Source organism: Microplitis demolitor, chromosome 2 (genome assembly GCF_026212275.2).
Source record: "Microplitis demolitor isolate Queensland-Clemson2020A chromosome 2, iyMicDemo2.1a, whole genome shotgun sequence".
Taxonomy (NCBI): Eukaryota; Metazoa; Arthropoda; class Insecta; order Hymenoptera; family Braconidae; genus Microplitis; species Microplitis demolitor.
In genome coordinates this window covers 7475358-7688032 of record NC_068546.1, presented here as the reverse complement: position 1 = coordinate 7688032, position 212675 = coordinate 7475358, and the positions used below count along the sequence as shown (strand labels likewise).

The following is a 212675-nucleotide window of genomic DNA, read 5'->3' as shown; positions in this document are numbered from 1 at the left end:
GACAGAGCAAATTTTATCGACTAATTATACTGACTCTTAGTGTGTGCTGAAATTCACACAGATTATACATTTTCCAATTTAAATACAGTTTTAGCTGCAAGTATTAGAATAAAAATGGAAATTGGAAAAATACAAGAAGAGGGTGCGTATACAATTAGGATATCTAGAGCGAAAAGGCTCCTGGTAGGAAAAAATGGTGACAAACAGGGTGATCACGGCTGCAGACGGAGTGGAGTGTACGATGCTATCAATGAAGAGAGAAAAGATCTGCCCAGCGAGGCACTCAAATTTGTGAATACCTAAGCCACGAGATAGCCAGTACTCATCGGAAAAAACGAAACGGATTTTCAGTATTTTCTAAAGACGTATTGTGACCGGTTAGCTTGTATTCGACTATGAGGTCAGAAAAATTTAATTTAACATCGTTCGTTTCGTGCACTAGCACTTGTGACGACCGCAAATTAATTTTTTCGAGCGAAGGTGGGAATTGAGGCCCAGGGTACCTCGTCACCAGAAATTTTACAATTATTTAACTAATCTGAGTCTTCGAGTCCAGCAGACGCCTAATTTGCATGAAGTCCTGGTAAATATTTTATTATAAGTCATTAAGAAGTTTGCTTTTTTGATCTTGAGTTTATTCTTTGGAGTATTGAGTTCTGCCGAGAATTTTGATCCAAGTCAAAAAAGTTTCGGCGGAGAGTTCAGTAAAATGTCGAGAATGCCAGATACTTGGGTCAAGTAGACGTAAATCTGAATAAGATTGCTCTCTAAGCTTGTCCAACACGTGGTCCGTCATAAATTGAAATTTGCGTTGCTCTTTTCTTTTTGATTTTGAGTCTAAGCGTTTAAGACATTTACTCAGGTAGCGGGGACTTCGCTAATCAGTACCGAGAATATCAATATACGAAAATATAATATACTAAGTAGATAATAGATTGGGACTTACAGTTAATTCATTCAAATATAAGATATGTCAGGATTCAAAGACTTGTCTGTGTTCGATTCCCAGTTCGGGCTATCTATATTTTTCTCAATTTATCTATAAATTGTCTTATTGAGAAGGTTTGCATGTTTTAGGTTTCCACTATATTAAATTGGTTCGAACCCAGACGAACAGTACAGTACTAAGTGACCGTTATATTTAATTAACTAAATGTATTTAATTTACTGAATATAATAAATTAATTAAGTGTAATTCACATTAATTAAGTGTAATTCACTATAATGTCATTATATCCTGACTTAATATCTGGTACGAGACTAAATGCTCTCAAACTCTGGCTACTCGTTACGACACTAACTGCTCTTAAAGTCGATGATAGTGGCGTATAGTATTAGACCAAGTCAAACGAAGGTAATAAAAGCGCGTTAGCCCGCCCTCTTATAGTCCTCGCGCTATATTAGCCCAGATCGTAACAATGCAAAATGCGAGAATACTCGAAAGATCTAGTGCAAGCGTGATTTGCTTAATAATTTAAAATTATATCACGTAGTTTCAAATAATAATTTAAGCTAGTTTATTATTAATATGAATCATACCGATAGCGAATGCGACTATAAGTCGTAAAACAAGTAGCGAAAGGGTCTGTAAAGTTACCACAACAGAAATGGTACGTGTGAGTATTAGACTGTGTCAAAATAAGTTTTTTTATTTTTCGATTAACCGTATCTTAAAAGTTTCTTCAATATAAAAAAAAAATTCTCCGAAAGTTTGAGCTCAATATCTCAAAAAATTGAGGTGGCGCAAAGGGGGGTCTCCTTTCCCGTTTAAATAACATTGTAAAATTTTTTTTTTTTTTTTTATTTTAAAAATGACTACACGAAGAAACTTTTTTTTTCAATTTTGCTGCTAACTAGATTACAGAAAATTTAATTCTCCACAAAATTGTCTATGTCCATTTTTTTTTAAACTCAACAGAAACGAAGTTACAGAGGGCCGAATAGGAGGAAAAAAAAAATAATTAATAAATTAATAACAGGGAAAAATTTATTATTTTATCTTATCAATTAATTAACTCAATTCACTTCATTATTCATCAAAAATTTTCGAATTCAAGATTGTTTCGAATTAACAACGAAACAAAATTTGCAATAAAACAGAAATTAATTATAATTATAATTCATTTCTGTGTTACTTTTACTTATTAGCATTTATCAACACAAATTGAGATCGATCACTAAGATTAGAATAAAACCATTTGACACTATTTAATATAAAACCGAGCTTAAAAAGCTTTAATATAAGTAATAGATGATCAACAGTATCAAAAGCTTTCGTAAAGTCAAAATATACTGCTACAGTGATCTCTTCTTCATCAATATAAAGTCAAATATCAATTACAAATCTCAGTACAACAGTCTGGGCCCCTATACCTTTCCTAAAATCAGTCAGCCTATTATCTAGAAGATCACTAATTAATAAGCATTCAATAACTTGTTCATAAACGACTCTTTCACGCACTTTAGATAGAGCACAAAGTAGTGCTATAGGCCGATAATCCGAAGGTGATGATGGGCTAAGAATTTTAGGTAATGGTTTCACTATAGACAACTTCCATAAAGATGAAAACATTCCGTCATTGATAGATGCGTTAAATAGATTAACAATGAATGGCAATAATCTATTTAACAGAACTTTGTATACTTGTATTGTAATACAATCAATTTTCTTTGCACTAGTAGAAATACGCGCAATTGCACTTCTAGCACTATTTATCTCGGTATCATAAAGGTGAAACTGAAATAAAGGATCTTCACAGTAATCATCTGGAATACATTCGTCAAAACTCAACGATGGATCACCTGAAAAAATCGAGACAAAATGCTTGTTTAGATCGTTAGGTGGTACCAACTACTCATCATTGTTATGTGTTCCTTTTCTTTTGAGTCCTAGATTCTCAATCACTCTTCAAAAGGCTTTGGAGTTAATTTGAATTCACATTTAGATTGTAGATACTTGCTTTTAGCTATAGAGATCCCTCGTTTGAATTCACGCCGAAGATCGATGTATCTATCAAACAAAGCATTTGATCCATATCGCTTTGCAGCTCGATAACAAGCATCTCTCTCCTTTTTTGATGAACCTAGTTCAGCAGATGACCAAGGAGCAGATGGACGATTTACAGAAAAAGTTCTCATCGGAGCAACATTATTCAAAAGCTCATCAATCATAGCATTAAACATTCTAAGCTTACAGTCAATATCGAACTAATCATCAAACAAAGCCATATCATAGTTTGCCAGGAAATTTTTCGCACCTTCCTGATCTATATACTTTAGAGGTCTAGGAGTAACTATCGTCCGTTTGTGGGCTAATGCTTTATAATTGACAAATAGATATGTCAGATAATGTCCCGATAGAAACGGCTAAGAAGACTGTCCCCAAGAAGAAAGCATCGATCGATCATTTACCCTACAAATATCAATCCAGGTATCTGACGTTCTTGTATGATGTGTAGGGTCCATGCGAATTATTTTTAGTCCTTGAGAAGTGATGTATTCCTTTATATCTAAAGAATCCCAAGTTTTTATAAGCAAATTTATGTTAAAATAACCCATCACGCAAATGAATTTATATTTCTTTATATGACGTGCAAATTCATCTTGAAAGATCTCTAAAGGGCTAGCTTTTGAGGGCCTGTAGACTACTGCAACTAATAACCGGCTGAGATGGGCTCTAGACTTCAGTAATGAGGAACTCTGGAATGCCTTCTTCCGATTGTGGTATTGCTGAAGCTAGTGTACAAGATTGCAGCCCATCATGAACAAATAATGCTACACCTCCACCTACTCGCCCACGATGATCTGCACGTAAAATATTGTAAGATGTGAGAGCAATTTGAGCATCAGTAATTACTTTATTTAACCATGATTCAGCTACTGCAATAATATTGTAGGAATTCATATTAAAATAGTCTCTAAACTCATCAAGATGAGCATTAGATACTAACGACTGAGCATTAAGACAACAAATATTGACGATTGGTGATTTTAGAGCATCGGGATTTGACTTTGATATCGTAGTATTAAATGAGGACTGGATGATCTGGGCAAAGATTTGTGGCAGCCATGTAGTGAGTTAGCGCCTGATGAAAGTTGTAATTCAATGAGGGATAGATCTGTGCTTGGCAAAATTTGAATATGCTTGGTTGTGGGGTCTTTCCTTAAAAATACATCACCGTTGTTGATCCATATAGATCTCGGGCTTATTTCAGTAAAATTTTTACGAACTGCATCACGTAGTTTCTGCAATTCAAGTGGTATTCGATGATTGATGTTTATTCTACTCGACGATAAGGTAAAATCGATAGATGAAGCAAAGAGATTCGGGTGTTTTTGCTTCACTCTGATTATTTGATTGCATTTTGCCGGCGATGCAAGTTCAACGAGTATAGCTCTTGACCTGATGCGACCATTGCTTGGTTGAGAATCCAGAGGCTTTCATCCCATATGTTGTACGTATACAATATTATGCTCGGACAGTTGAACATCATTGACCTTAGCCAGATCTGAGAAAAGATCTTTTATAAGTTTCCGATAATCAGTCGTGACGTCAGTTTCAGGAACTCCTGTAATAACAAGCTGATTAGAGACGCTTAAATAAGCCATACGTAATTACATAGTGTCATCAGCAGATTAAGTTATTATAGAAGACGCTGTTCTGATCTGATTTTCAATAATATCCAGACGGGAGTCATGCGATACGACTCTTTGAGAAATATCATCGACGCTACTTATGATTACTTTGACTTCAGCAGCAACTGTAGAAAACTTTTTTTGAAAAGATTTTAGGTCTCAACAAATGATCTTGTTGTCTTCCTTTAATGCATTAACATCAGTAGCCATATCTTCCAAGGTGTTTTGCATGCGTTGTAAGCCTTGTATGCTCTTGTCAATTCTAGCGAGCAAACTACTTAATTTATCAACACTATCATGAAAATAGTAGCATGGACACTTTCGTTGTATAGTTTCTGGAACATCGATAACATCAATAGCAAGTTTCGTTGCAACACAGTCAGAATGATATACATGTCACATTTTAGCTTTGTTCCGACAGAATCATATACTTTGTCGATCTTTAAATAACAGAGAGCACACTTTGGTTTTACCATCGGGTCTGGCGAGTGATTGTAACGGTCGATAGTGTAACAACAATCAATACCTGTAATGAGTACCAGTCTGGAGCACCACCGCGTAAATATCCAATCGGAGAGATTGAGACTAACTGCTGACGATCCCACAAATTTATAGACTCCATAATTAAGAAATACCAACACTGATTAATAAATAAATTGAATAATAAGAATTATCAAACTTTTGGGGCAACTAATGAGCTTGAATTGATCACAAAAATTAACACTCAATAATGATAATAACATCCAAAATATCACTAGCGGTTGAACATAGCTATAACCAGTATATGACAGAGCGACAAAAAACACGTCCAACCGTAACAACGCACCATGTGACTTACATAAATACTTACAATCTATGCCTGAACGCTTTATGACTGATACAAGAGTATCTGCATTGTTCAAATACGACCATCCATGATCATGAATGGTAATGCATGATCATCCGTGACTTTCTGTCTCTCATATTTAACATCACATGACTTCTAGCGTTGATAATAAATAATCATGTTTAATGATACTTATTAATGTACGGTCTTGCATGAATGTCTGTCGCTATTCACGTGAAGTAGTACTTATTCTATTGACTTCTGTGAAAAACTAATGATTAAGTGTTATACTAGGTATAAATTTAATTATGGCATTATTTGTAAAAATTTTAATAGAAAAATTTAAAAATAAAAAATGTAAAGTACAAAACAATAATATATTCATACAACGAGTATGTCAATCATGACATCACCGATTTTTTATTTATTCATCAGTTTTTTTTTGGTATCATAACAAATGTACTATTTGTACTTACGCCATCACATACGTAGGCCAGCGTAGTAGATAGCATCAAAGACTTCGAAACGGAAGGACGCAGGTTCAAGCCCAGCATTCACCGGGATTTTTCCATCAATTAAAATCATGTATAGTTCATCTAAGTAATGCTATTAATAAATTAGATCACATTTCAGATGTCATTAAGTTTTTCTTAATTTTTTTTAGCAATATAATATTTTTTTAGTCCATGCTCAAGTAAGATCGTATATGCTCACGACTGGATAATATTTAGGCATGATCATGCATAGTCAAGTAGGATTATGCAAACTCAGGTAAAGTCATATATGTTCAAGGTAGATCATACATGCTTATTACTGGCTAATATTCAGGCCTGATCATACATGAGATTAGCGAATAATCATGCGTGCCAATTTTTTTTTTCGGATCCATTAATTAAATTCTTATTATACTTTAAATATTAAGTGATAGGTTTATGGTAACTGAAATAAGAAATATAAACTCTTCTTTGCAAATTTTCTAAATTTCTTGAGAAAACCGCATCAGTTGTCATGTCATGTCTAGTTGTTGATTGAACTCGAGAATTATCCATTGTTGAATACAGTTTATCTTTTCTCTGAAAACGAATTAGTAAAAATCACGTGATAATCACCATTGGGCAGTGAATAGTCACTTACTGCTGGTGAAAAGTATATCACTATTTGAATTAGTGACATACTTTTCTCTAGTAAGCAGTGAATAGTCATTATTTTTACTATATCAAATTTAAGAGAGTCGCAAAAAATCAATTTATGGTTGAGATTATTCTAAACGGAAATTACCATTGAAATCTCCACAAAAAATCATCAATAACTCACAGTAATTGGTATTTAAAAGAGGTAAACCTTCAACAGAAAATCAGAGTAATTGCTGATGAATGAATTCCATAATATTTAATTTCTGAACGGAAGTTTTTTGAACGGCAAGTGTAACGGGGTAAATTTGATTTACCACGTTAAATTAAAATTAAAATCTATTATTTGTACTGTCGATAATGTTGCAAAGCCACCCCAGAGTTATCCGGGGTAGGGTGCGACTAGGCAACCGGAAGTGAAAATTAAAGGGGCTCGTCCATCGGACCCACTTAGAGATAAGCAAGAGTGGTCGAACTCTGAAGATGTCCGAATTTACGCGGGAGTGAATAATTATAAACGGAAGACGGAAGTGAAACGAGACAGTAGTTACCGGACCGACCAGACCGGACAGACGTTGTCATAAGCCGAAAGCTCGAGAGACGTTAACAACTCAAGAGACGCCATTATTATACTCAAAAGCATATCAGGTAATTATTTAATTCGGACTTGGTTTTTCCATTGTGAAACCAAGCGATAATTTAAATCCAAATTGTTACAAGATACCAGGCAGGTAGCCGGTACCTTTTATTATCGAGTACTGATTGCGTCTGAATAACAGGTTGAAGACGAGAGAGAAGGAGCGTTATATACACGGACGAGAGATAGTAAAGAACGAGGTCTGAACGAGACTGAGTGAGACAAAAGGGACGAGACCAGGTCAAAATACAAGACGATACAACCACGAGAAAGGATTAGGAGAAAAATTTTGTAAAAGTATTTATTCTAACTTATTCCAGGCAGGAAGCCGGAAAAATTAATTAAATACATAGTTATATGTCGGTTATAGGTCACGTCTTAAGTGTGTCCAAAATTAATTAATCAGTGAATTAGAATTAAACAAAACTGAAATAAGACGTAAAATTTAGCAATTAATAAATCCAGGCAGGGAAGCCGGAATTATTATGTATAAAAATTAATTAATTAACTCCAGGCAGGTTGCCGGAGCTATTGCGCAGTCGATATTGCCAGTGTTATGTCCGTCGCTTAAATTTAAATTAATTATCCGGGATTTCTCTCTTTGGTAGCGATAGAAAAATTTAGGCGAGCGATTTGGAGGTTGCGGACAACATCAAAGAATACGAGGAAGAGGTATCTTCCTATAATTTATTATTTGTGGTGGATCTTTTGAAAAGTGAGAACCCAAACGTCTCCGAAGAGACTGGTGATCTTGTGTTGAACCCGTTATCTTATGAAAGAATAGAACGTAAATCTTTCACCTACCTTTCGATGTTTCTTTCTTTCTAGCCACGGCAGGTTAGATCCCTCCAGAACGTTGCAGCTCACTCAGCTTCCTCCTATAGGATTTGGTTGGATGGGCGCGGCTGGGGTAGTAGGATGTAAACTTATGTGCTACTCTCGAATGAAACTCGGAAGGCTGAACTTATGATTTTTGACTTTTTATTACTGATTTAGTTACAATTCACTTGTACACTGAATCCTTTTTACAATTTTTAAACAATTGATGTTTTTAGAATATTTATTATTCACAGACATTTATATAAGATTTTTATTTTATGTTTAATGCGTCTTTTTTACACACCCGAAAAGTGATTTTATGCGCAAAATAACTCAGCCCGAGATAGAATCGCAAATTCACGTTATTTGCGTCACTATTTCAATCTGACCGGAAGTTTCTATCAATCTTTGAGGATTTTTAATAGATAAAAGGGTCGATTATTGCTCTTTCAACGCCTAAGCGTATTCCTGCAATAATTGACTGCAAAAAGGTGTTAAGTTTCGAATGCCTTATTGATTATTCAACGCCGAAGCGGATTCCTGCAATGCGGTTTAAATAGAAAATATTAAAGATCCTCTTATTGACCTTTCAACGCCTGGGGCGGAATCCTGCAATAAGAGTGCACGAAAGTTCGACGTTCGAATATTCGCGGACCGTAAGTTATATGAACCGACTAGCCATGAGCTATGGGTGCTCAGGCTTTTTATAAACTTTGATTTGGCGATTGATAGAGAATTTTTAACTATTGTCATTGGTGGAAGGTGACGACAGTTTATTAATTGTTCGTTCAACTTATTGCAGTTATCCTTCCACTATTCTTTTTCACATAAAAAGGTGAAAAAAGCTGACGCGGCGTTTTCGCACGCTTTTGAAAAGAAGAGCTCTGTAATAATTATTTTTAAATAATTATTAGAATAAGAAAAAAATTATTTGGACATAACACCAGGCAGTTTGTGAAACTCACGTGCCGAAAATATTCTAGAAGTTTCCAGGCAGGTCGTATAACCCACGCGCCGGAAATCTTTGTTAATCGAATCATAAGTGCTAGTCAATATCATATTAATTAATTCATTAAATTAAATAAAAGTCCAAAATAAAATGAATAAATTGTCTCGGTATAATTAAGGAAAATCTCACGGCCAAGGTCACCGATAACGAACAAACAAGTATAATAATTGATTAAATTAAAATATTAGTTAATCATAGTAATTAAAATAAAATAAATTACTACTGTGATAAACGTAGACACGGATAGTGAAGGCAAGCGTGACCATGATTTTGGGTAAAGGTGATACTGAAATATTGTAAAAATCGAATCGATACGAGGTTGTTGAATAAAATTAATTAAGGGAAATTAAAAGAAATTGATGGTAAATGAGGAAAATAATCAATTAATTAAAAATAATCGTTTTAAATTGATAGTTTAAGAAAAGTGCCAAAATTACTTGGCTTATTTAAGGTGATAAGGTTTTATAAGTCGTCAAAGGTAGTTGACGCAATTTAAGGTTTTATTACTTATTGTAAAATGCCAAAGGTTGTTGGTTTAATTAAGGCGTTGTAATGGGTCCCACTTTTTTTATTGACTAATGTGGTCGTAACAAAATAAGGGCCCACATATGTGTAAGACTCAAGGTGTCTTCCGTATCTGTCCAGCTATGCTCAGTAATCTCAGGACGAGACTAACCCCTTACTGGACCACTCAGTATTAAAATTAGAGAAAAATCTTATACTAAACTTATCAGAAAGGCTTACAATGATAGATAATTAATTAATGTATTTTAGTAAAACTGATAAGTATGGTATTTATTTAAAGAAAGTATCTTTACAAAAGAATGAATGAAAAGATAAATAATATTTATGGAATGGCTAATGAAACTGACTCGACTGAATTGACTTAGATGAAATTATAACTAAATCGACTAAAATGACTAAGTAACGACTCCTTAATTAATTAAATATTATTTCACAAATAAAATAGTTAACCCGACAATTATAAAATCGACTCACTTACTCCAACAACTTCAATCACAACTCAGTCCTTCTTTCCACCGATCCTTTTCCTCCATAACCGACCTCCAACCAGTTCTTTCCAAGTCTATCATCCCATTCCAAGCCATTCAAATATACCAGGTCCAATCCACAATTATAATAATATAAACAAAATTAATTTAAATAAAACTTGAGTAAACTTAAGTAAGGATAAGCTTGCATTTTTAAAATATATTTCCTCACAAATTAAATTCACTCGCAGAATACGTGGATATACGTTGCGCAATATAATAAAAGTTATAATATTTCGAGTCAGTTGCACGTCATTCATGTGACTATAATACATACGAGCGTATTATTGGAGGTACAGAGTATTCATGGCTGAGATACTAGAATAATTTGTTTCGATACTTTCCAGGTCATAAATTGTCTTGTAGACTGAGAATACTTTAGATGTTTTATGTCCAGATTTAATTAAGTAATAAAAAATCAATTATCACAAATGACTGCGAGGGTATCAGATGGGAGGCACTGGGTAAACAAGGAGATTTTCCTAGAGCGTTAACTCTAGGTTTTTTTTTGTTGTGGGAACTCAAACGATTTACCCCGTAGGGGCCTCTCTGTGTATCCGATAAAAAATTTGGACTTTATACGTTGAAGAAAAGTTTGGAAAATCCAAAAGTGCACGCGTCATAACGCTTATTAATTTTTGAAGTCAAAATAACTTGTATTTCTAAATTAAAGAGTAAAACGAAAAAAAAATTTTTGCTACTATCACGCCACTGTTTATGTCAACATTTGACGTCAAGAAAATAGAAAGAAAATTAAAAAAGAGTGGAGCAAGAAAAAAACCGTCTAGATGCAGCACCGGTAAAAGGCCGACAACAGAGTATATCTATATATATGTTAGCAAAAATATCCGTCAGAGGTAGCACCAGCAGAAAAAAATGTATACGGGATTTTGTATACAAAAATGCTATCAGTCATCACTTTCAATTAAATATAAAAATAAAACTATAGACACTACAATAGTGAATATCAAAAGGGTTCATCTTGAGAAAATTCTGAACAAAATAAAAAAAAACCGCTCTCGATACAATTATGTTTTTGGCAGTTATTAAAACTACATAGAAAAAAAGTCTATACCTACAAACATCCGGAAAAAAAACATACGATAAGTTTTCTCAAGTCTATTCATGATATACGTGAACTCATATTATCCTATCGATGAAATATGAACGTAATAGTCATTTTAAGGCCAGAAAATCGCTTGAGCTTGACGTATTGAGAGTAGAGCACTACCTCAAACGTTTCGCATTATGAGGCGTGCAATTTAGTATTTTAACCTACCTTTTGATGTTCACTGCTTACATTTGAAGTTGACCTTCATGACGGATAGACTAGATTTCTTATCAACAGTTTTTAGTGCCCTTGATGGAAATATGGATATTTGGTCCGGAAAACGGGAAATGGCTCTTAATATTGAAAATAATCTAATATGCTTGATTTCTCAGATTAAAAATATTTATTTTTAATTAGCCCTATGGGCTCGCTGCGCTCAGCTTACAAGATGTTGATTAGTTCTTAAACTATGTTTTTCTTTACTTAAATCTCTTGGACTTATCGCTTATCTATTAACTTAACTTGTGGTTTCTTGCACTCGAATATTATAGAGCTTTATCTCACTTGAGTTTGGTTTGAATCTTCAACTTCAGCCATTCACTCGGGTGTGGGTCGCTGTTTATACATTTAACAATTAACAAAAAATCGTCCATGCCTCCTCGAATGCACTATTGAGATGATTTTCCCATGGGATTTTGTAGGATACTTGACTGTTAAGATTTTTATTAGATAAAATGAACAAATCAGTTGATGCCTGATCTTGCCTGAATCAAGCGTGATCTTGCATGCTGATTTTGTCCCGGGGTATCAAAAAAATTCATATGGGAATTCAGCCTAGATTTCTATCTTAGTTTCCTCAAGGCATTTTCATATGGATTCCCATATGGTTTCCTATATAGTAATCCAGTATAGATACCGATATAAGCTCCCACATGGGCTTCTATGGGAATTCACACCATGCCAATGCCATATGAAAACCGTATGGAATCTCGTGTGGATTTTCGCGTCAATTTCCTATGGGAATGTGCACTACGTCAAAATGGGAATCTAAGTACCCACAGTTTCCTATGTGGCTTCGCCATATAAGAATCCGGATAACTCATAGTTTCTTACATGAATTCTTATATAAAACCAAACGCTTCTATATTAATTCCTAAGGATTCTTATATGAATCCATACTTTTTTATATGATTTCTATGGGCCTCCATACAATTGTAACGGGTAAAATTGGGGTTAGTTTAAATTCACGAATTAGGAGTTATTAATTAATTGATTTTGCCAAAATAAACCTAGAAAAATCGAACACACAGAACAAGAAAGATGAACCAGTAATTAGTTAGAAATTAAAATGTAATGAATTTAGTAATTATTCAATATTATTTGCCATGAAAATAGAACTGGTTTAATGAAATATTCCAGTAAATTGATAATCAGAGTTAAAAATAAAAGCTAAAGTTTATTTTGATACAAACTACCCCTTTTGGCTCGGTTATAGCTCGCCGGAGTCCAGGATGGGAAACAAAAGGGGTCTTCAAAAAACAGACAGTTTTTAATATAACAAACAATTCAAGACTTTATTTAAAACAAATCTTTTTACATGGGCTTCGAGCCCTTATTTTACTACCTTGTGACGGGGTGACCTGGTGTTCGACTGCCAGGTCAGCAAAAATTAAATTTCGCGCCATTTTTATTTTGCGCATCCGCCCTCGCGCGGGAGGTGTAGTCCCGCAGAGTGACGACAGAGGGGTCGATCAGGCACACCTCGTCACCAGACGCCAGAAAAATAATTATAACTTAGAAGCTGAGCTGAGCGGTCGTTCAACCTACTGGACTAAGCGTTTTCCTTTGTAAACCTATTGGTGCAAAAGTTTATTATTGTCAGGCAGACGCCTTTGTTAAGTTGGTTTACCAAAGTTTTTGGTCTTGTTTTTCCTTCCAATTTGTTCCAAGGGAGGATTCGAGAAATGGCTCAACACCTGGGACAAGTCGACGTAAGTTCCTCAGAGTAGAGGTTAAATTTTTACTTCAACAAAATTTGTCAAACACGTGAGGGAATTTTCCTAAGTTAATTATCGTTTTTTATAAATTTAATTTGCTTATTTAATTTCATTTATTTATTATATTTATTAAATTGATTTATATATTTTAATTAATTTATCCAATTGCTGTGCATGCCAACTCTTATTTATCGTTCGTATATTTCTCGTCATTATACGAATAAATATAAATTAAGTTATGCTAATATTAATTCACAAATATAAATTTAAAATAATAAAATAAAATAAAGTAAGATTTTAACATCCAAGCAAATCAACAGGCCCAACGAAAGAGTGTGGCACATGCGCAGTGGGACTCTGGTTGGTCCCTGCAGTAATTAAATTTATAGATTTATTTTCTAAAACTAAAATTCCAACTAGTGATTATTAATTAAGGAACAATCAAGTGCAATAAATTTACTCTATTTATATTTATTTATTCTTTAATTATTTCAACCTATTTTTCACTATCCTAAATCGAGCCGCGTACTCAGCTACATCAGGCATTTACGAACCCGGTGCTCGACCTCCACACGAGCGTTTTCCCGAAGGGCTGTTTGAACCTCCTGGTACGGGGAAGTAAGGGCAGACCCTTACAATGGCGCCCAACGTTTAATTGCAGATGTCTGATTGATTTGGATAGTGGAAAATAAAAAAAAAAAAAAAAAAAAAAAGAAACACGTGTTTGACAAGTTAGGGATAAAATCCTTAATAAATTATAAAAATTATGGAAAGATCTGGAACATAAATTTGCCAAGTAACTAGCTTATAAAATATATAAGATTTACCGGGTATTATTAACTGACATGAAAACTTGCAAAGAAATAAAATGTATCATAAAAATTATTTAAAAAATTTCGAAGCGCGGGAAACTAATATTGCTTAGCTTATATGACTCATTGCTCGGCCGGAAGTAAAAATAAATTATTACTACAGGATAAATTTAAACACATAATTCTAAGTGAAAATAAAATTCGTAAATGATAAAAGTTTTGGGTGAATGATAAATTTTAATGTCTTATTTTAACGTAGAATTTTGTCAACGTTTAAATTAATTTTCCCAAGGAAATTAATAAATAAATTATTTATTGGTGGAGAAATATAAAACCTTAAAACAAATAATTAAATAAATCTACGTAAATCCTGTATTGTAATTTATTATAAATTGTCAAATAAAATAATCGTGAATAATTTGAAATAAAATTATCGAAAAGATAAAATAAAATTTAATAATAGATAATCTAAATTTGAAACGGATTACGGTTTTTACACTTACGGTTGACAAATTTATTATAAGCCTACAAATAAAATTTTAAGAAAAAATTTATAATAAATAATTAAAATTAAGTGTGTCATTAGGGTATTAACCCTCGTTGTAAATCGGATTATATTCTTTCTTTTACTCAAGTGGATAATCTTTTATTGTGAAATTGTGATTAGTGATTCATATTGTGAATAAAATATAAAATTGAGCAACAACAAGATGTCAAGCACCAACCCGAATAGCAAACGGTTGTTAAGGTCAAATAGCCAAAGGGATGACGACATACAGATTATGGGGACGCCATCTCCTAGAATTGTACATTCACCACCAGCACCGTCGACAACAAGAACAGTAACGTCGACGAGAGTAACAACAGCTACTATAGCAAGGCCTACTGCTACAGTGACCAGTTCTGGAACGAATGTATCAACGTCGTCTACCAGGGTCATCCCTACAACTAACAGCACGGGTAATACAAACACATTAAATAACCTAATATCAAACCAAATTTCCAATTCAAATTCAAATCAAAACCAGAGTCAAAATCAAAATTTAGATTTAAATGAAAATCCAAACTTAAATTTAATTTCAAATCCTAACTTGAATCTGACAGAAAACTTACATTCCACTCAAAATTTAAATTTAAATTCTAACATGAATGTAAATTCAAATTTAAATTTAAATCCTATGGAAAATTTACGAAATTTAAATTTTAACTCAAATGAAAATTCAAATTTGAACCTAAACTCTAATTCGAACGTAAATTCAAACGAAAATCAAAATTTAAATTTAAACTCAAATCAAAATTCAAATTCAAATAATAGAAATCAAAATTCTGAAAATTTGAATATGAATTTGAATTCAGACCATCAAGGTGGAAATTTGGATAGAGATCAATCTGTAATAAGAAACCTATTATTAAATCCGATCCTGAACCAGGGTTATGACCCTATCAATGAAGATGTTAGTCGCGTTTAGGCCGTGTTGGTACCAGGTTCCGCTTCTTTACCTGGCCCTGCTCCAGTACCAGTCCCAACAGGTGGTGAACCGACTATGACAATGAGCGAGGTACTAAACTTATTTCAACGTTTTTCATTGAACAATACAAATATGGCTGCACCTTCTGTGGCTCAAACTGTTCACCAGATGGCCAACAGTTTTGGTGACGGGGGGTGTCGTGCAGCCATACCTGCTCCACAATGTCAGGGCATCTTGAACGACCCTAGAAACTATGAAAATAATCTTCCAGATGAGGCTTTTCCTGGGGATTATATAGACACACCTGATCGAAATTTTAATAATAATAACTTCAATAATAGATCTACAGGGAATCCTAGGATTGGACAATCAAGTAGGGGAAATGGTCCCGAGGCATTTTCGAGACGCCAATACAACAGTGAAGACGAAAGAAAATGGCGGGACATCAGGCAACATCTCAAGCTGTGGACGCTGAAGTACCCGCAGGCAGATCTATCCGCAAATGGATTTATTGCTGCAGTTGAGGCTAGAATGTATCGGAAAGGTTGGGCAGAATCTGATGCGATTCGTATAATAAGTTACTTATTGGAAGGTAAAGTTGCTCAGTGGTTCGACACAAACTTTCTGAGCTGGACTGACTATCAACATTTCAAAAGGGAATTCCTGCGTGTATTTGGCTCATCAAAAACTGACACCCAAGTACTAATGGAAATAGTACATATGAAGCCAACTGAGGGTGAATCCATGGTGGATTTCACTTTCAGAATGCAACAGAAATACTTTGAAATGCGCTCACCTCCATCCGAGCAAGAACAAATTACTTGCATTCAAAATCACTTGCCAAGTGAGTTGATAATGTTGGTATTTGCGAGATCAGTCCATGACTATGATTCTTTTTTGTCGGTCCTTCATGAAGCCACACAGTCAATGGAAAAGAGTAAGAGATTATTCAGAACAACATCTTCTGAATCCTTCAATAAGTCAGTACCAAAACCTAAGGAGAAATCCAGATTCCTAGCTCTTCAGGAATTAGCTGGTACTGAAATCTGCATTAATACTGGGACACTAAAACAACCTCTAGTCATCGAAGAGGTCAAGGAAGATCCTAAGGGTGGTTTTGTTGTTTGTGCTTCGGTTGGTAGTTCAACTATCAACAAACCTCAATTTTTATTGAGTACAGGGGAAGTCCCTCAACAATATTCTGCTCCACCTTGGAACCAACAACCTTCTCGATCAACAATAGATTATCCGTATAGGTATCGCCAAAAGTCTTCACCTAGAAATAATAACTCGAGACCAAACTTCGGTCAAGTTGCTCGAAACAATTTTGTAAGACCTCAGGTAAATTCTAATATGTTCTTTTGCCATAATTGTGGTCAAAATGGCCACAAGTTCAGGGAATGTACCAACCCTAGAGTGAATATTTGTACGTACTGCAATAAGATCGGCCATCTTAGGCAGGATTGCTTTGCAATCCAAGGTTTCCCGACTGGAAATGGATTTCGAAATCCTAACAATTTCCAGCGTCAAAATATTCCCAGATCTAATAGTAATAATAATAATGGTTTCGTGAATAATAATAATTTTAACAGCCGTCCGCGAAATAATAATAATAATAATTTTAATCGTAATCCGGGTCAACTAACCCAACAAAATTTCCCAGCTTTACCTAGTACCAATAATAATAATAATAACAATTCTAATGATAGTAATGGTCAAAACGTTTATTTAAACGGGCAACGCCCTTTCCCTGGTGGTTCCCAAGGAGACGGGGCGTAAAAAGATCGGGAATCCGGAAACGGAAACGAAAGATGAGTCCAAGTAGTAGGAGAAGATACAGAAAATTTAAGATGAGGTTTATGCCTGAGGTTGGCAATGATTTTCACGTCACCGGGGTTAGAAAAAATTTGTTTGGTGGGGTTGGCGATGATCTTCACGTCCCCCAGTATAATGAAGTTGTCGTTGAAGGGGTCGGCGATGACTTTCACGCCCCCCAAAGAGATGAGGTTATTAACATTGATGATTTACGGGTTGACGATGATATTCACGTCCCCAGTGTTCAAAATAATATTGATAATGAGATTGGCGTTGACACTCACGTCTCTCAGCAAAGTAAAAATTTGAATTTAAGGGCAGACGATGATAGTCACGTCCCCTGTCGTTTAGAAATGAAGGACTCATCAAATGTCGTAGAATTTTCCGTCGTTAAACGTTTGAAAAATTTCTTTGAAGATAAAATCAATAAAACTAAGATTGGTAAAGCTGGTAAAATGGAGGTTCAACCTATTGTAAATAATGTAAATAATTTAAATAATGTCATTGAATCGAGTTCTGTTGCTGAACAGACTCCTGTAAATAGTAATTTTAGTAGTAGTGATAATTTTGTTGCTGATAAAAATCAGTTTTGTGTAAATAGTTTCGTTAATTTGAATAGTAATGATAGTTTTGAATCCTCAGAAATTTGTTTTGGTAGGTTTTGTAATTTATTTGAAAATGTTAATGGTCTTAGCGTTTTTGAGGATTTACCTATTTTAAATAATGACGAGGTGCATCTGGGGGAAGTCTTAGGTGTAGAAGAACAGTCCCCAGATGACCATACTGTGCCAGAGACCTTCAAGTCTACTGGATTAAATTTAAATTATTCTGATCTTTTAAACATTAATAATTTATCATCTACAGAAAGTTCAAGGGTGTTAAAAAATTTAATTGAGATTTTTGAAGAGATGCCGATAAGTGCGCATGAGTTAAAAATTTCTCCAGTTGGTGTCGACGAAGAAGAAGAACCAGGTGCTGTGAATATTGAAGGCACGCCCTATTTGTGTGGATTGGAGCCACTAGTTGATCCAGAAGAACCGGATGAACCTTGGGAGGATGAGCTGGATTCAGGATTGGAGTCCGATGATGAAACAGAAAAAATTCCCAGTGTTCCAACGTCACCTGATACTTCTCGAGCTGCTTTCCTGCCTGGAATATTAAGAGGTAAACACATGCCCTCGCATATTATTAATAAAATTACCTCCCGTTCTAGATTTTTACCTGGTACTGGCCCACGTCCGCCAGTCATGACAGCTAGGATACCAGTGTCTGTCTGGGTGTTTGGAATTCAGTTGAACGGGATAATTGATACAGGCAGCGAGAGGTCATACCTAAATTCAACTGTGTACGACAAAATAAGTGAATTCAGTTCGAGTGAACTACAAGATGATGACACGCAGCGTCGTGGTGTTCTTCTTGCCAATCACACAGCATGCAAGACAATGGGCGGTGCGCCTTTCATAATTCAAATCGGTTCAGTGGCTGGAGAACAGTATCTCAGCATCATGAAAGACCTAAGTCACTCAATTGTTTTAGGTATGGATTTTGCCTTGCACTTTGGTGTTAAAATTAATTGCGCAAATCAAACATGGAGATTTGACGGTACGGAAGAAGTCTACCAGTTCCAGAAAATTAATTGCAATGAACAACGTGCTCGATGTCAGGCATTAACCTCTAGTCAGGAGGAAGACTTTGATAAATTTCTGAAAGTGGAATTGGAAAAATTTCAACAGCTTCCGAAACAAGGCTTAACTAACTTAGTCCAACATGAGATAGTTCTTCAACCCGGGGTTAAGCCCATACAGGTACGCCCTTACAGGAGAAGCCCTGTAATAACCGCAGAGCTTAACAAGCAAATCGACGAGTTGCTGGAGAAAGGGTACATACGTACTAGTAATAGTTTCTGGTCATGCTCACCATTGATGGTTCATAAGGCAAATGGAGATTGGCGATTCTGTGTCGATTATCGATCAATTAATCGATGGACGATTTTACCTGCGCACCCATTACCAAACATGCTCAGGATATTGAGTGCGTTACACGGAGCTGTCATTATAACAACTATGGATCTTACCGAAGCTTTTCATCAAATCCTAATGGCGGAAAATTCCATTCCTTTAACAGCCTTTTCCGTTGAAGGACGTGGACAGTACGAATGGGTAAGGATGCCATATGGTTTGTCTGGAGCACCATCTACATTCCAGAAGGCGATGGATAAGCTGCGGGATCGTTTTATCCATCTTATACATGAAAGGAATTTACCTCGAGCTTGGATTGATAAGGTCTTCGCCTATTTAGATGACTGGGTTATTATCAGCGAGACCTACGAAGAACATAAGTGTATACTTTCACTCGTTTTCGAAGTTTTTCGTGAAGCTGGCTTACTGATCAATCCGAAGAAGTGTAAGTTTGCTCGATCCGAGGTCAAGTTCTTGGGTTTCATTGTGGACAGTGAGGACTTACGCCCTGATCCGGAAAAAATCGCTCCTATCATAAAACTATCTCGTCCAACCAGTCGGAAACAAGTACGGAGTTTTTGTGGACTTGTCAATTGGTACCACCGCCATTTGCAAAATGTGGCCAAGGTACAGGGACCCCTTAATAAACTGTGCAGTCCCAATTCAGATTGGAAATGGGGATCTGAAGAAGAAGAAGCTTTCCAGAAGCTCAAACAAGCACTTATCGAGGCCAAGCCTTTAGCGATACCAAAACCAGGGTTACCATATATCTTATATACAGACGCAAGTGATACTGGATTAGGGGCATTCTTATTACAGAAGGACCCCGAGACAGATAAAGAATACCTGATAATTTGTTTGAGTCCGCTACGGGGTGCAGAGACACGCTATACGACTACTGAAAAGGAGTGTTTAGCAGTCGTCTGGGCTGTACGCAAGTTGAGATGTTACCTAGAGGGGACACCCATCACCGTTGTCACTGATCATGCATCACTCAAGTGGTTGCATACTTTGAGAGACCCCAATAGTCGTCTCGCAAGGTGGGCAATAGAGTTGTTGTCCCACCAGATCACCATAGAACATCGCAGCGGACATGAAAACGAGGGACCAGATGCCCTATCACGATTATATGAGAATGATAACCCTGTTGAATGGTCTGAAGTCCTAAAGGAAGTCAAAAATGAAGGTATCGTATTTAAAAATATACAGTCTAAAGATTGGTATGATATCAAGAAATTAAATGTGCTAAAACACCCAGAGAATTTTATAGAATGGAGAATTGTAGAAGATCAGCTGCAATATTTTAAACCTGATTATTTAAAAGAGTTCCTCGAGGATCAAGATGCCTGGAAGATTGTGTTGCGGGATCATGAAGTAACTGAGGTATTGAAGAATAACCACGATGTGCCCGACGCTGGACACCTGGGTCGAGAAAAGATGTACCAACGCATTAAGACCAAGTACTACTGGCCCGGCATGTACAAAGATGTCGCTGATTACGTCGAAGCTTGTGAAACATGCAAGAAAGTCAAGTATAAGCAAACTCCCTCACAAGGACCTATGAGGACCCGTCAACCAATTGAGCCATGGGGAATTGTAGCTGCCGACGTTACAGGGCCTTTCCCTCGTTCAAAAAATGGCTATCAGTATATCTTGATTATTCAAGACTTGTACACACGTTTCATTGAAGTCTTCCGTCTACGCAAGCAAACTGGTCAGAATGTCAAGAAATGTTTTTATCGCGCGTTTTCTCGTTGGGGTTATCCTATGTTTTTAGTTACCGATAACGTTACTGAATTTATTAACCAATCAGTAAAAGAATTTTTACTTGAAACCGGTGTGAAGCTGACAACTACCGCTGTCGCTCACCTTCAGGGTAATCCTGTCGAACGCATAAACAGGACTTTAAAACCTATGATTCGGGCTTTTGTGGACAAAAACCAGACATCTTGGGATGAACATTTGGGTGAGTTGCAACTTGCATATAATAGCTCGTACCATACGTCTCTCAAGATGTCTCCTTATTATCTTGTACACGGTAAAGAGCCCAGGTTATCGAGAAAGGTTACTAACCTCGAAATTGACGATTTAGAGCTCGAGAATCTGGCTTGGCGCGCGCAAATAAACCGTTTAGATCAGTTGAGGCACAAGGTAGAGGATATCATGAGAAAAGAGAGCGAGAGACAAGCTCAGTATCATGATCAAGGCATAAAAGACCTTCCAACCCTTAAAGTAGGGGACCAGATTTATTATCCTAATAGAAAGCTGAGTAAAAGGGTAGATAAATATAGCGCGAGTCTAGCATGTAAATTTTTAGGACCCGCTATAATAGATCAGATAATTAGTCCGTTAATTGTAATTTTAAAAGACGATAAAGGGAAATCCCTTGGCAAACACTATGTTCCAGATCTCAAAATTCCCCGAAGGAGCTTGAGATCAAAATAATCTAATTTAATATTTTTCAGAGGCGTACCAGAGACTGGCTCACGCTAGAACACTACCTGGACTTCCCTAATCGCTATCACAACCTCGTCGAAGTTCGGACTTTCGACCGATTAGGACGTCGCAACCGTCGCAGCATCCGCCTGGGGAATGGCGCCTTAATCGAAGGTCCACTTTTGGTCATTCCGACTCAACGGCCACCATTTCCCACGCCCGTATATGCACCTAAACACGCTTGCTATCAGCCACCGGTGCAACCTCGTCCGATGGTGAAGGCAAATTGGCGCAAGATGGAGATGTTCTCCCCAGACCAAACGGATTACCATTGCCTAAACGCTGTGAAGGAGTGGGTAGCGGTCGTTGGTCCATCAACACCGGCGGCCCAGGAGGATCCCGTAGACCCGGACCAGGAAGACGTCCTTCACATCGATGAGGAGGTCAAATTCGAGGAGGAGCCACGGAACATCTGGGAGGAGGCTGTCCTGGCAGTGTTCGGTCGACGCGCCTAAAAGCCAGACCAGAAATTAAAACCAGGCAAATTTTGCCTCTGGGGCCGGATAAGAGGCTCTCCAATTTTGTCTTTGTGTTCTAGTTATTAGTAATAAAATTAAACCCAACTAAACATTCTGCTACCCAAATTTAATTTTTCCTGACCTAACGTCAGTCTGGTGACGGGGGTTGTGACGGGGGGATCTGGTGTTCGACTGCCAGGTCAGCAAAAATTAAATTTCGCGCCATTTTTATTTTGCGCATCCGCCCTCGCGCGGGAGGTGTAGTCCCGCAGAGTGACGACAGAGGGGTCGATCAGGCACACCTCGTCGCCAGACGCCAGAAAAATAATTATAACTTAGAAGCTGAGCTGAGCGGTCGTTCAACCTACTGGACTAAGCGTTTTCCTTTGTAAACCTATTGGTGCAAAAGTTTATTATTGTCAGGCAGACGCCTTTGTTAAGTTGGTTTACCAAAGTTTTTGGTCTTGTTTTTCCTTCCAATTTGTTCCAAGGGAGGATTCGAGAAATGGCTCAACACCTGGGACAAGTCGACGTAAGTTCCTCAGAGTAGAGGTTAAATTTTTACTTCAACAAAATTTGTCAAACACGTGAGGGAATTTTCCTAAGTTAATTATCGTCTTTTATAAATTTAATTTGCTTATTTAATTTCATTTATTTATTATATTTATTAAATTGATTTATATATTTTAATTAATTTATCCAATTGCTGTGCATGCCAACTCTTATTTATCGTTCGTATATTCCTCGTCATTATACGAATAAATATAAATTAAGTTATGCTAATATTAATTCACAAATATAAATTTAAAATAATAAAATAAAATAAAGTAAGATTTTAACATCCAAGCAAATCAACAGGCCCAACGAAAGAGTGTGGCACATGCGCAGTGGGACTCTGGTTGGTCCCTGCAGTAATTAAATTTATAAATTTATTTTCTAAAACTAAAATTCCAACTAGTGATTATTAATTAAGGAACAATCAAGTGCAATAAATTTACTCTATTTATATTTATTTATTCTTTAATTATTTCAACCTATTTTTCACTATCCTAAATCGAGCCGCGTACTCAGCTACATCAGGCATTTACGAACCCGGTGCTCGACCTCTACACGAGCGTTTTCCCGAAGGGCTGTTCGAACCTCCTGGTACGGGGAAGTAAGGGCAGACCCTTACAACCTTTACAACAATTAATCGCGGTGTAATTATTTAATCACGGTTACGTGGTCAATTTCACACTTCTACATACTCACATACAAAAGTTACGCGGTCTAATACGCGGTTGTCCCCTCTCCCGAGTGCTTCAGGGGTGTCTGGCTGACTTCCCCGTCAGCCCTACACGAATTCCTCTTCCCTGAGGGTAAGCGGATGGTCTCCGTCAAACCCCTACCTACTCGGCTAGTTTCACCTACCGTACCTCAGCAGAAGGCCTTAGTACGGGGACACCAAATCTCCACGAGAATAAAAATTTCGCTTACCTTGGTCCAGTCGGACTCGGGGTAGACGAAGTTCCTTCTATTGTCCAGGGAATGGTCTTCCTCAGGATAACGTCTCGGGAGACTATGTCGCCAATACGGGCCTTTATGAGCGCTTTTATTACCTGACCCATCCGTCTCACATATAAAAAGGAATAAATTCCATCGCCCTTTGGCGTCGCTTGCGTAAACGTGGCGATTGAGAAATTATTCTAAGTCCCTGGGCGAATAAACCAAAGAGAAACAGAAAACGACAAAATAATATTCAAGAGACTGAAATTTTTCTGAAGTTCTGAGCGATAATATCAACGTGAATTGAAAAAAATAATTTGAACGAAATATAAAAATGTTTTGGAAAGAAAAAGAATGTGTTTAAGAGTTTAAGTAAACACTGAATACGGAGAAATTAGCCGTGCGGCTTACACACTCGCGACGGTGAGTCGAGCGGATGGAAAGAGAATGGGCGAATAAACGATTAAACTTCTAAGTCAATCTAAACTCTCACACATTATTTCTCATATTTTTATCTTATTTTATATTTCTTTTAATCTATTAAATCTTATAAAAGATTCATATGGAATCATTTTTCACGTTTTTTTTCTTTCCCTTTGATTTCGCTGGCTCAGGACTTAGTATAATTTTCACTCGGTGCGCATTCATATTATCATACTATACACTCGTACCAATGTAATATCACACAAAATCTTAGTAATAATATAACAGCCATAGTAAATAATAAATCAACATAGTTATAGTAATAGTTTTAGTATATTGAAAAGAAATCGCGGTAGTAGTTGATAGAGATAATAGTAATTAAGTAATAGTTATAATACCAATATTAATAAGTAGATCACAATAAACATGTACTAATTAAGCAACGTAGTTATCTAGTCATAGTTAACAAAAAAAATAGTTTTTAAGTACAAATAGTAAGTAAAATAAGCACCACAGTTTTAGGTTTAGTCATAAGTAATAATAATAATACTAGTTATAAATCATAGTAATGTATTACACATAGTAATAAGTAGTAATAATCACAACAGCAATTAATAATAGTCATAAGAAAATCACAATAGTCATTAGTCAAATAGTAATAAAAAAATCATAGTAATATAAGTAACTAGTTATAAGAGTAGAGATAATTAAAATAAGTCACACTAGCTCATAAGAAATACAAATAGTAGTAATAAGTGAAAAAAAAATCTGGGCGTCGGTTGACCCTGCGGGCCAGCCCCAAAACATCCCACTGTTTTCGACCTCAACGAGCTCGAAAACATTAGAGTAGATATATTTTCGAGCTCGAAAATGCTATCACATGCAATTATTTTTTTACGATCTTTTCAAGCTCTAACAAGTTACCTGTTATGCTGAAGTTTGAAAATTTAAGAATCGAAAATCATCAATGAAGCGGTTTTTAAAATTTAGTTCCTGATTATGTTCAGTAAAATAAGTGTATTGAGGCAGAAATCAATGTCGGGGATCAAAATCAAGATTTAAATAAGTTTTGACTCATGTAAGAAACAATAAAATATGAAATATCCGATAAAAATATTAAAAACTACGTTTTATCGATTTTTTTGTTGATAATATGATTTAAACTAAAAAACAAGTCCGAGGACATTATATGATCGAAAGAAACCATAAAGAAGATGAGTTGGTATGATGTCAGGCACATTTTAGTACGTTATATTATGATTTATCCGGAAAAAATAACATTAAATAATATTTTTTTAGCTTTTCAACGCCGATATCTTTTGAACTAATCAATCGATTTTAATAGTTGACGTGGCAATCGGCGCGTTTTATTGAATTCTAGAGCTGATTGAAATTAGAAATCGATCGCGTCAGTCGTTTTTGAGAAATCAATAAAAAACTAAAAAAAATTTTTTTTTTTTTCGTAATTCGCAAATATTTTCAAGTCTATTCGATCAAATAATCTGAAATATTCAGGAAAGTTGATGGCTAACAAGCTCATTCGATTGCCACCTCAATCATCCAAATCGATTCATTAGTTCAAAAGTTACAAAGAGTTTACATACATACACACACACACACACACACACACACACACACACACACACACACACACACACACACACACACACACACACACACACATACATACACACACTCGGACATCATTCTGAAAATAGTCAGAATAGCTTCCTAGGACCTCAAAACGTCGACATCTGATGAAAACTCGATTTTCGAAAATCGGGGTGAAAACAATAACTTCCCGAAATTTTTGAAAATCGTCGATTTTCTTAGCGGGAAGTTAAAAAACATAGTAATAAGTAAATCACACGACCAAAAAAAAACTGGTCCTCACAGCGATTCACCATCACACAATTCCTCATAGATTTTTTGATTAGGGTAGTGATGCATGACGAACCATGACTTCACATGAGTTATAGGGGAACCTGGGGTACGAAAGCCCCCTTAAGCCGGTTTTTTCTTTTTGTAGCTTTTAACCATCAAATTCATTTATTTTCCGTCTATATCGGAAGAATCAGTCGAAATTTTGCAAAAAATAAAAAAAAAATTTTTTTTCTGGGGCACGAAGGCCCCCTACCGAAAAAATTATTAACAAAAAATTAGTTAAAATTATTAAAACTAGAACCTGAAAATCTTAAAATTCGAGGAATAACCCAGGCTGTGGCCGAAAAAGCCAATTTAGCTTCTGCCGCCGGAGAACCGGGTTGAGTTTGGACCACCTCATAAAATGGGTAGTTAACAACCCATTGCTAGCATTGATTATTTCCTTTAACGACATTTGACGCTTGGTATAGCCAGAATGTTCATGAAACGTTCTGTCTCCTTTGACAAACTTTCACGGTCGTTTATCGGATTACTTCAGACCCTTTTTCTACTACCTTAAAACCGGAAGCTAGAAGAATGATAATTATCGAGAGTGAGAATGAAAGATTGATGTTATAAACATGCGAAACTATGTAAAATTTATTGTAATAGATGCAGTCACTTACAATGGAACAAGAATTTCCAATGGAAAAAGAGATATGGCTAATGGAGGAGATGTTGCAGCGACCACCACAACTTATCCTCACACCAACCACACTCACACCTACCTCAGCGACAGCGACACCGACAACCACACTCACACCAACCAACGACACCGGGTCGAATCTCAAAATGAGACCCGACATCCGACTGAGGGAGATTCGGGAAGTAAGAATCAACCTCATCAAAAGACTGGAGCCGTACGATCCAGCTAACTCGAGGTTCAAAAGGCCAATGAAACGGCCCTTGCTCAAACCTACCAGTGCTGCCATGATAACACTCGCCAGGCCTAGGAAAGCAATCACCAACCCGGACCCATTCAAGAAGAGCAGTCCCCAGTAGGCAGTATCGTCTATCAAGGTGCTTCCTGGACCAGAGGCGTCTCAGTCCACCGATGACGACGTACTTCCCGCTCGAGCAACGGCAAGTTTACCTAAAAAGAAACGGAGAATCGGGAAAAGCAACGGACACGAGAAGGGTACCAACCAGGGCCCATTCGAGACGAAAAGTCCCCAGTTGGGTGTAACCCTAAAAGCAGCAAAGTCTACCATCAGCGGGCCAGCTATTGCCTAAACTGCGGCCATCAAACAGCTAAGAGCCCCTGTCACTAGACCTGCAAAGAAAAGGGAGGTAACCACCAACCCGGGCCCACGAACGACACGCAGTCCCGTTGGTTGCGACCCTGCTGGAACCAGCCATCTGTGAACCAGTTACCATCAAAATGGTTATTAAAGAACCTCTGACGTCACTCGCAACTAGACCGAGCAATGGGAGGAAAATGGAGGATGCCATCAACCCGGGCCCACATCACAAGAGCAGTTCCTAGTTCACGGCCGCACCAATCCATCTAGACGCGGCGTGGTGGGAATACGACGACGCACTGGTCGAATACCCAGCCCACTTCATAAGCCAGCCGGGGAATCTACTTTCACCACCAATAAGGGTCCAGACGCCACTGAAACGCTTGCCAGCATCGTTGACACCCCTGGTCGAGGTGAAAGACAAAAGGGTGGCCAAATGAGTATCATTAACTGCATACGATAAGGCGCTGCGACTGTTTGGGGTGGCAGGGTATAAAAACTACCTGACATCAAAAATCGAGGCGATGGGGAAGACGGCCCACCAGACGTTAGGAGACCTGAAGAAAGGAGGCGAGCAAGCTCACCTCTTTTCTTGTTGAGGTAGGAGGGTTGTGATGACAGTGGACGCCGACCAGTATTTGTGTTGCGAGTATAATTACTATTATTATGATTATTACTACTACTACTACTATTATTATAACTAATAACTACTAGTATGATTTACTTATAACTATTTTTATTACTCATGACTAGGGTGATTATTCTTACTACTTACTATTACGACTACTATTTATTTTTAGTACTACTTTCGAGGACTATAATTATTGTTAACTTAATTACTACTGTGATTTACTACTATTATTACTATTGTGATTCTTTTTTTTTCTATTACTATGTTAGTGATACTAATATTAATGCGATTATGCTTTATTATTATTACTATGACTAATCTGTTTATTACTATGATTATTACTACGTCTTATTGCTATGTATTACTATCACTATTACTATTATCACTGCTCATACTACTGTTAGGTCCTGGAGTCGTGTCGGCTTGAGATCCGCCGGCACGAATTATTTGAATTGGACGTGACTGTAGATATTCGGATACTTGGGTAGTTCTCGAAAGCTCGAAATAACTTGGTCGTTTATTAGAAAATAAATATGTTTAATTTATTCGTATAAAATAGAATAGTCGAAGAATATTGTTGAAAATAGACTTAAGTTTTACAATTACTATTTAACAAATAACTTCGGGTCAAGAGAATAATATATTTGAATTAAACCGGGAGTTTACTTGCGTGTACTAAACCGCACTACTATAACTTCTGATTGATGTGTGAGAATCTAAGAGTGTAAGAGCGTAAGAGAGCGATGCATTGGGCATCGACTTATTATATCAATCAGGGATGTAACGGAGGTAGTTTTATCGGAACCGAAGTCGGAGTCGGAGTTTTTAAATTTGATTTATCGGAGTCGGAATCAGAGTCGGAGGCAGGGTAAGAAGTGGTGGCATGAGAAAAAATTTTTATTTACGGACAAACAAAACATTCTTTAATCAATTTTTTTTTTAATTATAAAATAAAATACAAACAATGAAAAAAAATTAGCATATTATTTCCAAATAAACAAGAACACACATTATATTGAATGAACAAAAGCTTTAAAACAAATTAAATCAAATGAGTTGACTCCAAAAGTAGTGTATTATACTTTACGAACAAAAGCTTTGAAGCTTTGTCTCCGTCCAATCTATTTCTTAATGAGTCGTAGATTAGGCCAGCGCCACTAAAAAGTTGTTCGCTCGCTACCGAGCCTGGTGGACACGACAAATATTGGCGGGCAATTGATTGAAGGGGCTGAAATTTTGTATTTCCATTTACTTTCCACCACAATAACGGATCATCACTAATACTTATACGTTTTTCTTTATTGAACTCATTGAGTATACTTTTCATTACAACAAATTGATCAAAAACTAAACATTTTTCAGATGTGGTATTATCATCGTCTTCATCACTACTTAACAATATATTCGACAAAACTGTTTGGACATTACTATGGCTAGCTTCTGTTGGTAATTCCATTCTTGCCCGTTTTTCTACAGGAACGGCAATATTATCAGCCTCGGTTTGAGATGTATTTGCATCAAATAGTGACATTATTTCTGTTTCAATCTTCTCTTTAGCCACTTCATTAAAAAATTTTGTTTTATAGCGAGGATCTAGATATGTTGCTATTGCAAAGAAATTGTTTGATGGAAGGTCACCAAATTTGGAATTTAATTGATTGATGGTACATTTTATTATACTTTTAAATTTTTCATTTGTGTCTTGTTTACTGCATTCAGTGTGTAATGTATACTTTAGTGTGTGTATAAGTGGAATTACTGATGAGATACTGGTGTTATTGTCACTCATATTTCGGGTGATTTCCTCAAAAGGTTGAAGTACAGTCACTATTTTTTTAAGCTGCAGCCATTCTTCAGGAGATAACTGAGAGATGTTGTGTTTACATGCGTACAGGTATAGAGAATCCTGTATTTTAATCATTCTTTCCAACATATAAAATGTACTATTCCACCTGTAACAAATTAATTAAACTAATTAACGCTTATAATTTACACTAATTTATAGTATAACTTAAAGTATTGTTTAAATTAAACGAATGACAAGAACTAAATACAGTCATTATAATCAGTGTGCATATACTACAGCAAGTTTTAATAAAATCGATTTAGTGGTTTTATTTGAATTTATTGTATTAGCGTGGATAGATCTTTGATTGAAATGAAATAATCTGGAGGTAAAAATAAATGCACAAATTAATACCACTTACCGCGTACTACACTCCTGTATTACACTCAAACATTCTTGGTTGAGTTGTTCCTTTTGTATTTTATACAGTTCAGTCAGAGCTATTTGGGAATGATTAAAAGGCGTCGAAATTTTTTTGCATTTCGTTATTAAGGCTTTAATTTCTTCATCACAATCTATCAAAGTTCGCACACACAGTTGCAACTGATGTACAGTGCAACTGACATCAGGTATGTCGCCGAGTTTCATTGCTCGTATCATATTAGATCCAGAGTCGCGTACAAAACAATGAATTTTCTCTTTTATGATGACCCCATTCCATCAACATACTCTTAATTTTTTCTAGAACTAGGTCTCCTGTATGCTTCCGTCAATTTTAAAATAACTTTTAGTCTTTTAAAATCTCTATTTATGCCATGCACTGTCAGACTCAATAAAGACACATTCGAACTTGGTTCGGTCCAAATATCTGTTGTAAATGAGATCTTTTCAAATTGTGTGAGCAAATCCTTTATTTTTTTTGCTAATGTTTCATATAAATGACCACAAATATTTTCAGTAAAAAAATGTCTTCCCCTTAAGTGATAATTCGGCACAGTGAACTGTATAAGTCGCCGAAATCATATACCTTCCACAAAATTGAAGGGTAGATCTTGCAAAGCAATCATTTCAGAAATGAATTTGTCAATTTCCATAGATTTAGCATTAGAAGTGCACCATTTTGTATTCTTCAGCAAAGTTTCTTTTAAAGTTATTTGTTTTTTAGCATCCTGAAGGGGCGTCAAAGTCGAAGGCTGTACGGAATTTTTTTTTTCGATTTCTAATTTTATTAGTTCTTCATATTCAGTGGCATGAACAGACTACAAATGGCCTTTTAACGACGTTGTCGTACCTCCCTTTCTTGAATACGTCTTCATACACAGTTTACACTTTGCGGAATCTGAATTAACTTCAATGAAGTAGTTCCAAATACAACTTGCTTTTGGTTTCATTGTCCAACACAAAAACAGATCACTTTTATTGATAATAAGCCGTAAAAATCAAAACAAATATCTATAGGTAACCTATGAACGTGTCGTGTGCGTAACAAATTAACAACAAGTGAAAAAATAATTGGCGATTGAGTGCACGTAGCGGAGGTCGGCGGGATTCCCCGCGCGACATGTATGAACCTGTTCATAACAGTCGACACAGGCCGCGCCGCCGTTGCCACTATGTTATGCTTCGACCTCCGATTAAAACCTCCGATTTAAAAGTGTCGGAGCCGAAGTCGGAACCGAAGGTGTTATAATAATCGGAAGTTCCGACTTAACGGAACCGGAGTCGAAGCTCCGTAACATCCCTGATATCAATCCGCGAGCCAACACCCTAGAGTAAAGTAGGATAAGGTATTAGGGCCTTATTCCCAACAGTGGGAGTTTGTTTATCATCTTTCGACGCAGATGCTGTTGCGTCAGCAGTCGGACGATGTTTTTCGGTGTTTTCGATTTTTCGCGGAGAAACTAATATCACTTTTTATTCTTTTGACATTCATTATTTACGGTATAATCATTCTTATCTATTTTTATTCATCAACATTCTTTTAGAGAAATCGTCGATGATAAAGAAACATTCTAATGCATTAAAAATGTCTTATCTATTTGACTATTTTAAGATGCGTACTTATTAATATACGTTGAAAGAAAATAAATTATTATTAACAATTCTATTATTTAAATATATCGATTTGATAGGTCTCAGGTTGGTCTCTTATTAGTTAAGATTGAAAAATTGGCAGAGCCATCTGATGAGCAGGCTGGGACGTAACACTACTACAATCATTGTTGTTATTTTTACTAGTGTGATTACTATTACTTTTTACTTAACTATACCTATTGTAAACTATTGTGATTCTATTTGCGATTATTATTATACTATCAGTATTATTCCTATGTTTGTATTATTATTATTATTATTATTACCATTACATGTGAACTTATGAATGCGCGACCGAGTGAAATTATTCTAAGTTCCGAGTGATAAAATCAAAGGGAAATGAAAAAAGGCAAATTTCGTTTCCGAAAGAATCTTTTAAAAGAATAAAAGATTGAAAGAGTTGTGAGAGAAGTCGAAATAAGCGAAATAATATAGTAGGGTTTGAAATTCTTTTAAGCCCCGAATGATAAAATCAGAGTAAATTGAAAAAAAAATAATTTTACTAAATGAAATTGTGAATGAAAGAAAAAAAAATCTGGGCGTCGGTTGACCCTGCGGGCCAGCCCCAAAACTTCCCGCTGTTTTCGACCTCAAAGAGCTCGAAAACATTAGTGTAGATATATTTTCGAGCTCTTCGAGCTCGAAAATGCTATCACATGCAATTGTTTTCTTACGATCTTTTCAAGCTCTAACAAGTTACCTGTTATGCTGAAGTTTGAAAATTTAAGAATCGAAAATCATCAATGAAGCGGTTTTTAAAATTTAGTTCTTGATTATGTTCAGTAAAATAAGTGTATTGAGGCAGAAATCAATGTCGGGGATCAAAATCAAGATTTAAATAAGTTTTGACTCATGTAAGAAACAATAAAATATGAAATATCCGATAAAAATATTAAAAACTAGGTTTTATCGATTTTTTTCTTGATAATATGATTTAAACTAAAAACCAAGTTCGATGACATTATATGATCAACAGAAACCATAAAAAAGATGAGTTGGTATGACATCAGGCACATTTTGGTACGTTATATTATGATTTATCCGGAAAAAATAACATAAAATGTTATTTTTTTAACTTTTCAACGCCGATATCTTTTGAACTAATTAATCGATTTTGATAGTTGACGTGGCAATCGGCGCGTTTTATTGAATTCTAGAGCTGATTAAAATTTGAAATCGGTCACGTCAGTCGTTTCGAAAATATTTAGAAAAAACCGTTTTCCACCATTTCTTTCTCCCACGATAACTCTCGAACGAATTATCCGATTTTGATGTTTGAGGTGGCAATCAACGCTTTTTATTGAGTACTAGAGCTGATTAGATTTTGAAGTCGATCGTATAAGTCGTTTTTGAGAAATCAATAAAAAACTAAAAAAAAAATTTTTTTCTTTTTCGTAATTCGCAAATATTTTCAACTCTATTCAATCAAATAATCTGAAATTTTCAGGAAAGTTGATGGCCAACAAGCTCTTTCAATTGCCACCTCAACCATCTAAGTCGATTCATTAGTTCAAAAGTTACAAAGAGTTTACATACACACACACACACACACACACACACACACACACACACACACACACACACACACACACACACACACACGCGCGCGCGCGCGCGCGCGCACAGACATACATACACACACTCGGACATCATTCTGAAAATAGTCAGAATAGCTTCCTAGGACCTCAAAACGTCGACATCTGATGAAAACTCGATTTTCGAAAATCGGGGTGAAAACAATAACTTCCCGAAATTTTTGAAAGTCGTCGATTTTCTTAGCGGGAAGTTAAAAATGCGTTTAAATGATTAAGTAAATACTAAATACTTGAAATTTGGTGGGCCGGGTGAAGTACTCGCGGCGGCGAACGAACGAATAAAAAGATAATGAGAGAATGAGCGATCGGGACGTAGCATATTTTTAATTTTCACAATATTATATTTCTTTCATTTCACGTTTATTTTTATTTTCTTTATAAAAGTTGATCGGGACTTAGAATAATTTTTCTTCCACTGTATTTGCGCGGACGACGCTAGAGAGCGACGGAAATTATTCTTTCCCCACTTACGGTCGAAGGGCCAGGTAATAAGATCGATCCGAAAAGCCCGTATAGGGAACTTAGTCTCCTGAGAGAATTGTTAGTAGAAGACCATTCCCGGACAACGTAAGGAAACTTGATTACTCAGAGTCCGACCAGGGCCAAGGTAAGCGAATTTTTTCACTCTCTTGAAGGTTTGGGTGTACCCGTACCAAGGCCTTCTGCTGAAGTACGGCAGGTGGAACTAGTTGAGGAGGTGGGGGTTCGACAGAGACCATATGCTTACCCTCTAGGAGGGGAAACTCGTCTAGGGCCAAGGGAAAGTCAACCAGACACCCCAAGGCACCCGGGAAAGGATAGAACCGCGATATTAGCTCGCGAGATTTTGTGTGTGTATGCGTGTATGTATCAGAGAAGTCGCTGAGTGACTGCGTAACCGTTATTATTAATTATCGCATTGTTATTTGTTATAAAGATAGTAGAAGGACTCTAAGCCAATCCCCGTGTAAAAAAAAATTGTTTAAATAAAGTTTTGTTTTTTTGTTTAAAATCTGTCTCTAACTTGGAAACCCCTTTCAACCCTGGACTCCGGCGAGTCAATCTAAGCAAAAGGGGTAGTTGTTTCTGAATTGTTTAATAATTACTTTATATAAATAGATAAACCAATTTTATTCATTACACTACTACACAATAATCTGAAACAGTTTGTAAAACTTTTTAATTATTTTGAATTTATGAAATCTAATAAGATATCATGTACTTATATTAAGTTAAAAACAAATGTGATGTCAACACTAATGAATTTTATACACTTAAAACGGTTATGAGTAATTTTCCATTTCCTTCATGATTTTTTCTGTAATTATTGAGGGGATACTTCCAATAATAATAACCGTTTTATGACGACTTCGGCAACCCTGGAAAAAAAAAATTGTAATTTAGCTTTGAATAGTGAAAAAAGGTTTTATTTCATTTCGTATCAGAAAATAATGCAAAGAAATAGTCAAGATGTTAAGTTTAAGGTAAAACTGAGGCTTATCAAACCACTTTTAAAATAGATTCAGTAAAAATTTCCTATAAGTTTTAGATCTTCGACCATACAGTTCTTCGGCCGTAATTTAATTAACCCTTAGTGGCCACACGAGGTAACTAGTGAACCCAGGCTCAGAAAAAAAGAAATCAGATGTCTAAATTCGTTGAAATTCCTACAAGTTACCGCATCTACCGGGAGTAGACAAGTGGGAGATCTGACTCCATTACATAAGAAGCCGAAAAAACGCGTGGCGGCACATTTAGCGTTAGTTTTTTTGACGTGGGGTAAATAGTTACCCCGTGTGGCTACAATCGTTGCTAGGCACAAATCTTTTTCTTTTCAAGTCGACTTATTTGTAGTATCAATAGACGAAATAATGATAAGTTTAAGACATTCTAGTAAAAAAAAATTTTTTCCAATCCTACTCGATATGGAATCTTGTCTGTTCATGTAAAATACTTCAGTTTCAATTTTGTATGATATTGTTTATTGAATAAATCTAGTGTACGTTCATTATACAACGCTTCACGTAAATAGTCCTGTATGTGCATGTAACGACATCTGCTTTCCTGCTTAACAGCATTATTTAAATTATCTAAAAATGCTGCCGTACCATAGAAGGCGAGGCTCAATGGGCATAGCTAAATTGAACAGAATTTGACATAGCCTCGGATAGCTCAACTGGAAGAGTACTCGGCGTGATATTGACGGAGTTTAGGCCCGATATATAGTTCTGACTATCTACGTGGAAATAATATTTTTTTTACTTTTCAGTACGTAATTATACATATGGGACATACCACGCCAAATCAAACGGTTTCGAAAATTGTTGATTTTGATTTTCTTAATTTTTTGATATTTTTTAGTACCCCTCAGAAGAGGCTTTCTTTTAAATTTTGGGATTTTTTTTATCAATGGTTCAAATAATACTGACTTTTCAAAAAATAACCGCACTTTTTATGGATTTTTTATCATAACATTCGTAACGAAATCCAATGACTTCTTTTTTCAAAATTTTCGTTTTTAGATTTTTACAATTTTTTTATTTGCTTAATAATTTAAAATTATAACAGGTAATTTCAAATAATAATCTAAGCTAGCTTATTATTAATATGAGTCATACCGATAGCAAATGCGACTATAAGCCGTAAAACAAGTAGCGAAAGGGTCTGTAAAGTTGATTAAATATATATGGCCGTACATAGTCCACGTATGGGTATGTATGACTATACATAGTTGTGGTGTCGATTACTTTCCGGACAGTAGTGGATACAGTTTAGATAGCATACAGTACTGTCTGAAATTGTTCTTTTACAGAAAGAACTCAACACTATCCCAGAGATTTGCCATTACTATATTGTTTTTTCCGTGTATGATATAAATTTCTTAAAATGGAAATCCGTTAAACTATATTGAATATAATTTCGATCATATATTCACCCGTGAAAATGTAACATATATGGCCATGCATAGCCGTATACAATTCATGCATGGGCATATATGGCCATATATAGACATACAGATTTTTTATATAAAAAATTTGAGCTGACTATTACAATGACTTATTGTTACATTACAATTACCTATTACAATTACTTATTTAAACGAAAAAAATTTTACAGTCGTTTAACCTACGCCAAATATTGTTGAAATAATCGACCAAATAGGCGATGCTGAGTACTTCTCAACCTTTGATCTAGCGAATGGTTCCCACCAAATTAAAATTCACCCAGACGATATACATAAGACAGCCTTTTCTACGCCAAACCGGCATTATGAATTTGTTAGAATGCCGTTTGTGCTGAAAAATGCCCCTCCGACATTTCAAAGATAAATGAACAAGGTATTGGTGGGACTGCTTGGCAAGGGTGTCTTCGTGTATATGGATGACATAGTCGTCTACTCTAAAACATTTGAGTACCACGTCGTAAAAATCAAAGAGTTGTTTATTTGTTTACGTAAGGCGGGTTTGCAACTGCAACCCGATAAGTGTAATTAATTTTTAAAAGAAATTAATTATTCGGAACATGTAATGTCAGGAAACAGTGTTAAACCGGATCCTAAGAAACCCGACGTGGTCGAAAAGTTCGCGGTTCCTACTAATGTTTAATAGGTTCGGGAATGCTAGAGTCTAACCGGCTATTATAGGTGATTCATTGAAAATTACGCGAAAATAAGGAAGTCACTAACCTCCCTGCTACAAGAAGATGCAGTATTCAAGTGGGGTCAGAGTCAATCGGAAGCGTTCGAGACGCTAAAAAGAAAATTGATAGAGTAACTGATTTTACAATTCCCGGATTTCTTGTGAGAGTTTATCATCACAACTGATGCTTGTGCGACGTTTGCTACGTAAACAGTAAAATCATTGGGTGTTTGATGTCACAACGCTGAGATCTCTAACGAAAAACAACCCCAAGGCCCCAGCGCTCTCGACCGTTCCACTTATGGTGAAAGCATTGAAGAGATCTGGTGTCGTCACAAAGTGAATGTCCAAGGGTAACTTACCCCATTTGGTACCATACATTCACTTTACTTTCTAAAACATCCCTTCCAGAGACTCAGGGTGCGCACTAGACCGCTAAAATCTGTATAGAAACCTCCGAGAATCTTCTAAAGTCAGTTAGTCGCCCTCAGTTGTAACCAAGTAAAGACTGAACTCAGTAGTGCAAGCAAGTCTGTTCTACGCTTGAATAATACCATCATCCAGATCTAATCGGCACAGAGAGGTTGATTCACCAAGCGAATGGAGCCCCCTAGCTGCAGCAGCAACGCTCAACTTGTGAGTACGTTCCGAATCTGATGAGAGCAGCGAATAGACTTGCTCATTGCAAGTGACTAGAAGATTCATGGGTCATACCAGAAGGGGCTAAGCAAACGCACTACTTAAAAAATACCGCATTACTAACACTAGATTGTAACAGGAATTTATAAGCATTGTAAACACACTGGTAACAGAATATATTCTTCTCTTTTTCTAAAACAAGTTTCATCATTTCCTTAAAACCTTTCACTTTCCCAAATCATAGAGAATAAGACTTCTCGAGGTATATGCAGCAAACTACCTCTCTTTCATTCCTAATATCTTAGTAGCCACGCAGGGTAAATAAATTTAGGAACCTGATAGAATTCGCATCCGCTCGGCGAATCATCACTATCAACCTAAAATCACGTCCATCAAGGTAGACAAATAAAATACTAATCATAATAGCGCGAGTTACGACACATGCATGCAACAACCCTCGATACTGAGTACTTTGCTTTGATATATTTTTAACGCCTAAACTGAGGCACATTAATTAAACGGGAACAAAGTAGCCCGGTATTTTCTTTTATTAATTACTTTATTATGCATCGATAACCGCGGATTATCTAAATAAAGTATTAGAACACCTACCCCGGACGTGACACTTGTGATTACGGAATCAGGGCGTGTAAGCCAAGGATAAATAAACAAAGATAAACCTGTGTCTTACGCGTCTCGCTTGTTAAATTCAGCCAAACGTAACTATTCAACCATCGGAAAAGAAATGCTCGCGATAGTCTACGTGGTGAATAAAGTCCGGCCATACATCTATGGAAGTTAATTCACGTTAGTTACAGACCATAGACCCCTAACATGGGTTAAATCGGTATTTTCACCAAACTCCCGAATAGTGAGGTGGTGATTAAGCATAGAAGACTACATGTATAAGGTAGTTTACGAGCCGGGTCGCGTAAATTTAAACGTGGATTCTCTCTTTCGAAATCCGGTTGGCGAACCAGAAGAGTTTATTCCTGAAGCAAGGGTCGGGTCGATACGGAAATACAATCCAGATAAAACGGCAACGACTCTAGATGAAACTAGCGAAGATGACTCTACCTCCGGGGTAAAACGGACAAGAAAGCAATACAATTTCAGCCGCAAAGTACGAGCTTTTAGCGACCCGGGAAATAATGACACCAAGCCGGAGCACGTAACGCCTCCAGTCCAATTTTTATTTAGACCCCGCAAGTGGCCTTCAACCCCACCTGTACCAGAAACAAATCAATCACTCGCAAATCATTATCAATCTGCGAAATATTCTAGCGACGGTGAGAACATGTACAGAAGGTGTGTTTAGTGATTCGTGGGGTACGTGGGAAAAAGTCGTGGCTGACGGATTATTTGAAATATCTCTTTTCGATTGCGAAACAACGCTGAACACGAAAACTAATAAAATAATTTTAAAATCGGGAACGCGATGTGACCCGCAAAAACTTTCTTGCTTTACGAGCGATGGTATCACCACGTTCTGGAGTGAAAATCCAAAAGATTCATGTCCGATGAAATACGCGTTACTTTACCAAGGATTGGCTACGAGAATAATTGGAGAAAAAAGACATCCAGATGTCAATTTACTCACCACGGAAGATATCACCTTCGTGCTGGCCCAGCGAGGCGAAATAGAAGTATGTGGGCATAATGTAATCAAAACGGAGCACCAGAAGCTTTTCGTAGTGGTCCTTAAAACCTCGGATTACTCCATGCAGATGAAAGCAATCAATACCGAAGACATCGATATTTTCGCGTATGTAAATAGTAAGTTTATATACGTCAAGAAATTTATAAGGCAGCAGATACCAAACCTCTACCATGACGTCCCCATTAGACGTTGTGAGTTCGAGCGTTCACTATTGATGAATGCATTGGCCTTGTCATCACTAGCTCCAGACGAATTCGGTTATACGCTTATGAAAAGCCCAGGGTATTACACCACCATTGCGGGTGAATTAGTACATATTAAAAACTCCCTACCTGTGCCCGTGCGCGTACGACACGACAAACATTGTTATCAAGAACTTCCGGTAACGTACAACAATCAAAGCTACTTCTTAGCTCCGAAGTCAAGGATACTGCTAAGAAGAGGGACTATCATCGAGTGCAACGCTATCTTACCTACAGGGTACTTCATTGATAGAGTGTGGTACCATTTAACGCCTCAAAGTATTCGGGCACCAACACCATAACAACTTCAACCGCTGACGTTTCCAACTTGGAACTATGAAAACCTAGAGCATCTGGCAACATCGGGAATCTACTCTCCAAAGGATTTGGAGAAATTACGTAACCGGATAATGCTTCCGGCTGAGAGATCAGCACTGCTCAATTCCATAGCCATGGGAACAGTTGGAAGACACATACCTGTGGGAAGCATCAACGCCCTGGGATTATTGAACGAAGAAGCGCTAGAAAAATTAGCACTCACCACAGGACAGAGAATCTGGCGAAGTTTAATTGACTTTGGATCCGTTATCACTGGCATCCTATCAATTATGTTACTACTACGTCTATTAAAGTTCGTCTTCGACACGATATTCCATGCATACACATTGTATGGCATATACTGATGTAGCTTAGTTTTAGTAACAGCAATGTCGGATACATTAGTGAATCTTATATTGCATCGCCATCACCACTAAAGGTACAATTTGAATGCAGAGAGTCAAAGAAGCAAAGCCCTTATACCTCGTCCGAGGTCGAGTATATCGATTATCGATATAGAATCTGAACCTCGTAAGTCTACGCCACCTGAAGAAATGTCCTCTGCAGAGCTAAATCGACAACTGGAAGATCAACCACTGAGGTCTAAACTCCATGAGTGCACAAACAGTGAAATGTTAACTCGTTTGAGAAACCACGCGGAAAACCGCGAGTAGACATGGTGAGTGAAAATCACGAGTGAACACGAAAGCCAGAATACACCAATTTCATATAAACATTTTATAATAGAAATTGAATAAGATTTATTGTCTTGAAGACAATAAATTAATCTTTAAAGACTTGAACGTCTGTTATTATCAGGAAAATTTATATTTGTTAATATATTACGTAAAAATTACTCAGTATAGTAGTATTAGATAACCGAAAGGATCTTTAAAAACATAAATTGTTGTTTACTTACTTTGTTTATTATAAATACATAAAAGATGCTGACTGACTTAAGTCGGGGGTTTGTTACCTCCTTACCACTAAAAATTTCGACTTAGGCAGTTACTTCCTAAGTAACTAATGAATTACCGTAAGGCAGATGTATATCTCGAAACAATTAATATTCACAATTAATTTATATTGTCACGATTGGAGATCGTGATGGGCGTAGGTACGATATTCGTATAAAGTATAGTGAATAAAAAGGTACTTACATTGATCAAGGACCGATCCTATGACCTGGGCTCACGTGACCAAATGCTCAGTTTATTCTATTTTATATTTAATTCGCGCCCACACAATATTGTTGAAGACAATATTGATAAAACCCAAAACGATTTCCAATTTATTATGTGACTGATCTAATTTCACAATCAAACGTCGAGCGGTAAACGTAAGATTGTGTACCCCCTACTGTGAACTATCGGTCTGAGCGGCTAGACAAGTAGTAAAATAAGGGATAAAGGAAGGTGGGTTGCCGAAAAGCCTCGTGAAGCTATTATCTCGTTGTTAAAGTAAAATTGTCTGATAAATAATGTTTTTCAAATGTTTTATGTTAACGAGTATTTATTTATTAAATGACTCAATATTCTCAAAATAAAAAAGGGGTTACAAATGGCAATATTAAGAATAGTAAATATAAAAGCAAATGTTTCATGCATATGGGTTACAATTATTTCAGAGTATATAAAAATAAAAATACCAAACAATGGTTACAATATTCAAAAACTTACCCTAAACAGGTTTTGGTGAGGTGTCAAGACTGTCAGCAGTTACACAGGACACTTATTCACGACGCGTTCTCGCGGTTTATTAATGTGATTTTAAATTTATCGAATTATTTATTTATTTAGTCTACCTTGTTGTATAAGCTTCAATGATTATGCGTTTTTAAATCTCTGTAGGTTAAATTAAAATGAAGGTCTTCGCGCTTTTCGCGGTAAAATAATTTCAATGTATTCAAATTCTTCGCGTCTTCGCGGTAATATAAATTTATAAAATCTTCGCGTATTTTTCGCGGAAAAAATATTTCTAAATATTATTCAAATTCTTCGCCTTTTCGCGGTAAAATATTCTTTAAAATCTTCGCATTTATCGCGGTAAAATATTTTTTGATTCTTCACGTTTCTCGTGGTATATTTCAATATAAAAATAATAAAATGAATGAAATTAAATGGATTATAATAAGATGAAGATAATCAATGCTGTACCGGTGCTAAACGGTTGATATTAGTTCACGACTTACAACGATCAAGGACCAATCGTACGATCTGGGCTCACGTGACCGGATGCTATACGCTAATATCGCGTTGATTATGCTTCTGAAGCTAGTAGAAAATAATATACCGATTATACGAGTGCTTACGACGATCAAGGACCGATCCAATGATCTGGGCTCACGTGACCGAATGCTCAATCGGGATATCAATCCTCTAGCCACGAACACCGTCAAGTGTCCGGAGTTCGGTGAGGTTCAGAGTTTGATTTCCAAAAGAACTGATGAGCTAAAGTCCATGGTCTTTTTATATGATCCTCGCATATGAAAAGTGGTGGTAACCAGTTTCCCATACGAGAGGACTCGGACTCGCCCGAAAGTTCTAGGCCCATGCACACGTGTGATCCCTGGGAAACAGATTTTGACTATTAAAGTAGGCTGATGACCTGGCGCCACTCTGTCGCTGAGTATGCTCGTGTAGGAAACCATAAATTTGGAGGTTTTCATTAGCTTTCTCTAATTTCCAAGAATCACATGCAGGTGCGCATGAGTTGGGTGGTCTATAATTTTAAGATGAAAAATCAAAGAAGACTACCGCTTCTATGCTTAGATTAGTTAAATGGGAACGGATACATAAATTTTAAAAGTACGTTAAGAAAAAAATGATGAAATTTCCAGAAAGAGAAATATCTAATACGCGTGGTCCATTAGTACAATACGACTTAATTGTAAAGCGTTGACAACGCTCAAGTAGGTATATTTGTCCGGTACGACTTCTGGCGTCAGTAAGTTGGTGTTATACATAAAAAGCTTTACGTACAGGAGGTTTTAGTGTGTACTTATTTTGGAAGAGAGAGAAAAAAAAAATTAAAAATTTTTGAATGTAGCAGCCGTGACAATATAATCATTTCATTAATATCAAACGACCAAGTCGGAAGGTAATTAAAGTACAAAGATACTAACGGTCAGTTTAATATTAATAGGTTTAAGTAACATTATAAAACGTTGTGTCTCAAGTTTAGGCTAAAATTCTAAAGCCAAGAACTTATTTTTACAGTATTCAAAAATGATTTTAACCTTTAGTTTATATAGAATCAGTCATCTAACTTATTTAGATTTATATCGAGCCACTTTATTTATGATAGAAGTCGCACCGATTTTATTAAAGCACCGCGACTTACTTAAGGCGAAAGGTGTGACGTTTTGGCTTTAATTAAATTTGAATAAAAATTTTAGAAATTTTTTTTTTTTTGAAGTCTCGAATTATTTATTCGCCGCGGTAGGCGAATAAACGGTTCGACACTTCTTAGAATCATAAATAAATTAATAAATCGTTACTTTGTTGGTGGTATTATTTCTATTCACCGCCAACAATGTTACGGAAACCTCTTGCGATAAGAAAATCACCGTGGCTCGCGGATAGTCTAAACAGATGATGATGCATGAGACCCGGGCCAGAACGATTCTGTCATAGGAAACCTGAGATGCAATATTGACATTTTGATGAATGTATAATACCAACGAAGAACAGCACCGTCAGTCGATCGCGAGATCTAAGAGAGCCACGAACTCTGATCAAAATTCCGTGAACTTAGTCTTGCCTATTCGTTCGTTTTTTGAGCAATAAAGCTGTCACTACTACATATGTAGTAATTATCATTAAAAACCACTTTTACCTTGAGGAACTCTGACACCGGTGGTCCTTGCCTCCTGTCTTGCTACTAGAAACGCTGACACCGGCGACCTGGTACTCTACCTGAGCACTGTTACTGGCTGTACAGGTAATCCTTAAGCCCCGACCCGAACTTATGCCAAAAAAAAAACGAGGGGGCAAAAAGGCCCAATTACGCCAGATTATCCGAACGATCAACGAGCATCTCGGTCGTTCAATTCACCAACGTCCCCGCTTAGAGATCGTTGCCGAGCAAGTCCTCCTCGATCCGGTGACGTTGGTAATTCAAAATCCGGTTAACGGTTATCAAATTCGGGTATTGCGTTAAGTGAGGTTCGTGAGCCGTCGAGCTCTTGTGGTGTAATCCAACAGCTGGAGTCACTTGCCCTTACGGAAGAACCGAGTCTTCAGAGCTCATCCTGTTCAAACTCAGACGAGGCACCAAAGAAGAACCCGGCCTTCTGGACCAACATCAGCAGGGGTTGGCACCTAGCGGAAGCATCCCGTTTCATAGCTGACGCAACTGGGGTCTATCGACATCCTAATGACGTCAACCTGTTAAATTTAAAAATATTCTGTCTCATAATTGGAGAAGCCAGAATGTAATACCTAGTTGTGAGTTTTTTTTATTAGCGACACGTCCCAAGGAATCGAGATTTCCGAACTTTTATGCCAATCCTCGTTGTCCCATATGATTTTTTATGTGTTTAATTCAATTTGTATCGTTTTACAAAAGTTCAATTTCGTCTCAAGTTCCGAAATTCGACATGTCGAACTTTTTTATTTTATACGGGTATATTTTTCCATTCGGGTCTGTCAAGCCTATCCACGGATCAGCTGTTCCAGAGTTTTTCTTTAACACTGATCTTGGATTACTCGACTCAAAAGTTGTTTAAAATTGTAAAAATATCTGCAGTATGTACTTTCTATGATATAGCTATATAAAGCACATGAATGATAACATAGCTATAATACAAACCTTGTCAAGGTTAATAGAAGATTTTTTCACATCGAGAACAGATGATAAGTATTTGATTAGTTCAATATTTGCTTGTCCATCAACAGGAGGGGACGCTATCGCAACGCTAATAGCCTCTTCATTGAAATCTGTAAAGCATTATCCATATCATTCTTTATATTTTATTCATATATTTATTCTATACACATTAGAGATCTATTACATATGTTTCAATCATACGCATAACTCCATACTCTATTATTATCATTTTTTTTTTTTTCATCAAGGATTGGGACAATTAAATTGTATTATGTGACATCACTTATACTTTACACATCATCCTAACATAATCACAGTTTTTAGTGAAAAATTAAATAATTTTAATAATGCCATCCGGAGGATTCGAATCCAGTATCCTACGCGCGAGAGTCAGACGCTTTACCGCTACCCTACGGAACCAGTAGGAAATTTTTAGTTTAGTTGTGCTTCTAATACTTTGTTGTCATACTGAACTGATATATACAATCAATCGCTTATACATTGATCTAAACGATATAAATATGTGACTTTATAAATAAATTTTTTTATCAAATCGATAATGTATAGACTTTCATTAAAATATATTTCGATATTTTATAACAAATACATTCGTATTTTTGTCGAATATTTTTCAGTTTTAATGTGAGTTTATTAAATTATGCTTACATTCAATTACGCCTAACTTCTAATTGATGTGTGAAAATCTAAGAGTGTAAGAGCATAAGAGAGCAATGCATTGGGCATCGACTTATTATATCAATCAGGGATGTAACGGAGGTAGTTTTATCGGAACCGAAGTCGGAGTCGGAGTTTTTAAATTTGATTTATCGGAGTCGGAATCAGAGTCGGAGGCAGGGTAAGAAGTGGTGGCATGAGAAAAAATTTTTATTTACGGACAAACAAAACATTCTTTAATCAATTTTTTTTTAATTATAAAATAAAATACAAACAATGAAAAAAAATTAGCATATTATTTCCAAATAAACAAGAACACACATTATATTGAATGAACAAAAGCTTTAAAACAAATTAAATCAAATGAGTTGACTCCAAAAGTAGTGTATTATACTTTACGAACAAAAGCTTTGAAGCTTTGTCTCCGTCCAATCTATTTCTTAATGAGTCGTAGATTAGGCCAGCGCCACTAAAAAGTTGTTCGCTCGCTACCGAGCCTGGTGGACACGACAAATATTGGCGGGCAATTGATTGAAGGGGCTGAAATTTTGTATTTCCATTTACTTTCCACCACAATAACGGATCATCACTAATACTTATACGTTTTTCTTTATTGAACTCATTGAGTATACTTTTCATTACAACAAATTGATCAAAAACTAAACATTTTTCAGATGTGGTATTATCATCGTCTTCATCACTACTTAACAATATATTCGACAAAACTGTTTGGACATTACTATGGCTAGCTTCTGTTGGTAATTCCATTCTTGCCCGTTTTTCTACAGGAACGGCAATATTATCAGCCTCGGTTTGAGATGTATTTGCATCAAATAGTGACATTATTTCTGTTTCAATCTTCTCTTTAGCCACTTCATTAAAAAATTTTGTTTTATAGCGAGGATCTAGATATGTTGCTATTGCAAAGAAATTGTTTGATGGAAGGTCACCAAATTTGGAATTTAATTGATCGATGGTACATTTTATTATACTTTTAAATTTTTCATTTGTGTCTTGTTTACTGCATTCAGTGTGTAATGTATACTTTAGTGTGTGTATAAGTGGAATTACTGATGAGATACTGGTGTTATTGTCACTCATATTTCGGGTGATTTCCTCAAAAGGTTGAAGTACAGTCACTATTTTTTTAAGCTGCAGCCATTCTTCAGGAGATAACTGAGAGATGTTGTGTTTACATGCGTACAGGTATAGAGAATCCTGTATTTTAATCATTCTTTCCAACATATAAAATGTACTATTCCACCTGTAACAAATTAATTAAACTAATTAACGCTTATAATTTACACTAATTTATAGTATAACTTAAAGTATTGTTTAAATTAAACGAATGACAAGAACTAAATACAGTCATTATAATCAGTGTGCATATACTACAGCAAGTTTTAATAAAATCGATTTAGTGGTTTTATTTGAATTTATTGTATTAGCGTGGATAGATCTTTGATTGAAATGAAATAATCTGGAGGTAAAAATAAATGCACAAATTAATACCACTTACCGCGTACTACACTCCTGTATTACACTCAAACATTCTTGGTTGAGTTGTTCCTTTTGTATTTTATACAGTTCAGTCAGAGCTATTTGGGAATGATTAAAAGGCGTCGAAATTTTTTTGCATTTCGTTATTAAGGCTTTAATTTCTTCATCACAATCTATCAAAGTTCGCACACACAGTTGCAACTGATGTACAGTGCAACTGACATCAGGTATGTCGCCGAGTTTCATTGCTCGTATCATATTAGATCCAGAGTCGCGTACAAAACAATGAATTTTCTCTTTTATGATGACCCCATTCCATCAACATACTCTTAATTTTTTCTAGAACTAGGTCTCCTGTATGCTTCCGTCAATTTTAAAATAACTTTTAGTCTTTTAAAATCTCTATTTATGCCATGCACTGTCAGACTCAATAAAGACACATTCGAACTTGGTTCGGTCCAAATATCTGTTGTAAATGAGATCTTTTCAAATTGTGTGAGCAAATCCTTTATTTTTTTTGCTAATGTTTCATATAAATGACCACAAATATTTTCAGTAAAAAAATGTCTTCCCCTTAAGTGATAATTCGGCACAGTGAACTGTATAAGTCGCCGAAATCATATACCTTCCACAAAATTGAAGGGTAGATCTTGCAAAGCAATCATTTCAGAAATGAATTTGTCAATTTCCATAGATTGAGCATTAGAAGTGCACCATTTTGTATTCTTCAGCAAAGTTTCTTTTAAAGTTATTTGTTTTTTAGCATCCTGAAGGGGCGTCAAAGTCGAAGGCTGTACGGAATTTTTTTTTTCGATTTCTAATTTTATTAGTTCTTCATATTCAGTGGCATGAACAGACTACAAATGGCCTTTTAACGACGTTGTCGTACCTCCTTTTCTTGAATACGTCTTCATACACAGTTTACATTTTGCGGAATCTGAATTAACTTCAATGAAGTAGTTCCAAATACAACTTGCTTTTGGTTTCATTGTCCAACACAAAAACAGATCACTTTTATTGATAATAAGCCGTAAAAATCAAAACAAATATCTATAGGTAACCTATGAACGTGTCGTGTGCGTAACAAATTAACAACAAGTGAAAAAATAATTAGCGATTGAGTGCACGTAGCGGAGGTCGGCGGGATTCCCCGCGCGACATGTATGAACCTGTTCATAACAGTCGACACAGGCCGCGCCGCCGTCGCCACTATGTTATGCTTCAACCTCCGATTAAAACCTCCGATTTAAAAGTGTCGGAGCCGAAGTCGGAACCGAAGGTGTAATGATAATCGGAAGTTCCGACTTAACGGAACCGGAGTCGAAGCTCCGTAACATCCCTGAATGAAGGTATCCGATTCTTATAGTGGTCAAGCAAAAAAAAATTTTCCCATGCCCGTAGACCAAAAAAAAAAAAGTAAAAAAAATTTGAAAATTTTTTTGACGCTGGTTTTTCTAAGATTACTTAAAAACCACTGACGCGAAAAATTTTTGAAGTTCTAATCCGAAAAGTAGACACTTAGAGCAACAATTTCCTTTTTCCTTCTTCCTTGTACGACCATTCCTCTCGAAGTTATGGTCTGTTGAAAATCACCCGAAAATTCGGAATTTTTTTTTGATCCTTTAATTTTTTTCAGTAGTGTATATCCTACCAAAAACAGACTCTCTGTATAAAGTCGCACCAAGCACACGTTTAAAATTTTTTAAAAGTAAAAAAAAAATTATTTTTTACAAAAAAAAAAAAGTCAAATCGGAAAAATACCACGTACCTAGTATGATGCAAAATCATAACAAACATTCTCATAAAATTAAAAAAAAAAATTGTATAACGAAATTTCAATGTACTTGGTGTGCATACGAAAGAGTAAAAAAAAAACATATTTGATTTTATTAGAAATTAATTTTGCTTGAGTACATGTAGTTACGCACACCAAGTACATTGAAATTTTGTTATACAATTTTTTTTTTTAATTTTATGAAAATGTTTGTTATGATTTTGCATTGTACTAGGTACTTGGTATTTTTTCGATTTGACTTTTTTTTTTGTAAAAAATAATTTTTTTTTTACTTTTAAAAAATTTTAAACGTGTACTTGGCGCGACTTTATACAGAGAATCTGTTTTTTGTGGGATTTATTTTTTTTTTTTTTTTGTAGTGTTAGTATACTTTTCAATTTTTAGTATCATTTGACGCATAATTCATTGTTTGTCAATAATGAAGTATTAATTAGAGATCTATACATAGTTTCAACGCAATTACTAAATAAAAATGATAATTCAATTGATCTGTAGATAGCACTAAATTATATATATATATATATATATACACTGTAGATCCCTTATTATAATACCTCTCTATGGAGAGGTAATTTTTAAATATAGACATTGCAGGTAGCTAGATAGAATATGTAAACTCTTTGTAACTTTTGAACTAATGAATCGATTTAGATGGTTGAGGTGGCAATCGAAAGAGCTTGTTGGCCATCAACTTTCCTGAAAATTTCAGACTATTTGATCGAATAGACTCGAAAATATTTGCGAATTACGAAAAAAAAAAAAAATTTTTTTTTAGTTTTTTATTGATTTCTCAAAAACGACTTATACGATCGACTTCAAAATCCAATCAGCTCTAGTACTCAATAAAAAGCGTCGATTGCCACCTCGAACATCAAAATCGGATAATTCGTTCGAGAGTTATCGCGGGAGAAAGAAGTGAAAAAAAACGGTTTTTTATAAATATTTTCGAAATGACTGACGTGATCAATTTCAAATTTTAATCAGCTCTAGAATTCAATGAAACGCGCCGATTGCCACGTCAACTATCAAAATCGATTGATTAGTTCAAAAGATATCGGCGTTGAAATGTTAAAAAAATAACATTTTATGTTATTTTTTTCGGATAAATCATAATATAACGTACTAAAATGTGCCTGATATCATACCAACTCATCTTTTTTATGGTTTCTGTTGATCATATAATGTCATCGAACTTGGTTTTTAGTTTAAATCATATTATCAAGAAAAAAATCGATAAAACCTAGTTTTTAATATTTTTATCGGATATTTCATATTTTATTGTTTCTTACATGAGTCAAAACTTATTTAAATCTTGATTTTGATCCCCGACATTGATTTCTGCCTCAATACACTTATTTTACTGAACATAATCAGGAACTAAATGTTAAAAACCGCTTCATTGATGATTTTCGATTCTTAAATTTTCAAACTTCAGCATAACAGGTAACTTGTTAGAGCTTGAAAAGATCGTAAAAAAATAATTGCATGTGATAGCATTTTTGAGCTCGAAAAGCTCGAAAATATATCTACACTAGTGTTTTCGAGCTCGTTGAGGTCGAAAACAGCGGGAAGCTTTAGGGCTGGCCCGTAGGGTCAACCGACGCCCAGATTTTTTTGTATTATACCAATTACTACAAAACAAATTGTTTATATATTATAATAATGTGTAGTGATTTAATTAATTAATTTAAATAAGGATTGATTCGACCTGCGCTAATCATTTATAAGTCAATATTCATTTTAATCTATAGCCAATTACGTTTTTTTTTATTAACTATTAATTTCATGTCGCTAACTTTCAGGTTTTAAGTTAAGTTCATCTTAAAAAAATTATATTTCTACAAGTCACGTTACTTTTACAGAGTGAACGTACAGTTATAAATCCCATGTTTTTTTTTAGTATATTTTTTTTTACTTTTATTTTTTTTCTTACTTATTTTTTATTTCTTTTTGTTACTTATTTCTTTGTTTTACTTATATTTTAATTATTTTTTTATATAGAATAAATTGGTTTTGAAAAAAATTATAGTTAGTAATGCTGTTGAATTTATGACCTAGTTTGCGCACTATCATAATTCTTTAATCATTTTTGTTAAAAAAATTTTAGGAACACGTTTGGCTAAAAAATATTCGTAGGTTTTCAAAGTCTGGGCAGTCCATTTTACCCCACCCCCCAACACTTTTCATGTTAAAAATTTTGTACCTGTCCCCCACCCCAAACACTTTATATGTAAAAAAATTTTGGGTGGCCATTTTGCCCCAGTGGCCCATTTGGCCTCAGTGGCCTATTTTGCCCCTCCCCTACCTCAAACACTTTTCATGTTGAAAAGTTTGGGGGGCCCATTTTGCCCCCAAATATTTCGAGGAATCTAAAATTTTAGGGGGCCCATTCTGTCCCCACTTCCCCTACATGTAAGGAAATAAGTAAATCATATTTTTTGTTATTTTTCTGGACATAGGAATTGTTCCTATGTTAACATACTAGAATTTCCTACATGCACATAGGGAAATTTACTATGTAGCATAGGAAAATTTACTATGCTAACATGGGAATAATTCCTATGTAACATAGGAAAATTTACTATGTTAACATAGGAGTAATTCCTATGTAACAAATCAATTATTCCTATGATGCATAGTAAATTTCCCTATGCTGCATGGTATATTTTCCTATGTTCGCATAGTAAAAATTTCTATGCGAACATAGGAAATATTACTATGTAACATAGGAAAATTACCTGTTTTGTTTTCTCCGTGTGTATATATATATATCACTAAGTTGCCCGATTTTGGTACTGCTTAGCGGATATAACTTTATATACAACAGAACGAAATTCAAAATTTTGACGTTATTATTGACTACAAGTTGTTACCAACATTCCTAGAAAGTTGACGATAATAGACTGCCGCAACCTGATGCCAACTTTCTGAGAAAATTGAACTCAACTTTCTGTCAACCCTGTCAACTAAGGGAATGCCAGCTGTTGGCACACATTTTCTCAGAAAATAGGCGACTAATTGCCGTCAACTTATGGAAATGCCAACAATTTTTGCGGCCAACTTGATAACAAGTTGCTGCAGTTGGTTGCCACTAGCTCGCTTCCAACTTGATTATCAGAAATCGCTTATGACTGAAGTTGTATATCTCAGCTCCACTTACTTAACTCCTCATTGTAAACCAACTCAATACAAACCGATCTGATTTATTCTGATTGCAATCGTTTTTTGGTCGTCTTACTTCGATACTTCGATCGTTTACTTCGATATTTCATTAATTTTTCCATTTAAATCACTAGGAAATCGTTTGTCGATGATTGCCGGTTAAAACAAAGAAAACAGTAATTCATTTATAATAAAAATGTAATCAAGAAACTAGATTTGCTGTTAGTAGTCTTCAATAAAAATAATATTTTTTTTTGTATAACGATAGTAAATCTTCCGATTAAAAATAATTATGTTTCCATTCGTTAAAAACCCGATTTTCAAATTTTGCTAATAAGGTATTGACAGGTAGCGCCACAATGTTAGATGTACGAAATAACCCTAAAAGCCACCCTAGCTTGAAATTGATAGTAATTTGATAATTAAAATTATCGAAGTTTGCTGTCCAAATTGGCCGACAATTTGATATCAAAACTTGGAAAAAAAATTAGCGGTTGATTTTTCTTTAATTTAGAGGTCACTTTTTGATTACTAGAAAAAAACACTAATAAAAGTTCCCATGAAATTTTCGTCAAATGTCTGATAACCTCGGGCTTTTCCGTTTTTGGCGGTATTTTGTATACGACTTTTAAAATAAATTTGGATTCGAATTCGGGTAGTAAGTTTACGTCAAATTATAAAGCAAGTTGTATATAAATTGTCCTCGAAAACAGAATTGTCCCAAGTTGACGGACATTTGATGAAATTTCCCAGGAAACTTTTGGTAAACAAACTGTGGTATTAGGGTGTCTATTTAAAATATTTAAACTTCTTGATATTGCAGTTATATTCGGTAGGACGTACCAAAATCAGCTCTACTTAAGTAAGTAAACTTAAGTAAGTAAACTTAAGTAAGTAAACTTAAGTAAGTAGAGCTGATTTTGGTACGTCCTACCGAATATAACTGCAATATCAAGAAGTTTAAATATTTTAAATAGACACCCTAATACCACAGTTTGTTTACCAAAAGTTTCCTGGGAAATTTCATCAAATGTCCGTCAACTTGGGACAATTCTGTTTTCGAGGACAATTTATATACAACTTGCTTTATAATTTGACGTAAACTTACTACCCGAATTCGAATCCAAATTTATTTTAAAAGTCGTATACAAAATACCGCCAAAAACGGAAAAGCCCGAGGTTATCAGACATTTGACGAAAATTTCATGGGAACTTTTATTAGTGTTTTTTTCTAGTAATCAAAAAGTGACCTCTAAATTAAAGAAAAATCAACCGCTAATTTTTTTTCCAAGTTTTGATATCAAATTGTCGGCCAATTTGGACAGCAAACTTCGATAATTTTAATTATCAAATTACTATCAATTTCAAGCTAGGGTGGCTTTTAGGGTTATTTCGTACATCTAACATTGTGGCGCTACCTGTCAATACCTTATTAGCAAAATTTGAAAATCGGGTTTTTAACGAATGGAAACATAATTATTTTTAATCGGAAGATTTACTATCGTTATACAAAAAAAAATATTATTTTTATTGAAGACTACTAACAGCAAATCTAGTTTCTTGATTACATTTTTATTATAAATGAATTACTGTTTTCTTTGTTTTAACCGGCAATCATCGACAAACGATTTCCTAGTGATTTAAATGGAAAAATTAATGAAATATCGAAGTAAACGATCGAAGTATCGAAGTAAGACGACCAAAAAACGATTGCAATCAGAATAAATCAGATCGGTTTGTATTGAGTTGGTTTACAATGAGGAGTTAAGTAAGTGGAGCTGAGATATACAACTTCAGTCATAAGCGATTTCTGATAATCAAGTTGGAAGCGAGCTAGTGGCAACCAACTGCAGCAACTTGTTATCAAGTTGGCCGCAAAAATTGTTGGCATTTCCATAAGTTGACGGCAATTAGTCGCCTATTTTCTGAGAAAATGTGTGCCAACAGCTGGCATTCCCTTAGTTGACAGGGTTGACAGAAAGTTGAGTTCAATTTTCTCAGAAAGTTGGCATCAGGTTGCGGCAGTCTATTATCGTCAACTTTCTAGGAATGTTGGTAACAACTTGTAGTCAATAATAACGTCAAAATTTTGAATTTCGTTCTGTTGTATATAAAGTTATATCCGCTAAGCAGTACCAAAATCGGGCAACTTAGTGATATATATATATACACACGGAGAAAACAAAACAGGTAATTTTCCTATGTTACATAGTAATATTTCCTATGTTCGCATAGAAATTTTTACTATGCGAACATAGGAAAATATACCATGCAGCATAGGGAAATTTACTATGCATCATAGGAATAATTGATTTGTTACATAGGAATTACTCCTATGTTAACATAGTAAATTTTCCTATGTTACATAGGAATTATTCCCATGTTAGCATAGTAAATTTTCCTATGCTACATAGTAAATTTCCCTATGTGCATGCAGGAAATTCTAGTATGTTAACATAGGAACAATTCCTATGTCCAGAAAAATAACAAAAAATATAATTTACTTATTTCCTTACATGTAGGGGAAGTGGGGAAATCTGGGCGTCGGTTGACCCTACGGGCCAGCCCTAAAGCTTCCCGCTGTTTTCGACCTCAACGAGCTCGAAAACACTAGTGTAGATATATTTTCGAGCACTTCGAGCTCGAAAATGCTATCACATGCAATTATTTCTTTACGATCTTTTCAAGCTCTAACAAGTTACCTGTTATGCTGAAGTTTGAAAATTTAAGAATCGAAAATCATCAATGAAGCGGTTTTTAAAATTTAGTTCCTGATTATGTTCAGTAAAATAAGTGTATTGAGGCAGAAATCAATGTCGGGGATCAAAATCAAGATTTAAATAAGTTTTGACTCATGTAAGAAACAATAAAATATGAAATATCCGATAAAAATATTAAAAACTAGGTTTTATCGATTTTTTTCTTGATAATATGATTCAAACTAAAAACCAAGTTCGATGACATTATATGATCAACAGAAACCATAAAAAAGATGAGTTGGTATGATATCAGGCACATTTTAGTACGTTATATTATGATTTATCCGAAAAAAATAACATAAAATGTTTCCTGGGAAATTTCATCAAATGTCCGTCAACTTGGGACAATTCTGTTTTCGAGGACAATTTATATACAACTTGCTTTACAATTTGACGTAAATTTACTACCCGAACTAAAATGCAAATTCATTTCGAAAGCATACTAGAAAAATTTTTCGTCAATTTCTAGGTAAAGTTTTACTCCAATTTATTGTTAATTTCACTTGAAAAATTGTAAACTATTTTTTTATATTCAAGTTGTAGACATTTTTAAGTATAAATTCGATTACCTTCTTAAATTGTAAGAATGAACATTACCGACTTTTATGTGTTGCAAAAAGTGTGTCACGTAACGATTAAAATTATTTAATTTTAATTAGTTCTAAGTTAAAAATGTTAATTTTATATTTAAATTTGAGTCGTTACGCGGGCATTCCGCCATTTCGCCGACGTAGACAGCAGTCCGTGCACAGTGCTAGCGCATGCGCATAGAGTATGAGAGAGCACGTGTGTGGATTTATTTATTTTTATAATTTAAAAATACAAACGGTTGATGTTTGTAAATTTTAATTAATTATTTATAATTTTGTCATAGTTGGGATCCGCAATTTGGCGCAACATTATGCCCCAACAATGGTTATCATATCATTGAAAATTGACCGCCGGGTAACGTTAAATCGATACCTCGGCTATAATCCCGACGTCAATTTAATAATTTTGAATAATTATTATTTCAGTACCGGGTAAAATAAAAATAGTAATAAGTTGTAAATAAATAGGTCATATATTTAATTAATTAAGTATGTATCATTCAGATGTCCAGGAATTGTTTTTATAATTTATATTTTTAATTTAAGTAAGGCCCAGGGCTGACAAAAGTAATTATAATAAAAATTAAGGGCGTCGGTGGTGCCACATGTGCGACGACCAACAGGTGGAGGTTGAGATAATTAATTTAGAAAGATACGGACTAGCACGGTGCACAGACGCAAAAACTGATCCATATTATTGTGTATTAAATATTTGGTTAGAAAGAAAGTTAAATTTTATTAGATTGATTTACTGGGTGAATTTGGTTGGCTTTTGTTCCAATTCTTATTTTTTTTTTGAGTCACTGGAGGGAACTTTAGTAAGTACTTTGTATTTATTTTGCTGGATAATATACTTTCACGTGTTAGCCTCCCTCGGTAGTTGTTGGTCGCCGCGGAGAAAATTATTTATTTGTATTTATTAATTACTTATCGAATGATACATGAGAGAATTATTATTAATTATCATTAAATATTATTTCGTATGTTGGTGAAAACATTTGGTAATTAAATATATATATATATATATATATATTGATAAAGCGTACGCAACGGCGTATATATATATATATATTACTAGTATATATAGCTATACAACTCACGCAGTACTTAAAAATTCCTCAAGCACTGATGTCAGCACTCGGATGAAAAATTCCCGAGTTAATATAATTATTATTTTTCTATTTTTATTTAGAATATCTGTATAATATTATCAATTATTATTTACGTTTATTATTATTTAACATAATTGCATAGCATTATAATTATTTTATTTTGATTATATGTACCCCAGCGGTAAAAATTATTAACGAGATTTTATGCTAAAATTATTATTTAACTTTATATGTTATATATTTATAAATTGGTAGTACCGAGAAATTTATCCTTTTTAGTGTGAGTGAGGAAAAATTCCGTGTCTTTCTCTCTCTCAAGCGTGTTGAGAGATAAAATAAAGTAAGATCATTATTATTATTTTTTATTGTTGTCTGGAAAAATTTAAATAAAAATAATTGTTTTTTTTTTATTTAATATTAAAATTACCAGTGTTAATTAAATTAAATTATATATATCTTGGGTTGAATTTATATAACGTTATTATTTTTTTTTTTTATATAACCACCGAGTGTCATTATTGTGGTTAATTTAACAAAAACTATTTATTGTATAACATTATTAATTATATTGGTTATTGTTTAAAATTAAAATACGGAAACCAACAGCTGTCGGGGAAAATTTAATATTTATTTTCCCTGGATCTTTTCCTACAACTAAATTTCATTTTTCTGATATTAATTATTATTTGTAATATAATTATTTATTATATAGTTACTATTCTTCTTTTTCTTATTATCATTCATTTTATTTTATTTTCCTCAATTGTTTGTCCACTTTGTCGTATGTCATTTGCTCGGAGTTTTCCTCGCAGATTTTCCCCCTGAATTAAATTTTGTCCGTTTTAGGATAAACGGTCTGGCGCCTGCGTGCACTAACCCAGCCTGAGGAGCTGGTCCAGGCACGACATTTAAATATTATTTATAGTTTTATTATTGTTTAAAATTTATTATTTATTTTAATCTGAGGGAAATATTTAAACTCATTTATTTTCCTTATTATTTAATATTATTATTTACACACGTGGGTGACCGCATACGATATATTGAGCTGTTCCGCGTCTCCGTCGCGGATTTACAGGATAAATATACGTTATAAGTGTTACCTCGAAATTGAGCAAAAATTAATCGTAAACTTTTCTTTTTAACTTTTGCTGTTAAATTGGCGGCAAATTCGTGCAGCAAATTTTCAGTAATTTCAATGTCAAATTACTGTCAATTTCAATCTAAAGTAGCTATTCGGAGTTCTTCAATTTAATGTTATTTAAGCTAATTGGTAAAAAATTGACATTAGTTTGATTGAAATAGTTGTGAAGTTTTTTCTTCTCTTTATGACAATTCGCATGCAACTCACAACAATTTCAAGTAAAACTAAAGTAAGATGTATAGTTTTTTCTCTAGTATTTATGCGAAATCGGGGTAAATTGATTGAAATTATAATAATTGTAACCGGGTAGCGTTGGTTTACGACGTGAGAGTGCGGCTCTCTCGCTGTCTCTGTCTTGATTTGGTCTTTCTCTATCTCTCTCATCGCAGCCTGATTGCCGAGTTTGGCTGAGCTAGGCGTTAGACCACAAGGGATGATTTCACGCAGCAGGTGACCGTAAATCGGTCATGTGCGCATAATCAATGAGGGGTCAACTGAGGTTGGGGCCTAAGACGACTAGATAAAAGACGACACTTAAGTTCAAGCGATCGATCGAATATCCACGCGCTGAGCTAATTAACTATATCTTGCCTACTTATTATATACGTTAAATTGAATTGAAGTACTTTCTTTTGTGATAAATTACTTTGTGAATATTCTGGTTCTTTTGAAATTTGGTATGAAAACCAATAGTTAAATAATTAAGTGCGTTCTGTGAGGAGTGTTCTTCGAATAGCGGCCCAAGGAACCTGGACAAACCTACGGGAGGCAATCCAGCATCGAGCCCAGGGTACGAGGATGAACCGAATGCTTATTCCACCAGTACGGCATGTCAATTAAACCAGATAAGATTTTGCCAATTTATATTCACACATATGTATATTTCATGTATGACAATATTCTCTCTCTTCATCGCGATATAATTTGATATTTAATTTGTTTCCCGCGTCCAATGATCTCTGTGCGCTTCCAGTGAATTTATTCATGGTCGCTGAATACATACTTATCTTAATTGTAATTTATTTATTTATAAAAAGGGAAAATCGTTGTACATATTTGGGAACTTGGTCAAATAAATTTATTATATATATATATATACGGTAATTGAGTCTCTAAAATAAATTTCTTTTATCACCAGCGTTCTCTAGAATAAGTTATTTCAGCCGCGTGTCCGGTAAGAACAAGTCGACCTGCAACCTGAGAACTATTTCCCGTTAAGAACCAGCAACAAAATAATGACAAATTATATTTATATTTAATAATTTATTATTAATTAATTTATTTATTCGCGAAAATAATTTAACTGTGGTTCGTGGCTACTGGACACGAAGTAGCCAGGGCCCACCGTTATATAATGAACACTGACGTCAAATAAAGGAAATTCGTCTTAAATATCAAAACAGGATTTATTTATGATTATGAAACGTATTCATTTATGCTCATGAAAAATTTCCGTATGAAACTATAGTAAAAAAAAACAGACCGAAGCACCGCTGGTAGCGCAATAATGAATCATTGCTATAAAAAAATTTCAATGTTTTACTCAATCGTGGCTTTTCTTATAACTTTTTATTCTCTGGCAGTGCCCCTACCGCATGAAAAAATTTATAAAAGTGTCTAAATTGGGGGTGCTATAGTATATGCTGGCCTAATTTTGTCACGATATTTAAATATCGCGGCAGTCTCGCATCAGGTCGGTGAGCAACAGAGGGCAGCACACGCTGCTCACACGTCTCATGCGACATTGCCATTATAATTATTGTTTGTTTACATGTAAGATTTTATTTAATTATTGCGTTAATAATATTTTATTGATTTCTTAGGTATAAATTGTATTTGAATCAGGAGATTTCACTGATTAATTTAAGCATATATTTGGATTTTGTAGCGCTGAGAAAAATAGCTGCGCATTTCATTTATGTGCTTATGATTATTTTGAATTGGCTGGCGCATGCGCATCAACGCAATAGTTGGCATCCGTAGATTTATTTATTATAAATAAATCTACTAGTTTTATGAATAAATCATTGGTTGATTTACCGGTAAATCATATTAAGAATTAATTATGAAAGATACAATTGGTCGTTTAGCGTCGGGAACTTGATAAATTACACGGCCAAAGTTATGTAGTACGTTGGTGGTACTGTAAAAAGAAATAACATGCGACAGTTGTATATCTCCATTGGTCAAAGTGAGATATGCGACAAAATGGCGTCGGCCTAGGTGCCGGCGTGAGATTCACGTGCTGCCATGGTCAGACGTGGGAACGTCTCTGTAAGAGTAGCGTGTGTGCTCTGTTACATTAAAATAATTATAAATTTGTCGCCATTTGGTATTTGAGTAGATAATATAAACCCATTGGCATTATTTGAGCATTTTGATAAATCGCATAAAGGAGGATACATTTGCCGTATTAGCGTGCAACCAAGGGAGTTGAATAATACGTAAACTGTGAGTACTTTTTTGGCTAATACATTGGCGTGTAATTTGGTTCCCGAGTTGGTGATCATTTGTATATGGCATACGCGTAAGAGAGATAGTGAATTCTGAGTATTGATAATTTGTCATAGGCATATGATGGAATGCGTGAATGTTGTACTCGGTAAATGCGAATACAATCGGTGAAAATATTCAGTACTATTTTACCAAATATTGATTGTGATAATTATTTGGTTATTATTTTCATTATCATTTATTATTAATGTAAATTATTACTGCTATATTTATTATTTTCTGGTGCGTATTATTATTTTATTATTTTAATTATCACGTGAGAGTGATACAAAGGTATAAATATCATCCATAATTGTTTTATCCAAGAGTACTATTTATCTTTATTATTTGAGTATAGGATAATATTATTTTGTGAAGACCGTAAAATTCACCATTGGAAATTACTGGGAATTCTTACTGGAAATACTTCAAATTCCTATATGAGATTACTTTATTTAATATTTTCTATTCATTTGCGAGTGATATAATAATTTACCATTATTGAAGTATTATTCTGAGATTGTTCTCCGTGCATTATATTTAGTTTGATATGTTCACGTGCGAGTGAGATTATTACTTACTAATATTTATATGTTCCTATGCTAATCACAGACGAGTGATTATATTTTGTACGTTCGATAAGTTATTTTTGCGTTTGATATGCTTATTGTTTAATCAGTATTATTATTTTGATTATAATTTTGGTATACGCATACTATCTTTATTTTTGTTGTGAGTGAACTACTATTATTTTTTTTGATATTGTTTATGTGAGTATGCGATATATTTGATTAATTAATGTTTAATTTAAAATATATTTGAAGCAAATGGTCATCAATCCGGTAGTTTTTTAAATTTATTTATTTCAAGTACTGCTATCTTTTTCTTGCTTTCTTTTTCCTGAAATCTGAAACTGTTACCCTTTCATTTATTTTTATTTTCATTTTCATTTTTCTCCGTTGTTTTATTTTGAGTTAATTTTTTTCATAGGGCACACGAACTGGCGCCCAACTAGGTTGTCTAACCCAGCCTGAGCAGAGCTGCGGGTCCAGGGAGATTCAGGATATCTCCAGGTGGGACATTTTGTTTCGTTATTAGTTTTATTTTCAGTTTTTCAACCAGCGGAGAGCCATAACGGCTATTGAGCGCCAACCACACTCCGCCGTGGGACGCGTGAATTAGAAGAGAACCTTATAATTTCATTATTTCAATTAGTTCTCATAACTAAAATGAATAAAGTTTTATAATTTTAAGATGAACAAACAATTATCTTTCGAATAGAGAAGGAATTTTCTGAAAATTTATTATTTTAAAAAAGTTTTTAAAAATGAGAGCTAAAAACCTCTATGTTTACAATATAGATACACGACAGGCTCGCGCCATGACACTTTACACATATACATGTGACTGAACGTGTACTTGGCGCGAGCCACTACCGTATCTCCTGATTAGGGTGGGTTGGAGAAAAACTTTTTTTTGTTTTTCTTAGCATGGGGGTAGAATTTGTACCTTATAAAAAAAAATTTTTTTCAAGAAAAAATAGTATATTACACACCTAGGGAAGTAAAGTAAGAAATGTCTCAGATCACATGTAATTGTTGGCCGAGGCGAAGACGAGGTCAACAAACATGTGATCTGAGGCTTCCTTATTTACTTCCCGAGGAGTGTATACTATTTTTCTCGTCGACGGAGGCGGAAAGCGGCAACTTCGTTTTACACAGAGGGACAAAAGTTGACGCTTTCCGCCTGGAGGCGAGAAAAAAATTTTTTTACTCAGCATTTCGAGGTGGCCAACTCGTTTTTTAAATAAATAATTGATTAGACGGAGTAGTTCCAACGAAAAAACTTTTTTTCTGTCCAAAATCGTGAAAAACATCTAGTAATTGTCGAATGTTATTTTTTTTACTCCCTTTTCAATTTAATTCAAAAGAAAATGCTTTTTATTTTTGGATTTGTTACTTAAAATACAAAAATAATAGGGAAAAAATTTTTTCAACTTCTGACTTTTAATTAGCTTTTAAAAGGACAACCCTGACGATTCTAGATCACCATTAATATATTTTTTACTACCACCCGTTCTCAAGTTATTGATAAGAAAGAAATTAATTAGTAACTCTAAAGTGTTTAATCGATAATTTGTAATAAAATTGTAGAGTTTTTAATATTTTTATATTAATTACTAATCAATAACAACAAAATTAATTTATGAACAATATCAACACAATATAAACAATAATAAAAATTCAATAACAATTAATTGAAAGTGCAAAACCCAACTTCTCATGAACTTGAGAACGGGTGGTAGTAAAAAACATAATAATGGTGTTCTAGAATCTGCAGAGTGTCTCCTTGAAAGGTCATTGAAAGTCAGAAGTTAAAAAAATTTTTTACCTATTATTTTTGTGATTCAAGTAAAAAATCCAAAAATTAAAAGCCTTTTCTTTTGAATTAAAATGATAGTGGAGTAAAAAGAAATCACATTCGTTAATTATTAGATGTTTTCCACGATTTTGAAAAAAAAAAAAATTTTTCCGTTAGAACCACTCCGTTTGATCAATTATTTATTTAATTGTCACGATTACAGATCGTGATGGGCGTAGGTACGATATTCGTATAAAATATAGTGAATAAAAGGGTACTTACATTGATCAAGGACCGATCCTATGACCTGGGCTCACGTGACCAAATGCTCAGTTTATTCTATTTTATATTTAATTCGCGCCCACACAATATTGTTGAAGACAATATTGATAAAACCCAAAACGATTTCCAATTTATTATGTGACTGATCTAATTTCACAATCAAACGTCGAGCGGTAAACGTAAGATTGTGTACCCCCTACTGTGAACTATCGGTCTGAGCGGCTAGACAAGTAGTAAAATAAGGGATAAAGGAAGGTGGGTTGCCGAAAAGCCTCGTGAAGCTATTATCTCGTTGTTAAAGTAAAATTGTCTGATAAATAATGTTTTTCAAATGTTTTATGTTAACGAGTATTTATTTATTAAATGACTCAATATTCTCAAAATACAAAAGGGTTACAAATGACAATATTTAGAATAGTAAATATAAAAGTAAATGTTTCATGCATATGGGTTACAAATATTTCGGAGTATATAAAAATAAAAATACCAAACAATGGTTACAATATTTAAAAACTTACCCTAAGCAGGTTTTGGTGAGGTGTCAGGACTGTCAGCAGTTACACAGGACACTTATTCACAACGCGTTCTCGCGGTCAATTAATGTGATTCTAATTTATCGAATTATTTATTTATTTATATCAATTTCAATGTTTATGCGTTTTAAATCTCTGTAGGATAAATTAAAATGAAAGTATTCGCGCTTCTCACAGCAAAATAATTTCAATGTATTCAGATTCTTCGTGTCTTCATGGTTATATAAAATATAAATTTACAAAATCTTCGCGTATTTTCGCGGTAAAAATATTTCAAAATGTTATTCAAATTCTTCGCTTTTTCGCGGCAAAATGTTAATCAAAATCTTCGCATTTATCGCGGAAAAATAATCTTTGATTTTTCACGTTTCTCGTGGTATATTTCAATGTAAAAATAGTAAAAATGAATGAAATTAAATGGGTTAAAATAAGATGAAGATAATCAACGCTACCGGTGCTTCCGATTGATATTAGTTCACGATTTACAACGATCAAGGTCCGGTTCGTATGCCCAGCTACCGTTGACCGAAGGGTGAAATTAATATCACGTCAATTATTCTCCTGCGACTAGTAGCAAATGATATACCGATCATTCGAGTGCTTACGACGATCAAGGTCCGGTTCGTACGCCCAGCTACCGTTAACCGAATGCTCAATCGAGATATCAATCCTCTAGCCACGAACACCGTAAAATGTCCGGAGTTCAGTAAGGTTCAGAGTTTGATTCCCAAAAGAACTGATGAGCTAAAGACCATGGTCTTTTTATATGATCCTCACACATGAAAAGTGGTGGTAACCAGTTTCCCATATGAGAGGACGCGGACTCGCCTGAAAGTTCTAGGCCCATGCACACGTGTGATCCCTGGGAAACAGATTTTGACTATTAAGTAGGCTGGCGCCACTCTGTCGTTGAGCATGCCCGTGTAGGAAACCATAAATTTGGAGGTTTCCATTAGCTTTCTCTAGTTTCCAAGAATCACATGCAGGTGCGCATGAGTTGGGTGGTCTATAATTTTAAGATGAAAAATCAAAGAAGACTACCGCTTCTATGCTTAGATTAGTTAAATGGGAACGGATACATAAATTTTAAAAGTACGTTAAGAAAAAAATGATGAAATTTCCAGAAAGAGAAATATCTAATACGCGTGGTCCATTAGTACAATTCGACTTAATTGTAAAGCGTTGACAACGCTCAAGTAGGTATATTTGTCCGGTACGACTTCTGGCGTCAGTAAGTCGGCGTCATAAAAAAAAAGGTCTAAGTGCATGAGGTTTTTGGGTTCTCACGTATTGGGTGGACCGTTATGCGATCCACACTACTGATGTTCACTCTGTTAATTATTATATATAAAAAAAAAACAGGACTGAAGGTCTATTCGGAACGCATCGTTTTGTGTTGCCGCCTGTGTCTCACTGTTTCTGACTATGTCGCCATAGTTCTTGAGAAAAATAGTTTTCTCATGTACTGTTTCTTCTCAAGAGAGAAAAATATATATATACATAAAAAAAAATTCTTTTATATTTTTACGACTTGTAAGGATACGAGTTGAACGTATCAGCCGTGACATAAAAAACAAGTGGGCTACCTCAAAATGTCGAGTAAAAAATTTTTTTTTTTCTTAAAAATTTTTTTTTTCATAAGGTACAAATTCTACCCCCATGCTAAGAAAATAAAAAAAAAGTTTTTTTTTCAACCCACCCTAATATATATATATTTATATATATATATATATATATATATATATATATATTAGGGTGGTTCAAAAAATAACAAATTTTTTTTTCTTCTCGGAAACAGGTTCAAAAGTTTCATTTAGATATAAAGAGACGCCTGTGAAAATTAGAGCTCTAAATATTAACAGTAAGAGGTTCCGCATTGCACTTTTTTATTTTCCATAAGAATAACAAGGAAAAATTTTTTTTTTGCGTCTTCTGATTTTTATATCTAGCTAACAATGTATCATAAAAAAAATCAGCGGGAATGCTTTTGTAGAGACTCGAATGCTCTACAAAATAAGTCTCTTATTCTTTTTTAATAAATCCATTTGTTTAAAAGTTATTTAAGGTGAAAGTTGAATTAAAATTAAATTTTGAGATCTTTTTAGTTTTCCTGCAAAACTATCAGACTTATCACAAACTATTATAGAACCTTTTTTGTAGAAATTTTCATTTCCTACAAATTATCACACAAAAAGTTTTTTCGAATCCCGCATTGTTTTCTAGTTATTTTCATTTTAATCTCAAGCTCTTAAAATCGATCAGAAGATTATTTTTTTCATGAGCTTGACATTAAAATATAAATAACTAGAAATATATATATATATGGGGCGTTCCATGCCAACTCTTCCTACCAATGGATTTTGTATCTCCGATTTCGCTGAAATCGGAGTACTTTTTTGTACTCCTAGAAAAAGGTTTTTATGAATTTTTTCAAATTTTTTCGGCCAGCCAATCGGGAGATATTAATTTTTTAAGATTTCGGGGCATTTTTTCTTAAATAGCCATAACTTATTGAAAAATTGTCCGATTTGGGTCTTTTTTTTTAATTCGTGTTTTTTGAGTAATTTTCTAGAAAATTCATGCAAAAAGTTATTCATTGTGAATTTTTTTTTATTTTAAACTCACAACGGCGATTTTAAGATTGTTTGTATCCTTCGATTTTTTTATAATCGGTCCACTTGCTCAATTAATTTAGATGTGGCCTTAATTAAACAAAGGTCCACACATATGTGAAACTTAAGGTGCTTCACGATTTTTGCTCGATTAGTCAGCCTCAGGGCAGAATTTTCCCCGTACTGGGCCACGCAGTATAAATTTTAAAAAAGAAAAATTATTATTAACTTATACTTATAGGGAAAATGTTTGGGAAATTTATTAAGTAAATATGTTAAATTTAAAATATGGAAACTATGGCTTTTATTCAGACGAAGTCGCCCTACAATTAAATAAATGAACGTGAATAATAAAATAAAGATGGCTGATGAAGTGTGACTTGACTATTCTAAAATATTCCAACATGACTTGACTGACAAAATTAATTACTGACTCTACTGACCAAATTATTTTTACAAATTACAAATGACTCGACAAATTTATAATTAATATTTTACAAATGATTTTTAACCAACAAGACAGCTCCACTCACTTCAAACTTTATCAAACTCCAACTAACGCTCCGACCTCCTCTCAAATCCAATGTCCTCCATATCCTCCAATCCAAGACTCCAAATCCGCAACAATCTCCAAATGTTTCCCAATAATAATTTAATATAAACTGACTTAACAACAATAAGCTTCCACACCAAGTGGGTTTATAGGCTCTTGGCTAATAAAAGACTATGGCGTATATCTACGTCACTTGATGTTATAGTAAAGTAGTAGTAGTAGTAGTAGCAGTCCGGGAAAATGCGTCCGTCGCTGATGCGTGCCAGTCCCCAATAGTTAAACTGGTTGCAGTGGCCAGGTAAAACGTCTGTGTCGTCCGTCCACGATGCGAGCCAGTAGCCAAGAGACCGATTGCTCACAACTTCGGAGCCTTATACCCTTGCTCTTACAGTCTACCAACTTCTAGAAACAAACTTCGTCGAAACTCGACGGTAGCGACCCCAATGATGAGTAGGTTGTTGCGATATCGGCCGTTGTTGTAGGAGGAAGTCGCTCTCGTTTTTGGCGCGAGTCGATTTTAAATATAATTCACAAAATACGAAATCCTACCCCGTTACATTTTTGAAAAAATTTTCAAAAATATTACTTCCCAAAACACGAATTTTAAGCCTAGTCTCGTAATGGGATAATAATGGGTTATAATTTTTTTTTAACTTCCCGCTAAGAAAATTGAAAATTTTTAAAGATTCGGGGAGTTATTGGTTTCAGTCTGATTTTCGAAAACCGAATTTCTATCAGATCTTAACGTTTTGAGGCTGTAGAAAGCCATTCTGACTAATTTCACGATGATGTCCGAGTGTATGTATGTGTGTATGTACATCCGTATGTAAATATCTATAACTTTTGAACGGATGAACCGATTTTGATCGTTAACCTTTCGTTACTCGCGTCTACTCGCCCGACGATTTTCATCACATGGCGAGCACTGTGCCACCCATGCTAAAAGAAATGCGACGTTGCCAAATCATAATGCTATAATGAATTATTTCTTACAGTAACAACAGTACGTTTGGCAATATGGTTACAAAAATTGAATCGACGATTTAACTCGCATAATGAGCACTGTGCCGCTTTTTCACATTCTTGTTATAGATAAATATACTTTTTTTAATATTTGAAATGTATATTTATTAATTACACACATATTTTATAAAAATATACATTTCAAAGAGAAAATTGGTTGAGTATAAAGTCACAAATACCCATACAGTAACTTTCATTGCAATTTTAGTCAAAAAGGCGGCGTCACGCTCATAGTGCGAGTAACGAATGGTTAAGAGGTCATTTGACGCGTTTGTTAATAAACATAAGCTGTGGAAATTTGAGCTTAATCAGTAAGGTGCGTTCGGAGCTATTTCAAAAATAAAATTTTTTCAAAAATGTTTTTTTGCATAACATTTAATTTGCCCAATGGATTGATTTCAAAATCTAATCAGCTCTAAAACTTACATTGCATGCCTATAAATCGTATGGTAACCATGGAAAGAATTAATTTTGTAAGTCAACAGTTTTATTCATTTCCTTCAATGCACATTCGTAAATCAGTTTTTTTTTTTACATTAAGAGTGGGGTCAAAGATCAAATACTCTCATTTGTTTTCATTATAAAAGTACAGATTTGAACTCTGGTACGAATATTCCAAACAATATTACGAATCCTCCAAAGTGGCATTTATTTTTTTGAAAACCACGACAAGTCTTTTACGATGAATTGGTATGGAATTATCGCTGACCAAAGAAGAGAAGTTATATTATCCAGAGCTAAATATTATTATATAAAACTTTTTTTACTCAGGAAACTCTTATTGCACGTATATAAGTTCAAACACCCACCTTTTTTTGATATTTAAACTTTTAACCATTCATTTATACACACCTGATATTTGATTTCGCTTAGCCCCGGGTTTTGCTTGAATTCTTAATGTCACGTTGCCATCTTTATCGACAGACACTGGTCCCAGTTGATGCTGTATCAAAAGTAAAAATTAGAGAATAAATAAAATACATACCTCGATTAGATTAAATGATTCAAATCAACTTTGTAACTATTTTATCAGCAACGATTCGATTTCTTAAAGTAAGAATAATTGTCAACCTTTCGAATGTGATCAATATCTCTGACGGTTTTTAATTACAGTGGGCCAACGGTAGGAACACCGTAAAAGTGTGCACAGTTGAGAAATTTGTGTTAAATTTAACACAAATCACATGTCCCAAACGGTCTATTCAATTTTTCGTGTTAATTTAAAGGGGATAGCCACTGTAAAATTTCAAAAAAAAAATAATTTTTTTTTTTTTTTTATTAAATTAAAGTTTATATGTTCAAAAATATGTACCTAGAGTTTTATATGGAAATTCTGAACATTTTTCAAGTTATAGTCATTTTTGTGACAGCGCGTCAACTGACCGTTGCATCGACTAAAAACTTTAAACGCGTTTTTCTCCCCGCGGAAAAAGGTTAAGATCTGACCACATATAATTTTATCTGATCAGATCTGACAAAGTAGATCTGGCCAGATCTTAAAATTGTCTCTATCTGGCCAGATCTGATCATATATAATTATATATGGTCAGATCTAAACCTTTTTTTCCCAAGGATCCCTGTTAAAAAAAATCTGGGCGTCGGTTGACCCTGCGGGCCAGCCCCAAAACTTCCCGCTGTTTTCGACCTCAAAGAGCTCGAAAACATTAGTGTAGATATATTTTCGAGCTCTTCGAGTTCGAAAATGCTATCACATGCAATTGTTTTTTTACGATCTTTTCAAGCTCTAACAATTTATTCAAATCAAGATTTAAATAAGTTTTGACTCATGTAAGAAACAATAAAATATGAAATATCCGATAAAAATATTAAAAACTACGTTTTATCGATTTTTTTGTTGATAATATGATTTAAACTAAAAACCAAGTTCGATGACATTATATGATCAAAAGAAACCATAAAAAAGATGAGTTGGTATGATATCAGGCACATTTTAGTACGTTATATTATGATTTATCCGAAAAAAATAACATAAAATGTTATTTTTTTAACGTTTCAACGCCGATATCTTTTGAACTAATCAATCGCTTTTGATAGTTGACGTGACAATCGGCGCGTTTTATTGAATTCTAGAGCTGATTAAAATTTGAAATCGATCGCGTCAGTCGTTTTGAAAATATTTAGAAGAAAACTGTTTTTCACCATTTCTTCCTCCCGCGATAACTCTCGAACGAATTATCCGATTTTGATGTTTGAGGTGGCAATCGACGCTTTTTATTGAGTACTACAGCTGATTAGATTTTGAAGTCGATCGTATAAGTCGTTTTTGAGAAATCAATAAAAAACTAAAAAAAAATTTTTTTTTTTTTCGTAATTCGCAAATATTTTCGAGTCTATTCGATCAAATAATCTGAAATTTTCAGGAAAGTTGATGGCCAACAAGCTCTTTCGATTGCCACCTCAACCATCCGAATCGATTCATTAGTTCAAAAGTTACAGAGTTTACATACACACACACACACACACACACACACACACACACACACACACACACACACACACACAGACACACACACACACACACACACACACACACATACACACACACACACACACACACACACTCGGACATCATTCTGAAAATAGTCAGAATAGCTTCCTAGGACCTCAAAACGTCGACATCTGATGAAAACTCGATTTTCGAAAATCGGGGTGAAAACAATAACTTCCCGAAATTTTTGAAAATCGTCGATTTTATTAGCGGGAAGTTAAAAATATTAAATTGCGAAAAAAAAAAAAATTTCAATTTAATCCGGAATATAATCTGACATATTCGGAACATTACTTAGAGAAATTATAAATGATTATAATTAATGAAAAAATCCCGGTCACTGCTGGGCTCGAACCTGCATCCTTCCGATTCAAAGTCTTTGATGCTATCCACTGCGCTGACCCACGTATGTGCTCGCGTGAGTGTAAATTACTAGATATGAACAATCTTCAATAATAATACAATGTATACATGATTATATCTGAGCAGATATAGAAAGATCTGTTTATGTTAAGTGTTGTATTTGGTTTAGATGAAGTTATATCTGATCAAATCTCACGAGATACACGCAGATCTGACCAGATATAAGCAATTTTGTAATGTAAAAATAAGACGTATACATGATTATATCGGAGCAGATATAATGAGATCTGATTATTTAAAATGTATTTAATTCAGATGTAGTTATATCTGATCAGATCTTCTGAAATATACGCAGATCTGACCAGATATTAATAATTTTCGATAAAAATGAGACGCTTACATAATTATATCTGAGCAAATATACTAAGATCTGATCGTGTCAAATGTTGTATTTAGTTCGGATGTAGTTATATCTGATCAGATCTTCCGAGATATATAGAGATCTGACTGGATATAATCACGTCTGACATTGTATCTAGCCTAGATCTAATTATATCTGATAAGATCTGACCGGATATAAACGGTGGTTGGCCAGATACAATGAGATCTGATCATGTCAAAATATTAGATCTAATCAGATCTAAATAGATCTGCCAAGATATAATTTGATCTCATCAGATATAGTTATATCTGGTCAGATCTTAATCATTTTCCCCGGGTCAAAACTACTTTTTTTGAACTGGCGGCATCTGTAATTTGTATGAATATGAACCGATTTTCAATTTTTTTTCCCGTATTTGTTTATTCAGTAGCTAACGTTGCATGTAGGGGATTTTGAAAATTTTGATTTTCAAGATTTTTTAGGGCTCTTTGAATCCCAAAAAAATGAGGAAAAAAAACGAAAAAAATTTTTAATCGGTCACAATTTTTTTTTTCAAATCCAAATTTTCAAGATCCCCTACGTGGAACGATAACCACACGCATATAGATTACAACGCCGTTTGGTTTTTTTGTTTCTGATAATCCGTTTTTGAGTTAGAGATGACACCGTCGTGGGAGAAATTTTTTCAGTGCTCCACAAAAATGCTTATAACTTTGTAACAACATGATATTTTTTAATACAAATTTAGTGGAATTATCTTCAATATATACTTTATAAAACAAAAAAATCCCGATCCCAAAATTCCTTTATTGTTCCAGTCAAAAAAATTCCCGAAAATCACCTATTTTTTCGATCTTCTCAGTGGCTATCCCCCTTAACACATTGTAGTGTTTCAAACAATAACACAGGTTTAGTGTTAAATAGATTAACGAAAAATTTTGGTAATTTAGAAATTTTTTTTGTGTAAGCTCTACAAAATTATTATATTAAATTTAACTTAAAAAGCATGTTCAATCTACATTTTTTTTAATATAGCTTTAACAAGCTACCATGTGTCAAATAATAACACAAGTATTTGGTTAAAAAATCAACGCAATTAACCCTTCGACACACGCGTGTTTCTATCCGACTTCGTAAAACGCACGATGAGCGCTGCGCTGCTGTGTTGAATTTCATGCCAAATACCCAATAAATATTCCATGCATATTATCATTGGAAAATAATTATATTTTTTATTTAGTTTTACGTTAGATTAAACATTTTGCTGATTAGTAATTTTTTAAGAAATTATTATTATTGTTGTTATTTTTTTTTTGTTGTAGTTAGTAAAAATTTAATTACATTTCTGAGGTAATCTTGACAAAAAATTATCTATCAGTATTAATAATATTTATAAGAATAGTAATGACAGATAAATAATCTCAAGATTAGCCGATACTTAACAATTTTTTGATTTTCTTCACATAATTAATTATAGAAATAGAAATTTCGACAAAGTTTACACATAATTTTTTTATTTCCTGCGGGAGCAAATTTTTTATGCTAAAAAAAATGGTTAAAAGTACCGGCTAATTTTAAAATCATACAGATAATTACATACTTTATTAATGTTACAAATTGAAAAATATTAATTATTTAACTTCTATAATTATATAATTCAAAAAATATTATTATTATTTAAAAATTTAAATAAATATTTTTAATACTAACCTTTTTTAATAATAACCAGTGATTATGGGTCAGGCGGGTGCCACGACCTGTGCCTAACGAAGGTTACGTGTAAGCACACATTTGCATCAAAAGTAATAGTATGTAGCGACACGTATGAATAAACGAACGACCGATGAAAGTTAGGTTTGAATAAACGTAGGAATGGATAACGTGATGGATGTATAATATCTGTTCCGATTAACGTAATCTCTGAATAAAACTCCCTTTAATAAACTGGAGGTTTAGTTAAAGTGAGATTTTTAAAAACGAAAGAACGGAAAATGAGAGATTTGTATAAACAGAGAAATGGAAAATAATACATTTCGTATAAGCGCGGACGACGGATATTGAGAGATTAGTCTAAACGGAGGAACGAATAATGTGAGATGTATACAATGTGCGGAACGTTTAATATGAGGTTTGTAGAAACGGAAGAATGGATAATGAAACGTTTGTATAAACGCTGGTAATGGAAAACGAGACATTTTTATAAACGTAGGAAAGGATAATGAGCCGTTTGAATAAACGCGGGTTACGGATAATGATAGGTTAGTATAAACGGAGGAACGAATAACGTGAGATGTATACAATATCCGGAACGGTTAACGTGAGGTTTGTTAAAAGTGACGATTGTTTAAGAAATTATTTGGCAATACCGACCGTTAAATTAACTGAATTCAGTTGGTGTAGTAGATGCTTATTATAACAAAAAACTATGGCACTGGTTCTGAAGAGGATTTTAAAAATCTAACCGATCGTAATAAGGACATTTATTATTTATTATTTAAAATTAGACTAACCCTGATTAAACAAAACGATTTGTGATGATTAAAAACGATTAAAAATTAAATCATCATTAATCGTCTTTAATCGTGATAATCGTCATGGATTTTCAGATTTAATCGTCCTAAATCATCAAAAGACGATTTACTATTTCACGATTGAAAACGATTAATGATGATTAAAATTTCAAATCGTCATGAATCATTTTTAATCTTCATTCGAAAAATTTAATCGTTTTTCATCATCAATTGACGATTTTTGACGATTTAAAACGATTAAAACAGTTTTAATCGTCTCAACCCTGACGGTTTTAAATCAGCCTGGAAACACCCTGGGAGTGGAAACACGGTGGAATCACGGTGGATCCAGGGTGGGTTTGTGCCATTTTATCACCGTGTATACACGGTGGTTACATGGTGTTTCCACGATGGTAACACGGTGTACCCACCCTGATTCCACGGTGTATTCACCGAGATTCCACAGTGTATCCACGGTGATTACGCGCTGTACGTGGAATCACGGTGGGTACACCGTGTAATCATCGTGGAATCACGGTGAATACACCGTGTAATCACCGTGGAATCACGGTGATAAAATGACAAAAAACCCACCGTGATTCCATCGTGTTTCCGGGGTGTTTCCAGGGTGAATCAAAACGGCGAGGGAAAATTATTTTTAATTTTTTCAACCTAAATATCCCCATGAAAAAAATTTATAAAAAAAATATAATAGTAATATATTTTAAATCTGTCAAGAATATTACAAAATTATATAAAAAATAAATTTTTTAGTTATCCAACAATCTAAGGAAAAAAATATAAAAAAATTATATTAAAAATATATTTTTTATATAAACTTTTTATATTTCTTTTTCTGTGTTGTTGATTAACTTCAAAAACATATTTTTTATATAATTTTTTTTATATTTTCTTTCTCAGGTTTTTGGTTTAATTAAAAATATGTTTTTTATAATTTCATAATTATATTTTTTATATATTCAAAATATATAAGATATATACGAAAGTCGGCCAAAAGTTAGTTATTTAAAATATATTTTTTCTACATATTTTATATATATTTATGTATTTTTAATATATTTTTTTTATAAATTTTTTTCATGGGGATATTTAGGTTGAAAAAATTGAAAACAATTTTTTTTTTTTTGCATTTTTGCTATTACTTTAATTAGTTTTTATGTTTAGTCTAATTTTTCATAATAATTTATACGGTCAATACTTTATTATTAAATTAATATTGAACATAATTTCTTTTAACTTTAAGCTTTATCAATCAAATTACAATAAAATTTAAATACTCAAAAAATTAAATCACCATCATTTGAATTATAAGTAAATTTATAAATTTTTAATATAAACCAATAAATAATAAATGTCCTTATTACGAGTGGTTAGATTTTTAAAAGTCCTCTTCAGAACCAGTGCCATAATTTTTTGTTATAATAAGCATCTACTACACCAACTGAATTCAGTTAATTTAACGGTCGGTATTGCCAAATAATTTCTTAAACACTCGTCACTTTTAACAAACCTCACGTTAACCGTTCCGGATATTGTATACATCTCACGTTATTCGTTCCTCTGTTTATACTAACCTATCATTATCCGTAACCCGCGTTTATTCAAACGGCTCATTATCCTTTCCTACGTTTATAAAAATGTCTCGTTTTCCATTACCAGCGTTTATACAAACGTTTCATTATCCATTCCTCCGTTTCTACAAACCTCACATTAAACGTTCCGCACATTGTATACATCTCACATTATTCGTTCCTCCGTTTAGTCTAATCTCTCAATATCCGTCGTCCGCGCTTATACGAAATGTATTATTTTCCATTTCTCTGTTTATACAAATCTCTCATTTTCCGTTCTTTCGTTTTTAAAAATCTCACTTTAACTAAACCTTCGGTTTATTAAAGGGAGTTTTATTCAGAGATTACGTTAATCAGAGTAGATATTATACATCCATCACGTTATTCATTCCTACGTTTATTCAAACCTAACTTTCATCGGTCGTTCGTTTATTCATACGTGTCGCTACACACTATTACTTTTGATGCAAATGTGTGTTTACACGTAACCTTCGTTAGGCACAGGTCGTGGCACTCGGTGAGGCTACTGTGTTTACAGTTATATATTAGGTTGGGCCAAAAATACGCTTTTTTAGAATTTCTTTTAGTAATAGCAAAAATATTGTTTATCAAGTTATAAAAAAATTTTGTGTGAAAGAAAAAATGTTGGGTCAACATCTCAGGCTCGCCCATTGCAGTCAAAGATAAAAATGTTCAAAAAAATTTTTTATTAACTTAATTTGATCGGAAATTTTATGCTCTACAAAAAAGTTCCTCACATAAAATTACGTAGGACCCATAGATTCAGAGATAATCCCAATTTTAGTATCAAAATAGTAGATTTTCACCATTAAAATAATCTTGTTAGTTTGAAATCTATTTATAAGTTCTCCATTCGACAGGAAATTAAAATTTCTATCAAAATATTTCTTTGTTAAATTTTTTACGAGTGATAATTATTAAAATTATTCCAATTTTCATTAAAAAAGTAGCATTTTCGACAGTAAATGAATTATATCTTGGCATAAAATATCTTGGTATAAAATGATCAATGAATCGATTATTGTCTACAAAATTTAATTTTTTACAAAAAAGTTCTTATATTGAATCACGTGCCTTTAATATTTTTTATAATTATTACAAATTTCCGATAAAAATCATCTTTCTAATTATAGTCAAATGCATAGTATTTTTCTATCAAAGTTCGTAAGAGAACTCAACAATTCAGGATAGGTAGTAGTAAGATAAGTGAATTAAAAAGAAAACATGAGTGGAAGATTATGATTAATACATTGGTTTTTACTTTTAATTCATATTTTTACAGAATTTAAACATTAAATTGATTTTTACTGTCAAACGTTGGATTTTTCTGACGAGATTCTAAAGTCGATTGAATAGCTCCATCTCTACTTTCATAACCACAAACTTTATTTGAAACTTCTGTCACAAGCTTAACCGTACGTTCTACGGCTTGTGTATGACAAGGAAAATTTTGGAATTTCCATATACTTCTCAGACTAACATTATTATTTGCTGGAATTTCTCTCAATTCTTCGGTAGATACATTAGTTAGAATAGGAGGAGATGTCACCGTACAGTGATTCCAATTAATTATTTTTTTTTTATAATCTTTGGCATTGATATGAAGAACAGGTAACTTAAAGTAACGAATAACATGTCTTTTTGATGATTCTGAATTTTCTCTTGTTTTAATAATAGTTTTTAAAGCAAATTCACAAATATTTGTATTATCATCAACTAACATCGCAAGAAGTAAATGTTCTGGAAATGCAAAAAAATGTTTTGGACATTGATCAATTGTACTATTTGATTTGATCGAAAACCAAACGGGTACATAAATTTTAAGAATATAGACAACTAATTTTTTCAATTTTGGGTCAGGTTTTTCAGTAGAAATATACAATCTCAAAATTCTATTTGCAGTTGTTAACTACTTGGCATGACATAGAGGACCAGGGTTTTTATTTTGTAAGTCATCTGAACATTTACCTGTTTTAATAGCTGTAGCAATTGCTAATAAATATTTTTGATCGTTACTCAAATCAGAAATTGAAACAGACGGTAAATCACAATCCACAACGTTATATTTTACAATGGGACGTTTCTCACACGCTAAAAGATTCTTTTCTATAGGTTCTTTATAGGAGTTAGGCCCAGATGTTGTACCATCGAGAAATTGAAAAAAATGTTTCAACGGTAATTCATTCAAGTGTAATAAACAAACTACTCACTGGAGAGGCCGATCGAATTTTTCCTCAAGACGTCGAATCATTCCACCCTTCCACTCAGTGTTCACAAGACATCCATCGCAACCGATTACATTAATATCTTTCTTAGACTGCGGATAGTTTTTTAACAGAAAGTCGAAAATACACTCAGCAATATCTTCGGATGTTTTAAAAATGGGAGTAATGTGGCCGATATAATTCGAGTTTGGTTCACTGATAAGAGATATATGCTCTTCTTTGATTAATTGACGGAAATATTTAGTACCTTTTTTCGCTTGACCAGCGGTATCATCTTTCTTACCATCGAAATAAACACTTTCAAACCCAGTATAATTTTCTGCAAGTTTTAAAACTTTCTGAATTTTAGATTTTTTTCTCATGATTTTATTTTTATCCGTAATCGAATTCTTATCAGTTTTAGTAATCAGTCCTATGTCTATTAGAGTTGATGTTACAACGGCTGCAGTGGTGCGAGCACTTACGTTATACCTTTGGCTGGTAAGAGCAGTTTCTTTGAATTCAATTCTATTTTGACTTGGAACGAGATTAAAATCCATTTTTCTTCTTTGTCTGTAGCTTGATTCATACAATCAAATTGTTTTCGACGAAGTACTGTTAATGGAAGAAGTTGATTTTTGAGATAAATTTATTTCACTGAATGATGAATTAGAAAATAATTCGAAAGATACCAAATTTTGGTTTAAATCTGAGATACTACGAGGTAAACGTTCTGTATATTCATCATTCGGCTCTGGGATCATTATTTTTTTGCTGTCCAGATGACGAAAAATGGCGATTATTACTCACTATTTTTTTAGCCTCCAAATATTTTTCATGTTGAGCAATTATTAATTGGATAATTCGTTTCGTTGAAACTGTTGGGACAGAAATCATAGAAAATAACTTCTCTACGTATGTAGCTACAATAATTGCAATTTCAGAAAGTGATGGCTCAAATTGATTCTCGTTTTTTCTTTCTTGTCTACGGTAATTTCAATACCTCACAATGTCTTCCTTGCTTGGAAGATGATCCTGGGGTAATTTCTCTAGTTCTCCAAATATAGAACACGCTGACATTTTAAGAAAGTGCTTTGTACTACTGTTAATAAAATCAGTATGGATAATAGTGTGTGTCATTTCAGAGCAACTTTTTTTTTTAAGTGCATGGGAAAAAAAAATCATATTTCAACACAAACAAAAAATTTTCGCGCAAGTAAAAAAATTCTATGTCGATTACAGACTTAGCTCATTGAAAAAATTGATTTCTCGTTTAAATAACGCGGCTAAATTGTATTTTCAACTTTGAGTATTTTTAACTCGTTAACTAATGAATAGATCGAATAGACTAACACATATTTTTGTAGGAAATTGTACGCGCTACAAAAAAGGTCTCTTATCATTTTTTGATAAATCTATCTGTTCAAAAGTTATTGGAGTTCGAAGTTAAGCTCTAGTAAATTTCGAGATCTTTTTACTTTTCCGGTAAAACTATCAGACATCACAAAATGTCATAGGATCTTTTTTATTGGAAATTTTATTGCCTACAAATTATTGCCAGTAATAATTTTTCAAATACTACATTGTTTTGTAGTTATTTTTATTTTAATTTCAAGCTCTTAAAAAAATAGTGTTCTGGTCGATTTAAAGATCTCAACATTGAAATGAAAATAACTAGAAAACATTACGGAATTTGGAAAAACATTATCTGTTACTAACTTCAACTCAATAAGAGGCATTCCACGCCAAATCGGACGATTTCAAAAATTGATTTTTCCGATTTTCTTAATTTTTTGGTATTTTTTAGTACTCCTCAAAAGAGGCTTCCTGGTAAATTTTGAGATTTTTTTTTGATCAATGATTCAAAAAATATCGAATTTAAAAAAAAAACCACTCTTGTTATGGTTTTTTGATTATAACTTTTGTAATAATGGATGGTTTTTTTTTTTTTTTCACAATTTTCGTTTTTAGATGGCCTTTACAGAAAAAAAAAAAAAAAAAAAAAAAAAAACAAAACAAATATACGAAATGTTTTTAATCGAGATTTTTGAATTTTAAGTTTTCAACCGTGTTTTTAAAAGTAGATGTATCCTTCGATTTTCTTGAAATTTTTTTATCTTAATCTTCTATCCATTCTGCAACTTTTAAGCCCGGTCCGTTAGTGGGCGTCCATAATTACTATTTCTTTTTTATTTTTGAAAATTAAAAATTTTTTTTTTGCTATAAATTATTATCAATACCGATTATTGACACTGTACACTTGATTTTCTCGCATATTATAAATTGATGTCGATATTTTTTTGTTCTGAGCAGAGATTTCGAAGCAGTAAATAAAAGTTAATGCTATTTACGAGCAGTTATAACAAATGTTTTTATTTATTGAGAAGCAACTATTTCGAAGGAAAAGAAACATTAGATTTGCTATACAATACAGTGAAGACCATTACAGGAGCTCAAAGTTTTCATATAATTAATTGAAAAAACGACGGAAACAGAACACGGAAATAATTAAAAACGTTTGTGATACAGTTTCATCGCGTTTTCAAATAATTATATGGAATTTTTGAACTCCTGTAATGGTCTTAGTTGTATTGTATAGCAAATCTAATATTTCTTTTGCTTCAAAATAGTTGCTTCTCAATAGATAAAAACATTTATTATAACTGCAAATAAATACACAGTTAAAAATTTTTGTGAAATTACAAATATTTCACAAAACAAAATATTAGTAAAATTACAAAACGTGATAGGAAACCTACCAAGACGAGTTGGTGTTTTACTATTTTATATTATTATAATTTGTTATATTATTATATTAAATTATATTATTATATTAAATTATGTTCTATAATATAGGGTGACTCATTAATTATGTCACTTGTTAAATTATTAATATTCATCTTAATTAATTGGTTAGGTCTCAGATCGGTCTCCCTATAACTAGTATTTAAAAATAGTTAGAGGCATCTAACAAGCAGGCTGGGACGTAACAGTACTAACCGAATTTTCGAATTTTACTTTTCTAATTAAATTTTGAATAATTACGTCACTCAACCCTAGTGGAAATTTTTCGGACTTTTGTCTTAAAAAGTCTTTGGAACTCTGAAAAACTCTTTAGAACTCTAGAACTGAATTTTTAAGACAGAAGTCCGAAAAATTTCCACCAGGGAAATGATGTAAACTTTCCGAAAAAGTTTGTCTTATACATTTTTTCGGAAGCTATAAAAATTTCTGTAATAACACTTGATTAATAAATTAAACAAAAAGTAAAATTCAAAAATTCGTTTAGTACGGCCCAGCCTTCATTATTTAAATATCCCCTCCTAATAGCACAGTTAGCTTTAGCAAAAGTTTACTTTACCCAAGTTTCCTTGAATTTCTCGTCAAATGTCCGTCGACTTCGGACTTTTCTATTTTTTACGACAATTTGTATGCAACTTGCTATTCAACTTGACGTAAATTTACTGCCCGAATTAAAATGCAAATTCACTTCAAAAGTTGACTAGAAGAAAGTTGTCGTCCATTTTCTAGGAAATATTGTGTCAATTTATTGTTGATTTGACTTGAAAAATTGTAAAGTATTTTTTTACCAACAAATTGTAGACATTTTTATGTATCAATTTGTTTAACTTCTGATATGATAAGAACCCTGATTAAAAACTCCGATTGAAACTGGTTGAAAACGTCCTATCAGATTTAATCGGAAATTTTTGATTGACATTCAATCAGTTTCAATCGGATTTAATTGGAAACTTCCGAATGATTCCGATTGAAAGTTAATCAGAAATTTCCGATTGACTTTTAATCAGTTTTAATCGGAATCATTCGGAAGTTCCCGTTTGAATCCTATTGAAACTGCTTAAAAGTCAATCGGAAATTTCTGATTGACTTTCAATCAGTTTCAATCGGATTTAATCAGATATTTTTGGAAGGTTTCGATTGTAAATTAATCAAAAATTACCGATTCCCGGGAAAATATAATTTTATATATTATTCACTAGTAAAAAATTGAAAATTCAAATATATTAAAATCTACGTTGAATCTATATTAACAATTAGATTTCATGTCATGAAGTAATATAGGATATACTATATTACCACCAAAAATGGCACTTGTCACTCTGTCAAAGAACAGAGGAGTGCTCGTGTCAGAGGTGCTTCCAAGTCTGGAATATAATACGTCTGAACTATGTTTCTCACCAGGGACACTTCACAAGTGGTAGGCGCTATCTAGTGGCGAGCACTAAACTTCTCCCACTGCTATTGCCTAGGACTGGTGAATTTCCTCTCCTCTACATATATCTTTTCTCCTAAGAAATTTTTCTCTTGGTTCAAGCAACTTTTTTTCTATTAGTTGGAGCATACGAAAATCCTTGCGTTAAACACTCCCATGAAAAAAATTTATTTAAAAAATATAAGTTAAAATACAAAAAATATATTTTAGAATTTATAAAAAAATCAATCAGAAAACTATTTTTTTAAGAGCTTGACATTGAAATGAAAATAACTAGAAAAAAAAGCAAAATTATGAAAAACTTTATTTATAATAATTTTTGAGAAATGAAATTACCTACAAAAAAGTTTCTATAAGATTTTCTGATAAAACTGATAGTTTCGCCGGAAAAGTAAAAAGATCTCAAAATTTTCTATAAATTTAACTTTTGAACAGTTAGATTTATCAAAAAATGATGAGACTTTTGTTGTAGAGCATTCAATATCCTACAAAACTATCTATCGTGCATAATAATTCATTGATTGACTTGTAAGTTAGAAAATTCTAAAAAATAAAAAGTTTTTTTCCCGTGTTATTTAAATAGAAAATAGAAAAATTGATTGACGCAAACCGTAGTATTATTATTAAGAGCTTAAATTGGTACCGAAATTTTTATTTTTAGGTAGACTTTCAATTTTTGGATACCAAAAGAAAAAAATTTTTTTTTTTTTAACTAACTTACTGGCACATTAATAGGTGTACCAGAAAAACCTCTACCTTACGACAACTGAACCACAACCAGGCCTACCACAAGTAACTGTACCACACAACAACTATACCAGTTTTAAACACTACCCGCAAAAATCTCAACCAATCAACAATTCTACCACTTAAGAACTCTCTCACATTATAACTCTACCAGATTACAACCCTCACAGAAACGAACTCGACCATAACAATCTCTACCATAAGCATCTCTACCACAATACAGGTCACCCATAAAAATGCCTACCATTAGCACCTCTACCATTTATATGACTACCATAAATAACTCAACCATATTACACCTATACCATAATAAATTACTACCAATAAAATATACTACTAAAAACGTCTTTACCATTTTTTAAGCCTACCCAATAAAAACACTACCGCATAGAAACACTACCAAAAAATAAACTTCTTTATCATATGCTTATGTACCATGCAATATAAAATACAAAAAAAATTGATTAACGTATATCGATAATGGAGATACCACGCTACACGATTGTTATCTGAATCGTATCTAGATAATATATTTAAATTAAGACGGCGAGTAAAAAGCAGTGCAAGCTTCGTATTTTTATTTTATTAATATTTAACTTTTTTATTTTATTAGAATGATACTTAACTAAGCAATTAAATTTTTTTTTTGATTCACATGAAATTCACGAAATTTTAAGTAATTTAGCTGCCATCATTAACAAGCTATACTTCATTATTATCGTTAGTATTACGATTATTAAAAATCCTAACGTTAATATTTAATTACTTATTGTTATCATTGTTTGTCACAAGCAAACAGATGAACGATAGAAACGATAAAATCCACCAGACCGGAGTATGCAGCTTCTACTTCAACGAATAAATTATTAATTATTACATAAGAAATGGAAAGAATAAAATTCATCTATTGTTTTTTTTGCATTTTTTATTTTATTATTAAAAAATATAATCGACATTTATTAAATATTATTGTTATATTTTAACTTATTTATGATTATTATAGATTTAATTAATATAATAATTAATTGAAACTTATCGAATACTTAACATTTAGTACAAATATTAAAATATTTATAGATTAAGAATTTAAAAAATGAGAGTGAGTTGAATGTAAAAAATTTTATATGATTAAACTAATTGTTCTATTGAATTTATAAAAACTATGAATAAGTTATAAAATTACTCATTATAATATTTTCAAAATATGGGAAATGCGAGGGAGTAAGTAATAAGTTGTTTTTGAAGTAATCATTTTTTTTTTATCTTATTGATAATTATTTTAAATCTAATAGTAATATCACTTAATTTTTTTTGCTTGCTTTTGTGGGGAATTATGATATGTACACTTCTCTTGTAGAGTCAACGTCCACGGCATACAGGACACGTTGGTAGATGGTTCCTAGTTACAGCTAACCGATCCGTATCTATTAACTGTCGGCCGAACTCACACCGTAAACATAAACATAAGTAGAAGCAAGGAACCACTCTAACTTTTGGTTTATTCGATAGGCAAATAGCACATACTCCAGCTTCTATTCTGTCGTAGACACCGCCATCCTTATTTGCTGGTACCATCAAACCGTCATCTGCAATTATACATACAATAGAAAATGATCTTAACGAATACAATAATAAAGTAAAACCTCGAATTAGTTGCGGTAATTATGTTTCAGTTTACCTGTAAGTCACTAATATGAGCGGATCACTTAGCTGTAAATAGGAACCATCGATCAACGTGTCCTGTATGCCGTGGACTTGTTAACTTTACAACAGAAGTGTATATATCATAATTTCTCACAAAAGGAAGCAAAAAAATATTGAGTGATTTTAATATAAAATTTAAAATAACTACAAATAAGTTAAAAAAAAAATAATTACTTAAAAAATAACTTATTACTCACTATCTCGCATTTTCCAAACTTCAATTTTGAAAATATTATGATAAGTAATTTTAAAACTTATTGATAATTATCATTGATTTAGTATAATAATAATTTTAAACTTATAAAAACCTTTCTATTTTATGGAAATATTAAAATTATATATAACTAGAATATTTCTAATAGGAGCGACTGGAAAATGAGTTTTTTTAACTTTTATTGCTAACAATTGAAAATGTAATATAACAATGATTGATAATTTATAAGAACTTTTATATTTAGTAGAAATAAAAAAATGTAATATATTTAAAATCTCAGGACTGAGAGTGAGAGAATAACGAGTTACCTCCGAAATTACTTATTATAATTATAATTTTAGTACAGCAATTATTTTGCATTGACAAAATCCTTCGTATGTAACTCATTCGCTCTCACTTTTAAAATTTAAAAATATTGTTATGAGTGACGTGAAACTTATTTATAATTGTTATGAATTAAACATGATAATTATATGGAATAGGCAATATCCTTAATATTTAGTAAACAAATATGATTTTAATATATTAAAAATATTATAAGAATGAGAGCAAGGAAATGATATTTTTCGAAATAATTAAAGTTATTATAAATTCAATGCAACAATTATCTGAATCTTATAAAATACTTACCATTTGGCTCACTTACTTTCATTTTAAAAATTTTGAAAGTACTATAATAATATTTTTTTTGACTTTATTAATAATACTTAATAATTAAATATAATAATTATCTGGATCTTATAAAATACTGAACATTTGACTTACTCACCATCGTTTCCAATATTTTCAATTTATAAATATTTTAATATTTGTACTAAATGTTAAGTATTCGATAAGTTTCAATTAATTATTATATTAATTAAATCTATAATAATCATAAATAAGTTAAAATATAACAATAATATTTAATAAATGTCGATTATATTTTTTAATAATAAAATAAAAAATGCAAAAAAAACAATAGATGAATTTTATTCTTTCCATTTCTTATGTAATAATTAATAATTTATTCGTTGAAGTAGAAGCTGCATACTCCGGTCTGGTGGATTTTATCGTTTCTATCGTTCATCTGTTTGCTTGTGACAAACAATGATAACAATAAGTAATTAAATATTAACGTTAGGATTTTTAATAATCGTAATACTAACGATAATAATGAAGTATAGCTTGTTAATGATGGCAGCTAAATTACTTAAAATTTCGTGAATTTCATGTGAATCAAAAAAAAAATTTAATTGCTTAGTTAAGTATCATTCTAATAAAATAAAAAAGTTAAATATTAATAAAATAAAAATACGAAGCTTGCACTGCTTTTTACTCGCCGTCTTAATTTAAATATATTATCTAGATACGATTCAGATAACAATCGTGCAGCGTGGTATCTCCATTATCGATATACGTTAATCAATTTTTTTTGTATTTTATATTGCATGGTACATAAGCATATGATAAAGAAGTTTATTTTTTGGTAGTGTTTCTATGCGGTAGTGTTTTTATTGGGTAGGCTTAAAAAATGGTAAAGACGTTTTTAGTAGTATATTTTATTGGTAGTAATTTATTATGGTATAGGTGTAATATGGTTGAGTTATTTATGGTAGTCATATAAATGGTAGAGATGCTAATGGTAGGCATTTTTATGGGTGACCTGTATTGTGGTAGAGATGCTTATGGTAGAGATTGTTATGGTCGAGTTCGTTTCTGTGAGGGTTGTAATCTGGTAGAGTTATAATGTGAGAGAGTTCTTAAGTGGTAGAATTGTTGATTGGTTGAGATTTTTGCGGGTAGTGTTTAAAACTGGTATAGTTGTTGTGTGGTACAGTTACTTGTGGTGGGCCTGGTTGTGGTTCAGTTGTCGTAAGGTAGAGATTTTTCTGGTACACCTATTAATGTGCTAACTTACTATGTATATAATTTTTTATTGATGTTTCCTTTTATTTTCGTGATAGTTTTAAACTCAATCAATACAGTTTTTTAAAAAAAGTTTTTATATAATCCTGAAAAATTCTTGTTTTAACTTTTTATAAAATTGATTAAATTAGAAAGACAGATAAAATTCTATACTCGGATATTTTAAAAATTGCTGAATTAATGATAAATGAAATTCATATCTGCCCAAATTTTTATAATTATCAATGCTATCTAAATTGTTATTTTCCGATTGAATCCGATTGAAACTGATTGAAAATTGTCTGTCGAATTTAATCAGAAAACATTCGATAAATTAATTATGATTTTCTGATTGAATCTGAGTAAAACTGATTGAAAATTTTCTGTTGGATTTAATCGGATTCAATCGGAAAATAATCGATAAATGAATTATTATTTTCTAATTGAATCCGCTTCATTTGAAACGAAATTTTTTTTTCCAGCCGACACAAGAAAATTTTGTTGTTTATATTGAGAAAAAAATTCCCTGAAAATTTCAGCTCTTAAATTTAATTTAAAGTACTTTCTCTCGAGTATCAAATTTTACCATTTAAAAAGTATGTTAATTGAATAACACTTTTTTTAAATTTCTATAACTTAGCCAAATTTTAAGCTATCGTTTTGAATCCAGTTTTAATTTGCAGTGACTTTGTTGAATTTGAAAGTCTATAAAACAAAATGCTCTAACTCGATCTATGTCGATTCTATCTGCTCCGAAAGTCTATTTTTCACTTGTTTCATATAATTTTGTTAATAGTAAAAAAAAAACGGCTCATCGTACGAAAAAGATGCATAGCACCCATCTTTTAGAAAATTTCGTCCTCTACGAAATTGTTTATTATACTTCCCTGCTAAAAAAAATCCGAGAGATTCTTATAGCTGGATGTATAAGGCCCTATACTTAACCATATAGCACTTCTCATAGAACTCATTCATTCTCATAAAATCTCTATGGGAATGTATGAGAATCTATGAGATTTTCTAAACAGGGTGATATTGCTAAAGTGCACTGTTTATAAGATACAGTCAGTAGAACATTCTGCAGTAAAAAGGTTTTATACTATATTAAGCTTACAATTTTTATACTGTCTAATGTGAAACTACTCGTATCTTATAGATAATACGCACACCCCTATAAAAATAAACGAGGGCCGCCTCGTTTGTCATCTACCGTTAGCATTGATTCTAGCGACGCTAGCCAGTGCCTCGTTTCATTTTTACTAAAGACTTTAGCTATATATATCGCACATCAGGAAGATAGTTTAAAATCAATTAGACCATTCTACACAGAGAAATAAAAAGTTGATCAATCGGGATAAAATCGAGAAATAAATTATTATTTTCCGATTGAATCTGATTGAATTTTTTTCAATCAGTTTTAATCGGTTTCAATCGGAAATAATTTCCGATTGAATCTGATTGAGATATTTCAATCGGATTTAATCAGATTCAATCGGAAAATAATCGAAAATTAAAATTATTATTTTCTGATTGAATCTGATTGAAACTGATTGAATTTTTCTGAATCAGTTTTAATCGGTTTCAATCGGAAAGTAATTTTAAAAAAATTATTATTTTCCGATTGAATCAGATTGAAACTGATTGAGATATTTCAATCGGATTTAGTCAAATTCAATCGGAAAATAATCGAAAATTAAAATTATTATTTTCCGATTGAATCTGATTGAAATTCAATCGGAGGCCTCAAACGCTCCCGAACATTTCTGATTGGAAATTCGTTTTCGATTGAAACTGATAGAATTCTGATTGAGTTTCAATCAGATTCAATCGGAGTTTTTAATCAGGGAATGAACATTACCGATTTTTTTTTTTTTTTCGTAAAAACTTTTCTCGAAATTGAAGAAAAATTAACCGCAAGTTTTTCTCTTTAACTTTTGCTGTCCAATTGTCGGCAAACTCGGGCAGCAAATTCCAGGCGATTTCAATGTCTAATTACTATCCCCTAATAGCCACTTTAATAAAAAAAAAATCGGTCTGTCGGTTGACCCTGCGGGCCAGCCCGAAAACTTCCCACACATTTCGAGCTTTTCGAGCTCGAAAATACTTTTGAATGTCTTTGTTTTCGAAAAACAACGTTTTTTACCATTTTTTCTGCAACGATATCTCTCAAACGAATAAACCGATTGAGACGTTTAAGGTGGCAATCGACGCGCTTTATTGAGTTCTACCGTAGAATCCCCGATAAAAATTATTTTATCAACTACATCTATCCTTATCCATAACTCCTTTATTTCATTAAACAATACTCATAATCATCATCATCATAGTCAACAATAAATTTATTTACTATTTTTAAATTCAAAATTGGTCCCGCGTGACAACGAACTGCCCACCGTCCAGTAGGTGGCGTCAGCTCCGACCCTAGTAACCTCCCAGGACACAACACAGTTTGCTAGTTTGTTTTAGTAAAAGTTTACTTTACCGAAGGTTCCTTGAATTTTTCGCCAAATGTCCGTTGACTTTGGACTTTTCCGTCTTTTACGACAATTTGTATTGCAACTTCAATTTAACGTAAATTTACTATCCAAATTAAACCACAAATTCACTTCAAAAGTTGACTAAAAAAAAGTTATCGCCAATTTTCAGGAAAAACTTATGTCAATTCATTATTGATTTGACTTAAAAAATTGTAAAGTATTTTTTTACCGTCAAATTGTAGACATTTGTATCTATAAATTTGCTTACCTTCTGAAATGGTCAAAATGAACATTACCAACTTTTTTTTCGTACAGAGTCACCTCTAAATTGAAGAAAAATTAACCGCAAATTTTTCTCTTTAAGGGCCAGTTTTTCAAACCGAGTTTATTTATATCCGGGTTTTAATTAATATTGCTAGTATATCTATATATTAATAATATATAGATATACTAGCAATGATAAGCAAAACCCGGATAAAAATTAACTCAGTTTGAAAAACTGGCCCTAACTTTTGCTGTCAAATTGTCAGCGAATTCGGGTAGCAAACTTCAGGCAATTTCAATGTCAAATTTCTATCAATTTCAAGCCTAAGTGTTTATTATGGTTTATCCTAATGAATGAAAATATACTACCAGCGCTATACGATAGATTGTGGTGGATACCTTTTTATGGAAACAGATTTATGTGGCGTAAAGGATCCAGTACATCAACAGTCTTAGTGGATCTGTATAACAACCGAAAGAATCCGAAGGGGGTTCTCTCGATGTATCAACTATATGTCCGATACGATTTCGACTGAAGGTATAGATATATAAATATAAATATTTTTTAAATGAATACATAGTATTTATGATAAGAAGCACGTGGAATGTCACTTTTTCGAATTTGCACTTGAATTAAACTCGAGTAAACGAAATTTACAGAAATAACAACTCAGTTAGCCAAAATCTTGTAAGTATGATATTATCATAATCTGGATTATGTACTTACGTCTGCTTTTTTTTCTTGTAAATGATGCGAAGGTTTTTTTGAAAATTTTTTCGACATCACATTTACATTAAATTTGGTCTGCCGAATATCGATATTTTTAACTAATATATTTCCAATAAGTAAGAACATTTAATCTATTTCTAAACTTTTTGTTTTCCTTTCGTGTCGTTATTTTTTTACAGTCCATACACGTCTATCAAGTTGAACTGTTAACCTTAAAACCTCAAGTGTCAAAACTAATAATAATACCGTGTCTACCAACTTTGTAATTTTTACGAAAGTATAAGCCGCCCCAATTTGAAATTATCTTTTAAATGCTATTTTCAGATCAAAATGCCAAAAAAATTTGTGGGTGAAAACAGCAAAGCGGTTGTAGCTAGAGCAAGGAAAGCAGCTGTCAAAGAAGCCGAAAATTTAAAAAAAGTTCAAGAAGCTGAAGACAAAGCTTGGGAAGACGATGATAAGCAATTGTTGAAAAAAAAACAGAAACAGGTAACAGTTTTTAATTTTCAAAACATTTTTTTAAAATGTAAAAATATGTGTGTACTACTGGAAAAAATTGAAGGATCAAAAAAAAATTCTAAATTTTTTGGCGATTATCAACTGGCCATAACTTCGAGAGAAATGGTCGTAAAAGAAATAAAAAAAAAGGAAATTGTAGCTCCAAGTGTCTAGTTTTTGAATGAGAACTTAAAAATTTTGTAGCCTCAGTAGTTTTTGAGTAATCTTAGAAACACCAGTGACAACAATATTTTCAAATTAAAAAAAATTTTTTTTTTTTAGTCTACGGGCGTGGAAAAATTTTTTTTTTTTGCTTAACTAGTATAAGGATCGGATATCTTCATTATTCAGCTTTACTTTCATTTTCTATAGACCTTGATACGTCCATTTCTCGCCGAGATAGCGCTCTTCAAATGGAAAAGGATCCTTTTGTCTTTGATTATCGATATCTCAGCAATCAATGATCGCACAAAAAGTTAATGGTGGATTTTAAAAACTTAAATAAATTCCCTTGAACGATTAGTCATTGCTATTCCGAAAAAAAAAAAAAAAACAATTTTCCTTTTGTCAAATGAATTAAAGAATGCATAAAAAATAGTGCTTTTGGTGGTTTTTTTGGAAAATCAAGCGCTGGATCGCAAATATTGTGGAAATTAATAATGTTGAGTGTGCATTTTACAGTTCAATATGTCCACAAAAACCCTACAAAGAGCCAGATTAATCCAACCAGCTGTTTTTTTGTTTCACTCTATCGAATTTTTGAAAAAATTAAAGGATCACGTTTTTTGCTCTGAAAAGCTCATAATTTTTTCAAAAAAAATTTTTTTTTTTTTAATTTAATGAACGAGAGATCAGTAAAATCACGGAATCCAACGGCGAAAACGTGTCAAAAATGATTGGGCGTTGGTTTTTTAAAGTTCCTAAAGTTATTCCGAAAAAATTTTTTTGCCGCTGATTTTTCTAAGATTACTCAAAAACTGCTGAGACTACAAAATTTTAAAGTTCTAATCCTAAAACTAGACACTTGGAGTTACGATTTCCTTTTTTTTTATTTCTTTTACGACCATTTCTCTCGAAGTTACGGCCTGTTGAAAATCGCCCGAAAATTTGGAATTCTTTTTTGGTCCTTTAATTTTTTCCAGTAGTGTATTTCAAATCGAACTTTCGGTTCACTGAATTTTGCTTGTAGAAGCAATTATTTTTAAAAAATTAAAAAAAAAAAACTCGATATTTTTTAACTATTTATACTTACATATTTTATCATTTCAAAGCGCAAAAAAAAATTTAATTCTTATAGTATTGATCGTTATATTTTAAACCATTGATTACCTACTTTTTATGTTCCTGGAATAGAGAATAGGGAATATATATCATAGGTTGGTTCAAAAAGTATTGAAAATTTTTTTTTTGCTCTTACCCCCTGTAACGTTAGTAGTTACTGAGAAAAAAATCTTCCTAAAAGACGGGTTTGCTAGCTCCTCTGAGAGATCGCTATTTTAATTTCAATTTACCATCTAATTATCCTGATTAAACAACTGAATTCGATCGAATTAAACAGAATTACATTTTTAATTCTATTTAATTCTGCTAATTCGGTACTTAACTTACAAATTAATTCTGTCTGATTTGGCAAGAAAACCAAAATTTATCCAAATTAAAACGAATTTAAATAATTCTATTCGGTTTAATTCCGTTTTATTCGAAAATATTCCTTGAATTTCTGATTCTGACTCCGAATGAAACTAAATTGGAACGAATTCAAAATTTCGAAATTGGTTGTATTCGGTTTAATTCGAAAACAATCCTTGAATTTCTGATTCTGACTCCGAATTAATCTGAATTAAAACAAATTCAAAATTTTTAAATCGGTGTTATTCTGTTTTATTACGAAATAATTTTTGTTTTTCTGAATATCGTTTTAAATTAAACCGTGTTAGCATTTTTTAAATTGATTTACTTATGTTCATTTCGAAAATAATCCAGGAATTTCTGATTTAGATTTTGAATGTGACTGAATTCAAGTGAAGAAAAAAACAAGAAAGAAAAAGACAAGAAATTTTAATTTCAGCTGAAGAATATCTCAGTCTTAACTCAAGAAATACCTTACTCGACTGAAGATTGTTAGTTTTATTGGAATAAGAAAACCTTTCTTGAAATAAGAAATTTTAGGCCTTAGATAAATTGAAAAAAAAATCAATTAGTCAGATATGGGACTCAAGCCTAATACCCTTCGAGTGGCTATTTCACGCTTTGTGCCTGTAGCCGCAGTGAATGATTGAAATAGGATAACATTTTTAAATATAAGTAGCTCAAATAGGGTTTTCCCCTCCTCTTCACCTTTAACTTACTTATGACCCCCGTACACCTACTGCACGTTAAAAGTTTGACTTTTAGTGCTGGGGCTTTCAGCCAAGAAACTTTCTTAGTGCAAGGAAGCAAATTCTTGCTGTAAGAACTTATCATTCTTGGTCTATAAACGTAATAGTATATTACACACCTAGGGAAGTAAAGTAAGAAATGTCTTAGATCACATGTAATTTTTGGCCGAAGCGAAGCCGAAGTCAACAAATATGTGATCTGAGGCTTTCTTATTTACTTCCCGAGGAGTGTATACTATTTTTCGCGTCGACGGAGGCGGAAAGCGGCAACTTTGTTTTGCACAGCGGGACGAAAGTTGTCGCTTTCCGCCCAGAGGCGAGAAAAAGTTTTGGTTGAAATATGAACATATTTGAATTAAGTAAATAATAGTCTAGTCTATATGAAGAGAACTGTTTATTTAGATCATGAAATAAAATTTCGACAGAATTGAGCAGAATTAAATTTTAATTCTTTTAAATTCTGTCTTACCGAATTTAACAGAATGTAATAAAATTAAAATTTTTAATTTGGTCGAATTCAGTTGTTTAATCAGGATATCATGTAATTTTTTTTTTTTTCTATTCTATTCATTAAAAGTTTAATTATTTGTAAACTACTGAATATTTCTTAAATTTACGTATATGTCTTTAAAGCTGATTCTTCAAGCTTTCCAAAACCCTATTTATGACAAGTCATAATTATCATAATTGAAACGCCAATTGAAACTATCTGAAAAGTATCGTATTTTTATTTTAAAAAGACATTATTAATTCAACTTTTTTTTTCTTATGAAACTTATATTAATTTACATATCTTTAGATGCGCATATATAGATATTACATATAGAATGAAAATAAGACAAAAATTTACGTCATCAATATTGTTTGAATCAAAGATGGCGATTTCGTCATAATTATTATAAAAATAGTATATTACACATCTAGGGAAGTAAAGTAAGAAATGTCTCAGATCACATGTAATTGTTGGCCGAGGCGAAACCGAGGACAACGAACATGTGATCTGAGGCTTTCTTATTTATTTCCCTTGGTGTGTATACTATTATTTCGCGTCGACGGAGGTGGAAAGCGGCAACTTCGTTTTGCACAGCGGGACGAAAGTTGACGCTTTCCACCCGGAGGCGAGAAAAAAATTTTTTTAACTAAAAATTATGCAAGCTTTTCTGATAGCCACACTCTAAATATAATTGCTCAGAAAGTTCTGCAGTGAAACATTTATGGCTAACTTAATGACAAGATTTTGGTAAACCTTGGCTGGAAAATACTTGCATGCAAGTTGATGTAAATGTACTGCCGTCATCTGAATGTAATTTGACAGAAGTACATGCCGTCAATTTAAAGTGAAACTTTCAATCAACTTAACGTCATTGTCTGACATTAACACTTGTAGTCGAATTGAATTCAAGTTTACAGACAATTTACTGTCAACTTGAAGGTAACTGTTTGCTCTTCGATACTTTTCTTTAAGTTACCTTTATAATACGGCAGTAGCTTGTAGTTAACTTCCAGTTAAGGTGGTTATCAAGGTTACATTATTACTACGTTAGTTACCTAACAAGATTTACCTTACCGACGGTTGAATTTCTGTACACGTCAGTAATGTGGCCTGATAGCCACCTTAACCGCAAGTTAACTTTAAGCTACAGCCGTATTCTGAAGCCAACTTAAGGCTCGGCCGTACCTAACGAAATCTCTAGTTTAAGAATTCTAATTACTTTTCGAATATTTGTGGGACTCGGATAATGAAATTCTTCCGAGAAAGTTCGTCTTCTGCTTTTAGTCGGAAGCTAAGAAAATTGCTGTTATGATAATTATTTAATAAATAATTAGAATTCTTAAATTCGGGATTTCGTTAGGTGCGGCCCAACCTTAAAGGAAAGTGTTAGAGAGCAAGCAGTTACCTTTAAGTTGACAGTAAATTTCTGTAACTTGAATTCAAAATTTGACTACAAGTATTACTGTCAGAAAATGACGTTAAGTGGGTTGGAAGTTTCACTTCAAATTGACGGTATATTCTTCTGTCAAATCACATTCAGATGGCGGCAGTACATTTGCATCAACTTGCACGCAAGGATTACCCAGCCAAGGCTTCACAGAAACTTGTCATTAAGTTAGCCGAAAATACTTCACTGCAGAACTTGCTGAGCAAAGTGTGGCTGTCAGGGCAGATACTTTTAAAGAGTTTGTGAGCCATGCTATTGGTTTTGTTTATTTTTTTTAACTGGATTATAACATAATTATAACATTTCACTCTTACAGTATGAGTATTATATCGATTGAAAATTTTTATTTCGATTTGTACTTCATTTAGTGTAATATAGGTATAAGCTATTGAATGTATATGGGGTATTCCACGTCAAATCGGACGATTTCAAAAACTGATTTTTCCGATTTGCTTAATTTTCTATTATTTTTAAGTACCCCTCAAGAGAGCCTTCCTTGTAAATTTCGAAATCAAATCCTGGTAAATCGAATTTTCAAAAAAACGGTCCTTTTTATAGTTTTTTGATCATAACTTTTGTAATAATGGTCGAAATTCAATGGTTTGTTTTTCAAATTTTTTTAGAAAATTGAAAAAAATTTTTTTTTTCGCTATAAATTATTATCAGTACCGATTTTTGACACTGTACACTAGTTTTTCTTACATATTATAAATTTATTTTGATATTTGTTTGTTCTGAGTAGAGATTTAAAAGCAGTAAGTAAAAGCTAATGCTATTTATGAGCAGTTATAATAAGTAATTTTATTTATCGAAAAGCACTATTTCTAAGCAAAAGAAACATTCGATTTGCTATACAATACAACTAAGACCATTACAGGAGCTTAAAAATTTCATATAATTATTCGAAAAAGCGACAAAACTGTATAACAAACGTTCTTAATTATTTCCGTGTTCTTTTAAAAATTTTACAGTAACGATTACAGTTCTCGTAAAAAATAAAACATATATGGCCATGCATGACCGTATATAGTTCATATATGGTTTATATATGGAGCATATATGCCCGTACATGGGCATACTAACGTTTTAATAAAATTATTCATGGCCTTATATAACTCATGTAATGCCATTGTCACGATTGGAGATCGTGATGGGCGTAGGTACGATATTCGTATAAAATATAGTGAATAAAAAGATACTTACATTGATGAAGGACCGATCCTATGACATGGGCTTACGTGACCAAATGCTCAGTTTATTCTATTTTATATTTAATTCGCGCCCACACAATATTGTTGAAGACAATATTGATAAAACCCAAAACGATTTCCAATTTATTATGTGACTGATCTAATTTCACAATCAAACGTCGAGCGGTAAACGTAAGATTGTGTACCCCCTACTGTGAACTATCGGTCTGAGCGGCTAGACAGGTAGTAAAATAAGGGATAAAGGAAGGTGGGTTGCTGAAAAGCCTCGTGAAGCTAGTATCTCATTGTTAAAGTAAAATTGTCTGTTAAATAATGTTTTCAAATGTTTTATGTTAACGAGTATTTATTTATTAAATGACTCAATATTCTCAAAATACAAAAGGGTTACAAATGGCAATATTTAGAATAGTAAATATAAAAGCAAATGTTTCATGCATATGGGTTACATTTATTTCAGAGTATATAAAAATAAAAATACCAAACAATGGTTACAATATTTAAAAACTTACCCTAAACAGGTTTTGGTGAGGTGTCAAGACTGTCAGCAGTTACACAGGACACTTATTCACGACGCGTTCTCGCGGTCAATTAATGTGATTTTAAATTTATCGAATTATTTATTTATTTAGTCTACCTTGTTGTATAAGCTTCAATGTTTATGCGTTTTTAAATCTCTGTAGGTTAAATTAAAATGAAGGTCTTCGCGCTTTTCGCGGTAAAATAATTTCAATGTATTCAAATTCTTCGCGTCTTCGCGGAAATATAAATTTATAAAATCTTCGCGTATTTTCGCGGTAAAAATATTTCTAAATATTATTCAAACTCTTCGCCTTTTCGCGGAAAAATATTATTCAAAATCTTCGCATTTATCGCGGTAAAATATTATTTGATTCTTCACGTTTCTCGTGGTATGTTTTAATATAAAAATAATAAAATGAATGAAATTAAATGGATTATAATAAGATGAAGATAATCAATGCTGTACCGGTGCTAAACGGTTGATATTAGTTCACGACTTACAACGATCAAGGACCAATCGTACGATTTGGGCTCACGTGATCGGATGCTATACGCTAATATCGCGTTGATTATGCTTCTGAAGCTAGTAGAAAATAATATACCGATTATACGAGGGCTTACGACGATCAAGGACCGATCCAATGATCTGGGCTCACGTGACCGAATGCTCAATCGGGATATCAATCCTCTAGCCATGAACACCGTCAAGTGTCTGGAGTTCAGTAAAGTTTCGAGTTTGATTCCCAAGAAAACTGATGAGCTAAAGTCCATGGTCTTTTTATATGATCCTCGCATATGAAAAGTGGTGGTAACCAGTTTCCCATACGAGAGGACTCGGACTCGCCCGAAAGTTCTAGGCCCATGCACACGTGTGATCCCCGGGAAACAGATTTTGACGATTAAAGTAGGCTGATGACCTAGCGCCACTCTGTCGCTGAGTATGCTCGTGTAGGAAACCATAAATTTGGAGGTTTTCATTAGCTTTCTCTAATTTCCAAGAATCACATGCAGGTGCGCATGAGTTGGGTGGTCTATATGTTTAAGATGAAAAATCAAAGAAGACTACCGCTTCTATGCTTAGATTAGTTAAGTGGGAACGGATACATAAATTTTAAAAGTACGTTAAGTAAAAATGATGAAATTTCCAGAAAGAGAAATATATAATACGCGTGGTCCATTAGTATTAGGTGTACAAAAAAGTTCTACCCGTTTTTTGTCAAAAAAAAATATATTTAAAAATTTTAAATAAAATACAAATTTTTAATCAAAATAACCACCATCAGCATCTACTACCCTTTGCCAACGCTCAGGCAACTGATGGATCCCACCGCGATAAAAGGCTTGATCTTTTGTCGAAATGAAATCATCTATTGTTTTTTGCATTTCGTTTTCATTTTGTAAGTGTTTGTCAGCCAAGTAATTTTGCAATGAACGGAATAGGTGAAAATCACACGGTGCAAGGTCTGGTGAATACGCCGGGTGCGGTAAAACTTCCCACTGTAAATCATTTATAGTGTGGTGGACGATTGAACTTCTATGAGGCCTGGCGTTATCATGCTGCAGTATCACTGGTCGAGGTTTTTGTCCCGCAAATCGTCTTTTACTGTTGATTTCATCTGCTAATTTTTTTAATTGACAACTGTAGCGTTCTCCAGTAACGGTTTCTCCTGGTTTGAGTAACTCATAATATAGCACGCCCCACTCATCCCACCAAATACAAAGCAATATTTTTTTCCCAAAAACATTACGTTTTGGTGTTGATGTCGTTGGTTGTCCTGGGTCTACCCAATGTTTTCGACGTTTAGGATTCTCATAGTAAACCCACTTTTCGTCCCCTGTTACAAGTTTCCACAAAAAACTTTTTTTTTTTATGTCGTGAAAGCAACGACAGGCAGGTGTCAACTCGTCTCTCTCGTTGTTCTGGAGTTAATTCATGAGGCACCCATTTTCCTTCTTTTTGAATCTTACCTAAAGCATGTAATCTTTCAGAAATAGCTTGTTGAGTAACGTTTAACTTTTTCGCAAGTTCTTGTTGTGTTTGTGCAGAATCTTGATTCAGTAATTCTTCCAATTTCTCGTCACTCATTGTTGAAGGTCTTCCAGAGCGTGGTTTATCATTTAAATTAAAATCTCCGTTTGTGAATTTTCGAAACCATCTTCGACAAGTACTGTCATCAATAACACTGTCACCATAAGTTGCACAGATTATTCTTTGAGCTTCAGCAGCACTTTTTCCTTGATGAAATTCATATAAAAGACAATGGCGGATATGCTCATTACTTACTTCCATTTTTAACTTAATAAAAAAATATATATATCGAAGATTAATATATTAAAAGTTTGATGAATTTAAAGAGTACAAACAGCTGTGCATGTACATATACGTATTCATAGCTAACCTATAAATAGCTGTTAGATAACTCCATCTTTGAAAAACGGGTAGAACTTTTTTGTACACCTAATACAATACGACTTAATTGTAAAGCGTTGACAACGCTCAGGTAGGTATATTTGTCCGGTACGACTTCTGGCGTCAGTAAGTTGGCGTTATACATAAAAAGGTTTACGTACAGGAGGTTTTAGTGTGTACTTATTTTGAAAGAGAGAGAAAAAAAAATTAAAAATTTTTGAATGTAGCAGCCGTGACACCATATATGGCCATGCACAGTTATGTATAACTATATATGATCAGGTATGTCCGTAATTAATAAAATATATATGCACAGAAAAAAAGGATATCTTGGCGTAAGAAATTTTTTCTTGCCGCAAGAATATTTTTTGCAATTTTGAATGAAAACGAAAATTTTCTTGGTTCAAGAGCAAAATTTTCTTAAATTTAGTCATCTTGGCATAAGATTTTTTTTTTATTCAACCAATATAATATATGTATCTTGAAGTAAAAAATATTTTCTTAAAGTGAGAAAAATAAATATTTTGCCCCAATATATAATCAATTGTCCGAAAAGTAAAATATTCTTTCTTGAAGAATAATTTATTTGGAATCGAGATGATTTGTGACTCGAGTCAAGAATTAAAAGTACTCGATTCAATGGTAAGAAAGATCTTGGCTTAAGTATTTGTTGTGTTGCGGCAAATAAGCGTAGACGTTTGAACCAACAGCAACTGCGCTCACGGCTCAACGCAAATCTTGGGAAAGCTAACTGGACTATACTAAAGTGGCGGTAGTTTAGACTCTACATTGTACAGTGTGCTAACTAGATATGGGTAAAGTGAACAAATGTTCAGGAAATGGTCGAATAGCATAATTGGTAAAGCTCTCGCGTGATGCCGAATCGGTCTAGGTTCGATTCCTACCATGAGCAAACAATTTATTTTTCTCAATTCGTTCATAAGCCATTTAATCGAGAGAGTTTATTCCTTATCCTCTCTACTGCTGTATTGCGGTGTTCTAAATATACGCATACACTTTCCTGCTTGACAATATTTAATATTTATATTAAGTTAGATTCACTGAAAAGTATAGGTCGATATATTTTTTTAAGTAGAGTCATTTATTTTCTTGAATCGAGACTAGAATTTTTTTAAGTCAAGAAAAAAAATCATCAATGGGAGAATTCTATGTCTTCCGTTAAGTGAATATTTGCATGATTCAAAAAAAGTTATTTTATTAAGCTAAGATTATAATTTATTTAAATCAAAATTAAAATTTTCTCATTACAATAGACCGTTGTCTTGAGTCGATAATGTAGTTTTCTCAAACTCAGAGTAAATGTTCTTCTGTTACGCAAAAAAAGTTCTTGGTTTGAGATGTTAATGTATATTGTGACAATTTACGATACTCACCAACGAAGACAGAAAAGTATCTTGTTTTGATAGTTTTTTTTACTTGGTTAGAAACAAAATACATTTGACTTGAAATAAATATTCTTAAACCAAGATTATTTAACTTGAATTAAAATTTAATTATTCTTGATACAATATTTTTATAATATTAGTCGAAGAAAATGTTCTCGGATTAAAAAAACCCAATTACTCAGCCCAAGAATAAGAAAATGAAGGCAAAAATTATCTTGGACCAAGTCAACCTTTTTTTCTGTGTGGTACTATATGGTCATATAGTTCATGCATTGGCACATATGAATTATATATGGCCATGCATGGGCATACTAACTTTTTAATAAAGTTATGAATGGCCGTATATGGCCATAGATGTAGTTAAGTACATCTATGTATGGTCATATGTGGCCATATATAATTCATACAGGGGCATATATGAACTATATACAAGAATTTTGATTAAATTTGTTACGTGAAACTAATGAATTCTGAATTTTAGACGATTTTATGCCAATTAAAAATTAAGGTTAACCTTTCATGCTCTGTAACTCAAGTATTATTGGTAGTACCCACTTAGCTCTTATAAACTTTTTTGTAACAAATTTCATACCCTACAAAATCTTTACGCTGCTTCTTTTCAAAAAAAAAATTTTAACATAAATGAAATCAATTTGAAACCGAAAAAACATTTTCCCATGGTATATAAATGGGAAATCGAATTGATAAAATTTAAAGTCAAAATATCTTCAAAATTTCACGAAAGAGGTATCAGCTGATCTATTTTTAAGTAAACTTGGCAATTACTATAACAATAAATTTTAAAAAATTTACGGTGCACATTAGGGTGTCCGTTATTTACCAAATTCGATTTTTTTATTTGGCCATGATATAAATCATCTATTTGTGATCCAAAGAGAATAAAAAAAAAATAAAAAAGTTTATTCTAATGCCGTTTAACCCTGCCTAAGTAATGATACATTCCCATTTTAGGACAATGAGCATAATTTTATTACTCGCTTAAAAATAAGTGTACAGCAATTACTAATGCATAATTTTGTAGGAAATTTATCGCTCTTCAAAAAAGGTAAATTTTCGACAGAAAACTGTCAGAAGTCTGAGTGTATAACTGTTTGCTGAAGAGATAGAATTTTAATCGAAAAACATTATTTTTTAAATCTATCGATTTTGAGCTTCGATATCACTTCAATGGTTGGATTTACGAAATAAGTAGGAGAAACATTTTTTGAAGAGCGATAAATTTCCTACAAGAAAGTTTATAGCGCTTAATTTTATGTTTATGTGTTAGAGACTAATAAAATTTTAAACAAAAATGCCAATTTTTTATTAAACAAATTAAACTTTGCCCTTCAATATCTCTTAAATGTTGGATTCATGAAAAAAACACAAGATACCTTTTTTGAAGAGCGGTAAATTTCCTACAAAATTGTTATTTCACAGAAAAAAAGATTTGCTTGGTTCAAGTAAAATATTTTCTTTATAATTTTATTTTTGAATAAAGAAAAAATCATTTCTTGTTTTTAGAAAAGTTTCTTGCTTTAAGATTTTTTTTTTTGGTGCTTTAATGAATTTGCATTTTGGTTTAAGAAGTTTCTCTTGTTTCAAAATAATTTTCTTTTTTCGAGTAAATTCAATTTCTTGATGTAATTGATTCGATCTTTATCATAGAAAATGTTCTTCGCTCAAGAAAATTTAGTCTCTTGCTCCAAAAAGTTTTTATTGTGTGTCAAGAAAATGTTCTTCTCTCAAGAAATCACGTCTCTTGCTCCAAAATGCTTTTATCTTGTTAAGTTAAGAAAAAATGTTTTGAGCTAAAACGAAAATGTATTTGAGCTAAGAAAAATAATTTTATAAATCAAGAAAATACTTTCTTGGGTCAAGAAATTTTGCACGACTCATGATGTGAAGCAACAGAGTGTGCTTTACGATCGAAAAATTTTTTTCGCCTCACTCCGGCAAGTATTTCAATTATTATACTCTTGTTGGTTCACGGAATTAAGATATGTTGCATACTATTTTGAAGATAATTTAATGGAGATTAGTTCCATACTTTTCAAAAATTTATTTAGTTCAATAAAAACGGAAAAAACATCAAAATATTAAAAAAAAATTTCCTGTCCGCTAAGTATGAAACCCGTGGACACGATAACTTGCGAAAAAATCCAGTAATTAAATCAAATTTTTGTTTAAAAAATTCTTTGAAAGATTTGTAGGTTCCCTATTGCCAATGGCTCGGTAACTCAGTGTCGTTTAATTACAATTAATAAAAGAATAAAAAAGGCTGTATAATTATATTTATATATATCTATGTAAAATTAACATGGATGGTGATATAACTATACGTTATACGTACATTTATTCCGCCAGGGGCGCTTGCACATTACCGTCCTAGTACAGCTGTTTTTTTTTTTTTTTGCTAATTGGTACGCCTGAATATTTTCAATTCATTTTTTTTTATTTACATATACATTAGGGTGATTCAAAAAATAATAAACTTTTTTTTTTTTCAAAAACAGGTTCAAAAGTTTCGTTTCGATAAAAAAAGACGGCCGTGAAAATTAGAGCTCTTAATATTAACATTAAGAGTTTCTGCATTGCACTTTTCTATTTTCCATAAGAATAACATGGAAAAAATCTTTTTTTCATCTTCTGATTTTTATAAATACAAATTTCATTCGTATCATTTAGATATTCAGTTTTTACTATATTTTCATTTTCAATAATTAAATTTGATAATTAAATCATGTGAGAAACCATAAAAAATGGCAATACAATAAATTAATATTGCCTACTTCTGATTAGTCGATGTTAAAAATGTGTAAGGTAAAATATTTAATAAGAAATTTTATGATTCAAATAAATTCAGAATACACTGGTTATAAAAATTAAGTGATACTAAAAAAAATTGAATGTTTTTTAGTAATATTCAATAGTTTGTAACTCGAAGAAAAATGGTCTTACAACAAGAACAAAAAGACAAACTGTAGGTTCAAGTGTTTAGTTTTCTGATCTGTTCGTAAAATTTTTTTGTTATGCACAGTTCCGGAGCAATCAAAAATCAATTATAATTATCAAAAAAAATTTATTGAAGCTCGATGACCGTTTTCAAGATGAGCAAAAATTTGGTGAAGTTCTTTTTCGATAGATTTCTTAGTATTACTCCGCAACAGTACATAATAAAAGAATTTAAAGACCACATCGGAAAACTAGACACTTAAAGCTACAATTTGCTTTCTTTGTTTTTGTCGTACGAACATTTTCTTTCATTGAAAACCACTTGAAATTTTGAGTCTGCGCGCATGCACCCTTTTTGCGAGCAGACAGCGATCTCCGCGTCGGCGTAGTAGGGAAATGCCTGCGTAACGATTTAAATTCAAACTTAAAATTAAATTTATTACTTACCAACTAATTAATACTAAGTAAATTAAATCGTTACGTGGCAAATTATGAATATAAGTAATGTAATAAATAATTATAAATTTCGTACTTAAAACAAAATTATAAAAAAAGAATACATGTATTCTTAACTATGATTAGTTTATAATTTTCATTTTATACATATTAACATTATTATCATCATAAATTATAATTTCAGAGGATTTTAGGATGAGTTGTGGTTAATTAATAATTACTATCACTTTACACAAAGTTTCGCAATTTATTATTGCTTCATCAGGCCACATGAATCATAACCACAAGTAGGCACATTAAAATCAATTATATATTAAGTTAGACTATTAGATGTTTAAAAATAAATCTAGTCGATAAAGTTGTTTTAAGTTAACTATGATACATAATAAATATAAATATACAATTTACATAGTAAAGCAATATAAAATAATGGACGAAATTAATAACATTCATTACGATCGCTTGTTGAAGCAATAATAAATTGCGAAACGTTGCGTAAAGTAATAGTAGTTATTAATTAACCACAACTCATCCTAAAATCATCTAAAATTTTAATCTATGATATACCAGGATCTGGACAATAACATAATTATTACAATTATAGATATAATTAATATAGTTATAAATATAAGTAAAATAATTTATAATTATAAAATAAATTAAGTTTCTTGTCAATCACTTCAAAATCATTCTGAGTCATAATAATAAGAATGGGATAGAGTATGCGCAGTAGCCTGCATCTGAGGGATATTGCGCGGATAGTAGTCATATTATGTCCTCTTCGAATGCACGAACTTCGGCCACTCAACTTTCTCTCTCGCACACCACTGCTTGCTCCGATTTTCAAACTTCAAAGCCTGGTAATGAGTACTAATGACAGGTTTTTTGCAGGCAATGCTATACCATCGCGTTTGTTATAAAATTACTTACATTTTGGTATATATTTCAAGCGGTTAACAGATTGGTCTAATTATCTATATTAACTTACCTGTTTATACCCGCTTGCCAGGTAATTTGGTCAAGAAATGGATAGGCTACCTCGCCATATTCTTTACATTATTTGCTGTCGGTTAGGATAAAATTCGGCTGGTGAACGGAACGATGAAAAATAAAAAAAAATTGCATTGTTATTAATTAATTTAGAAATAGCCTGATCAGGATTTTGATAAGCAAGCTACTTTAGGCGCATCCCTGATTATGAAATAGTAGTTTATCTATTGAGTGCGATCGAGTCTAAGACGCGATTATACTAGATAAATACATTAGTTTTTGTGACAGATATTTGAAATATAATACATTTAATGCTTATAAATGGCAGGTTATAAATCCGCGTTTATTTATTTGGTAAGATTGTTTTGAGTATTTGTTGAAAATTAGAGAGAAGTCGGTAAGTGGACGAATTAATATTCGATATTTTTTGGTCGTTTGCTATCGCACATGTAACCAAAAAATATTTTTTGATCCGATGATGACGTCACTATTAGAACGATTAGGTATCTTTTTTAACAGCTGTATCTTATCTAATATTTTTAGCTGCCGGCTATAGGCGCTGAATGTCGTAGATTTCAAGTATCTGTCACAAAAAAATATTTGAAATGATTCAATATAATTTGAAATGATTTAAAACAATTTAAATCGACGAATATGTAGATATACACTTAGCATGGAGCAAATTATTTTTCTTAATCAGGGATTTATCTATTATTAAAACGTTAAAAAAAATACATCTCAACTGGTTAACAGATCAGTGAAGGTCGAGGTAGGTCCAGCTCTTATACTAATACCGCTGAACTGCATACACGCATCTAATCATTTCTATTGGATTCTTAATTTTACTGTGTTTCTTTCGTTCGATGAATAAAATAATTATTTAACATAATTAGTGGGTTTCATTGATTTATTACATAATATTACCTCTACCATTAAATTGGTGACCCCGACGGAATCTCTTTCCAAGGGAAGCGTCGAACACGTGCGTTACACAGTTTATAAAAATTGCACGCGTTTTCGCATCGTTTTGCCGCGAATATTTTGTCGCGTTGCCGAGCAATCTGTCATCACTGGTGCATTACTGGGCATCTTATGGACGTTATGCCGCATCAGTGTTAATTTGAGGGACCATTAGTGCAAATCGAGTTGTGATAAAAGTATTTGCAAGCTGTTAGAAAAAATTAATATTAATTATTCGTGCAGTTTTGCGTAAAATTTTCTTTCAGTCGCTAGAAATACCATCGAGGATTAGGCCGATTCGCCGGCTGCACATTCCTGAGCCAAGCGTCATCGATAATCTTCCCGTAGCACAGTACCACATTGAAGACATTTTTAACGGGTGATGTCAGACTCCGAAACCGACAGTGACAAGAAAATGAAATCAGATTCATCAGACGAACACACCTTTAAATCTCAATTATCGGGATCGTCATCGATTAAGTCAATAATATTAAATATGGCCATGAACATCAATGCACCCCAGTTCAGCACGAAGAATCCGCCACTGTGGTTTGCGCAGATTGAGGCGTAGTTTTCAATATATCAAGTTACAACTGAGCGCGCCAATTCGACCTGGTAATACCGCTGCTTACAACACGCATCGCCGCTGAAATACAAGACACCATCGTCAATCCTCCAGCTAACACGCCGTACAGCGATTTAAAAGCCGCGTTAATCAAATGCTTCACGAAATCCGAAGATGGGCGCATTTTGCAGCTCCTCGACAGAAAGAGGCTCGTTCATTGGTTCCAGGCATCGACGCTGCTATTAACAAAGCACGTTGGCTTCCATACATGCCAAACGAAATTCAAATGTGTTTAAAAGCTTTCAGCGACGCAACGCTAGACAAGCTCGCTGAGTCAGCTGGCCGTATGGTTGAGCTACTATTACTCCAGACCTGAGTCGCTAATACTACAGTATCACCATCGTCGTTCATTACCGGGCACGGTGAAATTGCCGCACTGTGCTGAAAAATTGCGCAACTCACGAATCAAGTGAAAAACTTGAAATTTAAACGTGGTAGATCCAGAAGTCGATCACGATCACATGTTTCGAAGAAGTTTTAGAAGAACTTCTACTGGTACCATTAAAAGCATGGTAGAAATGCCTGATCATTCGATCCCGGCTGTAAATGGCAGGGAAACTCAAACGAGAATCAGTAGAGGCGGCTAAGGATTCTCTCAATCGATTTCTCGCTGCCTGTTTATCAGAGACCGAACTACAGGAACGGTATATCTTGTCGATTCTGGCTCCGCTTTCTCCGTCTTTCCACATGGCTGGCTAAAATCAATCAGTACACCCATATGTTACCAATTTTATGCCACGAAAGGCTTGATAATTCAAACCTATGGTTTAGTCGTTAAAATTGAACCTTGTACTTTGCCATGAATTTTCATGGAATTTTATCATTGCTGACATCACTAAACCGATTATAGGTGCAGGCTTCTTAAGTCATTACGACTTACTAGTCGACCTAAAATGAAAATACCTTCGCGATGGCATCACTGGTTCACTGACACTCGGAAATTCTCCCTAAAATTATCGCGAAAGATATTTGCAGACCGTCCAACAGCGCTTGGGCTTCACCACTTCATTTAGCGCAGAAGAAGTCCAAAGAATAGAGGCCGTGTGGTGATTACCGTCCACTCAACGATCGAACACTTATCGATAAATATTCGTTGCGTTATCTTGACGACTTTGTCGCATTTTTACACGATAAAAATAAAATTTCAGTCTTCGATTTTGCAAATACCTGTCGCATCTGAGGACGTGCTAAAAACGGCGATCATTACGCCTGTCGGATTATTTGAGTTCCGGCTTATGACTTTTGGGCTTAAAAATGCGGCTCAAACGTTTCAATGATTTATTGACGAGGTCACTCGCGACCTTGATTTCGTCTTTCCATACATTGACGACATTTTAATCGCATCAACAGATGATAAGCAACACATGGAGCACCTGAAAATTTTATTCAAACGTCTCCGTGAATAAGAACTGGTAATAAATGTACCGAAATGCCAGTTTGGTCTACCGAAAGTAAAATTTCTCGGTTATCTCATCACTCAAGATGGAATCAAGCCGTTACCGGAAAAAGTTGAGGCTATTGTCAATTTCGAGCTTCCTAGCACCGTCAAAGCTCTTCATCGATTTCTCGGCACAGTGAATTTCTACAGAAAGTTCATTGAGAACGCTGTAGAAATTCTAGCATCGTTAAACAAAATTTTGGAAAAACCAAAAGTCAAAGCTCACCTAGTCAACTGGACAACTGAACCTCAAGAGTTTTTCAAGTCAGCTAAAATCGATGCTGACTAGGATGTTGAATATTTTTGGCATATCTTTGAAGTCCGGCATGTTACGATCTACACTGATCACATGCTGCTTCAGCACGCTTACAAACAGCGCACCGAAATATTGTCCAGTCGAGATAGGCTTAAAAAGTAACTCTTGCTAGTGAAAATTCCTGGCCGACTAATTTTTTCACAGAATGATTCAGAATATGTTACAATTACGGCAACCAAAAAAATCCAACAAAGAAGTGCTTAGCAAATATGTTTTTTTCTAACAAAATGGTCGAAATTCCAGTTTAACGCAAATACTTAACAAACTACAGCACATGGATAAGAAAACCTTAATAAAACTTGAAGAAAAAACAAAAATGAATAAAATGAGCCCTTATTTAAGTTCCTGCGAGCTGTGATTTGTAAATTATTCAAATGTTAATTTATTTTGTCGTTAACTTGATGTTATTTTGTGTAGATCAGCTGTTCTGACGCCGACACTTGCCGAAGCGTGACGATGCATGAGGAAGCTACGCGCGCGCCCGTTCGAGAAATTTAAAATTTGAAAAACTACTTTTAATTTTCTAGCTGTAAGACATTTATATTTTATTTAACGAAAAATTGAATAGTAATTAAATTTTTATTCCTATAAAAAATAATAAAATGGATCAATTCTTAGCTTAAATGTTTTTTAACAATATTAAAAATTGAAAATATTTTCTTTATTTTATTTCTTATTAAAATCGATTGTCTTCTTATTATATTATCCTAAAATTACTAATAAAAAAATATTTATGTATATTCATTTCAACTATTTATTTATTAATTTACATAACTCTCTTATATATAATTGACTATCACCTGGAATGAAAATAATAATAAAAATAATGGTAATAATAGTTAAAAAGATAAAAATAATGATGATATTAGTATCAACAATAATGGTAAATATCTTGAAGATCCTGACGATTGGTTTCTACTTTTTTTAACAGAATTTTTTCTAACAGCCTTTTTAATTCAAACTGTTTCATTTTTTTGGTAGATTTTTTTAAAAATCTAGGTATTGTATTTATCCTCGTCGTCGATTTTTCAAGGAATTTGGTTATAAACAATCATCATTGGTTGAGTAGAGTTCAAAAATACCATTCGTTAAAAAATTTATATATGTATATAGGTGATTTCGTTCTAACTGTGATATTCAATGTCCTGTATTGTTTGTTCTCACAGGCCATTAATTAACAATCAATTGATAAAATTTTTGTGTTAATTAGATAGTAATGAACATATTTCAACATTATATTTCTATTATATAACTTGCCAGTCAGAGAAAACTTACAATATATCACTTGAATGTCAGTACCGTGTCATGTCCATTTCTAGAATTTATCTATAAATTGTTAATTTTTTTTGTCGCAAAAAAATGATTTAAACTAATCACCTCATAAATTTTAATGTTTATGATCAAACTGAAAAAAATTGGCACACTTTCTATTCAATGTATTAAGTTAACATTGACTTCTGGTTCAATAACTTTTGTCTTTAAATTTTAACGAATTTTTGAATTTGAATTTGTGTGACTCGAACGTCATGTTCCTTGAGATTTATGAAACGTCTAGTGAACTATCTTAAATGTTCGTCACCTGAGTAATATTTACAAACACTGAGTTGATGAAAAAGTGCCAAGAGTTCATGTCATGTTAGAACTTGATCTTTAAAAAAGTATGTCATAAATTGTCTTGTCGATACCGTGGTATTCATAAACTTTTTTAACTATTAATTTTTCTTTGAAGAAAATATCAAATTCTTCTACTTAATACCAGTCTAAACTTTACAGTCAATGGATATTATCAAATACATGACCAAATAATTACAGCTGTTATTTAAAATGAAACTGTCAGTACCGTGTCTGTCAGTACCATGTAAAATAATAATAAAAATAGTATATAGTAATAACAATTAGTTGTAAAATTATTTTAATCATTAATTAAAATTTTTTTTAAATACAGATGGCACCAATACTTTGTGCTAGAAAGCTACATGATACAAGTGACAATTAATTTATTCAATGTTTATTAACTTAATGAATTAATTTATTTTTTAGTAAATTCTATGAATTAAATTATAGTTGCTATAAATTATAAAGCTAATCGTTATTAATCATCATTAATGTGTTAAATAACTATTAAAAAAAGATTTTGAAAGTGTTACAACATAATTTAAAAATGAATTTAATAATTTTCTTAAATAATTTGTACCGAATTTATTTTATATCAGTACCATGAAACGCAAAATTTGAAATTTGTTTCTCGTTCTTGACACTTTCAAGTTGTAGTAAAATCCTTTCAGATTTTTATTTTTACACTAAAACAGATGAATAATGTGCATTAAAAAATTGAAAAAGTTTAACTTCAAAATCTTAAAAAATTTTAATAAAAAACATCACAGTTAGAACGGAATCACTCATATATATTAGGGTGGTCCTTAGCAGGGATGGTTTCGAATTTCTTTGCTCCCAGGGGCTCGAATGCTTCCAAATGGATAAAAAAAAATCCCTTAATATTTGGTCTCTTAATATTAACTCTAAGATAGTCCGGATTCCAACCAAAGTTTCTCATGGAAATAACATGGGAAAAATGTCTTTTGTTCTTCAAAATTTTATAATGTGGGGATAGTTAATTCTAAAATAAATGAAACATACATATTTTTACAGAGAATTTAACACTCTACAAAAAAGATCTCTAGTGATTTCTCGCTAAGTTTATTGAGTCAAAAGTTATTCGAGCTCAAAGTTTAATTTTTATATAATTGTCAATATTATTAAGTATTTTTATGAGATATCTATTTGTGCTATAAAATATATGACATTTTTTTTTAAGTTATTTTATTTATGATCAATTCATGTTAATATAATTTTTAACTCAGATGTTGATGTTTTGAGGCCCTAGGAAGTTATTCTGACTATTTTCAGAATGATGTTCGAGTGTGTGCGCGCGTGTGTGTGTGTATGTGTGTAAACAACAGCGGGAAGTTTTGAGGCTAGCCTGCAGGACCAACCGATGCCCAGATTTTTTTTTGTAACTGTTATCAATACGCATATTTCATCGATTAAAAAACGGAAAGTTTCTCAATATTTAAAATTACTAAATTAAGGTACAGATGAAATTTGATACCGTTTGAATACTTAACATTAATTAATTTTCCTATTTTCAACGATTAAATTTTTTCGAGTGTCAACATAATATTGCTTATATTCTGTAAAAAAACAATTACAAATTGCTGCTGCTCTGGATTCTTACTTAATATGAAATTGTAATCTTTAATTAAGTTAACTGCACGCTTAGCTATGTCATTAACAGCTTTCAAACTTCTCACCAATAGTAAACCCTTCTTGAAATCCCCATCTCTACACCATTCAGACTGACTTAGGCTTAAAACACCTGTACACATTACAAACCGTTTCAAAAATTGGAGTGACCTTAGCGATATGAATAAGACTATGTTCAAATTATATATAAGCCACTTGTATTTTTTTTTTTTTTAAATGGTGATTACGTTGAAAAGTTCTGGCAAAGGTTTGGAAAATTGGAACGCTTAGAACTTAAAAATATAAGTCGATTTCGTAACACATAAGTTTATTTTATAAGTATGCTTGATAATATTAACATTTATATAAAAATTAATTTTTGAGCTCGAATAACTCTTAAAGCAATTAACTTAGCGAGAAATCATAAGATACCTTTTTTGTAGAACATTAAATGCGCTATAAAAATATGTATGTCTCATTATTTAAGAATTAGTGGTCCCCGAGTTAGAAAATCCTAAAGAACGAAAGAAATTTTTTCCATGTTATTGCGATAAGAAATTTTGGTTAGAATGCGGACTATCATAAAGCCACACGGAGAAAACAAAACAGGTAATTTTCCTATGTTACATAGTAATATTTCCTATGTTCGCATAGGAATTTTTACTATGCGAACATAGGGACATTTACTATGTTAACATAGGAATAATTCCTATGTTGTATAGGAATAATTCCTCTGTTGAAATAGGAAAATATACCATGCAGCATAGGCAAATTTACTATGTAGCATAGGGAAATTTACTATGCAACATAGGAATAATTGATTTGTTACATAGGAATTACTTCTATGTTAACATAGTAAATTTTCCTATGTTACATAGGAATTATTCCCATGTTAGCATAGTAAATTTTCCTATGCTACATAGTAAATTTCCCTATGTGCATATAGGAAATTCTACTATGTTAACATAGGAACAATTGCTATGTCTAGAAAAAAAAAAAAAATGTAATTTACTTATTTCCTTACATGTAGGGGAAGTGGGGACAGAATGGGCCCCCTAAAATTTTAGATTCCTCGAAATATGTGGGGGCAAAATGGGCCCCCCAAACTTTTTAACATGAAAAGTGTTTGGGGTGGGGGAGGGGCAAAATAGGCCACTGAGGCCAAATTGACCATTGGGGCAAAATGGCCACCCAAAATTTTTTTACATATAAAGTGTTTGGGGTGGGGGACAGGTACGAAACGGGACATTGAGGCAAAATGGGCCACTGAAGCTAAATGGTTCCCCCAAAATTTTTAACATGAAAAGTGTCGGAGGGTGGGGTAAAATGGACTGCCCAGACTTTGAAAACCTACGAATATTTTTTAACCAAACGTGTTCCTAAAATTTTTTTAACAAAAATGATTAAAGAATTATGATAGTGGGCAAACTAGGTCATGAGTTCAACAGCATTACTAACTATAATTTTTTTCAAAACCAATTTATTCTATATAAAAAAAATAATTAAAATATAAGTAAAATAACAAAATAAGTAACAAAAAGAAAAAAATAAAAAATAAGTAAAAAAAAAATATAATAAAAAAAAACATGGGATTTATAACTGTACGTTTACTCTGTAAAAGCAACGTGACTTGTAGAAATATAATTTTTTTAAGATAAACTTAACTTTAAACCTGAAAGTTAGCGACATGAAATTAATAGTTGATAAAAAAAAAAAACGTAATTTACTATAGATTAAAATGAATATTGACTTATAGATGATTAGCGCAGGTCAAATCAATCCTTATTTAAATTAATTAATTAAATCACTACACATTATTGTAATATATAAACAATTTATTTTGTAGTAATTGGTATAATACAAAAAAAAATATATGCATATATATATATATATATATATATATATATATATATATATATATATATATATATAATATTAGATCCATCGTTTTGGAATATTCTTTTTTTGTTCGTTGTCGATATTAATGATGTTAGAGGACACATTTTTACATCTGGCATACATAATACTTGCCAAGTATTGCGATGAACTGACAACTCAAATGCTTGATAATGTCTATCATACAAGCAATCCAGAATAGTCGAAAAAATAAATATTTGGTCATAAGAATCAGTTAAAATTAGTTCTACATAATAAAATTAAGGTCCTTCTTCTGAAGGCTTCATTAAAACTAATCGCACATTAACTGCGCATAGATATTTGAAAATCGGAGTAATCGTATTATTGGTTCATTTTAAAGCGTTCCGATTGGTGAACGTCTAAATCATACCAACTTTGTCTGAATTTGAATATTTTAATTTTAGAATTTTTTAAAAGAAAAACAAATCTCATCCTTTTATGATTTTCGTAACACAAGAATTTTTCCTATGTTAACATAGGAATAATTGCTATGTTTCACATAGAAAAAATTCCTATGCTACAAAGGGAAAATTACTGTGGTAACATAGGAAATTTTACTATGTTACCATAGGAAAAAATACTATGTAACATAGGAAAAATTCCTATGTGCACATACGAATAGTTACTATGCCAACATAGGAAATATTACTGTTTTTTTTTCTCCGTGCAATATTAAGAGCTCAAATTTTGAGGGCATTTTTTTTTTATCCACTTGGAAGCATTCGAGTCCCTGGGAGCATAGAAATTCGAAAACATCCCTGCTAAGGACCACCCTAATATATATATTAGGGTGACCCAAAAGACCGACTATATTTTAACTTCCCGCTAAGAAAATTGCAAATTTTCAAAAAAAAAAGGAAGTTATTGGTTTCGGTCCGATTTTCGAAAATCGTGTTTTCATCAGATGCTGACGTTTTAAGGTCCTAGGAAGCTATTCCCGTGCGTGTGTGTGTGTGTGAATTTTTTTTAGTCCGACGATATCTTAAGGAAGAATCAACCGATTTGAACGTACTTGGTAGAAATCGAAAGGGTTTACCAAAACTTAGAAATGGTTAGATTTTGGGGGAGAGTGGTCATGTAGTTTACGAGTTATACGAAGAATAAAAATAAATTTTTTTTTGTTTTTGGTTTTTTGCGTATAACTTATAAACCACTCGCCCGATTCGCCTTAAAATGTAATCACTTTTAAGTCTTGTTGATCCCTTTCGAATACCACCAAGAACTTTTAAGCCGGTCCATTCGTTCAAAAGATATCATCGGACAAAAATTATAATTTTTCAGTGAAGGTGTGTTTTACCGGCCTAGATAATTTTTTAGCTTGAAGAGCTCAAAAATTCACAACTAATAAACTCCCTGAGCTCAGAAACAGCAGGTAGTTTCGGGGCTGGTCCGCAGGGTCAAGCGGATTTCAGATTTTTAATTTCCCAGTAAGAAAATTGCAAATTTTCAAAAATTTGTAAAGTTCTTGGTTTCAGTCCGGTTTTTGGAAAATCGAATTTTCAAGAGATCTTGATGTTCTGAGGTTCTAAGAAGCTATTCTAACAAATTTCAAGATGATGTCCGAGTGTATGTATGTATGTATGTATGTATGTATGTACGTACATACGCACGTATGTAAATATCTATAACTTTTGAACGGATGAACCGATTTTGATCGTCACGGTGCCACTCGACGCGGCCTGTCAATATCTAAAGGCTGCGAGAAATTGAGCTTGATCGGTAGGGCTCGTTCAGAGATATTCCAAAAATAAACTTTTTTCAAAAACGTTTTTTTTTTAATAACTTGTAATGTGCTTGATGGATTGATTCCAAAATCAACTGAGCTCTGAAGCTTCATAAGCTGCGTCGGATGCCACCTCAACTATCAAAATCGGTTCATGTTTTTAAAAGAAAACCGATGTTGAAAGCATTAAAAAAAAAAATTTGTTTTGGATTTTTTGAAATTTTTCAAGAACTTGATAAATCAATTTTAAAATTTGACCAACTATAAAACTCAATAAAACACGTCGATTGCCACCTCGACCGTCTCAATCGGTCAGTTCGTTCGGGAGATATCGTTCAAGAAAAAATGGTAAAAAACGTTATTTTACGAAAACAAAGGCATACAAAAGTATTTTTGAGCTCGAAGAGTTACTTTCTCTCAAGTTACAAACTTGTTTTTCTTGTATATTATAAATTTATTTCGATATTTTTTTGTTCTGAGTAGGGATTTCAAAGCAGTAAGTAAAAGTTAATGCTATTTATAGTCTACTTAATTTACTCTTAAGCGTTGTAGGGGGAAATTAACTACTGGATTCTTTTTTATTGATAATTTGTAAAAAATTCCGTAGATCACGAAAATAATAATAAGAAAGCTCAATTCGGCCGCGTTTTTTAAATAAATAATAAAATAACAATAGGGAAGCCGAGACACCATGTATTTTTTTTAAAAAACTTCTATCTATTAATGTAAAACCCTATGATGAATGGTATTAAATTAAAAGGCGATAAATTCTGAATAAGAAATGTCAAAAACCAATCTCATGGAGCTTATTATGTTCGCGAAAAAAATTAATCAAAAAAACAAAATAATTAGTTGTTTACATTTTGTCACGCTGTCGGTAACAGAGCTGCAGAAACTGAGGGCGCGTTCAAGCCCGGGCTCAGTGGTTGTCAACTACTTCAATTTAAAATCTTCTCACCATTACGTGTTATGGAAATTATTATTATTTTTTTTATTATATATTAATTCAATTTCACTTCCAAAAATTAGTCAATTAATAATAATAAATAAAAAACTTCACGCGAATACTATTATTACGATGTTGGTGTAAGAACGAACACAGAGTGGAGTGCGCATACTGGTAACACATCGCGGATGACGGATTATGATTTAACCTACATGTTGCGCCCATAATTTTATTCAACTCATGTGTGCTATTTACGTTTTATTAATTGCCTAAAATGCGGAGTCTGAATTGTTGTTTAGAGATATGGTGAAAAAAAAAAAACTTATAATATTAATAATATGACAAAATTATAGGAATGTTGATTTAATTTAACGAAAATTCAAAATCAATCTCAAAGTTTCAACTCCACGTTAAAAACATTCGGTATCACGATCTTGGCTGCTCAGTGGGTAATAATAGGGAGTTGTAATTATCCATTATTTAGTTAGAGTCCGAAAGATAGTTACGTTTATTTTTATTACGTCACAACGGCCGGGATAGTAGACATCTTTATTGCGTTTTGACAAATAATTTTTTACCAGTTGGTAAACGGCCATTTAGGGTTCGGATTTTAGGCATGATAAAACGTGAATAGCGCGCATGAGTTGAATAAAATGGTTTTATTTATTGAAAAGCAACGATTTTGAAGAAAAGAAACATTACATTTGCTATATAATATAACTAAGACCATTACAGAAGCTCAAAAATTTCATATAATTCGAAAAAACGACGGAGATATATTCACTAATGAGTACTCTAGTTCATAAAACAATCGTTAATGTAAAATTTTTGAAAGAACACCGAAATAATTAAGAACGTTTGTAATACAGTTTCGTCACTTTTTCGAATAATTATATGAAATTTTTGAACTCCTAAAATTCACATATACATACACGATATAACGCGCGGTTTTCTCTCGATAATGTCTAAAATTCTACTCCGATCCGATGAAATTTTTTATACATATTCTTTAGCTTAAGAGCTCGGTTCAGTTTGAAGATGAGCTAAATCGGCCAGAAAGTTTAGAAGTTATAGACATTTAAAGATTTTTTGATTTTTACAAAAATTTGGCTTTTCTTGATTCATCTTTAACAGACACTAGCGTAAAACAGTAAGATTGAAAAAAAAGAGCGATATCTACAACAAAAATGCGGAATGTTTAGAAAAAATTTAAATAAAAAAAAAAAAAAAGTAAACTGAAATTAAGGAATAAAAAATCAAATTAATAATTTAAAAGTTCAATAAAAATTCATAATAAAAAAAAAATTATAAAAGTAATGATTAAAAATAAAATGAGCGATTGAGGTGTGCAATTTGGATTTTCCAACATTTTTTTATATTCTTGGTTGGAAATATAATTGAACCTTATTCAAAAATTATATTATATATTTTTAAGATTTAACTCCATTATTTGGCTGAAACTTAAACTGATTATTCTACACATTTGTAGTTCTCGTCGGTCATAGAATTTATTTTTTTCACCCCTAACCTTCCATTTTACAATACTTTTTGTGCGAAAAAAGATGACTTTTTTTCACAGTCCGCTATTTTGTTATTTTTCAATAAAATTTCATAATTCTACTATCTGCGAGAATGACATGTTTGCATAATAAAACTAATCAAGAATTTTTAATTTCGGATGTCCTCAAGAGTTAACATCACCGGGGCCACCCACGCCCTTTTTTTTTTTTTGAGGTATCAACTTCAAGTGATAATAATAATAATAATGATGATAATGATAATAATAATAATAATAATAATAATAATAATAATAATAATAAATTATTTAATTTCTTTAAAAAAAATTTTTTTCTGTTACCTAAAGATGTAAATAAAAATATACTAAAAATGCAAAACTTTTCGTTTATTCCTTCTAAAAAAAAGGCCTCTAAAAAAAAGCATGAGAAACAGCGTGAGTTACCAGACTACCTTAACTGTTTTTTTTTATGTATACAACTATAGTTATAATTTGCAAAATCATCAGATAATTTTGAAAGCCATTTAGGATCAATATTAATAGCTGGAATTATTTTATGACAAAAAAATTGTAAAACTGCTTCAATATAAACATCTTTAATCACTGCAGTTTTTATGTAGTATAAGTATTTTGTCATAAAAGTTTTTTTTTTAGCTCATAAGGTTCTTTATTTGTACGTTATGAAAACCTACACGCGTCATTTAAATTTTAGTTTCTTTACCCAGCAAAAACAGTTAACCTGAGCCAAGAAAAATATTCTTGATACAAGAAATTTTTTTTCAAAGATGCGGAAAATCAAAATTTTTCTTACACCAAGTAAATAATTATCTTGAAAATTTTGTCTTTAATCAAAATTTATTTTCCTCAAGTCAACATATTTTTATGCTTAAATCGAAACATTTTTACACGCAGAGAAATTTTTATTAAAAATTACCCAAAAAGTATGATACTGTGAAGACATGTGGTAAATATCTGAATTTTTCCCATGCGTATATTGTAAAATATACTACTCGATGGCATGTATATAAAATGCAATTTCTAGATTGATGGAAAAACTATCTTGATTTAAGAAAAATTTTTTATTCAAAATATGATTCTTGCTCACGAAAAAAAATATTTTTTTTCGGTTCCTCATTTAATAACTTTAAAGTAATACATAATAGTTGAACCTCGTTGACAGTTTTATGTAGCTTATTAAATGAGCTTCAATTTTTAGTACTATACTTTTATATTCAACAAAAATTACCTATTTATTTATTGAAATTTATTAGTAGATTTTATAGAAATCTACACTGAAAGAAATCTCAGTAGTTGCCATAACTAAAAAGAGACAACTATTTTAATTTAGTTAGTGTAACGAATTCAAATAGTTATTGTAACTATTTATTATTCAGATGACTTTAAAAAAATAGTTGAAGTAACTAAAATTGTTTTGTTATTTATTTTTAGTTATCGCTATAATTAAAGTTTAGTAGTCACAACAAACACTAACTAGTTGAATCAAATATTATTTGGTACTCAATTCAACTAAAAAAAACTGTAGCAGTAATTATATACTTTTAACTATTTCGAAATAGTTGATTCAACGATTTTTTTTTAAGTTGTATCCGTATATCACTATATTTTTGCTGTTGATGTAACAAGTTTCAGATAGTAGTGGTAAAACATTTTACATGGTTGTATCCAACTATTTTTATTTAGTTGTTGTAACTACTTTAAATAGTTATGATAATTATTTATTATTCAAATGACTTTAAAAAAATAGTTGAAGTAACTAAAATTATTTTGTTATTTATTTTTAGTTATCGCTATAATTAAAGTTTAGTAGTCATAACAAATACTAACTAGTTGAATCAAATATTTTTTGGTACTCAATCTAACTAAAAAGAATCGTAGCAGCAACTATATATTTTTAACTATTTCGAAATAGTTGATTCAATGAATTTTTTAAAGTTGTATCCGTATATCACTATATTTTTGCTGTTGATGTAACAATTTTAAATAATAGTGGTAAAACATTTTACATAGTTCTATCCAAGTATTTTTATTTTATGACAGAGAGACTAATCTTGCCAAGTCTGGTCGCACCTAGTATTATAGTCGAATATTAGGGCGCCACTGGAAGATGAACTCGGCCTTCCAGAACCGGATGTTATATGATTTTATTTTAATTAAATTAATTTTATTTATTACTCAGGGTCGTTTGTAATATTTTGTGAGTGAGAAGAGGAATCGTAGAGTAGGCTGAAATAATGTTAATTCAAATTTTATTTAATTTAAGCACCTTGCTTTATTTTCTTACCCTGTGACAATATTTATTTCTTATGGCAAACTAATTTTACTTATGACAAACTAGGATTCTTATGACAAACTAATTTCTTATGACAAACTAATTTCTTATGACAAACTAATTTCTTATGGCAAACTAATTTCCTCGTCCCCTGGACGGTTACTTATGACAAACTAAATTTTCCTCGTCCCCTAGACGGTTACTTATGACAAACTAAATTTTCCTCGTCCCCTGGACGGTTACTACACCCACACACCCACTTAAATTATCTCGTCCCCTGGACGGTAAGCCTTAACTTCAATTTAAAAACATCCCCTGGATGTATAATTATTTAAAATAACCTTATCATGTCCACCGGACTTAAATCACAGACACAGTTTTTCTTTACTTAAAATTATTGACTCTACTTTACTTTACTTAATTCATGACTTCATTTTCTTTTACTCAATTTCTAAACTCGACATAAAAATTTCACCAATAAAATTTCCAGTATAAAAATTTCACAACTATTTAATTCTTATTTATTTTCCCTGATTTATTTAATTCATTTATTAATTTTCACTGTCTTATTTAATTCAATTATATTTATTAATTAATTAATTTTGGTTTTATTTTAATTATTAATTAATTAATTTTCCACTGATAATTTTCCCATTAATATCTAATTCCAAAATTTATATATAATTAATTTACTCCAAATTTCTGATAATTATTTTCATTATGTATTTTAACACTCAACTTAATTCACTGACAAAATAATCCATCCTTAACTTTACTCGAGACAATTTTATCGTAATTTTCTAGCGTCTTACTTTTGATTTTATAATTTTAATTAGAATTATTTTAACATTATTTTATAAATATTTTATGACTAAATTTTACGACTAGAATTACGGTTAAAATTGACTAGAACATTCGGCCGGTGAGTTGGCGTCGCAAGGCCTTAATTTACGATCTTACACGCGGACAATTATTGTCTAGAGCGGCCGACAGGCCTGAATACTTTTATTAAGTTATTGAATTTAATTGAATTTAATTATCAAATAATTTACGCGGAAAAATTTATTTTATTCCAGCCGAGAGGCCTCGAATAGAATAAATTTAGAGTTACGACAGAACAACGAGTACCCGGCAAAGATTTTACGGAAATTTCGAGGGCGTATTCAACTGGCCGACGGGCCTTGAGATACCGATCTAATTTACGTAACCAGTAGAAAGATGCTAAGTAATTAATTTATAATTAATTCGGCCCTCTATTAATCAAATTAGAGGCCTTAATCAATTATAAATTTTACCTTGTGAAATCCAGACGCGCTAAGTAATTTTCTGTTGCTGCTGTCTTGGTTCTGCTGGTGATGTCTGGGGGCCTCTCGAGTTTTCCGCCTCTCTCTCTCTCCCAAATCAAATTTTCAATTTATAACCTGTCAATGAACAGTACGTATTAGTGTTGTATTAAATAATTGCTTATGATAATTATCGGCCTAAAGGCCTAATAATTTACAAAATAGAAAAATAGGAATCAATAAATCGCCTCGTTCCACGTGAAGCGTGAACGGACTTCACTATTTACCTGAGGGTTTTCTTCCTGGTGTACTCGTCGTCTCGACAACTCTCTTTCTGCCTCTTTCTCGTTCCGCAGTCCATTATATCATTTCACTCCCGTTCACTATTCCGGAAACTTATTCCCACTACCTTAGACTAAGGAAATGACGAACGGACGGGCCTTAGTGATTCATGCGACGCCCGGTGACTAGTCGCAATACTACTCGTAACTTACGAGGTCATCGGCCGGTCATTGGCGGGAACGAAATTCAAATTCAAATTAATTTAGTTATACATGTTTATTAAAATTACCCTGTTACAATTTAGTTGGTGTAACTAATTTAAATAGTTATGATAATTATTTATTGTTCAGATGCCTTAAAAAAAATAGTTGAAGTAGCTAAAATTAGTTTGTTATCTATTTTTAGTTATCGCTACAATAAAAGTTTAGTGGTTACAACACATACTAACTAGTTAAATCAAATATTATTTGGTACTTAATCAAACTAAAATTGGGACTTAGAAAAAATTTCGGGGTTAAAATAATATATTATTTCGATATGATCTACATATAAATCGTTAAATTTGCGTTCGACAAGTATTATTATTATTTTTTTTTTTTTTTGAGCACCGAAATCTTTTCAGTCCCGAAACTTAAAATTTTTCTAAGTCTGAAAAGTCTAAATTGTTCTAAGTTTCTGAGCCCAAAATTTATAAGACAAAAAAATTTGGCCAAAATTTGTGTATGTCAGTCGATTCGGAGTTTCGTGACATGAACTTCTGTTTTATAATCAAAATATATTTTTTTTAGCGTGATATATGAATTTTTTTAAGTCCTGAAGGTTAATTTGTGAGCGAAAACAATGGTTGCCGTAACTAAATTAATTTTGTTGCTGTAACGAAGTGAGTACTTGTACGCTTAGCTTATAAGTTAAGTAACGTCTATGGCTACTCATCGGCCGTGTGGCGTAGCGGTACATCGTCGGTCTTGCGTGCGTAGGGCGCTAGGTTCGAATCCTTCTTAGAGCGACTGCGAAATAATTATTTAAGAAGCATAGGGAGGTTGTTAAAAATATAAGTTTAAGCGCGTCTGTCAGATAAATTTGACAAAAATATACATAAGCCATCTCCCATCACAAAAAAAAAAAAAAAATCATATAAAATGAAATAAACTTAAAAGCCTCGAAAAAAAAATAAAGAAATAAATGAATAACCTAACAAACCATTAAAATTAACATTGTAAACAAAAAATAATTTTTTTTTTTCCTTAAAATCCACTAAATTTCCATGGAGACAACAACTAAGTTTCTTTTGTTAGATGAAATATAATTTCATCACACTGGTAAATAAAAATTAGTTGTTCTCATAACTACATATATATGGTTAGCCGTACTATCCTACTTTCATTACTGTAGCTAAATATTATTTGTGTAAGTAATTATGAAATAATGTTAATATTCACTATTATTTTATAGTTTTAGCAACTTTAAAAATTTCGTTATGTTTAGTAAAAAATCTCAGTTGATTTAACGATTAGGATTTAGTTCTTTGAATGACTGCTTTGAATTAAATATAACTATTTTTAGTCAGCTACATTAACAGTTAAAACGTTGAATTAACTACAAAATAGTAACTGCAACTAAATTTAATTGTTATATTAACTAAAATTGATTTGTTATCGTAACTAAGAAAATATATTGGTATCCGTATATCACTATTTTTTGTAGTTGCAGTTACTGATTTTTTCTCTCAGTGCACGCTAATGTTTTAATCTAAAACGTCTGAAATATATTATCGAGTTTATAGATTACTTTGGCCCCAAGAGTATTCGACATTTAGTTGTTATTTTTACACATTTATACATTTTTGAAAATTTATTCTATGATTGTTTTATTTTAATAAATTGATAATAAAAACTATGACTCGGAAATTAGAGCAGCATTGCGTAAAATACTGACTTGTCACTGATGTAAAGATATGATTTAAGAGTGACATCCATATTACATATAACCGTGACTTTGCTACTGACATAAATGTATGATTTTTAAATTACGTCATTATGATATACAATAATGACTTTATTACTACGTAACAATGTGATGTAGATTTTATGTCAAGCGTACGTAACACATGAATCATAACTGTGACGTCATACAAGAGTCATGCGTAGATCAATGTGATGTCAAGTTTTTACATCATATTAAAGTCATGTAGAACGTCAGATTGACATCAAATTTACATAAGATGCCGTGACATTTCTATGACCTACGTATGACGTCAAAATAAGGTCATGTGTTCACTGGGATTGTACTAAATGTTTCAATAATTATCTCAGATCCTCGCCTTCACGGTCTCTTAATTACTGCATAATTTATAACAATGAGTTCACAAGTTCAGATTCTATCGTCAACAAAACATTAAAGAAATTACTATTCTTTAAACTTTTCGGGTATTTCAAATTTCGGGGTTATGATCTAATTTAACACTTCTTTCATTCTTTGTCAGAATCATTTACATTTAGTTTTACCCAAATCTATAAGTTTTTTCGAGAATAATCGAACATAAAAATTGAAAGATTCATGTCACTTACTATTTGAGATTTTTTTTAATTTTTAAAGTTCAATGCAATACGTAACTTTTTTTGAGCTCGAAAATTTATTCGCAATATTATTTTCGAGCTTTAGGAGCTTGACAACAGGAAGTTTTCGGGCTGACTCGCAGGGTTAACTGTTGTTCAGTTTTTTTTTTTTTTACGCTTTGATTAAAAAAATATTTCAAAAAAATTGGAGATGCAAATGTAAAATAGCATCTGATTTGGCATGGACTCCCCCATATAGGAGAGGGGGTGGGGCGAAAGGGGTAGAGTAGTCAAAACGAGGTACCCCAAAAATTTTATTAAACAAATTTTTTCTTTTTCGTCTAATTACTATAAATCCGATGTAATTGCGTATTTTCAGCCCTACGCATGACACCTAGGGCAAAATGAGACCACCCGCGAATTCTGAAAAAATGATTCTTTCAAATCGTTATCGTCAAATTAAAAAAAATTAAATATATTTCCGCATTTTTAGCCCTACCCATAACACCTAGGGCAAAATGGACCAGCCGCAAATTCTGAAAAAATGATTCTTCCATATTTTTATCGTCAAATTAGAAAAAAAATTTAATATATACTAATCCATTTTTCAGCTGATTTACTATAGCTGGGGCAAATATGACCACTAAAAATATTCGAAATAAATATTTTATTTTTTAATTGATAAAATTTTTTAAATAATGCAAAATAATCTGTAATTTAAAAATTAAAAAAAAACACGTTTTATGGGTTCAAAATAATGACAAATAAGAAATATAGAATTGTTTTCTTTTATTAAATAGCAATTAGTAATAAAGCTAATCGAGGGGGAACGATTTATTACCTAAAAAATTTTTTTTGAGTATTATAAAACCAAAAATAGTTGTCTAGAGAAAGAAATGCATTCTTAATGATGAAAAAAATTAAAAAAAAAAAAAAAAGACTGCCGCGGTAAAGCTATTGCATAGCATTTTTTATCAACTTATGCAATTATAATTATTTATTTATTTTTTATTTATGCAGTATTTTTTTTTTCTTTGATATTAATTCAAGTTACACTTTTTGAGCGTGGTAACCGATAAGAAAACAAATTTTTTCCTTTTATTGAATAAATGAGAAGTTAATATCGTTTAAAATATTTTTATTATCTTACAATACATGTAGATTATTCAGGAATTTTTATCATTGAAACTATAGGTTTATGGTAACTGAAATAAGAAACATAAGATTGAGACTTGATATCCGATAAATATCTGGAAAATACCGCGTCAATTGTGATCCCATATTTTGTTGTGGATTCTTGTAGATCATTATTCATTTTTAAATTCAATTTTTCCGAAAGAGAAGTTGTGAACCGCTCTGATTTATTATCAGCAAAGTTGATCTATCGATATTACAACTATCAATGATTTTTTTTTGTAAAGTATTGATGTTTTCTATCGATATTTTTTGGAGACGATATATCGATACTCGATAATAGAAAACTAAAACTATCGATGTTACGATTTCGATATTTTTTTTAATTAGGAATGGGCAATATCTGTCGATATTTCAACTATCGATGTTTTTTTTTCTAAAGTATCGATGTTTTCTATCGATATTTTTTGGACAAGATATATCGATACTCGATAATAAAAAAGTAAAACTATCGATGTTTTTTTTCAATATTGCCTATCCCTAGAGTGTGGCATCATAAAGATAAATAGATACCTATACAACTATATCGCGTGCCAAAAGGTAAAAGGGCGCATTGCTACAAGTTAGTAGGGAATTATGCTAAAAGAGCGCATGAAAAAAATTTTTTTTGCCATTAGCTTTGAAATTTTTCGAAACGCCGAGATCTGCAAAAAAAAAATTTTAGCATCCTTGAGCTGAAAGGGCGTACCTCAAGACATACGCCCTTTTAGCTTTTGAAAAGTAGTGCCTAAAGCTAGAAAGGCGCATAAAAAAAAAATTCAAGTTTTAATTCAAAATACTGACAAATAGTTTCACAAAACAAGTTAGATGAAAAAAACAGTCCTACAATTTTTTTTTTTTTTTTTTTTTTGTTTTTTTTTTCAAAATTTATTAAAGATAAAATTATTAAAAAAAAAAAAAATCAAATTTTCAATTAAATAAAAAATTTTCATAACGATTATAAAAAATAAAAATTTACTGACTTTTTCTTCAATTTGTGTTTTGGATTATGGATCCGTCATAAATCAGAATAATATAAAAAAAAAATCCAAGCTACTTAATAATAAAGAAATAATTATTTTTCTACACAGTAAAAAAGAATTTCTTGCCACAAGAAATATTTTGTACTAAGAATTGAAGACAAAAATTTTTCTTGACTCAAGAATTTTTTTTCTCGCCTAAAAAATTTTTTTCTTGTTTGAAAAAAATTTTTTCTCACTCCAAGAAAATTTTTGATTTCACTTTATAATACAAAAAATTTCTTGGGTCAAATAAAAATTTTTTTAGATCAAGAAAAAATTTTTTGCCCCAAGAAATCCTTTTTTTCTGTGTAGACATATTTTTAACTTTAATATTGAAAGAAAGTATTAGTTGGAATATAACTTTACGATTGCAGCATTTTTTTTTTTTTCATTTTTAGACTTCGGCTAAGCTTTTTAATGAATTTTTCAGAAAAAAAATTTATACGCCCTTTTAGCTTTTGGTCACAAAATTTTCAAATTCCTAAAGCTGAAAGTGCGTATAATTAAAGACATACGCCCTTTTAGCTTTGGAAAAACAATGTTGAATTTTCAAGCGTAGAAAATGTTTACTAATCAATTGGTGATGAAAAAAAAATTGATGCGCCCTCTTACCTTTTGGCACGCGATATACTTTCTCACAAACAGCTGCTTACGTATTCGTCCGATTTCGGAGCAGCTCGTCCTAGATCCGTGCGAGCTTCGTACAGTCGTACCATATATATACACGTTAAGCGAACGCTTGGCCGAGCTACATGGTAGTCAGAGTGGGAGGTGTTAGGTTTTATTTTCGTTACGGAATTTCTTGATTCGGTTGCCGCGCTCAAAGCCCGCGATAAAAGCTATGCAATAGCTTAAAAAAAAAAATTATCATTTTTGGAGGGGGGCCTCTTTGCCCCACGAAGAAAAAAAATTTTTTTTCTGCCTTCGTATCCACCAATGGTGTGAAATGTAATTTTTCTTTATATATATTACATATAAAACAATGAATTTAATTAAATTTGATCAACTTTCAGAAAAATTTTTTTTTTCAACATTCTTAAAGGGTACCCCATTTTGCCCGCCGAAAATAAAAGTTTTATTTTTAACGGCAGCTAAAAATTTTGTCTATTTACTTTGAATATCATTAAAAACAAAAAGATTCAGCGTATTGTAGTCCTCGAAAACTTAAGATTTTCTTAAATACCCTCTTTTGCCCCCGTCTCCCCGTCTCCCCTACACACACTTGGATATGATTTTGTAAATAGTCAGAATAGTATATTTCCGTTTTGAAGCGTTGATATTTATTGAGAACTTGATTTTCGGTGATCAGTGGAATTAATTGCTTTCCTTTGGATATTTTCAAGTTTTTGAGCAAAAAGTTTACTAAAAATTACCTAATACTTATTTTACATATATTTACAAAATTTAGGAAGAGATGGAAAAGAAGCGACTGCAACAACTTGAAAAAAAAGCTGAGGCCAAAGCTCTTCTAGAAAAAGAGTTAGCTGCTATAAAAATTGGAGGCAAACAACTTGTTTCAAAAATAACCAGAGCGGAAATCATGTCAGAAACCGAAAAGCGAAATCAAGTTGCGCTAAAGAAAAAGGAAGTAGAAAAACCAATTGAAGAAAACCTTAATCGGGTCGTTTTAGAAGGAGAATCAGCACATGGAATAGACGAAGCTCTTTCATTATTAAAGTAATTGATTTTTTTTGTAATATTTTTTTTTTATTTTTAATAATTTAAAAGTTCACCGCCTTTTTCATATTCTCTTTGCAGTATGAAAGATCCAGAAATCGATCGTCATCCAGAAAGACGAATGAAAGCGGCTTATGCTAGTTTTGAGGAACAAATGATGCCAATAATTAAAGAACAAAATCCGACGTTAAGACTTAGTCAACTAAAACAAATATTGAAAAAAGAATGGATGAAATCACCAGAAAATCCACTCAATCAAAGGTTTTCAAACAACTAATTAATTTATTTTTGTGTATTGAAAAAATGTAAATGTAGATAAAAATTATTTTGAATTATCATAAATTATTCGTTACAGTAAGACAAATAAAAAAACATTATAATTTAGCTTTGGTAGATCTTACAAATCGCATAATCAGGTAACTTTGATGAATTTCATAAAAGACTTATTAACAAAGCAATACAGAGATATTAAACGACAATTAGTTCATTCTACCACTCTTATAAAATTTTGATTTGTTTGCATAAATACAAATAATTCAGCTTGATGAATTACTACGATAATAACTCGGTCTTTTCCCTATTATCATTGTTTGGTTTAGCAGTGAAGTTCATTTTCAATTTATGTTGAAAAAATACTTTTTGAATTGACAGTCATTTCTCAAGCATAAACTATCAGTTGAAGCAGTTAGAGATGTGTAATGAATAGATCCCGTAAAAAATAGACCTAAAAAAACGAATACAATCATCTAATGTTTTTCATTCGGCAACTAATTTTATTCAATTATCTTCGATACTTAAATTCAAAGGAAAAAATTACCAATAAAACTGTGATTTACTTTTTTTTTTTTTTGTTAATCAGAACATTCATTTAAGACAATATTTTCTTACTCATTAAACGTAAAAATCATCTTGAGAAGAGTTTTTAAAAATCAGAAACAAACTAGAAATCGAACCCGGATTTTTACGATAACAACCTCAAATTCATCCTAAAAAAACAGTGATATGTTGAACATATACCAATAACAAATTAATAGAAGAAATTCTTTTTTTCCCGCCCGAGTCAAAATTTGAAATGTGGATTTGCCCTCAATATCCTAAATTAGGTTATTGAAGCTGCACATTCGAGCGATAAAGCAATCTATTGAGCAGAACTAAATCTGACCTAACTTTGGTAGTTTCGTTCGATTTACCAAATGTAGGGTAAATTTACTGTTGGTAGGAATGTAAAAATACCCTCCAAAATCTACTTTTTAGTTAAGAAATTCTTATCGGATATTCGTTAATAGATAAGGGGAACAAAGGGGATATCAACTATAAGATTAAAATGGCTGATCGTTGCGGATTTTTAAATAAATAACGTTACAAATATTCATATATTAAATTATAGTATAGAGATAAAACAAAAATAAACAATCACGCTAGCAAAAGATGAAGAAAAATTAATATTGGAATCAATTTGTATTGCAATGGAAATTGGTGATCGGATGTTTATAGCTGTACCAGATAATACTTAAGAACTCCAATAAATTAATTGTATTTGAACATATTAACAATAAATAATAAAAATTTTGACTAAGTTATTGTTTTAGATATCTATGTATTTTAATTTAATGTATATTTATAGTTTTCACCTTAACACAATTGTTTGATTAATGATTTTTTGGTTCATAAAAGTATAGCCAATAGTTTCTTTAGATCAAAGTAGACATTCATTTTTTCTAACTTCCCGGGAAAAAATAATCAGACATGAACAGGCATGAGCCTTCAGGCCTGATCGGACATGAAAAATGACCATGCCTGACTAGACAGACATGGTCAGGTCAGACAATTTTTTCCCGGGTTTGGCAAAATACTTAAATTATGAATTAAAAATAGTTAATATTTAGAAAATATTTGAATATCGATTGGGTAACAGAAATATTCATTTAACTGAAATTTCAAAACCGTCAAGATAAAATAAACATAAATAAAAAAAAAAGTTTTCAAGTTGGAAAAACTGAATGGATTTAAAAGAGTTAAAAAATTTTCTAGGTCCTAAATAATTTTACAATTTTATTTTGGGCTTAGAAAAATTCAATCGACTGACAAAAGTTTAAAAATTTGGAAGTCCAACGAAATATATTCTTAAATAAAATTTTAGACTATAGAGAATAAAATCACAGTTCTAAAATCACTTTAGAAACATAATTTTATCTTCCCAATGCTACTTTGAAGGCATGGAGATCAAAATTAAAGTTCTACAGTGAGCGACAAGCCTATTAACAATAGAATTGAGGGTATCTAGGCTAAAACCACATTTCAAATTTTGACTGGAGCGTCTGTTGTTATCTTTGCAAAATAATGAAACTTGCTATTTTCATCCCAGGGGCTCCGCCCCCCAACTCCCACCGGATTTTGCCCCTAGACCCAATGGAAGTGTTCTTTTCTTACGAAAAAAATTAATAAGTGAATTGATACACATTGGAAGACATGATACCATCAAATTGTAAAGCCGAGTATGACGTTCCACATGAAATCGGTACTCAGCTGAAAAATTGATTTGTTGGGTCTATTTTCTGCGGGTCTATTTTTTGCGGGGCTTTTTTTCCCGATTACTGTAGTGAATGCCACTTATTTAAATTAAACGTAATTTATTTCCTGTAGTCACTCCTTTCTCTTTTCACTCCACAAATTTATAAAGCAGTTTATCATGTGATTAATTTCTTCAGGAGTATCTATCATAGGTATATGTCCCGCCATGGGAATAGCTTCAAGATAAGCTTTGAGTATTGTCTAAAATATAATATTTTTATTAAGAATTAAGCATTTTAAAAAATTTTTTTTTATTCATTAATATTGTAAGTTAAAACTTACTCTCTCCATCTGACATTCTTGTACAAGTGACACATCATTGTCTTTAAGTCCATGTATAAGTAGTGTTGGAATACATATTCTTCTGTGAAAAAGATAATCACCTTCTGGCCATAACATACCATTCAAGATATATTTCATATGAGGAGGCCATTGTTTTTTTTGTTCAGAGCCACAATAAGGATGCTGTCGACCCCTTGCTGCATATAATATATTTCGGCGTAAACCGCACATTAATAATGGAGATAACATTATTCTTAAACAGCAGTGGCCTGCACCTTCTTTCGTTGGTGCCACTAATGGAATCGGTCCACCGCCTGATATAAGAACTAGCTGATGTATTTGATGTGTGTATTTACTTGCCAAAGCTGTTGCAAAACTACACCTGAAATCAATCATATATATAATTCTAAACTATTTGCTCCTTGCATCTTTTATTCAGTTTCATTTTGAAGTAAGTACTTTTCAGAAAGGTTGGAATAATTTTTTTGAAAATTTGATTGTAAATTGTTTATAGGGATAAGATAATATGAAATTTTCATTACACTTATGCTTAATGTTATATTACTACTAGAATACCTGTTTGGCGCAAGCACGCGTAAATCATTTTTCATAAATTTATTTTAATGTCTGCTATTATCTAAATTGTGTCTAATTCTATGCTGCTTCTGGCCAATTAAGTTTCTGGAAAAAGGTTTTACTTATATTTCATTTAATTTTCAGTATAGAATCAATAAAGTTCACCAATCCTCGACGGATGTAATGTTACGGTAGGTTTACTGCAGTATTAGGGTAGGTCTACCGTAACTTACGATAGCCCTACCGTAATCTTATCGCAACACTATCGTAATTTTACAGCAGAACTACCATAAGTTACGGTAGAACTAGCGCAATTTCACCGCAACACTACCGCAAGTTATGGAATTTTTACCGTAAAATTACGGCAGGGTTACTGTAAAATTACAGTAGCCCTGGGAAAAAATTTTTTATATAATTATATAAAATTATATATAAATGTCTAGATAAAATTATATCCCAACAAAAATAAATTCTCCATTACAAAGTCGCGCCAAGTATACGTTCAACATTTATCCCATGCTGCATAAAATATATTGTTTTAAAATATACAAAAAAAAAAAAATTATTTGAATGCATGCATTTGGTGTGTGCTATTAAATCAATTGAACTAAAATCAATTCAAAATATGATCTCAATATAAAATAATTAAAAGGTATCGCGTCGCTAAAGAATACATATTTTTGCGTTAGCAGACACCAAGTACATTCAAATAACCAATTTTTTGTAAATGTTAAAACAATGTATTTTATCTTCTTTACAATATCCCAGTCACTTGGTATTTTTGTTTTTTGATTTCAGTATTTTTTGCAAAAAAATTATGTTTTGTGCAGAAAGGGATAAATGTCAAATATGTACTTAGCGCGACCTTATGACAGAGAATCTATTTTTGGTGAGATTTTTCTTTTTTTTGTGAAGTGGTTTGTATAGCTATAAGAAATACGCATAAAACTCCCCATATCTTTGTGGAAGTAATTAGTGTAATGTTATACTTTTGTTAAAAAATTTGTTTGCAAATTAGAAGAATTTTCAGGACGGCTAATTACAGAATAACTTTTTGCAGTCAATTTGACGTTAAAATCAAACCGTTGATTTTTGTTTACTTGTAGCTAAGTTGGCTGTTAGTAGTAGTAGGGTGGTCCTTAGCAGGGATGTTTTCGAATTTCTTTGCTCCCAGGTGCTCGAATGCTTCCAAATGGATAAAAAAAAATCCCTTAATATTTGGTCTCTTAATATTAACTCTAAGATAGTCCGCATTCCAACCAAAGTTTCTCATGGAAATAACATGGGAAAAATGTCTTTCGTTCTTCAAAATTTTATAATGTGGGGATAGTTAATTCTAAAATAATGAAACATACATATTTTTACAGAGAATTTAACGCTCTACAAAAAAGATCTCTAGTGATTTCTCGCTAAGTTTATTGAGTCAAAAGTTATTCGAGCTCAAAGTTTAATTTTTATATAATTGTCAATATTATTAAGTATTTTTATGAGATATCTATTTGTGCTATAAAATATATGACATTTTTTTTTAAGTTATTTTATTTATGATCAATTCATGTTAATATAATTTTTAACTCAGATATTGATGTTTTGAGGCCCTAGGAAGTTATTCTGACTATTTTCAGAATGATGTTCGAGTGTGTGCGCGTGTGTGTGTGTGTATGTGTGTAAACAACAGCGGGAAGTTTTGAGGCTAGCCTGCAGGGCCAACCGATGCCCAGATTTTTTTTTGTAACTGTTATCAATACGCATATTTCATCGATTAAAAAACGGAAAGTTTCTCAATATTTAAAATTACTAAATTAAGGTACAGATGAAATTTGATACCGTTTGAATACTTAACATTAATTAATTTTCCTATTTTCAACGATTAAATTTTTTCGAGTGTCATCATAATATTGCTTATATTCTGTAAAAAAACAATTACAAATTGCTGCTGCTCTGGATTCTTACTTAATATGAAATTGTAATCTTTAATTAAGTTAACTGCACGCTTAGCTATGTCATTAACAGCTTTCAAACTTCTCACCAATAGTAAACCCTTCTTGAAATCCCCATCTCTACACCATTCAGACTGACTTAGGCTTAAAACACCTGTACACATTACAAACCGTTTCAAAAATTGGAGTGACCTTAGCGATATGAATAAGACTATGTTCAAATTATATATAAGCCACTTGTATTTTTTTTTTTTTTAAATGGTGATTACGTTGAAAAGTTCTGGCAAAGGTTTGGAAAATTGGAACGCTTAGAACTTAAAAATATAAGTCGATTTCGTAACACATAAGTTTATTTTATAAGTATGCTTGATAATATTAACATTTATATAAAAATTAATTTTTGAGCTCGAATAACTCTTAAAGCAATTAACTTAGCGAGAAATCATAAGATATCTTTTTTGTAGAGCATTAAATGCGCTATAAAAATATGTATGTCTCATTATTTAAGAATTAGTGGTCCCCGAGTTAGAAAATCCTAAAGAACGAAAGAAATTTTTTCCATGTTATTTCCATAAGAAACTTTGGTTAGAATGCGGACTATCTTAAAGCCAATATTAAGAGCTCAAATTTCGAGGGCATTTTTTTTTTATCCATTTGGAAGCATTCGAGCCCCTGGGAGCAAAGAAATTCGAAAAAATCTCTGCTAAAGACCACCCTAATATATATATGGGGCATTCCACGCCAAATCGGACGGTTCCAAGAATTTTAACTTTCAATTTCCGTCATTTTTTGATATTTTTAGTACGCATCAAAAAACTCATCCTCCTAAATTGTGAGATTTTTCTGATCATTGGTTCAAAAGATATGAAATTTTCGAAAAAACCGCTCTTTTTATGGTTTTTTGCTTATAACTTTTTGAAAATTTGTTTGAATAAAAAAACTCAAAGAATAAAAAAGTTTCGTTAATATATGTACTTTTAGAAAAAAAGTACAAATAATTTTTTAGATAAATTTTTCAGTGTTATTTTTGAATTTTAAGACGCTAAAGTGGTTTTCTGAAAATCATGCATATTTTGAATTTCCTGAAAATTTCTGTCAACAAACTACTATATATTCTATAACTTTTCAGGTGGTTCCGGTCGTGGGACCCCCGTGGCTACTATTTTTTTTCAATTATTGAAAATTAAAAAAATTTTTTTTCCGCCATGAATTATTGTCCGTACTGATTTTTAACACTGTGCACTTGTTTTTCTTACTTATTAAAAATTGATTTCGATATTTTTTTATTATTATTAGGGATTTAAAAGCAGTAAGCAAAAGTTAATGCTATTTATGAGCAGTTATAATAAATGTTTGGATTTATTAAGAAGCAACTATTTCGAAGCAGAAGAAACATTAGATTTGCTATACAATTTAACCAAGACCATTACAGGAGCTCTAAAATATCATATAATTATTCGAAAAAGCGATGAAACTATTACAAACGTTTTTAATTATTTCCGTGTTCTTTTGAAAATTTTACATTAATGATTGTTTTAGGAAATAGAGTAGTCCTTAGTTTATATAGCTCCGTTGCTTTATCGAATAATTATATAATATTTTAGAGCTCCTGTAATGGTCTTGGCTAAATTGTATAGCAAATGTAATGTTTCTTCTGCTTCGAAATAGTTGCTTCTTAATAAATCAAAACATTTATTATAACTGCTCATAAATAGCATTAACTTTTGCTTACTGCTTCTAAATCCCTACTAAGAATAAAAAAATATCGAAATCAATTTTCAATATGTAAGAAAAACAAGTGCACAGTGTCAAAAATCGGTACGGACAATAATTTATAGCGAAAAAAAAATTTTTTTAATTTTCAATAATCGAAAAAAAAATAGTAGCCGCGGAGGTCTCACGACCGGAACCATCTGAAAAGTTGTGGGATAGATAGTAATTTGTTGACACAAATTTTCAGGAAAGTCAAAATATGCGTGATTTTCAGAAAACGACTTTAATGTTTTAAAACTCAAAAATAACGTAGAAAAATTTTTCTAAAAAATTATTTGTATTTTTTTTCTAAAAGTACATGGAATAACGAAACTTTTATTCCTTGAGTTTTTTTATTTAAAATATTTTTCAAAAAGTTATAAGCAAAAATCCATGAAAAGAGCGGTTTTTTTGAAAATTTCATATCTTTTGAACCAATGATAAAAAAAATCTCAAAATTTAGGAGGATGAGTTTTGTGATGAGTACTAAAAAATATAAAAAAATAACAGAAATTAAAAATTAAAATTCTTAAAACCGTCCGATTTGGCGTGGAATGCCCCATATATAACATCAATATAGTTAAAAAATAAGCAAAATAATTTATATTACACTCCATGATAAACATTAACGTATTTACGGATGTGACAAAAAATATTGACGACAAATATACGTCAACTTCTATTGCTGCGTTTTCTGACTGCAATTCAAGTGCAACATACTAAAAAAATTAACAGAAAGTTGCCTGCAAATTGTCGTCAATTTAAATATTTAAGCAGAAATCTACTTCTAGGATCAGCCCTATCCAAAAGTTCCCATAGCATCCACTCAAAGAAGTCAAAAACCGCCCACTATTTAAAGGGATTCTATGGGAACTTTGGAAAAGGGCTGATCCTGGAAGTAGATTTCTGCTTAAATATTCAAATTGACGACAATTTGCAGGCAAAATGCTCAGAAAACCAAAGTTTCAGCTCAGAAATTGAAATGAAACTTTTGACATCTCGATGGCGTCCAGTATATATAAAAAATTTCAGTTTAAGTTTTTAGCTCTCTTATACGCAAAGTTTCCGTGAATTTTTCGTCAACTTTGGGCTTTTCCGTTTTTGGCGACAAATTATATATAACTTACTATATAATTTGACTATATTTACTACCCAGATTAGGATGCGAATTCACTTCAAAAGTTGTATACAAAATATCGTCAAAAACGGAAAAGCCCAAAGTTGACGGACATTCGACGAAAAATTGAAGAAACTTTTTTTTAGGGTTTTTGTCAAGTAAAAAAATTTATCTCTTAATTGAAGAAAAATTAACCGCAAATTTTTCTTTTTAACTTTTGTCAGGAAATTTGAGCAGAAAATTTCGGTAATTTCAATTGTCAAATTATTATCAATTTCAAGCTAAAATGGCTAGTAGGGAACGTATAAATTTGAAGTAAAATTAAAGCTGCTATTTTACATCAAGTTTATAAGAAATTTTACTTGTGGGAGAGAGTAAAAAAATCTGGGCATCGGTTGGCCCTGCGGGCCAGCCCCTGAACTTCCCGCTGTTTTCAAGCTCTAAGAGCTCGAAAACATTAGTATAAATAGATTTTCGAGCGATCCAGCAGACATATTTTTATTAATATTTTGAAACTTTTATTATTATAGATTAATTTTGGAGTCAGATATGACACATTGTGAGTAAACATATAAATGGTTGGATGTCTATCACACAGATCCCGATGAGTCAGATGTATTGATTATACCCGCGAAAAATGTATCATACATGGCCATATATGACCATACATGGCCATGTATGACCATACATAGCTTGATACAGCCATATATGACTTGATATGACTATGTATAGAAATTTTAACTCAATTAAAAGAAAATTTTTTTTTTTTAATTATTCTGTTGACGCAGAGATTATTAGATATGCAAATAATTGAATTCCTAATCGAATTGGAAATTTTTAATTCAGAGAAAAAACGCTAAACTTACTAATGACCCCACCCGCTTCAGTAGGATTCGAATCCGAAATCTTCCGTTCGAGAGACTGACGCTTTGACGACTAGGCTATGCAACCGACAGTTACAACGAAGTTTAGTTGTGCTACGTAAGATTGAAAGAATGTAATCACTTTCGAAAAAGCAAAATATGATCATCAATATGCTTTTATTGATATCAAAAAAATTTTCCTATTTTTTTTACGCTACAGCATCCTGTTTATAAGTAATTGTAATAGTCAGCTCAAATTTTTTATATAAAGAATATGTATTTCCTTATATGCTCATGTATGAACCATATACGGCCATGCATGATTCATTTTTCACGGGTCTGAGTGTTTATTTATTTTTGTTTACGGTCTCAGTATAAACAAATAGTAATGCGCTTTCTAATAATAGTATCTATTATTTAATTAATAGGATGCCCAAGAAATTACGGCACAAAAATCAATTTTAAAAAATGAAAATTCATTTAAAAAATTGACTTTTAATGCTGATATGAAAAAGGCAAAAGAAAAAATATAGAGTCATCTAAAATTAAAAATAAAGGCAATTAACAAACTTATTAATTTTTTAAAACCAAAATTGAGTGAACTAAGTTATTTATTTATAAATGACCCAGTTTATTTTAACGTTACGTAACTTATGTTACATTTTATTCAAATATATTTAAATATTTATACCGTTATTAAAGTCTTATGTCCTTACTTTATGTTAATTTTTTTATAAAATATATATAAGTTTAAAAGAAAAACAGTATCATAATTATTTACTTATTTAATCGATTTTTTATTTATAACTACTTTAAATAGTGATTTTAATATTTTAGTTACACAGCTGAATTTTACGAAATCCGTGAAAGATGTGAATTTCCCGCTTTTTATTCTACACTATTTCAGAGAGCGTTGCGCACGACGTTGCCAGATCATTATAATTTGTTATGTGAGTAGGTTGGAAATGGATCGAAAATTATTTTTTTTAATTATTATATCTCGATAACAAAACGGTGAGGAGCTCCTTTTATTTTTTTAACTTATTCTAAAAACATTTTTCAACACTCTCCTACTTTTTTTTCCAATTCTGTCCAGAGAATTTTTTAATATAATAAAAAATAGTTGGAGGGACTGGACGTTTTACATACTTTAAATGGGACATGATTCTCAAAATCACGAACTTTGTCTTCAAATATCTCGCGATCTAAATGGTCAAAAATTATGAAATTTCAAGAATTCATAAATAAAGCTATTCCAAACCTATGAAAAAAAATTTCAGCTGAATCTGTCGAAAAGTGGTTTCATGCCGGAACTACCTTAATATAAGAGAAATTTTTTTGAAAAAAGCCATATCAGGTTATTATAGCAATATTGCATTTTTTTGTTTAAAAAAAATAAAATTTCTTGGAATAAGTACTACTCGTTTAACGTAAGAATTTTCGTTTGCTCCAACGAAGAAAAAAAAGTTGCTCAAAAAAATTTCTTGGGTGAAATATATATGAAAGAGAGGGAAGTCACCGGTGCTAGGCAGCAGCAGCGAGAATAGTTCGGTACTCGCCTCGAGATCGCGCCCAACCCCTTGTAGTGTCCCTGGTAAGACATTTATTTCAGAAATCTCATTCCCAACTTGGAGACAATTGTGACCCGGGTACTCCTCCGTCATTTAACAGAATGATAAGTACCTATTTGGTGGTCATGTAGTATATCCTATAATACATAATGACCAAAAGGTTTATTATTAAATTTTCCATGAATGATTTATCTCTGAATTTAAATTTGAACTTAAAAAAAAAATATATTTTAATCAAAAGTCTAGCGGGTCTCTACTATGTGATTAAAATATACGAGTGACATAATACACTGTAAAGTAATATATTTATGTTATAACGGGTTTTTCACCACCGGGGATCTACCGGAGTGAAGTCCGAGTACACTTACTATTTGACAACCTTGTTCAAAATTTTAAAGTTGGGCGCCAGGTGATTTTATAATCACCAAATAAATAATTATCAAAACAAAAAAAAATTCGGCTCAGGGTGGTGGATCGGGGAAAGGTCAGGCAGTTAAAATTACGATAAAATAAGTGATCAGAATTAAACAAATTAATCGTATATTCAATAGACAAAATAACTGATCGGTTTCACACAAATTGTCGGTTACACAAACATAATAAATGCCGTTGTCGGCTTGACTCGATATAAACCAAAGTACAACAAAACGTAGTTGATCGGAAACAGTCAGTTTTGCAAAAAAAATAACAGTCAATTGTCGAAAGAAAAAAAAAACTCGTCGTTTATTTCATCAACACACTCGACGTAGTTCTTAACGAAATACTCGACCGGTGACGTCAGAGTCTTTTACATGGCAAGACTCGGCTGCCGCAACGAATGAGGAGGAGATAATCCGTAATTCTCGGAATTGCTCGATTGGAATAAAATAAAATATAAAATAATATTTTATTTCGGTAACGCGTGAAATTTCACTATCATACAGTTAGGACGTACAATCAATCATTAATTTAATTATTATTTCCACAAATCGCGTTGCACTTGTTCATAAAACCAAATCAATCGGTCGTACACTTGATCAGTCCTCGTGCCGAGGCTTCGGCTTATTCGCTTGTTCACGACGGCGGTTATTTGTAAAAAAAAATTTACTTATCGCAATGAATTGTTCGTTAATCACTCGGATTGTTCTTATAGAACAAAATTCACGTTGTTCAAGAGTCGTAATCAAAATTGTTCGTTTGGTCGGGTCGAATTTCTCGAATCGTAAAACGTGACCGTTCAGTACGGCGTCTAGTCCGGATCTCCCATCACGATCCATGGGTTGGATCAATTAGTCGGTCGAAGTCGAAATTTTCGATTCTAGATGTCACTAAAATTTGCTCATCCGGTAACTATTTCTTATTTGAAATAAATTCAAACCACGAGTCGATGTCGAATTTTCCATCATGTTACAAAACCTCCCCCCAGACATTGACTCGGGGTTTCGACGTTTTTGGTCGGTTTGATCGAGTAGATTGGCGGTTGTTCTTCGTTGTCGTTGTTCGGTTTGGTCGTTCGATCGGTCCGGTTTGTTGTTCGGCAGTCGTCGATCGATCGATGGTCGTTGTTTGTTGTCGTTGTTCGGCATCTTCATCAGGTTGAACCTCGTAACCTGTTTACTTGATCTAATCGGTCGTTTTGCGGCGTTGTTCAGCGGTAGTCGATTGATTGGTGGTCGTTGCTTGGCCTGGTTATTCCTTGACCTTGACCAATATCGGTTGCAAGTCCTGCAGGTCGGGTTTGGGCCGTTTTCGGCACCACAGGACCAGCAATATCCAGATCGGCGTGGCTTCGGGCAGTCATGGTGGCCATGACCTGCTTGTCGACAGTTGAAGCATTTACCACGTAGCTTCAAATCGATTGTCAGCGTTAAATCGGTTTGTCGACTTGTCGAGGCAGTCTTTGACGATATACTCGATGTCCGTGTCGTCCTCGGCGATGTTTTCAATATCCGTTTCGGCGATCTCATAGTTGTCGGCTTCGCCGATATAATCGGTGGCTGTGTCATTCTCGGTGGTATAATCGATGTCGGTGCCCTTTCTGGCGATTTTATCGGTCTCGTTTTCGGCGAGGTACTCGATGTCGGTTTCGGCGATGTTGTCGGTGTCGTTGTTCGGGTTGAACTACTAGATGAGTACCCACTGCTCGAATCGGTGTCGTTTCTTCTCGATTCGTTCTTCGCTCTATTCAGTTTGTTCGGTGAATGTTGTGTATAATTGTTCCCGGTCGTAGTCACTGCTGGTTCGGTGTTGTTCTTCGGAATTAATCGTCGAGGGCTCGGTATGGGCCTAGCTTGGCATACCGATAGCGCTGTACTCATGATTGGTCTCACTGTCACTGTACAAGGCGGTAATCGGTTCTCGGGGTTCGTATAGATCCTTAGTAAGCCAGGTGAGGTACTGGTCATAGTCGTAGTCGATGCTGTGGTCACTTGAACGGTGGTTACCACAGTGGAGCGCGTTAAACACTGCATACTGCAGTCGTATGCAGGCAGAACCGTATGGGCGAGCGGTTTTTGGTCCTCGATTGTCCAGGGTGTGTCGGGGTATCGTTTCCTTCGAAGCGCACGATATAGTCGACCCCGGCGTAATTGTTCGGTTCCCAATGCACTAGCATTTAGGGTCCGCAGGAACTCGTGTACCTGCATCGATGTCAAGTCGTTGATCCACTCGTAATCAGAGTCGTCTCCTACCGAACTCGGCGTTTGAGCTCCCTGCTTGCGCAATGCAGCAGCGGCCGCTTCCTCTCGGAGACGGAGGGCTTCAATTTGTCGGGTCATCTCTCGTTCGGTGGCTTCAAGAAGTGTTCGCTCAGCGGATAGGCTAGCATGTTGTGCTATCATGGCCTCCATGCCAGTACTGGTCGAGCTTGTTCGATTGGGCGGTGTCGGTGAAGCAATTGGCGTCGTTCCCGTTCGGTTGATCACCTGTGCTGTGATCAGTATCGGTCGTTGATGCGTTATTCGGTTGCTCTGATCAGTTGATACCGGTAGTTGTTCCATTGATCGAATGATCTTCAATGTCACATTCAGATTGGTCGGATGAGTCACTGGTGGTGACAGGAATCTCTTGACGAAGTTGATCAAATAAGTCGGGTCGTAAACGGCTTGTTCGAAATGGCGATCGTAATCTCGTGTAGATCCGTGCCTTCTGACCTTTCGGGCCCCACGTTGGGCGCCAAAATATATAACGGGTTTTTCACCACCGGGGATCTACCGGAGTGAAGTCCGAGTACACTTACTATTTGACAACCTTGTTCAAAATTTTAAAGTTGGGCGCCAGGTGATTTTATAATCACCAAATAAATAATTATCAAAACAAAAAAAAATTCGGCTCAGGGTGGTGGATCGGGGAAAGGTCAGGCAGTTAAAATTACGATAAAATAAGTGATCAGAATTAAACAAATTAATCGTATATTCAATAGACAAAATAACTGATCGGTTTCACACAAATTGTCGGTTACACAAACATAATAAATGCCGTTGTCGGCTTGACTCGATATAAACCAAAGTACAACAAAACGTAGTTGATCGGAAACAGTCAGTTTTGCAAAAAAAATAACAGTCAATTGTCGAAAGAAAAAAAAAACTCGTCGTTTATTTCATCAACACACTCGACGTAGTTCTTAACGAAATACTCGACCGGTGACGTCAGAGTCTTTTACATGGCAAGACTCGGCTGCCGCAACGAATGAGGAGGAGATAATCCGTAATTCTCGGAATTGCTCAATTGGAATAAAATAAAATATAAAATAATATTTTATTTCGGTAACGCGTGAAATTTCACTATCATACAGTTAGGACGTACAATCAATCATTAATTTAATTATTATTTCCACAAATCGCGTTGCACTTGTTCATAAAACCAAATCAATCGGTCGTACACTTGATCAGTCCTCGTGCCGAGGCTTCGGCTTATTCGCTTGTTCACGACGGCGGTTATTTGTAAAAAAAAATTTACTTATCGCAATGAATTGTTCGTTAATCACTCGGATTGTTCTTATAGAACAAAATTCACGTTGTTCAAGAGTCGTAATCAAAATTGTTCGTTTGGTCGGGTCGAATTTCTCGAATCGTAAAACGTGACCGTTCAGTACGGCGTCTAGTCCGGATCTCCCATCACGATCCATGGGTTGGATCAATTAGTCGGTCGAAGTCGAAATTTTCGATTCTAGATGTCACTAAAATTTGCTCATCCGGTAACTATTTCTTATTTGAAATAAATTCAAACCACGAGTCGATGTCGAATTTTCCATCATGTTACAATGTATACATTTATATATTTGTATAGGGCCATTTATCATTAAAAATTATATATAATTTTTTACCCTGTACTGGATAAATTCCGTATAAACACTTTATTAAATCAATAGAATTGTCGTGTGAACTCCTTAGAAATTCCGTATTATTAATTCAGTAGAAATGATGTATTATTACGGTACTAATGTCATGTTATTACGGTAGAAATGCAGTATTATTTCAGTACGAATGCCGTATTCACATAATTGGAATGATGTATTAATATCACTGAAATGCCGTTTTGATACAGTAGAAGTACCGTATTATTACGGTAGAAATAACTTATTAATACGGGAGAAATGCCGTATGAACACAGTATAAGCTTTGTGGGAATACTGTTATAAAATATCACAAATATACCATATAAATACGGTATAACTACTTACTATCGACCACGTTTATTCTCTTTTGATACAGTGTTTAAATTGTATCATGAAAACCGCGAGGGTTGTTAACTACCAATCAAACTTAAATCCCCATTGCTTAAAAAATGTTCAAAGATTTCGGCAGCAATTTAAAAGTATAAATCGATATCGATTTATATATGGATATCTATAAGATTATAGATAAAAAGATTTGATTATATTTATCTAAAGAATTCTATTGTAATTTATGTACAAAACCAAATTTATCTTTAGGTACATTATTTACGTACGATGTATCAATTTGATTATTCGATTTAAGTAATGTCATGACTTTTTCATTATTATAAGTGTATAAGAGACTAGAGGATCAGACTACAAACCAGCGAAAACCAGAGTTAAACAGCATTGACGTGGGAAATCATTTAGACGGGTGACCCCTTAGTAAAATAATAGTGAACCGTTAGTATTTTTTTTTTTTTTTTTTTTTTTTTTTCAATTTAAATTTAAGGAGGTTCGACCGAATCTAATGTAAAAAAGATTTTCCAACTGTAAGATTTGAAACTTAGTATACATGTAGAGAAGTAGGGGAGAGGTGCTGTAGTTGTAACAAGGGACAGTTGAAACACTCAATGAAAAACTATTAAAAAAACTAAAAATTATTATTATTCTTCTTTTAACTTGTTCAAAATAGTAAATTATTGATTAGATCAAAGTTTCAGTTAGTAATCTTGTTCCGATATTAAAATATTGAAAATTGTTGAAAATACGCGTGAAAACTTTTTTTAGTACGCGTCACAATTTTTTTAATAACAAATTTTTTTTCTAATGTTATGATGTGAGACTTGAATTCATACTTTAAGGGTCATCAAGAGTATTGTATAATCGAATTTTATATCAATTTACTGATTTTTGTTATTGTAATTAAATTTTACTAACAATTCTGCGTGAGGGTCAATTATAACACTTGAACAAATAGCAATTGTAACATTCAGAGTCATGTATGGGATCTGTGCAAACTAGATGCGCCACAAATCTACTCTGAGATCATGTAGTTTTAATATTTATAAATGTTTAACCCTTCGTCGGTCGCGTGCATTTTCCAGCCGAGTTAGGTCGCATGGTGACCGTCGCGCCGCCGTGTTAAGTTGAACGCGCTGTTGCCAAATCTCAAACTGCGAATTTTATACGTTTATCCGGAATAATTTTTTTTTTTTACTGAGAAAATTGTTAACATTTATTGTATTTAAATATAATTATTAATATTAAATAACAATTAAATTTTAAATAGAATAATGAAAGCAAAAATTAACCTGAAAATCACTTCACTTCAATAGTTATATACCTATTCCACATGTGGTAAAACAGACTAAAATAGTGGCGGTAAAGAAACTTGGCAACAGCGCAGTTTGAAAAGGACTTGGGCATTTACTCGCACCGGGCGGTGGAGCGCCACTTTTTCATACTCGGTCTCGAATATTAAAATTTAAAAATATTTTCCAAGTGTTTTTATGCTTGTAAATAGCGTTAAAATTTTTTAAATAGTTCAAAGAAGGAATTAAATTTTTTTCAAAGTTACTAATTCAAGCAATTTTGAGAAAAAAAATGAAATATTAAAAAAGGCGGCGTCACGTTCATTACGCGACCGACGAAGGGTTAATAATTTATATTAAAGATACAAATATAAGTGCTACTTTAAGTTTAAATACTTGACTTTAAGAGTTAATTAAGTATAACTGTATGTATTGAGACTGAATAATAAAAGCAATTTGGTGAAAAATATCTATTCCGTTCCATGTTACAATTACCCCTGCACTGTGTTACAATTGCAGCCCACGCGCGCCGCCAACTTGGCCCCTGACTTTAGTTAAATAAATTGATTTTTGCACGACTCATGATGCGAAGCATCAGAGAGTGCTTTACCATCGAAAAATTTTTTTCGCCTAACTTCGGCAACTATTTGAATTATGATACCTTTGTTGATTTACGGAATTAAGATAAGTTACACACCATTTTGAAGATAATTTAATGGAGATTAATTCCATACTTTGTAAAAATTTATTTAGTTCAATAAAAACCGAAAAAACATCAAAATAGTTTAAAAAAATTTCCTGTCCGTCAAGTATGAAACCCGTAGACACGATAACTTGCGAAAAAATCCAGTAATTGAAACAAATTTTTTTTTTTTTAAATTCTTTGAAAGAATTGTAGATCCCCTATTAAAAATGGCTCGGTAACTCAGTGTTATCGAAAAAATAAAATTTTTTGTTACAACTGCAGCACCTCTCCACTACTTTATCTATGTATTCTCAAAATTTGAATATGATCCACCGTTTAGTTCTTTAGAAAAAATCTATCTATCAGTTGACCCCGCGGGCCAGCCCCAAAACTTCCCGCTGGTTTTGAGTTCCTTGACAGATTGAGATAGCTAAGGCGGCAATCGACGCATTTCATTAAGTTCTAGAGCTGATTAGATTTTGAAGTCGATCGTTTAACTTGGTTCTAAGAAATCAATAAAAAAATCAAAAAAAAAAAATTGTTTTTTTCCGTAATTCGCAAATATTTTCGAGTCTACTTGATCAAATGATCTGAAATTTTCAAGAAAGTTCTTGAAAACCCTTTCGATTGCCACCTTCACGATGCAAATCGGTTAATTAGTTAAAAATTATGGACCATTCACACAATTATTACAGAATTATTTTTTTTATTACAAAAGTCCTTTACCGTATTCAAATAAAACTGTTTTTATCCATTTCTTCCTCCAAAAATATCTTTTGCATAACTTAATCGAATGAGGTTGTTTTTGTGGCAATAGACGCGTTTTATTGAATTCTAGAGATGATTATAACTTACAATTAACGATCCAATTATTTCGATGATATTCGAAAAAAAAACGTTCTTTACTATTTCTTTCTCCAACGATATCTCTCGAATAAATTAACCGATTGAGATGGTTAAGGTGGTGGTCGACGCGTTTGGTTGAGTTTTAGAGCTGGTTCCATTTTGGAATCGATCGTTCAACTTGTTTCTGAAAAATCAATAAAAAACTAAAAAAAAAAAAAATTTTTTTTTCGTAATTCGCAAATATCTTCGAGTCTACTTGATCAAATGATAATTAATTTAATCTTGTTTATCGACAGAGATACATATTATTGAGGGTTTGGCAATGTCACGGAAGCAGCTGAAAGAAAAAACAAAGATAAAAATACATTAAAAAGAGAGACAACATTAGAAATAAATTTTTCCTGCTTTAATTTGAATATCGATGTTTAAAAAGTTAGAACGCGCTGTTGCCAAATCTTTTTATTATATCATATGAGTCAAACATAATCCAGTAATTTTACTACCGTCTTTAATTAAATAAATATTAAATATCAATGTATGAATTCGTTACGTTATTATAAATTGAAATAATAAATTTTTATAACTATTAGGAGAATTTAGCAAACAAAAAAATTCAAACACTACTTTTTCTCACTAGTTTCGGTCGAACCTCCTCAACTGACATTTTATTAATGAAGACAATGAATCCTAATTAAATTACGTAATTAATGATTTATGGAAATTTTAAATGAGATTTTATAAATGACTATATTCGTTCATGGATGATTATATATAATTATGAACACGGAAAAAAAACTCTAAAATTTACTATTTGAAATTATAACTCGGAACCCGGTTGTCAATATGGAGAATTTTAACATTCAAATAGTAAATTTTGTAATACATGTCGTCTATTTTCTATGTATCAGTTACAATTTTTAAAGTTCAAATAGTAATTTTTTTTGCATAGATAATAAATTTTCCTACTTATTCTGTAATTATTCGCGTTTTAATCATAAATGAAAAAATTACTATTTAGAGTGATAGTATTTACTGATTACTTTATCATTATATTACTTCACATTCTTAATTTTTATAGTTTATTTTTTCCGTGTATGATTATATATAATCATAATCATGTATGATTATATATGATCAGATCTCGCCAATTTTCAGATCTGATTATATATTAGGGTGGGTCAAAAAAATCAACAATTTTTTTTTTACAAATGCGATCGAAAAATGGGTTGCTAGACACCTTAAAAAAATTCTCACCAAATATGAGCTCTTAATTTTAATAGGGAGATCCTCCGCATCGCACTTTTTTACTTTTTTCTCAGTTCAATAGAAAAAAATACATACCTCATCATTAATTGATTGTACAAAAAAATGTTCAAGAAGAATTTTGTAGGAAATTGAGTGCTCTACAAAAAAGGTATCTTATATTTTTTCCGTAAACCTCACCATTGAAATGATATTGTCGATTAAAGTTTAATCATTTTAAGACAAATTTCATTATTGTTTATGAATTTTATAACTCGACAATAACTGACTATTATAAAATGTGCAATACAAATTTTTGTAGGAAATTAATCGCTCTATAAAAATGGTATCTTATGTTTTGTCAATTAAATTAAGCGTTCAAAAGATATTCATCATCAAACTTTAATGTGTACTAATTTTAAGAGTTTTTGATAAGATAATCAAAAAAATTTCTATGTAATTCATAAGTTTTGAGAACATTTATACGAATTTTAGTTTTCATCAGTTGAGAAACTTCAAAATATTTATCAAGTTTTCTTTTATGTGTAAGTATCTTAGTCTACATTTAAAACAATAAACTGTGCATTATTTATCGCTTAGTTAATTATTTGTTGATAAAAAAAGCAAAGTTTTCATTACATATATATTATGATGCATTTTAGTTTTGGAGAAAAAAAATGTCCAATTGATTATAGAAAAGTTTTTTATTTCAATTTTAGACTGAGTTATAAATTTTCATCAAGTTTTTTTTAAAAGTAGGGTAATTTTTTCGATGCACTTTAACAACTTGCAATAAGATATGAAATACCAAACAAAAATTCTCTACAGAAGAAATTTTTCCTAGGACAATATCTAACTATAGTGGAAAAATTTTTAAAGCCGTTTTGAAGACAATATCGAAAGAAAAAAAAAACAACATAATCGTGATTTCTAATAATTAAAAATAAAATGTTTAGAATTATTGAAAAAAAAATTTTCAAAAATTTTAAAAATAAAAGTTTAATACTACTTATATTAATGACGAAAAATGAAATTTGTATGAAATTCATAAATTGAATTGAAATTTTCCTGTATCTTATCAAAAACTCTTAAAATTAGTACACATTAAAGTTTGATGATGAATATCTTTTGAACGCTTAATTTAATTGACAAAACATAAGATACCATTTTTATAGAGCGATTAATTTCTTACAAAAATTTGTATTGCACATTTTATAATAGTCAGTTATTGTCGAGTTATAAAATTCATAAACAATAATGAAATTTGTCTTAAAATGATTAAACTTTAATCGACAATATCATTTCAATGGTGAGGTTTACGGAAAAATTATAAGATACCTTTTTTGTAGAGCACTCAATTTCCTACAAAATTCTTCTTGAACATTTTTTTGTACAATCAATTAATGATGAGGTATGTATTTTTTTCTATTGAACTGAGAAAAAAGTAAAAAAGTGCGATGCGGAGGATCTTCCTATTAAAATTAAGAGTTCACATTTGGTGAGAATTTTTTTAAGTTGTCTAGCAACCCATTTGTTCGTGGCACTTGTAAACAAAAAAATAGTTGATTTTTTTGACCCATTCTAATATCCATATATTTCAGTCGTCTACGTTTCCCAAATAATCAGAACATTAATTAAATCAATAAAATAATATTATTATAAAAAGAATTATGTACTAATTATTTCGGAACCCAGTTGCTCATTTACCTGATAAGCCGTATAAGGAGGATTGCAATCGACCATGGTCGAGTTCTTTTGTACGGAGGAATAAGATTATATCCTTACAGCCGCAAGGGGCGTTCAAAAGTTATAGAATATTTACATACGTACGTACATACCACACATACATACACTCGGATATCCTTTCAAAAATAGTCAGGGTAATATCCTAGCACCTCAAAACGTTGGGATCTGTTCAAAACTCGGTTTTTGAAAATCAGTCCGAAACAAATAACTTACTTTTTTTTTTTAATTTTCAGTTTACTTTGCGGGAAGATGAAAATTTTTTTTATGCTTATAGCTAATATTTAAAATTCTTAGTGGCCTTCCGAAATTCGAACTAAACCTTACCAAAGAAATCCATATCAGATTGTAAGGGAATCTATAGAAATCCACTTAGAAAAGTATGGATATACATATTATTAGATATGTCAATTTTTACATAAAAAAGATACAAGAACAGTTTTAAGTCCCTTAAATTGCTACATTGGAAAAATAAAATTACGAAAATTGTCGGTATCTAAATTTCTGTGCAAAAAGTCCATATGAAAAGTCTGAATGATAAAAAATATCAAATAAAAGATTATAAATGTCAATTGATACGCGTCTGTTAATAAAACACATCAACATTATCATGGTAGTATAATTAAGTTTTGTCATGATGTAGCTAATTTTTTCTAAAAAATCGACTTAAAAATGAATACTTTCTAAAATTAACTAGAACAAACTTGATAATAAAACAATATATCCTAAAAAATGCTGTTAAAATAGTTGTATGATTAAAATTAATGAAATGTATTATTACCCGTAGTTGTGAGCTACTAAAATACATTTTTGTCCAGGTTTGAAAACATAGTGATGAAGAATTTTTTCTAAGTCGTTAAATAATTTCTGGAAATGATAATCACGCATTCTATCTGGAGCGGAACTCATACCATGACCTAACATATCGGGAGCAATGCAAGGATAACCCATATTTGAAAAAAATTGAAGTTGATTTCTGAAAATTTCTGCAGATGATCCGAATCCATGGAGAAATACAATTATGGGTTTTCGAATTCTTTGAATGATATCTGACGCTGTCACTGACTTCTTGTGACTCTCAGCAGCATCTTTCGAACCCTTATTTATTGTCTTATAATTTTCCGTTTCTATAATTTTCACTTTTAATTTTTTTTTACTTCCATCATTTAATATTTTACTTTTTTTTTTATTGTCACTATTTTTACTAGTATTCCCGAATTTAGCAGTAACTTTTTCATATAAAAGGGCTATTGAACTTACTTTTTCGATTGGATTTTCTCTTAATGGCACTTCAAAATAATTATTGTCTACAACTGATCTCATTTCATCGATTTTATTTTCGGCAACTAATGAAGTTAAATCAGAATATAATTTTTCATCGATTTCAACAATTGAATTAATTTTACATTCTACGATTTCTTTACCTACAGAGGTGTCATTTTTATTTTCATTTTGAATTGCTGCAACTTGTTGGTCATGTTTTATGGTATCTGTATTTTTTTTATGTTCTTCAGTAAGGCTCGTAGTATTTTTATCATCTAGACTTGACAACATCTGCGTTTGACTAAATTTATTTTCTATTAGATGCATTAATGATTTTTCAAGACTAAAATCTGATTCAATTGAAAATTCCATTGTTTCAACACTATTAACGCCAGAATCCGTACAATCTATTATATCAAGATTTTTATCGTTGATTGGTTTTCTCAAATCGAAATCAAATCTATGGGGTTCATTTACAGATGAAATAAATGCTTGATTTACATAACTATAAGGCTCAGAATTATCAATATCTGTAACACAATATTCACTCCTGTAGTTATCAACAGGAAATTCAAATCTTATGTCCAAAGGACTAATTATTGACTTATCATTAGTTATTGTATCACCCGATCTTGTACAAATATATTCATTCTCATTATTAAGATATTTTTCACTAGAAATCGTTTGATCAGCACCACTCATGCCTTTCATTGTATGGTCAAGAACATCTTTCAGTATTATATCAATATATTGTTCTAAATCTTTAACAATTTCATTTCTGACTGTAGGAACATCTTTTTGATGGCTCTCCAAGTAACTTTTTTTTGTAATTTTACAGATTTTCTCAATAATTTTACTTGTCGGCTCTGATGTCATCGGTTTTTCAAGACAATTCACATTTACTATGTCTTTGTTTTCTGATTCATTAATATTTGGTCCTCTTACTTCATGTTCTCGAAAATTAGCCCTAGTGTAATTGATCTCAGTAGAAACTACATCTATTTTAGTTTTATTGAGACCAAAAGATTGGCGAAATGAACATCTGCAGTTATTAGATGAATGAGGTTTTTCTATCCACTTTGAAATGAAGTTTTCATTAATAGATTCCAATTTATCCGCAGATAAATCATAAAATTCGCTACTTTTTTGAACTGGCCTTAATACTCGAAGTATACGTCGAGGTCCTACAATAAAAAAATCACAATCAGGTAATTTTACTTTTTCAGGTTCGATACGGTTACGATTTTTTAGATAGTTATATAGTTTGGAATACCAAGATAATTCTGTAATTTCTACTGTCATTTTCGTCACTACTTGGCACAAAAATTATAATTAAATGCACGTTAGTTGATTAGATTCTAAAATTAAAATGTTTTTGAAAAGATGTCATTCAATATTTTAAAAGTCGGGAAAAGCTTTTAAATTCAAAATTTAGAATTTTTACACTTATCACATATGTTAGCTTTTTCTTAACAGTGTAAAAACAAATCTTCGAATTTATGAAAACAGAACTATTATATTTTATGGTAGTTTATTATTTACCAAATTCCTAAAAAAACAATGAACAACCCTGTTTTCACCCATTTATTTTAGTAGTAGATTATCTCACTAGTTTATAATGGTAGTAGCATGTGTTTCTCAACTTCGAAATACATTTCTCTAATGAACTCATCAAAAACATTAAATAAAAACATATTGGAAAAACAATTGTTGAATCACTTTAGGTATTTTCATTTTACGATATTTAACTGTCAATTAAATAGTTTTATTCACTTGTGAGGCTTCGATTTGCAAAATAATTTATATTTGAAATTTTATTAACATTAAAAAACATTTATAGTCACTCTATCCAAATTGCTTTATTTAGCTCAATAATTAAATTTTTCAGTCATTGCACTTGGTACTGTCACTATATTCAACTTACTGTAAACTGCTTTCACCGACATATGATAATTAAGTTAATCCATTTAATTATAAATTAGACAATTATACTGAAATATATGTTCAATTTCCTTTTTCATTTTCATCTACACATTAAACTTGCACATAAAACATCACTAAAATGAAAAGTTTAAACTGATAGCCTCTTAAAAACAACATACACATTCAACGCTTTGTCTATTTCATTAAACGTAATGAATTTGAAAAATAACTGGATTTTTTTACAAGCCAAATTAAGTAGCAAACCTGCCACTGCTGCAACCAAATTAATAGTACAAACATGTTCGAATATGTGCAACGGCACTCAAGTTAGAAATCAACTAAAATATGATCGATACTGCGCATGGATCACGGCAGCCATTATGGTTGGAAAATACCAACACATATGATCAGCTGAATGAATTACTTGTTACTGACTGTGAGGCCCGTTATTTTTCAAGTTCACTCGAGTCGTACTCTATTCTCCACATGATAAACAGATACAGGGCCTGTCAAGGTTATTTTTTATACATATTTCTAATAATCTACTCAGTGACTCAAATATAATATTTCGAGTTGAATTTAAAATTGTTTATGTAATTATCTGATTAGCTTAAATTTAAACTAAATCGTTGTTGACCCGTTTGCATTTTTATAAATGGTATTAAAACGAATTTCAGTGGTATTAAAAAATAATAATTCGACACGTTTTTACATATCTCTTATAAAGCAAAAAACCACTTTAAGTATACGTCACAACTAAAATTAATTTAAAATCTCGGGAAAAAAGATTGGATTTGTTCAAATTAAATTTAGTTCAATTTTCCAGCTCTGCATTTTTGAGTAGACAAAATCTCTCCACGACAAGATCTCCTGGGTCGAAGTATCTTTCTGATAAAGTATTTGTATGATTGCCCTAGCGGATCCGAATTACGGTTGATTACGGTAATTACCACAATTAACCGTAATTTACGATATCCGGCAGAATTACCAAAATTTATGGTAAAATACGTTATTTAGCCGTAATTTACAGCGAGATACGGCGTTTTACCGTAATTGACGGCGAACTGTGTCATTTTACCGTAAATTACGGCAAAATGCTGTAATTCACGGTAAATTGCCATATTTACCGTAAATTATAGTAATCACCGTAATTTACCGTGATTCGGATCCAATAGGGTGAATAGCATTGCATTTTCTACGAAAGGTGTTATCCTGATTAAAAAAAAAATGATTTCCTCCATGTTAAGTGTATATCTATATTAGGGTGCCTCGTTTGAAACGACTATTTTTTTTTCTGGTCTATCGACAGAATGATGTTCTAAACATGTGGAAAAAAATTCTCACCAAAGATGAGCTCTTAATTTTAATTTTAAGTACTCGCTAAATGAATTTGCAATTTTCCCATTTAATTAACATGCAAATTACATGGTTTTTTTCATTTTACTCGCAAATCACTTACTTTAGAAAAAAATTGTACAAGACTTTTTTATAGAGAATTTTATACCCTACAAAAATATATTCGAAAGAAAATTCTCTGAAAATTTGAGCCTCGAATATGAAGCTGTTTCAGAGTTACGATTTTTTGAATATTTAAAAAATTTTTGTTTTTAACTTTCATTAATTTTTTTGAAGCAGAAAAAATTATTTAAAAAATGAACACATTACAGTTTTTTGTAGGAAAAATTCTCAGCTTTTTAATGAAAATATCTATTTTTTATTTTAAGTTTCAAAGGACCCTCTAAACTTCGAGTAAAGTAGAAAAAACGTTTTTTATGACTATGCGGCGCTTGATGCATCTAATTTGATATATTTTTCTGAAAGCTTTGACTTTTTCTCACAAGATATTTAATTTTTACGATGCGCATATTTTTCGTTTAAACAAAATTGAATTTAACGTAGACTCTTTATCCCTATTCAAAAATTGCCATAGAATCCACTCAACTGCGACAAAAACCGCATAGAAACCAATACAGCCTATAGGATTCTATGCGGTTTTTGTCGCAGTTGAATGGTTTCTATGAGAATTTTTGGATAGGAATGATTAAGAAACTTTAATTTTTAACTTTTTTGAGGATGTTGATACATTTTTAACACAAACATATCCCAGGCTATCAATAATAGGTGAGAAAGTGTGCAATGCTTTTGTGCCTTACACCGTAATTGATTCAGAGTATCATGCGTCTAAAACATTAATTTTCTGTAAAAAAGTCATAATTGGTTATGAAAATGAAATCAACGCCGGTAAAATTTTGAATAGCCCAGATATATAAATCTTGCGGTGTAAGATATGTTTTCTGGTATATATCTGCAGTAAAGCTCTGACAACAAACATTATAAAATTATTTTTCATGATACCTGCATCAAAGCTTCAAGTCTGGGCATTGATAATTTGAGCTCTGATTCTTGTGATTTCCCGCATGAAAATAATGTATAGTTCTAAAGTATATTACAAAGTATAGCCTTGTGTAAACTTTCTAAAAATGCGGCAAAATATCTCATAAATGAGTCATAACATATCCCTGATTAAAAAAATCGATTTAAAGAGATACAAAAAAAAATTTTTTTAATACATTTGAATGCTTTAAAATATTTTGAATCCCTCAAGTTTTGAAGAATCGAATTCGTACAAATCGTTTTTATCACCTGTCTCTAACGAATTTGAAACGATTTAAAAAAATGAATACTATCAAATTGCTTTTAATCGCTAAATAATACTTGAATTTCTGGTTTACAAAGAGATTCGGGACTATTCAAGATGATTCAAATGTTTGAATAGCTTCGAATTCTTTTTAATCGCTAAATAATAGTCTAATTTCTGGTTCATCAAGGGATTACCGACGATTTGGAGGGATAACAATTTTTTGAAAACCTTCGAATCCTTTCCAATCACTAAATAATAGTCTAATTTCTAGTTCATTGGGGGATTAGAACGAATTCGGAGAAATTCAATTTTTTGAATTTCTTCGAATTCTTTTTAATCGCTAAATAATAGTGAAATTTCGGATTCATTGGGGGATCCCTAATTAAGAAATATAATTTGGAATAATTTTAGATTACGCAACTCTTAATTGTTTTAAATCATTCTAAATTGACAATTATTTTACTTTCGAGCATAAATTTTAGAACGAATCATTTTAAATCATATTGAATTAAAAAATAACGAAATATTATTTTATGATTAAAAATTATCAAAAATAATCCAAACTCTCTAATCATTTTAAATTAAATTGAATTAAGAAATAAAACCGCAATTCCTGCTTCCTCGGCTAATTTAACATTATATTTGAAATAATTCAAACTCTTAAATCATTTTAAATTAAAATGGATTAAGAAATGATATCGCGATTTCCGGTTTCTCAGCTGATTCAAAATTCTTTAAAATGATTCAAACTCTCGAATCGTTTTAAATTAAATTGAATGAGAAAATAGTATCGGTTTCTGGTTCCACTAGTAAAATAATAATTGAATTTCTAGCATCCTTAAAGGACTTGAAATGATTCAAATGGATTCGAATAGAAAAAAAAATATTTAGCTTGATGTAATTTATCTTGAGCCAAGAAACTTTTGAGGATATAGCACGGAAATCGAGATTTCTTTAGGGAAGTAAAAAGATTCGTTGGATTTTAAATCTTGAACAATGAAAAAATATTTTTGACCTAATAAATCTTTAAAGATTGATTCAACAGTAGAATCAGTTAGTTATAAATAATTTCAATTCCTCGATTTAGTAAATGTTGTTTCTCACTATAATATATTAATAGATTTTATAGAAATGTAACTATTGTATTCGTCCTCATAATGGAATTTTCGAAAAAATTTACTACCTCTCAACTCAGTTCGACGAGCTGCGTCAGAAAATACATTTGGTTCAAAAGTTTATATATATATATATATATATATATATATATATATATATATATATATATATATATATATATTGTGACGTTATTTTTCGTATGGGGGTCAAATCAAAGTGAACATCACAAACACTAACTGATTTTATTGTATTTACGAGCATGGTAATTCAAGACTTATAGTTTAGCTTACAGTAATTAACGATTTTGATATAGATTTTTGATTTGAGTTATAGTTTAAGAATTGAGTATAGAGTAACGTTTGGCTGCAGTTATGGGTTTTGGATAAGAAAATTAAGAATTAGAATCAGAAATATGGAAATTTATTGTAGGATTTGGTTGATATTAAAGTTTGGGATAATGATAAAATTTGAGTTTTGGTTTACAGTTTTGGAATTTTGAGTATGTGGACAAGTCAGGGTTACCATGGAGCGGGACTTGAATTAGTCATCCAGTATCATCTGATGATAGAACCTAGTTCTATCTCTATGAGACTTATTGATAGATTGCAGAGGTCTAGCTAAAATGCTAGCGCTCCAGTATATAAGGAATCTGACGGATGCAGGATGGGATCAGTTTTTGAGTTTTGGTTTGGCAGGCCTCAACAGTAATTTTATGACCGTTGCTGCTGTGGAAGCCGTTTGGTCATTTGTAATTATTTAGTCTGACAGGTCTCAGAGGACAAGCTATGACCACTTGTACTGCTGAGGAAGTCATAGGTCACTTAGTTTTAAGTTTTACTATCCCAGCTGAAGTCTGTTTCAGGAAAGCAACTACCAAGGATATCCATACTCAGAATTAGGTTTAGTGAGTACGTTGGTGAGATATAATCCTCCAGTTACTGATATAGTAAAAATTGAGTTTGATTTATGAATTTAGAATATAGCGGTCAGTTATTGATAACGATAAGATTGAGTTTTAGGTTTTAGGGATTTTGAGTAAGGAAGTCGAAGGGAGACCTTCGAAGAGTACGGACGTGAACATTCGGCTCTAGTCGCCTGAAGCGAGCAGACGTGTCCAGTAATAGCACTACAGTTCATGGCATTGCGGAAAGCTACAGATTCAGATTATTGTTACAGAAGTATTATTTAAAACAGTGTAAGGCGTTACTTGATATTTTATTCATCAGTAATCAGGTATAAACTAATTATTAATAATTAATTGAATTCGAGTCAGAGTTTTGAGATATCATACTACTGTTTAATTAAAGAAAAGATTTAATATCTGAAAGAATTATGATAATGTTGTTACAGTTTAGAGTCCTATTCACGATTTAATGTTAATATTATTTTTAAAAAATAATTATAATAAATATGGTTAGCTATTAAACTAATTATTGTCTAATTAACATCCATATGAGACCCATGTACGTTAGTTTTACTAGTTTGTGAAAGAAAATGTTCTAGAGTATCGGTTTTATAATTTATTTTTCTAGTTCCCGAATATTATTGGATTATCGTTTAGTTCTAGTAATTATTCAATTTATTTATAGTGTATCGATACGTATCATTTAGATGTCAATTAACTTTCTGCTAAGATTAATGTCATTATCATTAGATTCAGTATTTTGTTATAAAGAAAAATTATTTGTATGATGCTACAGTATTATTTTGTTAAATAGAGATTTGAGATTATTTGTTGATTAACAAAAATTGCAAATCCGCTGATAATTTACATGAATTTGGAATGATGTAACCCGTACCACTTCCTCTCTCCATAAACCTACACACTGAGCGACACCATAGCATACCATAACTCTGTTTTTAGTTTTACAGACTCTGTTTTGTTTTTGCTTATAAGTTCTGAGAATTTTAGTTTAGTTTTAGCTTTGCGTGGTTTTGGTGATAATTCCACAGATCAAAAATTATCTAAATCATGACTGGTTTGGTGATTCCAGTGATAAAAATTACCTGGCGCCCTATTCGTATTGAGACTAAAGATAGAGAACGAAGTTGTAACATAGAAATTAGCATAATAATTTTTGTCGTTATGTTATAATATATATATTGGGGTGGTCGTTAAATATTAAATTTTTTCAGGCGCCAAAAAAAAAGAAGCTTTTTTTTAGTGGAAAAATACGTGGGGAATTTGGTTTTTTCTTTTTATTTAATTCTTGATAAAAACAGGTCATATTCATTTTTTTCATAAAATGCGTATTTATGAAGATATTTTAAGAAAACTTTTTCTTTAGATCCGAAGGCGAGGGTACCAATTAGAGATGTGGAATGACCGTCATTTTTATTTTCGGTCAGGAAACGGTCATAGGACCGTCTTAAGACCGTCACATAATTTTTAAAAAATTCTGCGATGCTGGAATGACCGTCACGTTTCAAACGGTCACAAATTTCGTCATTTGCATCTATATAGACGTTTTTGACAGAATTTTTTAATAAAGCATTTTTGGAAATTTGATGCAAAATTTAGGGTCACATTAAAAACTGTCATGAATTCGGTCATTTGCATCTATATAGGCGTTTGTGACAAAAATGTTCATTTATGATTTATTCTTAAATAAAAACTATAAGATAAATCAATCACTGTATTACCGAAATTTACCGAGATATTTTAGTTTCAGCTTGTACAGGTAATCATTTTAAAGTCGAATAAAAATAATTTTTTTATGCATCATTTTAAAATTGTCTTTTAAAATAACTTTCAACCATTAAATAATACAATAAATATGAAATGACATGAATCATTATATTATTATCACAAAAGTTTCTTTGTTTAATTGTTATTATTACATCTTTATCTTTAAGATTTCCTATAGCTTCATATTTAAAGTTAATAACGATATCTTTTTTGTAAATAAATAATATTTTTTATCTTTTAGAGAATGTTCGTATTAATTTTAAGTATTTAAACCATATGATCGTGAAGTTAGCAGACAATTAGTAATTTTTTTATTTCTTTTTTAACAAATAAATTACAAAAAAAAAAAAAAGTAAAAAAAAGCACATATAGAAAATTTCAAAAACTATAAGTGCAATATTTTCAAATATTTTTTTTCTACAATTTATCGGTAAAAAAAAATCCAAAAATTATTAAACGTCAGCTAACTTCAGTATCATTAGAACATTGCATAAAATATATTTTAATTTAGCTTTTAAGCATTAAATATTAGTATTTATATATTCACGCAGGACCGCTCGCATCTCTAGTACCAATACACGAGCGTTTTAGACTCGATTGTATTAGATAAATACATTAGTTTTTGTGACAGATATTTGAAATGTACTACATTTAGTGCCTATAAATGAGACGAAAATGAGAGAGAAGTCGGTAAGCGTACGAATTAATATGATGATAAATTTTGTCACAAGATGGCTCGTTGAGTTATTTCGATATTTTTTGGTCGTTTGCTATCGCACATGTAACCAAAAAATATTTTTTGATTCGTTGATGACGTCACTAATAGAACGATTAGGTATCTTTTTTACCAGCTGTATCTAATCTAATTTTTTTAGTTGCCGATTAAGGCGCTAAATGTCGTACATTTCAAGTGTCTGTCACAAAAAATATTAAATATTTGAACTTAAATGTCAACGGAAAGTGAACTTGATTTTTCGTTGACATTTAAAGCCCTGTAACTTTTTTCTCAATCATTTGACGTATATATGATATTAAATACTTTGTGTAGGAAATTAAATTTTCTACTAGAACGTGCTTGAGAAAATTTGAAAAAAAATTTTTTGACAGAATAAAAATGAAAAATAACAAAAAATAATTTAATATGGGATAACCAGCTTGTCAAGTGAGAACTTAATTTTTGAGATGTTTATTTATTTTGACTCTCCCATCACAAGAGATTTCTGTTATATCGTTGGCGTTGAAAAAAATATCCTCACCAACAAAGTAACAATTTATTTATATAATGATGATTCTGAGAAATGCCGAACTGTTTATTCGTCCACCGTGACGAATAAATAATTCAATACTTTAAAAAAAAAAAAAAAATTCTAAACTTTTTTATTAAATATAATCAAAACTAGAATGTAACACTATATTTTTATGATATCTACTTTGAATCAGTCTTTATTAGCATAAAAAATTTAATTGATTCAATATGTAAGACGTAAGTATTAGCTCTTGATAGAAAAAATCGGTTATGAAACTAATTTATTTCGTATGAGCTTATCAACCGTTAGAAAAATAAAGTTTTATTTGCTTAATCTTTGTGACTAATGTACAAAATTATTTTTCCTGGTCTCGCAGATCTAAATTCCTGCAACGCTTCTGCGTGTGTTAAACCTTGTATGAGTTTACCATTAACTGCTAAAATTTCATCACCAATTTTCAACGTTCCCTCTTTAGCAGCTTGTCCATTTTGGGTTATATCTTTTACATAAATGCCCATATTTCCTTTGATACTATCTGATCCACCGACAATTGTAAAGCCTAATTTCTTCATAGCTCCTTTTTCAAGAATAATTCTTAATATCTTTGAGGGTAAACTACCAACTGGATTAGATAATGAGCATAAATTTGAGGTATATTTTTTTGTTACTTGGAATTTCTTCATGCCAGTAATTTTGCGATAGTCTTCATTCAATTTTACTATGTTATCTACTGAATTAATCGAAGTAAAACTCAAATTTTTATGAGTTAGAGTGGTGTACGCACTTGTTTTTGCTTTTTTATTTATTGAATTATGTAAGTCATATTCAGTTATTGAATGAGATCTTTTGGGTCTACTGTAAGAAGAAGTATCACCGGATGTATTATGTTTTAACTTCAGTATAGGTGGGCTGTCCGTACTGGGCGATACCGCGTTATCCAAAAGATTTGATATGCTACTGTTAGGCAACTTCTTTTTTCTCGGTCTCATTGATTTTTTAATTTTTTGGGTTAAGGTTTGTAGTTCTATACACTTTTTAAGAGGTGCACAGTCATTAACTAATAATACTTGATTTTTCGGTGCTTCAGACAACTCGAAATATGGGTTTTTTTGAAAAAGTTTATTATTTATTTTTTCAGGCACTAATGATTTTCTTGTAGAAATTTTATTAAGTCCTGGGTGCGCATCATGATTAATTAATTGTATTTCCTCGTTATCGCGTACAAGGATTCGACTATTTATAAAAGCTTCAAATTTTTCGTCATCACAACTATCAGTATCATCATCAGACATCGCAGAAGTATAAATAGTTGAATCTGTATTATTAACGGAATTTTCAAGGCCAGATGTATTCTTGTGTACATATTGTTTACTCGTAGCATAATTTGAACTATTGTGAATGCCTGTAAAATCGTTCATACAACCATTCCCACCAAGTTGTAAGTCATGCAACATATCTTCTAATTCAGGTCTAACAAGTACTTCTGGTCTCTGAAATCTAAAAAGTAGTAAAATAATATTTTGTAAACAATTTTACAATCTTTTGTTTATTTCATTTTATAAAAAAAATCATGATGAAAGGGACAAGTTTTGACTTTAAATTTACATAAAAATAATTCCAAAATTTTTTTTATTTCAAAATTGGCTGAAATCATTACTAGATAGGTCCGAAGCATGCATATGATCATAAATTATTATAATAATAGCTATGATTGAAAAACCTGTCATAGGATGTTTTTATTTCGAGCGCGTTTAAAAAAAGTGTAATTGCTAGTTTGATGCATAGGGTGGTTTTTTAAACTTCCCGCCAAGAAAATTGAAAATTTTCAAAAATTCGAGAAATTATTGTTCACACCCCGATTTTCGAAAATCGAGTTTTCACCAGATGTCGACGTTTTGAGGTGCTAGGAAGCTATTCTGACCATTTTTAGAATGGTATCTGTGTGTGTGCGTGTGCGCTTGTTATAGCTATTTAACTAATAAGCCGATCGAAATGGTTCTTGCGGCAATGGAAATAGCTTGTTGACCGTCAGCTTTTCTGAAAATTTAGTTCGATCGTTCAATTAGAGTCTAAAATATAGAAAAAATACGAAAAAAAAATATTCTATTTTAGCTTTTTCGAAATTTTTCAAAAACGACTAAATCAATTAATTTTAAATTCTAATGAGCTCTAGAACTCAATAAAACTCGTCGATTGCCGCTACAACCATCTCAATCGGTTAATTCGATAGACATCATGGAAAAAAGAAATGGTGAAAAACAGTTTTTTTTAATTATCTATGAACCCGACTAGAAAATTTTATGTGAGACCTGCTGGGTCCTTATGGGATTGCCTTATAGGGACCGCACATAGGGATGTAACGCAAATACCTATTGGGCCCATATTGGGCAGTCCCAGCTATGCCCCAATAGGCAAATCCCCAAGAGATCCCACTAGCACATCCCTATTGAAACAAAATATTAAATTGAGAATGAAAATTTTAATTTGATCCAAAATGTGATTTAATGTATTAGGAACATTACGTAGACAAAATTTACATGGATTTAATTAATGAAGAAATCCCGGTGATTGCTGGGCTCGAACCTGCATCCCTCCGATTCAAAGTCTTTGATGCTATCCACTGCGCTGAACCACATATGTGATCGCGTTGGTATAAATAGTATATTTATCATAACGCCAAAGAATAACTGATGAAGATAGAAAAAATCCGTGATCCAATGATCGGCGTACTCTTTGTATAAATATATGAGGGTGAAACGGGGTACTTAAAAAATTACTAAGTTTTCGGAGACTCAAATACGTTAAAAATTTGTCTTTTTATGATATTCAAAGAGTATAGGAAAAAATTAATGCAGCTACACTTGAAATCAAGTAAACGTATACTTACATACGAAATTGATTATACAACTTCTAATTTCACTGAAATTATGAATCATTCTATCCAGATATTTTTCTATCAATTTCCATGTAAAATTGTAAATAAGGTGAACACAATATTTTTTTTCAAGTTGGGTTTTCCCTGTATAGTCCCACATGAAACTCTATGGGAAAAAACTGACTATATAATTTTCTTTTAAGTCGGGTTTTCCCACTCAAGTCCTATACAAAACCCAATGAGGAAAAATGAAAATAGTTATTTTTTATTTTCACGTTGGGTTTTCCCACTTAGGTCCCACACAGAACCGAATAGTTACGTCCCAGCCTTTACGTCAGATGACGTGGGCATTTACTTCTCTAATTATCGACCTGAAATCTAACTAATTATATCGAATATCGATAAGCAAGTAATTTCCATAGTATTTAATTAATTATATAAAATAATATAATATAATATTAGAATAATATTATTTAAGACATTTGAACGTTAAGGATATGAGTAATAGTTGATAAAGTTATTTTTCTATATTTTACCAAATATGAATAAGCGCTGACGTCTCGAGTAAATCCTCGAGATGTGCAGCTGCACAAACATCTATTTTGTTTAAGATAACTTTTGTTAATGGATAAGTGACTCATTTGTTAGTAAAAAAAGCGGAGAGATCGTGAGAATTAAGTATTTTCAATAAATATTAGAATAGTTCATTCGAGAACATGCGTTATCTCGAATGACCCCTCCATATGAATCGATGCACGGGTCTGATGCCCAAACGTATTGATACTCTAGTTTTTCTCGATCAAGAGAAGTCAGTCTGAAACATAGAATCATCGAGAGCAGTCAGGCTCAGCATAAAACCCAACTTTTTTCTCACCCTCTCGAAGTTATTGTTGAGAATAATAACATGTAACCGGGCAGCGTTGGTTTACGACGTGAGAGTGCGGCTCTCTCGCTGTCTCTGTTTGGTCTCTCTCTCTCTCTCTCATTACAGCCTGATTGCTAAGTTTGGCTGAGCTAGGCGTTAGACCACAAGGGATGATTTCACGCAGCAGGTGACCGTAAATCGGTCATGTGCGCATAATTAGGTAGGGGTTAACTGAGGTTGGGGCCTAGGACGACTAGATAAAAGAAGATTCGAGCTCAAGCGATGGACACTTAAGTTCAAGCGATCGATCGAATATCCACGCGCTGAGCTAATTAACTGTATCTTGCCTACTTATCATATACGTTAAATTGAATTGAAGTACTTTCTTTGTGATAAATTACTTTGTGAATATTCTGGTTCTTTTGAAATTTGGTTTGAAAAACCATTAGTTAAATAATTAAGTGCGTTCTGTGAGGAGTGTTCTTCGAGTAGCGGCCCAAGGAACCTCGACAAACCTACGGAAGGCAATCCAGCATCGAGCCCAGGGTACGAGGACGAACCGAAGGCGTATTCCATCAGTACGGCGTATTTATTAAACCAGATAAGATTTTGCCAATTTATATTCAACTATATATATATTTCATGTATGACAATATTCTCTCTCTTCAACGCCATATAATTTAATATTTAATTTGTTTCCCGTGTCCAATGATCTCTGTGCGCTTCCAGTGAATTTATTCATGGTCGCTGGACGCATACTTATTTTAAATGTAATTTATTTATTTATAAAAAGGGAAAATCTGTGTACATATTTAGGGACATGGTTAAATAAATCTATTATATATATATACGGTAATTGAGTCTCTAAAATAAATTTCTTTTATCACCAGCGTTCTCTAGAATAAGTTATTTCAGCCGCGTGTCCGGTAAGAACGAGTCGAGCTGCAACCTGAGAACTATTTCCCGTTAAGAACCAGCAACAAAATAATTATAATTTATATTTATATTTAATAATTTATTACTAATTAATTAATTTATTCGGGAAATTTTGTAACTGTGGTTCATGGCTACTGGACACGAAGTAGCCAGGGCCAACCGTTATAAACAAGTTTCACAACTCTTCAACTATCTCTTTATTTATTGAATAACACAGATCCAGATGATATATTTAATAATATATAAATATAACCAGTTTATTTCAACCACCAAATGGTGGCTGTTCAACCCATACTTAATTGTCACTTCAACTCATACTTAACTGTCAAAAAAAAGTCTTCACAGTTTGCAGCCATAAATAATGTAAAAAAATAGTTCTCCCATGTTATTTAAATGGGAAAACTTTGAGATCGATGATGGACCTCTTAAAATTAAATTAAGGGCTGAAATTTGGACTGAATTTTTTTTAGGGCTGACCAACACATTTTTCGTGTGAGAGTCAAAAAAAAATTATCGATTTTTTTTTGGAACACCCTAATACCCATATTGCTCTGAAAATATAGGGCATTATTCACATTATGCATGACTATGAGTTATGATTTTATTCATGTATAAGGTATACAGAGTAAAATGGTGACGCGGCCGATGATCCGACGACAAATGATCCGCGACAATACATCCGCGACATTTGATTCAAGCAACATTTGATCCGTCGATAATTGATCTGCCGACAATTTATCCTTACGACAATTGATCCAAGTAACAATTATTGTGTGTAAAATTACCATTAACTCTTTCAAATATTTTAATTCCGAAAAGTTTCTAACAAGTAATAGTCCGATTTGATTACATATCACCGTCTGATTTTCTTTGAAATGGTACAGTATTATTGCAAGTGCATGGATTTATATATTTTATACGTCCACGCACACAAAAACCCCTGAAAAAAAGGCACCGTACTATTTCAAGTGTATAGGTTTATATATTTAAGGAATTTTTTCGATTGTTGATTTACAGGTATGAGGTATCTTTGGATGAACTGTCTTAAGGATTATTTATCTGTGGATATAATGTCGTGCGGACCAAATGTCGTGCGGACCAAATGTCGTGTGGATCCAATGTCATCGGATCAAATGTCGCGGATCAATTATTACGTAACCGAGTAAAGTAGTTGAACTGAATTTATAAATAAATATTATTCAAATTTTCTACAATAGTCATTTCCTTTAAATTTTTTGGACTTTTACGTAACATTAAAACATAAAATTTCAGTAACTATTGAATATGTACCTGAGATTATTTCTATTTGGTTCAATAATAATTATTCTATGTGCTAAATTAGTAACTATTAAGGAATTTCTTATCAGGTTCCATGCAGTTTTGACAATATTAAAAAATGTATACCTCAAATACAAGCTTGATTCCCTAGTTCAAATTTCCAGAGCTTCTTGGGGACAGAATAAAGCAACTTTTCTAAAAGTTTAAAACAAATCGAAGTTCGGAGAAAAAAGTTCGAGCTACTTTAAAAACAGCGATTTAAGTTTTATCGGTTTGAAATAGCTATAACTTCACAGAATCGGAGCAATTAAGCAAAAGCTGGGTAGGTTCTATTAAAATATACCCCGACAAAAGATATTAGCTGCTGGTCGACTCTCAACTTCAAATACGGTACATATAATAGTGTTTTATAAATAGGCAAAATTTAACCAAAACAGTTGTTTAGTTGGAAGCTATCAGCTGAGCCCGATATTAGTTTAGATCTAATATCTATTTTTTTTTTATAAAAGTAGAAGTTTTACTGAGAAGAATGCCGCTGGGCAGGAGTCTTTAAGTTGTATATAAGCTGACATACAAATATTTGAAAATTAGTGAAAAATCGACATTTTTTAAAAATCGAAAAATTCTCCAGCGGCCGAATTTTCACATATCGGGCTCAAATTTTCAGGATCGTCTCCTTTTCAGGTGTACTTTAGAGAAAAAAATCGGCATCAAAATCTTCGACCCCAGTGCGCACACTTTCGTCAAGAATCAATGGATCTACCCTATAAATAAAATTCTCTACAAAAAAGATCTCGTGGCATTTTGTGATAAGTCTGATAGTTTCACCAAAAAAGTAAAAAGATCTAGGTATTCACTATAAATTTGACTTCAAGCTCCAATAACTTTTCAACAGAAGAATTTATCAAAAAATGACAGGAGACTTTTTTTGTAGAGCGTTCAATTCCCTACAAAAATATATCCTAAGCTCATCTGTACAATGAGCCATTGCCGAGGTATAAAATTCCAAGCTTAAAATATTTTTTTCGTATGTTATTTAAATGGAAAATAGAAAATTATGATTCGCGACCCCTAAATATCAATATTATGAGCTCATATTTTCACAGAAACTTTATTTTGACATCCTTTGACAGAATTCCACGGCCGTTCGAAAAAAAAAAAAAACATTAGTCGATTTTTTTTGACACACCCTAATATATATATATATATATATTAGGGTGGCCCAAAATCAAAAACGGACTATTTTTTTCCGAATTTATTATGAAAATTTGTTGGTTTACGATGTTTTAAGAAGCCTTTCCAAAAATCAGCCCAATCAAAATTTTTCAAGAAGTCGCTCATGAATTTCGAAAATATCAAAAATGATAGAAATTTGAATTTTTTATTTCAAATTTTTTTCTTTCTCGTGGCAGCAATAGTTTATACTTGTGAAGTCATGACTACGCTGAAAATTAAAGCCCAAAATTTAAATAATTAAATCTCGCTCAAGAATTTTGAATGTTTTTGAGTGCTGTCTTTCGAACGTTTTCGAGCGACCCTTGAATATTAATAATAAAGCTTCTTGATTTTTTCACCATCAATTTGCATCACAAAGAATGAAAATATAACCCGAGAAATAAAAATAATGTTATTTAAATACTTTTTTATTTTTTAATTCAATTTTTAGGTTTTTTTGCTTATTCAAAACGTACCAAATTATATTGTTTAAGACTGTCCTGTATATTTTAGGTTACGCAAACGTTATATTTTACTAAATGACAATAATTTAGCATAAAAAAATACAAAACTAATTCAAACTATTAGCTACATATCAACAGTTAATATTTAAAATTCTTGGGCACCGTTTAAATATTTAATTTTTTGTCTGAAATTTTCAACATAGGCATGATTTGACAAATCTAAACTATTGCTGCCACGAGAAAGAAAAAATTTAGAAATAAAAAATCCAAATTTCAATCATTTTTGATATTTTTAAAATTCGTGAGCGACCTTGTGAAAATTTTTTATCGAGCTGATTTTTGGAGAGGCTTCTTAAAACATCGTAAGCCAACAAATTTTCATAAGTCTCGAAAAAAAATAGCCGGTTTTTTGGGCCATTCTAATATATATTTATACAGTAGACCAAATGATATGTATCCAATCAATTCGACGGATTGAGACAAGTTGTAGTGTAATTATTTAAAAGTTTCGACGTTGGGACAATGGGAATTAGGATTTATAGCAAAAATTTACACGAAAATAAAATAGAACAAAGTACGACGTTTTTTACCTGCTTGAACCGTCTTTTGTATTTTTATCTAAACTATCATCTTTTTGGTAGATTGATTCTGAGTTAGAATCAGTTTCCATTTGGACCAATTCAAGATTTGCAGGGGCAGTTCCTGTTTTTGTTTTCTGAACATCTTGATTTTTCGAAACGAATTGTGAAGTATGATGTTGGTCTTCCGAATGACGAAACAGGTTCTTAAAATTATCTTCTTTAGAAAACGATGATTTAGATCGTATAGTTGTGTTGTTTCGAAACTCAGTAATACTTCCAAGAAAACCATCAATTAATGTTCTATTTGTGCAATGGAATAAATCGTTGTCTAAATCAATTTCTTTTGTTGTTTTATAATGATGTTTGTTTTTACTTTTAAATTTTTCTTCTATAGGCTTAAATAGACTTAGTAAAGATTCTACTGCCGATTTGTTTTTTGATCTTAGTGTATAGTTGTTCTGAAAGAGAAAAAGAAAGGAATTCAGCATTTATAACAAAAATAAAGCATAATCAACTTTTAATGCAAAGTAGAATTCAGAGCAAGAAGTAATAGAAACTGGTTAAATAATTTTTGTACTCAGTGATATAATAAGTTCAATTTACTCATGAGCTCGACAATTTTTCTACTGCTTCACAATTAGAGTTTGTTGAAGCAGATTTAATGTTATATATTTTTTAATAAAATTTAAGGACAATTCGATATAAAGCTTGGTTACTGAATCAGTATATGGAGAGTAATTTACGGTCACGATTACAGCATTTCATAGGAATAATTTACATATTTTATGGGGAGAGTATTTTTTAAATATTGATTTTAGATTGAGACAGTGCAAACTGTAGTCCCATGTCAGCTTACGAATGGTTCAGGAAATTTCGTCCACAACAATTAGTTCAGGAAAGCTTAGGTAATGAATTCACACAAACGCAAGTATGATATACAAGCAAGCAGTGCGTCAACAAAAGAAATAAAATAAAAATGAACACCTCTCGAGGCGTGACAGAGGATTTTGAAAAATATAGAATCATGGATTTTTTGCTTCTTTTTTCGACCATTAAGACTTTAGTAAAGCGTGTGAAGTGCTATGTAAAAATTACTGTCGTGTGTTGGAGTCTTCGCTCAAAACAGCAATGAGGGTTTCAACCAATTTAATTGGAAAATTACTGCAAAAATTGTAAATAGTTCCTTAAATATTTTTGAAATCACAGTAAATGTAGCAGCTTGTATATTTAATGATGGCTGCTTGGGTTTGCTGGAATTTATGCAAAAGATAGAAATGAAAACCAGGACGTTTGCATGAATGGGCGCGAACAGTCGACATCATTCGAATAAGTCGAGCGGAGCAAGAAGCTGCTAAAGAAAGCAAAGAAGGTAGACAAAAATGGACCATTCGACGTCGATAAAAACAAAAATATGCACTAGAGCATATTAACAAAAATTTGCTTTATGAAGCTGGCATCGATGAATCAGCGTAAGTAAAATGAAAAAGAAATATTCTTGTGGTGTCAAAATTTTCGACACTTTGGAACGCATTTTTCTCACACTTAGCTTTCTCAAATTTGGTGCCTACAGTAGCTCAAAATCTACTGCAACGATTGTTTTAAAATTTTAAATACTCTTTTTTTACATAAATGACGTTAAGTTTATTTCTTTAGTTTTAACATATTTTAAAACAGCAAAATCTTGAACTTTTTTTTATGAGAAATCAGTATTTCGACTTCCAAGTTCTGTCAAAAATTGAAGAATTAATAAAATAAATCAAAACTCGACATTTTTACCTGCAAAAACTTATTCACTGCCAAAAACCTTTTTGGTTTTTTGGTTCTAGATGCTTCAGTGATGAGCTATGAGAAGCACCGCAATGAAACTTTTTTTTTTAACGTCCACGGAGATTCGCTGTCCATGGCTCATTTCTTCGAAAACATTGATAAAAATTTTATAGAATATTTTTCAAATTCTATTTTACTATGTAGTAATCATAGAAATTGATGTATATTAACTGTGTCGTCAAAAAAAATTATCGCAAATATGCTTTTTCTCTATCGAATTAACCTTATTCCCCCCTTAAAGATTCACCTTTACATTTTGATTTTAAAATTCTAGTTGTGACAGATGATGATAAATGATTGTGTGAAATTAAGTGACAGTTATCAAATAATTTTGAAATAAAAGATTTGGGTGACAAAACAAGGTTAGGAAAGTGAATTTTCGCGTGATTAAAACTATAGAGTATATCTAAAAGTCAAAAGACAAATTCTAAAAAAGTATTACAGCGTTTTCGTACGAGTAATTGCAAACCAGTGGTAACACTAATGGCGGTAAATTGTAAATTGATAAAATGCACAACGGTGGATGGAAAAAATCGTGTATAAATATTCGTATCGAAGTGCAATCAGAGCATCAAAGTATTTAGCAGTTATCACGAAACCTGATATAGGTTATACGATCAATTATTTTAGTCAATTTAATAATAATTATGGTGTAGAGCACTGAAAAGCGCTAAACGTGTGTTGCGATATTCAAAAGGAACACTTGAGTGTGGTTTAATAGTTTAATACATGAGAGAACTGGACTTCATTTGTTTGGCGTTGTGGATGTGGACTGGAGATCGTGCATCATTGATCGTAGATCGTATTAAGGGTATGATTTTATACTGGCGACATGACCAGTAAGTTGAGGTGTGTTTTAGCAAAGAACTTTTGCATGATGAAGTATCGAAGCTGAATGCATGTCAATTTCGGAAGGCACAAAAGAGGTGATGTATTTGCGTGCGGTGATGGAGACCATTGGTTGGTGGTGTGAGTGTGCCACATTATTTAATGATAACCATTAAAAAAACTATCAGTTCAATAAATCCCGCTTGAATCTCTCGTAAGAGCTCATAATGGGAGATTGATAAGAAAAAAAATTAATATCTAATTAGGTCACATAGATGATACAACGATATGAGGCAATTGCCTGTTCTCCGAGAATCACCACAATAAAGAAAAATAATAGTCAAAATCTTTCGGCTTTGTTCCCGTACTCGTGATAAGTTAACAAGCCGCTACCCTGTATTTGTCGAGGCTTATTCGTATCCGGTAATATAAAAATTACAACATGATATTTTTTTGTAATACTTTTTTATGACTTCTTTATTATATTCAAAGATATTCTAAATCTTAACCGAGATCTATGTTAATCACGATACCGTTTCGGTATCTCTTATCAGCCGAGTTACTCAACAAAGAGACAGCCATGCGGGCGCCGAATCTTGTGATAACCCGGATTACAATAAAAAAATCTTTCGTAACTTCAAAACCTGCCGGTCCAATAGCCAAAACTCTTTGTCTTCATCACAATATCTAGCCCCTTGCACCTCTGACCTAGTTAACTCTCTCATCCCAGGAAATTATTCTTCACCTGAAGCATATATTCTCCTACGTTACTAAGCATCCCAGCTAAAGAAATACCTCACTTACCAGTCTCTCTGCCCAATTTCCTCCCCAAATATGGCAGCCATTCGTCTTTTCTAAGAAGGAGTACTAGTAAGAGTACACTGATACATACCCACTACCTTCCTTCTCCCGACTCCGAGACATTTGGGCATAGTTATCTGTCTTATCAGGGGGCTGGGTATTCTACTCGCCGGTAACCATTATAACGCGCAGAGATTCCCCAAAGATAAGACCTTCCATTTATATATATATATGCGGCATTCCACGCCAAATCGGACAGTTTCAAAAATTGATTTTTCCGATTTTCTTAATTTTTTGGTATTTTTTAGTACCCTTTTAAAAGAGGCTACCTAGTAATTTTGAGATTTTTTTGATCAATGGTTTCAAAAATATCAAATTTTAGAAAAAACCGCTTTTTTTATGGTTTTTTTTTTATCATAACTTTCGTAATAATAGTCGAAATTCTATGTTTCTTTTTCAAAATTTTTGTTTTTAGATGGCCTTTACAGCAAAAAATACAAAAAAAATATACGAAATGTTATTAATAGAGATTTTTGAATTTTAAGTTTTCAACTGTGTTTTTAAAAAAAGATGTATCCTTCGATTCTCTCGACAATCTTCTATCTTAAACTTCTATCCATTCTGCAAATTTGAAGCCCGATCCGGTAGTGGGCCTTCCATATTTACTTTTTTTTTCGATTTTTGAAAATTGAAATAATTTTTTTTTTGTTATACTCGCTCCAAAGGTTCAACTTTTGAGCGCTGGATGGCGCCCGTAAAGGGATTCTTTTGTAGAGACTCTACTATACCGTCTTTTTTTCACGGCCTAGGCCGTGAAGTTTTACCCCCTCCTTCTTTTTACTAACTTTTCGTGTACACCCAGACGAAATTGAGAGAGATCGTAAAAAAAAATCTGGGCGTCGGTTGACCCTGCGGGCCAGCCCCAAAACTTCCCGCTGTTTTCGACCTCAAAGAGCTCGAAAACATTAGTGTAGATATATTTTCGAGCTCTTCGAGCTCGAAAATGCTATCACATGCAATTGTTTTTTTACGATCTTTTCAAGCTCTAACAAATTACCTGTTATGCTGAAGTTTGAAAATTTAAGAATCGAAAATCATCAATGAAGCGGTTTTCAAAATTTAGTTCCTGATTATGTTCAGTAAAATAAGTGTATTGAGGCAGAAATCAATGTCAGGGATCAAAATCAAGATTTAAATAAGTTTTGACTCATGTAAGAAACAATAAAATATGAAATATCCGATAAAAATATTAAAAACTACGTTTTATCGATTTTTTTGTTGATAATATGATTTAAACTGAAAAGCAAGTTCGATGACATTATACGAACAAAAGAAACCATAAAAAAGATAAGTTGGTATGATATCAGACACATTTTAGTACGTTATATTATGATTTATCCGGAAAAAATAACATAAAATGTTATTTTTTTAACTTTTCAACGCCGATATCTTTTGAACTAATCAATCGATTTTGATAGTTGACGTGGCAATCGGCGCGTTTTATTGAGTTCTAGAGCTGATTAGATTTTGAAGTCGATCGTATAAGTCGTTTTTGAGAAATCAATAAAAAACTAAAAAAAAATTTTTTTTTTTTCGTAATTCGCCAATATTTTCGAGTCTATTCGATCAATTAATCTGAAATTTTCAAGAAAGTTGATGGCCAACAAGCTTTTTCGATTGTCGCCTCAACCATCCAAATCAATTCATTAGTTCAAAAGTTACAAAGAGTTTACACACACACACACACACACACACACACACACACACACACACACACACACACACACACACACACACACACACACACACACACACGCACGCACACACACACACACACACACACACACACACACACACACACACACACACACACACACACACACACACACGCACACACACACACACACACACACACACACACACACACTCGGACACACACACACACACACACACACACACACACACACACACACACACACACACACACACACACACACACACACTCGGACACACACACACACACACACACACACACACTCGGACATCATTCTGAAAATAGTCAAAATAGCTTCCTAGGATCTCAAAACGTCGACATCTGATGAAAACTCGATTTCCGAAAATCGGGGTGAAAACAATAACTTCCCGAAATTTCTGAAAATCGTCGATTTTCTTAGCGGGAAGTTAAAAAGTAAATATGGAAGGCCCACTACCGGATCGGGCTTCAAATTTGCAGAATGGATAGAAGTTTAAGATAGAAGATTGTCGAGAGAATCGAAGGATACATCTTTTTTTAAAAACACAGTTGAAAACTTAAAATTCAAAAATCTCTATTAATAACATTTCGTATATTTTTTTTGTATTTTTTGCTGTAAAGGCCATCTAAAAACAAAAATTTTGAAAAAGAAACATAGAATTTCGACTATTATTACGAAAGTTATGATAAAAAAAAACCTTAAAAAGAGCGGTTTTTTCTAAAATTTGATATTTTAGTCCATTTCAAACCATTGATCAAAAAAATCTCAAAATTTACTAGGTAGCCTCTTTTGAGGGGTACTAAAAAATACCAAAAAATTAAGAAAATCGGAAAAATCAATTTTTGAAATCGTCCGATTTGGCGTAGAATGCCTCATATATATATACACACAGATTTCGGGAATCTCAATAAAATTTATATGTGTACCTCTCTTTTTGTCAGCACTCACCTAATCGCAAGCATATATAAGGGGCCAACAAACTACTACATTGCCCAGTGTTATCTTTATTTTGCTATACTACGTACAATTGAAACTATCTTTTATTTTACTTCCCTTGTTACATTTAGTTACTCTCGAGAAGTCATTTAGCTTTATAGCAACTCATACGATTGATTTTTCTTTTTTTTATATACATCATTCGGAAATTAATTGCTAACACCTATAATTTTTCACCTTTCAGCTTTTCGCCTCTCACGTATTCTTTATTCGCTAATTAAAAACTCGGCTGTCGGAAATACTTTCAGTCATTTTCGCAACCCAACCTGGATCAATCACCGAAGGAATCAGACTTGAAATTATTATCGTATCCGTCGGTATTCTCTTTTTTTTTTTGCAATCTTTCCTTAGAGCTTGAATCTTGCGAGAAATATGAAATTCAGTGATAGTGAAGCGATAAAAGGAAACAACCGACAACTTAATCACCTTCGCACTACTCGCCGCCAATCAGCAGCATCAACGAAACCGGTGTAATGAGTCCACTTATTCTATCAACTGATTGTGGTCTTGATAAAAAAAGGGCCCACACATGTGTAAAACTTAAGGTGTCTTACGTACCTGTCCAGCTATGCTCAGTGGAATCTCAGGACGAGGGTAACCCCGTACTGGACCACGCAGTATTAAAATTAAGAGATCTTATACTAAACTTATCAGGGAGATTTACAAGGCTAGACAATTAATTAATATGTTTCAGTACACTGATAACCATGGAATTTATTACGAACGAAGTCGCTTTACAAAAGAATGAATGAAGCGATGAACAATAATTATAACGACTCTTCGATTCAAAAAATATCACTTCACAAATAAATAACAAACCCCGACAATAATTAACGACTCCACTTACTCCAACTAATTTTCCGGTCCTCCGTCCCGACGAACCTCCTTCCTTAGACAAAACCTCCAGTCCTTTCAACCTTGACCAATCCTTTTCCCAAGTCGTTTCAATCCACCAGATCCAAAATTCCACAATAATAAGTTATAATTAAAATGAACTTAATTAAATAAGCTTCCACGTAGCACGTGGGCTACAATTGTAGCAGCAATTGTAGTAGTAGTAACCTAGACCATGTCGGTATCGCGCCGAGTGCTCTACCAGTTGAGATATCCAGTACTATACTACTATATTCCGTTCAATTTGATCAAAAACTGTCTGTAAGGCTATCTATATTTTTCTGAGTTTATCTATAAATTGTCTTATTGAGAAGGTTAATTGTAAGTTTAGGTTTTACTATATTTGAAAATTGGGAATTTTCCTCCGAAAAAATTAATCCTTGCCCCTAATACAATTTACGATTTTTTTTGTACAATTTTATTCAACTTCTGAGCTTTTAAAGACAATTCAAAAAAACTTCAGTGCAAAGTCACAAGAAATAAGCCAAATTTAGAAAATTTTTTATTTTCAATCGAAAAAAAAAAAAAAAAAATATAAAGGAAGGTTGGCACAAAATGGGAATAGCGGGTCTAAATACTGTCTTAATTGAAGTTTTTTTTGAGATAAAAAAATTGAGAATCGAAGGTTTCGGACTTCGAAAAAATGACGGTTTTTTTGAAAAAACTGAAATATTTCATATATCGTGACTTCCGAAAAATTGTTTGTATTTTTTTCTGAAAACTACATTTAAAAACACAAATTTTGAAAAAAAAGAAAAGGGCCGATAGGTTAATTTGTGAGAAAGTTATAGCAATTTAAAAAAAATAAAAGCGGTTTTTTTCAAAAATTCGTAACTTTTTTTAGGTTGGGTAAAAAAATCTGAAAAAAATTCAGAAAAATGTCTTTGATAGGATAGAAAATCATAAAAAAGTTTCATCGAAATCGAAGGGGGTCGGGTCAAAACCTCGGTGATTTGGCATGGAATGCCCCCTATATATTCGGTCGTAACACAACATGTGCCCTAGAGAAAAGTGGGATAGAGAAAAAGGGCATTACCAAAAAGTGGGAGTTTGTTATCGTCGTTCAACGCTGATGCTATTGCCTCAACAGTCGGACGATGCTTTTCGAAGTATTCACTTTTTGTGGAAAAGCTAATTTCCCATGTAGGAACTTACAAGCTCTGACAACGGGGCTAAGCACGGACTAGGACTGGGTAACCCAGCTGTGGCTCCCCAGTGTCGGCCCTAGCTAAGGCCCAGGACTGGGCAACCTAGCTCTGGCTTCCCAATGTCGGCCCTAGCTTAGGTCCAGTCGTGGGCAACCTAGCGCTGGCTTTCCATCCTTGGCCCGAGATTAACCCAGAACTAGTAAGCCCAGCTCTGGCTTCCTAGTGTCGGCCCTAGCTAAGGCCCAGTCGTGGGCAACCTAGCGCTGGCTTTCCGCTGTTGGCCCCAAACGAGACCCAGTCATGGGTAACCCTGCTCTAGCTCTTCAATATTGGCCCAAGCTTGAACCAGAACTAGTTCACCGAGCTCTGGGTTTCCACGGTAGACCCTAGCTAGGACCCAGCTATGAATAACTTCTACCCATACAGGAAGCCCCCGAGTTGAACGACGGGGCCATGCCTGGGACATTATTGGGAAGCCCGTCTTGGCAAACCTATACTGTCCCATGCCTGGGCCATAACTGGGTAATTAGTATTGGCCATTCCAATGATTACCCAGGCTTGGGCCAAGACTGAATACCCTAGCTTTGGCCAACCCTAGAGTCACCCTAACATGGGCCAAGATTGAATAACCTAGCCTCGGCCGTTGGATGGTTACCCTAACATCGGCCAACACTAGATAACCTAGCCTTGGCCAAGCCGAGAGTCACCCTAACTTGGGAATTATGGTGGTAGAGTAAGACAATTAAGCTGGGTTCTTGATAAATAATCAATTAAATTTAATAAATTTTATTTTAAAAAATTATGTAATTATAATATAAATAATACGAAATTATTTTTTTCTTTCTTAATCGAAAATATAAATTAAATTGCTCTTTATATTTCATAAAACCGAGTGGTTGTAGTAAAATGAACAAGTAGAACATATAAAAGTTTCAATTGAACGTTAGTAGGTTCGCCCAGTAGCCAGCGTTCAAACCCAGCAATCAGAAGGACGGCAGTTCGCGCCCAGAGCCCAGCAGAATTTTCACCGAGTTTTTTTCACGTTATTTACTTCACTTAAATAGTTTAAACGTTAATGATCACAAACTCTAGTACTTTAATAATAATAATTTTTTTTTTAATTGAATTTATGTGTTTTTTCGATGCATGGGCCAAGTCTGGCAACCAAGTATGGGCCAGGCCTGGCAACCAAGCATGGGTCAGGTCTGACAACCAAGGTTGGGCCAGGTCTGGCAAGCAAGCATGGGTCAGGGCTGGCAACCAGGCTTGGCACCCAGTTATCATTCCAGACTTCTACCAAGGCTGGAACAAGGCTGGCTTACAAGCTTGGCCCAGAGTTCAACATAGTTGAACCAAGCCTGAGCCAAGCCTGGGCCCGTCGTACTTTCCTGTCTGGGTTCTATTCTTTTGATAATCGTTATTTGTCATAAAATTATTCTTATCTAAATTTATTTGATGACATTCTTTTAGAAAAATCGTCAGCAATAAGTAGGTATCTTAATGCATTAAAAATATCTTATCTTATTCGATTATTTTTAGATGCAGACTTATTTGTGTACTACGTTTATAGAAAATATACTATTATTAATAATACAGTTATTTAAATATATCGATGTAATAGGTCTCTGGTAGGTCTCTTATTATTTAATATCTTAAAATTGGCAGTCGTCTAGTGAGCAGGCTGAGACGTAAACATCATAATTCACTTACACAAATAAAAGCTGTTTTATAATTGGTGCTATCTCCACACAGCTCACATCTAGATCTCTCGAGACCCCGAAACGTTTAACATTTATCTTTAGTCTAGACGTAATAATAAATGATTTTTTCAATATTATGAAAGTAAATTCAACCTGTTCTTTTCTCTCCGAACTTCCGTGGAAACTCTGTTGACGAAAACTCCATCGACGATCGCAACTAGACGATGGAAGTAGTTCTATACTATTTGCTTTTTTCATTTGAACAAATTTCAGGTCTGGATTTTTATTTCACCTAGAAATATATAAAAACGTAGTTAACCTATAATAATCAGAGTGGTAAATAATAGTTTTTAGCGCATTAAGGAAATTATATCCGTCGTAGATCGTCAAGCGCTATCTCGTTTACTAAACTTCCTATTTATTTCAATTTTAATGATTTCTGTTATTTTATAAAAAAAAAATCAGTTAGACTTGCGTACGATGGAATATTTAAAGTTAATTATTGTTCTATTTGGAAATATCATGCCGAAAATCTTCGGCATTGGAGCGTGGTCGCTGTAACGGTAATAACAGAGGACTATAAACACCGCGCATTCCATGAGGAATCGGAAATCAAATTACACAATGAGCTATTCTATATCACATTGGTTGGAACATAAACCAGTAATTTTATCCTCAGGCTACCTGAAACTTGATGTTGTGTAGAATTAAAAATATTTAAATTCGAAAAGTATAAAGAAATAGAAAAATTAAAAATGTCCAGAAATCGGTAAATTTAAAATTTTGTTATTACCCTGCTTAAAAAATCCGATAGATTCTTATAGCTGTATGCATAAGGCCTTATACTTAACTATAGCACTTTTCATAGAACTCATTAATTTTTATCAAATCTCTAAGGGAATTTATGAGAATCTATTAGATTCTATAAGATTTTCCAACCAGTGAAACAAAAAATCGAAAAACAAAATACCACTTATCTTTAGTTATTTTTCAAAAAAATGAAATGTATTAACATGCAATATATAAATTTCTATGTAAAGTTAATATCAGACAAAATCAAAAAAGTTTGGCCCTGAATGTCTTAAGACAAATTTCTTTATTTTATAAAAATGTTTTTCAATAAAATTGGGACACTTACTGACTCAACCTATAATGTCAGAGTGGCATTGCTTTCTCTTGGAGAGCTTGATTTTAAATAGTAAAATACTGCGGCACTTTAAATTTATCAAATAAAATTTATGATTTTGATCACTAAATATTATTAAATAAATACTGATAAACGTAGATAAATAAATAAATACGCTTATGTATATGGGGCATTCCATGACAAATCGACCACTCTTGAATCTGACTCTTTTTGTTTGGCTGATTTTTTTTTTCCTTTTCTATCTCATTAAAAACAGCTTTCAGGATATTTTCGAATTTTTTTACCCGACCCAAAAAAAGTTATGAATTTTTCAAAGAAATTGCTTTTTTTTTTAAGAGCCATAACTATTTCAGAAAATGCTATCTGGCAGCCAGAATGGAAGGTAGATTTATCGAAAGGTTTCAGCACCTTCCTGACTTTTCGGTAGCTCACGCTTAGTTTAAAACAAAGGCGGCTCTTTTTCAGTTTTACTACGGCTGAAGCCAATTTTTGGAGGTCAGTTTTTCAATCCTAGATTCTTAATTCGGAATTAAAAATTTTTAGTAACTTTATATATTTATATATACATATACGAGTAATACAAATTTGATTCCGTATCACTAAAATCTCAGATTGACAAACTAGCTTTTAGTAAGCGTGGTTATATCAATAACCCGAGTTATTGACATTACATTTGAAGTCTGCAAAATGTTTGTGTATACTGATATGCTGAGAAACAAAAATATATATAAGGCAAATGTCCCAATACCGGAACGATTTGATAATCATTATATTATATTTCAACTCGTACGCGATGAAACTAAATAAAACTTTCTTTATTTGAAACCTTAATCTTTAAGTTAAAAAATAATATATAAAATAGATTTTAGAAAATATTTAAAATATGAAAAAAAAAAATGTTAATTAGAGTATTAGTCTCGGATTCATGATTTTTTCATGTCTCTTAATGGTTTTGCTAAGAAATTAGTCAATGGTCTTAAGCTTATAGAAAATGCATAGAATTATTTTTCAATAATCTTTTTTTTTTGTATATGTATCTTGAATGGCATAAAATTCAAGAAAACATATTAAAAATATGAAAAAAAATAGTATTATTATATTAATTTGACTGTTCGTCTATTGGTACACCGAAATGAACCCGTGCCCAGTACCGGAACAGCCAATCATATTAATGTTATCGATAGACATTAACGGTGAGTTTTATTGACTGGCTGAATCAAGTACAATATTAATTATTACTGGAGCCTTAATATTTAATGCAGTATGTATGATTGTTATAAAAAATAGATTAAGTATAGATAAACTCTAATTTAAATCATAAAAAATAAATTTTTGTTTTTATTTTTTTAATTATTTTTCTAGTATAACCTCAAATAATTTATTTTGTTTCTATTCTTTAGTTCAAAATTTTTATTTGCATTGAATATTCAATCATTTTAAAATTTTAAATACATTTTACATTATGGGTGTGATATAGCAGACATCAGACAAATTTAAAATTATTAATAAATCGAGTAAATAATTAATAATATAAAATTAAAAAAAATGCAAATTCAAAAAATTTTGAAATTAATAGTACTTTTGTGTAAATATTATTTTTTTAATTATTTATCTTATTTATTTATAATTTTAAAGTTCTCTGATGTCTGCTACATTCATACTCGTTTTACATTAATATTATTTAATAATCATTAATATTTTCACCATGAATAAATACAAAAAATAACTTATTTTATTTACTGTTCCGGTATTAGGACAACCGAATTCCCGTATTGGGACAAGGCTATTTCAGGGTTCCGGTATTGGGTCTTTTGGGTGTCATAGAAAAAAATTTTTTTCGTATATTAAATTTAAGAAAAATGAACTAATTTGATTATTTTTGAATTGGTAAATGTCTATTCTATATGATGTAATAAATTATTTTGGTTTATAATTTATTTGAATATTTTTAAAACGATAAAAATCAGTCCTATACCCTTCATCGTTCCAGTATTGGGACATTTACCTTACATAATAAAATGTATAACAAGAGTTATAATCACAGACCGTACAGGTACGTTTGAAACATCAACAGTAATAACAGAAATACTTTTAAAATTTAAAATACCTGAGAAATTAACAGGTTATGTTGTTCACAGCAAAATACAGCCGAAGAAATTGGATTATTATGGGAAATGCATAAGTTATATGGAATGAAATCCAAATTTTCAACATTTTTTGATTCCATTAAAATGTTCAAGGCTATCAAATCATTGGAAGAAATGGTCACAAAATATATATATATATATATATATATATATATATATATATATATATATATATATATATTGGGACAATGCAGATTGTCTTCGTCGTCTTCAGTCTTATGGTTATCCTGCTATCGTCGCGTCACCGATCTAAAACTAAAGTCATAGTGCTATGTTCACATGACTAATTATCACCTCAACGCATGACCGTGAGGAAAAATGGGGAGCGAGCCCAAAAACTCAGCCCTAAGACCCTGCGGTGATTGAACTTCACTTCGATCTTGGATCCTAACAAGCGCGCACGTGCTACCAATTGAATAATTATATAACTTTATTTAAGATATAAATAATTCTAGCGATATACTCACCATACTAATACTTTAAGTCTATTTATAATTTAATTTCTTTTATTGTATCCATTAAATTTCATCATTATTATATTAAATATAAGTTTAATTAATTAAGTAAGGATTCACAAAAAATCTGTGCCACGCGCTCACTAAAAATATTGGAACTGTTGCCGCTTACGAGCAATAACTATTCGCTCCGAGGGCAACCATTCGTAGTACCATCCGTGGCAAAAACAATAATTTCACTCCCTATACTAGGCTATGAAAACAATGGCCATTTAATGAAAAAAATTATTTATTTAAATAAAAGTTATATGTAAGCCAAAATATCCGGAGGTTAATGTTGTAAAAAAATTATTAATTAATGTAAAAAAGAATAATTGGAAAAATTCATTTTTTTAAAAAGAAAAAAAAAAGACCCGATGAAACAAGATTGTATACAATTGGATAGAAAAAATGGCCCGATTCATTTGTATACAATCGTGCATAATTGTATTTTATTTGTATATAATTTGTATATAATCACATAATGTTTTTGTATAGATTATATATAATTATATACAAGTCTATATAATTGTATACAAATATATACATTTGTATATAATCCCATACTGTATTCGTATAGATTATACATAATTATATGGGTCATTCCATGTCAAATCGACCAGTAGTTGGATTCAACCTCTTCCAATTTGGACGAAATTTGGTCAAAACTTTCCTTTTGCCATAAAACAGAGATTTACCAAAGGAAAAAATATTAGAAAATTTTTTTGCGAAAGTTATTCAAAATCCAAAATTTTACTATTTTTCTAATTTTTCAACTTTATTTTTTGAATATCTCGACAACTATGATAGATACAGAAATGGTTTTGGTTTTGTTTTAAAGAGGACACTTGAGGATATTGAAAAAAAAATAAATTTTGAAAAATGAGAAAGTTATCGAATTCAAAATTTTCTAAAACCGTCAAAATCGTATGGTGACACGAAATTTTGGGCTCAAATTTTTTACTACACTACCTTTAAACACTCTTAAGAGATCCGGAAAATTTCAGAGAGGTGTTTTTTTTTTGTTTCAAAATTATGAATTTTTTAATTTTGACAAAAAAAAAAATTTTTTTTTTTTCACCCTTGAGTCTAGCATAGTTAAGAAAAAAAATCCCATTTAAAAAAAAAAAGATTATTTCACCGCGTTTTCATTAATGCGCTTTCATGAATTGTTCGGGTGAAATTTTGTTATCGATTTTAAACTTACTTTCCGATGAACTATAGATTCGAAATTTGAAGCATGACTCAGAACTAGATGACAGTGCAAGAAAATAAAAAAAAAAACGAATAAAAAAAAACGTACTCATTTGTTTGTATGCCCGGTATGAAATTTTAATAAACATTTTAAAACTAACTTCTGGATATGACTTATATTCTTGAATATAACTCACAACTGAATGAACGATGAAAAAAACACCGTTTAATGAAGATTTAATGAAGGAAATGGAAAGAATGCGACGACTAGAATCTCCAGATGTATTTAAAATTTTTAACTAAAAAAGATCTGGCTTTAATTTACTTTGATATTTTTGAGTACAAGTTTTATAAAACATGATTTTGTTTGCTTCTTAATTTTATTTTTCAAAAAAAAAAAAAAAAAAAAAAAAACAATTAACTAGTTTGATAGTTTACTGGTAGGTAGAAAAAACGATTTCCTATTTAAGATATAATTAGGAGTTACCAAGGTGTTCGAAATTGATTTAAAAACTTAACACACATAATATTAAAAAGCAGAAAATAATGATCGAAATAAAAAAAATTATTAATATACCACGTTTTTTGAACAGACTCACAACTGTAAAATAATATCTCTGAGGCTCATCAAGATTTAAAACCACATGCATATTCCGAACTTCTTTCAGACAGACCTGAAAATTTATGATTGTGAGTTTTATAAAAATACCTGTAAGATCTCTTAAGATTGGTTAAAGGTAGTGTAGTAAAAAATTTGAGCCCAAAATTTCGTGTCGCCATGCGACTCTGACGGTTTTTGAAAATTTTACGTTCAAAAGCTATCTCATTTTTCAAAATTTTTTTCCAAAATATTTTTTTTTTCAATAACCCCAAGTGTCCTCTTCAAAACGAAACCAAGACCATTTCTGTATCTATCATAGTTTTCGAGATATTCAAAAAATAAAGTTGAGAAAGTAGAAAAATAGTAAAATTTTGGATTTTGAATAACTTTCGCAAAAAAATTCTCTAATTCTTTTTCTATTGGAAAATCTCAGTTTTATAGTAAAAGAAAAGTTTTGACCAAATTTCGTCCAAATGGGAAGAGGTTGATTCCAACTACTGGTCGATTTGACATGGAATGACCCATATACAATTCTATATAATTGTATACAAATATATACATTTGTACGTAATTTTATTATTTTTTTTTTTTGCATTTTTATATATAATTATATACGATTGTATATAATTGTATATAATTATATAAAAATTTTATATAATTATCCATTACTTCTATCCAATTGTATACAATTCATATATAACTGTATACAGTTATACAAAATCTTTTTTCATCAGCGAGTTGTAAATATACTTATCCCGGATAACCTTTGTAAAAATGTTATAATGAATAAAATAATTGAAATTGGCTTTGAAAAAATTACTCATTCAATTGAGTTTAACCAACAAAAAATTGTGAATGCTATAAAATTAATTGAGGTAAATGTTGTTGATGTTGAAGAGTTAAGAATTCATAATTCATCGACCATAGTAAAATGTAAGGTCTTCAGGCAGACTAGTATCACTGAAACTCCATACAAAGTAGAGTTGTAAGTAAGTTGGCTTCATATATTTGCTAATGAATATGTTAAAATGTAAAGAAATTTTAATAAAAAACCGATTCTTTCAGTTGAACGATGCAAGACACGTAATTTAAAGATCTTGCACGTGTATTTCTCAAGCATGTGGAAAATGTAAACATATTTACGCACTCATTGATTTTATAAATAAAGACACTAGTGAATCGAAGACTTCTGCTGAACAAAGTTGAGAAAAACCATTTAGTAGCCAGCTTGTAAAAGAAATTTTCGCAAAGCCATTGTTAATTACCGATGAGTTTATTCTAAAAAAAAAGTTATGGACCAATTCATGACGTCCAGTATTTTGAATTGGAAAAAATTAACTGCTCATTTCAACTGGTTTTGAAGTATGAGAAAGAGTATGCTATGAAGACTTTTGTTAGGGTATTAGTAGAAGAATTATGTGATGATGCAATAGTACAGAATAAAATAAGTCAGCGAGTGATTAATCTTTTAATTCAGAAGTCGAAGCAGAGTGGATTTTATTCATGTGATATAGTTTTTACAGACGTTAAACTTTATAATTATTATAATTTTCATGTTAAGTTGTATGATTATCAAATACTGAAGTTGTGTTTAAATACTGTAAAGCAGAGTGAATCGCAAGAGTGGTTTTCTTCTAGAAAGAATCGAAACAGTGCTTCTCAAAGAGTAACTAACAAAACTAACAAAAGAAAACAACGAAACCTTGGCTGAAAATCTAATAAACAGTAGAATAACATCAACAAAAGCAATAGAGTATGGGCTCAAAAATGAAAAAAAAAGCTATTGAAGCTATATGCTGGAATATGATGTCTATATCGTAATTATTGGCTTATTTGTTAAGTTATTCCAATCATGGCTGTGTGCCAGTGTTGATGATATTGTCACAAAAATGGTGAAGCAATTAAGGTCTTAGAAATCAAGTGTCCTGCTACGTGCTCGGCAAAACCTATTTTTGACGAAAAGAATGAAAAACTTAATGTTACTTATGTACAACTAGAACAAAATAGAGCTATTCTTAAAAAAAGTCATATTTATTACACTTAACGTCAAGTGCAAATGTATGTTGTTGGTTTAGATCTGTGATTTATTTATTTGGTCTCCAAAAGGTAGTTATGTAGTAACTATTAAAAGAGATGATCATTTTTTGGCCAGTCTTATTCCAAAGCTAAAATATTTTTATTTCCGTTATCATTTAAGAGTTTTAGTAGAAAGCGAGAAAGAAAATATTCCATAACTAATATCCAAAGTTAATATACATTAATATTTTCATTAGTTTTTTAATTAAATTCATAACGTGTGCTTAATTGCTGTGTGCTTTGTAATTTAAGGACTATTAATTGGTAAATACTTTGAAAGTTATTACAAATTGTATTAAAAATTATAAACGTGATATTAATATTAAATAAATTTTATAAATTTTTCATAACTGTTGTTTTTTAAAAATTATCTTCTCCTTCTATATCTTGATCAACTTTAATTATTGATGGTTGTAAGTTCCCTGATTAAAAACTCCGATTGAATCTGATTGAAACTCAATCAGAATTCCATCAGTTTCAATCGGAAACGAATTTTCAATCAGAAATATTCGGGAGCGTTTGAGGCCTCCGATTGAATTTCAATCAGATTCAATCGGAAAAAAATAATTTTTTTAAAATTATTTTCCGATTGAAACCGATTAAAACGGATTCAGAAAAATTCAATCAGTTTCAATAAGAAATTAATAATTTTAATTTTCGATTATTTTCCGATCGAATCTGATTAAATTCGATTGAAATATCTCAATCAGTTTCAATCAGATTCAATCGGAAAATAATAATTTTTTAAAAATTACTGTCCAATTGACACCGATTAAAACTGATTCAGAAAAATTCAATCAGTTTCAATCAGAAAATAATATTTTTAATTTTCGATTATTTTTCGATTGAATCTGATTAAATCCGATTGAAATATCTCAATCAGTATCAATCAGATTCAATCGGAAAATAATAATTTTTTTTAAATTATTTTCTGATTGAAACCGATTAAAACTGATCGAAAAAAATTCAATCAGATTCAATCGGAAAATAATAATTTATTTCTCGATTTTATCCCGATTGATCAATTTTTTATTTCTCTGTGTAGAATGGTCTAATTGATTTTAAACTATCTTCCTGATGAGCTAGATATATAGCTAAAGTCCTTAGTAAAAATGAAACGAGGCACTGGCTAGCGTCGCTAGAATCAATGCTAACGGTAGATGACAAACGAGGCGGCCTTCGTTTATTTTTAATAGGGGTGTGCGTATTATCTATGAGATACGAGTAGTTTAACATTAGACAGTATAAAAATTGTAAGCTTAATATAGTATAAATCCTTTTTACTCCAGAATGTTCTACTGACTATATCTTATAAACAGTGCACTTTAGCAATATCACCCTGTTTAGAACATCTCATAGATTCTCATACATTCCCATAGAGATTTTATGAGAATGAATGAGTTCTATGAGAAGTGCTATATGGTTAAGTATAAGGCCTTATACATACAGCTATAAGAATCTCTCGGATTTTTTCAGCAGGGAAGTACAATAAACAATTCCGTAGAGGACGAAATTTTCTAAAACATGGGTGCTATGCATCTTTTTCGTACGATGAGCCGTTTTTTAAGCTATTGCATAGCTTCTATCGCGGGCCTTGAGCGCGGGGACCGAATCCAGAAATTCCGTAACAAAAAAACCTCACGCTCCCCACTCCGACGGGCACGGAGGTGTGGCTTGAAGGCCGTGCATCGTCTAACATCATTTCAGTTCGGCAGTCTTCGACACGGCGTTGTGTGCGTGCGATTAGACGTATTGTACGACTCTACGAAACTCGCACGAATCGAGACGAGCTGCTCCAAAATCGGACGAATACATAAGCAGCTGTTTATGAGAAAGTATATAGGTGTATAGGTATTTATGTACAACAGTGAATAGCTGTACTTGAAAAATTGTGTATAAAGTGTTTTGAATATTAATGAACAAAGTGCATTCATTATTAATGAAGAAAGTCACGAAAAAATAGTGAAAGAAAATGAGTGAGTATTCTATATACATACATTTTATTATTATCACAAATGCAGTATTAATTTTGAATTGAAAATATAATACTGCTATAAAGATAACCTAAATTTTTGATATTAAAATGAACGATATTAAAAGTAGCCCTCTTTTATACACACAAACACACACACGCGTATAGTTTAAATTCTCAATTTAGATTCTCAATATGTATGTATATATATATATATATATATATATATAAATAAATTCATTCTTCATTATGTATATAACAGAAACCATCAAACCAAGCACGTGTACTATTCAGTACCTTTGTTTTTGGTGTATAGATAATGCACATGAATGCCGCGCAGAAAAAGTATATATGATATTATATCTATATAAATGTACATCGCGCGAAATTCGATAATCACTTCTTAATATTGTTATTTTTTTATAAATGAATAATTTTGTTTTGGTGTGTCATTACACTATTTATACCTAATTATTTATACCTATTATTTATACCTAGATATTTTCGTTTTATAGAGAAGAAAAGCGTAAAGAGCTAAAAAGAAAAAAACTAATGCACGTCAAAGGGCATATTATCAGCGTCAGAAAGATTTGAAGAAAAATGAAGAAATAATAAAAACAGTACCAAAATCAAATGCTGAACGTCAAAGGAAATTTCGTCAACATAATGCAGAAAAATCTTACATGGATATGTAATTTGATTTAATAATAATATTTTTGATTTATTTATTTAAAAACAAATTCTAATATATGCTTCAATATTATTTAATTTAACGATTTCATCATTTTTTTTATAGAAAAAGACGAAAATTGTGCAGTAATGAAGTTTCAATGATAAATATTCGTGAATAACCAACAGCTACTGTAAGATAATAAAACCCACATGTAATGTAAAATAATAAAAATATTAAACAATTTTAACTTTTTATTTATTTAATAAAAGAAAAATTTGTTTTCTTATCGGTCACCACGCTCAAAAAGTGTAACTTGAATTAATATCAAAGAAAAAGAAATACTGCATAAATAAAATAAATAAATAATTATAATTGCATAAGTTGATACAAAATGCTATGCAATAGCTTTACCGCGGCAGTCCCCAAGTGCCACACGTCTTTTTTTTTTTTTTTTCACTATTAACAAAATTATATGAAACAAGTGAAAAATAGACTTTCGGAGCAGATAGAATCGACATAGATCGAGTTAGAGCATTTTGTTTTATAGACTTTCAAATTCAACAAATTCTCTGCAAATTAAAACTGGATTCAAAACGATAGCTTAAAATTTGGCTAAGTTATAGAAATTTAAAAAAAGTGTTATTCAATTAACATACTTTTTAAATGGAAAAATTTGATACTCGAGAGAAAGTACTTTAAATTAAATTTAAGAGCTGAAATTTTCAGGGAATTTTTTTCTCAATATAAACAACAAAATTTTCTTGTGTCGGCTAGAAAAAAAAACTTCGTTTCAAATGAAGCGGATTCAATTAGAAAATAATAATTCATTTATCGATTATTTTTCGATTGAATCCGATTAAATCCGACAGAAAATTTTCAGTTTAAATCAGATTCAATCAGAAAATCATAATTAATTTATCGAATATTTTCTGATTAAATTTAACAGACAATTTTCAATCAGTTTCAATCGGATTCAATCGCAAAATAACAATTCAGATAGTATTGATAATTATTAAAATTTGGGCAGATATGAATTTCATTTATCATTAATTCAGCAATTTTCAAAATATCCGAGTATAGAATTTTATCTGTCTTTCCAATTTAATCAATTTTATAAAAAGTTAAAACAAGCATTTTTCAGGATTATATAAAAACTTTTTTTTAAAAAACTGTACTGATTAAGTTTAAAACTATCACGAAAATAAAAGGAAACATCAATAAAAAATTATATATATAGTAAGTTGCTTAAAAAAAAAAATTTTTTTTTTTGGTATCCAAAAATTGAAAGTCTACCTAAAAATAAAAATTTCAGTACCAATTTAAGCTCTTAATAATAATACTACGGTTTGCGTCAATCAATTTTTCTATTTTCTATTTAAATAACACGGGAAAAAAACTTTTTAATTTTTAGAATTTTCTAACTTACAAGCCAATTAACGAATTATTATGCACGATAGATAGTTTCGTAGGATATTGAATGCTCTACAACAAAAGTCTCATCATTTTTTGATAAATCTAACTGTTCAAAAGTTATTTGAGCTTAAAGTCAAATTTATAGAAAATTTGTAGATCTTCTTACTTTTCCGGCGAAACTATCAGTTTTATCAGAAAATCTCATAGAAACTTTTTTGTAGGTAATTTCATTTCTCAAAAATTATTATGAATAAAGTTTTTCAAAATTTCGCTTTTTTTTCTAGTTATTTTCATTTCAATTAATAAATATAAATTTTTGCTATATAAAGTTATAAATAAATTCAAATATTGTTATACATGTAATATTGTGCGTGTGGGTGTATGTGTATATGCTCCCACACATAGGCCTGCATCGGGGTGGGCTTTTACCACTTCCCTAACGGAAAATCCTAGGGAAAGGGAAAGGACCCAAAGAAATTGTGCTCCGATTGGACACAGTTTTCCCCCAAACAATAGACAAAATAGGTCAAAGTAAAACACATAAAAAGGGCCGCAAAATCTAAAATAGGCAGAGTTTTTTTTTTTTGGAGTAGCAGTTTCTCAGTCACAGAGTTTCAGTCTCAGTTCTCAGTCCTGGGTCAGTAAGGATGAGAAAATTTAAGTACAAGTGTTCTCGCACTTTACACTAGTTCCGTACTAGTTTTTCATTTACAAGTGTTCTCACACTTCTACATTAGTTCCGTACTAGCTTTTGTTTTTATATACAAGTGTTCTCACACTTTATTATTTATTTTTATTTAATTGTACAAGTGTCCTCACACTTTATTTTATTAATTATATTAGTAGTGTTCAGTAAATATTGTGTCAGTCAGTTTAGAAATATCAAGTTAACGCCGAAATCAATTGTAATCACGAATAATACAGTAAACTCAGTGTAAACCAGAAATATACTCAAATCTCCACAACTTCAGGTACTGTAATCTCTAAGTTTATGTATGCCAAAATATAGAAACACTTCCAACACACCGAAAGATTATAAAAAAATGTATTGTATCCAAAATTCTATAGTCCTCTCTAGTATTTAAAATGAATTTCATCGTAACCATTTTATTGTAAATTAGAGTCGGCTGACTAGCCACCTAATACTTTTGATATCAAGTTATTGTATTCACATCATCAAAATTTTCAATTGTATAATATATAGTAGTTAAATTCGTATATTCAACATCTTTCATTTCATAATAAACCTTCCAGATAATTACCCGGTCTATTGGTCGAAAGACTTGGGCCGAAAATAATAATAATAATAACTTGTCCAACATCACAGTACAAGCTACTAGTTGGACATAACACCGGGAATCGGTATTTTGATTAATTTACAATTGAAACCTTCCGGAAATATCTGATTAAATCCGATTGAAACTGATTGAAAGTCAATCAGAAATTTCCGATTGACTTTTAATCAGTTTTAATTGGAATCATTCGGAAGTTTCCGATTGAATCCGATTGAAACTGATTATAAGTCAATCGGAAATTTCTGATTAAATCTGATAAGACGTTTTCAATCAGTTTCAATCGGAGTTTTTAATCAGGGTTAACTAAAACGCAGCTCATAATAATTGATCTGCTCTGAACGTTTTATTACATAGAAAGGGTGGCATAGCCATTAATATTCCTTTCTCATTTTCATCGGAATGCCACCCTAACCATCAAAATCGGTTCATTTGTTTGAGAGAAGCCGTTGTCGAAAGAATTACAAAAAACTTTTTGTTTTAATTTTTTTGAAATTTCTCAAAAACAACTTGATAAATTAATTTCAAAATCTGATCAGCTCTAAAACTCGTTGATTTCCACCTCAACGGTCTCAATCAGTTAATTCGTTCAAGAGATATCGTTGGAGCAAAAATGGTAAAAAACCTTTTTTTTCGAAAACAAAGGCACACCAAAGTATTTTCGAGCTCGAAGAGCTCGAAAATTTTTCCTCAACAATGTTTTCGAGCTCAAGGAGCTCAAAAACAGCGGGAAGTTTTGGGGCTGGCCCGCAAGGTCAACTGATAGATCGGCTTTTTTGTACTTACTTCTAATGGATGTTAAAAACAAAGAAATTTTTTCTTTTTTAAATGATGAGAGAATCTTGTAGGATATTTATTCAAGTTTCTAACGCAACCCTCAAATCTATTTTGGGATCATTGGTACCTGAAATATCGATTATCAAAGCCAAAAGGATTATTTTTTGTTTGAAGGCTGATATCTTTGCGACAAATCGTCCTCCAAGGTTGAAAAAAAGCCAAATTGAAGCTGTATAAATTTGCTAAACAACCTATGCATTGGTTTAGTTGAAAAAGTTTTTCCACGTTCCGTGGGCTCTTCGGAAAAAAAAAAATTTTGAAATTTTTTGTCTCGCGGTATTTCTCATGTTTGCGCAATAATCGGAGCTCTCAAAAAATGTTAATGAAAATGCACCGAAACTCGAGATTTCAAGCTATAAAATGCTTTTTTTTTAAATCTCGCTACCATTATTTTTTACAAAATTACAGCATTCCAAAAATCACTAAAAATTTTATAAAATTTTTCTGTTCCTTCAATTTGTTGCGTTAGTGGTATAATAGGGTACTTCGTTTCCGGCGAAAGTATTTTTTTCGTTGCTCATCAAGCAAAATATTGTTTTTTATGCTAAAACAAAAATCTCTGCTAAGTTTGAGCTCTTAATTCCAATCCTAAGTACTTTCCATTTGATTTACAAGATTTTTCATTAAAAATACACGTAAATTAAATTACTTTTTTTTTAACTTTCTAATACTCAGCTGAGTTTTATGATATCGACGCGGTTTTAGTCGCAAATTGTAATGCATTTGGTGTTCTTCAAAAGTGCCCGTAGTTACTTAGCTGTAATTCCAGCTGTTGCACTTGTGTCCGCTGCGGAAGTCATTTTTCCTATGAAATTGGCCTTTATTGGCTTGCAGAACGTAAATCAACATATGCACACCAAAAATTTTAATAGAAATTTAATAGAAAATTTTAATTCCTTCATAAAAAGCCCCATGAGTCAAGTTGCTAAAATCCATAGTTTCCAGGTTATAGGAATTTTAATAATTTGAAAAATATAATATTGAAAAAAAAAGTGACAATCGATATTTTATTTTTTAAATTATTAAAATCACTATAACCCGGAAACTATGGATTTTAGCAACTTGACTCATGGGGCTTTTTATGAAGGAATTAAAATTTTCTATTAAATTTCTATTAAAATTTTTGGTGTGCATATGTTGATTTACGTTCTGCAAGCCAATAAAGGCCAATTTCATAGGAAAAATGACTTCCGCAGCGGACACAAGTGCAACAGCTGGAATTACAGCTAAGTAACTACGGGCACTTTTGAAGAACACCAAATGCATTACAATTTGCGACTAAAACCGCGTCGATATCATAAAACTCAGCTGAGTATTAGAAAGTTAAAAAAAAGTAATTTGATTTACATGTATTTTAAATGGGAAATCTTGGAAATCAAATGGAAAGAACTTACGATTGGAACTAAGAGCTCAAGCTTGGCAGGGATTTTTGTTTTAACATAAAAAACAATATTTTGCTAGTGCATAATCTTATACGGATCATAATATAATTTTTTTTAACCGGGTAGGTATTTGAAATTTCCAAAATTTAGGAGAAAAATCATCTTTTGTTGCATAGAGACTATATAAGGAGCACGAACTCAAACGGGAGAATTATCAGAATCTGCCCACTATGGAGACTAGAGTAGAGGAGCCCAAACTTGGGCTATCGCGTAACATGGGAAAGAACTCACCGTGAAGTAGTTCTACAGTCCTCTGTAGATGTCTCTGTACGAGGATTAGGGGGGCTCGAATTTAGTATGAAAGGGAAGTAAGGACTGCCTTTTTAATGAAATAGAGGGGAGAATTTTTTAACAGGGTCGTTGCAGCAAACTACAGTCAGTTGAGGCAAAAATTGCCTGTTTGACGGGTGATCTGTAGCAATTTAGTTGCTACTCTAGTCTCCATGCTGCCCACTAAAATCGTACATGTTAGGTTTCATTTTTTCACCACTAGCGTCGCTAATATTCCTTTTGTATTGGCGTGAATATAGTATTGTAAATACATGTGAAGTGAGCTAGTAAATATTTTAACCGCAATTTTCGTAAGTAAATAATAACGAATGTGTCTAAAAATCTCATGAAATATTTTTAATAATTTTGGAAGTTCTATTTTTATAAAAAAATAAAAAATGGGAAGAGTATGTGCTGTTAAACATTGTAATATTGGAAGTGCGGCTGATAAAAAAAAGACGGAGTAAATTAAATCTAAAAAGCCCAGGATTTTTTAAGGCACCACAAGTAAGTAAGAATGCTAAAAGATAAATAGAATAAAAAATAGTAATTTATCTATCGAGTGCGATCGTGTTTAAGACGCGAGGTGTGAAGATTGGTGCCCGAGCCGAAGGCCAGGGTACCAACACACGAGCGTCTTAGACTCGATTGTACTAGATAAATACATTAGTTTTTGTGACAGATATTTGAAATGTACTACAGTTAGTGCCTATAAATGGCAGGTTATAAATCCGCGTTTATTTATTTGGTACGATTGTTTTGAGAATTTTTTGAAAATGAAAGAGAAGTCGGTAAGTGTACGAATTAATATGGTGATAAATGTTGTCACACGATGGCTCGTTGAGTTATTTTGATATTTTTTGGTCGTTTCCTATCGCACATGTAGCCAAAAAATATTTTTTGATCCGTTGATGACGTCACTATTAGAACGATTAAGTATCTTTTTTACCAGCTATCTTATGTAATACTTTCAGCTGCCGGTTATAAACGCTAAATATCATACATTTCAAGTGTCTGTCACAAAAAATTATTTTAAGTAAATAAAAATTATTTTCTCTTATCGTATCGGTAAAACAATATATAATTTTGCTATTTATTAAAAAAAAATGAATTTTTTTTTTATTCTTTAATGAGTTAAAACCTTGAATGCAATTTAATTTTATTTGTTATGTTATGTCAGAAATCGACATAAATTATGTTTTTGTGGGTATTTGGCCCAAGCTGAAGCCTATAGACCGGGAACCCCAGAGATCTCTTATTAAGGAGGATAGGTTTATTTTTTAAAAATCATAATACGATCTTTAAATTTTAATTTTTATCTCTATTGTTAACTCAATTACAAAGTTGTTGAGATTGAAAGATTATTCTGTAATAACACTGTTTGAGATAAGGACAAGATCGTTGTCAGTTATACAATTTTCAATACGTTATTCAAAGGGGGGGGGGGGGGGGGGGAGGGCTAAAAATCGAATTTTTTTTTCCATATTCTTATAGCTACACATTTTAAGAATATTGTCTCCAAATTTGAAGTCGATCAGAGCAAAAATCTTAAAGTTATTAACTAATCGGTCTTCTCAGAAACTAGAGGCTGAAGACATCGAAACTGCTGCAGGAACTCTACTTTATGGAGCTGGAATCGATGATTCAGTGTAAGTTAAAAAAAAAAAAAATTTTTGTTTTTTTTTATTTTTTTAGCATCTAAAATTTTAAACTCATTTTTCTCGAAACTACTTTTTCAAAGTCCGTGAGCACTGCTATTTTAAAACTACATTACCGATTCATTTTAAACTTAGTACACACTTTCTACATATAAAAAATCTTTCCCCAACGTTGAGTTTTAAAATATTTCTTTACATGAAGGGGGTTTCCCACCCTCAAAATGACGCGAATTTTCATAAAAAAATGATAGTTTTTATTTAAAATGACCACAAAAAATGAAGAAATGAAAAAAAAAATTATCAGGGAACGCTGGGAGGAGGTTTTAATAATGCTTTGATTAAATTTCAATGTTTTTTTTTTTTTTTTTTTTTTGAGATAATTTCCAGCTGAGATACACTGCTCACCACAAATCATGTTTTTTTAAAGACGTTCTGGAAAAAGCTCCATTACCGGCTTGTTTGCAAATACTATTACCTAAAAAAATTATCTAATGTTGTTGAATATAAACTTACTAATGTTCAAAAGGTTTTAATAAAGTGGCTCAATCTATACGCCAAAAAAAAATTCATGAAAAAAGCGTTTTTTTTCACGTTTTGGCCCCCTTCACCCTTAAATCAGTTCTTCACACTTAATAATAAAAACATTAGGTGGCTAACAGCCGACTCTAATTACACAATTGAAAAATTATATTTACTATTTTGATTTTACATTAAATATGTTCGAATTTTAATTTTTTAATTCGGATCTTACTAAACTGAACATTTCAAAATTTTACTTAATACTTAATTTTTAAATAACACGTGTTCGAATTTTAATTTTATAATTCATGTATTACTAAACTAAATGTTTTTAATTTTATTTAATATTTTAATTATACCTGGTTTTCCTGAGTGAATACATGATGAAGTACTTATACTAACACTTTTCCTTTTTTTTTCTTCATTGTAAAAAAGAACTTATTCACACTTTGATGATTGCAGCCAGAAGAGAGCGAGATTTTTCTTTTTTCTCGGGCCTAAAATTTTCTTATCTGCTCCTCCATATTCGTCACCTTAGTCGGCGCACGCATTATTCTCCCCACTAAGATTTTCCTTAACAGATATTTTGCTGTTCGTGTGGCTCATTGTATGTTATAAAATTTTATGAATAAAAGAAAATTGTTTTGAAAATTACAAAAATTAATCGGACGTATAAGGTTACATTTTTAGAAAATTATAAAAAAGAAATTGATGGACAAATAAAGTCAGTCAATGATTTTATTGATTTAATCGAATGTTTAAAATCTATGGAACAAAAAAAATTATGCACTGGAACTGGATTTGATGAAAAAAGGTATTCTATGGAATTGAATCGTTTTCGTAATTACTTTATAAAGTACAAGGATATTGAAATATCGAAGAAGTTAATATGAACTAAATAAATAATTGGTCAATTTTTTAAAACTAGTTATTCATTAAAATGTCATGCTGACGTGACTGACAAATACAATCGTTGCCAAGCTTGTCCGAGATGTCAGAATGTCAAAAACTACGTTTAAATTTACAAAAAGTAGAAAAAGTTCGAATCCTTAATACTGAGAACAAAATGAAAAGAAAAACTTCTAAAGCTACCAATTGAGGACTGTAAAAAACCAAAACGTATTCAATAACAGGTATAATTAATTTTTTAGTCAGTTTTTTTTACAAAAAGTTATTATTATCGTTGTAATTTACTCAATAATTTATTTCTCATTCTTACACAGAATCCAAACTTAAAATTATCATTGATATTGAGTATTTTTCAACTGCTACGTTGATAATAACGTTTTTTATTATTACTGAAAATTGTTCATTTTTTTTGTTAATAAGTTTTTTTAATTATTTCAGCTGCAATTATCTGCATTAAAATTACGTAGTATTCAAAGAAAAACAAAAACTGTGTACGAAGGCCAATTTAATAAAAAACTTTCTTTGCTCCCAAAACAACAACAACAAATAACAGTGAGAATGTGCTTTGAAAACTCCCAAAAGAAGGGTCCAACTGCCAGAAGGTATGAAATTGAATGGATTTTCGAATGTCTTCTCATACGAATGAAAAGCACTCTTACGTACAATATGATACGAGCAAGAAATATAATTCCTCTACCAACTATTGACACGTTATCGAAGTATATACAAAAAATTAGTTCGTCAATTTTTGGATTTTTACCTGAAACGTTTGAAATCCTACGGAAAAAAGGAGAATCAATGGCACCTGAAGATAAAATTGGCCAAATATCAGCCGATGAGGTTAAACTTATGGAAAATATTGAGTTCAATAGAAAAAAATAGCTGAGTATACCGGTTTTGTTGATTTTGGAAAGTATACATTCGAATCTGATAGTGACGTTCCTGGAGATCACGCTCTCGTTTTTATGTTTGTACCGTATCGGAGAACTTCTGCTCAATTTTTAGGATGCTTTGTCACTAAAAATTCTATAACTAGTGAAGTTCTTCATAAGTTATTTTTAGAATGCATTATACTTGTAGAAAATTCTGGTTTTCGTGTGAATTCTCTAGTAACTGACGCTGCTCAATGGAATAGAGAAGTTTGGAAGAAATTAGGAATTGACACAAGTAACATCAGTTGTGAACATCCGTGTGACTCTAGCCGCAGATTATATAAGATATCAGACTTCCCACATTTAGTAAAATGTTTTCGAAACGGATTGGTTGAATTAGATAAATTTAAGGTAATTATTGAATTCATTTTTCCATTAATTTAGCATAGAGCTTTTACATGAAAAGCTAAATAGTTTCTAACTAAGTTACATAAATAACGTTGAAAAGCTGTCTTATATGTGATAACTAGTGAGGTTTAAAATAATGCATGTCCAATTTTTAATGATTATTTATATTCCAATAATTAAAGTAATGTTATTTTCTAATAGACACCTGTAGGAGTAGTCAAAAAAAAATAATAGGAATTTCTTTTGCTGGTAGAGCAATATGAAAAACCTAATTCGACAATGGCTTACAAACTGACACCTGCTCATTTAGATCCTAAACTCTATCAAAAAATGTCTGTTCCAATGGCTTATCAGGTATGACGATAATTTTTTAATGGCTTTGGATCATACTGAATAAATTGTAATATTAAAAGTTGTAGGGGAGAGTGGGGTCAATTGAACCACGGGGCAATTGAACCAGTAAGCTTAAAAAATCGAAAAAAATATAAAAATAGGTCGTCCTCATGGAATTATATTTCAATACACTAAACCTCAGTCTGACCAAAATTTTGAACCAATATGATGATTTAATTTTAAAAAATTCAAGTTTTTGTGTTTTTAGGTATCTAATCTTTGATTTCAGCTCTTGGCAAATTGTTTAATAATTTTTTAATCTATAAGATAAAAATGAATCGCAAAATGTGTTGGTAAGCGCATAACTCAACAACGCCTGGACCAATTTAGCCAATTCTTTTTTTAAAATGTTCGTTGAAGTCCAAGGATGGTTCTTACGGCGAGAAAAAATCGAATAATTGTCGGGAAAACCCTAAAAACAGCCCTTTTCTTTTTCACATACAAACGTTTTCTAACTAAAACGTAGAATCAATTTGAGCTTTATTGCTATTATATAAAGTTCATATTAAATTACAAGCACTCACTGTTATCTAAGAAATGTAGATGTGTTCCTAACGTCAAAAAGTAAATTTACACTTTCTTACCGCTATACAAAGTTTAAATTCAATCATATCTATCAAAATAGTGTGCGTGTGTGCGTTGGAGCACAGAATACGTCGTTGGAGGATTTAATGTCGCGTTCCGAAACTAAAAAAAAGTGATCGCGAACCCGACCAAATTGAATAGTCACAAAACATAATAATAACAACTTGGTCGGCTTCGCGACATTATTTCTTTTGTTTCACTTTCGGCAGGCGACAAAAAAAAATAATTATTAATAAAATTATTATTTATAAATTAATTAGTAATAATTTTACTGTGGAAGAAAATTTTGATGATAGTTGTGTGTCAGATAATTATTAACAGTCAATTCCGAGCATGCTATTATTTTAAGACATTTTTCTTAAAAATAAAGTGGAATATGAAATTTAAAAAATCTATAAAAAAAATAAATCCCATCGTTGTCCCATTATGAGCATAGCTGGAAAAGTTGTAGAATAGGTGACAGTTTGCTGTGAAAAAATTATGAGGGAAATCGATCAGTACGTGTTTTTTGTAAATCGACAGTTTATACTTAAAAGTTAAAATTTCAACAGAAGCGTGATTCAAAAATTTTTTTGATATTTTTTATCGAAAAGAAATCTAAAAACAATCATTTTTTGACTCTTTAAAAATTTTGTTTAACCCTTTTTTCACGAAGTTACAGGCATTTGATAGAAAAATCTCTTCATTTTTTAAAATTCGATATTTCGAAAACGGTTGGAGGAAAAAATTTGAAAAAAATCATGAAGGCCTCTTTCAACCTATGCTGGAAGATAAAAAAAATCAGAGGTTCAAAATAACTTATTGAGCCACACCGTCCATCGTATGGTATTACACCAATTTAATATATAGTGGAAACCTAAATCATGCAAACCTTCTCAATAAGACAATTTATAGATAAATTGAGAAAAATATAGATAGCCCGAACTGGGAATCGAACTCAGACCATGTCGGTATCGCACCGAGTGCTCTACCAGTTGAGCTATCCGGCACTATACTATATTCCGTTCAATTTGATCTATAACTTATTGAGCCACACCATCCATCGTACGGTAATACATCAATTTTATATAGTGGGAACTTAAACAGAGTTGATTTTTTTGTTTTGCTCTACAATCGATTGAGGCAGTACGAAGTCTGCCGGGTCAGCTAGTTTTCAAATGAAATCTTAAAATTTTTTTTATAATACCTTCTTACATATATTAGTCATAAATTTCTAGCTTTACTTCTAGCAAAATAGTTCTTGGATATTTTTTTTTTAAACTAATTATTTCAATAAAATTATATGGGGTCAATTGAACCAGTACTCTCGGGGACGGTTGAACCACACGAATCACACTGTGAGCATCAGACATGCGCGCGCATCTTGACCAAATGTGAAAACAAGCTAAACTAACCAAGAAAAAAAATAATTATATTGACAGAAGTTTTTAAAGTGATTGTTTTAACATATAATGTTATATAAAATAATAAATATTATTAGAAGTGTTGTAATTTTAGTTTTAAGCTGTAATGAATAGTAAATTATCCATTAAAGTCATTCGTTTGTGGTTCTAATACTCTTGGTTCAATTGCCCCCACAAAGGGGACGATTGAACCATTTGATGCAGTTGTACAATTTCGTATTTATTGACAATTTTTATCATTTGTCAAGTTATGTGCTTACGAGAAATGATAGTCTATATAATAAATTTTAATTTCGTCAAAAAAAAAATATCTTTTTGCTTTTATTCACATAAAAAAAAAATGTCAAAGTATTTTTGGTTCAATTGACCCTACTCTCCCCTACTCGTTCGTTGTGCAATGACGATTTTTAATGAGAAAATAGAAACAAAAAATTTGAAAGCTCAGAATCAATTGAGAAATTTATCAAAATAATTGATGATGGCATTCAAGCTATGACTTCGCACGATGCTAAGAGCTCACTATACTTTAAGGATACTTGTGAACAAAAAAAGGTAATGAAGAATATAACTTAAATGATAGAATTAATTACAAATTTTCATATGGCAATAGTATTTACTGTGAATACTTTAATACAAGAGTTTTTGTATAAAATTTTTCTTTTTCTAAAAAAGAATTATCCTGCATAATTTATTAAGCTCATGTTATCAAAAATTAACTTTTTTTAAGGTTCACTTAGAATTCATCTTTATTTACAGATCGAGGTAACAGACTCAGTACCTGATCAGGAAACTAGTACTTGATCACTCCATGTATTTGTATAGATATATTTAGTAAAATTTGGTAAATATAGATGTACAAATACATGGAGTGAGCAGGTACTAGCCCCCTAATCAGGTACTGGGTCTCTTACCTTACGAAATATCTGTATTATTTCTTACTTGAAAAAAAAAAAAAATTGATTATATTTTTTTATCTAATCACTAATTTGCTTCATTATATCTTTCGGGTTTAAAATATCAATTTTTTTAATAAAAAAAAATATAAAATAAAAGGTTTTAAAAAATTCTGGAGCCAATGATTAAATATTTTAATATACTTACTATACTTATAATACAGAGAAAGATAAAAATTCTTCATTGAAGAAGTTATTTTCTTGACTCAAGAAAATATTTAGGAAAACGAAAATAATTTTGGTTGAAGTAAAATTTTCTTGAGTCTCCGTAAAATATTTTCTTGCTCCAAAGCAACCTAGGATTTTCTGAAAAGTTTCTTGTTTCAAGTAAATCATTTTTTCTGTGTATTGCAATTAATACAATAGATATAAATATTGAAAATATTTGGAAACGCTTTAATTTTCTTTCAGGTATTATTTCGCTTTCAAATTGAGTTTATATTTTTTGAAATTTATATTTTACGCTTTTGTGCCTCCTTATTCAATCTTGAATAAGTATTACTAATTTCTCATTTGCTTTTCAATTAAACCCTAACTTAAGATAACAAATCATAATTAAATATTAAATTTAATTTAATTTCAATGATTTACAGAATGATTACACAACTGACAATGGATTCAATCATTTAAATCGTATGTTGCCTTCGGTCAATACTGTATCACTGAGTCATCGACATCATCACAAATTGATTGAATCAATAAAAAATATTATTCCTATTTTCAGTGGATTTGCAAATTTTTGTTAATGGATAAAGAGTTAAAGAAATCAAATCGTATGAGAATAATAATAATACAAAAATCACCCATGATCGATGCTGGCACGAGATGATAAATTAAGAACAACATTAACAATTAATTTTTCATATTATCGCAACACTTTTAAACGCTTTGTGAAACTTCTATGCATACTATTGGTTATCAATGCTTTCAATTGTTACTTCTATTGAACACTTTCCAAAATTTTTTTATCTATGTATTCTTCCCATTAATAATTATTTTCCTTTTTTCTAAAACACAGACAATTTTGACTTTACTGAAGTTTTTAGAAGATTGGGAAAAAATGTTTACTAACACAAAAACTCCCAAAGTGTCTATCCTGGAAAACTCAATTTCAGAAAATTTAGTTTAAAAGGGAGTGACTCCAAATAACTCCAATCCTAAAAATGCAGATGAAAAAAGCGACTCCAATAATTTCCGCTCAAAAAAACTAACGCTCAAAGAAAGCGATTCCAAAAAAATCTATAACTCCAAAAAACTTTAAAACTCCAAAAAACTCTACAACGAAAAATTCTACACCAAACAATTCAGTCTCAAAAGTAACAACTCCACAAAATTTGACTCTTAAAAATCCAGTATTAAGAAAATCAATTCCGAGAAGCTCTACTCCAAAAAACTCAATATCAAACAAGGTGACTCCAAAATCCAAATCAAAAAAAAATTTTCCTGTATCTTCTAGCTCTACATCGAGTTTTAAATTACACAGGAAAAAATGATTCCTTGGCGCCAAAAATTTTTTCTTGTTCTAAGAAAATTTTTACTTGACCCAAGAAATTTTTTGTATTATAAAATTTTCTTGGGGTGAGAAAAAATTTTCTTGTAACAAGAAAAAAAATTTTTAGGCGAGCAAAAAATTCCTGAGCCAAGAAAAATTTTTGTCTTCAATTTATAATACAAAATATTTCTTACGCCAAGAAATTCTTTTTTTCTGTGTAACATGACGAAAATCTTGAGGTAATAGTCTAAAAAATTCTATCTATTAAATGCTCACATTTTTATTATTACAATTATTAATATTATTATTTCTTCATAGAGATTGTTTTCAGTTATGAGATACTGTTGTGGTGCCAATGATCATCCAACTCCCCAGCAGTTTTGGTCAAATTTTTCGTTTCTATTGCTGCAATGCTATGATCAAACTTCCAAAAGGTTCAAATGTAACTGGAGTTGGATTACTTTAAACCCTAATGAAAACTTAAGACTCATTAGAAATGTCTCACCAACCACGAATGGAGTGGTTGGAAAAAATTGACCAAATGCTTGAGAACGCTGTACCACTTGATGCAATTTGGCAAGATAATTCATCCGAGAATAGCAATGGCAGTGCTATGAGTGAAAATAACCTAAATGATGCAACTACGGAACCGGAGATAACTACTTCTACAACAGAAGAATGTATGCAAGATCATGACTATGACGTTGTGTCCACAAGCAGAGAAGCTCAAGCATACATGGCTGGTTATATTGCTAGAAAACTTAAAACTAAGTGTGTTCTATTGTGCTTAAAAAATCTTCAATCATCTAATGATGAGTCACATTGCCGAGACCGTTTCATTGATTTAATGGAAAAATACGGAGGATTATCGCGAGCTAGTGATGGTTTATGCCAATTGACAGTACAATTAGAAGCTGCTTTTTTGGACGTTGTTGGTAGAGTGGGGCTGAGTCATAGGTTAATTTATAAAATATTAAACAGAGTTGAAAAAATTCTACCAACACTATCGTTAGTTGGATGTGCGGTTCATCAGCTTGAAATAACAAAAGAAATAATAGATTTTTATAACTATGAAGCTCTATTTTCTTGGTAAAACTTTTAATAAGAGAAATCAGTTGAGAAGAAAAAAAATGAAAACTTTAAAAAAAACTTCCAAGCTTGTAACACAAATTATATTTTAAAAGAATCTTGTTTTAAATGTTCATTACTAAAATTATTACCTTCTATTTAATTAATCATTATTTAACAAGTAACTTATTTTCTTGTAGAGAAACTGTAAGTTTAAAAATATTATTTATTTGAGTGAATTATATTATTAATTGCATCAATATTTAATATTTATTCATATAAATAAGTTTAGGTAACCAGTACTTGTGATCGAGTGGATAACACTTGTCTTCGAACGCGAGTACTGGCCAGGCTCAGGTTCGAATCCTACAGAGAGCAAATGAATTATTTTTCACAAGCTGATATAATGCATTGATCTGTGGGATTCGCTCCATATAGCCACCAGACTGCCCCTGTCTGCAATCTTGCTCACTAAAATACACTCCGTGATTGCAAAACAAGTATGGAAAAAGAAATGGGAATAGATAGCTAATAGTGAGATACATGGAACAGAAAAACGAAAAAGATGGCCAAAAAAACATAGTCCGAAAAAGTTTAGAGTAGTTTGTTAAAAATATATGAAAAATATTTACTCAAGAAAATAGGGACTTAAAATTGCTTGCAACGTAACCTAAAGACTATGTAATGTAAATATGTAAAGAATAAAAACTGTAGAAAACGGAAGTTATACAGTTAAGATTGAAACAATTAAAAATTTTTAACTTCCCGCTAAAAAAATCTACGATTTTCAAAAATTTCGGGAAGTTATTGTTTTCACCCCGATTTTCGAAAATCGAGTTTTCATCAGATGTCGACGTTTTAAGGTCCTAGGAAGCTATTCTGACTATTTTCAGAATGATGTCCGAGTGTGTGTGTGTGTGTGTGTGTGTGTGTGTGTGTGTGTGTGTGTGTGTGTGTGTGTGTGTGTGTGTGTGTGTGTGTGTGTGTGTGTGTGTGTGTGTGTGTGTGTGTGTGTGTGTGTGTGTGTGTGTGTGTGTGTGTGTGTGTGTGTGTGTGTGTGTGTGTGTGTGTGTGTGTGTGTGTGTGTGTGTGTGTGTGTGTGTGTGTGTGTGTGTGTGTGTGTGTGTGTGTGTGTGTGTGTGTGTGTGTGTGTGTGTGTGTGTGTGTGTGTGTGTGTGTGTGTGTGTGTGTGTGTGTGTGTGTGTGTGTGTGTGTGTGTGTGTGTGTGTGTGTGTGTGTGTGTGTGTGTGTGTGTGTGTGTGTGTGTGTGTGTGTGTGTGTGTGTGTGTGTGTGTAAACTCTTTGTAACTTTTGAACTAATGAATTGATTTGGATGGTTGAGGTGGCAATCGAAAGAGCTTGTTGGCCATCAACTTTCCTAAAAATTTCAGATTATTTGATCGAATAGACTCGAAAATATTTGCGAATTACGACAAAAAAAAAATTTTTTTTTTAGTTTTTTATTAATTTCTCATAAACGACTTATACGATCGACTTCAAAATCTGATCAGCTCTAGTACTCAATAAAACACGTCGATTGCCACCTCAAACATCAAAATCGGATAATTCATTCGAGAGTTATCGCGAGAGAAAGAAATGGTGAAAAACGTTTTTTTCTAAATATTTTCAAAACGACTGACGCGATCGATTTCAAATTTTAATCAGCTCTAGAATTCAATAAAACGCGCCGATTGCCACGTCAACTATCAAAATCGATTGATTAGTTAAAAAGATATCGGCGTTGAAAAGTTAAAAAAATAACATTTTATGTTATTTTTTCCGGATAAATCATAATATAACGTACTAAAATGTGCCTGATATCATACCAACTCATCTTTTTTATGGTTTCTTTTGATCATATAATGTCATCGAACTTGCTTTTTAGTTTAAATCACATTATCAACAAAAAAATCGATAAAACGTAGTTTTTAATATTTTTATCGGATATTTCATATTTTATTGTTTCTTACATGAGTCGAAACTTATTTAAATCTTGATTTTGATCCCTGACATTGATTTCTGCCTCAATACACTTATTTTACTGAACATAATCAGGAACTAAATTTTAAAAACCGCTTCATTGATGATTTTCGATTCTTAAATTTTCAAACTTCAGCATAACAGGTAACTTGTTAGAGCTTGAAAAGATCGTAAAAAAACAATTGCGTGCGATAGCATTTTCGAGCTCGAAGAGCTCGAAAATATATCTACACTAATGTTTTCGAGCTCTTTGAGGTCGAAAACAGCGGGAAGTTTTGGGGCTGGCCCGCAGGGTCAACCGACGCCCAGATTTTTTTTTAAGTTTTGTTGATTTAATTTAATTTCTTTTTTTTAACCAATTAATTTATTTACATCATTTTATTCATTACTTTTAGATCATTCATTTATTTTATTCTACTTATTTATTTATGTAACCTTTCATTCATCAATTCATTCGTTGAGTTTGATTTAATATCTATTCATTCTATTTGAAACTACCGCCTTAACTCCTCGCCATTTGGGTACAAATGGAACACTAACACTTTTTTATTCTTAGAGGCTATTTGTATATATGGAGTTCGTGCTTCTTATTTAGTCTCCATGTTTTGTTGATTTATCAAAGAATAACTGTGAAACCAAAACTCATAGTGCGTCTTCATTCAAGATTTTTAAATCTTACTTTATTAGCTTTACGTTCTGTTATTCAACTTATAATGTGGACTGTTTCTTTATACAGTTTAATAGGATTAAAACTCGTAAAAAATATTTGCAAAAATTTATTTTTTTATTACTTTTCATCAAAAGGCTTGAAAGATAACAAACGAATAATAAGAAATCTACTTCTATTTCGGTTGTCACATGGCCCTTTGTTTTATTTTTTTGGTACGACAATTCATGCAGTCTTCTTAAAAAATTTAGAAAATTTGCAATAAAGTAGAGTTTATGTTTCTTGTTTCAGTTACCATATATCATAAATAATTATGCGAAATTATTCTTACAACTTCATCGGATTCTCTTTCCCAAAAACTCGTTAGCTTATACACGGAAAGAAAATTCCACTAAAATTTACGATGTTAACATCATAATCGTGGACTAGACTTTTATTAGCGTCAATTTTTAAATGTCTTATTCCAAAATTTACTATGTAAGTTATATTTTTTACTATTTAACATTGTAATTTTAACGAAGACTTTTAGGATTAAAATTACTTCGAAAATTACAATTTACCATCGTAAAAAAAAAATAAAATAATAATTACAATTCAAAAACTATATTTATCTTTATATATTATATCTTTCTATAAACTTTTGAATAAAATAAATATTACAGTGTTGCCTCTGTTATAATACGATAGAAGCTATAAAAATTACGATGTTACATCATAATTTTTAAATAGTAACTGCGTCTTCCGTAAGAGGTGCTCTCGTGACTTATGACTGATTATTCAAATCGTTCATATAGATCTTAAAAACAATCTAAACTTGTAGGCCCTTCGGTGGCCGAGTGGTCCGAGGTGTCGGACACTTCGCGCTCCCAAGGACTCGGGCCCGAATCCAACTGCCGAAAGATTATTATTTTATTCTTTTATTTAAAATTTTTCTTCAAATTTTACGATGTTCACATCATTATTTATATTAAAGATCTTAAGATTTCGTATTATTTGTCTGAAGTATTATTTCTGAAATGAAATTTTCAACGCTACGTCGTGAAAATTATGATTTTAAAAGTCTAGTCCACCACTACAATAATCAATAGAACGAATTACGATGTTAGCATCGTAAGCTTACATGGATTTTTTTCCCTTGTACAACACGCTAGGTATTAAAGGAAACTAATTTTGTTTCATTAACATGGAAAGTTGTCAAACTAAAAGTTTGAAGAGTTTTAATTAAATCCAGATTTGGATGCGACAATTTTTTAATTCTCAATTAAGTACATCTGAGCCTTAATTCAAATACAATATAATATTAAATCGAATATTGTTTTAATAACGGTCAAACCTAAAAAACTTTACTATAAACGCGTAAGCAATTCTTCATAATTAATTAGAGATTTTAATTTAATAAAAATGATTTTCTTGAAACAAACCAATTTTTATAACTTCAAAAATTGATTTGACTAAAGAAGAAATCGGTCAAACTCCTAAAGAGTATATCACGTGACAATGTGATAAAAATACAACATAGAATGTGCGTAAAATTTAATTGATTACGTGACATCATATGAGAGTACGTATCACAAAAGTTAACATCATATTACGATACCAAATTTGAATACAATTTTTTCGTATCCATATAACTTGTTTAAAATGTTAAATTTGTCATATACTGACTGGAGCATATTGATAAAACAATCATTCCGTATATCTGTTGACTGCAATCATTGCAATAACATTTATTAACTAGCACACTAATTTAACTATAAGAGTATTCAATAATCGAGATTTTCTACCACTGGTTACACTCAAATTAACAAATTATGTAGCTTCAATACTTATTTGCACATTTGCTTATTATAATTAATTCGTTAATATTGTTAAAACGAAGGACGCAGTTCATAAAATATTTAAATGAATAAAATGAATAAAGGAGTAAATAAATCATCATCAACTCATCGTAAATTTGAAATTTACATAATTTTGACGTTCAGTAAATCTCGTGTAATCGAGAAATGCAGCTATTTCGTTACAATAAAAAGTAACTAATTTTGTATTTTAAACGATGTAAATTTTCAATCACAACATATCGAGTAAACTTCATCAAAATCTCTCGAAATTTTTACGGAAAATAAATTTTGAAAAAATATTCTCCTGAAACTTTTTCATTAACTTAAAAAAAAAAAGCCATTCGGCAGCTGAAATGGAAGTAGATTTCTTGTAATAAAAAATTTATGATATAAAGTCTGAATCATAATAGTTTAAATAAACTATCAAAATTTAAGTATTAATTTGTACGACATGATTATCAAGATTCATTTAGATAAAGTCTCATTAGTATGATTGAAGCTTTTTTTTATTAGCTAGAAAATGCGATGAACGAAATTAACCTGCAACGTATTACTCAAAGAATATTGAGAGTTGAAACTGTAGAAATTTTTTTTTTCTCAAATTTTTTTAGAAATTTTCAGTTATTAATTTATTTGAAACAATTGTCGAAATGCTCAGTTAAATAATGAAAATTGAATCTAATTTCATGAGCTTTCAGATACATTTAACAGAAATGAGCTATCGGATTTCGTTCAAAAGTTATTTGGAAATTGACAAAAAATGTTTTTTTTTTTTTATTATTATTAATATTTAATATTAAGAAATCTACTAAAAACAATTTTCAAGTTACAAACAATACAAACAGAATTTTGAGATAAATAGTCTGTGAAGGATTACGATATAAGCTAACTGTGCATGTGCATAATTATCTTATTTCTGACACGTGGCCCAATCGGGACGTTAGCCAATAAGCAAAACAAAATTATCTTATTACAAATAAACTGATAGCAGTAAATAAATTTATTATAAGAATACCTTTTTCATTAAATAATGATCAAAAATAGTATTTAAGAAACTTTTTCCATGTCATTTAAAGTGACTAAATTATTTACTTAACCTTATTAATATTTGAAAGCTAGCTTTAGAAAACTTTAAGTTAATTCGGAGATGAAACAAAAATATCAGTGACGTAGGAACAAAATCTCGAAATTTACAGTGATTAATTTATTGTACTGGAATAAAATAACTTACTTGCATGAATCGATCAATTTATTATATGCAACACTAATAACTCATTAGAAGTAAACGATTCGATATGAAAATTCATAAAGCCATACAAACTAAGAGCTGAAAAATTTTATTCGGTTACAAACATATTGATGTATTTCCAACATCACGCGAATTGAAGACAGTCCACTTAACTATAAAAGAATCTTCATTTTAAGGCTGGGCCGTACTAAACGAATTTTTGAATTTTACTTTTCTATTAATTTATTAATCAATTATTATTATTATAGAAATTTTTATAGCTTCCGAAAACATGTATAAGACAAACTTTTGCGGAAAGTTTTCATCATTCGAGTGACGTAATTATTCAATATGTAATTAGAAAAGTAAAATTAGAAAATTCGGTTAGTACTGCCCACCCTTAAATACCTCCTATTTTTGTCTTTCCAAGCTTAAAGTGCAATTTATAAACAACAGTATTTCAACAATAATGTACTCAATAAATAAAGTCTTACTAGAACTTCTAGAGAGTAAGTTATGAGTTAACCGGTACCTCACATTTAGCATCCCATAATGATTAATTGTATTTTTTTTTTGCAATCATTGGATGGCTATTTGTAGGTCAACTTTTATTTTTTATTTTATAAATAAACTAATAACCATCAAACAATAAAATTAAACTATCATAAACCATCAAACGATTGCAAAAAGAAAATTTGCAATTACTTATTGTGGGATGCTAAATATAAATCATTGAGTTAACCACAAAGGCTACATAGTGACATCTATAAAACTTTCGTGGAGTTAATTTTTAGCAACTGCGTGACATTAAACTAACTTTCGGAAAATGGGAGATAAAGCCGACGACTTTTTTTTAGAAGCTTGATACATATATCTTCAATGCTGGTCATTAATTCTTTTCGGGTAGTAAAGCATCGGGAATAAAAAAATCTCAAAAAATGAACATCTGTATACTTTTTTTTATGCAAATGAAAAAATAATAAATTGTAAAAAAAAAATGCTATATTTAAAAATTTATGTATAATAATAAAATGTAAAATTATAAATATGTGTTGTAAAATAAGTAAATAAAAAAATGTCCTTATAAAAAAAAATCTCTAGATTTATAAATTACTTAAAAAAATATGGTCAACATTTAAAAATTTCTAAAGAATTTTTGTCTATATGAAAGTATTCATATTTTTAAAAAACTAAATTAAGAAGTTAATAAAAAATAATTGCTATAAAAAAAAAAAAATTCCTACAAAGAAATGATTGCATAGCTAAATATGTACTTAAAAAAAATATGGAAAAATAAACATCTCTACAAATAAAATATCTATTAAAAATCGCCTGTTTTTGAACAACTATAAATTATCGCATATACACTTAAATATCTGGAGAAAGAAATTTAAATTATTTAACTAAATAACTCAACTGTTGAATCAATCTTTGAAGATTTATTGAGTCAAAAATATTTTTTCTTTGTTCAAGATTTAAAATCTAAGGAATTTTTCTACTTCCCTCAAGAAAATCTCGGTTTCCATTCTATGTCCTCAAAAGTTTCTTGGCTCAAGAAAAATAACTTTGAGCCAAATAATTTTTTTTTCTGTGTAAACATGTATTGTTTTATTTTTATTTTATAAACATTTTATTTTATTATTTTAAATTTAGAAAAATTGTCAGATGTCCGCTAACTTTACTATCATCTAATATTTATACAGTTTGTTATAATTAATAATTTCAGTATGCTCATTAAAAAACTGAATATGAAAGCCGGTGTAGCTGAATGCTGGATCGTTATTATGACTTTACATTTACCGCTTTTACTATCTTGTTTTCTAAATCTTGGTTATAATCAGCAAGCTCGTTCTTAATTCTTATCATTAAAAAAATCAATCGACAATAGAGACTGTGATTTATAATTAATTATTTTGAAATAAATTTTAGACTTATAATTAATTGATATCGCTAATTATTATTCATCAACTTATACTACATTCATGCCAATTTCTACTTAAAATTTTGCAAATAAAGGTTTTGAGTATTTATTTAAAAGTGATGTTTGAAATGAAAATGTAATTTTTTTTTTTTTTATTCAATTATTCTACTTTGACTTTACTAATTTTATTTTGAAATACTTCGATAACAATAAAAAAAAAATTCAAATCAGAAACAATTGCAAAAATTCGTATTAAATAAATAAATAAATAATAGTAATTAAAATTATAAATAATTAAATATTAAAATAAATTGGGACAATTACACAAAATTAAAAAAATACAGTTATTTATTCTTGATATATACAATATACATATATGCAATAAATATGAATAAAAAAAATTAATAATTACGATTTTAAATTACAACTTATGAACTACGAATTTATTAAAAATAATTTATGTACTAAAAATTAATTTTTAAAACCAAACTAGAATTAATTTTTTTTTTATTTCACAACAAATGACTTCTTATTTCAAAGAATTAAAAAAAAACAATATAAATAGTAAAAAATAATAAATAAGTAAATATACTAATGAATCGATTTAATTACACACAAATATGATGAGTGAAAAATTTGATGTCATATACATAATATATGTATTAAAAATAAATAAACTAAATAAGTAATTATAATTTTACATTACTGCTAATGAAAATCACAAATGATTTTACAAACTTAATAATATTAATTAAAAATATTTTATTGTAATTTTTTCAAATCTTTATTAGTTAGTACTTGAAAAATATCTCTTGTAAAAGTACTTGGGAGTTGTATGTCATTGAAAATATCATCAGTCAAACTAGTAGCATTCAATAACAATTTTTTCCGTCTTAATGCTTTTCTTAAACGATACGTTATCATTCCACCGTATAGTGGAAAAAGCCATTGAATGTCCAAATCTAAAATATTATCACTAACATACTTTAAACTTAGAGTTAATTTATGTTCACATTTATTACACAAGACATTATAAAATGTAACATTACTCGTACAAATATATTTTTTTTTTCATTTTTTCCATTTCGCTTGAACACTGATCGCGTAATTCACAAAATTTTCGACTGTTTACGGCTGCTAAATTTTCATTATCAATATAAAACTTCGCCGCACAATTTAGCAGCACAGATTAGTGGTGTTTCAAAAATACGAGCATCAAGATTTGGATCAGCATTATTTTTTAAAAGTAGCTCTACCATTTCTTCATTACTTCGATCAACAACGATTTGTAATGGTAATTTACCAAAACAAAAATCATAAGTATTCAACGTCGCACTCACATTGGCATCGTTTTTTAATAAAAACTCAGGAATTTCTTCATGATTTTCCTCAGCTGCATACCGGAAATGGATCAAACCAGAGTCCGCAATTAGTTGAGTATTAACGTCTGCTCCACATTTTATTAGACTTTCAATTATACTCAGGTTCTCCATTATAACAGCGACATGAAGAGCTGTACCCCAGTACTGACTTTTGGAATTGACATCAGCTTCCTTGTGGAGCAGATAGTCCACCAATTTTTGATCGTTATTAAAAGCTGCTATATGAAGCAGCATTAAACCACCCATGATTGGAATCACTATGTTGATATCTTCGATAACTTCTTGTTCAATCAAGTTGGAAACGTATGCGTAGTTGAATTTTAAACGGATTAATTCCATTGTAATGAGTGATTTAATTAATAAATGTCGACTTTTAAATAATGAACTTTCAAGTTAACGAAATTTAGCACTTTACTGTGATAGTCACTGTTCACTTTGTAATAATTTGAAGTTAAATTATTAACGTTTGCTGAGTTTACGTTTGTAGTCTTCAGACGAGATTGACTGTGTGACTGATCGTTTCGAGATCAAGAACGGTTTTGAATGATCATATCTATAGTACCTTTGACTTTGACAAAAACACCCCAGATAATTACTTTTTTCCCCCACTCTTTAATCTTCGTGGTCATAATTCGGCGAGGGAGGGGGGAAAGGGAGTACTTAAGGAAATACTGAGTTTTTAGGGGCTCAAATAAGGGAAGAAAATTTGGGGCAAAAAGGGTTCCTAAAAAGAGTTTTAATACTTAATTTGTTTACCCCTTCTACTACTTCTAGTTTTCTGCTATGTGTTTGTCATCAATATGCTCCAAAAATAAGAAATTTTAATTTGGGGCAAAATGGGCTCTTTGAGAAAT

At 31.8% G+C, this 212675-nt stretch overlaps 6 protein-coding genes and 1 long non-coding RNA gene across 17 annotated transcripts; 2 read left to right on the top strand and 5 right to left on the bottom strand.

Moving 5' to 3' along the window:
• Positions 1-28221: 28221 nt before the first annotated feature.
• Positions 28222-30720, bottom strand: LOC106693739 (E3 SUMO-protein ligase ZBED1-like). Its single transcript, XM_053736824.1, is given in 5 exon segments — positions 28222-28329; positions 29120-29819; positions 30075-30394; positions 30397-30521; positions 30681-30720. Coding segments are annotated over 5 exon segments (1293 nt in total).
• A 3719-nt stretch (positions 30721-34439) lies between these two features.
• LOC103575069 (UPF0235 protein C15orf40 homolog) lies at positions 34440-89356 on the bottom strand. The gene is made up of 4 exons (XM_053737058.1): positions 89078-89356; positions 68095-68185; positions 44631-44758; positions 34440-34700 (listed from the first exon to the last, which is right to left on the bottom strand). Exons 1-4 carry the CDS (start codon positions 89204-89206, stop codon positions 34605-34607), a joined length of 444 nt encoding a protein of 147 aa, XP_053593033.1. The 5' UTR covers positions 89207-89356; the 3' UTR covers positions 34440-34604.
• Positions 55795-127649, top strand: LOC103576138 (coiled-coil domain-containing protein 124). Of its 4 annotated transcripts, none has more exons than XM_014442764.2 (4): positions 55795-55947; positions 89405-89569; positions 126541-126809; positions 126891-127649. In XM_014442764.2, the coding sequence occupies exons 2-4, from the start codon at positions 89411-89413 to the stop codon at positions 127084-127086; spliced, it is 624 nt and encodes a 207-aa protein (XP_014298250.1). In that variant the 5' UTR covers positions 55795-55947; positions 89405-89410; the 3' UTR covers positions 127087-127649. The 4 variants fall into 4 exon arrangements, with proteins under 4 accessions (XP_014298250.1, XP_014298249.1, XP_014298248.1 ...); XM_014442763.2 differs by lacking the exon at positions 55795-55947 and adding an exon at positions 88641-88888; XM_014442762.1 differs by lacking the exon at positions 55795-55947 and adding an exon at positions 88895-89038.
• Positions 127650-127752: 103 nt separating this feature from the next.
• On the bottom strand, positions 127753-151557 carry LOC103576137 (uncharacterized). 2 transcript variants are annotated; one of them, XM_008556194.3, is made up of 4 exons: positions 149371-151557; positions 148728-149292; positions 129663-130044; positions 127753-129581 (listed from the first exon to the last, which is right to left on the bottom strand). In XM_008556194.3, the coding sequence occupies exons 1-4, from the start codon at positions 150509-150511 to the stop codon at positions 129453-129455; spliced, it is 2217 nt and encodes a 738-aa protein (XP_008554416.1). In that variant the 5' UTR covers positions 150512-151557; the 3' UTR covers positions 127753-129452. The 2 variants fall into 2 exon arrangements, with proteins under 2 accessions (XP_008554416.1, XP_008554414.1); XM_008556192.3 differs by having other exon boundaries at positions 148728-150567; positions 150752-151557.
• Positions 151558-158990: 7433 nt separating this feature from the next.
• LOC103576136 (uncharacterized) lies at positions 158991-209038 on the bottom strand. Of its 7 annotated transcripts, none has more exons than XM_053737052.1 (5): positions 208826-209038; positions 208522-208691; positions 177141-177279; positions 167049-167497; positions 158991-160322 (listed from the first exon to the last, which is right to left on the bottom strand). In XM_053737052.1, exons 3-5 carry the CDS (start codon positions 177243-177245, stop codon positions 159155-159157), a joined length of 1722 nt encoding a protein of 573 aa, XP_053593027.1. In that variant the 5' UTR covers positions 177246-177279; positions 208522-208691; positions 208826-209038; the 3' UTR covers positions 158991-159154. The 7 variants fall into 7 exon arrangements, with proteins under 7 accessions (XP_053593027.1, XP_053593028.1, XP_053593026.1 ...); XM_053737053.1 differs by having other exon boundaries at positions 208927-209038; XM_053737051.1 differs by lacking the exon at positions 208826-209038 and having other exon boundaries at positions 208522-208709.
• LOC103575619 (uncharacterized) lies at positions 186379-187554 on the top strand. The gene is made up of 3 exons (XR_001345235.2): positions 186379-186622; positions 187134-187309; positions 187415-187554. It is a non-coding gene; the product is annotated as an uncharacterized LOC103575619 (long non-coding RNA).
• Positions 209039-211590: 2552 nt separating the features above from the next.
• Positions 211591-212160, bottom strand: LOC128667285 (putative ankyrin repeat protein RF_0381). Its single transcript, XM_053736821.1, has one exon. The coding sequence runs from the start codon at positions 212158-212160 to the stop codon at positions 211591-211593; it is 570 nt and encodes a 189-aa protein (XP_053592796.1).
• Between the last annotated feature and the right edge of the window lie 515 nt (positions 212161-212675).

Excerpts from the sequence above, each read along its gene's own strand:
- LOC103575069 (XM_053737058.1), bottom strand. The coding sequence starts at position 89,206 with ATGTTCTTACTTATTGGAAATATATTAGTTAAAAATATCGATATTCGG. Across the intron at positions 68,186-89,077 it reads TACAAGAAAAAAAAGCAGAC|CATCAACTGGGACCAGTGTC; the intron begins GTAAGTACATAA and ends CTTTTGATACAG. Across the intron at positions 44,759-68,094 it reads TAAGCGAAATCAAATATCAG|ATTTCAATGAAGAGGCTATT; the intron begins GTGTGTATAAAT and ends AATGCTTTACAG.
- LOC103576138 (XM_014442764.2), top strand. The coding sequence starts at position 89,411 with ATGCCAAAAAAATTTGTGGGTGAAAACAGCAAAGCGGTTGTAGCTAGA. Across the intron at positions 89,570-126,540 it reads TGAAAAAAAAACAGAAACAG|GAAGAGATGGAAAAGAAGCG; the intron begins GTAACAGTTTTT and ends TACAAAATTTAG. Across the intron at positions 126,810-126,890 it reads GAAGCTCTTTCATTATTAAA|TATGAAAGATCCAGAAATCG; the intron begins GTAATTGATTTT and ends TTCTCTTTGCAG.
- LOC103576137 (XM_008556192.3), bottom strand. The coding sequence starts at position 150,511 with ATGACAGTAGAAATTACAGAATTATCTTGGTATTCCAAACTATATAAC. Across the intron at positions 130,045-148,727 it reads TTAGTAGCTCACAACTACGG|GTGTAGTTTTGCAACAGCTT; the intron begins GTAATAATACAT and ends GATTGATTTCAG. Across the intron at positions 129,582-129,662 it reads AAGAATGTCAGATGGAGAGA|ACAATACTCAAAGCTTATCT; the intron begins GTAAGTTTTAAC and ends ATTATATTTTAG.
- LOC103576136 (XM_053737052.1), bottom strand. The coding sequence starts at position 177,245 with ATGAAAAAAGCAAATAGTATAGAACTACTTCCATCGTCTAGTTGCGAT. Across the intron at positions 167,498-177,140 it reads GTTCGGAGAGAAAAGAACAG|AACAACTATACACTAAGATC; the intron begins GTTGAATTTACT and ends TTTCTCTTTCAG. Across the intron at positions 160,323-167,048 it reads ACAAAAGACGGTTCAAGCAG|ATTTCAGAGACCAGAAGTAC; the intron begins GTAAAAAACGTC and ends ACTACTTTTTAG.
- LOC128667285 (XM_053736821.1), bottom strand. The coding sequence starts at position 212,160 with ATGGAATTAATCCGTTTAAAATTCAACTACGCATACGTTTCCAACTTG.